Here is a 278,697-nt window from a genome sequence, read left to right on the forward strand (position 1 = left end):
TCTAATATAACACAGATCAACACTTTCATAAAGTAAAGATAAACTACTGGAAAAATATTTTTAAAAGACATCCAGAATACAAACCCAACTTTAATTATTCTATTCATCAGACACTGTCAGATTGGCATAGATTTTCTAAATCCTGACTCTTATTTTCTGCACCCCACTTTCCAAGTGGGGACCACTCTGGGAGCTGCACTGGCCAGGCCTGTCTCGTCCCACCCCTGTTTCCTCCGTCAGGCCTCTGTGTGTGGAGAACAGGCTGAGGGGTAATGGGAGTGGGATTCAGTCTGGGCTCTGCTCTTGGCAGTGTCAGCCCCAGCAGGCATTTCATTTGCCCCAAGACGAGGTATGAAGGGTATGTGGGAGTGTCTGGCAGGCAACTGGAGACTGTGACTGAAGATCTAGAGATAATTTAGAGGTCATTTATTGAACTGTTATTGGATGCGGGCATTGCATTCAGTATTCTGCAAACATCATCCCATTTAATCAGTAAGCAACAGTGCAAAGTAGGCACTATTGGGCAATGCCCTTTCTTCTCATTTAAAAATATTGTGGTAGACTGGGTGCAGTGGCTCACGCCTATAATCCCAGCACTTTTGGAGGCCGAGGAGGGAGGATCATGAGGTCAGGAGTTTGAGACCAGCCTGGCCAATGGAGTGAAACCCCATCTCTACTAAAAATACAAAAATTAGCCAGGGGTGGTCGTGGGCACCTGTAATCCCAGCTACTGCAGAGGCTGAGGCAGGAGAATTGCTTAAATCTGGGAGGAGGAGGTTGCAGTGAGCCACGATGGCGCCACTGCATTCCAGCCTGGGCGACAGGTTGGAGCAAGACTCCGTCTTGAAAAAAACAAACAAAAAATTTTGGTAAAATATGCATAACATAAAATGTACCATCCTCACCATTTTTAAGTGTCCAGATCAGTGGCATTAAATGCATTCACATGATTGTGCAACCAGCACCACCATTCATCTCCAGAACGTTTTTATTGGTTCAGTCCAAACTGAAACTCTGTCCCCATTGAACAACAACTCCCCATTCCCGCTCCCCATAGCTTCTGACAACCACCATTCTTGGCACTGCCTTTTACAGATGGAAATGAAACAGAGAGGGTACAGGAGGCAGCAGGACAGCCAGCCCTCATCCTGGTGGCCCTGGGGCAGGACAAGCTCCAGAGCCCTGTGCTTGGCTCTGGGTGGTGAATGCCAGCTCCCAGGCCACAGCGGCTGGGAGGGATGGGCACAGTGGGGTGACCCCTCCCCAGGAGGCAGTGAGGGGTGTGGGCAGCACTGACAGTTGGGCCAGGAGGAGGAGTAGGACCCAGAAAAGGGGTCAGACAGCCAGAGGGGCCAAGGGAGGAGAGCGGGCACTAAGTCTACACTGCTTCTGAGGTCAGAGGGAGCAGAGGACTTGGAACCTCAGACATGACCAGTGACTGGTTCCAGAGAGGCCAGATGCCTGGGGATTCAGGGACAAGGGCAAAGGCGGTGGCAGCGCAACCCAGGGAGGGGACACGCAGGCTGGCAGGGGGGCAAATGGGGGGGCAGAGAGGGGGAGGTCTGCCTCACGCCCCTGCGCCCCTGTCCAGAGGCCGCCCGACTTAAATGGAGGTGGACACTTTCCTGACTCTGTGGAACCTGTTCCATTCCTGCCTGTAGCTCATGATGCTGATGTGGTTTTGCCTCGTTGCAATTTTCTCCACACTGTAGAATCTCCTGTAGAATCTCCCTGTAGCAGATTCTCCTCCTCCTCTGCTCCCCTTGGACACCAGCGGGCTCTGCGGGTCTGGGGAAATCTTTGTCCTGAGCCACCCTTGCCTCCCAGGAGCCCGCAGTGTCTGGGGCAGCATGCTCACTGCAGGAAGTGAGTGCTGTCTGAGGAGAAGAATTTGCTAAGTTCTCAGACTAAGAGAAGGTCACTGGCCTGGGATCTGGGGAACTGCATGGAGAAGGTCCTCTGAAGTGGGCCAGGAGGACAGATGTCACCGGGGGAAAGGTGGAAACACAGCAGGAGTGAGGTCTCAGGGGTGAGGGGACTGTGCTGTGCGGGATGATGGGACATTGGCCCCCACTGTGAGGGACAAGCTGGACTCCAGCTGGGACCCATTTTGGTACCTATCAGACAAAGCCAGGGAAACCATGGGACTTGGAAGTGGGGAAAGAATGTGGAGGATGCGTCTTTAGACAGGCCCTGAGGGGTGTGGAGGGAAGTGGAAAGAGACCCAGAGACTGACCCAGGGTTGGAGACAGGGAGTTGGAGCTGAAAGACATTTGCCCAAGAATCTGTAGACAAATTGAATGGCTGGGGGTGTGGCCAGCTGACTTCACACAAAGAGAAAGATAAAAGTGATTTTCTTGGGGTCAAGAGAGGATGCCAAATTAGAAGACAGGTCTCTGAACTCCTGGAACCCGATCACCAGGATGTCTGTGGTTAAAAACCTCGGACAGAGCCATCCACTGCAGATGGTGGAATGGGAACAGGCTTAATGCCCGGGTTGCTCTCACCCCCGGCCCAGCTGGAGAGGGGCCCTCTGCATGTTTGGAAATGCTGGCCTCTAGGCACATTTCTATCCTTTAAAGAGAGAATACACACGTGTTCCAGCTTTGCTGGTGGTCCCTCCCCAGAGGCTCCACATCTCAACAGCCCAGACCCTGGGATGGGGAGCAGAGGACCTGGCCCAACCTGTAGGGCCACGGATGGTCTTGGGACCGTGGCACATTCTTGGAGGCCTGGCATGACTGAGATCAGGTATTTCACCTGCCTGGGGAGAGATGGGGCTTGAAGTCTACACTGAATTGGTTTAAAGAAAGAGAAGAAATGCGCTACTTCTTGCTCACCTGTTTGTGGACTGTTTAAAAAAGTGGGGGTTGGGGCTGTTTGAAATTTGCCAACAGAATGACTCACTGACTTTATTTCTACGCCAACCTCTCCCTACAGTCCGTGGACAAAGGATGATTTGGCTTTTCAGAATGAAAGGCCAGGAGTGCTAGTATCTATTGTTTCGTTGTCCAGAATTCTTGTCCCTCTATTTTCTGCATACAAATCCACAAGGCATGTCCCCTCCTCTGTGGAGCCTTCTCTGCCTTCCCAGAGGGCTCTTGGCCTCACATGACTGGTATGTTCCCGGTAAGAAGCCATCTGGCCTGGGGCTGTAGTCTGTTCCCAGAGCTTGCCTCCCCCCTTAGTTGAACTGCTGAGGAGCCGACGCAGCCCGCGGTCCATTTGTGTCCCTAAGCCCAGGAAGGACTCTAAGATGCCCCATAGTGAAGTGCTGAATGAATGGCTCCAGCGGGAAGGAACTTAGCTGGCTCTGTATTTCATTCAAATCTTGAGTCCATGGCTCTGATACAGTCCATTCTAAGGTACCGTTTCCCATTTGCCTGAGGATTATTTTACACGTGGGGTTTCTTCATGACTCAGTTTCTGGGCAGTAGCCAGCAGGCGCTCCGGGTTAGAATTCCTGTGGAGGAGGACTTCTGAGCGCCATTCTGACCTCCTGGCCTGCTCTGCGGAAGTCAGACAGGCTGAAATCTTTCTTAAGCTCTTTAATTAAATCAAGATTTTTTTTTGTTTTGGTCTTCAAATTAGTTTGCCAATGCCGATTGTCAAAACTTTAAACTGTTGACAAAAAAATAACTATGTGGCTATACCAGCTAAATCTCATCTGTGACTTTTAAATATAGAAAGCAGGAAGACAAACATCTGGTAATAGAGGTTGTGTTCTGAATGGGCGGTGTCCAAAAAAAAAAAAAAAAAAACCCAAAGAAGCATTAGTCAGAGTCTAGAAAAATAGTGTGTTACTTTTACCAAGTAATATTTAGAGACAGGACTGAGGAGGGAATGTAAGACATCTGTTAAAAAGCAGATTTTTTCCAAACACAGTCCTTTAGAAATTCTTAGGAAAAACATTTTAAATAAAAATAAATTTCAGTTCATTTAAAGATATTTTAGATTGTAAAAACAAAGCTCCTACTGTAAAAATATTACAACTCATAGAGGTTTGCTGAAGATTCAGAATCAACAAACATCAGAGCTCAGTTGTGAGCCAGAAAATTTTTTCTAACTTTAAAAAATAATACAGTTAATATGTCGGCACATTTGTGCCATAAAAATTCAAATGATAGTTAAAGCTCAAGTTCCCCTTGTATATAACAACCCTTCCCAGAGCCCTCCCCAGAGAAAACCACCATCATTATGTTACAGTAGGTAGTCAGGCAGACATGAGCAGGGCAGGAGAGGGCCTCCAGGGGTGGGAGGGAATGTCAGGCAACCATCAGGTGATGGTCAGGCGGTTATTTATTTATTTGAGACAGAGTCTCACTCTGTGTTGCCCAGGCTGGAGTGCAGTGGCGCGATCTCACCTCACTGCAACCTCCGCCTTCTGGGCTCAAGCGATTCTCCTGCCTCAGCTTCCCAAGTAGCTGGGACTACAACCGTGTGCCACTTCGCCTGGCTAATTTTTGTATTTTTAGTTGAGACGGGGTTTCACCATGTTGGCCAGGGTAGTCTTGAACTCCTGGTCTCAAGTGATCTGCCTGCCTTGGTCTTCCAAAGTGCTGGGATTACAGGCATAAGCCACCTTGCCCAGCCAAGAGATAGTTTAAATTTTAAAAAAAATTCTCTTATTTATTTCTTTTTCTTTCCCTCTCTGTTTCCCGCTTCCTACTTTGGCCTTCAGAAATGCAAATATAATCTTCACCTCCCCTCACCAGACACTACCTACAAGGCAAATTCATCTAACTATGTGCTCCAAGACAGTTGACAGTTGATTTGCAGACTGAAACATACCCCATGGAACTCTCACCTCCAGGGGACTGCCTCGGAAATTGTACCCATGCAGAGGGCATGTCAAAAGCATGCTGGTGTGGCCACGTTTACAACTTATTTTTGCCTAAGAAGGCGCCAACTCAACTGTTGGATAGATAAGGCACTAAACTAGCATTGGGACCCCCTGCCCATGCACACTTCATCCCCTACGTTTCTTTTTTTTTTTTTTTGAGACAGAGTCTCACTCTGTCGCCCAGGCTGGAGTGCAGAGGCGTGATCTCAGCTCACTGCAACCTCCGCCTCCTGGGTCCCGGTTCAAGCAATTCTCCTGCCTCAGCCTCCCAAGTAGCTGGGATTACAAGAACATACCACCATGCCTAGCTAATTTTTGTATTTTTAGTAGAGACGGGGTTTTACCATGTTGGTCAGGCTGGTCTTGAATTCCTGACCTTGTGATCCGCCCGCCTCGGCCTCCCAAAGTGTTGGGATTACAGGCATGAGCCACTGCGCCCGGCCCACCGCCTACCTTATAAAAGTTTTCTGCTCCAAAAGTGAAGCAGCACATTTAAAGTCACGGCGCCTTGTGCCTCTTTCCATAAGCTAGCTTTGGAATAAATTCACTTGTTTTGTACCAGATCTCACTTTGTTAATTGGACACTGTGTGTGGCAAGCAACTAACCTGCTTTTTAGTTATGATTATGCCTCCTTCCTCTCCCTTCCCCACCTCCAGGCAACCACAGATCAGCTATCTGTCACTACAGATTACTTTGCATTTTCTAGAGTTTCATATAAATGAAATCACACAGTATATAATTCTTTTTTTGTCTAGAGTCTTTCACTCAGCATAATTAGGTTGAAATTCATTCCTGTTGTATGTATCAATAACTTATTCTTTTTAAATTGCTAGATAGTATTTCACCTATTTTTATAACCACAATGAGTTTATCTGTTCACCTGTTGATGGACGTTTGTGTTATTTCCAGTTTTTGGCTATTCCACATAAAGCTGCTGTGAACACTCATGTACAAGTCTTTGTAGGGATATATGTATTTTTTTTCTCTTGGGTAAATGCCTAGGAGTGGAATTGTTATTGGAAAGGGATCCTGATCCAGACCCCAAGAAAGGGTTCTTGGATCTCTCGCAAGAAAGAATTCGAGGTCAGTGCATAGAGTAAAGTGAAAGCAAGTTTATTAAGAAAGTAATGGAATAAAAGAATGGCTACTCTATAGGCAGAGCAGCCCTGAGGGCTGCTGGTTGCCCATTTTTACGATTATTTCTTGATGATATGCTAAACAAGGGGTGGACTATTCATGCCACCCCTTTTTAGACCATATAGAGTAACTTTCTGACGTTGCCATGGCATTTGTAAACTGTCATGGCGTTGGTGGGAGTGTAGCAGTGAGGGCGACCAGAGATCACTCTTGTTGCCATCTTGATTTGGTGTTTTAGCCAGCTTCTTTACTGCAGCCTGTTTTATCAGCAAGGTCTTTATGACCTGTATTTTGTGCCTACCTCCTATCCCATCCTGTGACTTAGAATGCCTTAACCTCCTGGGAATGCAGCCCAGTAGGTCTCAGCCTCATTTTACCCAGTTCCTATTCAAGATGGAGTTGGCTCTGGTTCAAATGCCTCTGACAGAATGGCTGGATCATATAAGGTATGGCCAAACCATTTTCTAAATGGATTGGGCCATTTTATATTCCCACTGGAAGTGGATGAGAGTTTCCGTTTCATTATATCCTCATCAACACTTGGTATGGTTGGTCTTTTAAATTTTAACCATTCTAAAGTGTGTATTTCTCTAAAGCTAATGACGTTTTAATTTGCATTTCTCTAATGACTAATAGTGCATATTTTCATGTGTTTATTTATCAACTGTATATCTTTGTTGGTCTATTCAAATCTTTTGGACTCTTAAAAGTTTGGGCTGCTCTTTTTTTCTTACTGTTGAATTTTGAGAGCTTTCATATAGTCTGGATGCAAGTCCTTTAACAGATATATGCTTTGCAAAGATTCTTTCCTAGTCTGTGGATTGTCTTCTCGTTCTTCTCATAGAGCAGTTAAGTTTTTTTGTTTTTGTTTTTGTTTTCATTCTCTCTCAGTGTCTTTTGAGGAACAAACTTTAAATTTTGATGTAGTTCAATTTACCAACCTGTTCTTATGGATTGTACTTTTGGTGTTGTATCTCACAAATCTTGAGCTAACCCAAGGCCACACATGTTTCTCTCATGTCTTCTTCTAAAAATTTTATAATTTTAGATTTTACATTTAGGTTTATGATCCTTTTTGAGTTGATTTTTTAATATGGTGAACGATATACATCCAAGTTCTTTTATATATCTATAAATGTCTAATTGTCCCAGCACCATTTGTTGAAAGACTATCTTTTCTCAGACAGGTGAGGTGGCTCACGATTGTAATACCAGCACTTTGGGAGGCCAACGTGGGAGGATGGTTGAGGGCAGGAGTTTAAGCCCAGCCCAGTCAACACAGTGAGACCCTCATATCTGCAAACAAAACAAAACAAAAAATCACTATCCTTTCTCTACTCCTTTGCCTTTGTACCTTTGTCAAAAATCATGTGTCCATATATGCATGGGTCTTTTTCTAGAATCCTTATTCTGTTCCATTAATCTATCTATATACCAAAACCACTCAGTATTGATTACTGTAGTTTTATAATAGTTCTTGAAATCAGGTAGTGTTAGCCCTCCAATTTTGTTCTTTTTCAAAGTTGTCTTGGTCATTCTAAATCCTTTGCCTTTCCACATGAACTTTAGAATTAGCTTGTCAATTTCTACAAGAAAAGCCAGCTTGAATTTTGATTAGCATTGCAATGAATACATAGGTCAATTATGGGGGGAAGTTGACATTCTAACAATCTTGAATCCTCTGACTCATGGACAAGGTGTATGTCTCCATTTATTTAGGTCAGTTTAATTTCTTTCAGCAGTATTTTGTAGTTTTCAGTGTATGGATGTAGTGAGTTGAATCATAGCCCCTGCCCCAAAGATATGCCCATGTCTTAATACCCAGGGTCTGAGAATATGACCTTATTTGGAAAAAGAACTCTGCAGATACAGTTAAATGTCTCAAGATGCAGAGCTCACCCAGAATTCTCCAGATGGGCTCTAAATCCAAAGACATGTTTTTGTAAGAGAGATACAGAGGAGAAAGACAGAGGGAGGAGAAGATGACGTGAAGATGGAGGCAGAGATTGGAATGATGGGGCTACAAGCCAAAAAATACCAAGGAACATCTGAAGCCAACAGAAGCAGGAAGAGGCAAAGAACAGACTGTTCCTTAGAGCTTTTGCAAGTACTGCAGCCCTACCAACACCTTGATGTCAGACAGACTTCTGGACTCCAGCACTGTGAGAGAATAAACTGTTGTTTTAAGCCACCCAGTTGGTGGTAATTTGTTATGACTGCCCTAGGAAATGAATAAAACAGGTCTTTCACATTTTCTGGCAGATTTATCCCTAGTATTTTATCTTTTTGATGCTATGGTAAAGGACATTGTTTTGTCAATTTCAATCTTGGATTGTTCATTGCCAGTTTATAGAAACACAGTTGATTTTTGTATGTTGACCTTGTATCCCTCTGCTTTGCTAAGCTCACTCATTTGACTTAGTAGCTTTGTTTTTCTAGAACCCATCAGGTTTTCCACATAGACAATCATGTTTGAGAATAAAAATGGTTTTACTTTCCATTCTCCGTGTCTTTTATTTCTTTTCTTGCCTGATTGTGTTAGCAGTGGCAAATCTGTACAGGTCCGCAGCAACCTCATTTCTTGCCTCCTCAGAAGAACTTGTGTGAGGGGCATAAAGCAGAATGAGAGACGGAGGCAAGTTTTAGAGCAGGAGAGAAAGTTTATTAAAAAGCTTTAGAGCAGGAATGAAAAGAAGTACACTTGGAAGAGGGCCAGGCGGGCGACTTGAGAGATTCAAGTGCACAGTTTGACCTTTGACTTAGGGTTTTATACATTGGCATACTTGCGGGGTTGTGCATTGCTTCTCCCCTGATTCTTCCCTTGGGGTGGGCTGTCTGCATGTGCATTGGCCTGCTAGCGCTTGGGAGAGGCCGCATGTGCAGTGTGTTTACTAGAGTCTATACATGCTCACTTCAGGTGTTTTTCCTCTACCAGTCTAGCATTCCTAGAGGAAGGTCATATACCAGTTAAACTCCACCATTTTGCCTCTTAGTGCACATGCTTGAGCCCACTCATCCAACTCTTGAGATCTTATTGGGAAGCTGCTGATCACCAGTTTTAGGTGTTTCTATCTATTGGGAAACTGTCTTTCCCTGGCACTGGCTGCAACCAATAATTATTTCAGAAAGACAGTTTAATAACTGCCTGGCCATCACCTGATGGTCGCCTGGCATTCCCGGTGGGAGTGCCTCTCCTGCCCTGCTCATGTCTGACTGGCTACCCACTGTAACAACTGCACTAGTGAGAACCTCCAGTGCAATGCTGAATAGGAGTGGCAAGAGCATGCATTTTGGAACTGCTCCTGATCCTATGGGATCAGCGTCCAGCCTTTCATCATTACTAGGTACAATGGTGCCTGTAGGTTTTCTGTAGCTGTCCTTTACCAGATTGAGAAAGTTCGTATTACCAACTTGCTAAGAATTTTTATCAAGAATCTTGTTGGATTTCATCAAATGCTTTTTCTGCATCTTAAGATGATCACATTTTTGTTTTCTCAGATTTGTTAACATGATAATTTTCTCATGAATGAAGTGCTCATCTGAATACTCCAAGGTGTCTCTCTGCAGATCCTTGGGAGTTTCTGCCAGTGTGTCTCTCTCCTCTCTAGACTCTGCTCCATCAACTTAAGCTGCCTTGGTCTCCCAGGCCCTCAGCTCCATCTTCTCAAGTGCAGGAATCTTCCAGGCTCTGCCTCTGTTCTCTCTTTGCCACAGTCTGGAAGCTCTCTCAGGGTGGTAAAGCTGTGGTGATTGTGCAGTTCACAGTGTTTTTTCTCATCTCTCAGGGATCACTGTCTTTCATTGCCTGAGGTCCAGTGTCTTATATACTATTGCTTTTGTCATTGTGTGTGTTTGCTTGTTTCAGGAGGGAGGCTAAGTCCAGTTCCTGTTACTCCATCTTGGCTGGAAGGGGAGGTCATATATAGTTTATGTAAGTTTTTTCAAAATGATGTTATACATATTGCTGTTTTCTAGCTTTGTATTATGGAAAATTTCAAATGTATTCAAACATAGAGAAAATAGAATAACGAATCCCAATGTATTCATCACCCAGCTTTAACAATGATAAATCGATGGCCAACCTTGTTTCATCTATAATTCAGTTCACTTCTCTGCCTATGTCCTTATCTCATGAGGACACTTCCCCCTACCAATTTTGAAACAAATTGCCCACACTGCATCACTGTATTTGCAAATAACTCTGTATCTTTAAAATTTATAACTTTTAAAAGCAAATGATCGGCTGGGTGCGATGGCTCATGCTTGTAATCCCAGCATTTTGGGCTGCCGAGGGTGGCAGATCACTTGAGGTCAAGAGTTTGATACCAGCCTGGCCAACATGGTGAAACCCCATCTCAACTAAAAATACAAAAATTATCTGGGCATGGTGGTGTGTGCCTGTAATCCCAGCTACTCAGGAGGCTGAGGCAGGAGAATTGCTTGAACTTGGGAAGCAGAGGTTGCAGTGAGCCAAGCTGTGCGCCAGTAAGGACCAAGATCGCGCCACTGCACTCCAGCACAGAGTGAGACTTCATCTCAAAAACAAACAAACAAGAGCAAATGATTATCATTCTTTAATATAATAAAATATCTAGCTGTTGGCATTGCTGTTTTACAATAGTTTATTCATATCAGGATCCTAACCAGGTCTACACATTGTATTTGGCGGATAGCTCCTTTTCAATTATTGATTCCTTCCTAGTCTCTCCCTTGTAATTTATTTATTGAAGAACGCAGGTCATTTGTCCTGTAAAGCTTCTTAGAGAATGGTTATTCTGGTTGCATCTCCATGTTGTCTTCAAAGTGATTCTCTGTCCTCTGTTAAACTTACAGTTAGATGTGATTCAGTTTCCAGTTTTGGGTGAATATTTCAGAGGCTGTCATGTATAGTACCATCAGAAGTTTGTAATGTATTATTGTATCTCTCTCTCTCTTTTTTTTTTGAGACAGAGTTTTTCGCTCTTATTGCCCAGGCTAGAGTGCAGTGGTGCAATCTCAGCTCACTGCAACTTCCGCCTTCTGGTTTCAAGCAATTCTCCTGCCTCAGCCTCCCAAGTCGCTGGGATTATAGGCACCCGCCACTACGCCTAGCTAATTTTTTTGTATTTTTAGTAGAAACAGGGTTTCACCATGTTGGTCAGGCTGGTCTGGAACTGCTGACCTTGTGATCCACCCACCTTGGCCCCCCAAAGTGCTGGGTTTACAGGCTTGAGCCACCGTGCCCGGCATTGTATCTCTTTTGTAGTGTTCTAGTAGCATCCTGTGCACACTCCCGCCATAGTACAGTCATGCACCTCATATTTGTCAGCTCAGGCTACCCCAGCAAAATACCACAGACTGAGTGGCTTAAACAACAGAAATTTTATTCTCACAGTTCTAGAGGATTAAAGTCCCAGAGCAAGATCCGGCAGGGTTAATTCCTGGGGAGGGCTGTCTTCTTGTCTTGTAAATGTCCACCTTCTTGTGTCCTCACATGGTGGAGAAAGACCTCTGGTATCTTTCTCGTCTTATAAAGGCACCAGCCCTATCAGATTACGAGCCCACCCTCGCTTTATGAGCTCATTTAACCATAATCACTTCTTCATAGGCCCCATCTCCAAATATAGTCACATGGAGTTTGGGGTTTCAACACATACATTTTGTGGAGACACAAACATTCAGTCTAATATATACCTTAAAACTTTCTTAAAAATAAACTTTTAAAAATAATATTTGCAGGTTAAGAAAAGTTGCAAAGATTGTACAGAGAATCACTCTATACTCCTGACCCAGTTTCCCTATTATTAACATTCTATATCACCATGGTACCTGTATCACAACTAAGAAACCAACATTGGCACATTGTTATTAGCTACACGTGATGCTTTATTTAGATTTCGTCAATTTTTCCTCAATGTCTTTTTTCTGTTCCAGGATCCAATCTAAGATACCACATTACATTTATTCATTCTGTCTCCTTAGCCTTCTCTGGTCTATGACAGTTTCTCAGACTTCCCTTGTCCTTGATCACCTTGGTAGTTTTGAGAAGAACTTCCCAGACATTTTGCAGAATGTCCTTCAATTTGGGGTTGACTGATGTTTTTCTCACAGTTAGTCTGGGATTACGGGTTTGGAGAGGGAGTCTGCAGAAGTAAAGTGGCATTCTCATCACAATATATCATGGATACATGCTATCGACATGACATTACTGAGGACGTTAACCTTGATCATATGGCTGAGGTAGGGTTTGTCAGGTTTTTTTCACTGTAAACTTATTCTCTGTCCCCACAACCTCACTTCAATACTCTATTTTTTGGAAGCAAGTTACTAAGTGCGTCCCCCATTTGGGTAGGGCGGAGAGGGAATTAGCTACATAAATTAATACAGAATTATTCTGTCCAGGCAATTTATCTAATCTCCCGCACTTATTTCATGTTGAAACATTTATTTATATCTATATGGAGCCATTGATATTTACGTTACACCTTTTGTATAGCTCATGCACCATACAAAAACAAGTAGTGAGCTAGATTGGCCTGCAGGCCATAGTTTTCTGATCCCTAGTCTAGAAGACTCCTCAGGAAGGACTCATTTGAACAATATTCAATTAAGTTATTCTACTGTATAAGTCCATTCTCACACTGCTATAAAGAACTACCTGAGACTGGATAATTTATGAAAAAAAGAGGTTTAATTGACTCACAGTTCTGCAGGCTGTATAGGAAGCATGGCTGGGAGGCCTCAGGAAACTTACAGTCATGGCCAAAGGCAAAGGGGAAGAGAGCACGTCTTAACATGTCAGAGCAGGAGAGAGAGAGAGCCAAGGGGGAGGTGCTACGCAGTTTCAAACAACCAAATCTCGTGAGAACTGACTATAATGAACACAGCAAGTGGAACATCCGCCCCCATGATTCAGTCACCTCCCATCAGGCCCCTCCTCCAACACATGGGGATTACAATTTGACATGAGATTTGGGTGGGGACACAGAGCCAAACTATATCATCCATGTTCATGTAAGTTTGTGGTCTTTACATATAAAAGGGTTGCACTGGCTGAATAGAAAATCTCTTTTCCATTTCTGTAAAGAAAGACTATTGGGGCCGAGGCAGGTGGATTACGAGGTCAGGAGATCGAGACCATCCTGGCTAACACGGTGAAACCCCGTCTCTATTAAAAAATATTAAAAAAAATTAGCTGGGCATAGTGGCGGGCACCTGTAGTCCCAGCTACTCTGGAGGCTGAAGCAGGAGAATGGCATGAACCTGGGAGGCAGAGCTTGCAGTGAGCTGAGATCATGCCACTGCACTCCAGCCTGGGAGACAGAGCAGACTCCGTCAAAAAAAAAAAAAAAAAAAAAAAAAAAAAGAAAGAAAGACTATTGGAATTTTTACAGAAATTGCATTTATTCTGTAGATTACGTTGGATAATATTTACATCTTAACAAGATACTTGTATCAGTCTGTTCTCACATTGCTATAAATAAATAAATAACTGAGACTGGGTAATTTATAACAAAAGAGGTTTAAGTGGCTCCTAGTTCCACAGGTTGTACAGAAAGCATGACAGCATTTGCTTCTGAGGAGGCCTTGGGGAGCTTTTACTTATGGCAGAAGACAAAGCTGGAGCAGGAGGAAGAGAGAGAAGAGGGAGGTACTACACATTTTTAAACAACCAGATCTTGTGAGAACTCACTCACTGTAGAGTACTGAGGCTGGGATGGTGCTAAACCATTCATGAGAACTCTGCCCCTCATGATCCAATATCTCCTGCTAGGCCCCACTTCCAACACTGGGGATTACAATTCAAGATGAGATTTTGGTGAGAACAACATCCAAACTATATCATTTCACCCCTGGCCCCTCCAAATCTCATGTCCTACTCACATTGGAAAATACAATCATGCCTTCCCAACAGTCCCCCAGAGTCTAAACTTATTCCAGCATTAACTCAAAAGTCAAAGTCCAAAATCTCATCTGAGACAAGGCTAGTCCCTTCTACCTATAAGCCTGTAAAATAAAGACCAAGTGAGTTACTTCCAAGATACAGTGGGGGTACAGGCATTGGGTAAATACTCATGTTCCAAAATGAGAAATTGGCCAAAAGAAAGGGTCTCCGGGCCATGTGCAAGTCTAAAACCCAGAAGGGCAATCATTAATCTTAAAGCTCCAAAATAATCTCTTTTGACTCTGTGTCTCAACTCCAGGGCACACTGGTATAAGGGTAGACTCCCAATGCCTTGGGAAGCTCCACCTGTGTGGCTTTGCGGGGGTCAGCCCCCATGGCTACTCTCACAGGCTGGTGTTGAGTGCTTGCAGCTTTTCCAGGCATATAGTGCAAGCTGTCAGTGGCTCTACCATTCTGGGTTTGGAGGATGGTGGCCCTCTTCTCACAGCTCCACTAGGCAGTGCCCCAGTAAGGACTCTGTGTGGGGGCCGCAACTCCACATTTCTCCTCTGCACTTCCCTAGTAGAGGTTCTCCATGAGTGCTATGCCCCTGCAGCTGGCTTCTGCCTGACCATCCAGGCTTTTCCATACATCCTCTGAAATCTAGGTGGAGACTCCCAAGACTCAACTCTTGCACTTTGTGAACCCACATGCTTAACACCAAGTAGAAGCCACCAAGGCTTATGGTTTGCATCCTCTGAAGCAGCAGCCAGAGCTGTACCTGGGCTCCTTTGAGCCATGGTTGGAGTTGGAGTGGCTGGGATGCAGGGAGCAGTGTCCTGAGGCTGTGCAGGACATTGGGACCCTGGGCCTGGCCCACAAAACCATTCAGTCCTCCTAGGCCTCCCAGCCTGTGATGGGTGGGGCTGCCACAAAGTTCTCTGAAGTGCCTTTAAGGGCTCTTCCCCATTGTCTCTGTTATTAGCATTTGGCTTCTTTTTACTTTTGCAAATTTCTGTAGCCTGCTTGAATTCCTCCCCTGAAAATGAGATTTTCTTTTCTACCAGATGGCCAGGCTGCAAATTTTCCAAAATTTTTTGCTTTGCTTCCCTTTTAAATATGAGTTTCAGTTTCAGATCATTTCTTTGCTCACACATATGAACATAGGTTCTTAGAAGCATCCAGGTACCATCTTGAATGCTTTGCTGCTTAGAAATTTCTTCCAAGGCTGGGCGTTGTGGCTCACGCCTATAATCCCAGCACTTTGGGAGGCCAAGGCAGGTGGATCACTTGAGGTCAATTCGAGACCAGCCTGGCCAATATGGCAAAACCCCGTCTCTACTAAAAATACAAAAATTAGCTGGGTATGGTGGTGCATGCCTGTAATCACAGCTACTCGGGAGGCTGAGGCATGAGAATCGCTTGAACCTGGGAGGCAGAGGCTGCAGTGAGCTGAGATCCACTCCAGCCTGGGTGACAGAGTGAGACTCTGTCTCAAAAAAAAAAAAAGTTCTTCCACCAGATAACCTAAATCATCACTCTCAAGTTTAAAGTTCCACAGATCCCTAGAGCAGGAGCACAGTACAGCCAAGTTCTTTGCTAAAGCATAGCAAAAGTGACCTTTACTCCAGTTCCCAATAACTTCCTTATTCCTGTATGAGACCTCCTCTGCCTGGACTTCATTTTCCATATCACTATCAGCATTGTGGTTGCAACAATTTCACAAGTCTCTAGGATGTTACAAATTTTCCCTCATCTTCCTTTCTTCTTCTGGGCCCTCCACATTCTTCCAACCTCTGCCTGTTACACAATTCCTAAGCTGCTTCCATGTTTTCAGGTACCTTTATAGCAATGCCACACTTTTCAATACCAATTTTCTGTATCAGCCTGTTCTTGCATTGCTATAACGAAATACATGAGACTGGGTAATTTATGAGAAAAGAGGTTTAATTGGTTTACAGTTCCACAGGCTATATAGAAAGCATGGCAGCATCTGCTTCTGGACAGGCCTCAGGGAGCTTTTATTCATGGTGGAAGGCAAAGCTAGAGCAGGTATCTTCACATGGCCAGAGCAGGAGGAACAGAGAGAGGGAGACAGTGCTATATACTTATAAACAACCAGATCTCGTGAGCACTCACTCACTATATGGTACCAAGGGGGCATGGTGCTAAACCATTCATGAGAACTCTGCCCACCGTGATCCAATCTCCTCCCATCAGGCTCCACCTACAACACTAGGGGTTACATTTCTACATGAGATTTGGGCAGGGAGAACATTCAAACTATATTAACACTTGAGTATCTGAAATCATCGTCCTCTGGCCTAGTGTTGCTTTTGAAAAGTCTGATGTCAGTCTGGTATCATTTCCCTTATAAATGACTTGGTCTTTTTCTCTCTGATTGTCCAAAGGTTTTTTTTTTTCTTCTCCCCTTTAAAATCCAACAATTTTACTAGAACATTTCTCATTGTTGGCCAGCTGGGTTGATTTTCCCATGTAAATGGAGTAACTTTTCAGTATACAGTTTTAAGTCTTCTTTTATTGAACAACACTTTTTGTTGCATTATAGCTTTTTAACACTTATTTTTTTCATTATTTTTCTTGTTTAGATACTCCTATTATACTTATGTTGAATCTTGTTTGCATGTCTTCTATATCTATCACTTTTTCTCAAATCTTTTAAATCTTTCCTTATTAAAAAAATGTTTTTTTTCTTCTCCCCTCTTGGTTTTCTTGTAGACTTATTTCTCTTGAAGACTTATTTGCCCATTTAGTTTAATCTTCCGCTTCTGAAAGTTTCTCTTTTCATTTCTAATTCTTTAATTCATCATCTCTTTTTTCAGATCTTCCTTTTATCAAATCATCTCATCTGAGTTTTCAAATTCTAAATTTTGCTGTTCTATCTATAATCTCTTAATTTTTAGATGAATGAAAAGTCTGGCATGAGGAGTAACTGCTTGAGCTAAAGCCAACCCAATTTTCTTAATTTTTAGAGCTCATTTTGAAGTGTTGGGTAATGGTAATAGTCTTTATTTTGTGAGCACATACTTCTGGCACACTTTCATTATGTATAGGGATGTCATTCTGCACATTAATTCATCAATTTTTTACTCTTTAAATAATTTTATATGGTATTAAACTGTGGTCCTCTACTATTGCTCATACGATTTGAATTGGGACAGAACTGCTTTCCTAACTTCATGGCTTAAGGGCTTCTTTCTCTGTGGTTTTTGAAATAATGAAAAAGATGAACTCCAACTTGCTATTCCTCTTCCTACTTTTAAATAGTCTTTCTAATTCCTTTGCCCTAAATTTCTCCCTCTTCTTCAAATTGAGTTCTATTTCCAGCAGAACTCAACTATCTCCTTCGTTGGAGGCTTTCCTGGAAAGGAGCTTTGGCTTATTGGTTTTGAGCATTTATAGAGCTCATATACACTGTCAGGAATAATTGAGGGACCCAAGACCCTTTCAAGGTGTCTGAAAAATTAAAACTGTTTTCATTCTAATACTAAGATGTTATGTGCATTTTTCACTCATGAATGTACAGTGGGAATTTCCAGAGATTATATGATTTGTAATACTATAACATAGATTATTGTATCAGAAGCAGCTATGAGAATCTAGCTGTCTTCTATTAAGTCAGATCTTAAAGAAGCCTGCCTTGGCCTCCCAAAGTGCTGGGATTACAGGCGTGAGCCACCGTGCCCAGCTTAATTTTCTATTCTTAGGAGAGATGGGGCTTTGCCATGTTGGTCAGGCTGGTCTCAAACTCCTGACCTCAGGTGATCCACCTGCCTTGGCCTCTCAAAGTGCTGAGATTACAGGTGTGAGCCACAGCACCCGGACTGAAGATTATTGTTAAAATGTCAAAACTACCCAATGTGATCTACAGATTCACTGAAATCTATCTCAAAAACCCAGTGTTTTTTTTGTAGAAATAAAAAAGCTCACTCTAAAATTCATATGGAATCTCAAAGGACCTTTAATAGCCAAAACAACATTGAAAAAGAACAGAGCTGGATAACTCACACTTCCTGATTTCAAAATTTACTACAAAGCTATTTTAATCCAAACAGTATGGCACTGGCAAAAAGACAGACATATAAACCAATGAGATAAAATAGAGAGCCCAGAAATAGCTCTTGCATATATGGTCAAATTACTTTTTTTTTTTTTTTGAGTTGGAGTCTTGCTCTGTTGCCCAGGCTCGAGTGCAGTGGCCCGATTTTGGCTCACTGCAACCTCTGCCTCCCAGGTTCAAGTGATTCTTGTGCCTCAGTCTCCCAAGTAGCTGGAAATACAGGTGCATGCCACCATACCCAGCTAATTTTTGTATTTTTAGTAGAGATGGGGTTTGGGGTTTGGTTATGTTGGCCAGGCTGGTCTTGAACTCCTGGCCTCAACTGATCCACCTGCCTCAGCCTCCCAAAATGCTGGGATTACAGGGGAATGAGCCGCTGTGCCTGGTCACCTTTTCTTTTTCTTTCTTTCTTTCTTTTTTTTTTTTTTGAGAGAGGGTCTCCTTAGGTTGTCCAGGCTGGTTTTGAACTCCTGGGCTCCAGCAATCTTCCTGCCTCAGCTTCCCTAGAAGCTGGGATTACATGCCCATACCACCACATCTAGTCTCAAATAGCTTTTGATAAGGGTGCCAAGACCTTACAGTCCTTTTCAACAACGAGTAGTGCTGGGAAAACTGGATATCCACATGCAGAATAATGTGGTTGGACCCTTACCTAATGTCACGTAAAAAAATGAACTCCAAATGGATGAAAGACCTAAATGTAAAACCTAAAGCAATAAAACTATTAGGGAAAAAAATGGCAAAAATTTCACAACATTGGATTTGGCAGTGATTTCTTGGAAATGGCAACAAAAGGGAAATAGAAAATTCGACTTCATGAAAATTAAAAAATTTTGTGCATCAAAAGACACAGTCAACAGAGTAAAAAAGCAACCCATAGGATGGGAGAAAATATTTGCAAATCATATCTTTAATAAAGATTTAATATCCAGAATATGTAGAGAACTAAAACTCAACAACAAAATACAAACCAACTGAAAAATGAGCAAAGGACTTGAATAGACATTTCTCCAAAGAAGATACATGAAAAGGCAATAGGCACATGAAAAGATGCTCAATATCACTAGTCATTAGGGGAATGCAAATCAAAACTACAATGAGAAACCACTTCATATCCATGAGGAAGGCTATTATCAAAAATACCCAGAAAATAACAAGTGTTGGCAAGGATGTGGAGAAACTGAAACCCTAGTGCACTGTTGGTGGGAATATACAATGGTACAACCACTGTGGAAAACAGTGTAGTGGTTCCTCAAAAATTTAAACACAGGATTACCACATGATCCAGCAATTCCACTTATGGCTGTGTACCCAAAGGAATTAAAAGTAGAGTCTTGAAGAGATATTTGTATACCTATGTTCACAGCAGCATAATTCACAATAGCTCGAACATAAGCAACCCAAGTGTCTATTGAAAGATGAATGGATAAGCAAAATGTGGTATATACATACAATGGAATGTTATTCCACTTTAAAGGGGAAGGAAACTGCATTATACTACAACGGGGATGGATCCTGAAGACATTTTGCTAAGTGAAATAAACCAGTCACAAAAGACAAATACTGTATTATTCCACTTATATAAAGTATTTAGAGTAGTTAAAATGAGAGACACAAAAAGAATGGTGTCACCAGGGGCTGGCATGTTGGAGGATGGGGGAGTTCTTGTTTAATAGGTACAGCATTTCAGTTTTACAAAATGATGAGTTAAATAGATGGATAGTGGTAATGGCTGTACAACATTTATGAATGTATTCAATAACACTGGACTATATACTCAAACATGAATAAAATGATAAATTTTATTATATATATTTTACTACAGTAAAAAAAATTGAAAAATACATGAACAAGCACTAGAGAAAAGAAACAAAAATGGCTCAAAACATGTAACAAGGTAACATATTTGAGGTACTATCTCATACCAACTGAGTCTGGCAAAAATCAAAAAGTCAGTCAATACTAAGTGTTGACAAGGATGCAGAGCAGTGGGAACTCTCATTTACTGCTGTTGGGAATGTGAACTGGTACAATCATTTTGAGAAATAATTTGTCATTACCTAGGAAATTGAAATTGTATATACCCTAAAGTTCACAAATTTTACCCTTAGCTACATAGCCTACAGAAACTCTTGAACATGTATACCCAGAGACATGTAAAAATATGAACAACCCAAATGTCCATCACAAGGAAAAGAGGTAATTTGTGGAATATCCACACAATGGAATGCCATACAGCAGTGAATACAAATAAGCTACAGCTTACACATCAATATGGATAAATGTGAATAGAACGTTGAAAAGAAAAGGCAAGTCACAGGAGAATACACACAGCATTGTTCAATTTATGTAAAGTTTATAAACAGGCAAAATCAAGAAATATGTTGTTTAAGATAGAATTATAAAGAAATACACACAAGTTATAGTGGAAGAATTAAGGAACAGCAGGGAATTTTGTCTTCTGTATTAGTTTACTACGGGCTCCATAACAAAGTACCACAGACTAGGTGGCTTGAACAACAGAAATTTATTGTCTTATGGCTCTGGAAGCTAGAAGTCTGAGATCAATGTGTCACCAGGGTTGGTTCCTTCTGAGGCCTCACTCCTTGGCTTGTAGATGACAATTTTCTCTCTATGTCTCCACATAGTCTTCCCTTTGTCCATGTTTGTGTCTCAATCTCCTCTCCTCTTTTTTTTTTTTTACTTTTTTTTTTTTGAGATAGGGTCTCCCTCTGTCACCCAGGCTGGAGTGCAGTGGCACAATCTCTGCTTACTGCAACCTCCACCTCCCGGGCTCAAGTGATCTTCCCACTTTAGCCTCCCAAGCAGCTAGGACCACAGGCATGAGCCACCATGTCCGGCAATTTTTTTTTTTTTTTGTAGAGACAGAGTTTCGCCATGTTGCCCAGGCTGGTCTTGAACTCCTGGCCTCCAGTTATCTGCATGCTTTGGTTTCCCAACATAGTGGGATTACAGGCATGAGCCACTGGGTCTGGCCTCAATCTCCTCGTCTTATAAGAACATCAGTCAGATTAGAATTGGGACCACCTCAATGATTTCATTTCACTTTAATTACCTCTTTAAAGACCCTACCTCCAAAGACAATCACATTTTGAGTTACTGGGGTTAGGACTTCAACAGATGAATTTTATGGGGGACACATTCAGTCCATAACACCTCCCCATCTCTTTGGGCTGTGTGGTAGTTAGGTAGATAAATTTAATTATATTTAACAAAAATTAATTAGCATATATTCTGTTCCCAGGAAAAAGAGCTGAGTTTTGAAGGACATGTTGAGTATTAATCATCCAGCATTGTATATAAGGAATGAAAGTGTGGACTGAAGGAGGTATCTAGATGGCAGGCAATGCCAAACTAATTAGGATGACAACAGAGGTACAGAAAATGTCATGGACAAGCGTGCTGTAGGTATGGATGTGCACTATACTTGTGTCTTAGTCTGCCTGTGCTGCTATAACAGAATATCTGAGACTGGGTAGCTTATAAACAACAGAAATTCATTTCTCACAGTTCTGGAGGGTGTGAAGGCCAAGATCCAAGATGCCAGCATTTAATGAAGTTTGCTAGCTTCTTCCAAAATGGTGCCTTGAATGCAGCATCCTCCAGAGGGGAGGAATGCTGTGTCGTTACATGACAGAAGATGGAAGGATGAAAAAGGACCACACTTTCTCTGTCAAGTCCTTTTATAATAGCATTAATCAATGTATGAGGCTACAGACCCCATGAACTAAACACCTCCCGGAAGGCCACACCTCCTTAACACTACAAATTTTGGGGTACATATTCAGATTGTAACATTCCACCTCTGACCCCCCAAATTTATGTCTTTCTTACATGTAAAATACATTCATTCCATCCCATTGCCCCTAGAGTCTTAATTTGTTCCAGTAACAATTCAAAGCTAAAGTACAGGGTCCCATCTAAATCAGATATGGATGAGACTCAAAGTAAGAGTCATCCTGAGGCAAATTGCTCTCCAGCTGTGAGCCTGTGAAATCAAACAAATTATATACTTCCAAAATACAATGGTGGAACAGCCATAGGACAGACATTCCCATTCCAAAAGGGAGCAATAGAAAAGAAGGAAGGAGTAAGAGGTCCCATGTAAGTCCAAAACCTAACAGGAGAAACATTAAATCTTTTTTTTTTATTTCAATTTTTTTTGAGACAGTGTCTTGCTCTGTCACCCAGGCTGGAGAGCAGTGTGTATGATCATAGCTTGCTGCAACCATGAACTTCTGGGCTCAAGCAATCTTCCTGCCTTAGCCTCTCCTGTAGCTAGGACTACACGTCTGTCCCATTCTGCCGAGCTATTTTTTTTTTTCATTTTTGTAGAGATGGGGTCTCACTATGTTGCCCAGGCTGGTTTCAAACTCCCGCCTCAAGCACTCCTCCCTCCTGGGCTTCCCAGTGGATTGGGATTACAGGCACAAGCCACTGTGCCCAGCCCAACATTAAATCCTGAAGCATGAGAATAATCTTTGACTCCGTGTCCCACCTTCCAGGTACACTGGGGTGGAGGTTAGGTCCCCGTGGCCTCGGGCAGGCCCACCCACATGGCTTTGCTGGGTACAGCCCATGCCTCAGCTCCCATGCACTGAAATAGTCTGCCCACAGCTTTCCCAGACTGGCACTGTATGCTGGTGCTTATACACTTCTGGGGTTTCTGGAGCAGCCCCACTCCTATGACTCCACTAGGCACTGCCCTAGTGGGGGCTCTCTGCAGAGACTTTGTCCTTGCAGCAGTTCTCTGCCTGGGCCCACTGAGGCATTCCTTGAAATCTAGGTGAAGGAAGCCATGCCTCCACTGCTCTTGTACTCTGCACACCTGCAGAATTAAGCACCACATGGATGTGCCAAGGCTCACTGCTTGTACCCTCCAGAGTAGTGGCCCTACCTGGACCTGGGCCTGCTTGAATCAGAGCTGGGGTAGCCAAGGAGCACTGTGCCAGAGTGCAGGGTGCAGAGACCCAAGGTGGCCCTCAGCAGTGAGCAAACAGGTCCCATGGGCACCCTGGGCCCCTCCTCAAAATTCATCTGTCCCCAAGACCCTAGCACTCTGGCCTTTTGATGGGCATGGTTGCCCCCTCCCCTTGTACCAAGATGTCCATAATATCTTTGGGGTCATTCTCCCATTGTCTTGATAAATAGCACATAGCTTTCTCGTATCAGTACTAATCTTATCAAATGGTGGCCTGGCCACACCGTGTGCTATCTTCTAAACACACTTTTTTTTTTCTTTTTTTTTTTGAGGTGAAGTCTCGTTCTGTTGTGCAGGCTGGAGTGCAGTGACGCGATCTCCGTTCACTGCAACTTCCGCCTCCTGGGTTCAAGTGATTCTCATGCCTCAGCCTCCCGAGTAGCTGGGATTACAGGTGTTTGCCACAATGTCTGGCTAATTTTTTTTTGTAGTTTTAGTAGAGATGGGGTTTCACCATGTTGGCCAGGTTGGTCTCGAACTCCTGACCTCAAGTGATCTACCCACCTCGGCCTCCCAAAGTGCTGGAATTACAGGTGTGAGCCGCCGTGCCCGGCCCTAAACATCCTTTTTTTTTTTTGAGATGGAGTCTCACTCTGTCACTCAGGCTGGACTGCAGTGGCGCCAACCCAGCTCACTGCAACCTCTGCCTCCCAGGTTCAAGTGATTCTCCTACCTCAGGCTACCAAGTAGCTGGGATTACAGGCGCCTGCTACCACACCCGGCTAACTTTTGTATTTTTAGTAGAGATGGTGTTTCACCATGTTGGCCAGTCTGGTCTCAAACTCCTGACCTCAAGTGATCCACCCACCTCAGCCTCCCAAAATGCTGGGATTATAGGCATGAGCCATCACAACCGGCCTACATACTTTTTTATTCTTTACATGGCTGGACTGAAAATTGTCCAAATCTTTTTCATTCTTTACATGGCTGGACCAAGAATTGTCCAAATCTTTATGTTCTGCTTCCCTTTGAATTATAAATTCTGTCTTTAAATCATTTCTCTTCTCCCATTTTAACATGTTAACATAAGCAGTTAAGAGAAACCACACAGCATCCTGCACACTTTCCTGCTTAGAAATTTCTTCTGCCAAATATTCTGGTTCATTGCTAAGTTCTGCCCCTTACAAAGTCCTAGAACATGGACATGGACATAATTCAGCCACGTTCTTTGCCACTTTGTAACAAAGATGGCCTTTTCCCCAGTTTCCAATGATAGTCCTCATTTCTGTCTATGACCTAATCGGAATGGTCTTTACTGTCCATGTTTTTATCAGCATTCTGTTCAAAACCACTTACGTAGTTTCTCAGAAGAATGAGTGATCATTTCCTTACAGCTCTCCTCTTCTTCTGAGCCCTCACCAGAATCACTCTTAATGCTCCACTCGTGGCAATACAAGCTTTTTCCTGCTTTCATTTCACAACTCTTCTAGCCTTAACCCATTACCCAGTTCCAAAGCCGCTTCCACATTTTTAGGTATGTTTTAGCAACACCCCACTCCCCTGGTACCAATCGCTGTCTTAGTCTATTTTGTGCTGCTATAACAGAATAGCACAGGCTGGGCAACTTAAACAACAGACATTGATTCTCACAGTTCTGGAGGCTGGATAGGCCAAGATTAAGGCACTGCCATATGGTGAGGGCTGCTCTCTGCTTCCAAGATGGTGCCTTACATGCTGCATCATCTGGAGGGGAGCATGCTGTGTCCTCACATGACAGAAAGTGGAAGGGCAAAAAAAGAATTCCCTCCATCAGGTCCTTTACTAATAATATTAGTTCATTCATGAGGATGGAGCTCTCACGACCTAAACACCTAAAAAGCTGCACCTTCCTACTCTATTGCATTGGGAATTAAGTTTCCAACACATGAATTTTGAGGGATAGGCAACGTGACTCCTAGAGGGATGAATGACTGAATAAATAATTCCTGTGTGTCCCCAGAATTAGCAGAGGGCCAAGCAGAATAGGCACAGATGTGTTGCTAAAAGAATGTTTCATATTTGTCACTTACAGTTGTATTGGAACTCTACTGTAAGCATACAGGATAGTCTTAGAAAATAATTGATCACCTAATCTAAACTTACCAAAATTAATTCAGGAAATGTCACCTACTTGTCCTGGAAATACTGAGTTTGATATTAGGTTGAACCACATAAAATGGCCAGTACTTGATCATTTTTTACCAAAAAAAAAAAAAAAAAGGCCACTCCCTATGGTTCAGCCTAAATCAAAAGCCTGAGTAGTTTGTTTTCTTTTCTTTTCTTTTCTTTCTTTTTTTTTTTTTTCTGGAGATGGAGTCTCGCTTTGTTGCCCAGGCTGGAGTGCAGTGGTGTGCTCTCGGCTCACTGCAACCTCCGCCTCCCAGGTTCAAGCGATTCTCCTGTCTCAGCCTTCCAAGTAGCTGGGAATACAGGCGCCCACCATGCCTGGCTGATTTTTGTATTTTTAGTACAGACAGGGTTTCACCATATTGGCCAGGCTGGTCTTAAACTCCTGACCTTGTGATCTGCCTGGCTTGGCCTCCCAAAGTGCTGAGATTATAGCCACCGTGCCCAGTCTGTTTTCATTTTTAAAAGGAGAAAAAAAAAATGATAAAGCAACTCATTAAATCAAAACCAGAGGCTACTGTCAGACCACTTTCTAGAGATCGGGTAAGCAGGAGCCCATCCTCAAAATGTAATTTTTCTCTAAAATAGGCAATCTCTAGAGTAAAATATCTTTTCATTTTAATCAAGAAAGCCGAGAGGCAAGGGCTTAGCAGGCTTCTCTTACTATATAAGTTTCAGTGGATGTATGAAACTTTTATTTTCGTTGCAAAAGGTTTTATGACATTTAAGTCTTATTGGGACATTATTTTTAGTGACTGGAGGGCTTTGAACAAAGGCTTGTCAAGCTCCAATACTGAATGGTTCCATTGTGATTATTTATAAATCAGTTTTATTGTCAGTATTGAGGTAATCAGAGATTAGCTCATGCCTAAAAGCATAACTAAAAAAATAATGACCCACTGAGAAACAGGATTTTGTTGAATTTTTCTCCTGCTACTTTATCTATAAACAATTTGCAGCTATCTAGCATTGAGAAAAGCTCTCTTAGGTAACATGCTAATCTTGTGCCATTCATAAAAAGCATCAAAGAGAACGTTGTTCTTGATTTACCTGCACTGAAAATATATTAATGCTTGCTAATTTGGAACAATAATAAAGATCCTATGAGTAAGCTGTCATTTTTAAATTGATCCCCCAAATTACATGGGGGCTGTCAGATGTCAAGAACTTGGGGCTTGCATTCTATCTACATTACACTGTCCCTGGATATTTTTTCGGACACGTGGAGACTAGCCTGAAATAGCACCCAATCATATCAGCAAGCATTCTCCATTTAAGATAAAATAGAGAAACTTTACCTCTGTTGAATGATGATATATGGTGGTTTTCATGGAATCCAGAATGATGAAGCAAGTACTTTTTCTCAGATAAGACTGGGAAGCTGGATGAAGATATGACTAAGTAACTCAGCACAGATTTTCTGAGTTACATAAATAAATGAAGCGAGCTCTACCACCAGCAGCAATTTGTCTCAAAGGGCATTAGTAAGCTCTCTGAAGTAAGAAAAGGCAACAGTGGCAAGAAATCATGTACTTCCTCTAAGTGTGATATACTAGAGAACATCATATGATAATAATAGAGCTGGTTCAGCCTTTTCCAGGACAGATGTGTGATATTTTCACTAAGTTATGGACAGCACAGTGTTCTCTTAATGCCATCATAAAATTTAGTGCTAAAGGGACCTCAAGGTCCCTGAGAAGGCACTTTGACTGGGCAGCTTTGCTAGGTTAAGAGTCCTATAGGCAGGTAACATGAGCAGAGAGGAGGGCACAGCATGGGGTCCATCGGACTCCACATCTCACGTCACACAGTTATGATTAAGACTTCTGAGGCCAGGGGCAGTGGCTCACACCTGTAATCCCAGCACTCTGGGAGGCCGAGGTGGGAGGATCACTTGAGCTCAGGAGTTCAAGACAAGCCTGGGCAACATGGTGAAACCCTATCTCTACAAAAAATACCAAAAAAACAAAAAAACAAAAAATTAGCCAGATGTGATGGCATGTGCCTGTAGTCCCAGCTACTCAGGAAGCTGAGGTGGGAGGATGGCTTCGGGCTGGGAGCGGAGGTTGCAGTGAGCCAAGATCATGCCACTGCATTCCAGCTTGGGCTACGGAGCGAGACCCCCGTCTCAAAATAAATAAATAAATAAATATAAATAAATGAAATGAAAAAGACTTCTGTCAAGATAATTCAGTGAGGTAATGGATACGGCTGGCCCATGGTAAGTTCTTAATATGTGTGTGCCCTTAACCTTCCTATTTCTGTTGAACTGAATTTTTCAACCTTATCACTTCTGCCAATATGTGAGATTTCTGTCCTCTGGGCTACAAAGAACTCCTCATCCAAATATGGGAAGTTAGGAATCTTGTCAGCTTGGAGATTTTCCTCAGCTATTCCTCTTAGAACTCACCTATCCCAACCCCCCAGTGTTTGGTCATGCTGAACTGATGGAAGGAGTCTGCACTAACTAGAGCTTGGCTCACTGAATCAGTCGACAACTCAATCTGCCTATTAGGATAATCTAAGACAAAATCTTGTCTTTATCATCAGATGTCCTAGAGCATCAAGGTAAAGAAGTACAGGACTAGGATTATGGGTTGTTCTTTTTACTTTTATTCAAATAAATACAATACTTATATATAGCCTGATTAATTTCCCTCGTCATATCTCTTTTTTCAGGTTTCAGGCTTAGATTTTTAGTCGTGCCATGCTATGGTCACATCATAACTGTTCTCTAAGTTGAAACAAGTATTTCAACAGGCAAATAGCAAACTCGCCAAAAGACCTGTGGGTCACTTGCCCAAATGAGGCCGACTGAGATGAGAACAAACATCTTTTTTTGGTAAAAACTCTATTTTTATAGTGTATCTTTGGATAAAATGCAATAGTTTCTTCCCCTTCTTTCCCAGGCCAGGCACTTGAAAATAAGACATTTCAGGGATGGGCAACCCACTCCATTAACATCCACTGGACTCGATTTCCCAAGAAAATTAAAACAGTGTGAAAGAACACTGCATTTAGCATTTGGCATTTCAGTTAATGAGACTGATAATGACTGAAATATTTTTGATGTGCTAGAGGTCAATTCAGAAATGTAGGATTGGAGAAATTTCATTTGTTCTAAATGAGTCTTGCTTCCCCTGAAATTCCGTCTTTAAGCAGTAACTTCTTTAGTTTGAAATTAGTCTGATTAATATCACCTTTATTGGGAAGAACTATTATCCTCTCTGTGGCTTGGCCTCTGGTATCTACATATATTAATTTAAATAAAAGTATGGCTTCAATTGATAATTGATGGTTCAGCTTACAAGGAACTAGTTTAGGCAGTCACCCTTCTTACATGAAGCCAGTTAGGGCTAATGCAACCTGTATGGTCAACTTCAGTTTAAAAATCTTAATTCTCATTGTAAGAAAGCAGCCAAATATAAAGCCTTGAGGCAAGTGGGTCTATGGAGTGGCAGATTTGGGAGTGTGGGGCCAGGGCCACGCTGCTCATGCTAATACACCATCAGCACAAACAGTGGCCCAGTTTTGACTTCCTCCAGCTCCAAGAGTCACCTCTGCAGAGTGGCTGTGGCACCTGAGAGAGCAGGGCTGGCACAGAGCCCCTGCCCTGCACGAATATCCCTGTGGAGTCCCAGGGAGGACAGAGGCAAGCCCTGCTTCTTAGCAACTTTCCACACTTCCTGCCTCTGATCCCACTTCCTCTGTAAAGATGCTATTTGGCTCAGCAGCAACCCAAGGGAGTGGGAATAAGGCTTGGTGTGTTGAGAACTGCTCCTGCCTCCTTTTGACAGCCAAGGCTGGCAAGGTTGTTTGGAAATCTGACAAAGAGCAAGTCTACTTTCTACAAGCAAAAAATCCCAACCACTTCACAGTCACTCCATTAAAGTAAAACTAAATCTCTCTGAAAAATAATATGCTTTGAAACCCTCTGTTACATTTATAAAAAGGAAAAACAAAAAATTTCAAAGTTAAAAAAAAAACCTTTAAAAATATTGTAGCAATAGCCTTCTTCGTAACAAATATAAAACAGCTTAAGACACTTGGTGACTTTCTTAGTTCATCTGTGGGGGAATGGATACACAATCAGGTTTTACTACTAAAGTTAGCTATTTGGTAAAAACTCTAGGAAGAGTTGCATCAAGAAAATGGTTATTTTGGAAAGACAAGTTACGATTATTTCCAAAATGTCAAAAGAAATAAGAATGTAAACACCATATACTTAAAATGTTAATACAATAATATTAACTCAGTCAAATAAATAAAAGAAAGTGGCACCAAATTTATGGCAATTTTTCAAAACAAAAATGTAGCTTAAAGATATTTTAAAATAAATAATTGGTTCAAATACGGACGACCATTCTCAGCACAAACTAACAACATTTAAAATAAAGTGCTATTAGAAAAAGTAGCCCCACAATCTTCAACTTATTCACATATGAACAGAGATACTATCTGGATCTTTAGGTCTGAAATATTCATCACGAGGGAAAGCTAGAGGCCAGGCTTAGGGCCATCTTTTGTCATTTTTCTTTTTTCTTCCAGCGTGTGCTTAAATATTTTCTTCAGGGTGTTGTAAACTGTTGGTCCATTTTCAGAATCAAAATTAACCTGGTGACAAAGAAATTTATATTCAGGACACTGTAACAAGAATTTGAACTAGTTTCTATTTTGAAAGAAGGAGGGGGTGGAGAAAAAAACAGACTTACAAACAAAACTCTATATAAAATACACATAATAAATTTCACACATTTTATTTGAAAGACTATATTAGAACTGCCAACCATGTCAATATCAAACTTATGAATGAAAACCCCAAAATTAAATCTAGTGCCTGGATATTTAGTCTAATTATATACACCCAGCCATGAAGCAAGTCAACAGTGGATGTGAAGTGAATTTTTTGAGACTAATCATTGATGGTATAAGAGAAAAGTTTCCCATATTAAAACAGCACATCAGCTGTATACGTCCTGCTGAGAGGCCCTATGGCCACTCTGGACAGGGTCAGAGTGACCTGAATAGAAGCCCAGCTCCCCACCTGCCAGCTACATGTCCTCATCTCATACCCAACCTCTCTGGACCTTGATCTCCTCCTTTGTAAAACAGAGATAATGATACCCACCTTCATAGGATAGCGTATCTATGAGTCTAACATGTTTGGCACATATATACAAACCTCAACTGGCTGGGTGTGGTGGCTCATGCCTGTAATCCCAGCACTTTAGGAGGCCGAGGTGGGAGAGTTGCTTGAGCCCAGGAGGTTGAGACCAGCCTGGGCAACATGGCAAAACCTCATCTCTACAAAAAATTAAAAAAAATTAGCCAGGCATGGTGGCACGTGCCTGTAGTCCCAGCTACTTGGGAGGCTGAGGTGGGAGAATTGCCTGAGTCCAGGAGGGAGAGGATGCAGTGAGCTGAGATTGTGCCACTGCACTCCAGACTGGGTGACAGAGTGAGACCCTGTCTCAACAAACAAACAAACAAACAAACAAACCCCACCTTGATAAAGGTAAATTTCCTTTCCCCTTGATGGGAGCGCACTATTTACACATATTTGCATTTTTCACCCAAGTTTACCATACTCTGGGTTAGGAGTGATGGCAGGACAGAGAACCAGAGCAAGTACCCACCCTCAACCCCATTCCCAGAGTAATGTGTAACTCCCTGGGAAAGAATCAGGGTCACACAATCACTGCTTCTCTCCTTCTGGAATTTCTCCCTCTCTGATAAATTTTGACAAATGAAAGGTTGTTCCCTCTGTCAACAACTGTAAAGGATCTGAGACCTTAACCTGTTAGCTTGCCAGTGTTATGGATACTGGTAGAAGATACGAGATTCCTGGGTCAGAGACAGACAACTTTTATTTCTCACAGCTGCATGTGCTTCATGTTCACATGGGTTCTCCTTGTCTCCCAAGTCTCATGGAGGCAATGCAGAGGGGCCTAGGTGGAGGCTGCACAAGCACGGGGTTTGCCTCATAGCTGAGGAGCCCCAAGCTTAGGAAACTCCAATGTTTCACAAGGGGGCTGCAAGCAAATCTGCCAACCTTTGCCCTGAAGGGAAACATTTTTATTATCCTGGAAGTCAGAACGTGTGCCTTCTGCTCTCCAGGCAGAGCTCTCCAGACATTAGTGAAGAGTTGATCCCCAAAGAGAGTGGTCAGGGCATCTGCTCATCAGACTATGAAGAGACATGAGACCCAAGGAAAACTGTCTCCTAACATTTTCTATAGACAGATTTTGAACAACTGTTATCTCTAACTTTTCATTCGTATCCCCTTAAAAGGCCAAAAGAAGTTGTAAAGAATTCCTACTGCTTTCAGAGAGACCAATCATAAGGATTTTTTTCAGTCAAGCTCAGGAATTTAATTTTATCTATAACTATATTATCTATCCCCTTTGCAAAAAACTCCTTATTAACATTAATAATGGTGTGAATTGTTTACTTTTTTTTTTTGAGACGGAGTCTTGCTCTGTCGCCCAGGCTGGAGTGCAGTGGTGCAATCTTGGCTCACTGCAAGCTCCGCCTCCCGGGTTCACACCATTCTCCTGCCTCAGCCTCCCGAGTAGCTGGGACTACAGGCGCCTGCCACCATACCCAGCTAATTTTTTTGTATTTCTTTTTAGTAGAGACGGGGTTTCACCGTGTTAGCCAGGATGGTCTTGATCTCCTGACCTCGTGATCTGCCCACCGTGGCCTCCCAAAGTGCTTGGATTACAGGCTTGAGCCACCACGCCTGGCCACTTTTTTTTTTTTGAGACAGAGTCTCGCTCTGTTGCCAGGCTGGAGTGCAGTGGCGCGATTTCGGCTCACTGCAACCTCCACCTCCTGGGTTCAAGCCATTCTTCCACCTCAGCCTCCTGAGTAGCTGGGACTGCAGGCGCACACCACCACGCCCAGCTAAATTTTTGTACTTTAGTAGAGATGGGGTTTCACCATGTTGGCCAGGATGGTCTCAATCTCCTGATCTCGTGATCCGCCCATCTCAGCCTCCCAAAGTGCTGGGATCACAGGCGTAAGCCACCACTCCCAGCTCTGTTTACTTTCTTAAACACCAAACCACAACCTTCTTCACATGGTGGGTAGCCTCTCAGTCTATGAAAGTGTAAATACAGATGTAAAGGACCACGCGGTTTGGATTTGAGACTACTGACTCTGGAAACAGTGGAGAACAGATTGAAAAGATGTCAGTGGTTAGTGCCATAGAATCCAGATGAGGAACAAGGAAGGCCTGAAGTAAGAACATCACTCTGGAAAGAGTGGAGGGGAAGGAGACTGGACAAATATTAAAAAGGAAGAATCTTCATAACTTGTTAATGAGTATAAATAATAACTTCTTATCATTAATGTTACCACAGATGTTGTCATTCAAAAGCTGGGTTCTTTGTTTAATGACACTTTCATATCAATGAGAGGTAACAAACAAATTATAGATACTTTCATATCAATGAGAAGTAATAAACAAATTATAGCTGATGGGGTAAGGGGAAACTTTTCTCTCAGTATGAACCTGGCTGCTGCTTCTTTCTTCAGCCAGGAAAAACTGCTGCATCCAAAAGGATGGGCTTTTAGAAAGGAAACCTTTTTTTTAACTCTTTCCTTAGGATTTGCCAACCAGGACTCAGTACTGAATTAGCAATGTGGGATGTTTAATTCTCAATAGATGGCTTCTTACTTACACCCAAGGTAGAACTGACTCGACAAGCAAAGATTCTCTGACTCCGATTAGGCACATGATCTAAAAATATGTATTCAACACTCAGTTGTTTCTCTCTTTCTTTTATATAAAAGCTCTTTGTTCCAACGTTCTCCTTCAAAAAACTCACAGTTCAGCTTTTCCTAAGATCATTGTTTGGAAACTTTTTTTTTGGTCAAGACTCTGCAACTACTTAGAAGAAATGTCAAACAGATTTCCATGAAGGGAAAACATACACATACATGTTTCATTTTAGAGGAGGATGGTGACCTCTGGATTCTGATTTACAAAGATGATGCTGATCTGTGGTTCAGAGAAGGGAAAGGAAGAGTATGACCCACCTTAGTGAATGCCTTAATGGCATGGGCAAGGAAAGCTTCCTCCACATCCACGGGAATTGTCTGCAGGTTCACTATGCAGTGCAACACGCAGAGAATAGTCTGGTGCTGTCCCTGTTTTTGTAGAAATCAAAATTTAAAAAAATTTTCAAAAAATGCCTCAATAAATCAATTCAAAACTATTGTAGAGTCAAGAATTGGTTTGTGACCAAGTACTCATAATGTCAAATGCCAAAATATCTAACAAAATATCTAAACATCAACAAATGTTTACTGTTATGTGTTAATATAATTTGAAAAGCTTTCAGGAGATAATATCAAAGCTGGCTAGCTATTGTACAAAGTAAAACTAAATTTGAAGATCAGTGCACTTTTAAACCAAGTGTTTCTCTTGCAGTGAACTGAATAGATTTTCCCATTCTTGTTGTTTCTGGATATGTCAGTAGTCTAGTAGATGGTGACATGTCATAGAGATACATGGACTAATTAACTGGGCACTGAGTGGTCAGGATCTGGGTACCCAGCCACTGCATATGATATGGAGGGAGGCAGGTAGACAAAGAAAAGGACAAGGACAACCCCAGTCCCCCAGGAGCAATGCAGTGCTTAAGTGCTTAGCCTCCAACCTAAGGGGGTAAGATACTTAAAAATGTGTCCACTGACTTGACTCCTGGGGGCTGTTTACCTTAGCAAAGAAGAAATTCCATCACCTTCAGCAATACATATCCAAGATGTAATGTACAGGGACCCATCAATTTCAATTCTGAAAATCTACTCTAAGAGCATAATCTATAATAAAGAAACACCTGCAAGCACAAATTATCATTACAATGACGCCTATGAAAGTAAAAAACCTGAAGCAATATAAATGCCCTAGGTGAATTGCCCGAGGGTGAATTAGGATAAAACAGGCAGCCTTATGTAATAGAAAGCACATGGGCTTTGTGCCAAAGTGGTCTGAGCTTGAATTCTGCTCTGACATGTGGTGCCAACCTTGGGCATGCAACCTCAGCTTTCCTTGTCTGTGAAATGGGCCTCTACCTCTAAGGGGTATTGAGATAAACAGAAGAGAAAATGTAAATTATGTCCTGAAGGGCTTGGCCCAGTCACCTACCAAACATTAATCTCCCTTTTCACCATCTCCTGTTTTATCTCTGTGATTTAATTGCTGAGAAAATATCCTAAGAAAAGGACTTCGGATACAGGAAAAATCACTTCTTAAAAGATATGTATTGCATAACTGTGGTATGTGAGTGTATGTGTGTGTGTGCAGGCACGCACATGTCTGTGTATTGTGTATTGTATCTGTGTGCATGGGTGTGAACACATGTATCTGCATGTCTGCATGTGCATCCGTCCATATGTGTCCGTGTGTGTGTGTGTGTGTGTGTGTGTGTGTGTGTGTGTAGTAACAGCAGAAGATTTTTAGTGAAATTTAGAAACTGAGGAGATGTTTACATGGAGCATAGCAGGTAACTCAAGGCTGGTTATTCAATAACATTGTTTGTTAAAACAAAAACAGGCCTGGCATGGTGGCTCATGCCTGTAATCCCAGCACTTTGGGAGGCCAAGGTGGGTGGATCACATGAGGTTGGGAGTTTGAGACCAGCCTGACCAACATGGAGAAATCCTGTCTCCACTAAAATTACAAAATTAGCCGGGCGTGGTGGCGCATGCTGTAATCCCAGCTACTCGGGAGGCTGAGGCAGGAGAATCGCTTGAACCCAGGGGGCAGAGGTTGCAGTGAGCTGAGATCGCGCCATTGCACTCCAGCCTGGGCAACAAGAGCAAAACTATGTCTCAAAAAAAGAAACAAACAAAAACAAAAACAAAAACAAACCCTGTTTTAAACTGAAGATTTAGTATCTCTGTATAGATACAAATGATAAATTATATAAAAGGATTCATACAATTTCTTCCGTTTCCTAGATCCATTGTCTTCTAATATCTTTTCCTAAAGGTGACCACTATTACCAGTTTCTTATTTCTCCTTCTATATTTTATACATATATACATATTTCCTCTATTTTAAACATATATCTTTTATATATAAAATATAGAAAACATCTATATTTTACAAATAAAAATTATATATACATGCATATATGTGTGACACCTACACCTTTTTAAAAATACGAATGAGTGCATATCCCAACCTAATTCATAATTTTTCCCATATGCATGCTCACAGCAAATAAGTAGAAACAAACAACCAACAGTGAAAAAGTGCTTAATTATGGCACAGTCTCGTGTTACAGCATCATATCCGTTGAGTCAATATTTATGAAAAGCTTACATTATTCACAGGAAAATAGCTATGTTATAACTTTAAGCAAAAATGAAATATAAACTTGTATGTTAAAATGATTTTTAACAAGTTAATATACATATTGGTAAGTTTAAAATGTTTGAAAATGTTTGCAGTGCCTCTCCCAGGACTATGGATAGTTCCCGTTTTTATTTTTGTATTTTCTAAGTGTTTACACTGGGTATCAGTTTCTTGTCTTCTCTTGGAAAAACTATTAAATTAGATCTAGATTTGGGATTCTGTGTGAATTCTCTTTTTTTATAATGGATTTTTTTTCCTGCGTGAAAAACTAAGGGCCTCAGTTACAGTCATTAACTGGTCCTACAGCCACTTTACCTTCTCTAATAAAAAAAGTGCTTCTGCGGCATCTGCTCGCCTGTCAACCAACATGTCCACATCCTCTTTGGTGATTACAGGCTCCTTCAGTTGCTCCACCCAAGACCACATCAAGCTGCATAGGATGAAAGGGTCCCTCTCGCCACATATTCTTTCCCAAGCTCCATCTCGGGAATTAAGCTCTTTCTAAAAAGGAAGAGAAAGAGACAGACAGACAGAGACAGGGAGAGGAGAGAGAGGTGCACCATTTGACACTGCATGATTCTTGCGCTGCCCACAAGAGTGAAAGACTCAGGCTCCAGAGTGCAGAACTGGGACCCCTCCCAGCCTCTCCACTTCCAGGCTGGACACTGGACTAAGACACTGAATTCTGTAAGCCCCAGTTTCTCTCTATGAAACTCATCCCCTGCTTCACAAGCTGTTGGGCTGATTGACTGAGATAAGGTCGGTTAAAGCTTATAGCACAGGGAAAGGGCTTAGTTAATCCAAGTTCTCTACTTTATTCAGAAACCACAGAAACAGTTCACAAGAGTCTTCCTTTTCAGCCTTCTGGTGAACAAAACAGAACTATTTTTTTGCAATAAAGTAGATGGTAGATGAGAAAGTAGAAATAAGGGAACATTTATACATTAACCTGGGGTCTAAGGAAAAGGAAAAGCTTTGAGCTTCGAAGTCTGCAAAAATAAAATAAAGGTGCTTGAAAGTTGGTAAATGGGGCATATGTACTTCTTTGAAATATCTTTTTAGCATCCTATGTAGGATTTAACAATAAGTCCCGAGTCCTGAAATTTGACATAGGGAAGATAACTGGAAAGTTTTTCTAATACTCCAAATGCCTAGAGAAAATTTAAGCATGAGATTTTAATACTTTACCTCACAGAGAGCAAGGGAAAAGTGAGATAAGGATTTTCATGAATTTCTGACAGGGTTCAGATTTATGTTTTAGTGAGTCAAATACATTTTAACAATAGAAGTAAGTGTAATAATTGCTACCATTCACTCATTCATTCACCTACCCAATATTTACTACATGCACACAGTGGGACAGAGACTGTAATACATGTCTTATCTCTAACTCTCAAATGGCACCCAGCAGGGAGCTTCCTCACCAATACATATAATGGGGCTCAAGAAAGATGAAATAACTCACCTAGAAGCCAAAAGCTAGAAAATGGCAAAGGGGGTGTTCATACCCAGTTCTGCCTTACTCCAGAGTCTGTGCTGTTTCTGTTACGCCACAAGGGCCCTCTGGTACTGGGCTTCTCTTTATTATCTTATGAATACACCAATACTTTGTTATTCACAGTCCTTCATATCCCATAGATCATGTTTAAAACAAAGTAGCTCTTGATTCAATCTTATGAAGGAGACAAGCTGGGCAGAACTGACACTAATCAAAAATGCTCTTAGCAAAATGACTATCTTATCATGATGTTTCCTGAGGCTCTCCAGGGAGGTTAGCCAAGAATCCTGGGATAATGGAAAGTGTTCAACACATGTGCTGTACCCTGACTCTGTCACACGCATGCCACATGACCCTGAGCAAGTCACTTACCCTCTAACCTTCATGACCTTTAGCATCCTCATCTGTGATACTGAATTCACAAGCTTAACAAAGACTGTAGAAATAGTATCATCTGCCTTACAGATATGTTCTATGATAACTGTGAAAAATCACATGAAATAATATATGTGAAATGGTCTAGTACAGGCATGGGTGGCATTATACTATTCAAATAATGTTCATTTTATTCTTTTCCAGAATTCAACTGATTTTTTTGATAACTAAAAGTCCTAAAATAAAATCTAGAATGGAAAAAAATGCAAAACTATCCTGATTAAAGGTCTGTGTTCACCTCCAGAAAATGCTTTCATATACACTACATATGGTCTGGCCCAAACCAAGTCCTGAACGCTTCATCACCACAGCAGAGCTTGCATGGGCACTGGGGCTGACCCAGGAGTGGGGGTGCGAGATTTTCATCTAAAATAGAAGACTCTCTTTCTTGCTAACTCTTAACACACAGTAATGCCCAGGAAATATTTGCTGACTGAATGAAAGACTTTTTCAGTTTGGAGCAGAAAATAAAGAAAACAATTCATTTTGGAAGAAAGCAATACATTTAACTATTGGATAGGCGAAACACAATTCTGAAGAACAAAATTTTTATCAAAAGTTCTCTCCTCCCATCATATAATTAAAAGTTAATGTGAAGCTCCAAACTTAATTTTCATGCCTCTGCATCTGAAGAGATACTGGCACTCAGAAATTTTATATGCCTTGTTTAATCAATGGCAGACTATGAAAGCGAGCTATTAAAATAATTCACAGTAGGTTATGGGCTCAAAAGTCAAGATTTCGGTGATTCACGACTGTCCAAGTCAGCCTCCTTTTGGGGTAGTTTAGCTGTTTCTCATAGCTAGGTTTATAAGGCCTATCTTTTCTCAAGAACAGGTGCTCATTCAGGGCAAAGAAAGTGTGGCTGACTTATGACTGTATCCTAGTAAAAGCACAACACAAAAAAGGGTTAAACATTTACATTCTAATTGAAGTAAAAGCTAAGAAATGGACCCCAAAGACCTCAACTCAGCTAAAGTGAATGGCACGTAGTAATCTGTGGTTTCACCCACTTGCTCTCCTGATTTCCCATAGTTGCCCTATTAGGGCAGGATTGGCAAGTCTGAAGGAGAGGATGCCAAAGAGACAGCCTCACTCTTCTGACCTTGCTCAGCACCAGTGTTGATGAGCTTTGAAAAATAAACATTTTATTTATGTCTGCACGTCAGTAGTTCTCAAAGTATGATTCCCTCTGCCAGGCCTCAGGTTAAAGATGCTTCTAGTCAGTTTTGAATGCTGTCTGCTGTGGGCCAGTTGCCCCCATAGGCCCAGGAAGAAGGAAGCTACTAATATCAATGCCTTGTGTGGGTCAAGCATCACACCAAGTGCTTTCTTGAGTATGCAGATTTAAATGAAACCATACAAACACCCTGTGTTTTTTCTATAACATCAGGTTCGCATCAGAGACGAGAAACCTGAAGTTAGAAAGTATTATGCAAACGTATCTTCACATTTCTATAATAAATAAGTTTGGGAAAATGTATCACACTTTTGCCCTGACATAAATATTTCCCACATATCTATAATTAAATTAAGTACTAATAATACCTGCCACATTTCTACCTTCCTTTTTAGTTCCTCCTTTTCTACAGATTCATTTAAATTTGCTAGGGCTTTGGCCGCCAGTATTCTTCTTGCCTCAGCACTCAATTCAGACTGTAATGCAGAGTGTGAAGCTGCTTCAGACAGATCTTTACTGTCCTGGGTTTCATGTGCAACCAAGAACTGTGCTTTGGGACTGGAGCCACAGTCCAGAGAGCTTCGGGGTGTCCTGCTGTTCTGCCTGACAGAGCCAGGGCTCCCAACACCATGAGTTTTACACTGACAGTGAGACACTTGCTGGTGAGCAGGGTTTGGATCCTTATGGACATTTGCAAAGCTGGGTGAAACTGGCTCCCCAGGGCTGTGTGAGCCTGAAACATCTGCAGAGAAAGCTCCACTCTGCTGTGCTTCCTTTGGAATGATCCTTCCATGGAAAATTGGCGACCCATTATCTTTGAGTCCTTCCAGGCCTCCAAACTTTGACTGACTCCAGAAAGAAAGTGTGCTGCGAACCAAGGCTTCCTTGTGTAAGTCTGGTTCTGGAGACTGTGGGATGTAACAATGGCTTATGAGCTTCTGCTGCCTGGGCTTGTGGCCAACCAAGATCTGGGCAGGCACTGTCTGTGGAGTCTCCCCTTGCTCCAGGAGGTTCTCGGCCCTCTTTAAATCTGAGTCACTGTAGCTGAGCCGCCGTTTCAGATGAGTCAGGGGTTGAAGGCACTCAACATTCCGCCTTTTCCAAAGAGGGTCAAACTGTTGCTCATTGGAGAAAATCATGCCTCGATTGTCAAAATCTGCTGCCATTGCAGTGGGGTTAGGCGGGTTGGACACATCACTGTCATGCCTCAGTAACTCTTTATCCAGCTGCATGGTGACCATCTCAGACATGGTCTTTTCTATTTCAGCAGAGAGACCAGGTCCTTCGGACACATCCTTCATCATCACTGGCCTGTTCTCCGCTAAGTCCAGCAGCAATTTGCAAACTAGGTGGATAATTTTTGGCACGTGTTTCAGAAGTCGTGCCTCATAACCATGAAGCAGATGACGCTGGCGAATTAGATATTGAGGTAAGGTGACAGCATGTGCTTTGGGATCACAGCAAGAGAATATATTGCGGAGAGGAGTTAGAAACTGAGTAAATTCCCTTACACAGAGGAGCTGTCCTCTGGTTTGTATGGAATTGGGTCGCTTTGCCCGCACAAATATAATTGCTTGGTCAGCAGTCATTCTCGTTGCAAAAACTAAGTAACAGGCTATTAAAACACCTAAACAGTGAAGAAGAGAAGACTGGTATGAGAAAAGCTTACATTTTTATTTATTTTATTTATCACTCTTTGATGATTTACAATTTGAATATGTGTTAAGAAACCATATAAATAGAGACACATTTTAAGGACAATTATGATGATAACTTTGTGACTTTTTGTAGAGGTGTTATTTTGCACGTTCCTTACTGCACAGAACTTTATTAAATGTCTATGTGGCACCGCCTCCCCATGACTGAGTCATCTCAGTAGCCCAGAGCTGTGCCAGCACAGGCACAAGGTAGGTGAGTAAGTGTGCAGGAGGGAAGGGAAACTGATCATCTGGCCCATCTATCCTCCTTGTTCTACTTAACTCCAACAGAAGAAAGCAAATCCTGTTTCTATTTTCCACTCTGAACAGTTCTTGAGAATTTCCATCCAATCAATCCATACACTTTGTGTTTGGAACCTCCCACCCTGCTATCTTTGCCATCAACTGCTGGCACATCCCAGCCTGGCACTCTCCCTACCACGGCAGTTTCTTCTTTAGGGATTATTCATATTCACAGCCTACTTTTCTTCTTGGCAATTCTTTTTCCAGATTGTGCCTATACTAATATGTGTTTTCCTTCAGACCATGATATAATTCTATTTTTCCATAAGCAATTATGGAAAATTAAGCAATCTTAAGGAAGCCAGGCTTAGTGGTATAAACATTAGGTATTCTTACTAACATCTAATTAAAAGGAATAACTAGTAAGGTGATTACTAGTTAAAAGGTAATAATTACTAGTGAAAAGGTAATTAATAAATTAATTCAAATATAACAGTCAATTAATATTAAAGTAAAAGGCAAATCAAATACACCTGTGTGATCCCCAAGTTTGTGAACATCTTGTTACATATGAAAATCAGAACCTCTGAAAACTGCATGCTCTCCAGTTCACAGTCGGTAACAACATACCTTTCTCACTAGGACACAGAAGATCTTAGTATAAATGTAAAATGTCTGCAGAGCTATCATGTCAATGTCTAGAAACAGTGAGATTTTGGCTTGATCCTAAGAGCTACTAATCTCAAGCAGAGCTGAGTCCCCTCCCCTGCGCATGCTTCCAGGTATGTGGCAGATCCCCTGGCAGGAGCACAGGTACACTGCGGACAGAGCTGAGCTGCATGTGGTTGGATCAGATGACAATGAAAATTTCAGCCCTATGGCCTTCATTTTTGCCCTAATATCAGCACTGTAATGAAATTCAGCTGAATGTTTTAAGTAAAATCACTGACTTTTTAATAGAATTCTGGGCACAGATAGACTCTTCTTCACAAACAAAATCCTTATACCTCCAAAAATGGAAAGCACATGAACTCTGGAGTCAGACAACCATGGATTTAAAGTGTGGCCCTGGCACTTACTAAATGTAGCAAATTACTTCTCTCAAATTGCAGTTTCTCCAACTCACATTGTTGCTAAAGACTTTAAAATGATATATATATGGTCATTGTAACTACCTGTTTACGGTATTTCAAATATCTTAAAATTTTTTTTGATTTAATTTTTAATGTTAACATAATAATTATACATATCTATGGGGTATATAGTGATGTTTTAATACATATAATGTATAGCGATCAGATCAGTGTATTTAGTATATGCATAATCTCCAACATTTATCATGCATTTGTGTTGGGAACATTCAATATCCTCCTTCTAGCTATTTGAAACTATATATCATTTTAACTATAGACACCCTACAGTGGTACAGAACACTAGAACTTATTCCCTTCTTCCACCTGACTCCAAAGCTTTGATAGGATTCTGAGAAACATTTACCCTCAAATTAGGAAATCTTATTCCTTTTATGTTTAAATATGCCTACAGGCAATAAACCACCTCTTAGGACCTACCTGTTCGACCAAGCCCTGCATGACAATGGATAGCTACTTTTCCTTCCTGTAAGGCAAATGTCATCACCTTCACCATATCTAGGATAGTAGTAAGAGACGCTACACCATAATCCTTCCATCCGAAATTGTAGAAGTAAACTAGGAAAAAAGAAAAGGAAAAGAAAATCAACATACAGGAAATTAATGAAAGTACACACACTAATGAAAAGTACACAGATCTACACTGAGACTGAGGCATGTAGATCTCAGTGCATACACTGCATAAAATAAGAGGGATTTTACATTCCCAGTAACTTTACTGTTAACATTTACTCACAAAGCACATTTTATGTTACTTAAGACATTTCCTGAGGGGAGGAGCCAAGATGGCCGAATAGGAACAGCTCCAGTCTACAGCTCCCAGCGTGAGCGACGCAGAAGACGGGTGATTTCTGCATTTCCATCTGAGGTACCGGGTTCATCTCATTAGGGAGTGCCAGACAGTGGGCGCAGGTCAGTGGGTGCGTGCACCGTGCGCGAGCCGAAGCAGGGCGAGGCATTGCCTCACTTGGGAAGCGCAAGAGGTCAGGGAGTTCCCTTTCTGAGTCAAAGAAAGGGGTGATGGACGGCACCTGGAAAATCGGGTCACTCCCACCCGAACACTGCGCTTTTCAGACGGGCTTAAAAAACGGCGCACCACAAGATTATATCCCGCACCTGGCTCGGAGGGTCCTATGCCCACGGAGTCTCGCTGATTGCTAGCACAGCAGTCTGAGATCAAACTGCAAGGCGGCAGCGAGGCTGGGGGAGGGGCGCCCGCCATTGCCCAGGCTTGATTAGGTAAACAAAGCAGCCAGGAAGCTCGAACTGGGTGGAGTCCACCACAGCTCAAGGAGGCCTGCCTGCCTCTGTAGGCTCCACCTCTGGGGGCAGGGCACAGACAAACAAAAAGACAGCAGTAACCTCTGCAGACTTAAATGTCCCTGTCTGACAGCTTTGAAAAGAGCTGTGGTTCTCCCAGCACGCAGCTGGAGATCTGAGAACGGGCAGACTGCCTCCTCAAGTGGGTCCCTGACCCCTGACCCCAGAACAGCCTAACTGGGAGGCACCCCCCAGCAGGGGCACACTGACACCTCACACGGCAGGGTATTCCAACAGACCTGCAGCTGAGGGTCCTCTCTGTTAGAAGGAAAACTAACAAACAGAAAGGACATCCACACCAAAAACCCATCTGTACATCACCATCATCAAAGACCAAAAGTAGATAAAACCACAAAGATGGGGAAAAAACAGAACAGAAAAACTGGAAACTCTAAAAAGTAGAGCGCCTCTCCTCCTCCAAAGGAATGCAGTTCCTCACCAGCAACGGAACAAAGCTGGATGGAGAATGACTTTGACGAGCTGAGAGAAGACTTCAGATGATCAAATTACTCTGAGCTACGGGAGGACATTCAAACCAAAGGCAAAGCAGTTGAAAACTTTGAAAAAAATTTAGGAGAATGTATTACTAGAATAACCAATACAGAGAAGTGCTTAAAGGAGCTGATGGAGCTGAAAAACAAGGCTCGAGAACTACGTGAAGAATGCAGAAGCCTCAGGAGCCGATGCGATCAACTGGAAGACAGGGTATCAGCAATGGAAGCTGAAATGAATGAAATGAAGCGAGAAGGGAAGTTTAGAGAAAAAAGAATAAAAAGAAATGAGCAAAGCCTCCAAGAAATATGGGACTATGTGAAAAGACCAAATCTACGTCTGATTGGTGTACCTGAAAGTGATGGGGAGAATGGAACCAAGTTGGAAAACACTCTGCAGGACATTATCAAGGAGAACTTCCCCAATCTAGCAAGGCAGGCCAATGTTCAGATTCAGGAAATACAGAGAACACCACAAAGATACTCCTCGAGAAGGCAACTCCAAGACACATAATTGTCAGATTCACCAAAGTTGAAATGAAGGAAAAAATGTTAAGGGCAGCCAGAGAGAAAGGTCGGGTTATCCTCAAAGGGAAGCCCATCAGACTAACAGCGGATCTCTCGGCAGAAACCCTACAAGCCAGAAGAGAGTGGGGGCCAATATTCAACATTCTTAAAGAAAAGAATTTTCAACCCAGAATTTCATATCCAGCCAAACTAAGCTTCATAAGTGAAGGAGAAATAAAATCCTTTACAGACAAGCAAATGCTGAGAGATTTTGTCACCACCAGGCCTGCCTTACAAGAGCTCCTGAAGGAAGCACTAAACATGGAAAGGAACAACCGGTACCAGCCACTTCAAAATCATGCCAAAATGTAAAGACCATCGAGACTAGGAAGAAACTGCATCAACTAATGAGCAAAATAACCAGCTAACATTATAGTGACAGGATCAAATTCACACATAACAATATTATCTTTAAATGTAAATGGACTAAATGCTCCAATTAAAAGACACAGACTGGCAAATTGAATAAAGAGTCAAGACCCATCAGTGTGCTGTATTCAGGAAACCCATCTCATGTGCAGAGACACATATAGGCTCAAAATAAAAGGATGGAGGAAGATCTACCAAGCAAACGGAAAACAAAAAAAGGCAGGGGTTGCAATCCTAGTCTCTGATAAAACAGACTTTAAACCAACAAAGATCAAAAGAAACAAAGAAGGCCATTACATAATGGTAAAGGGATCAATTCAACAAGAAGAGCTAACTATCCTAAATATATATGCACCCAATACAGGAGCACCCAGATTCATAAAGCAAGTCCTGAGTGACCTACAAAGAGACTTAGACTCCCACACATTAATAATGGGAGACTTTAACACCCCACTGTCAACATTAGACAGATCAAAGAGACAGAAAGTCAACAAGGATACCCAGGAATTGAACTCAGTTCTGCACCAAGCGGACCTAATAGACATCTACAGAACTCTCCACTCCATATCAACAGAATATACATTTTTTCCAGCACCACACCACACCTATTCCAAAATTGACCACATACTGGGAAGTAAAGCTCTCCTCAGCAAATGTAAAAGAACAGAAATTATAACAAACTATCTCTCAGACCACAGTGCAATCAAACTAGAACTCAGGATTAAGAATCTCACTCAAAACCGCTCAACTACATGGAAACTGAACAACCTGCTCCTGAATGACTACTGGGTACATAACGAAATGAAGGCAGAAATAAAGATGTTCTTTGAAAGCAACGAGAACAAAGACACAACATACCAGAATCTCTGGGACACATTCGAAGCAGTGTGTAGAGGGAAATTTATAGCACTAAATGCCCACAAGAGAAAGCAGGAAAGATCCAAAATTGACAACCTAACATCACAATTAAAAGAACTAGAAAAGCAAGAGCAAACACATTCAAAAGCTAGCAGAAGGCAAGAAATAACTAAACTCAGAGCAGAACTGAAGGAAATAGAGACACAAAAAACCCTTCAATAAATTAATGAATCCAGGAGCTGGTTTTTTGAAAGGATCAACAAAATTGATAGACTGCTAGCAAGACTAATAAAGAAAAAAAGAGAGAAGAATCAAATAGACGCAATAAAAAATGATAAAGGGGATATCACCACTGATCCCACAGAAATACAAACTACCATCAGAGAATACTACAAACACCTCTATGCAAATAAACTAGAAAATCTAGAAGAAATGGATAAATTCCTGGACACATACACTCTCCCAAGACTAAACCAGGAAGAAGTTGAATCTCTGAATAGACCAATAACAGGAGCTGAAATTATAGCAATAATCAATAGCTTACCAACCAAAAAGAGTCCAGGACCAGATGGATTCACAGCCGAATTCTACCAGAGGTATAAGGAGGAACTGGTACCATTCCTTCTGAAACTATTCCAATCAATAGAAAAAGAGGGAATCCTCCCTAACTCATTTTATGAGGCCAGCATCATTCTGATACCAAAGCCAGGCAGAGACACAACAAAAAAAGAGAATTTTAGACCAATATCCTTGATGAACATTGATGCAAAAATCCTCAATAAAATACTGGCAAAACGAATCCAGCAGCACATCAAAAAGCTTATCCACCATGATCAAGTGGGCTTCATCCCTGGGATGCAAGGCTGGTTCAATATACACAAATCAATAAATGTAATCCAGCATATAAACAGAGCCAAAGACAAAAACCACATGATTATATCAATAGATGCAGAAAAAGCCTTTGACAAAATTCAACAACCCTTCATGCTAAAAACTCTCAATAAATTAGGCATTGATGGGACGTATTTCAAAATAATAAGAGCTATCTATGACAAACCCACAGCCAACATCATACTGAATGGGCAAAAACTGGAAGCATTCCCTTTGAAAACTGGCACAAGACAGGGATGCCCTCTCTCACCACTCCTATTCCACATAGTGTTGGAAGTTCTGGCCAGGGCAATTAGGCAGGAGAAGGAAATAAAGGGTATTCAATTAGGAAAAGAGGAAGTCAAATTGTCCCTGTTTGCAGACGACATGATTGTATATCTAGAAAACCCCATTGTCTCAGCCCAAAATCTCCTTAAGCTGACAGGCAACTTCAGCAAAGTCTCAGGATACAAAATCAATGTACAAAAATCACAAGCATTCTTATACACCAACAACAGACAAACAGAGAGCCAAATCATGAGTGAACTCCCATTCACAATTGCTTCAAAGAGAATAAAATACCTAGGAATCCAACTTACAAGGGATGTGAAGGACCTCTTCAAGGAGAACTACAAACCACTGCACAAGGAAATAAAAGAGGATACAAACAAATGGAAGAACATTCCATGCTCATGGGTAGGAAGAATCAATATCGTGAAAATGGCCATACTGCCCAAGGTAATTTACAGATTCAATGCCATCCCCATCAAGCTACCAATGACTTTCTTTACAGAATTGGAAAAAACTACTTTAAAGTTCATATGGAACCAAAAAAGAGCCCGCATCGCCAAGTCAATCCTAAGCCAAAAGAACAAAGCTGGAGGCATCACACTACCTGACTTCAAACTATATTACAAGGCTACAGTAACCAAAACAGCATGGTACTGGTACCAAAACAGAGATATAGATCAATGGAACAGACCAGAGCCCTCAGAAATAACGCCACATATCTACAACTATCTGATCTTTGACAAACCTGAGAAAAACAAGCAATGGGGAAAGGATTCCCTATTCAATAAATGGTGCTGGGAAAACTGGCTAGCCATATGTAGAAAGCTGAAACTGGATCCCTTCCTTACACCTTATACAAAAATCAATTCAAGATGGATTAAAGACTTAAACGTTAGACCTAAAACCATAAAAACTCTAGAAGAAAACCTAGGCATTACCATTCAGGACATAGGCATGGGCAAGGACTTCATGTCTAAAACACCAAAAGCAATGGCAACAAAAGACAAAATTGACAAATAGGATCTAATTAAACTAAAGAGCTTCTGCACAGCAAAAGAAACTACCATCAGAGTGAACAGGCAACCTACAAAATGGGAGAAAATTTTTGCAACCTACTCATCTGACAAAGGGCTAATATCCAGAATCTACAATGAACTCAAACAAATTTATAAGAAAAAAACAAACAACCCCATCAAAAAGTGGGCAAAGGATATGAACAGACACTTCTCAAAAGAAGACGTTTATGCAGCCAAAAAACACATGAAAAAATGCTCATCATCACTGGCCATCAGAGAAATGCAAATCAAAACCACAATGAGATACCATCTCACACTAGTTAGAATGGCAATCATTAAAAAGTCAGGAAACAACAGGTGCTGGAGAGGATGTGGAGAAATAGGAACACTTTTACACTGTTGGTGGGACTGTAAACTAGTTCAACCATTGTGGAAGTCAGTGTGGCGATTCCTCAGGGATCTAGAACTGGAAATACCATTTGACCCAGCCATCCCATTACTGGGTATATACCCAAAGGACTATAAATCATGCTGCTATAAAGACACATGCACACGTATGTTTATTGCAGCATTATTCACAATAGCAAAGACTTGGAACGAACCCAAATGTCCAACAATGATAGACTGGATTAAGAAAATGTGGCACATATACACCATGGAATACTATGCAGCCATAAAAAATGATGAGTTCATGTCCTTTGTAGGGACATGGATGAAATTGGAAATCATCATTCTCAGTAAACTATCGCAAGAACAAAAAACCAAACACCGCATATTCTCACTCATAGGTGGGAATTGAACAATGAGATCACATGGACACAGGAAGGGGAATATCACACTCTGGGGACTGTTGTGTGGTGGGGGGAGGGGGGAGGGATAGCATTGGGAGATATACCTAATGCTAGATGACGAGTTAGTGGGTGCAGCGCACCAGCATGGCACATGTATACATATGTAACTAACCTGCACAATGTGCACATGTACCCTAAAACTTAAAGTATAATAAAAAAAATTAAAAAAATAAAATAAAAATGTAAATATGAAAAAAAAGACATTTCCTGCAGAAACTCAGCCAGAAAGAATTATGGCGAAGTATAATTACAAATTAATAAAGTCAATGATTCATGCTATAGTTACTCAGCTTTGGAGAGAAAGCATACATTCTTGTTTAAGCAGGGAAATGTGTCTAAATGACTGATAAATAGCTTAAGACAGTATATATGGATTTTCTATCTAGTGTAAATAAGCTTCTTAAAAACAAGTTCCAAGATTGTTTATCCTTTCCAGCCTGGTTTGAAGGACACATGTTGAGTGTATTTCATCCCAAAGCTCCTGTGATTGAGGCGGCTTTGAAATTGTTAGAAGTAGAATTCCTGGGCATCATTTTGGGAGCAGGGCTGGACAGCAGTAAACCTGGAGCATGTCCAGGTTCCAAACCTGACTACCATTTCTAAGCTGTGTGATCTTAGGCAAACAGGTAATTCTCTAAGCCCCGTGTGGCTTCATATGTAAAACAGAAATTATAATTTTGTTACACAACTGCTTTAAGGGTTAAATGAGATAATAGTGACTGGCACACTGTAAGCATTAACTAAATGTTAATCATTATTACTACAGGGTCTTCTCCCAACATCCCTCTTACAGGAACAAAGAAATCCTTTACTTTCAATAGCAATACCAAAGAGAATGGTAGCTCATTTTTTCTAATCCTTACTATGATGCAGGAAGTATTTATTTCCATCATCTTTTTAATCTAAGAACCCAGCAGAGAAAAGCCTCTGAGTGCTGCCCTTGATAATTCATGAGAGGAGGGTGGGAGGAACTTACTGCCAGCCTCCATGAAAGCCTCAGGAAGGTATGTGAAGCCACTTTCTTGTTCCAGAGGGTTCCCACAGCTAGCATGCTCACCAGGGCGCTGGAGGTTGATTATTGTTTTTATGCCATGGCTTAAAGGAAAAAGGGCAGTCAGTCATATTGGGAGCTAGCATTTAAAAAAAATTAACCATTTTTGGTATTAATCAACATTATTAATTACTCTCAAAATCTTAATTTCTTATTTGAAATACACTCTTCACTGCCTATTGTTAAAATGAAAGCACTCTTTCACTTGAAACAAAGGCAATGAAAGAAAAAAACACATGAGTTTGCTCACTCGTGTGTGAACAATACAGCATTTACCTGAGGAACTGATCAATGATGTGGTACTTCTCCAGGAGCTCAGAGGATGGGCGGGCCATGGCCAGTATATTATCAGTGACCCTGCAAATAGGTGGAGGGACTGGTGAGATGTGCTGAAACCTAGGAAGTTCCAGCCCAAAGAGATGTTCCAGTCCTGAGAGATGATTTTTTTCTATGATTTCAACAACTCTGTTAGAATATTCTTTTTTGTGTATAAATTTTATTTGAACAGATAATACAGTTTCATGGTTCAATAAAATCAAAACAATACAAAAAGGTATGCACTAAAATGTTTGCTCTCAACCGTTTTCATCCACTCCATTCAGTTTGTTCCCCATATGTAATCATTTGTATTAATTTCATGTTTACCATCTTAGTGTTTATTTTTGCAAATATAAGCAAATATGAATATTTATTCTTATTTATCTGCTTTTTCTTGTACAAAAGGTAGTGTAGTAAAGGCACTGTTAGATACTTTGCTTTTTTTCTCTTTAGGTTAATTTTTAAAACTTCAATAGTTTTTGGGGTACAGATTATTTCAGGTTACATAGATGAGTTCTTTAGTGGTGAATTTTGAGATTTTGGTGCACCCGTGTAAGAATATTCTTATACAAATCTGGCTTCAATTTTGGATGATTAGAGCTCTAAGAAACTCTAGCTTCTTAAATCCCTGGAAAAAATTCCAAGACATAAATTATTTGTGGATTCCAGCAAAGTATTTTCAAGAACTCTCAAGAGATTTTAGTGGACATGATGGAGAAAACTCAGCTGGTGGTGAAGGTAACAGTCTGGATTGTTACTCAATGGGTAGTGACTTACATGAGGAGGGCCAACTGGGAGATATTTTGTTATTCAACTATCTGAATCTTAGTTACAAGGTGTTAAATGGGGATAATAATGCCTGTCTCACAGGGTTGGTGTGAGAATTCAATATGATGTGGATGTAAAGTCTTTGGCACAAATCCTGACATGCAGTTATGAATAAATACTGAGTTGTAATTTGGTGACAAATATGGGCTCCAGAGTCAGTTGGGCTTGGTTTCAAATGCTGGCTTTTCTACTTTCTAGCTTGGTAGCAAATTACTTGGTCTCTCTGGAACTCAATTCTTTCATCGATAAAATGGCATTAACAGCTCACAAGAGTTTTATGAAGATAAAAGATAATAGTATGAAAGCATCTAGCACACTGACTGGCCTACAGCCAAATGGATATTTACTGAATGAATGAGTGGGCAGACGCCCAATAAATGACTATTACTCTTGTCAGGCCTCTGGGCTCTGGCTTCACTCTGTTCTGTTCAAATTTCTCATCAGTGGCCTGATGAGATATATAAGGTAAGTCTGTTGGAAGTCGTGGGTCACATGAATCTCAGGGGAATAACAGAGACTGTCAGGGCAGGATCCAAAATGACACCTTTCCCTCTGAAAGAAGGCATGTGGTTTAACATGGGACCCAAAAGTTTGGGACCCCCAGTGATAATTAGTGTAAGATGAAGGGGGATGTAACGTGAAAGCAGCAGAGGTGAAAAAGACTCACATGATTTAGTCAGCAATAAAGCAAAAATATGCAAATGACCTAAGCTACATTATTAGAAATTTTCTTGTCTGACTATGAATGTTTCCTTCTTCATACTATTAGTATGATAGTGATGGACCAGAATATGACCTGTGGTGAACAATAATGACAATGGACCCCAGACTATATCACTACAGATGTACTGAGCAAATCCAATATGAAAAAGTACAGGTTGTAAGCTGGATAAGCCAGTTGACAAATATCTAATTGAAAAATGGGTTCTTGATGTATAAAATAATTCACTACTAGAATTAAACAGTGAATTCCTCTAAGTATGCTTCGAATGTGATTTATCAGAATTTTTCAGATGTTACTACATCAAAAAGGTGTATTTGACTAGTTTACTGTTTAATAAAAAGCAGTATGATTAAAGAACAATATTAATTTCACTTATACACCATAAAAAAAGCAAATATCTTATGTTTTCTACTGAGCTGACAACTTGTACCACTTTTATTAGGGTAGACTGAAGGGTATTTGTATGAAAATGTGACCTTTCATATAGAATATAGGAATAACATAAAAGCTAAAGCTTACCTGCATGAAACTGAAAAATTACACATGTACATCATAATTTTCTCAAATTTATAGCTGAACAGTTTTATTATTTCTAAACATTTCTGAAATTTAAGAGCTATCTAATTATCCATTTCTTCAATACACTTTATATATATCATTTCACTTAATTAAAAAAACCCTATGGTTTTGGTTTTATTATTTCTACCTTACAGATAAAGAAACTGAGGGTCAATAGGCCAAGATCACACAGCTAAGGCAAAGCCAGAACTGACTGGCAAAGTGAGGTCCTGACTTCAAAGTCCCACACTGCTCCTCCCACACTTCAGGGCTCCTGGCTCACACAGAGTGTCTTTCCTGTATCCAACAGAGCTATGAAAGACCAACAGGATCACTCACCAGGATGAGTAAACCCCCTTAATGGCTTGCTCCGGCTCACTCCAGCGGGCTGGGTTCTCATACTTGCAAGCTCTACCGCCACACGCCATGGAACATGCCATGTGTCCAGGAATGACATGCCGTAAACGCTCCCCTACTTTTGTGTACTTTGGTGTTGGACGTTCTAAATTTCCTAGAACATATAAGGAAAGGAAAATTCAAAATTCCACTCTCCAAATGAAATTGTAACATGGGAAACAGCTTCCATTTTATCTCAGGATGGCAGATGACAAGCCAGTGCAAAATCACCTTCATCTTGTCAAGAAAACAAAACTGTTTCCCTGTCAAAGTGACATATATCTCTTAATGTAAAAAAGCTTTCACATATAATAATCTCCACACATACTGGCAATTAGGAGGAAGAAACTGTAGAAGCAGATGTTTTACAAGAGAATGAGTTTTGTTCAAACCTATATTTTTAATAAAAAAATAAAACATTTGATCATTTTATATCCTCACATATTCACTAAAATAGCATAACAGACAGCCAAAAGTATAATATAGAATAAACTACCAATATTTAAGAAGGTATAAACACAACACAGCTGATTCCCATTCCTCAAACTTATATACAAAGGTATGGCAATCTATAAGAAGAAAGAGACCTTTACTTTTTCTTTCGGGGAAAGTTGGGTTTCCCTCTGCATGGCTGACTGAGGAAACAGCCACCATCACCTGGAGAGAGGACGAGGACAGCAGCTTCGTGGCAGAGCCGGAGCCCAAGCCAGAGCCCCGCCGGGCCTGCTGCAGCCGCAGTACTGGGTCTGAGGTGGAGTGCCGGCGGCCCTGGAGAAAGGAGCTGAGGAAGTGCACGGCTGAGGGCCGCCTGGTTGCATCCTGCACCTGCATGGCACTGGGAGGCAAGAGCCGGAGGCAGGAAGAGTCAGCCCCACTTACTCAGTGAGGAACTTTCACTGAGAGCAGGGAGCATTGCATTGTTCTGTATGATCTAAGAGCCATTCAGATTGGCTGACTGGTTTCCATGGCGACGAACAAAGAAACTACTGATTCCCACTTAGATCTGAACAGGCAAAATCCAATATGAACAGATTGCATTTTGGACAAATTGTTCAAATATAGGGAAGAATAATATAAATTTTAAATATATTGATTACTAAATTTTGTTTCTCAAATGCACTTAAAATATCTAACCACTCAAAGAATTACTCCCCAAAATACTGTAGTGAATTTAGAAAACTGTCTTCCTGATGCAAAAACTGCCTTTTACATACATGTTAAAAGGCTTAAATTCTGTTATTCTGTTCACAACCTGTCTCTGGATATTTTGAAAAAAATTACCTTTCTACTCCTCGTTTGAATAGTGCAGAAAAAAGTTAATTGTAATAAAGTGGGATATGCTGGACACCTTACAAGATTATTAAAATATCATCCAATTTTTCATAACCAAAACCACTTCTATTTTTTCTTGGTAAAACTATTAAAGAAATACTTGGATAGAACAAATAAAGACATTTTTAGAGGTGATATATTATCAGAAGACATTTAACTTCATGTGTTCATTTTCAGAATATAAAAACCCAATTCTTAGTTATGCCTCTGTTGGACAGTTATAGTAGCCATGCCTCTCAAAAACTCAAAACACCATTCTCTGCCTTTTGTTGCAGTGAGGGAAAAAAGAAGCTTCAATAATGTCTTGGCAGAGGCATAGAAAGAAAGATCACTAAGTATCACATTTTTAAAGGAACTAGATGAGGGGGAGGTTGCAACTTGAAGATAAAGGATATAAAGAAAACAGAAAGTGCAACAACCACTAATGTACTCATTGTCCGCCTCCTCCCTTGTTAATGTCAGGCTGCGCCCTCGCTTGCTCGCTAGCTCTCTGCACAAGTGGTATTTCAGATGTGTGTGCACAGAAACAAACTACTGTACTGCTACAGATAAGGCTATTTTCTATTTTTTTTTTTTAACGATTACTAATGCTATACCAAGCTCCTTTTAAAATGCCACCCCCATCTCCCCAGTAATGTGCACTTTTGTCGAATAAGACAGAGACACAGAATCCCGATTTGGTGTCCAAATTCCTACTCTATGTATAGTATCATGCCTTTGTTATTTAGAATGCAGCCATGGAAGAAAGCACAGCTTTCCTGTCGGAGGAATTATATGAGGATTATTCTAGGCAAGGCCCTCAGGACCCTAAGGGCAACACAGAAACAGCAGTTGCACAGAGGTCTGCATGACAAGAACATGAACTTACTGGCAGGAGGCCCTAAATGCTCAAACTAAGGAGCTGTGTATTTGCTATCTGTGTAAGAGGGAGTCTAAGAAGATTTCTGGGCAAGTCTGTGCTTCTGAGTATGTGGCACTCCAGAATGTTAACTTAGCTCTTGAGAAACAAGAGTGGTGAGCTCTGCAGAAACAAGTCCATGGCCTGGAGAACCAGCATCTGAGGACATCTACAGAGAAAAGTCAAAAGTAACTGCTTTCAACTACACTAAAAATGACAACTAATTTCATTAGATAAGGGGTAGGGGTAGGACTTATTTGGACCAAGCTAAGGAAGGGATGGTTTATAGATCACCTCAAGAATAATCTCTGTGGTGAAATCTTGAGCCCTGGGTTGACCTCAAATAAACATAAAATGACTGAGCTTACCCCAGTTACCGTACAGTCAGTGACCCTGTGTCAATGTCTAAGGAAGTCAAGCCTAACGCAAACAGGATTCTGCAAGGTGAAAGCAGCCCTTTCTGCATGCTTGCTCAGTGTTCCCAACAATGAGGTGCTGTGAATATACCTTGCATTGATGAGGCAGATGAAAAGAAATGTACCCACCTCTGGACATGAGAACCAAATTTAGAATAATATTTAAGGAACAAAATGAGATACTGATCATGACAAATATGAAATCAGTTACAATAAACACAACAAAGAAACCCACTAAAATGTACCAGTGAGTACTGAGTCTTTTCTTCCTTAATTTCTACAAGTGGGCAGGTAAAACACTGAAAAGTGAGATTAGAACACCAAGAACTAGTAATTTCCTTCTATACTCAAGATTTCAGAAAGGGATCATTGCTTCCTAAAGTCATAGAACAATAGGCTGAGAATGCAGTGGGTGCCTGGTGGGCGTGGGAAGCCCACCTATCCGCATTCTTAAGTCCACGGAGGAGTTACTTCCAGGAATTTGCTGTACAGCTGAATTTCCAGCCTCGTGTTCTCTACTTTTTGTGACAAGAGGCTCACTTTTCACAAGGGAACTGACTATTCCACTGTTAGACAGCTCAAATGTTTTCTTTCCTTCCTTCTTTAGAGATGGGAATCTCACTTTGTTGCTTAGGCTGCACTCAAATTTTTGGGCTCGAGGGCTCCTCCTGCCTCAGCCTCTTGAGTAGCTGGGACTACAGATGCCTGCCAACACGCTGGGCTTCAAATGTTCTCTAGTGTTGAGTTAAAATCCATTCTATAAACATCGGTTCTGGTTCTTCCCACTGAAAATAAAGAATAAAGCTTCTCTTTGTCTTGAAAGATTTTCAAATATCCGAAGACAGAACTTTTCCAAGACTTTCCCTATTTCTGTTTTTCAAACATTCCTAGGTATATGTAATTGTTTCCAGATCTTTCACTATAATTTCCCTTCTTCTGAGGGCCCTTCTTCTCTCCCCTTCATAGCTAAACCTCCAAACCAAGGTGACTACACCTGCCATCTCCATGTGTCACAGGTCTCATCCTTAGCCTACTCAGCTCTGGCCTCTGCCTCCACTCTCAAATTAAACCACTCTTGCTAAGGCCTCCGATGATCTGTTTTGAGGTGGACTTTTTAGAGTTTCTATTTGACTGTGCAGCAGCATGCAACACAATTGAACACTTTAGTTTTAATTTTTAATTTTTTTTTTAAAGACAGCACCTTGCTCTGTCACACAGGCTAGAGAGCAGTGACATGATCATAGCTCACTGCAGCCTTGAATTCCTAGGCTCAAACAATCCTCCTGCCTCAGCCTCTCTGGTAGCCAATATGACAGGTGCCTGCCACCATGCCTGGCCCATATATTTTTGAGAATATTTTATATTTTTACTTTGAATCAATGTCAAACTTACAGAAAAGTTACAAAAGTTACAAATAATATTTTTCCTTGGCTGGGCATGGTGGCTCATGCCTGTAATCCCAGCACTTTGGGAGGCTGAGGAGGGCAGATCACCTGAGGTCAGTAGTTAGAAACCCACCTGGCCAACATGGTGAAACCCAGTCTCTACTAAAAATACAAAAATGAGCTGGGTGTAGTGGCGCATGCCTGTAGTACCAGGTACTTGGAAGGCTGAGGCAGGAGAATTGCTTGCACCTGGAAGGCAGAGGTTGCAGTGAGCTGAGATTGCACCACTGCACTCTAGTCTGGGTGACAGAGCGGGACTGTCTCAAAAAAAAAAAAAAAAAAAAAAAGAAAAAGAAAAAAAGAATATTTTCCCTTGAATTTTTTAGAGTAACTTGCAGAAATGCTGCCCCATTACGCCAAATAATTTAGTGTATATTTCCCACAAAGATATTCTTGAAAATTACCCCAAATCAGGAAATTATGGTTGAGATATTACTACTTGCCCTCTATTCCTCAGACCTCCTTCAAGCTTCACTGATTACTCCAAAAATGTTCCTTACAGTAAAAGGACATGTTGTATTTAGTTGTCCTGTTTCTTTCACCTATTTCACACTCGAACAAGTTCCTCAGTCTTTCCTTGACTTTGATGACCTTGACACTTTTGAAGAGTATAGGCCAGTTATTTTGTAGCAATCTCTCTCAATTTGGGCATGCAGTTTCCTCATGATTAGACTCGGAAGCCCTTGCATTTATTAGTAAAGAACGGTATCTAGAAACCAATGTCTGCGTGTTAGGTATGCTCATTGCCATTAGAGTGTTACTGCTGCCAGGCCCTCTCAGTGGACAGTGCTAAAGAATATGGATATTATGCACAGGCACATACATTACCACACTTTACATCTATATTTATTCCCATATGTAGGCATATATACATATGGAAAACCAAGAGTTTACCCTGATGCTACCAATTCCAAGCCAACACCACAGAGTTCCTCTAATTTCCACCCTTTCCACAACTGTACCTATAATTATAACTCTGTGAGAAGCCTGGGCACAGTAATCTTTAATATATTTACCTAATTGACCAAGCCCCCTACATGTAACCAGTCTCCCATCACTACCTCTGCTCCCTCCTCCATGTGGATGCCTCTCTCATCCCATCTGGGCTTTAACACCTATGCCAAGCTGCTGCTGCCACCCACCTGGGTAGATGCTCTCCTCATCCTGCCTGTGTTCCAATATTCCATGTAGGGTCACCCTGCCACATGGAGCCCTCCCAACCTGACCCAAGCTCTGATGCCTGGGAATGTTCTAATAACCTGGGCCAGGTCACTCTCCCACACAGGTGTTATCTGGCTCAGGCTTCGCCACTGCTGGGCTGCTCTCCCATATGGATTTCCTCCTCACCCTGGCTGGCTTCTCCCAAGTGCCCCTGCTCCACCTCATCTGTAGGTCAAAGATTCCACACTTAGGCAAGCCAAGAAGACCAGAAGCTATCATTCCTGCTCACCTTGCAAAGTAGGGGGATCACTCAGAGAAGTGGGCTGTTGTCCCCGCCTCAAGCTCCAGAGACATGGCTAGTAGACTTCAGCCAGAAGGAGAAGCAGGCCTTAAAAACAGAGAATTCTGAAGCTCTCCCCCTACAAAACTATCTTTATCTGAAACACAGCATGGGGAAGTTCAAGCTTTCAAAAACAATGGAGGTTTTGGTTAAGCAGTTATTAATAAGAGTAACCTCATAGCTTCATGAGACCAATAAGCTGAACTGTAGTCACACTAGTTTGCCAGAGAGAACCAAGGAAAGAGACAACTAAGTCCTCTCATGGAGCATGATCAAACCTCAAGACTGACCTCAAAAACAGCCACCACCCAAACTTAATTAGATCAGATTGTAGGGCAACAGATGACCCAGGGCTTTGTCAAAAACAACAGAGTGATCAGCAGGTAATTAGTGGAACCCAACAGCTGGTGTGCTAACAACTGAGGGAGACAGCCTAACAGAGACATTCGTGGAAGAGGGAAAGAGTGCCCTGCTAAAAAAAAACCACTGTCTTCTCAGGGTGACTGCGTTTGCTTGACCAAGGCCATGCCCTCTTAGGAGTCACATCAGAGGCTTCAAACTATGAAGAAAAAAAGGCTAGTCCATCACTAAGATGGTCTAGTCAAGTCTCTGATCAAATAGACAGGCAAATAACAACAAAAACAAGTCCGGGGAGGGAAGAGTATCTAGAGGTGCTAAAAAATATTACCTAAAATGTCCAGTTTTCAACAAAAAGTATGAGACATGGAAAGAAAGAAAAAAGTATGACCTATACACAGAAAAAAGTGTAGTCAATAGACACTATCTGTTAGAGAGGCCAGGCATCTGATATACCAAAGCCTTCAAAGCAGCCATTACAAATATATTCAAAGTCCTAAAGGAACCCATGTTTAAAGAAGTAAAAGAAGCTATGATGACAATGTTTCTTTCATCAGATACAGAATACCAATAAAGAGATGGGAATTTTAAAAAGGAAGCAAATGGAAATTCAGAAGTTAAAAAGTACAAAAACAATGAAAAATTCACTCAAGCAGCTCAACAGAGGATCTGAAGTGGCAGAAGGAAGAATTAGAGAACCTGAAGATAGACTGATAGAGATTATGCACTCTGAAAAACACAGAGAATAAAAAATGAAAAAATGAACAAAGCCTCACAGAAATGTGGAATACCATTAAGTGAACCAACATATACCCTACTATAAGTGAACAGAAAGAGAGTTGAGAGAGGAGTAGAAAAAACTTTTAGAAATAATGGCTTAAAGCTTCCCAAATCTGATGAAAAACATTAATCCACACATCCAAGAAGTTCAAAAAACTCTAAGTAGGATACCTACAAATAGATCCACATTAAAACACATCACAGTAAAAATGCTCAAATAGAAAAATGACTCCTTGTGTACAAAGAAACCTCAAAAAGATTAAGTTTACTTCTCATCAGAAACCATGGAGACCAGAAAGTAGAGGAACGACATATTCAAAGTGCTAAATATTAAGCTGTCAATCAAGAATCTTACATGCAGCAAGATTTCTGTCAAAAATGAAGGGGAAATAAAGGAATTCCCAGGTAAACAAAAAGCAGAGAATTTGTTGCTAGCAGACTTAGCGTATAAGAAATATAAAGGAGGTTCTTCAGATTAAAAGCAAGTTACCCAAGACTAATGTGAATCCATGTGAAAGAAAGGACACTGGCAAATTAGAAGAGACAGTATGTATTTATATGAAATGTCCCAAGGAGGCAAATTGACAGGGACAGAAAGTAGATTAGTGTTTGCCAGGGGGACTAGGGTGAAAGTGGAATGGGAACTGACTGTTGGGATACTGTGAAATATATATTTGGTCTTGGTCCCTGTTTCTTGGCATACAATTCCTGAAATCCTTGGAATCTCCAAGGTGATATCTTTTTGTATGTTAATGAGTTGACTAGCGGCTGTCAGTCCCTCTGTAGCTTCAGGATGGGGGCTAGCCATTGGAAAGACCAAGGTAGGATTACAGCGTTGGGACTTTCAGCACCAAATCCAGCTTCTGGGGAGGGGAGAGGGCTGAAGGTTAAGTTGATCAACAATGGCCAGTGGTTTAGTCAACCACGCCATGTGATGAAGCCTTAATAAAAGCTTAGGATAGGGTTCAAAGAGCTGAGAACATGGAGGTTGCTGGAGGGTGGCACACTTGGGGTCAGCATGGATGCTCTGTGCCTCTTCCACCATATGTCACCCTTATGCATCTCTTCATCTCCATCCTTTGTAACAGCCTTTATAATAAATTGGTAAATGTGTTTCCTAGAGTACTGTTAGCCACTATAGCAAATTAATGAAATCCAAAGAGAAGGGTGTGGGAACCCCAATTTATAGCCAGTCAGTCAGAAGCACAGGTTAAACAAGCTGGGGCTTGTGACTGGCATCAGAAGTAGGAGGCAATCTTATAAGACTGAGCCCTCAACCTGTTGGATCTGACACTATCTCTAGGTAGATAATGTCAGAATTAAATTGGAGGACACCCATCTGGAGTCCCCTGCAGAATTTATTGCTTGTTTGGTGTGTGGAAAAAACCCCGCACATCTGGTGTCAGAAACATGTTATCAGAGTGTAGCAGGATAAACTGAGTTTGCTTATTATTCTGTATTCTCAAGTGCTAATTGGTAGAACATTTCTTTTTGGTCTGATGAAAATAGTCTGGATTTAAATAGTGTTGATGACTGCACAGCCTTAAGTATATACTAAAAACCAATGACTACTTTAAAAGGTTCAATTTTATGGTATGTGACTTAAATCTCAATAATTTAAAAAGGGCAAATAATTTGAGTGGGCATTTCTCCAAAAAAGATGTAGAAAGTTTCAATAAATACATGAAAAGATGCTCAACATCACTAGTCATTAGGGAAATGCATATTAAAATCACAATGAAATATCACTTCATACCTACTAGGATGGCTACAATCAAATGCCCGACAATAGTAAGTATCAATGGGGATGTAAAAAAAAAATGAGAGCCCTTATCTACTGCTGGTGGGTAAATAAAATGAAGCAAACACTTTGGAAAATGGTCTGGCAGTTCCTCAAATGATTAAACAGAGTTACCATATGACCCAGTTCTTTCCTCCTAGGTAAATACCCAAGAAAAATGAAAACATATGTCCACACAAAAACTCAGGTTTTATTATTACTCATAATAGCCAAAAAGTGAAAAGAGTCCAAATGCCCATCAGGGGAATGGATAAATGGAATGTGTAGATAAATAAATATCTACACAATGGAAAATTATTCAACCATAAAAAGGAAGCAGCACTGACGCATGCTACAACATGGATGAACCTTGAAAACATTATGCTAAGTGAAAAAAGCCAATCACAAAAGACCACATATTTATATGGTTCCATTTATATGAAATGTCCAGAAAAAATGAAATCTATAGAGACAGAAAGTAGTCTGGTGGCTCCTTGGGCCAGTGGGGAGGGAAACAACAAATGGCAGCCGGTGCTTGCTAAAGAGTACAAAGTGGCCAGGCGTAGTGGGTCACGCCTGTAATCCCAGCACTTTGGGAGGCTGAGGCAGGTGGATTACCTGAGGCCGGGAGTTCGAGACCAGCCAGCCTGACCAACATGGTGAAACCCTGTCTCCATGAAAAATACAAAATTAGCTGGGTGCGGTAGCATGCGCTTGTAATCCCAGCTACTTGAGAGGCTGAGGCAGAAGAATTGCTTGAAAACTGGGAGACAGAGGTTGCAGTGAGCCAAGATCATGCCACTGCACTGCAGCCTGGGCAACAAGAGTGAAACTCTGTCTCAAACAAACAAACAAACAAACAAAAAACACACACACACCAAAACAAAAAAGCACAAGGTTTCTTTTTGGGGTGATAATAATCTTCCAAAACTGACTTTGTGTTGGTTACATAGCTCTTTGAATGTTCTAAAAACACTGGATTGGTACTTTAAATGGGTGAATTATTGATAATTATACCTCAAAAAAGTTAAAGGAAATTCTCCCTTTCTCCCTCCTTCCTGCTCTCCTTTCCTTAATAAAGCAAAAAGCTACTAGGCAGACTTCTGTTTCTGTCCAAGTAGAGTTGCCCCATTCCTCATCCTTACGTCTTAGAAACTCTGGACACAATAGAACAGATAAACATAGGAAGACTCTGAGAGTGAGAGACTGTCTAAGGACCTCAGGACTTGAGGAACAGTATGGCTGTGAGCTACCTGGGATTCTTTATTGCCTCCAATATATCCCCAATAGGGTGCTGCAGAAGCCTTCAACCCAGAACAAGCTATAAGAAAAGCCTGTCCCCCTTTGCCAAAGGTCTGTGGAATATGTGACCTAACGACTGAATATATTTTTGGCAATACCCACGCTACTCCAGTTAAAAATGCCACATCATCTTCCAACCCCCAGTTTCAGAGAGGATGGAGAGGGAGCTGATCATCTATCAAATACTCCTGCTCTGCAGAAGTGGAATCAATCTACTTCTCCCATCAGGTGGTGTCGGAGGGATAAACATGGATCTCATCTTCTACTGTGTCTAGAAGGACCATGTGGTGCTCTGATTCCCCCACTGGGTGGTTTTGGGGCTGATCAGGGAGCTAATTTTCCATACCCCAACTGGAAGAAGCAGGTGGCACTCTGATTCCCCTGCTGGGTGGTGGTGGTGACCTGAGCAGAAAGATGATTTCCCCCCATCAGATAGAAATGGGCAGTGCTGCAGTTCCTCTGCCAGGGTGGTGTCATTGGGGTCTATCTGTGAGCTGTGCCTCATCCAGCAGTAACCAGTCTTAACAGGGTGGTTTGAAGTGGGATTAGTCAATACCAGGCTCACCACCTGCCTCTACGTAAGTGGGACCCAGTGGAGACCTGAACCTTCGTTCTCATCCATCATCAAGGACACTGAACAAAGCTGTGCAAGTGGGGGCCTGTAAACACTCTACTTTCCCCATAACTTTCATCTTAGTGAGGCCCAGTGGGGAGACAAACCTCCACATTCAATTGGCATCCACAAGACTGAACAGTGCAGTAGGAGGAAAGGCTAGTTGGTATTCACGTCCCTGCTGCTGCTGCCCCAAGCAACAGGGGAGCTTCAAGGGGAGCTGAGCCTCCACACTCATTTGCCATCAATGAAGCAGAATGAGGGGGTGTGAAGCAGGATAGTCAACATTCCCATTTCCCAATCCCCTGGTGTCAATGGGGTCCAGTGGGGAGCTGAACTCCCAACTCCACCTGTATGAGGAGGAAAGAGGTGGTGGGGAGTGGGAGGCTTGGCATTACACTTTCCACCTTCTCCTCCCCTGAGGACCACAGGGCCCAGCCAGGAATGAGCTTCAGTCACACCTTGCAGAAACAAGGCAGTGTGAGTTGCCCTCTACTTCTTCCTAGGTGGCAGTGGGGCCCAGATTTGTTTTTTCTCATGTTGCTGATCTTATCCCCCTGACTCAAAGGCAACATGACAGTGCAAGGCAATGTTCCACTTTCACCACAAAGATGTCAAACAGAACTGGTGAGAGAGCTGAAATTCCACTTCGTCATCTGGACTGAGGCAGTGTTTCGAAGCACCCAACTTTTGTTGGGGTGGTGTCAGTGAGGCTGAACAGGGAGCTGGGCATATACACTCACCTGGCTCCTGGCTAATGCTTCAAGAAGAACACTGCCTGACAAGCGAGAAAGAAAAGGACCCAAAATGTCCAGAATACAGTTGAAAATCACTTGTCATACCAAGAATGAGGAAAATCACAACTTGAATCATAAGAAACAATCAACAGACATCAAAATGGAGATAAATGATATGCTGAAAATTTCCAATAAGGACTTTAATTATAATGTGTCTTGGCACTGATTCCTAGAATAACTGGAATCATACAGAGAATGTTCTCTGCCCACAATGAAATCAAACTAGAAATCGATAACAGAAAGACAGCAGGAAAAACTCCAAAGACTTGGGAAATTAAACGTCAAACTTATAAATAAATCATGAGTCAAATAGGAAGTCTCAAAGGAAATTACAAAACACACAGAACTGAATAAAATGAAAATATATCAAAATATATATAAGATGGTGGTAAAGCAGAGATTTGTAAGAAATTTCTATCACTTAATGCTTATGTTAGAGGAGAGGAAAGATCTCAAATTAGTAATACAGATTTCAACCTAAGTAAACTAGAAAAATGAGAGCAAAGCACACACAAAACAAGCATTGGACAGATAAAAATAAGAACATAAGTCAGTAAGATTAAAAATGGAAAACAACAGTGCAAATCAGTGATATAAGAAGCTGGCTCTGTGAAGAAAATTAATAAAATTGATAAACCTCTAGCAAGACTGACAAAAATTTTAAAAAGACACAAATCACCCATATCAGGAATGAAACACAGCTATCACTACAGATCTGGCAAGACTGACAAAAATAAAAAAAAGACACAAATCACCCATATCAGGAGTGAAACAGGAGCTATCACTACAGATCTGGCATCCATTTAAAGGATAACAAGGAACTAATACAAACAAATTAGAAATTGTTGACATAAATTTGACAACTTAGAAGAAATGGATCAACTCCTTGAACACTGCCAACTACCAAGACTCAACCAAGATGAATGAGACAACCTGAACAGTTCTATAAAAATTAAAGAAATTGAATCAATAAACAAAAAGTTCCCCAAAAGAAATCTCCTGGCTTAAATGACGTCACTGGAGAATGCTACCGAACATTTAAAGAAGAATGGGCACCAATTTTCCACAATGCTTTCCAGAAAATAGAAGAAGGAACATTTCCCACTTCCTTTTATGGGGCTAACATTACCCTGATACCAAAAGCAGATAAAGAGAGTACAAAAAGAGAAAACTATAGTCCCACATCAATCCTGAACTTAGGAAAAAAATCCTCAACAAAATACGAGCAAATCAAATCCAGCAATGCATAAAAAGAATTATACACCACTACCAAATGAAATTTATTATAGGTACAGGCTGGTTTAACATTAAAAAATCAATCAATATAATCCACCACACCAACAGGCTAAAGAAGAAAAATCATATGATCATATCAATTAACACAGAAAAAGCATTAGATAAAAAAATTCAATACTGACTCATGATAAAAACTCTCAGCAAGTTAAGAATAGAGGGGAACTAATTCAACTTGTTATGGAAAACTTACTGCTAACATCATACTGAAAGGTGAAAGACTGAATGCCTTCCCCCTACAGTCAGGAAGAAGGCAAAGACTCTGTTCTTGTGACTCTTATTCTGCTTGGTAGAAGTTTTAGGCTACTATGATAAGGCAAGAAAAAAAAAATAACAGCATATGAATTGGAAAAGAGGAAATAGAACTGTCCTTATTTGCAGACATGACTGTTTATGTAAGAAAATCCCAAGGAATCACCAAAAACTTCCCAGAATGGAAAGTGAGTTCAGCAAAGTAGTAAGGCATAAAATCAACATAGAAAAATCAATTGCATTTCTATACACAAACAAAAAACATGTGGAAACTGCATTTAAAAACACAATACCTAGGCCAGGTGTGGTGGCTCATGCCTATAATCCCAGCACTTTGCAAGGCCAAGGCGGGCAGATTACCTGAAGTCAGGAGTTTGAGACCAGCCTGGGCAACATGGCAAAACCGTGTCTCTGCTAAAAATACAAAAATTAGCTGGGCGTGGTGGCAGGCGCCTGTAATCCCAGCTACTCAGGAGGCTGAGGCAGGAGAATTGCTTGAACCTGGGAGGTGGAGGTTACAGTGAGCTGAGTTCATGCCACTGCACTCCCATCCTGGGCAACAGAGTGAAACTCCATCTCAAAACAAACAAACAAAAAAATCACAATACCAGTTAAAATCTCCCCAAAGAAAATGAAATACTTAAGTATAAACTTAAAACATGTATGAATCTGTATGCTGAAAATTATAAAATTCTGATGAAATAAATCAAAGACTAAAAAAAGAGAAACGTGATTATAAATTAGAAGATGCAACAAAGTAAAGATGGCAATCTCCTCAAATTGATTTACAAATTTAATTCTTATAAAAATCCCAGTAATATTTTTTGCTGACATAAATAAGCTTATTTAAAGTCACAGGTCCTATCTAAGATGATCCTGAAAAAGAGGATAAGTGGGAAGAATCACTCTATCCAATACTAGGCCTATTACATAACTACAGTATTCATGACAGGGTGGTATTGGTGGATGGACAGATATATAGATCAGTGAAACCCAACAGTGAATCTACAAACACATTCACATAGCTTCAGGGCACTGGGATAGATGAAAAGTTCTGAAGACAGCAAAAGTGTAATCCATAAAAGAATAATTGGACTTCATGAAAATTAAAAACTTTTTCTCAGAGAAAGATCATATGAAGAAATGGAAAGGTAAGTTACAGAGTGGGAGAATGTATCTGCAAACCACGTATCAGAGCAAGATCTAGTATCTAGAGTATATAAAGAACTCTTAAAACTCAACAGTAAAAAAAAAAATTAGTGGATAAAAGACATGCACAGATACGTACAAAGAGAATATGCAGATGGCAGATAAGCACATGAAAAGAGGTTATCATCATTAGCCATTAAGGAAATGCAAATTAAAACCACAAAAGACACCACTATAGAACTGCTCTAATGGCTAAAATAAATACTGATAAAACCTAATGCTGGTGAGGATGTAGAGAAACTTGATCACTCGTACATTGCTGGTAGGAATGTAAAATGGTACAACTACTCTGGAAAACAGTTTGGCAGTTTCATATAAAGTCAAACATGCAACTATCATATGACCTAGAAAGTAAATTCTTGGGTATTTATCCCAAAGTAATAAAAACCCATCTACACACAAAAATCTGTACATGAATGTTTACAGCAGCTTTATTCATAATAGCCCCAAACTGGAAAGAATCCAGACACCCTTCAGTGAATGAACTGATAAACACACTGTGGTACATCCATACCACAGAATACTACTCAGCAATAAAAAGGACTCAACTATTGGTACACACAACAACCTGGATGAAACTCAAAGGAATTAGGCTGACTGAAAAAAGTCACTCCTAAAAGGTTACATACTGTATGATTTTATATACATAACGTTTTTTGCGATGACAAAATTATAGAACTGGGGAACAGATAGTGGTTGCCACAGGCCTGAGTTAGGAGTGTAGGTGGGTTTAACTATAAAGGAAGTAGGAGGGATCCTGTGTTGATGGAACTGTTCTGTATTTTGACCAAAACAATGTCAATATCCTGGCTGTGATATTATTATTACACAATAGTTTTTCAAGCTGCTACTATTGGTAGAAACTGGATAAAGGGTAAATATGATTCCTCTGTATTATTTCTTATATTTGCATGTGAATGTACAATTATCTCAATATTTTAATTAAAAATGTATATATAATCAAAGAGAAAGAGCCATACATAAAGCCTAAGCAAGGGTCATCCAGCAAAGGTCAGGGCAACACAAGGCAGGCAAATAGTAGGGTGCATGGCATATGCTGTGGGGCCTGGCAGGGTACGGGCCCTGTGTGGAAAATACAGCCGAGTTGGGTGATGGCCTGGCAGGGTTGAGAGACTGGTTAGGAAAAGTACGGCTGAGTAAATAAGCAAACATACTGGGGATAATAAGAGCCAGGTTTCTCATTCTTACATAATTATAAATGGGAACAGCTATAAAGATGGTGTAATAATGGATTAGAATTGAAAGTATTGGCCAGGCGTGGTGGCTCATGCCTGTAATCCCAGCACTTTGGGAGGCAGAGGCGGGCGGATCACGAGGTCAGGAGATCCAGACCATCCTGGCTAACCGGTGAAACCCCATCTCTACTAGAAATACAAAAAATTAGCCGGGCGTGGTGGCGGGCGCCTGTAGTCCCAGCTACTCGGGAGGCTGAGGCAGGAGAATGGCGTGAACCCGGGAGGCGGAGGTTGCAATGAGCCAAGACTGCGCCACTGCACTCCAGCCTGGGCGACAGAGCGAGACTCCGTCTCAAAAAAAAAAAAAAAAAAAAAGAAAAGAAAGTATTGGCTGGGCATGGTGGCTCACGCCTATAATCCCAGCACTTTGGGAGGTTGAAGCAGGCAGATTACTTGAGGTCAGGAGTTCAAGACCAGCCTGGCCAACATGGTGAAATCCCGTCTCTACTAAAAAAATTAGCTGGGCGCAGTGGCGGGTGCCTGTAATCCAAGCTACTTGGGAGGCTGAGGCAGGAGAATTGCTTAAACACAGGAGGCGGAGGTTACAGTGAGCAGAGATTGCACCACTGCACTCCAGCCTGGGCAACAGAGCGAGACTCTGTCCAAAAAAAAAAAAAAAAGAATTGGAAGTACCAAAGTGAACTTGTGGTTTTCAATATATATAGACAGAAACAGAAATAAATATACAGTTGACTCTTGAAGTTTTAACTGAGCTGGTCCACTTATATGCAGATTTTTATCAACCAAAAGGTACTGAAAATACAGTATATGCAAGATGCAAAACCCTTTAGTATGGGTGGGTACCACAGAGGAGACTGTGAGACTTGAGTATGCATGGATTTGGTATACCGGGGGTGGGAGGGTCCTGGAACCAATCCCCTGTGTACAAGGAGGGATGACTGTACCCGTAAAAATGGACAGGTACATATGTATATGTATGAACACATATTTCCCAGCTTTGTCCCCTAAAAGGGGTTGGGAATCATGATATACCAGTAGTAGTGAGCATACCAGATCTTGGTTATATTTCCTACTAAAAAGAACCAAGGCTCCTTGAAGAAATGGCTGATTTCTGGGCCAGGGCAAGAAAAGAATAAAATGAGCTGGAAGATCTTGCTGTGCCAGAGAGTGAGGAATATAGGAATGGTGGGGACATGTAAAATGGACATTGTAAACAGCTTGATGGGGTTCTTACTGTCCAAATATGGGGAAACTGAAGCATCCAAATAAATCATAGTAAAGGATTACAATGCACTGAACAAAATAGGAATCCATGCTAAATAAATAAGTAATCGAACAAATAATAGGAAATTCTTCCTTACACTAGAATGCTAACTAATAAAAACAGAAGGAATAATGAAATTAGAAAATCTCCAGTTATCGGAGGGTTGGGCAGGCGAAGAAAATCTCCAGTTATCTATCACAGTAATAATTAATTCAGGCAAGAAACAGCAATAGATGCTAAAACTGCTAGGTAAAAGTTGGATGTGGAACAGGATATTTACGTAGTCTGAAATCATCTCTCCTTAAAATATTAACTATGAGGGGAGAAAGAATAATTTATAATGGATAAACTTTGGCAGACACCACTTTACTGATGTGATCAAACTAAACATAACCAGTGATGGGGCAAAATGACATCTTGTGTTATCTGTGACCCTTCTACCAAAAATGCATAATCTCAGTCTTACCATGAGGAAACAGCAGACAAACCCAAACTGAGGAACATGTTACAAAAAAAAAATTGTCTATAATCTTAAAAAATGTTAAGGTCATAAAGGTCAAGAAAGGAGTGACTAGGGCCTTTGAAAGGGATTTAAAAAACATTACCAGAATCATTTTCCTATTAAAGGATATTATTGGGACTGCTGACAAAACTTGAATGGGGGTCTCTGGGTGAACAGAATGTAGGAGTTCTTTTGTGTGCTTTTCTTGTACCTTTACTGTTAGTTTGAAATTATTTCAAAATAAAAAAATTAACATCACAAAAAGCAAGACAATCATACAGCCTGGGCATCCTGAGGGAGGAATATAGCACTGCCCATGAAACAGTCTTGCTAATTAAAAAAAATCTGACTAGACTCTACATCTATCTACCAATTTATAGAAAATATCATGTCGATATTATCAGCAAAATACAGGTTGTGGCAAACTCCACAAGGCAAAAAACCTGTTTTCTCCAACAAATAAACTGTAAGGAAAAAGAGACAGAGGGAAGCCCAAGTTTAAAAGAGATTGAAAGCCGGGCACGGTAGCTCACGCCTGTAATCCTAACACTTTCAGAGGCTGTGGTAGGTGGATCACTTGAGGCCAGGAGTTTGAGACCAGCCTGGCCAATATGGCTAATCCCTGTCTCTACTAAGAAAACAAAAATTAGCCAGGCATGGTGGCGCATGCCTGTAATCCCAGCTACTCGGGAGGCTGAAACATGAGAATCGCTTGAACTTGGGAGGCAGAGGTTACAGGGAGCTGAGATGGTGCCACTGCACTCCAGCCTGGGAGACAAAAAAGAAAAGAGATTGAAGCTAAATAGCAACCAATTACAATGTATTGACTTTTTTTGGATCCCAATTCAAACAAATTATACACACACATGATATATACATGTATAATTATATCTATGGTATATCTATAAGACAATTAGAAAATTGAACACTGTTTAGATATTTGATGATATCAAGTAAATACTGTTGATTATTTGAGGTATGGTAGTAATAATGTGGTTTATTATTATTATTATTATTATTTTTTGAGATGGAGTCTCACTCTGTCACCCAGGCTGGAATGCAGTGACATGATCTTGGCTCCCTGCAACCTCTACCTCCCAGGTTCAAGCAATTCTCCTGCCTCAGCCTCTCGAGTAGCTGGGATTACAGGCATACGCCACCACGCTTGGCTAATTTTTTTGTATTTTTAGTAGAGATGGGGTTTCACCATATTGGCCAGGCTGGTCTCGAACTCCTGATGTTATGATCCACCCACCTCAGCGTCCCAAAGTGCTGAGATTACAGGCGTGAGCTACCGCGCCCAGCCAATGATGTGGTTATTTAACAAAATGACGCGATGCCTTGAGTTTGCTTCAAAGTAATATGGATGCAGGGAACTGAGTGAGAGAAGTGAGTGGCTGAGATTGTTAAAGCTGGGTTATGGTACATATTTGAGGGATGATGCATATATGGGGGATGATACAAATATGGGGATCTTTATTTTATTCTGTATACTTTTGTGTTTGAAATTTTCTGTAATAAAAGTTTTTTTATTTTTTATTTTTTAATTTTTTTATGGCCGGGCATGGTGGCTCACTTCTGTAATCGCAGCAGTTTGGGAGGCTGAGGCAGGCGGGTCATTTGAGGTCAGGGGTTCAAAACCAGCCTGGCCAACATGGTGAAACCCCATCTCTACTAAAAACACAAAAATGAGCCGGGCGTGGTAGCATGCACCTGTGGTCCCAGCTACTCAGGAGGCTGAGACAGGAGAATCTCTTGAACCTGAGAGGCGGAGGCTGCAGTGAACCAAGATTGCATCACTGCCCTCCAGCCTAGGCAACAGAGTGAGACGCCATCTCAAAAAATAAAAAAAAAGTAAATTTTTTTTTAAGTAGGAGAATCAAGATTTAACTGTAGTTCTGTCTCACTCCACAGCTACTTCTTGATAAGTTTTCTGTTTTCCTTTAAAAATAAATACTTTATTTATGTATCCCCCAATTAAATTTTCCCATGAATCATTATATAACATTTAAAAAAATACTTCCCATCCACAAACATAATAAAGTATAACTATCTTTATAGATGAGATATGCTTTAATAAAATTAGCTATAAAGCAGATGTTATTTGTCTAGATTTTTTCCTAATTAAAAATTAGCTGCATTTATACTAAAAGGAAAATTTTAATTAAAAAATGTTTTTTTGGAAAGGTAAAAAGCAGCATACCTAGTGGATCACAATACAGGTGGTACAACCTTCCTGGGGGTGTTTGGAAATATGCCGGGTTTCTTCATCGTCACTGGAACCTCGGGATGCTACTGGATTTAGTGGTAGGGGTCAGAGATACTATATGTCTTAGGTGCTCAGAGCTCTCCAGCACAACAAAGAGTTGTCCCACCCGCAAAGCCAACAGAATTGCCATTGAGAAACACCAACTAAGAGGTAACATTTACAACAGAAGAAAGAAAAGGGAAAAAGGTTCGTCTGACTCAGACTTGTTGGCTGAAGAGTTACTCAGGGGGAAAGAAACATTATTCTAGAAGGGAAGCAGCCACTAGACATCTAGAAGGGAAGCAGCCACTAGACATCTAGAAGGGAAGCAGCCACTAGACATCATTCTTGTGTTTGTTTTAGACAGTACTTCTTTCTAAGACCAGGGAAACTAACACATTAAGTCTGGCACCTAGAAGCTGTCCACAAATGGTAGTTACCAGTAGTATTAGTGCCTCTAGGGCCAAACACAACAAAGACAGATGAAGGAGGATCTACAAGGATACGGAGTTTAGACAAGATGAGAAGTGGGAAACAATGGTTTTCTTGATGAGAGAGAACGCCCCCTGGTGGAGTGGTCAGATTCCAGCAAGAACACAACAGAACTGACTTGTTCCTAGCAAGTGTTGAACTCAATACCTTTAGTTAGACCCTTACTCCTTTACTCTTCTTCCTATCATCTAATCCATACTTAGGGGAGAAATCCTTCAAAGTTCTCTATACAGTAGGACTAAAGTGAAGGTGGGCAAAGCCCCAAGGGGGCAGTTAGAAAATACTGCAAGTGGTACTGCCAAGAGAAATTACTTAACATCTCCCTTGGCTAACTGCCGGTGGTGGTAGCAAGACCAGCAATATCAAAGCAGAAGCAGGGAGGCTCCCAGCTCAGAGCTTGTGATGGTCAGGAAGAGTAAAGGGCAAATGTGGTAGTAAGAGTTCAAGTCACGACACTTGTCCTTGCCTGGGGTGTCATATAAAAAGCAAAATGGCATGGGAGAAAAGACACTGGGAGAAGTAGGGCTGGAGTGCTTCTGGATGTGCTAAGTGGCATTTACAACTAATGAAAGGAGAACAAAATTAAAGTTTGATTCATAAGTAGGCCTTTGATGATAGGAACAAATGCATAATCTCAGCTGATGATAATTATGCAGGAGACAAACACTGTTTGCAATACTCCTTCTTAAAAGGCCAAGGCCATTATTCAGGATTTTGAAAAGCAATTCTAACAGGCCAAGATGGTAAGGCAGTAAGTAATACTTGCAACCTGGGATTCCAATATGAAGAAGAGAGCCTTTTCTTTTGTGTCCATTCATATAGCTACTTTTATTAAACGCCAGCTTGCACAGAGAGACAAAAAGTGTATTAAAGAGACATTACCTTTCATGTTTGCAACACACTCGCTGTTATTCACCAAGGTAGAATATGGTTGTTCATTCTGAGGCAAGACTCCTGCAGCCATGGTAGTCTGTTGGAAAAAAAATTATTTTTTGAAAGTTTGCCTTGGGATAGTCATTTATTAATCACCCAAAATATGGCTAGACCTTTGTTATCCAATGCTGCAGTCACTGGCCAAGTGGCAGATACTTGAAATATGGCTAGTCAGGTTGAGATGTGCTGTTAAGTGTAAAATACACACAAGATGCTGAAAATTTAACACAAAAAATACAATGTAAAATACCTCAATAATTTTTACATGAATTACACATGCTAAATTTCATGGCTAACAGATTATTGTATTGCTCAAATGATACAGTTTCCATTGAGAAAAGTTAATTAAATCTTCTTAGATGTCAAAAAACCAAAAATTATCATATTTATTAAGTTATTTCTGTGTGCCAGACACCAGTATTAAGTCACTTTTTTCTAAAAAGAACTCTACGAAGTAGCTATCATCCCCTATTTTAAAGGGGTAGAAGTCATGTCAGTAGGATTAACACACACTAAGTAGTAGGGTGGTAGTTAATCCCATCTTTCAGCTTCCAGTTCAGTTTTTTCAATTAGTACACAGCTGCGGATGAAAGAAATTCTAATAAAGATGATCTCAACATTTTTGAGCTTCCAGATAAACAACTGTGTAATTCAACTTTGTAGTTCCTAAGTGTACCTCAATGTAAATATTGATGAAAACAAAACTCAGTTGTGGAATTTTATAAATGACAAAACTATTTCCATAAAATGCAAGCACATAACCCAGAAAAGTTTATGGAGTTGACTGTGATACAAGAGAAAATAACACGATTCAAACGTTTTTTCTAAATAATGATTTTAATAATTTTCTTGGCAAAACCATGTTTACGGTTTGAACATCTATTATTGGGAGGTCAAATATTATACTTTTATTAGCTTATTAAATGGCTATGAATTTTATTTAAAGGCAATAAAAACTTGTTGAAATTCTTGCACCAATAAATCTACAATGGTAATTAAATCCAGCCCTAATTAATATTTTTCTTTGGTGCACTGGATCATTCCTCTGAGAAAAAAGTCACTTCTCAAATCTCAGTGATTCTTTGAGAATTTCAAGTTCACTAAAATTTTACTTCTAAAAGCAATCTTTATACGCTCAAAAAAGTACAAAATTTAAAATCTAAAATCCTATTTGATAAAGCTGTTTCCCTTCAAAAGAAATACAGGAATTAAAATCACAGGGGTGACCTAAAGTGAAATTAAAAAGAATGCTTCCTGAAATATTAATAATGTCACACACCGGGTATCATACTAATTAATGCAAAATTTTATAATGTGCATAGTATTTCAAATGAACGTTACATAAAGACATTAAGTAAAGGGACTAATGGAACAAGTTGTTCCAGGAAATTCATTAGCAAAAACTTAATTTGAAAGGATATCCATTAAGATTAGACTTAGATAAAACATTTTTTACCATATTTTAAAATTTGGACTATTTTCTTAAAACATTTTGATGAGAAAAACAATTATCACCATATTAGAATCATGGAATTTTGGAGCAGCTGGGACGCTAGCCCTGGCTATTTTGTATATAAGAAGTTATGAACCATGTCCCAGAGAAGGTCCTGCCTTGTCCCACATGATACAGCATGGAGAGTGACAGAGCATGCTGGTGACAAACTTGGACCAGTCATCACTTTTTTTGTGAAGCTTTCCCTGCCCTCACTCTTTGCTCTTCAGCTATAATGTAATGAAACATGTATACCTGACAGTCTCCCCTGTAGACCATGGGGTCATGAGGATGAGTTATGACTGGTTCACCTCTATGTCTCTAGAGAATGGAAAAGCCAGTATATAGGTACCCTTGTGACACAACTGTCAAACTGAAATGGACCATATTAGACTGAGTTCCTTGAGTCTATTCACGTCTTATTTATCTCTGTATCCTAAAGCCTACCGAAAACATGTCTAATATGGTTTGGATCTGTGTCCCCACCCAAATCTCATGTCAAATTGTGTTCCCCAGTGTTGGAGGTGGGGCCTGTGGGAGATGACTGGATCATAAGGATGGATCCTTCATGAATGGTTTTGCATCATCTCCTTGATGTTGTGGTAGAGTTCTCATGATATCTGGTTGTTTAAAAGTGTGTAGCATCTCCCCGCCCTTCCTCCTGCTCCTGCTCCCACTTTGCCTTCCACCATGAGGCCTCCCCAAAAGCAGATGCTGCCATGCTTCCTGCATAGCCTGCAGAACCATGAGGCAATCAGACCTCTTTTCTTTAGAAATTACCCAGTTTCATGTATTTCTTTATAGCAATGTGAGAATGGACTAATAAAGATACTTGAAAATGTGGAGGCAGCTTTGGAACTGGGTAATGGGCAGAGGTTGGAAGAGTGGGAAGGGGTCAGAAGACTGGAAGATGAGGGAAAATTTGGAACTTCCTAGAGACTTGTTGAATGGTTGTAACTAAAATGCTGATAGTGATATGGAAAGTGAAGGCCAGGCTGAGGAGGTCTCAGATGGAAATGGGGAATTTACTGGGAACTGGAGCAACAGTCACTTTTGTTAAACCTTGGCAAAGAGCTTGGCTGGATTGTGCCCCTGCCCTAGGTATCTGTGGAACTTTGAACTTGAGAGAGAATTTAGGGTATCTAGTGGAAGAAATTTCTAAGCAGCAAAACATTCAAGAAGTCACCCGGCTGCTTCTAAAAGCCTATGCTCATATGCATGAGCAAAGACATGACCTGAAACTAAAACTTATATTTAAAAGGGAAGCAGAGCATAGAAGTTTGGAAAATTTGCAGCCTGGCCATGTGGTAGAAAAGAAAAGTCCATTTACAGGAGAGCAATTCAAGCAGGCTGCAGAAATTTGCACAACGAAAAGGAAGGCAAGTGCTGATAGCCAAGACAATGGGAAAAACGCCTTGAAGGCATTTCAGAGACCTTCCAGGTAGCCCCTCCCAACACAGGCTCAGAGGCCTAGGAGGAAAGGATGGTTCTGTGGGCTATGCCCAGGGCCCTGCTGCCCTGTGCAGCCCCAGGACACTGCTCCCTGCACCCCAGCAGCTCCAGCTGTAGCTAAAATGGGCCCAAGTACAGTTGAGGACACTGCTTAAGAGGGTGCAGGCCGTAAGCCTTGGTGTCTCCCATGTGGTGTTAAGCCTGCAGGTGCACAGAATGCAAGAGCTGAAGCTTGGGAACCTCCACCTAGATTTCAGAGGATATATGGAAAAACCTGAATGTCCAGGCCGAAGCCTGCTGCAGGGGCAGAGCCCTCATGGAGAACCGCTACCAGGGCAGCACAGAGGGGAAATGTGGGGTTGGACCCCCCACACAGAGTCCCCACTGGGGCACTGCCTAGTGCAGCTGTGAGAAGAAGGCCACTGTCCTCCAGAGCCTGGAATGACAAAGTCTCCAGCAGCTTGCACCCTGTGTCTGGAAAAGCCATAGGCACTCAATGCCAGCCCATGAGAGCAGCCTTAAGAGATGAACCCTGCAAAGCTACAGGAGCCGAGCTGCCCAAGGCCTTGGGAGCCCCCCCTTTGCAACAGTGTTCCCATGGAGTATTTTGGAGCTTTAAGGTTGAATGAGTGCCCTGCTGGGTCTCAGACTTGCATGGAGCTTGTAGCCCCTTTCTTTTGGCTGATTTCTCCTTTTTGGAATGGGAGTATTTACCCCATGCCTATATCCCCATTGTATCTTAGAAGTAACTAATCTGGTTTTGATTTTACAGGCTCATAGGTGGAAGGTACTAGCCTTGTCTCTGATAAGACTTTGGACTTTTGAGTTAGTGCTGGAATGAGTAAAGACTTTGGGGGTACTGTTGGAAAGGCATAAGCGTATTTTGCAACGTGAGAAGGACATGAGATTTGGAGGGGCCAGAAGTGGAATTGTATGGTTTGGATCTGCGTCCCCACTGAACTCTCATGTGGAATTGTAATCCCCAATGTTGAAGGTGGGGCTTGGTGGGAGGTAACTGGATCATGGGTGGGGGCAGAGTTCTCATGAATGGTTTAGCATGATCCCCCTTTGGTACTGTATAGTGAGTGAGTTCTCACGGGATTCAGCTGTTTAAAAGTGTGTAGCACCTCCCCCTGCCTTCCTCCTGCTTCTGTCATGTAAGATGCCTGCTCTTGCTTTGCCTTCTGCCATGAGTAAAAGCTCCCTGAGGCTTTCCCAGAAGCCGATGCTGCCATGCTTCCTGTACACCTGCAGAACCGTGACCCAATTAAACCTCTTTTCTTTATAAATTACTCAGTCTCTGGTATTCCTTTATAGCAATGGGAGAACAGACTAACACAATGACTATTTAAAAAGTATATGTTGAGTTAATTGTACTCTTCTGGGTTACAATTATGGACTACTTTAAAGACTTATTTCTAACTAATCCTTCAGAAACTTTAAGTTGTAAGGAACCTCAGAAGTTCCTCTCGGAGAATCCTAACCAAATGTGAGCACACTCTCCACAATATCTTTGTTTAAACAGTAACAGTGACATCATTACACAGCTCTGGTAGCCAGAAAGCTTTTTATAATATTACCACTCTGTAATTTCTACCCACTGGTCCTATTTCTGCTCACACAGAACAATACACCCTTTCTTCCATATATCTAAAGCTAGTGATCATGCTCCCCTCACTTCTGATATATAGCTTCCCAGATGATACATCAGCAGTTCCCTTTACCTTTTGTCATAAGTAATGTTTCTAGATCTCCTCATCAGCTTGGATGCTCTTTTCTATATATACACTCTATAGTTATTAATATTCTAGTGCCCAGAACTGAAGTCTAGTCCCCAGATGTGGAACAATCATCAAAAATCAAAACAAAACCTGTCACCTTCCTTATCTGAAAAGTTTATGTGGCTTATTATCACATTAGCATTTTCAGCAATCTCAAGACACATCAGGATACAACAACAGTCAAAGAATAAAGCTGGTCCATATATTTTGATGCTAAAAAAGATATTCATTAGGGATAATTAAACATATATGAAAGTTTAAAGTGAAATAAATGGTATAGAATGAAAAATAAAAGTCTCCACCTTCTATCCCCCCAAGCCAAGTTTTATCCCACAGAAGTAGACCATTTAAACTCTCACTTTAGTTATTCTGGGGCTGGGGGTAATAATCACTATACTTAGACCTCCGGTTCCTATGCTACCGTCTTTAAACCATACTACTGAATTCCTGATTTAAAGATGAGGAAACTGCCTCATTTACCATACTTTCCATCATGCCAACCTTCCCCTATTTAATACATCAAAATATTTGTCTTCTGATTATCTCTGTAATTTTAAATTCTGATTATCTTTGTAAATTTTAAAGGTGAATATCCTCTAACCAATCTCTTGTTCTATCAATTTTAAACAGTATCTTGATTCCCTCTATGTAAATTAGTTAACTTACACTACTGTCCACTTTATTTTCCCCTCCACTTTCAAGTTCTGCCAACCATACCATTTTTAGATGAAGATTTTTAACTTTTAAATTTCAGTTAATCTATAATTTCCTCAAGCTTTGTCTGTAGGCTTATTCTAAATGTGAGACAAAATACAATTGTTATCACTATCATATATAATACATATACACATATAATCTGTGAACACATACTTTTTTTTTAACCATCTTGTATCACCAAACTATGTGACGCTTTAAGTAAGACATTGCAAGCATAAGTGTCAAATGGATTATCTTTTCTTTCACTCCAACAGTTGCTTAAAATAAAGGCATATTTTGTTTTGTTGTAAATTTGGACAGTATGTTTCTTATATAGACTTTCCTGGGTTTTTTGTTTGTTTGTGAGACAGAGTCTCATTCTATTGCCCAGGCTGGAGTGCAGTAGCACAATCTCGGCTCACTGCAACTTCTACCTCCTGGGTTCAAGTGATTCTCCTACCTCAGCCTCCCGAGTAGCTGGGACTATAGGCATGTGCTACCATGCCCAGATAATTTTTTTTGTATTTTTATAGAGATGGGGTTTTGCCATGTTGGCCAGGCTGGTCTCGAACTCCCGACCTCAGGTGATTTACCCGCCTGGGCCTCCCAAAATGTCCTGGGTTTTTAATAGCTTTTTTGTTTGTTTTTTGAGACAGAGTCTTGCTCTGTCCCCCAGGCAGGAGTACAGTGGCACAATCTCGGCTCACTGCAACTTCCCCCTCCAGGTTCATGCAATTCTCCTGCCTCAGCCCTCCGAGTAGCTGGGATTACAGGTGCATGCCACTACACCCGGTTAATTTTTGTATTTTTTTTTTTCAGTAGAGATGGGATTTCACCATGTTGGCCAGGCTGGTCTCGAACTCCTGACTTCAAGTGATCCGCCCGCCTCAGCCTCCCAAAGTGTTGGGATTACAGGTGTGAGCCACCGCGCCTGGCCCAATAGCTTTTTTCTTACTGACTAAAGTAATATATATCTTCACCACAGCTTCTTAATCATACTATCATAATCATACTACCTACTTGCTTTTTGAAGATATTTTTCTTCTGAGATCTTTGGATTCCTACTCCAAAGAGGAGTTTGTGCAGATCGGTACTCAACCAAACACCTTGGGCCAGCAAAGCCTTGAGGGCCCTCTGCACCTTCCTGTGCTGCTCTCACATCTCCAGGACCTGACTCTGCAAATTCTAGCCACCTTGGCCACACTGAACTCTGCTCTCTGCACACCTCTGGGAAAGCTCTGTCTTAGTCCCCCTCCCTGCACTGAAGCCTGGAAACTGCCCCCAGGGAGACAGCTGGTGCAAAGGTAAACTCACTGTGTTTGTTTCTCTTCTCTCAGAGATCTAGGTCCTCAGCTGCTTTCTTTCCAAAATCCAAAAGACATTTTATTATATATGCTGTCCAGTTTTCTAGTTGTTTTAGGCAGAAGGGTATTAATAAATATCTAATTTCTCTTATTTCATCTTGGTTGGAAGTGAAAATCCCCTCTGGCCATCTTCAAATAACTCAAATCCAGGGGAACTGTGAAATACTGCCTAATATGCATTACCTTGGCATAAAAACATTCATTTATAGTCCAACTGTATATAACTGCTGATCAAAAATTATATTTCAAATATGTTAAACTATATTTTAGAATCAGAAATTCTGTGTTTGAGTCTTGACTCTGTTCACTGTCAGCTATATGAACCATTCTGAGCTTCAATTTCTTCTATAAAATGAGGACTATAATATTTACTCTTTTTGGTTGTTGTGAGGATGAAGAAAGGGGTGTGTGTCTGTGTTCCTACCACAACACCTGGCTTTTAAGTATTCAATAAATATTTGTTATCTTACTTTGCAAACCAGTATCCGCAATATCTTTTTGCTTTTTCCCTTCTTAGTCTGTACTCACTTCATTTCCCATCTTTATAAGAATTTGTAAAGGATTCTATTCATACCTCTCCAACACTCCTGTTAATAGTTAGTAATGGGCTGCATGCAGTGGTTCATACCTGTAATCCCAGCACTTTGGGAAGCTGAGGTGGGCAGATCGTTTGAGCCCAGGAGTTCAAAACCAGTTTGGGCAAGATGGCAAAACCCTGTCTCTACAAAAAAATTAAAAAAAAATTAGCCAGGCATGGTAGCACATGTCTGTAGTCCCAGCTACTTGGGAGGCTGAGGTGGGAGGATTACCTGATCCTAGGAGGTTGAGGCTGCAACCTCGGTGAGCTGTAATCGCGTCACTGCACTCTAGCCTCAAAAACAAAAAAGAAACAAAATGTTAGTAATGGCTAAGCTCCTTTGACTTAAAAAACATTATTTTCATTCACAACTGAACTTATATCATATGCCTGGCTGTAGAATCAGGAGAGAAGGGTTTGAATAATAACCCTGTCATTTCACTGCAAAATCGCATATTATTTATTTCTATTTCCTGTTGTCAATGACAGATTTTTTCTCACTCAGTCCTACAGTTTCCTTTTATCCCTAAAAGCACTCAAATGACTCAACTGTTTAGAATTAGCCACACACTCACTAATTAGTACCGAATACTTAAAACGTAAGTGCAGGAATGGACTATTACTCATACTGTTAAGAACAGTAGAACACAAAGAATGTCCTACTTCATAAAAGTCATTTCACACAAGAGACTAGGTTCTGAGATGGACTGAAGAATTCTTAGGTCACTACTTTCCTTTCTATTTCTCAGACACATGGTGTTCTGCCAAAATCTACATGTGTATTTTCTGGACAAATTTGTGGGGAACTACATTAAGCAGTGCCTGGGAGGTCAGAAGTGGTATAATCCTTCCCAGACTCTCACAGCACTAGCTCTCTAACTCTGGAATGCACCAGGATTACGCAGGGTGCTTGTGGAAATGCAAATCTGGAGTGCAATAATCTGTATCAATTCACACTCTAGGTCATTCTGACGTAACAGGCCCTCTGCTCACACTTAAATATTGTCAATGTGATTAGATTCTAGACAGCAATCGTAGCAGAAGAATTTGAGGTTGAAAAACTTAAGCTTACGTAGCAAAAAATAGGAGTGGAAGCCCAACTACATGAGTGAACCTATAAAAGCCACATAAATATTTTTATGCTCATTAATAATATAATAATAATAACTAAATCACATAAGCTTACACCATGCCAGGTACTGTTCCAAGTGCTTTATATAATCTTAGCTCATCTAATCCTCAACACACATTACTGAGTACCACTAGTATTCCCATTTGTTTTTAAAATAGACTTTGTTTTTTAGAGCAGTTTTGGGTTTATAACAAAATTGAGCAGAAGGTATAGAGGCTTCCCATATACCCATCCCCTAACAGACTCCCCAACAGAGTGGTAAGTTTGTTACAATCAACTTACGCTGACACATAATTATCACCCAAAGTCCATAGTTAACATTATGTTAACTTTGTGTTGTGCATTCTGTGGATTTAGAAAAGGTATAATGATACTTACTATAGTATCATGCAGAGTGGTTTCACTGCTCTAAAAATCTTCTGTGCTCCAACTATTAATCTCTCCCTCTCCTTGAAACCCTGGGAACCACTGATTTTTTGTTTTTTTATATACTTTAAGTTCTAGGGTTCATGTGCACAATGTGCAGGTTTGATAGATAGGTATACATGTGCCATGTTGGAACCACTGATCTTTTTACTGTCTCCATGGTTTTGTCTTTTCCAGAATGTCACAGGGTTGGAATCATACAGTAGGTAGCCTTCTCAGATTGATTTCTTTCACTGGATAATGTTCATTTAAGGTTCCTCCATATCTTTTCATAGCTTAATAGCTTGTTTCTTTTTAGCAGTGAATAATATTCCATAGTCTGGATACATCACAGTTTATTTATCCACTCACCTATTGAAGCACATCTTGGTTGCTTCCAAGTTTAAGCGATGATGAACAAAACCGCTATACACATTCATGTGCAGATTTCTGTGTAGACCTAAGTTTTCTGGTCATCTGAGTAAATACCAAGTAGCACAACTGCTGATTATATAGTAAGCATGTATTCAGTTCTGTATATTATTCCTGTTTATAGATGAGGAAACTAAGACAAAGAAAAGTCAAATAATTTGCCTAAAGTTACACAGTTATTAAGCACTAGAACTGGAATTTGAATTCCCACAGTTCAGCTCCAGAGTTTGTGCTGTTAAGGACTACACATATAGTTTCTGAACAATAAAGACCTATTAAATAATAAAATTTACAAAAATAGTTTTAAATATTTAATTGGCTTTTATTCACGATTCATGAACTAGGCAACATAATATTTGCTCTACAAAATAGAATGGAGCTCCACTGTGTGTGGCAGGACAATTGGCTTTTTATAAGGCAGCTGCAGCAGGAACAGGGAAACAGCCCAGTACAAAGAGCAGACTGGTTATCCTCTGGTCACTTTCCTTGTATGAGTTTAAGCAGAAGTGAGTTCCTTATGCTGGCCAGGTTGACTGGGCCCCTTCCAACTGGTTGCTGCAAATCTCCTGTTTTGTTTTGCTTTTTCCTAGAAAACTAGCCCATTTGGGGATTTCCTGTTGGTTTGTGTTTTAAGTTTTAGCTTAATTATGTGGCATGTAGCATGAGTGACTCCATTTTGGTTTGGTCTATTAGGGTCTAGTGTAGAAACTCGGTCCAAATCAATGGGCTCACATAAATTTTATTTACCAAATCTGTTTTCCTTTGTGCAGATATTGATAATTTACTGATTTTTTAATCCAAATTTTCATTCACTGTTATCTCAGACAAATATCAGGAACGTGGCCCCTTTACACATTTTAGCCTCCTATCTCCTAACAGAAACAGGAATGCTAGTCTAAATGTAAGACTATAAAATCCCAACACATTTCAATAGAGGAGTTGGCACGTATTAGCTTTGTGATCTTAGGCACATTTATTAATATCTCTGAGACTTAGTACCTACCCTACTGGATCATTGTAAAGATGACTTGAGAATGTATATGCAGACCTAATTCTGTCCCCAATATGTAGGTCAGTCTATTCTCAATACAGCAGCTACAGTAATCCTGTGAACTTCAGCCAGTCATGTCACCCCTCTCTTCAAAACCCTCCACATCACCCTAATTAAAATTTAAATCACTCTCCCATTTTTCTCCATAGGACTTATGAAGAAAACACATCTGATACATTATATACTTTATTTATTTGTCCTGTCTATTGTCTGCCTTGTCCTACTAGAATGTAAGCTCCATGAGGGAATAGATTTTTTTTGTCTGCTTTGTCAACTGCTTTATCTCCAAAGCCTAGAACAGGACCTGGCACATAGTGCTACTCAGTATTTGTTGGATGTATACCTGAATAAACATTCAATAAAAGGCAGCTGCCACCACCACCACCAAAACTATTATCACTTAATCTCTCTGAATGCCGGCTTTTTCATCTGTAAGGTAGGAACAGTAATCACGCCTTACGCATCTCAGGGTTATTGCTAAGAACATATATAATTATGTGGCGGCACTACACAAACACAAGAAATAGCACTATCCTTATTTACTCTTCCTGATCACATTTATATCTCTAACTTCCTGCCCATTTTCTATGTGACAGATTTGTGTTCCCATTCCCTGAGGGTTGGATTTGTTTTCTTCTCAGCAGAAGGTACAGAGGCTTGATACGGATGCATGATAGCAATAACTTCAACCCTCAGCCCAATTTTCTCTCCTTTAGGATGCCTTCCCTAGTATCAATTACATATTTTACCCACATCCCTCATCATGTAGGGTTGAGTGAAGATTTATTGTATCTAGGTTTATGTGGCTTGGATGCCATAAAAACAGCCTCCTAATACCACTGTAGTATTTTCTTCTTAAAGAATTAAAGCACTGCTTATGATACCTTATGTAGTAAAACTAAACAAAAATAGTCTTCTTTTAAACTGAAATGTCCTCACCTCTGAATTTATAACCTAAAAAAAATGACATGACTATATAAAATTCCTTTTTTTTTCCAAATCACCCCAGAGGAAGCCAGGCAACATTAAAAAAAAAACCCTTTTCTTTTTTCAGACCCCTCAACATTTCTGATAAGGTTAGTCCTGGGGAAAGGAGTGACAGCCACCTAGAAATGTGTTATATCTGGTAGTTTACTACAGTATTACCTTCACTGGCTTCTGTGATTTCACACCTCAAATATACCCTAGAGAAGTCTCCAAGGCTCTCAGGAGACTAATCACAGATTGGGGAAAAACAACACTTCAGCAGGAACTCTGCTATTTCATCATTTAAAGAAATAGGCTATTTGATTTGGATCCTTAAGAAAACACATCATAATAAAGAATGGGTAAGATGTTAACTATAGATGAAGCTGGTTTTTACAACCAAGGTTTCTATATTTCCCATCCTTTTTCCCACAAGCAGCCACAGGTGGCTTATTTGATTGAAACTTATTCCCGTAGGTTCAATCAACCTCAAATCAAAGATACTATCAAAGACACTTTGAAGCTCATCAAAAGGCCAACAATTCCTAACTGATACCCATCAGATCACCTGGATGGCTTTCTTAAAATCCCAAACAAAAATGCAAAGACAATGAGGTAGACAAAGTACGGTCTTTCCAACAAACTGTGCTGGAACAACTGAAAATCCATATGGCAAAAACATGAGTCTCAATTTCTTATATCACGTATAAAAATTAACTCAAAATTGATCATACATCCAATTGCAAGAACTAAAAATATTAACTTCATTAATACAAGGCAAAAACTAAAGGAGAAATAGACAAACCCACTATATATTTATATTTATAGTTGAGGCTTCAACATCTTTCTCTCAGTAACTGATTAAGCAGGCAGAAAAATCAGTAAGGATACAGATGACTTGAACAGCACTATCAACTAAGTTTTGATCTAATTTATATTTATAGAACATTCCATCCAACAGCAGAAGAGCACATGGAACAGTCACCAAGATAGAACACAATCTGGGACATAAAACACACCTGAACAAATGTAAAAGAAGAGAAATAATAGAAAGTATATTTTTAGACCACACCAGAATTAAACTGAATCAATAGCTGAAAGATAGTTGGGTAACTGGAAATATTTGAAAAATACCCAACACACTTCTAAATAACACATAGATTAAGAAGTCTCAAGAGAAATTTAAAAATATTTTGAACTAAGTGAAAGTTAAAGTATATATATATCTTGCACAACAATGTGAATGTACTTAATAGCACTGAAATGTACACTTAAAATGGTTAAGATGATAAATTTTGTTATGTGTATTTTACAATTAAAAATAATTTTTAAAAACACAACATCAAAATTTATGGGATGCCGCTAAAGTAATGTTTAGAGAGAAACTTATAGCAGTAAAAGCATATTTTAGAAAAGAAGAAAGACCTAAAATCAATAACCTATGCTTCCTCCTTGGGAAACTAAGGAAAACGAATTTAAACCTAAAGCAAGAAGGAAGGAAATGACAGACCACTAACCAAGAAAAAATAAAAAGTGAAGACACAAATTGCCAGTATCAAGAATAAAAGAGGTTATCACTATTAATCCCATGGACAGCAAAAAGATAATAAAGGAACACTATGAGTAAATCTGTGCCTATAAATGTGATTAATTATATAAAATGGACCAGTTCCTTCAAGTGCACAAACTATTAAAACTCCCTCAAGGGGATATAGATAATGAATAATCCTATACTTGATAAAGCAATAAAATTAGTAGTGAAATTAGAAAAGAAACTTTCCCAAAAAGGAAAACAACAGACTCAGATGGTTTCACTGGTGAATTCCACCAAACATTTAAGGAAGAAATAATACCAATTCTATAATCTCTCCCAGAAAGTAGAAGAGTAGGGATCATCTCCCAATTCATTCTGTAAGGCTAGCATTAACCTAACACCAAAACTAGATAAAGAATTTCCTCAACCTAATAAGGACTATTTTTAAAAAGTCACAGTTAATATCATACTTAATAGTGAGAGACTTAAAGAGGGTTGAGCCAAGATGGCTGAATAGGAATCGCTCCAGTCTACAGCTCCCAGCGTGAGCAACACAGAAGACGGGTGATTTCTGCATTTCCAACTGAGGTACTGGGTTCATCTCACTGGGGAGTGTCAGAAAGTGGGTGCAGGACAGTGGGTGCAGCGCACCCAGTGTGAGCCGAAGCAGGGCGAGGCATCACCTCACCCGGGAAGTGCAAGGGGTCAGGGAATTCCCTTTCCTAGTCAAAGAAAGGGGTACAGACGGCACTTGGAAAATCAGGTCACTCCCACCCTAATTCAGCGCTTTTCCAATGGTCTTAGCAAATGGCACACCAGGAGATTATATCCCGCGCATGGCTTGGAGGTTCCTATGCCCACGGAGCCTCACTCACTGCTAACACAGCAGTCTGAGATCAAACGGCAAGGTGGCAGCCAGGCGAGGGGAAGGGCGCCCGCCATTGCCAAGGCTTGAGTAGGTAAACAAAGCGGCCGAGAAGCTCGAACTGGGTGGAGCCCAGTGCAGCTCAAGGAGGCCTGCCTGCCTCTGTAGACTCCACCTCTGGGGGCAGGGCATAGCCAAACAAAAGGCAGCAGAAACCTCTGCAGACTTAAATATCCCTGTCTGACAGCTTTGAAGAGACAAGTGGTTCTCCCAGTACGCAGTTTGAGATCTGAGAACAGACAGACTGCCTCCTCAAGTGGATCCCTGACCCCCAAGTAGCCTAACTGGGAGGCACCCCCCAGTAGGGGCAGTCTGACACCTCACATGGTCAGGTACTCCTCTGAGACAAAACTTCCAGAGGAACAATCAGGCAGCAACATTTGCTGTTCAGCAATATCCGCTGTTCTGCAGCCTCCACTGCTGATACCCAGGCAAACAGGGTCTGGAGTGGACCTCCAGCAAACTCCAACAGACCTGCAGCTGAGGGTCCTGACTGTTAGAAGGAAAACTAACAAACAGAAAGGACATCCACAACAAAACCCCATCTGTACGTCACCAACATCAAAGACCAAAGGTAGATAAAACCACAAAGATGGGGAAAAAACAGAGCAGAAAAACTGGAAACTCTAAAAATCAGAGCGCCTCTCCTCCTCCAAAGGAACACAGCTCCTCACCAGCAATGGAACAAAGCTGGACGGAGAATGACTTTGATGAGCTGAGAGAAGAAGGCTTCAGATGATCAAACTACTCCGAGCTAAAGGAGGAAGTTCAAACCCATGGCAAAGAAGTTAAAAACCTTGAAAAAAAATTAGATGAATGGCTAACTAGAATAACCAATGCAGATAAGTCCTTAAAGGACCTGATGGAGCCGAAAACCAAGCCACGAGAACTACATGACAAATGCACAAGCCTCAGTAGCCGATTCGATCAACTGGAAGAAAGGGTATCAGTGATGGAAGATCAAATGAATGAAATGAAGTGAGAAGACAAGCTTGGAGAAAAAAGAATAAAAAGAAATGAACAAAGCCTCCAAGAAATATGGGACTATGTGAAAAGACCAAATCTACATCGGATTAGTGCACCTGAAAGTGACGGGGAGAATGGAACCAAGTTGGAAAACACTCTGCAGGATATTATCCAGGAGAACTTCCCCAATCTAGCAAGGCAGGCCAACATTCAAATTCAGGAAATACAGAGAACGCCACAAAGATACTCCTTGAGAAGAGCAATTCCAAGACACATAATTGTCAGATTCACCAAAGTTGAAATGAAGGAAAAAATGTTAAGGGCAGCCAGAGAGAAAGGTCGGGTTACCCACAAAGGGAAGCCCATCAGACTAACAGCGGATCTCTCGGCAGAAACTCTACAAGCCAGAAGAGAGTGGGGGCCGATATTCAACATTTTTAAAGAAAAGAATTTTCAACTCAGAATTTCATATCCAGCCAAACTAAGCTTCATAAGTGAAGGAGAAATAAAATACTTTACAGACAAGCAAATGCTCAGAGATTTTGTCACCACCAGGCCTGCCCTAAAAGAGCTCCCATGAAGGAAGCACTAAGCATGGAAAGGAACAACCGGTACCAGCCACTGCAAAAACATGCCAAATTGTAAAGACCATCAAGGCTAGGAAGAAAATGCATCAACTAACGAGCAAAATAACCAGCTAACATCAGGTTAGTGAATTTGACAGGATCAAATTCACACATAACAATATTAACCTTAAATGTAAATGGGCTAAATGCTCCAATTAAAAGACACAGACTGGCAAATTGGATAAAGAGTCAAGACCCATCAGTGTGCTGTATTCAGGAAACCCATCTCATGTGCAGAGACACACATAGGCTCAAAATAAAGGGATGGAGGAAGATCTACCAAATGGAAAACAAAACAAAAAAAAAGCAGGGGTTGCAATCCCAGTCTCTGATAAAACAGACTTTAAACCAACAAAGATCAAAAGAAACAAAGAAGGCCATTACATAATGGTAAAGGGATCAATTCAACAAGAAGAGCTAACTACCCTAAACATATATACACCCAATACAGGAGCACCCAGATTCATAAAGCAAGTCCTTAGAGAACTACAAAGAGACTTAGACTCCCACACAATAATAATGGGAGACTTTAACACCCCACTATCCACATTAGACAGATCAGCGATACAGAAAGTTAACAAGGATATCCAGGAATTGAACTGAGCTCTGCACCAAGCAGACCTAATAGACATCTACAGAACTCTCCACCCCAAGGCAACAGAATATACATTATTTTCAGCACCACACCACACCTATTCCAAAATTGACCATATAGTTGGAAGTAAAGCACTCTTCAGCAAATGTAAAAGAACAGAAATTGTAACAGTCTCTCAGACCACAGTGCAATCAAACTAGAACTCAGGATTAAGAAACTCACTCAAAACCGCTCAACTACATGGAAACTGAACAACCTGCTCCTGAATGCCTACTGGGTACATAACGAAATGGAGGCAGAAATAAAGATGTTCTTTGAAACCAACGAGAACAAAGACACAACATACAAGAATCTCTGGGACACATTCAAAGCAGTGTGTAGAGGGAAATTTATAGCACTAAATGCCCACAAGAGAAAGCAGGAAAGATCCAAAATTGACACCCTAACATCACAATTAAAAGAACTATAAAAGCAAGAGCAAACAAATTCAAAAGCTAGCAGAAGGCAAGAAATAACTAAGATCAGAGCAGAACTGAGGGAAATAGAGACACAAAAAACCCTTCAAAAAATCAATGAATCCAGGAGCTGGTTTTTTGAAAAGATCAACAAAATTGATAGACCGCTAGCAAGACTAATAAAGAAGAAAAGAGAGAAGAATCAAACAGATGCAATAAAAAATGATAAAGGGAGGATTCCCTCTTTTTCTATTGATTGGAATAGTTTCAGAAGGAATGGTACCAGCTCCTCTTTGTACCTCTGGTAGAATTCAGCTGTGAATCCATCTGGTCCTGGACTTTTTTTGGTTGGTAAGCTATTGATTATTGCCTCAATTTCAGAGCCTGTAATTGGTCTATTCAGAGATTCAACTTCTTCCTGGTTTAGTCTTGGGAGGATGTATGTGTTGAGGAATTTATCCATTTCTTCTAGATTTTCTAGTTTATTTGCATAGAGGTGTTTATAGTATTCTCTGATGGTAGTTTGTATTTCTGTGGGATCGGTGGTGATATCCCCTTTATCATTTTTTATTGCGTCTATTTGATTCTTCTCTCTTTTCTTCTTTATTAGTCTTGTTAGCAGTCTATCAATTTTGTTGATCTTTTCTAAAAACCAGCTCCTGGATTCATTAATTTTTTGAAGGGTTTTTTGTGTCTCTATTTCCTTCAGTTCTGCTCTGATCTTAGTTATTTCTTGCCTTCTGCTAGCTTTTGAATGTGTTTGCTCTTGCTTTTCTAGTTCTTTTAATTGTGATGTTAGGGTGTCAATTTTAGATCTTTCCTGCTTTCTCTTGTGGGCATTTAGTGCTATAAATTTCCCTCTACACACTGCTTTGAATGTGTCCCAGAGATTCTGGTATGTTGTGTCTTTGTTCCTAACTCATTTTATGAGGCCAGCATCATCTTGATACCAAAGGCTGGCAGAGACACAACCAAAAAAGAGAATTTTAGACCAATATCCTTGATGAACATTGATGTAAAAATCCTCAATAAAATACTGGCAAACCGAACCCAGCAGCATATCAAAAAGCTTATCCACCATGATCAAGTGGGCTTCATCCCTGGGATGCAAGGCTGGTTCAACATACACAAATCAATAAATGTAATCCAGCATATAAACAGAACCAAAGACAAAAACCACATGATTATCTCAATAGATGCAGAAAAGGCCTTTGACAAAATTCAACAACCTTCATGCTAAAAACTCTCAATAAATTAGGTATTGATGGGACATATCTCAAAATAATAAGAGCTATCTATGACAAACCCACAGCCAATATCATACTGAATGGGCAAAAACTGGAAGCATTCCCTTTGAAAACGGGCACAAGACAGGGATGCCGTCTCTCACCACTCCTATTCAACACAGTGTTGGAAGTTCTGGCCAGGGCAATCAGGCAGGAGAAGGAAATAAAGGGTATTCAATTAGGAAAAGAGGAAGTCAAATTGTCCCTGTTTGCAGATGACATGATTGTATATCTAGAAAACCCCACTGTCTCAGCCCAAAATCTCCTTAAGCTGACAGGCAACTTCAGCAAAGTCTCAGGATACAAAATCGATGTGTAAAAATCACAAGCATTCTTAAACACCAATAACAGACAAACAGAGAGCCAAATCATGAGTGAACTCCCATTCACAACTGCTTCAAAGAGAATAAAATACCTAGGAATCCAACTTACAAGGGACGTGAAGGACCTCGTCAAGGAGAACTACAAACCACTGCTCAATGAAATAAAAGAGGATACAAACAAATGGAAGAACATTCCATGCTTATGGGTAGGAAGAATCAATATCGTGAAAATGGCCATACTGCCCAAGGTAATTTATAGATTCAATGCCATCCCCATCAAGCTACCAATGACTTTCTTCACAGAATTGGAAAAAACTACTTTAAAGTTCATATGGAACCAAAAAAGAGCCTGCATTGCCAAGTCAATCCCAAGCCAAAAGAACAAAGCTGGAGGCATCATGCTACCTGACTTCAAACTGTACTATAAGGCTACAGTAACCAAAACAGCATGGTACTGGTACCAAAACAGAGATATAGACCAATGGAATAGAACAGAGCCCTCAGAAATAATGCCACACATCTACAACTATCTGATCTTTGACAAACCTGACAAAAACAAGCAATGGGGAAAGGATTCCCTATTTAATAAATGGTGCTGGGAAAACTGGCTAGCCATATGTAGAAAGCTGAAACTGGATCCCTTCCTTACACCTTATACAAAAATTAATTCAAGATGGATTAAAGACTTAAATGTTAGACCTAAAACCATAAAAACTCTAGAAGAAAACCTAGGCAATACCATTCAGGACATAAGCATGAGCAAGGACTTCATGTCTAAAACACCAAAAGCAATGGCAACAAAAGCCAAAATTGACAAATGGGATCTAATTAAACTAAAGAGCTTCTGCACAGCAAAAGAAACTACCATCAGAGTGAACAGGCAACCTACAGAATGGGAGAAAATTTTTGCAACCTACTCATCTGACAAAGGGCTAATATCCAGAATCTACAATGAACTCAAACAAATTTATAAGAAAAAAACAAACAACCCTGTCAAAAAGTGGGCAAAGGATATGAACAGACACTTCTCAAAAGAAGACATTTATGCAGCCAAAAGACACATGAAAAAATGCTCATCATCACTGGCCATCAGAGAAATGCAAATCAAAACCACAATGAGATACCATCTCACACCAGTTAGAATGGCGATCATTAAAAAGTCAGGAAACAACAGGTGCTGGAGAGGATGTGGAGAAACAGGAACACTTTTACACTGTTGATGGGACTGTAAACTAGTTCAACCATTGTGGAAGTCAGTGTGGTGATTCCTCAGGGTTCTAGATCTAGAATTACCATTTGACCCAGCCATCCCATTACTGGGTATATATCCAAAGGATTATAAATCATGCTGCTATAAAGACACATGCACATGTATGTTTATTGCGGCACTACTGACAATAGCAAAGACTTGGAACCAACCCAAATGTCCAACAATGATAGACTGGATTAAGAAAATGTGACACATATACAGCATGGAATACTATGCAGCCATAAAAAATGATGAGTTCACGTCCTTTGTAGGGACATGGATGAAGCTGGAAACCATCATTCTCAGCAAACCATTGCAGGGACAAAAAACCAAACACCGCATGTTCTCACTCATAGGTGGAAATTGAACAATGAGAACACATGGACACAGGAAGGGGAACATCACATACCGAGAACTGTTGTGGGGTGGGGGGAGGGGGGAGGGATAGCATTAGTAGATATACCTAATGCTAAGTGACGAGTTAATGGGTGCAGCACACCAACATGGCACATGTATACATATGTAACAAACCTGCACATTGTGCACATGTACCCTAAAACTTAAAGTATAATGAAAAAAAAATAGTGAGAGACTTGATGTTTCCCCCTTAAATCAGGAACGAGGCAAGATGTGCTCTCTCACCACTTCTATTGAACTTCATATTAAAAGTCCTAGCTAAGTGTAATAAGACAAAAAAAAAAAAAAAGAGAGAAAGGTATGCAGATTGGAAAGAAAGAAAGCTCTCTTTATTCACAGACAACATGATTGTCTTTCATGGTTGTCCATGGATGCAGAAAACCCCAAAGAATCTACTGAATAACTCCCGCACAGGTGAGTTTCACAAGGTTGCAAGATACAAAGTCATCCTCAGCAAACTGATGCAGGCCACATGTTCTCACTTATAAATGGGAACTGAACGATGAGAAAACATGGACACACAGAGGGGAACAACATACACTGGGGCCTGTTGGGGGGTCGGGGGAGGAAGAGCATCAGGAAGAACAGCTAATGCTGGGCTTAATACCTGGGTGATGGGTTGATCTGTGCAGCAAACTACCATGGTACACATTTACCTATGTAAAAAACCTGCACATCCTGCACATGTACCCTGGAACTTAAAGTAAATCTAAATAAATGAAGAAATATTTTGTGTTCTTGATTGAAAGATAACACAGTAAAGATGCTAATTCTCTCCAAGTTGATCTATAGGTGTAATAAAATTCATATTGAAATCCCAGCCAGGTATTTTGTAGACATATACAAGCTTATTCTAAAATTTATATGAAAAGGGAAAGGTGCTAGAAGAGCCAATTCCACTCGGAAAAGAAGAACAAAGTTGCAGGATTTACATTACCTGATTTCAAGACTTAATATAAAGCTACAACAATAAATATAGAGGGGCAAAACATTAGACACTTCAATCAATGGAACAGAATAGAGAGATTGGAAATAGACCCAGAAAAATATAGTCGACTAATTTTTGAAAAAGGTGCAAAGACAATCCAATGGAGAAAGAAAAGTTTTTTCAACAAATGATGCAAGACATCTGGATGTTTATATGAAGTGAATTCAACCTCACTCACACCTTACATAAAAATTAATTCAAAATGTATCTTAGACCTAAATATAAATGCAGAAACTATCAAACTTCTAGAAAAAAATATAGGAGAAAAGCTACATGACCTTTGGTTTGCTGATGAGTTTTTATTTTTTTGAGACAGGGTCTCACTCTGTCACCCAGGCTGGTGTGCAGTGGTGCGATCATGGCTCACTGCAGCCTTGACCTCGTGGGCTCAGGTGTTTTTCCCACCTCAGCCTCCTAAGTAGCTGGGACTACAGGCACATGCCACCACGTCCGGCTCATTTATTGTATTTTTTGTAGAGGGGGGGAGTCATTTTCAGAAATTTAGGTGTGGAGCAAAGAGGAAGGGTATATCCTATTTTATTCCCTTTATACATTTCTGTATTGTTTGAACTTTATAATTTTTTTAAATTATAAATAAAACTTTGATACTATATTTTAAAATTTCTACTAAAAAACATGGGCACAAGATCTGAACAGACACCTTGCTGAAAACATATAGATAGCAACTAAGTATATGAAAAGATGCTCAGTATAGGGGATGTGCAAACTAAAACCATAATACGTACCATTACACATCTATTAGAATCGATTTTTTAAAAAAAACTAGCAATATCAAAGTGGCAAGGATGGAGAGTAACAGGAACTCTCCTTTATGAATCACAAATGAAGGACATTTGCAATTCATGGGAGGAGGTCAAAATACCAACATTAACAGGAGTTAGGAAGAAGCTGATTCCAGCCCTCATGGATGACTTGGAGAGGTTCAAGACTTCAGTGGAGGAAGTATCTGTACATGTAGTGTAAACAGCAAGAGAAGTAGAATTAGAAGTGGAGCTGAAAATGTGACTAAATTGCTGCAATTTCATGATAAAACTTGAATGAAGGAGGGACTGCTTTTTACGGATGAGTAAAGAAAGTGGTTTCTTGATAGGGAATCTACATCTAGTGAAGATGCTGCCCTCTGATGAACTGAAAACAAAGGATTTAGAATATTCCTTAAACTTGGTTGATAAAGCAGTGGCAGGGTTTAAGAGGACTGACTCCAGTTTTGAAAGAAGTTCCACTGTGGGCAAAGTGCTATCAAACAGCATCACATGCTACAGAAAAATCTTTCATGAAAGAAGAGTCAACAATGAAGCAGTAAACGTCATTGTTATTTTAAGAAACAGTCACAGCCACCCCAGCTTTCAGCAGAAGTCTATCCCGATCAGTCAGCAGCCATCACCACTGAGGCAAGACCCTAAACCAAAACAGATTACAACTCACTGGAGGCTCAGTTGATCCTTAGTATTTTGTAGCAATATTTTAAAATTAACGTATATACATTTTTTTTTCAGACCTAATGCTACTGCACACTTAATAAACTACAGTCTAGTGAAAACATAACTATTATAGGCACTGGGAAACCACAACATTTGTATGACTTGCTTCATTGTGATATTCACTTTATTGTGGTGGTCTGGAACCAACCTGCAATATCTGTGAGGCATGCTTGTATAATAAATGCATGACATGACACAATCTCACTGAAGGGGATGGGGAGACTGCAGTTTAAGAAACTTTGGAAATGAATGGAAACTGTAAAAGAAAGCAACAACAACAAAAAACCCTGTACATAAGCACCGTTCTGTAGTTGGTTTTTATGGAAGTATGGGTTAATAGCTCTGATACTGCTGTATATGTATACTGGAATTGAAAAAATAAGTAAAAGGATGGTGAATGGTAGGAGCCAGATTTCTCACTATGGACTGGGAGGTTAAGGATAAGTAAGGAGGAAAGGTTAGAATAAACCGTGTAGTTCTCAGTTAGATTCTAAGACATCAGGGTGAAATCCTCTTTAGCTTAAATATAGACACTGATGAGTAAACATAGAAATAAAAATATGTATGCATACACAGGTTAATATACATACATATAGTTCCTACCTATGGTCACTGACACGGCCTAAAAGCAATGACACTCCAAGAGTGATGAGCATATCAGAGCAAATCTGGTTTCTAATACTATTTTCCAATAAAAGGAACCAGGGATCCTTGGTTGAAATGATTAATTTTAGGGCTAGAGCAGGGAATATACAAGATGAGCCTGGAGCATCATATATTGCCAGAAAAGTAGGGAAGTGCTCAAAACACATAGACTGATGAGAATGTCAAAAAGATGCAGAAGCAACAGAAAGAGCTCCCAATGGCAAAAGTGGAAACAATTTGAGTAACAAAATAAATAATGCAGTATTAAGTTAAAACTGGCCAGCAACAGAAGACCTAGAATTTAATAAAAACAGTTCAGTTTTATCTACATCTTTACAAATTTGAGGGATTTTTAAGTTGATTGTCTACATGGGAGGTCTACCACGGATCCAAGTAATAATCACTTAGAAAAGAGAATTTAGAAGGTGTAGGCTAAAAGTATAATTATTCTACAATCTCTTTATAAGAATTTAAGCTATTAAGGGCATTCACACTTTGAAAATCTGCAAGTAATTAGCAGGAGTCTGTTTTCCCTGTTTTGAACTATCTAAACTGCAGCATCAGATGGAACAGAAGAAAATGATCTAAATGACGATACTTTCCCCATGTGCACCAGGCAACAAATGCAACTAATCACAGAGAGAAGAAAACCTTCCCTGTGGTCCTTGCTTAGTATCTCTGTTTTCAAAGAGCTTTTGCTCAAAGGAAAGAAAACACTGAACTAGAGTCAGTTGATTTGTACATCCTGGCATGATAAGGCTGATTATGTTGGAGGCATGATAGAACTTTTGCAAAAAAGGCATATAGAATGAAGGAAGATGTAGAGATCAGTCAGCATGGGGGCTGAAAATACTAACTCAACTATCAGGTAGAAAGAAAGAGATAGCCATCCAATAATAATGTTCAATGGACATGGTGAAGGAGAACTTGTTCAGGTAGGCCACTGATATAAAGTATCAGAAACATAAGAAGTGTTCAAGAAATAATAGCAATGATGACAGTGAATACTATAAATTGCCCAAGTCAGGATGGTCAGCACCTAGGAGTCTTCAGGTAAAAGGAGCTAGAAAAGATATGTGTTGGCATTAGCTGCAGAACATTATCTTGGCAATGCATTAAAAATCAACTTTTTAATGGTAAAAATGGTAAAAATTTCTATAGTTTAAAGGAAGTAAAATACAAAATTGTGTACAAATATGTAAAAATAAATATATACAAACTGAAACAGATTGACCAAAATACTAATGATGGGAGTATGGCTGACTTTTTTCCTTTATATGTTATTTATTCTATTATTATTATTTTGTTATTGTTATTACTCAAATGACTAAAACAAACTTTAAAAATTAGTTTTTACTAATACCTTTCATTAAAGACACATGATGGCCCAGATATCTACAGGTATCCAGGGGAAATTAATCTGGAATTAAATTAAATCTGCTGTGGTTTATACACAGGGTGGATAAAAGCTTCTGATCTTAAAACAGGAATAAGACCATTTGTTCATGGGATAGGTTAAAAATAGATACTTAATGTATACATATTGAATTCAAATAAAGAGGATGTCACATAAAAATTATGGGAGGCCATTGTTTTGGACTGAGTACTTGGACTAGGCTCAACTGGCCAGACCAAACCAGAATGGAGTCACTCATTAATGTAATTAATCAAACTCTGAAATGAGCCAGTTTTCCAAAAATTCAGAGATTCACAGCAATCAGTAGAGGCCCAGTTTACCTGAGCTGGCATGGTAAAGAAGTCTCCTTTGTTTGAATCCTGTAAGGAAAGTAACTTTGTAACTACCAATCTGTTTTTTGCTCCTTCTTTCTGCTTTCCTTGGCCTTTTTCTACTTATAAGTACCTCCTTTGTTCAGCTCATTGGAGTGGCTTTTGAAGTCTTTAGATGGAATGCTGCCCAATTCATGAATCCCTAATAAAAGATCTTTAAGTAAAATTTGTCAAAATTTGATTTTTAACAAGGGTCAAAAAACACTCACAGGAGAGCTGTCCTTTGATAATAACCATTTTTAATAGAATCTACTATAGATTAAGAAAGAGACAGATTAGTAAACTAATGGAATATTCACAGTGGTGGGATTGTAAATGATTTGTGTTTCTTTTCTGCTTACTGGTATTTTCTTTCATTTTACTTTTGTTTTTGGGAAGGTCTTGCTCTGTCACCCACGCAGGAACATACTGGCATGATCATGGCTCACTGCAGCCTCAACCTCCTAGGCTCAAGTAATCCTCCTGCCTCATTTAAAAAATTTTTTGTAGAGACAAGGTCTCACTATGTTGCCCAGGCTGGTCTTGAATTCCTGAGCTTGAGCAATCCTCCCTCCTTGGCCTCCTGGCATTACAGGTGTGAGCCACAGCACCCGACCCTTATTGGTATTTTCTACATTTTCATAGTCAATGTTTTACTTTTATGGGACTAAAAATGCAATTTTCAAATGACTATAGCTGCACTGGCTACTATTACATACATTTTTAGGAATATACTTTCATGCTACATTTTAAAACACATTCCTACCATTGTTTTTAATATCTAGTATATATTTATTTAATCTGTGGCCTGAGTTATTTGTATATAATTTCTCATAGACTATAAAGACATTTAGAATGAATAAAAAATTGAGTATTTCCAAACAGAGATAATTTATTTATCTATTTTTCATGATCTGTGGTTTTCTTTTCACTTATTTTAAGTCTTATGATCACACATAATTTTAAAATTTGTGTATATCTTCTCTACTTTTAAGTTGGCCAAAGCACCATTCCCAATCACGAATACACAGCAGTTCTACAGTTTTATCTTTCTGAATGGCTCTTTAAAGACCATCCTAAATTATAACTTAGTTTGACTTAAGATTATAAAGAATTCAAGAGTGAAGTTTAACTTGCTACTATTTTAAAAGCATGTGACCTTATAGATCATCTATAAAATTTTAAAAGTGTTAAATGATCTTTGATATTACACACAAACCACACTAAAATGCCTTTCAATAAGTAAAAGGAACCATTTTAAATACAGTGATTCTGGTTAGATTGGCATAATTAAGGCCAAAAATATAAAGTAGACATTGTTACCTTATTTATCTTCAACCCTTGCCTTTAAGAGGCAAATGAACACAAAACACAGGTGAATCTTGCTTGGTTCTGACACAGTGAAGGAATTTCCCCAGTATTTAAATATATTCACATAACTAGTTATATAAATCTAAATATAAAACCAAACTCCAGTAAGTTTTAAGATGGCACTCACCATCTTTGTGAAAAGTTGAACATTACTAATGAAGTCTAATTATATTTTTAGAAGGGGTAAACAGTGATAGCATTTACTGAATTGGAATTACTATTAAAATTCAAACACTGAACATATTCATTTAACCACAAGCCAGTCTTAAATCAGTTTTAAATCAGGACGGCCCAATAAAATATTCTGTCAGTAATTCACGATCTGAATTCTGGTGTATGAGATCTATTAAAGTATGGTACACATGAAAAAGTCATGAGACATTTGTAATAAATAAGGCAGTGGTCAATAATTACTCACTAGTAGCTTTTTTTGAGATAAGCTATCATTTTTCTTTCTGCCTTCTTCTTAATGCCAGCAAAGATCATTTTTGTTCCAGGGATGTACTTCTTGGGATTCTCCAAATACTCCATCAGTGTATCCTCTCCCCAGGTGATGCCTTTGTTTTTATTGGCGTCTGTGTAAGAGAATCCAACGGCCTGACCTGTCTTCTGCCCGAAGAGACCATGGAGATTATGCTCAGTCTTATGCTTGCCTCCCTTTTCCACGGTGTGGCACTGGGCACACTTCTGAACAAAAATCTTCTTGCCCTTCTCAACATCACCCATATTTAATTCTTTTTTGTCACTGGCGCAACGAAGGTTCCTACCCCGAAGCCGGACGTCCCACTCTCTCAAAACAGAGATAATTTAATAGTCAAATATATTTGCACATTAACAGTAGATCATTCTGAAGAACGATTAGCCGTAGAACTTTCTGAAGAGTTAGCTGAAAAGCTCTGCAAAGAAGAGAACTTAAAGTGCTAACTATATATCTGACTGGATAACTTTCCTTCAGCGACTTCTCCAATAGAACCCTCATACCCTGGGATTACGGGACGGGAATGGGGCAGGAATTAAGGACCGAAAGGGGCAGGAATTAAGGATGGAAAGGAGCAGAGAAGTGGATTTTGTTCCTGGGTTCCAGTTTGGGTTTCTGAATTTATCCTGTACAGTAATTTATTAATAGTATTCTTCTGCTCCCTGTTCTAGAAAAAATTCTGTTTAAAAACAATCATGAGAGTAAAAAGCTACTTACTTACCATATATTATTAGATTAAAAATTACAAGCTACAAAAGAGAACATATCTCATTTTTATAAAAGAAACACACACATACACATATATAAAATAAGTACACATATAAAAGACTGGAAAAATATAAACTAAAATATTAACAGGGTGGATTATGGGTGGTTTTTATTCTCTACTGATATTTTCTAAATTTGACAATACATATTACTTTGAGAAGAAAACAATGTTATTTTTAAAAGACAATTATACTGCAAACTTCTTGGGAAACAGTATTGGGAACAGAATAAAATAAAAACAGTCACAACACTAATTAAATAGGCAATTTAATTCCTAAAACAGAAGACTCAAGGAAATGGAGAAAATGTAAATTCCTAGAATCTTTTCCACCTAAGAGTTGAATTAGTCTTTATAAGGTATAAAAGTAACACATTAAGATTGACTGCAAAGGCAAGATTCTAAATGAGAAAATATTTCCATGAAAGCTAACATTACCTAGATCTTCTTAAGCATATAAAATTTGGCCATGGAATCTTGTAGTAGATCCATTTAAACCATTACAATGCCTGGCACATAGTAAGTGCTCAAAATTTAATAAAAGAATGTTCTGAGTTCAAACCATATAGGACAAGGTAACTTTCCTTTTGAAGGGTAGATTGCCACAAATTACTGGATAAAACAGGCGTCAAGGGAACAAATGGTGCTGCTTGAATTGTAATGTATAGAAATGACTCTTAGAGATGAAAAAATGCAACTCTGTTCCCTGGATTAATTATTTGTGAGTCTTCTAACCATTCTCCACCTATAGTAGCCAACTCCCTCTGCTGTGCACTGCAGCATCCAGCCAGGGAAGTCTAATCCAGAGATTGATACTTACTCATCCCACATAGAACAGAGAGGAAGTATTCTTTTGTAGCCACCAGAATCAGAGCAGGTTATGGCCTTGTGGTGGAACTTATCACTCAAAAAGTTACGGGTTAATATCACAAGGTTTACCATCCAAGAACACAATGGTTAGGTTTTAAAACATGACAAAAAATTAATCTAAATAAACCCACGCATATATGTTCAATATTTGACAAAGGTGCCAAGAGTACATGATGGGGAAAGGATAATCTTTTAAATAAATCGTGTTGGGAAAACTAGATATTTACATGAAAAAAAATAAAAGAAACAAACAGGACTCCTATCTTACACCACTTACAAAAATTATATAACTCAAAATGGATTAAAGACTTAAATCTAACACCTAAAGCTGGAAAACTCTTAGACAAAAACAGAGGGATAAAGCTCTTTGACATTAGTCTTGGCAATAATTTTTTGGATGTGACACTAAAAGCAGTCAACAAAAGCAAAAATAAAAAAGGTCTACAACAAACCAAAAAGATTCTGCACAGCAAAGGGAAGAATCAACAAAATGACAAGACAACCTACAGAATGGGAGAAAATGTTTGCAAACCATATATCTGATAAGGGATTAATATCCAAAATACATCAGGAACTCATACAACTCAGTAGCAAAAAAAAAAAAAAAAAACAAAAAAACAAATAATCCGATTAAAAATGGGCAAAGGACCTGAACAGACATTTTTCCAAATAAGACATACAAATGGCCGACAGGTACATGAAAAAGTGCTCAACATCACTAATCATGAGGGAGTGCAAATCAAAATCATGAGGAGATATCACCTCACACCTGTTAGGATGGCATTACCAGTAAGTCAAAAGATAGGTGTTGGCAAAGATGTGGAAAAAAGGGAACACTTGTGTCCTGTTGGTGGGTATGTAAATTGGTATAGCCATTACAGAAAACAGTATAAAGGTTCCTCAAAAAATTAAAAATAGAACTACCACTCTATTCGGCAGTCCCACTTCTGGGTATTTACCCAAAAGATTTGAAATCAGTTGAAGAGATGTCTGCACGCCCACGTTTATTGTAGCAGTATTCACAATGGCCAAGTTACGGAATCAAACTAAGTGTCTATCAACAGATGAATGGATAAAGAAAATGTGGCATATATACACAATGGACTACTATTCAGCCTTAAAAAAGAAATACATTCTGACATTTGCCACAATGTGGATGGAATAAGAGAACTAAGAGACCATTATGCAAAGTGAAATAAGCCAGGCACAGAAGTACAAATACCACATGTTCCACTTATATGAGGAATCTAAAACACCTGAACTCATAGAAGCAGAGAATAGAATGGTGGTTACCAGAAGCTGACAGCTGGGAGGAATAGGAAGATGAAGGCAAAAGGGTACAAAGCCTCAGTTAGACAAGAAGGATAGGGTTTTTAAAAATTGAGATCTATTGCACAGTGTGGTGAATATAGTTAATAACAGTATATTACATTATATTGCAAACTTCTTGGGAAACAGTATTGGGAACAGAATAAAATAAAAACACAGTCACAACACCAATTAAACAGGCAATTTAATTCCTAAAACAGAAGACTCAAGGAAGTGGAGAAAATGTAAATTCCTAGAATCTTTTCCACCTAAGAGTTGAATTATAAGGTATAAAGTAAACATATTACTATTGACTGCAAAGGCATGATTCTAAATGAATCATATACATTTTAAAATTGATAAATTACAAATGTTCTCATCACAAAAAATAAGTATGTGAGGTGATGAATATATTAATTAGCTTGACTTAGTTATTCCACATTGAATTAAACCACAGCATCATTTTGCACCCCATAAATATATACAATTATAAACTGTCAATTTAAAATAAAATTTAAAAAATTCAGAGAAACCACTGAGAAAGATTATTGGGGGCACAATTTTCTAATAAAGTGTCCATATTAATTGTTCTTATACAGAATGATTTCTAAGAAAAATGACATCATAATTTCTTAGAAGTTAAGCAGAAAAATTACCAAAACATTGATACTTTAATGGAAGAAATGTAAATTACATCCCTTGGATAAACTGTAAAACATTTCAGACCTAGGAAATCTTTAACTGTGTTCTCATTTATTTTCCTTAAATCTCTGTTTTCTTTTCTGTTTGTTTGGTTTTTTCTGAGACAGAGTCTCACTCTATTGTCCAGGCTGGAGTGCAGTGGCATGATCTCAGCTCACTGCAACCTCCATCTCCCAGGTTCAAGCAATTCTCCTGCCTCAGCTTCCTGAGTAGCTGGGAGTACAGGTGTGCGTCACCATACTCCACTAATTTTTGTATTTTTAGTAGAGATGGGGTTTCACCATGTTGGCCAGGCTGGTCTTGAACTCCTGACCTCAGGTGATCCACCCGTCTCAGTCTCCCAAAGTGCTGGAATTACAGGCGTGAGCCACTGTGCTTGGCCATAAATCTCCCATTTTCTGACACAGCCTAATTTCAAAACCTTAATTGAGACTTAAGAGTTTAAGATAATTTCCTAATATTTTTTCACAAATTTAAACTCAGTGAGGAACATATTTTCTTACCATGTTAAATTCACTGACATTATTCAGTTTTACTGTTTAAGCATTTATCAAAATCTGTAATTACTTTATTTGCTTACTATCTTTTTCTTATATAATTTCTTTTAGGTTAGGGACCTTGTCTGTCTTCTTTACAGTTATATTGTCTACATCTACTATACTGCCTGGCACATGATAAGTGTTCATAAATATCTGCTGAATTAACAAATGGATGACTTTGGTCATAGAGAGCAAAACCTGATAAGAAACTAGATAGTCAATTTGCCCTTAGTTTTCTCAGCAAAGTTTTTTAAAAAGATGGCCCACTATTTTTTTTATGAATTTTTTTATGTCTCACATACAGTTAAGTGCTCCAGAAAATGCATCTTTTTGGAAATCAAAATGATCTTAAATATTACAGCAGGATAGGAACTCATAAATTTGCTCTAAAGAGAGTGAGAGAGGAAAAAAACTAATATTAATAGAAAATAGTTGTGCTTAGCACTCTACTAGGGCTTTACACATGCTGTCTCATATAAATGTCACAACCCTGGAGGCACTGTCCCCATTTTAAAGATTAGGAAAGTGAGAATCAGAGAGGAAGAACTGAGAATCAGAGAGGATGTCACCAGCCCAAGGTCACATAACTAGAAAGTACTGGAATTGGGATTAGAACACCGGTTCTTACTTAAACACACTTTATTTCCTGTACCCCATGTTGCCTCCACAGAAACCAGAAAAATGAAATACAACTTTTTCAGTAACAACACGAGATACGTGAAACGATCCAGATAATAATTGCAAAGAAATGTTTTGACTATTCAACTTACATCATTTTTAGAAAAAGAAATATATAAGTAACTTACGTAAAACATGATTCTGAAGAAACATTTCGATATATACATTTTCCCATCCTCTATACTGCTTAATTTAGAACAAAGAAAATGTCTGGACTTTGAGGCAGTTGTTGGTTTTGAAAAAGGACATGCAGGCTGGGGACGGTGGCTCATAGCTGTAATCCCAGCACTTTGGGAGGCCGAGGCGGGAGATTACTTGAGCCCAGGAGTTCAAGACCAGCCTGGGGAACATGGCGAAACTCCATCTCCATAAAAAATACAAAAAGTAGCTGGGCGTGGTGGCACACAGCAGTAATCCCACCTACTTGGGAAGCCGAGGTGGGAGGATTGCTTGAGCCTGGCAGGTTGAGGATGCAGTGAGCTGAGATTGCACCACTGCACTCCAGCCTGGGCACCAGAGCGAGACACTGTTTCAAACTTAAAAAATAAATAAATAAATAAATAGAGAGAGAAAAAGAAAAAGGATGTGCTTTTAAGAGAACTGTGAGGCCAGGTGTGGTGGTTCATACCTGTAATCCCAGCACTACAGGAGGTCAAGGATTAATTTAAGCCCAGGAGTATGAGACCAGACTGGGCGACAGAGTGAGACCCTGTCTCAAAATAAATAAATAATAAAACTTTAATAGTAACTTTCAAATAAATGCCTTGAACCTAGTTTTCAAGGAGGATCAGAATAGCACAGAAGGAAGCTCATTTTAAAAAAGCAAAGCAAAATTGTCAGGACTGTCTCAAAATGAGAGCTGTTCCACAGGATAGGGTGCTGTCTCCTAAACCTTGGTTTCCTCCAACAAAAGATTTCCTTCCAAAGCTTGAATGGTCACTTGTCTGGAAAAGGAGATGGAATCTCTGTTTGGGAGGAGAAATTTGAGTCCCTTGCGTACAACCCCACGAAGACTTTGGGATTGGGTGGGAAATTAGGCTAGAACAATTGTTCTTAAAATGGTCCCTGGGTCACCAATATGGGAATCATCCTAGAAGGGTGTGAAAATGCAGATCCTCCAGCCCCGTCCCTGATACTGAATCCTCATTTCTGGAGTGGGAGCTGAGATTTTGCATTTTAAAAAAGCCACAAGGTGGAACTCTTGTGCACTAAGAGGTCTGGACACAACTGGACAAGCTGGGAGCCAACAGGATGAGTGGGTGGTTTTGGAGCCACATAGACTTGGATTTAAATCCCAGTTCTTCCATTTAATATTAATAGCTCTGACTGTGACACGTCACCCAAACCCTCTGAGCTTGTTTTCCCACACAGTAAATGAAATGACACTTTGTTGTGGAGATCAAATAAAATTGTGTGGACATATGTATGTGTGTATATATGTATGTACCTGTACGTGTGTGTGTTAACAGTGCCTGGCATGGAACATTTATAAGATGACCTCTCGGAGTTTTCCGGTTCTCAGTCTATGAATGCTAGTATGTTTTAATCCTTCCACATACACAACTATCGCAGGATCATCTGCTTATCCACCTCCCTAAAGCAGTGTTTCTCAACCTTTTCTTGATTTTCCCCCTCTCCTCCCAGGAGACGTTTTAGACATTTTATTTCCGAATCTGCCAACCCCATAAAATTTCAATGACATAGGTATAACCTATATCTGCTTGTTTTGAGGCTCTTTGGAAGGCCACAAAGGACGGTAATATCTACGATCTTTTTGCCCCCTAAGAACATGAGCAATATCACCCATGTTGAGAATGCATGTCCGAGAGATAAATGACTTGGTCAAGGTCACGTGACTAATTTAGTGGCAGAATTAGACCTAAATTAGAGGTCACAAACTGGCAGACTAGAACCAGCTTATAAATGTCTTTTGCTTGGCTTCCAGTGTTTCTTCTTTTTTTTTTTTAATTGATTGCCAACATTTACAAATCAAGAGATTTCACATAAAAATCCCGATATTCAACTTCTCTTGAAAAATCTGAGATCGCTTCGAGCGGCAGTTGAGAGGCGCTCGCCACCCCAGAACGTGGGGGTTCTCCCAGCATCTCCCAGCCTGGTCCCTGCAGACATCTGAATGTGAGACCCTCAAATCCAAGACCTTTAAACTTTAGTTTCAAGCTCACGACCCTCAGTGATTTGCCTCCAACCACGCATCACTTAATATCTAGACGTTTAAAAAAACAAATCTGAAAGAACCATACTGAGTGTGCGGCTAAACTAGCTGCTAATTCCGAACCTTTTCCCGCTCGAGATTCCAAGCCCTCGGCGCCGGCTGGGGTCAGCAGGACGCGCCGTCCGTGTCACAAGTCGTCTGCGGTCGGCGGACCAGGGCGCGGCCGGCCCGGAGACGCTGCCCCGCGGAGGGTCTGTGGGTAGCGGGCCCGAGGGCAGCCTCTGCGCACCCTCACGGCGCGGCACCGATCCCTGCTGCTCCCGACGCGCCCTGGAGGCAGAGGGGTCCCAGCCCAGCCCGCCGGACAACGTCCTGGGGCGAGCCCCTGGGCTGCTCCCCGTGGCGGGGCGCCCCTGCTGAGGCCGCGTCCCCGGCGCTGCCCTCAGCGCGCCCGCCCGCCAATGTCAGCCGCCACACGCCGCACGTGACGTGTGCTGGCCAATGGAGGCCTGAAGCGGACCGTGACGAGAGCGGTGGCTCTGGGCATTTTCGAACGGGCGCGGGCGGTGAGGGAATCGTGAGGGACGCTGAGGGGATGGCGCGGGTGCGGAAAAGGGACCCTAAGTAACGGGACGGCGTGAGGACGGCTAGGGGACGGCGCGAGCCAAGAAGGACGGCGGCGGAGCTGGCTGCAAGCGCTCCCCGGCCACAGGGTCGAGAAGAGTGAATGGAGGAAGAGCCAGGAGAGCCCTGGAGCACCGCGGACGGAACCCAGCGACTGGCCGCCTCTCTCCGGGCGCGCTTCCTGTGTTGTTCCTCCTGCTTCTACTGGTCCTATCGTCCCAACTCTTACGGCGTCGCGGCCCCAGGTGGTTCAGAGAAATCCGAGGAGCAGAATCTGGGTGAGAGCAAGGCCCAGCAGTTTTCAGAGTGGCTGACGGGGTTTGCCTGCGTGTAACAGGAACCCCCAGATTCCAGTATCCTAAACCCACGAGGGGCTTTTCCCCTCTCCCATAAAAGAAAGTGGGAGGAAGGTACCTAAGGTCGTTCGGCTCTGTCATCTGTACAGCCTGGCTTGTGTCCACAAATTTGCCTTATGGGCCAAAATGGTAGTTGGAGCTCCAGCCATCACATCCTTATTTTAGAAAGGGCCTTTCTGGAAGTCCCACACAAAACCTTCTAACTACATCTTACAGACTCGAATTTAGTATCATGACCTCTCAGAGCTGGAAACTGTAATCTTAACTTGGCACATTGATGCCCTTAAAAATCTTTCCAAAATGAAGGGAAGAATGAATTTGATTAAGCAACTAGTAATCTGCTGCATCTTGTTTTTTCACCCTCGCAAGTGGTCTTGTGTCTCATGGCTCAGTAGAAGTAAGTCCTTCCCCTGCATGTGCAGAACAACTCACTAGGCAAATACATACTCTGTGGCAGACCCTATACTGGATACTTTACATATATTTTCACATTTAATCCCTCTAGGTAGGCATTACTAGCCCCATGTTGCAGATGACACTGGAAGATAGAAATGATGACAAACTGTGAATGCAGAGAGGCTGTTAGATTGACCAGATGGTCTGATACCAGTTGGCTGCAGAGTTGCAAGCACATGGACCTAAGAATGTAATTTTCTGTACCGAGTCCACAAAGGCCACTCTGCCTAAAGCTGACAGGAATCAACAAACAAGATGAAGCTACCATACTGCCCTGTGGCTCAGGAAGCAGGCCCCATATAATACACCAATGCAAAAATAGTGTGACATCTAAACACCAGTATGGTAATGATGTAAAAAATTTGTTTTAGTAAGCAGCAGATGAAAAGACATTTGAAAACGTTGACTTGGTATTTCTCAGCACTGTCCTACAGAGAACAGTGCCCATACTTGGGCTTGTTAATAAGTAATGGAGACTGGGCATTGTGGCTCAAGCCTCTAATTCCAGCACTTTGGGAGGCCGAGGTGGGCGGATCACATGAGGTCAGGAATTTGAGACCAGCCTGGCCAACATGGAGAAACCTCGTCTCTACTAAAAATACAAAAATTAGCCAGGCGTGGTAGTGCACGCCTGTAATCCCAGCTACTAGGGAGGCTGAGGCAGGAGAATTGCTTGAACCCAGGGGGCGGAGGTTGCAGTGAGTGGAGATCGCACCACTGCACTCCAGCCTGGGCCACAGAGCAAGACTCCATCTCAAAAAAAAAAAAAAAAAAAAAAAAAAAGTAATGGATTGGTTTCATACATTTAATAAACAATGTCTTGTGTATACTTGTGCTGCACTAAGCATTAACAATTCCAAGGTGAATTAGACGTTATCCTGCCCACAGTCTATGGGGAGACAGACAAGTATACAAACAATTAGAACACATCATGATAACGGTATTTGGGCGGTATGGGAGACATGAGAAGAGTATCCAACCTGGCTGGAGAGAGGGAAAAAGAGGGATTTTCGTTAGAGAAGACTTTCTAAAGAAATGGTGATTGACCTGAGTCTTGAAAATCAAGCTTGAGCGGATCAAGCTAAGTAAGTGGAATGGCAGTCCAAGCAGAGGGATCAGATAGTCTAAAACTATGTCGATGTGAGAGAAGCCAGCATATGTGACACTGGCTATGAAGAAAGGGGGGGTAGAAGAACATAGTGAGGAGCTAGTGTCCTGTCATGATGGATCATGTGTGCCATGCCAGGGAGTTTGCATCCTTTGGCCATAGCATCCACTCCTTCCCTTGCTTTGGGGAAACTATTTCTTCACCTTGTGTGTAGTCTTGGTGGCATTATTAAGATGACTTGTGTTCCCCCAACTAGTGGATAGATGGATAACCCTAGTTAGGCCAACCAGATTATCTGCCAAGGGTGAGAGGGAAGGTAGTGGGATAGGAAGTTGAGAGCGTTTAAACATGCCCCCCTTGGGAGGGGATGAGATTTCATTTGGATCCATGAAAAGATTATTAAATTGGATAGAGAGCACAATCAAGGATAGAGGTCATGTGTGTGATGTTTTCTTCAGCAAACTCAATAGCACAGAGTCTATAGTTGATTTTCACATCTTACAACTGGACTGGATATAAATACTGTATTCCAGCCATTCGAAAGGTGTATTCTATAGCTATTAGGATTATATTTTGTAACCAAAAATTAAATGACTTTAGTATTTTAAATAAGCATTGTATGGGAAATCTGGACTATGTAGACCTCATCCCTCTACTGTAACTTGGATGGTTATTCCACAAATTTGAGTAATATGTGGGTATTACTTTCATTCCATGTTTACCTAACAACCTTCTTGGAGTTCCAACTCAATAACAAGAGGATCCCACAGTGGAAAAAAAATCACTGTATTATTTATACATAAATTATTTAGTTATACATAAATTCTTTAGTTATCTAAATTTCTAAGGACTTAAAACTGTAGCATCATTATGACACAAAAATTACACATCACAGATAAACTCTCTTCCCAAGGTTTTGGATATCATTTTTTCTTTAAAAATGAAAATACATCTATCTTTATAATATACATGTTCATTGAAGATAAGTTTCAAGAAAGGCAGAAAAGTATGAGGAATACACCTAGTGGTTTACATTGTCCAAGACATTTTTCTATGAACATTTATTTAAATATAAGTGTACTTTAAAATAAGATCATATCATACATACTGTTTCATAACTTATTTTTTACGTAACATATCTTAGACAGCTTTGCTAAGTACCACAGACTTAATGGCTTAAAACACCACACGTTTATTATCTGTTTCTGTGCATCATCAGTCCTGTCACAGTTTCTGTCAACAGATTGCAATTCAAGTACTGGCCAGGGCTACAATCTTATCAGAAGCTCAACTGGGAAAAGATCCACTTCCATGTGCCCTCAAGTTATTGGCAGAATTCATCTCCTTGCAGCTATAGACAGGTCACCATTTTCTTGCTGACTATCAGCAATGGGCTGCTGTCAGCTTCTAAAGGCCACCCTCAATTCTTTGCCTCGTGGTCCTCTCCATAGACCTCAGAAATGGCAGCTTACTTCTTCAAAGCCAACAAAGGAGAGAGAATCATTATAATTTTTAATAGTAACATAATATTCCACTATAGGACTGCAACATAATTTATTTAACTATCCTCTATGGATACTAGGATGTTTTAAATTTTTCATTATAAACAGCATTACAGTAAATGTCCTCATGCATATACCTTTGTGACTTCTCTGATTATTTTCTTAGGATAATACCCAGAGTGAATTGCTGAGTCAGATGGTATACTTTTTAAATCTTTTTTTCTTTGCATATTGTAAAATAGCTATCCAGAAAACTAAGCCCATTTATATTTCTAAGAATGTTTGACAATGCTGGTTGGTATGCATAACTTGCCAACATTGGCATTACCCATAAGTTTAATATTTGCCAATCTAATGAGTGAAAAAAATATTTCTTATTGTTTTAATTTGAATTTGTTAAATTAGTGAACTCAAACATATTTTTATGTGTTTACTGGACATTGTGTTTTTTGAATTGTCTTTTCATGACTTTAGCCCATTTTGCAATTGTGAAAGCACTTTGTATGTTAAGTGCCCTTTGTTTGTGGATTGCAAATATGTTTCCTAGTTTATTTATGTTTGTTAATATTTTTGTTATTTTGTTTCTAGGGGATAATTTTGTTTATGGGGGATTTTTGGCCATAAAAAGTTTTTAGTGTTTTTTGAAATCAATTCTATTGATTTTCCTAATGCATTCTGCCTTTGATGGCATGCTTAGAAATGTTGGAGGGGGGCAGCCAAGATGGCCAAATAGGAACAGCTCTGGTCTACAGCTCCCAGTGTGAGCGACGTAGAAGACAGGTGATTTCTGCATTTCCATCTGAGGTACTGGGTTCATCTCACTAGGGAGTGCCAGTCAGTGGGCGCAGAACAGTGGGTGCAGTGCACTGTGCGTGAGCCGAAGCAGGGCGAGGCATTGCCTCACTCGGGAAGCGCAAGGGGCCAGGGAGTTCCCTTTCCTAGTCAAAGAAAGAGGTGACAGACGGCACCTGTAAAATCAGGGCACTCCCACCCTAATACTGCGCTTTTCCGACAGGCTTAAAAAACGGCACACCAGGAGATTATATCCCGCACATGGCTGGGAGGGTCCTACGCCCACGGAGTCTCGCTGATTGCTAGCACAGCAGTCTGAGATCAAACTGCAAGGCGGCAGCGAGGCTGGGGGAGGGGCGCGTGCCATTGCCCAGGCTTGCTTAGGTAAACAAAGCAGCCGGGAAGCTTGAACTGGGTGGAGCCCACCACAGCTCAAGGAGGCCTGCCTGCCCCTGTAGGCTCCACCTCTGGGGGCAGGGCACAGACAAACAAAAAGACAGCAGTAACCTCTGCAGACTTAAATGTCCCTGTCTGACAGCTTTGAAGAGAGCAGTGGTTCTCCCAGCATGCAGCTGGAGATCTGAGAATGGGCAGACTGCCTCCTCAAGTGGGTCCCTGACCCCTGACTCCCGAGCAGCCTAACTGGGAGGCACCCCCCAGTAGGGGCAGACTGACACCTCACACGGCTGGATACTTCTCTGAGACAAAACTTCCAGAGGAACGATCAGACAGCAGCATTCGCGGTTCACGAAAATCCGCTGTTCTGCAGCCACCATTGCTGATACCTAGGCAAACAGGGTCTGGAGTGGACCTCTAGCAAACTCCAACAGACCTGCAGCTGAGGGTCCTGTCTGTTAGAAGGAAAACTAACAAAAAGAAAGGACATCCACACCAAAAACCCACTGTACATCACCATCATCAAAGACCAAAAGTAGATAAAAGGACAAAGATGGGGAAAAAACAGAGCAGAAAAACTGGAAACTCTAAAAAGCAGAGCACCTCTCCTCCTCCAAAGGAACGCAGTTCCTCACCAGCAACGGAACAAAGCTGGACGGAGAATGACTTTGACGAGTTGAGAGAAGAAGGCTTCAGACAATCAAACTACTCCGAGCTACAGGAGGAAATTCAAACCAAAGGCAAAGAAGTTAAAAACTTTGAAAAAAATTTAGACTAATGTATAACTAGAATAACCAATACAGAGAAGTGCTTAAAGGAGCTGATGGAGCTGAAAGCCAAGGCTTGAGAACTACGTGAAGAATGCAGAAGACTCAGGAACCGATGCGATCAACTAGAAGAAAGGGTATCAGTGATGGAAGATGAAATGAATGAAATGAAGCGAGAAGGGAAGTTTAGAGAAAAAAGAACAAAAAGAAACGAACAAAGCCTCCAAGAAATATGGGACTATGTGAAAAGACCAAATCTACGTCTCATTGGTGTACCTGAAAGTGACGGGGAGAATGGAACCAAGTTGGAAAACACTCTGCAGGATATTATCCAGGAGAACTTCCCCAATCTAGCAAGGCAGGCCAACATTCAGATTCAGGAAATACAGAGAACGCCACAAAGATACTCCTCGAGAAGAGTAACTCCAAGACACATAATTGTCAGATTCACCAAAGTTGAAATGAAGGAATAAATGTTAAGGGCAGCCAGAGAGAAAGGTCGGATTACCCACAAAGGGAAGCCCATCAGACTAACAGCGGATCTCTCGGCAGAAACTCTACAAGCCGGAAGATAGTGGGGGCCGATATTCAACATTCTTAAAGAAAAGAATTTTCAACCCAGAATTTCATATCCAGCCAAACTAAGCTTCATAAGTGAAGGAGAAATAAAATCCTTTACAGACAAGCAAATGCTGAGAGATTTTGTTACCACCAGGCCTGCCCTAAAAGAGCTCCTGAAGGAAGCACTAAGCATGGAAAGGAACAACCGGTACCAGCCGCTGCAAAATCATGCCAAATTGTAAAAACCATCGAGGCTAGGAAGAAACTGCATCAACTAATGAGCAAAATAACCAGCTAACATCATAATGACAGGATCAAATTCACACATAACAATACGAACTTTAAATGTAAATGGACTAAATGCTCCAATTAAAAGACACAGACTGGCAAATTGGATAAAGAGTCAAGACCCATCAGTGTGCTGTATTCAGGAAACCCATCTCATGTGCAGAGACACACATAGGCTCAAAATAAAAGGATGGAGGAAGATCTACCAAGCAAATGGAAAACAAAAAAAGGCAGGGGTTACAATCCTAGTCTCTGATAAAACAGACTTTAAACCAACAAAGATCAAAAGAGACAAAGAAGGCCATTACATAACGGTAAAGGGATCAGTTCAACAAGAAGAGCTAACTATCCTAAATATATATGTACCCAATACAGGAGCACCCAGATTCATAAAGCAAGTCCTGAGTGACCTACAAAGAGACTTAGACTCCCACACAATAATAATGGGAGACTTTTAACACCCCATTGTCAACATTAGACAGATCAACGAGACAGAAAGTTAACAAGGATACCCAGGAATTGAACTCAGTTCTGCACCAAGCGGACCTAATAGACATCTACAGAACTCTCCACCCCAAATCAACAGAATATACATTTTTTTCAGCACCACACCACACCTATTCCAAAATTGACCACATAGTCAGAAGTAAAGCTGTCCTCAGCAAATGTAAAAGAACAGAAATTATAACAAACTGTCTCTCAGACCACAGTGCAATCAAACTAGAACTCAGGATTAAGAAACTCACTGAAAACTGCTCAACTACATGAAAACTGAACAACCTGCTCCTGAATGCCTACTGGGTACATAACGAAATGGAGGCAGAAATAAAGATGTTCTTTGAAACCAACGAGAACAAAGACACAACATACCATAATCTCTGGGACACATTCAAAGCAGTGTGTAGAGGGAAATTTATAGCACTAAATGCCCACAAGAGAAAGCAGGAAAGATCCAAAATTGACACCCTAACATCACAATTAAAAGAACTATAAAAGCAAGAGCAAACACATTCAAAAGCTAGCAGAAGGCAAGAAATAACTAAACTCAGAGCAGAACTGAAGGAAATAGAGACACAAAAAACCCTTCAATAAATTAATGAATCCAGGAGCTGGTTTTTTGAAGGGATCGACAAAATTGATAGACCACTAGCAAGACTAATAAAGAAGAAAAGAGAGAAGAATCAAATAGACACAATAAAAAATGATAAAGGGGATATCACCACCGATCCCACAGATATACAAACTACCATCAGAGAATACTACAAACACCTCTATGCAAATAAACTAGAAAATCTAGAAGAAATGGATAAATTCCTCAACACATACACCCTCCAAAGACTAAACCAGGAAGAAGTTGAATCTCTGAATAGACCAATTACAGGCTCTGAAATTGAGACAATAATCAATAGCTTACCAACCAAAAAGAGTCCAGGACCAGATGGATTCACAGCCGAATTCTACCAGAGGTACAAGGAGGAACTGGTACCATTCCTTCTGAAACTATTCCAATCAACAGAAAAAGAGGGAATTCTCCCTAACTCATTTTATGAGGCCAGCAGCATCCTGATACCAAAGCCAGGCAGAGACACAATGAAAAAAGAGAATTTTAGACCAATATCCTTGATGAACATTGATGCAAAAATCCTCAATAAAATACCGGCAAACCAAATCCAGCAGCACATCAAAAAGCTTATCCACCATGATCAAGTGGGCTCATCCCTGGAATGCAAGGCTGGTTCAATATATGCAAATCAATAAATGTAATCCAGCATATAAACAGAACCAAAGACAAAAACCACATGATTATCTCAATAGATGCAGAAAAGGCCTTTGACAAAATTCAACAACCTTCATGCTAAAAACTCTCAATAAATTAGGTATTGATGGGATGTATCTCAAAATAATAAGAGCTATCTATGACAAACCCACAGCCAATATCATACTGAATGGGCAAAAACTGGAAGCATTCCCTTTGAAAACTGGCACAAGACAGGGATGCCCTCTCTCACCATTCCTATTCAACATAGTGTTGGAAGTTCTGGCCAGGGCAATTAGGCAGGAGAAGGAAATAAAGGGTATTCAATTAGGAAAAGAGGAAGTCAAATTGTCCCTGTTTGCAGATGACATGATTGTATTTCTAGAAAACCCCATTGTCTCAGCCCAAAATCTCCTTAAGCTGATAAGCAACTTCAGCAAAGTCTCAGGATACAAAACCAATGTACAAAAATCACAAGCATTCTTATACACCAATAATAGATAAACAGAGAGCCAAATCATGAGTGAACTCCCATTCACAATTGCTTCAAAGAGAATAAAATACCTAGGAATCCAACTTACAAGGGATGTGAAGGACCTCGTCAAGGAGAACTACAAACCACTGCTCAATGAAATAAAAGAGGATACAAACAAATGGAAGAACATTCCATGCTCATGGGTAGGAAGAATCAATATCGTGAAAATGGCCATACTGCCCAAGGTAATTTATAGATTCAATGCCATCCCCATCAAGCTACCGATGACTTTCTTCACAGAATTGGAAAAAACTACTTTAAAGTTCATATGGAACCAAAAAAGAGCCCGCATCACCAAGTCAATCCTAAGCCAAAAGAACAAATCTGGAGGCATCACGCTACCTGACTTCAAACTATACTACAAGGCTTCAGTAACCAAAACAGCATGGTACTGGTACCAAAATAGAGATAGAGATCAATGGGACAGACCAGAGCCCTCAGAAATAACGCCACATATCTACAGCTATCTGATCTTTGACAAACCTGACAAAAACAAGCAATGGGGAAAAGATTCCCTATTTAATAAATGGTGCTGGGAAAACTGGCTAGCCATATGTAGAAAGCTGAAACTGGATCCCTTCCTTACACCTTATACAAAAATTAATTCAAGATGGATTAAAGACTTAAACGTTAGACCTAAAACCATAAAAACCCTAGAAGAAAACCTAGGCATTACCATTCAGGACATAGGCATCGGCAAGGACTTCATGTCTAAAACACCAAAAACAAAGGCAACAAAAGCCAAAATTGACAAATGGGATCTAATTAAACTAAAGAGCTTCTGCACAGCAAAAGAAACTACCATCAGAGTGAACAGGCAACCTACAAAATGGGAGAAAATTTTCGCAGCCTGCTCATCTGACAAAGGGCTAATATCCAGAATCTACAATGAACTCAAACAAATCTACAAGAAAAAAACAAACAACCCCATCAAAAAGTGGGCAAAGGACATGAACAGACACTTCTCAAAAGAAGACATTTATGCAGCCAAAAAACACATGAAAAAATGCTCACCATCACTGGCTGTCAGAGAAACGCAAACCAAAACCACAATGAGATACCATCTCACACCAGTTAGAATGGCGATCATTAAAAAGTCAGGAAACAACAGGTGCTGGAGAGGATGTAGAGAAATAGGAACACTTTTACACTGTTGGTGGGACTGTAAACTAGTTCAACTATTGTGGAAGTCAGTGTGGCGATTCCTCAGGGATCTAGAACTAGAAATACCATTTGACCCAGCCATCCCATTACTGGGTATATACCCAAAGGATTATAAATCATGCTGCTATAAAGACACATGCACACGTATGTTTACTGCGGCACTATTGACAATAGCAAAGACTTGGAACCAACCCAAATGTCCAACAATGATAGACTGGATTAAGAAAATGTGGCACATATACACCATGGAATACTATGCAGCCATAAAAAATGATGAGTTCATGTCCTTTGTAGGGACATGGATGAAATTGGAAATCATCATTCTCAGTAAACTACCGCAAGAACAAAAAACCAAACACCGCATATTCTCACTCATAGGTGGGAATTGAACAATGAGAACACATGGACACAGGAAGGGGAATGTCACACTCTGGGGACTGTTGTGGGGTGGGGGGGGGATGGATAGCATTAGGAGATATACATAATGCTAACTGACGAGTTAATGGGTGCAGCACGCCAGCATGGCACATGTATACATATGTAACTAACCTGCACATTGTGCACATGTACCCTAAAACTTAAAGTATAATAATAATGAAATTAAAAAAAAATGTTTTTCCCACCTAAGGGCATAAAACCTTTCACTTATTTTTGTTCTAGAATGTTTATGGTTTCTTTTAACATTTACATTTTAATTGTTTTAGAATTATTGTGTTGCAAAATAGATTGATTGCTATTGTCCTGTGATGAGTTTTTTAAAAAATTGAGTTATTCAATTGAGAGGGGTAACTCGAGTTATTTTTAAAATCTGTAACTTGTTACTGTAGATTTGTGGGAAATAGAGAACAAACCAGCACTGTGAAATGTTTTCTTCATCATGTGGTTCTCTAAGCACTTTTTGTTCCAGTAATGTCCACTTTTTCCTGAAATTATATAGAAGTGTATCACTTGTGCTGTAATAACATTATATGAGAGGACTTATTAGTGACAAATTGACAACAGGGAATAAATAAGCATAATTGACCAGGAGGACATGGGACAAAGACCAAACCACAAATGCCCTTAATTAAGAGGGCAGGATGATCCTGCCACAACACAATTACTTTCAAAAACAAGGGCACCAAGGAATTGGTTGAGAAACGAGTCATTCATCACTGCAAATGGGCAACTGAAGATAGAGAGGAGTGGCAAGCTGAGAAAGAAGGAGCTGAGGCCTGGCTGAAGTGTGAAGCAAGTCTCTGAGGTATATTCTTCTGCTCCAGTGAAATTCAGAGAAGAGATTCTGGCAACCAGAAAGCCATAGGAACTTTCATGAGCTTGATTTCTCTTAAGGAATGAATGTGTGAAATGAAAAATCAAGCATTAAATTCATTAAATTCCAGTGCTGTGACTTATTTGCCTGGGATTCCGAGCACTTAGTGCAGTGCCTAGCTCAATATGGGTTCTCGATAAATGTTATTTTCTTTCCCCTTTCTCTTATTCCATTCTCTTATTTGTCTCCATTTTTTATCACCCAGTGCAGATACTGGTGTGTATTAGTCACTTAGTGAATCTTTATGGAATAGTTTCAAACCTTTGGTTTCAATACCATGGGTGGTTTGAAGAAGTAAATGTATAGAAATGTATTTGAGAAGGAGTTTAGTTACATACCAATAACCACAGTAGCCCATGTGTTGAATGTTCTGTACCGAGCACTTTGCACACTTAATTAATTTAATTTTCATGATAGACCTGCAAGGCATAACTCTTTGTATTATTCCCATTTTATATATGAAGAAACGGAGGCTCAGAGAGGTAAAAGGAACCAAAGTTACCCAGTTAATAAGTGGAGAAATCAAGGGCTGTAACCCTGAACTACAAAGGCCTGTCTGACTACAAAGGCCGAGTAGTTTTCCAGTATTCCTTTATGGCTTCTAAAAAGTTCACATATCACTTTGGCAAGAGAGCTCTAATCATTGTATAGGCATGTGCACACCTGAGGCATTTCAATTGTGTGTTTATCTTCTAAAATGGAAGAGACCCAGACCCACAGATTGTGCAAGACTACATGAGCCAGAGAGGGCTCATTAACCTCTGTGAATTCTTTCAGCTCAGCTCCCCAGAGAAGAAAGGGAGCAGATGGTCAGTGTGCTGCTGCTCACTTCCTCAGCTGCACAGCTATTGTCTAGAGACAGTTTCAACTTGACAGCCTGGCTTAGAATTTCTAGGGACTGTTGGAGCTAGCACATTTAAGTTTAGCTAGAGTCTCACTACTTGCTTATTAATTCTGTTCAGAGGGCAGACACCAGGCTAGTATAGTGGGAAACAGAATTGCATACTAGAAAGTGTTGGATAAGAAGTGAAGAGAACTGGGTTCCAGCTCACTGGTTGGTTGGTTTGTTTCATTTATTCATTCTGCAGATGCTTTTTGAAATATCTGTTATGTGCCAGGCCCTGTGTATTTAGCAACGAAGCATTGAAGGAGACTATCACATAGTGATTTCTTCTGCTTAAGAAGGAAACAGTTCATGTACTATAATCATCATTCTTAAGCAAGTTGCACCAAGGTCTGTGTGCTCCTTTCTCAGAAACTAAGCCACACTGAAGGAAGAGAAAAATGGAGCTCCTACAGATGCTTATGTTGGCTTGCTTTCAGTGGTTTTTTTCAGACAATAGAGAATCTTGCCCTTCAGTGTTCTAAATTTAGAGAGTTGTTACCATAACTCACAATTTCTGCCCTAATGTTCAGAAGCAGGGAGGGGTGGACAGGCTGTGCTCCTTGCTGAAACACTTGCCTGGTCACCTCTGTAGTGCCTTGCTTTAATCTGTAGGACAGTCATCTGAGTTAGGTCCCAACTGTACTAGATGAACCATGTTAGCATGGAGATCCAGGACTGTCCCACAGATTGAAGAAGAATCCCACCTTCAGTGGAGGGTCAGAAGCAGTCCAGATATATCTGAATGTGGCTTTGCGTTGCCTTAGATAGGAAATAAATGGCCATTTGAAATACTTTATCTACCATCTGTTTCTTGGTGCTCTAAACTTCCATCTTATTGTCACTAAAAGATAGTAAGGCTCACTCAGACCCTGATTTTGTCACGTCCTTAAGCCTCTAACCTTAAGGATCTTTTTTTCTAGGGGATGCCGTATACTTGTGCACAATACTTCAATTAGACCCTGCCAGGTAGTGCCTTATACCTTAAAAACACTTTCAGACTGGGTGCGGTGGCTCATGCCTGTAATCCCAGCACTTTGGGAGGCCAAGGCGGGCAGATCACCGGAGGTCAGGAGTTCAAGACTAGCCTGGCCAACATGGTAAAACCCCGTCTCTACTAAAAATACAAAAATTAGCTGGGCATGGTGGTGCGCGCCTGTAATCCTAGCTACTCAGGAGGCTGAGGCAGGAGAATCACTCGAACCCAGGAGGCAGAGGTTGCAGTGAACCAAGATCGTGCCACTGCACTCCAGCCTGGGTGATGGAGAGAGGCTCCATCTCAAAAAAACAAAAAACAAAAAACAGAAAGTCACTTTTGTATCCATTTTCTCTTTAACCCTTACAAAAGGCATGTATAGGCATGTGGGGTATTCTCGTTCTGCAGAGGAAGAAACATAGGCTCAGTGAAATCAGAGATGTTAAGTGGTAATGTTGCTATCAAATCCATGTCTGTATGATTCCCAAATCCTTGCATGGTAGGCAGGAGTCTGTGTCTTCTAAGATTTCCCTCCTTGCCATCCCCATGTACACATTCTATGTCTTCTAAGATTTCCCTCCTTGCCATCCCCATGTACACGTTCTATATAATCCTTAGGAGTGTGAATTTGATTGCTTTTACTGCAATGATTACATGGCAGTAAATATTATATGGCACAGCCGATGTTAAGAGAGTATACAGGTGGGCCTGGTCTAATCACATGAGACTTTTAAAACCAGAGAGTTCATTATGGCCAGTAGCAGTGGCAGAAGTCAGAGAGATTAAAAGAATGGGCAGGGCTTGCTGCAATGTTTTTACTTTGATGGAGGAGACGTGAGGAGCTGAGAGCAGTTCACAGCCAATGGCCAGGAACGAAATGGGGCCTTTGTCCTGCAACTGGAAGGAACTGAACCTGCCCACAAGAACGGGCTTAGGCAGGTCTTTCCCAGAGCCTCCAGACTAGAACTCAGCCTGGCTGACACCTTGCTTCACCTTTGTGAGAGCCTGAACAGAGAACCCAGCCAGGCCATGCTGGACTCAGAAGCTACAGAACTGTGAGCTAATGAATGAATATAGTTGTTCACCTCTAAGTTTGTGGTGATGTGTTATGAAGCAATAGAAAACTAACACACCCCGCTTTTTTGGTGAGATCTTGGGACTTGAGACAAGTCTTTGAACTTTTCTGGTCTTAATTTTCACTTGAAAGAGGATTAGATGTGATCTTTAAGGTTCTTTCCAGCTCAGATGACTCTTAAGATTCTTAAAACAGTTTCTCATGAAAAGTAATCTGTATTTTAGGGCCATACTATGGATATGTTGGGAAGATAGAGTTTGTGACTCCTGATTCGAAGGCCATCAGCTCATCTGTGGAAAACTCAGGGAGCACATGGAGGGAATGAGGCTCTTCAACGTCCTGAGGCCCTGTGCTAGAGCTCAGAAGTACCACAGGAATAATGCAAGGTGCCTGCCCTTACACTCTGGGTAGGGAGGCTGAGCGTTGGTGTCCATATGAATAAGCAGTGACTACAAAGTAAAGTCCCAGAGGAGGGAGGGAGTCTTGGTTGAAGGATGTAAAGCTTGGGCTGGATTTTAAAGCTAAGTGGTTTGCCAGGCTATTGGTGCTGGAACAGCCCAAATAGAGGTAGCAGCATAAAGGAAGGCATGGGGCATGAGTGAGACTGACCGTGTCGGTTATACCTGCTGATTCTAAAGCCCAGGGCAGGCATTGAGTAAATGGGAACTGTTAGCAAATAGATTATTGCTGGAGTATTTGGAGTGGTGAAGCTGGAGAGAGGATTTTGTAAACAGGATACCTCTATGCTGAACACGTTGAGCATCACTCTGATACAACCTCGCTTATTTTATTTTATTTTATATATTTATGTATTTATTTTTTTGAGACTGAGTCTCACTGTGTCACCCAGGCTGGAGTGCAGTGGCGCCCTCTCAGCTGACTGCAACTTCCGCCTCTTGGGTTCAAGCAATTCTCCTGCCTTAGCCTCCCAAGTAGCTGGGACTACAGGTGCCTGCCACCAAGCCCAGCTAATTTTTGTATTTTTAGTAGAGATGGGATTTTACCACGTTGGCCAGGCTGGTCTCTAACTCCTGACCTCAAGCGATCTGCCTGCCTTTGCCTCCCAAAGTGCTGGGATTACAGGCGTGAGCCACTGCGCCTGGCTCCTGCTAATTTTAAATCCATGTAATCAATATTTACTAATCCTTTAATCTAGTGCTTATCCCCCCGAAGGATAGTTTTGTTGAGCTTTACTTTCTGTAGTTAAAATGATAAAAATCAATAAGAATATACTGAATATATTCTTCCCAATGACTTCAGAACTTAACCCTGCTCCCACCTGCCACCTAACACAGGATCCTATTAGGCTCTCCTGAAGACTCACTTGTCCAAAATATAACCTTAATGTGAATGACAGAATCACAAGGCTGAAATAACAATTACTGGATTGCAAACTTCCTTTCACTTCTCAATATCACCTAAAACACTCTGCACGGTTTCCTGCACACAGCAGGTGCTCAATGTCTAATTAAATTTAATTGGAGATAAATTGAAATGAGCACACAAAAAAGGAGCAGGGATCCTATTCAGAGCTTCCTGATGGATTGTGTTCAGTCTTTTTGCACACACCAAACCCAAATGGCTGGAAAGCATGGAGCAGCTACAGCACACTTCGGGAGAATGCCACAGTTGACACCCCTGATACTGGAGAGAAGTCATTCAGCTGCCAGAGGGCAGCTGCCGGGAGGAAATCCCCTCTTCACACTAGGTCCGAGCTGTTCTATGAGCCACCAGAGATTACTACCACTCAGTTATTATTACTGTAGTTGACTGCTCCATGAGCTGATGGTTAAATTACATTAACAATTATGGAAAGTAGTGTGACACTAAAGAATTATTAAGTAGTTCATATGCATTGCTAATCTCCCACCGTTATACAGAATAAAAGACCAGATAAGATAGACAGTTGGTAGCTGCAGGTTTATCTGCTTATTTTTGGTGGGAAGATGTTTTCCCCCTAAAATCTACCATTAATTTATTCATTGACCAAAGGTTTATTGAATACCCACTGTGACTCAAACACTGGGCTGGCCTCTAGGTTTGAACTGCAAAAAAGATCAACATGGTCCCTTGCCCTTATATGAAGCTTAAAATCTAGAAGTTAGAAACTTCAAGAGTGTAAAGTATTTTGATGGCTAAGGGCAAGATGCTCTGGGAGTGAGTGCACAGGGAACAAACCTAGTCCAGGGAGGTGAGGTTCTCTAAGGAAATAATATCTTAGGTGACAACTGAATATGAATGTGAGTTAACAGGGGGAGGGAGGGAGGAAAGGGTGGGAGAGATTTCAGGCCAAAGAAATAACCACACTCTTATAAGTTAGCTCTTATTAAATTGAAAAATCAAGACAATATTTAAAAGAAAAAGGATATTCTAAGTGGAGAAGGCAAAAGTGAGATTTCAGACTTGGATCAACATCATTCCTTTTCCTGAGAATTTTGCCCTCTTGTGGCAGTTAGCTGTCAATGACCATACTGTGTCAACAGGTTTCCTTAGATTCCTGGTACTTTTTGAGCTGGAGGTCTTTGCTTTAGAAAAGGACTATTCCATTGGTTTCCAAGTTTTGTTCAGAGGGACACCACTGATTATCTGCTTCCCACATGCGCCCATATTTTGAAAGATTTCTGTCAAACATAGATACACTGGTTTTTGTTTGTTTTTTGAGAGATGGTCTCACTCTGTCACCAGGCTGGAGTGCAGTGGCATGATCATGGCTCACTGCAGCCTCAACTTTCCAGGCTCAGGTGATCTTCTCACTTCAGCCTCCTGAGTAGCTGGGACTGCAGCACATGTCACCACGCCTGGCTAATTTAAAAAAAATCTTTTGTAGAGATGGGGTCTTGCTATATTGCCCAGCTGGTCTTGAACTCCTGAGCTCCAGCAATCCTCCCACCTCTGTCTGCCAAAGTGCTGGGATTACAGGCATGAACCACCAGGCCATGCCCGATACACTTCCTTTTCCTTTTTTTCTCTTTTTTTCTCTAACTTGATTATCTTGGTTACATTATTAAGTTGATATAATTCTATATAAAAGCAAAGAAATTTGTTTTTGTGTTTTATTTGGCCTTGTAAACTCTAACTCTGCCTTAATAAAGCTATCTTGCCTCTCTGTGGGATCATTTCCTCATCTGAAAATGGAAATGATAAAATAAATGTAACAACATCTACTTTTAAGTAACTGTGAGGAAAAATGAGCTGTTAAGAGGGTACTTAGTAAATGTTTATTCCTTTTCTAGCCTTCTCATGGGCAAAAGTTTGGTTTTAGTAAGCTTACTAACCCCCATTCATTTCGCTGAGCTCCCTACACCCAAAATTCAGGGATCCCAACCTTGGAGTTTAACCCCAATCTAGTTCAACCTTCTTATTTTATAGATGAAGAAACTAACAGCTAAGAGGAAGGAAGTGACCTCATTTCTGCCCTTGATCTTAATTTGTATATCAGCTTATTTACAGTCATTATTAAAAAACCGGTGAAAATAAGGGCTTAATTTGTATATCAGCTTATTTGCAGTCATTATTTAAAAAAAAAACAACAGTGAAAATAAGGGCCAGGGCCTCCCAGAAATAAAAAGAAGCCCACTGTAGCAGAAGAGTGAGCAAGAGGGAGGAGGCCGTGCAATTAGGTTGAACAGGTAGGCCAGGCTCAGACCACACAGGGCCTTCTGGGCAATTTTAACTATTTTTTTAGTCCCTGTTCTAGGGGCATGGGCATAAATAATGTCAATGTTATCAGTTGAAATTTGGAAACATCTGAACAACTGCATTTAAAATTTTTCATCCATGTTTGTAATAGTCAAAAATCACAGGTTTAAAGTTGTAAACTATTGTGTAAGCTGACAACAAGAAATTAATCTGTTTCCAATGAAGATCAGAGCCTAAAACAATGGGCTTAAGTAGACAAAAGAAATTTACATTGGATATGGAGGGCAATTCTTGACTAAATGTTATGTGATACTGGCCATGTTACTGAGGCTTCTCTATCCTGGAAAAGTATATCTAGGCAGCAATATTCTCAGATCGTTACGAATCTGAGGGCTTTAAAACCATGGTCCATGCAAGATGAAGATTTAAACCATCTAAAGAACTTTTAAAATATATTTCAGATACTGGAGTTCCAGTTTGACTTCCTTTTAAAAAAGTTCTGTGGAAAATGGGTGTGGAGTTTGAAAATAGCTGGATCTAGAGTATCTTTCATACTAGCTATTAGTAATGTGATTCTAAAACCTAATTTTGTCTTATATTTATCTTATATTTATCCATTTCAGATCTCTCTCCTGTGCTCCAGAACCCTATATTTAACAGTCATTAGACACCTCTACTTCTTATCCCACAGACTTAACCTTCTAAAACTTGATTTAGTCTTTTTCCTCCTAACTGCTCCTTCTAGCCAAGTGAATGTAACCACCACCATTTATCTGCTAGCCCAAACTGGAAACTGGGGAGCCAATTTTGATCTTTTCCTTTGTCTCCATGCTTACCAGCTATCTGTCTTATGGATTCCAACTCCTCAGAACCACTTGGATTAATTAACTAATTAACTCTTCTTCTCCACTTCTGTTACAGTTGCCCTCCCTAGATCCTCAACAGGGTTACTGCACCTGCTCCCTGAGTGATCTCTCTGTCTAGTCTAGACTGCTTCCAATCCATCTTCTATACTGCTCTCCACCAAGTGAGCTTTCTAAATACAAATCTGATCATGGCACTGCCTCTTTAAATGCTTTCATTGTTTCCCACGTCTGTGAAAAGTCCACACTCCTTAGGATGGTGTGCAAAGTGCTTCACCCTCTCTCTCTAGCATCCTTCCTCCCACTCCATTTCCCTTAATTTTTAAACCTAGCTATGCAAACTTCAGGCACTTGGTCAGATGTGCCAGGCCCTCTCTCACTGTTGCCATGCTGCTCTCTTGGCCCAGAATGTCCCTGCTTTCCCTTCCTCATCCTTCATGATTGAACTTAGTTATTAGTTCTTCCATGAAGCCTTCCCCCAACTTCTCTACCCCAGCCTGAGAAAGGTGCTCATACTGTGAAAAGGACTGTGTAATTGTATTTTGCAGTTTACAAAGTTCTTTTACATATATAATCATTTAATTCTTGTAAAAGGCTAGATTGGGTAGACTTGTATCCATTTTATAGATGACATACAGAATCATTTAATTCTTTTCCAAAGGCTAGATGGGGTAGATTAACATCCACTTTATAGGCAAGGCTGGGGGAATTGACATCCAAGGCCGGGTGACTGGTTAGTGACAGAGCTGGGTTATGGTCAGAGACTGTGGCCTCAGTCTTCTGACTTCAAATGCAGTGCCCTTTTTCGTCTAGCCTGCTGAAACAGAATCAGAGGAGAAAGCAGAGGGTGCGCCCTCCAGACTGTGGCAGGCTGCCACAGAAACAGAGAAATCATCCTGCCCGCTTCCACCTCCCCCGGTTCACTCTGATCTAGCCTAGCAGGAAATCTTTTCATGTAGCACAGCATTTCAGGCCGAGCAATGCATTTTTAAACTTTGAAAAATGTCATTTCCCCTGACATTTCTGGAAGTAGTTCCAAAAATGAAAGCCAATTAACCAGCAACTTTGTTGATTAATTCATTACCTAATTAGGGCTGTGAGGACATTTTGAAATAGTCAGATGAAAGAGGTTGGATAAGAGCACTAAGAACAGAACCTTTTCCTGATGTTTCAGGCTCTGTGGCTTGGGGCCTGGGGAAAATTGTATATTCAGGACAGAAAATGAAGGGGAGGACTTTTCTCTGAGAACAGATTTTAGTGGTCTGATTGAGTTGGCAACATGAAAGCGTGTTGGGGCATAAAGACCGAGAAGAACTCACATCTCCCCCCAGATTTGCCCTGTGGGCTAAATTGTGCCCTCTCCCTACCCAATCCATATGGTGAAGACCTAACCCCTTATGGGACTGTATTGGAGTTGGGGCTTTTAGGAGGTAATTAAATGAAGTCATAAGGGTGGAGTCCTAATGTGACAGGATTGATGGCTTTATAAGAAGAGGAAGAGAGAGACTGCTCACTCCCTCTCCTGGCCGGGCCTGGTGGCTCACACCTGTAATCCCAGAACTTTGAGAGGCCAAGGTGGTCGGATCACCTGAGGTCAGGAGTTCGAGACCAGCCTGGCCAAAATGGCAAAATCCCGTCTCTACTAAAAATACAAAAATCAGCTGGGCATGGTGGCGGGCGCCTGTAATCCCAGCTACTCAGGAGGCTGAGGCAGGAGAATCGCTTGAACCCAGGAAGTGGAGGTTGCAGTGAGCCGAGATAGCACCACGGCACTCCAGCCTGGGGTACAGAGTGAGACTCTGTCAAAAAAAAAAAAAAAAAAAAAAAAAGAAGAGGAAGAGAGAGATTGCTCACTCCCTCTCCCATGCACCAAGGAAAGGCCATGTCAGCACACGGTGAGGTGTCCACTGCAAGCCGGGAAGAGAGCCCTTACCAGGAACCCAAGCAGCTGGGCCTTGATCTTCAACTTCCAGACTCCAGAGCTGTGAAAACAATAAATTTCTGTTGTTTAAGCCACCTAGTGCATGGTATTTTGTTACGGTAGTCCAAGCACACTACAATAATTTCTATGACCACCCCAACCCTGGTACACTAAGAACAGACAGCTCAGCATAGGACTCAAATGGAAAAGCTAAACGGATTTCTGCCCACCCTTGCTTTGTGCCCACATTTAGGGGAGAAGACAGAAGGATTCGGTGCCTTCTTTGCTAGTGGGTGTCCTTCTCTTGACTTTTGTTTGTCTTTTTACATTTATTGCATTCAGATAACTAATTATTTATTCCTTAATGTGTCAGGTGCTCTTCTAATTTTTTTTTTTTTTTTTGATACTGAGTCTTGCTCTGTTGCCCAGGCTAGAGTGCAGTGGTATGATCTCGGCTCACTGCAACCTGGGTCTTCTGGGTTCAAGCGATTCTCCTACCTCAGCCTTCCGAGTAGCTGGGATTACAGGCACCTGCCATCACGCCCTGATAATTTTTGTATTTTTAGTAGAGACGGGGTTTCACCATGTTGGCCAGGCTGGTCTCAAACTCCTGACCTCAAGTGATCTGCCTGCCTTGGCCTCCCAAAGTGCTGGGATTACAGGTATGAGCCACCGCGCCCGGCCTGTTCTAAACATTTTACACATATAAAGTATTCCATTTAGCTTGAAACCTCAATTACAGGGCATGCCTGACACTGATGCTCCTTGTTACATAGTAGACTCGAGGTAACATTGATTTGCTTCGACTGCCAAACATTATTTAGAACACTCATGAGAAGGAGGCCAGGTGCAGTGGCTCACCCCTGTAATAGGAAGCCAAGGCGGGTGTATCACTTGAGGACAGGAGTTCGAGACCAGCCTGGCCAACATGGTGAAACCCTGTCTCTACTAAAAATAGAAAAATTAACTGGGCATGGTGGCACACGCCTGTAGTCCCAGCTACTTGGGAGGCTGAGGCAGGAGAATCACTTGAACCCAGGAGGCGGAGGTTGCAGTGAGCTGAGATCACGCCACTGCACTCCAGCCTGAGCAACAGAGCGAGACTCTGTCAAAAAAAAAAAAAAAAAAAAAAGGAAAGGCTATTCCATTTACCCATACTTTTACCCTTTCAATTTTTTGCTTTTCCTCCCTGATGTTCCAAAATTCTTCTTTTATCGTTTCCTTTCTGTCTCAAGAGCATCTTTTAGGGTAGATTTGCTATTGACAAATTCTCTTGGTTTTCCTTCAGATGATAATGTCTTGATTTCCCCTTCATTTCTGAAGGGTATTTTCACTGGATGTAGAATTCTGGTCTTACAGTTCCTTGAAACAATGCTGTGCTACTCCCTTCTGACCATGGTTTCTGAGGGGCAATTTGCTGCCATTTTTATTTTTTCTCCTATGGATAAGGTGGTATCTCTCTCTCACTATTTTTGAGATTTTTTTCTTTGTCTTTAGTTTTCAGGAGATTAACTGATATGTCTTGGCATAGATTCCATTAGGTTTATACTGTTCAGAGTTAGTCAGCTTCTTGAATCTGTTTTTATGTCTTTTGCTGAATTTCGGAAGTTTTCGGCCATTATTTTGTTGAATACTTTTTTAATCCCCACCTTGTCTCTCTTCTCTTTCTGCAACTCCAATGGCATAGTATTAGATTTTTGGGGGGTTATAGTTACATAGGACTCTGAGGCTGCAGTCATTTTTTTCCAGTCTGTTTTTTCTCTGTTTCTCAGAGATTGGGTAATTTCTCAGATTGGGTTATTTTTATTATCCTAACTTCAACTTCACTGATTGTTTACTCTGTTCTTCCCATTTTCATTGAGCTCATCCATTGAGTTTTTCATTTGTATCTTTTAGTTCTAAAATGTTCACTTGATTCTTCTTTACGTCTTATATTACTTTGCTGAGATTTTCTGCATTTTTGTTTTAAGTGCATCCATGTTTGCTCACTGAAGCATTTTTATGATAGTTGCTTTAAAATCCTCACCAGATAATTCCAACATTGTGTCCTCTCAGTGTTGGCTTCTGTTGATGGTCTTTTCTTATTCAAGTTGAGATTTTCCTGGTTCGTGGTTTGACTAGTGATTTTCTAGTGTGTTCTGAACATATTGAGTATTATGTTATGAGACCCAGATTCTTACTGAAATCCTTTGTTTCAGCAGGCCCCCTCTGGCACTGCACTAGTGGGAGAAGGAGTCCACTCTGTTGGTACTACCAAGTGGGGATGGAAGTACAGCTTCCCCCTCAGCTTCTGTTGACACCCCAGGGAGGCAGTTCCTCATTACTTCAGAACAGGGAGTTCATGCTCCCTGCTTCACCTTCTCTGACATCATCCCAGTGGGAGAGAGGGGTCACCTTGTTACAGCCACGTTGGTAAAACTGGAAGTCTAGGCTCCGCACTAGCCCTTGGCCAGTGGGGGTGGGGCTGCAATGTTTTCTGTGGGGTTCGATTGGTGTTTTAATTTGTATTTTAGTTCTAAAATTTCTACTTGGTTCTTCTTTAAAAGTTAGAGTCTAAATATTTTCTGTCTTTCTAGGCTTCCCCTTTCCTGTTCCTTTGGCTAGAGAGAAGAGGCTTTTTGGGGACCTCTTTTTGTCTATACCCATTAGTGTTTGTGGGCTGCCAGCCTGTTCAGCTCCAAGTCTGGGATATAGGAGGCAAAAAGAAAACCCAGGGAACCCATCTGTATGTTGTTCCTCAGGTCTCAAGGTCCCTAGCCAGTCTCCCTTTTTCTCCACCTTTCAGATTATTCTTTTGTTATGTATCTCCAGGGATTTTAGTTTTACTTGGTGGAGGAATAGGAAGAAGTGAGTCTATTGTATCTTGTCCAGAACCAGAAGTCCTTTTTGTCAACTTTTGAAGAAGATCTTAGAAAATACATTCCCATTATCCTAAAAAAGTCTTAATGGAGTAGACAGTTGCAGTAGCACTTCTGAGGTGGTTAGAAGCTGGTTCATTATAGGTTTGATACTGTTAAATCCTTATAGCAACCCTTTGTGGCAGGGATTATGATACTCATTTAACATAAGCGAAAACTGAGTTTAAGGTTAAGGAAGGAGGGTGAAACCTGGTGTCCTTTGCAGTACATCATAAAGCCAAAAGATAAAGTTCCTTACCACCATCTTTTCCACTCTCTGAAAGCCACCATGCTTTGCACTTCACCAAGCAAAGTAAGCTGTCATGCTTGGGTTTTCCTCAGCTTCCTTTCCAGTTTACTTGCACCTCTCGTTTCTTCACTCCTAGAGAAAGAGGTGCCAGTCTTTCTCTCCCAAAATGTCTCTACTTGCTCCAAATCTTATTCCCCCTCTAGGACCTCGCTTTCAAACCTTTTACCTCTCTCATATCTTTAATCTCTTCCTGTTGATTTTTTCCTCTTATGCTACAAAAATGATGAGGACCCTACCATCCCAAAAACATTGTTCTCTGACCCTTCCTTCCTGTAAGCCTGAGCGCCACCCCCTTCTGCCTGTCTGCTGAATCATTTGGCAAACATAGTCAGTGCTTTTGCACCCTTGCTTTGTGCCCACATTTAGGGGAGAAGACAGAAGGATTCGGTGCCTTCTTTGCTGGTGGGTGTCCTTCTCTTGACTTTTGTTTGTCTTTTTACATTTATTGCATTCAGATAACTAATTATTTATTCCTTAATGTGTCAGGTGCTCTTCTAATTTTTTTTTTTTTTTTGAGACTGAGTCTTGCTCTGTTGCCCAGGCTAGAGTGCAGTGGTATGATCTCGGCTCACTGCAACCTGGGTCTCCCGGGTTCAAGCGATTCTCCTGCCTCAGCCTTCCGAGTAGCTGGGATTACAGGCACCTGCCATCACGCCCTGATAATTTTTGTATTTTTAGTAGAGACGGGGTTTCACCATGTTGGCCAGGCTGGTCTCAAACTCCTGACCTCAAGTGATCTGCCTGCCTTGGCCTCCCAAAGTGCTGGGATTACAGGTATGAGCACTTTTGCACAAAAAGGACTTCTGGTTCTGGACAAGATACAATAGACTCACTTCTTCCTATTCCTCCACCAAGTAAAACTAAAATCCCTGGAGATACATAACAAAAGAATAATCTGAAAGGTGGAGAAAAAGGGAGACTGGCTAGGGACCTTGAGACCTGAGGAACAACATACAGATGGGTTCCCTGGGTTTTCTTTTTGCCTCCTATATCCCAGACTTGGAGCTGAACAGGCTGGCAGCCCACAAACACTAATGGGTATAGACAAAAAGAGGTCCCCAAAAAGCCTCTTCTCTCTAGCCAAAGGAACAGGAAAGGGGAAGCCTAGAAAGACAGAAAATATTTAGACTCTAACTTTTAAAGAAGAACCAAGTAGAAATTTTAGAACTAAAATACAAATTAAAACCTTCTACCTCTTGCATTTCAGCACACTGCCCGGTCATGCTGGCTCCTGGTCCCACAGCCATGCCAAATGCTCTCTGTGAGGACAAGTGACCTGCATCCAGGCCTCAGGCTAAGGGCCTTCTTCCTCCATCTAGGTACCTACTCTATCAGACTCATGTGAGGAGTTTCTAAAAACACCCACTCACCTGTTGATTCTGATATAGAGGGCTGAGGTAGAAGTCCGAATCTACTTTAATCTCCCAAGGTGATTCTGACGCATAGCAGGCTTGGACTTTGTTGCTGCATCGACTCCTTCTCAGGGCTCCTTCCTCGTCCTTGAGGACCTCACAGCTCCTCCTTCATCTGTGCCCATGCTAGGCTGGGTGGGTGGACAGACTGGGAAATTTCCAAGTCCTTGCTCACCAGGGCTGACTCAGCTGATAGTAACAACTGTAAAGAGTATAAAAACTTACATAATGTTTACTATTTGTCTGGCATTTTGCTAAGTACTTTACACTTACTTGACCTGACCTGGCCAGAGGAGATTATCCTTCCTTTGCCTGAAGGCCTTGTACTAACCCCACCTGAGGGTGATGCGTCTTATCCTCAATACCTTCCCCACCACCCTCTTTGCTTCTGGATTCATAACTAGAGTCGGAACCCAGTGTGGATAAGTGCTCAGTCTGACCCAGATAGACATAGCTTATCCATAAAAAGAACAGAAGAGTTTAGCCAATTAACATCAGCAACAACAGAATCATACATGTGGGAAAAGATTCTAAATATGGTAGTTCAATGAGGATGGAATATAATGTTGAATTGGGAAAATTTTACCAGTATTATGCCAGTACTTGAGATTCTGAATTAAATGCTTAGCTGCGGCAATGGGGGGTGGCTCTAACATTTACTTGCCTGGCCAGCTAAAACCTGGATCCAACAGTGAATACAGTCAATAAAATTGAGATGCCAAGACCTCCCTGGCATAATCTACATTAGAAGGGATCTAAGAGCTTCAAGAAGCAGGAATTACGGGTTACATTTTATGTGATCCACTGCTATGGGCTGAATAGTTGAATAGTGTCTTCCCCAACTCCACATTCATATGCTGAAGCCCTAACTCCAAATGTGACTGTATTTGGAGTAAGGAAGTAAGTGATATCATAAGGGTGGGACCCTGATCCAACATGATTAGTGTCCTTATAAGAGAAAGCACTAGATAAATTACTGTCTCTCCACCTTGTGACGACACAGCAAGAAGGCAGCTGTCTATAAACCAGGAAGAGAGCCCTCTCCAGAAAGTGAATGGGCTGGCACCTCGATCTTAGACTTCCAGCCTCCTGAACTGTGAGGAATTAACTTCTGTTGTTGGAGCTACTCAGTCTATGGTATTGTATTATGTCAGCCCGAGCCGACTAAGACAACCACCTACTTATAACTACTGTGTCTGGACTGTAGCTCTCTCTCATTTCAAACATTGACAGATTTCTATCACATTTAATTTGCAGTAAATGGATTGAACTCTCACCTGTTGATATTTTCCCCTCTTGTTCCTTTTGCTATCTGGGTTGATTAGTTTTGTAAATATCTACACCTTTATTTTAGTTGGGTTCTGGGAGATAAGGAAGTTGAACATACATTTTCCATCTGCCATCTTTACCAAACCACAATTTTTGATACCGTAGGTTATTATTATTACAGAAACCACACTAGGTATTTAAACAGAGGAATTTATATGGGGTATTGGTTACAAATGAGTTGAATGTGCTGGAAGAGCCAAAAGGAAGGTGTGATATCCAGGAATCCAGAAACTGCTCCCCACTCCTATGCTGCAGGTGCTGGGATGGGCCACGGGAGTTCAGCAGGCCCCCTCCCACAGCTACCCAGCAACTACTTGGTATTTGAGCCACAAGCAGGAAGTGTATGTCTTCTTCAGTTCTGATCTCCTTCTGATGCCTTTTATTGTTAGAACCTGATGACTCCATCTGTCAATCTAGGAAATATAGATTTTGGATTCCCAGTTCCAGTAGTAGAGGACAAGGAAAAAAATGGATATGGGGCTAGGTTACAACAAAAATAGCTCATGTGGTCTACTCCTTTAGCAACTCAGCATTGCTATACACCTCACTACCTATATACAAAATTGTATACAACAAAAATAACAGAACATCATGCTTCTTCCAGTATGATGCAACCATTCTTGGTGGGGGAGTTGCTCTCATTCTCATCCCCCAAAGGGGAAACACAGAGTCATATTAGTCACCATGACGATGTTTGGGTATTAATTCCTTTTCTGATTCACTTAAAATCCCACCTGAACATTCTATGGCCCCAAAAGTAATGAAGATTACTACCAAAGCTACTTAATAAATAATAAGAAAGAAGGAAGGAAATGCTTGCTTTACACACACCATAAAATGATGCTATATTTTACAGTTTTCATTTATGCAACTAGTCTTGAAGCTATGGTCAATATTTGTGATTTTCTTCCTTCACTACCCCCTCCTACATTCTCTTTGCTATTGGCTAGTACTTCAGCTGGTTGAGATCCTACTTAACCCAGAGGTTACCCAAACCTGCAACGTTGAAGGGTTTGAATTCTCAATGATCCTGCTTTTATTGAAAGGCCATAGTTTTCCATTAACATTCAAACATTAACTTTATTAAAGCATAACTTATATAAATAATATGCACTCATTTAGTATACAGCTCTATAAGATTTGAAAAGTGAACATAACTCAAGTAACCAACACTGTAAAATCAAATATAGAACACTTCCATCACTCCAGAGTCTCTCATGCCCTTTTGCAGTGATGCCTCACCTGAGTAACAGACAACCGCTGGTTTGCTTGTTAAAGTTTTTCATGTAAATAGAATGACACAGGATGTACTATCTGGGGCCTGGCTTCTCATACTCAGCAAAATGTTTTTGAGATGCATCTGTGTTGTTATGCAAATAGTAGTTCATTCCTTTTTATTTCTGAGCAGTATACCATTGTAAAGATGTACCACCTGCTGGTGGACATTTGTGTGGTTTCTACTTTGGGGCATGTGCCAGTTATCAATTTATTGCCTCATAGCTGTGGATTTGCTCTAAGAGTACCTTTTCCATATTAGTGGCCTGGATTTCCCTTTTACAGTGAGCAAAATGTTATGCATTGTCAGCAGAGGGTGCTAGAGAAACATTGCAAGAAGAAGGGGGCTCTTCTTGGTACTCCTGTGCTGCGTTCTGCCTTTTCTTGCTTTTGCACTTCCTCTGGTTACACCCAGTGGCACTGCACCCCAGCCATGCACCCAGAGTCTGTCGTCCCTTGCCAACCGTGCTGCCTTGGGTCAAGCCTAGAGGCCACTTTGCCTCAGGCCTCCCAACATGGACACCGTGCACCAGAGGCTGTGTGCTGTCCTGTCAGTGAGCAGGCAAGCTCAGAGGGCTATTTTGTGCTGCCCTGGGACAGTCAACCAGTGCTGGCCATGCAACCCAGCAAAATCCTGTGCCATCAAGTAAATAAGCTGCAACCACACCTCCAACAACAATGTCCAAATCCCATTCTTGGGGAAAAGGGGCCCTGTTCTTTCTTGTACATACCATATGCAAGATCATATATATCACATTTTTTTTTCCTGTACCACAGTTCGTCTATCCAGCCCTAAGCTGCTGGTTAGAGCTTTCTTTACATCTTTACAGTACTCGCTGAATCACAGTTTAATAATTCTTTATACTCTACTTCCCTTGCTTACTGTACAGTGACTCCTCTCCTGAGTCATGGCCAACTGCTGGTTTGCCTGTTAAAGTTTGCTTGGTCCAAACTGGTATAGAATTGGTTCTGAGACTGGTCTCAGGAAATAGACCTGTGAACATGGAGTCTGAGGATGGGTTGGGTCCTGCCCTCACGCTCATATGCAGTGCTGAGCTCCTTGCTACTGGGAAATGGGAGGCTAGTAGGCCAGCAGCATCCCCGTGGTTGATTGTGAGCCAAGTGGCTGCTGTGTCTGACCATTATGACAGTAATGATAACTGTAAGGGCTGTGGTGTAGGACGAATTCTTTTGGGTACACTGAGCTCTTGCAGAGAGAAAATGAGAAGCTCAGGCCTGTTAACTTTCAATTCAAGCCATCTCTGACAACCAGAGAGCTTCCATGACAGCCCCTAAAAGTCTCTTATTTCTTATAGCTACAACACTGCTGAAAACCAAACACACAATTTAGTTATGCAACTTTCTGAATTACAATGACAGTAAATTTACAGTCTTGCCATGTTTCTCACTTGAAAGTTAAGGTATTGATCAGGAAAGAATGGGATCTTGAAAGGTAGATTAGAGAAATCTGATTGGACCCAGATGAAACCAATAATATTGAACCCACAAATCATTTTGAGCCTCCCTCAACCTGGGACAGTTGCCTCAAAAAGGGATACTCATCCTTCTCAAGACTCACCACAGCCATTCCCTGTTGCCACTAGAACTATAAATCAGGTCAGATCTCAGCATGGTCTATGGGAATACGTACACACTATGACCCAGGAGGACAGAGCCCAAACACTAAAATACTTTCTAGACTTCACTAATATATATCAGTAGAAACTTGGGGAACATCTGTGGAAATTGTTTCTAAGGGTGTTAGACTATGGAAGACAGCATATAACACCAGATAACCTGAGTTCATTGACAACGGTATACTTACTAGAGAGTTTGAATTTATTGTCTTACTGGAGGTGGCTCTAACAGCTTGCCTGGTTGAGTGACTGAAATGTGGGCTTAACACTGGCTTACATTAGGTGAGACTGAGATGCTAGTGCTTCCCTGGCATGATGTGAAGGAGGGAATCCAAAGGCTTAGGGAGATGAAAATGTTGGGCTGGTCTTATGGTGTGTGACCTGCATACCTTCTCCTGAACTGTGTTCCACAGGAGGGCCCAGAAGACATCCCCCTCACTAAGACATTGGGAAATACATGAGAGTGAGGAGTACCTGGGTTGGGAAAAGTGCACTGTGGTAGGCCAGGTATGACTGTGGCAAATTCTTATTGAGATGAGCTCCCTGATTTCAATTGGAATGATGAGATTTTGGAGTAGAGGAGGACATGTGACAGCACTTAGCCATCAAAAACAAGATGGGGATATTTATCAAAAAAGGCAGCAGAAATGTACTAATAATCAGAATGCTTTGGCCTGCAGAACCCGTTGGTGGTGGCTCATTGATCTTGGTATGCCTAGGAATAAAATAGATGGGTCACCAACTAGAGTGTGGCCTGATCCATAGGAAAGGAAAAACTCTAGATCTTTAGCCAAAAACCTGACTTGAGGGGCCACAGTGGAGAGTCATGGCCTCTTACCTAGTTTTCAAACTTGTTTCCAAACTTAGTTTCCTAAGTCAGTTCACAGACCTTGAAGCCCTTTATTGAAGGGGAGACTTGATTCCTTTGAGAAAAGACAGCCCTGCACTGTTGCTCCAGGTTCATACCATGCCTTTTCCTCCAAGCCTTCCCTAAAGAGGCCTATGGGCCATTTACTAAAGTGACTGTGCATTGGAGAACAAGAAATGCCCAGACCTTTTAGGGAAAGCTGGAAACTGACTCTGAATTGGTGCTAATTCCTAGGGCTTCAAAATGTTATTATGGTCAGCAAGTCAAAGTAGAGGCTTATGGTGGTAAGACGATAGATGGAGTCCTACATCTCACTAACAGTGGACCAAATTAGTCCACAGACCCACCCTGCAGTTGTTTCCCAGCTCCTAAATGTAGAGAGATCTATACGTCAGGACAGATCTCAGCAAGATCAAAGGGAATAGATACACACTACAGAGCAGATATACATGGAACAGACACACATGGCAACTGGCACATTCCCACATTGGTTCTCTGACCCATGCAGTGAAGATCACTATGGTAGGAAAGGCTAAGTGGTAGCACCTGGAACTTCCCTACCAGGATAGTAAACCAGAAGCAGTGCTGCATTCCTAGGAGAGCTGCAGAAGTAAATGCCACTATCAAAAACTTTAAACAAGCAGAGGTGGTGATAGCTATAATATCTCCCATTTAACTTACCAGTTTAGCCTGTGCAGAAGCCAGATGAACCTTGAAGAGTGGTCACGGATTGTCGTAAATGTAACCGATGGGAATTCCAATTTCAGCTGCTGTCTCAGATGTAACGCCTTTACTGGGGCAAGTCAACACAGCCTCTGACAGTTGGTATGCAGCTATTGACCTGGCTAATGTCTTTTCCTCCATACCAGTTTGTGAGGACCACCAGAAGTGGTTTGCTGTTACCCAACAGGGCCAATAGTATGCCTTTACAGTGTTGCCACAGGCTACATTAGTTCTGCTGCTGTCTGCCATAATAGTATGCCTTTACGGTGTTGCCACAGGCTACATTAGTTCTGCTGCTGTCTGCCATAATATAGTCTAAGTGATCTTGATTGTCTTGACATTCCATGAAATATCACACTGGCTCACTCTACTGATGACATTATGCTGATGGATCTAATGAGTAAGAAGTAGCAAGTACTTTAGATGCCTTAGTAAGATGTATGTAAACCAGAGGGTGGTAGATATACCCCACAAAAATTCAGGTGGTGAGAGGGGCTTGTCACCTCAGATAAATTTCTGGGGATTCAATAGTCTGAAGCATGTTGGGATGTCCTCTCTCTGGTATGTGACAAATTGCTGCACCTTGAACCAGCTAGCAGACACACACAAAGATAAGGCACCATGATAGTTTTACATAAACTTGACTGGGGTACCCAGATATTTAGTTAAACATTATTCTGAGTGTGTCTATGACAGTGTTTCTGGATGAGAGTCACCTTTGAATTGTTAGACTCAGTAAAGCAGATAGCCCTCCCAATGTGGGTGGGCCACATCCAATCCATTTGAGGCCTGAACAGAACAAAAACCTGGGTAAGAAAATAATTCGTTCTCTCTGGCTGTCTTTGAGTTGGAACATTGGTCTCCTGCCTTCAGACAGACTTGAACTAGAACATACACCATCAACTCTCCTGGTTCTCAGGCCTTCAGACTTCAACTGGAACTCCACCACCAGCTCTCCTGGGTCTCCATCTTGCAGAGGGAAAATCATGTGACCGCTCAGCTTCTATAATACTGTGAGCCAATTCCTTATAATAAATCTGTCTGTCTATCTATATATCTATCATATCCATCTTATTGGTTCTATTTCTCTGGAGAACTTTGACTAATATAGGCACTGCATTTGTTAGGTCTTTGGGGATTTGGGGAGGTGATAAATATCACATTTAAGTGTGCTATTTTGACCTGTCTACACAATCACATGAAAGTCTTTCAGTTTCAAGTGGGGCCCAGAACAAGAGAAGGCTCTGCAGCAAGTTCAGGCTGCAGGGCAAGCTGCTGTACCACTTGGTCCTGTGATCCAGCAGAGCCTGTGATAGTTGAAGTACCAGTGCCAAATAGAATTGCTTTGTGGAGCCTCTGGCAAGCACCAGTAGAACAGTACAGTAGACAGTGAAGACCTCTAGGATTCTGGAGTCAGTGAAGACCTCTAGGATTCTGGAGTAAATCTATTATTCCGTTTTTGAGAAAGTGCTTCTGATTTGTTACTGGGCCTCCGTAGAGACTGAATACTTAACCATGGAACATAAGGTAACCATGTGACCTGAACTTTCCATCATGAATTTGATGTTGTCTAATCTACCTAGTCATAAGACTTAGTGTACAGAGCAGCATTCTATTATTGAATGGAAATGGCATATAAGAAACCCAACTCAGGTAGTTCTGGAAAGTACAAGTAAGTGGCATGAACAGATGGCTCAGACTCCTTCAATCTCAACTTCTAGGAACTCAAAATGCATTTTCTTCTATTGCATTGTCTTCTGTCCCTTAACACATGTCTTTGGCCTCCCATAATGTTTCTCACAACCAGTTAACCAAGAAAGAAGAATTCGAGCCTGGTTTACTACCTACAGATTAATTTTTGCACCCCACTAAAGAGTGATCATGAAGGACAGCTGATAGGCTTTGAACGTTTGTCTCCTCCAAATCTCATGTCAAAATGTGAATCCCAGTGTTGGAGATGGGTGATAATTAGATTATTGGGGTGGATTCCTCATGAATGGTTTAGCCCCATTCCCTTGGTGATAAGTGAGTTCTTGCTCAGTTAGTTCACACTAGGTCTGGTTGTTTAAAACAGTCTAGGACCTCCCCCTTCTCTCTCTTGCTTCCACTCTCACCATATGACGTGCTGGCTTCCCATCACCTTCCGCCATGATTATAAGCTCCCTGAGGCCCTCACCAGAGCAGATGCCAGCACCATGCTTCCTGTACAGCCTGCAGAACTGTGAAATGGTTAAACTTCTTTAATTTGTAAATTACCCAGCCTCAAGTAGTCCTTCATAGCGATTCAAGAACATACTAACACAACGTTGTGATGGGAAATTGTCCCAGTAGGCAGAACTTTTAGCAGTGATTTTGGTTATGAGAGGGGGAAAGAGATGGCTGGAAGTACAAATCTAAACTGATTCATGGTAAGTAATGGTTTGCTTGAGTGGTCAGGCACTTGCAAGGAACAGGACTGGAGGATTGGCAATAAAGAAATCGAGGGAAAAGGTATGTGGACAGACCTCTTTGATCAGGCACAGAATGTGAAGATATATTTGTGTGCCATGTGAATGACCACCAAAGGGACATTCACTGCAGAGGAGGCTTCTAACCAAGTGAAAAAATAACTTGTTCTGTAGATGTCAGTCAGCCTCTTTCCCAAACCACCTCAGTGCTTGCTCAATGGCCCATAAACAAGTTGTCATGGTGGCCAGGTGGAGATAATGTATGGACTCAACAACACAAACTTTCCCTACCAAGATTGACCTGGCTGATACTACTGCTGTTGAGTGCTTAATCTGCCAACAGAAGGAACAACATTGAGCCCTGATAAGGCTCCATAGCCACCTGGTGGTAGGTTAATTACATTAAGCCTCTCTTATATGAAGGGGCAGAATTTGGTCTCACTGGAATAGACACATATTCTGGAATAGATTTTCTTTCCTCATCCATAATGTCAGCGCCACCATCCATAAACTCACAGAATACTTTATTCCCTATCAAGACCTCCCTCACAACATTGTGTCTGATCAGTGAACTAATTTCATAGCAAAGAAAATGTGGCAGTGAGCGCATACCCATGAAATTAACTGGTCCTACCAATACTCCATCACCCAGAAGCAGTTCTTCTAATTGAAATGTGGGATGGCTTGTTGAAGACTCACTTATAATGCTAGTTTGGAAACAGCACCCCAAAAGGAAGGGGTACTGTTTTGCAGGATGCAGTAAATCAGACACTGTTATATGGTCCTGTCACCTCCATGGCCAGAACACATGGATCTGGGTATCAAGAGGTGGAAACGGGAGTGGCTCCTTCCACTATCAGGCCAAATAAAACAATCATTCACAGATTGTTTGCTTACTGTCTAATTTTAAACTTTGCTGTGTTGGAGCTCTTAGTCCACAAGAAGGGAATGCTTCCATTAGGGGCCACAATAATGATTCCATTAAACTGGAAGATGAGACCGCCGCTGCGCCATTTTGATCTGTTTATGCCACTGAATCAATAGGCAGAAAGGGGTGAATCTACTCACAAGAGTGATTGATTCTGATCATTTTACAAAGTGGTGGTTATGAAGGGGAAATGGGGTTACTTCTGCACAATAAAGACAAGGAGAACCAGGTCTGGAACCCAGGAGATTTTCCAGGGGCTCCTCTCCATACATCCATGCCCAGTCATTAAGTTCATGGAAAACCACAGCAACTAAAAGAAGGGGCAGGACAATTGAAGACACAGGCCCTTTGGGAATAAAGGCCTGGGTCACTGCACAAGGTAAATATTGCAGAGATGTTGCACTTCTTGCTGAGGAAAAGGAAAATATGCAATGGGTAATTGAAGAAGGAAGCCATAGATATCAGCTACAACCTCATGACCAATTATAGAAATGGAAATGTGGTAGCTTTGGATATTTTCTCTCTGCTTATTAAATGCATGTGTTTATTTATACATACTAACCATTTTTTCACTCTCCTCCTTCTATTTTTTAAATATTCAAGTTGCTGGAAGTTAACTTTGCATTTTAGTTTTTAGGTAGTAGAATATTCAGTGGAACTTAAATGAAATTGAGGAGTAATTAATATAACTGGCAGTGGATACAATGATTTTTGAGAATGAGTCTTCTTAATTGGGGTAAGGATGAGAACTTCACTTGTAAGAAGGATGGTTGTATTTTGTTAAGAAGTGTGAAGTTCTTTTGTTGTTGTACAGGAGTTCAAATGTATATAAAGAGTACATATGAAAAATAAGTAGCCATAGAAGTGGATGGTGGCAATGACTAATTTATTACCTCTCAGTTCAGATTCACCCTCTGATATCTGCTGTGCAATAATGGCCTAGATTCTATAAGCATTTATCTTTCATGGTGAACATGGTGTTAATTAAACTTCGTGAGCAGAGGATGCTGGAAGGACACTGCAGGAGGAAGGGGGCTTCTCTTTCTGATGGTGGTGTGCTATGTTTTGCTCTTTCTTGTTCTTGAAATATAGTCTCAGCAGTGCGTGTGGGGGTGGGCAGGGAGATCCACTGGTGTTTGTCCCAGCCATCGACTCAGAGTATTCATTCCCTTAGCAACCTCACAGCCCTGGCTAGGCCCAGTGAAAACCTCTGCTTGCACTTCCTGACATGGACACTGGCATGTTCTAGGCGTTGTGCCCACAGTGATGCCCTGATCCCTCTGCACATCTGCCCACCAGCATCAGTTTGCCTGTGCCCCAGAGGGTTGTTGTCAGCTGCCCAGGAACTATGGACCAGCTCCGGCCAAGGCAACCAATCAAAATTCCTCCCCATCCAGCAGGCTGTGATCACCCCTTCTCCAACAAAGGTCCAAATCCTAGGCTTAGGAAGAATCCCCCCTTCCAAGTTTAATCCTTTTTCGAGCATTCTCCTTAAGCTCTAGGATCATATAACTATATGATAAGTTACTCTGTTATCATGGTTTAGTAATTCTTTATGTTAAACTTCTGTATAAAAATTACTGTGTGGTTTCTGTCTCTTGATTGCACATAACTGATACAGGGCTACTATGAAGAACACTGCTATGAACATTCATGTAAAAGTCTTTGTGTGGACATATGTTTTCATTTCTCTTGGGTAATTATCTAGAAGTGGAATTGATGGGTCATACGTTAATGTATGTTTATCTTTCTAAGAAGCAGCCAAATTGTTTTCCAAAGTGGCTGTCCTGTTTTGCATTCCTACCAGCAGTGTATGAGCACTCTTGTTACTCTGCATCCTCTTCAACACTTCACATTGCCAGTATTTTAAGTTTTGGACACTCTGGTGTGTAATGGCATTTCATTGTAGTTTCAAGTTGAATTTCGCTGGTATTGAGTGTCTTTTTACATACATATTGTACATGTATATATTCTCTTCTGTCAAGTATCTGTTTCAATCTTTTTAAATTGCATTGTTAAACTTATGAATGACTTGTAAGAGTTCTTTATATATTGGGTCAAGCCCTTGAAATGGACTCCCTGTGGCAAAAAGAGACCCAGAAAATGTTAAAACCAGATTCTACAGCTTTGGCCAGGCAGGAGGTCAGTGTCCCCTCAACACTCCCCTACCTTGCCAACTGCCGCAAGATTTTCTTTCCTGTAATTAAACAGAAAACAGTTCCTGAGAAACAATGTTTGGAAGATTTCCCCACCAACCTTGACAGACCGCTTGACATCGTAGCTGACCTCCCCTCTCTTATTATGGTCTTGCCTTTACAACTGACCAGCCTTACAAAGCATTCCTTCCTGGTAGATGACCACCAACAAGAGCCTGGTTCTGACCAGTCCACAGAGGCTGTGCATGGGATGCCTTTGTGTCCTGTCTTTCACCTCTTGACATAAACAGCCAGATTTTACTTCATTTTAATGTTAAATCTCTACCCCAAAGTGAACATGGAATGTATTTAACATATATGTTTACTCACTGAGCATGCGTTTAGCTCCTCTCATAAATATTCATAGATTCTCCTATAACCTGCGAAATATGTATATATCGCCAACCCTATCGGGCATAAATCCCAGCCTCTCCCCTTCATCTTTGAAATGTATGCTTTTGGTTTGGGCTAGAATCTTTGTTTCTCAATCTGCAGGTTATAATCTTTTATAGGATATAAAGCTCTCCTTTTTCTTCCTCCACAAATTTCATGGTCTCAGAAATGTTATATATATATATAATTTATATATTATATATATTTTATATATAATATATATACACCAAATAGTTTCTCCCTGCCTATGACTTATCTTTTCATTTTCTTTTGAAAAGTTGAAGTTTTCATTTTGATGAGGGTTAATTTGATGAAGGTTAATTTATTTTCTTTCATGGTTTATGCTGTTTGTCTTAAATCTAAGAAATCTTTGCCTGACCTAAGGTCAAAAATATTTTATTTTTTGCTTTCTCCTAGAACGAAGATCTTCAAACTACAGCCCCCAGTTTGGTATACAAAGTTTTACTGGAACACCACCTATTTTTGTAAAGAAGGCTTTATTGGAACATAGCCGCACCCAGTTGTTTGTGTATTATCTGTGACTGTTTGGTGCTACAATGGCAGAGTTGAGTAGTTGCAATAGAGATCTTTTGGCCTGCAAAGCATACAATATTTACTATTTGTTTCTTTAAAGAAAAAAAATTGTAACCCCTGTTCTAGAAGTACTATAGCTTTAGCTCTTACCTTTAGAACTACCCTCCATTCAGAGTCATTTTTTGTGTATGATGTGAAGTAAAATTTGAGATTTGCTTTTTCCTATATGAATACCTCTTTATTCTATACCTTCCCCCATTGACTTGATATATACATCTGGATTCTCAATTCAGTTCTATTGGTCTATACGTCTATCTCTGTGCCAGTAACACACTGTCTTTATCATTGTAACTTTATGCTGACTCTTCATTTCAGGTAATATTCATTTTTTCAAAAGGGTTTTTGTTATTCTATGTCCGTTGCCTTTCATTATGTTTTAGAATCAGCTTGTCAATTTCCACATTAACCTTGTTGGGACTTTTATTGAGAACATATTAAGTCTATAGATCAATTTGGCACAAATTGACAACTTGACAGTGTTGAGTCTTGTCTTAGTCCATTAATGTGTGTATTAAAAAATACCTGAGACTGGGTAATTTTTAAAAAACCAGAATTTACTTCTCATAGATCTGGAGGCTGGATGTCCAAGATCAAGGTGCCAGCAGGCTTGGTGTCTGGTGAGGGTTGCTGTCCCTGCTTCCAAGATAGCATTGAATGCTGTGTCCTCTGGAGGAGAAGGGACAGGAGGGTAAACCCCTGTGTCTTCACATGATGGAAAGACAGAAGAGAACAAACTACTCTCTGAAGTCCTTTTATAAGGTTTCTAATTCCATCCATGAGGCTCTGCCTTCATGACTTAATCACCTCCCCCTTTTACTTATTAATATGGTGAATTACATTGATTTTCAAATATTAAAACAATCTTGCATTCCTGGGATAAACCTCACATGGTCATGATATGTTTTAGTTTTTCTCTATGGATGGATTCAAATCGCTAAAATTTTATTAGAGATTTTTTGGCCTAATAAACATGTATCTGTAATTTTCTTATAATGCCTCTGTTTAATTTTGGTATCAAAGTAATGCTGGTGTTGGGACTCAGAAAACAATACCCCAAATGAAGCCTTCAAAACAGCCTGAAAAGCAAAAGTTTTTCTCTAACTCTGTCCTGCCCTCCTATTTCTGAGTCCCATTCTCCCTCAAGGCTAACTATAGAAACTAGAATCTCTCTTCCCCAAGGCAGGTCATGAAAACCAGAATGCCTTTTCCCCAAAGCCAGCCATGAAACATAAAAATATTGCTCTAACATTCCCTCTGCCTTTCTGTGTAAAAATTGGCCATAAAGAAATAATCTGACCTTGTTTGACTGTAGGTCATAAGACCCCCATTCCAGAGAGGTTCGTGCCTCACACCCCAAAGAAAAAAATGCATACTCAGAGAAGCCAAGAAAAATCTAGACAGATAGGCCTTGCTGGGTTTTCCCACTCAGTCTATTAGCAGTAGATCATACCCTTTTAGTCCAATTCTATTTTACATGGCTGTCCCTACTTTGTTAAACCTAAACACAAAAATGGACAATTTCCCCTGCATCTTTGGGCCTTCATTCTAAAGGTTTATGTGTATACACATTAAATAAATGTGTATGCCTTTTCTCTAATTAACCTGCCTTTTGTGGGTTAATTTTTCACAGAAACTTCAGAAGGAAAAAGGGAATTTTTCCATTGGCTCTGAAACTCTAATGCTGTGAGCAGAATGATCAAAGCTCTGCTCTTCTGGAAGCCACAGTTAAGGGAATCCAGGACCTGCGCAGCTGGCAGAGGAGTAAGAATTTCTTACCAGCCAGGCTCTGACCTCTCTCTCTGTGCAATCTGGTCAAGTGGATAGTAAAAATCAGCTTCCTTTGCAAAACTTTTCATTAATGGCATAAAAGGATTTGTGTGTGACTAATCTTGGTGTATTGACTCTGGTGTACTTTTTGGTATTTTGTGGTCATATTGTTTGATCCCTTTATGCCTCCAAATCATCTTCTTCCCTTTGTCTTTGTCTTCCTGTGTTGTTGTGTCTTAAAGAGAGGTACCAGAGGGGTTTCCCTCTCATCTTGTCTTATTTCCTCAAGAGTTTCAATTGTGATCAAGTGGGAGCACTCTCTCAGTCTCTGCCACCCAGTGGGGGAAGGGGCATGATTTTTGGGTCATGTCAGGCAGCCAGTCTAAAAATCCCTAGAAACCTTAGACTTTTTATTCCAAATGTGCCAAGCTCTTGGGAGAATTTGTCTATCTTAGCCTCTTTCTGGGAGTGGTGGGGTGCCACGGAGGCGGATCTTTGAGATTGCTTCTTCTCTGAAGAGGCTATTGGATTTAGCTGCTATTGGAATAAGTATGCCATCAGAAATTCTAATTGTCAGTGATCAGAAGATGGATCTTTTAAATGAGACTCCTAAATTAAAAAAATATATATTTTAGAGATTTATTATTGTAAACAATTGATGGGAAGATCAATTTTTAAAAAGACAGGTAATAGTGTCATGGCTAACCTTAAAAATTCTCTTTACTAAGTTAAAGAACAAAAATCTGACTTAAAACAAAGTTAAAAATCCTACACTCAAACTGCCTGCTTTAGAATCCCTGCAAGGTTAGCAATAAAAGCCACTCCTCCTTGTGACCTAAGTTAACATTCTGTGCTTTCATTGCCACTTCTTGGGTTCTAGATATAAGATCATACAGCAAACAGGAAAAATTTGACTTCCTCTTTTCCAACTTGGATGCTTTTTATTTCTTTTTCTTGCCTGATTGCTCTAGCTAGGACTTCTAGTACTGTGTTGAATAGGAGTGGTGAAAGTGGACATCTTTGTCTTGTTCCAGTTCTTAGGAGAAATGCTTTCAACTTTTCCCCATTCAGTATATTGTTAGCTTGGGGTTTGTCATATATGGCCTTTGTTATTTTGAGGTATGTTCTTTCTAAGTCTACTTGTTAAAGATTTTTATCATGAAGGGATGTTGAATTTTATCAAAATTTTTCCTGCATCTATTGAAATGGTCATATGGTTTTTGTCCTTATTCTGTTTATGCAATGTATCACAATTATTGATTTTGCATATGTTGAACCATCCTTGCATCCCTGGTATAAAACCCACTTGATCATGGTGTATTATCTTTTTTATGTGGTGTTGAATTCAGTTTGCTAATATTTTGTTGAGGACTTTTGCATCTGTGTTCATGAAGGATATTGGTCTGTAGTTCTGTAGTGTTTTTTTTTGTTGTGTCCTTGTTTGGTTTTAGTATCAAGGTGATACTGCCCTCATCAAATGAGTTATGGAGAATTCCCTCCTCCTGGATTCTTTTGAAATAATTTCAGGAGATTGATATTAGTTCTTCTTTATACATTTGGTAGAACTTGGCTGTGAATCCATCTGGTCCTGTACTTTTCTTTATTGAAAGATTTTTTATTACTGATTTAATCTGACTACTTGTTATTGGTCTTTTCAGGTTTTCTAGGTTTTCTATCTCTTCCTGGTTCAATCTTGAGAGGATATATGTTTCCAGGAATTTATTCATTTCCTCTAGTTTGTGAGCATATAGTTGTTTGTAATAATCTCTGATGATTTTTTTTTTTTTCAGGAGACCAGAGTCTTATTATTACTCAAATCTCAAATTAGTCTCCCTGAGCATTCAGGGATCAGTTTTTAAGGACAACTTAGTGGGTGGGGAAAGCCAGTGAGCCGGAAGTGCTGATTGGTCAGGTCAGAGATGAAATCATAGGGAGATGACTCTTCTTGTGCAGAGTCAGTTCCTGGGTGGGGGCCACAAGATCAGATGAGCCAGTTTATTGATCTGGGTGGTGCCAGTTGATCCATCATCTGCAGAGTCTGCGAAATATTTTAAACACTGATCTTAGGAGCAGTCTAGGGAGGGTCAGAATCTTGTAACCTCCAGCTGCATGACTCCTAAACCATAATTTCTAATCTTGTGGCTAATTTGTTAGTCCTACAAAGGCAGTCTAATCCCTAGGCAAAAGGGGGATTTGCCTTGGGAAAGGCCTGTTATCGTCTTTGTTTTAAACTATAAACTCAATTCCTCCTAAAGTTAGTTCAGCCTATACCCAGGAATAAACAAGGATGGCTTGGAGGTTAGAAGCAAGATGGAGTTGGTTAGATCAGATCTCTTTCACTGCCTTGGTTACAATTTTGCAATGGAGGTTTCAATCCCTCCATTTGGGTTTTATAACACCTTAATCTTAAGGTGTTGGCTAAAGAAGATGGAAAAAGGACAAAATCTGCTGTAACTTCTTCCTGCTGACCAGGGGTGTAGTAAGGGTAGGTGTTGATACAAAGCTGAGAGGAGTGGAACTGCTTTGCAACTGTCTGAGCATACTCATGCAGGCCAGGCTGGGGTTCCAAGGCTTGCATGATAAAGGTGTTAGTGTTGTCATCTGACGATCTTTTATATTTCTGTGTTACCAGTTATAATATATCTTTTTGTCATTTCTGATTTTGTTTGTTTGGGTCTTCTCTCTTGGTTAGTTTAGCTAGTGGTTTATCAATTACGTTTATCTTTTCAAGGAACCGACTTTTTGCTTCATTGATCCTTTGTATTTTCTTTAGTCTCTATCTCATTTAGTTACGCTTTGTTCTTTCTTTCCTTCTGCTAATTTAGGGTTTGGTTTGTTCTTCCTTTTTTAGTTCTTTGAGGTGCATCATTAGATTGTTAATTTATAATCTTTCTACTTTTTTGATGTAGGCATTTAATGCTATAAATTTCCCTCCTAGCACTGTTTTGCTGTATCTCAAAGGTTTTGGTATATTGTGTTTCCATTTTCATTTATTTCAAGAAACGTTTTGATTTTCATCTTAATTTCTTCATTAACCTCATGGTCATTCAGAAACATGTTTTTTATGTATAATTTTTATGTGTTTGTAGTTTCCAAAGTTCCTCTTGGTATTGATTTCTAGTTTTATTCTACTGTGGTCTGAGAAGATAATTGATATGATTTTGATTTTTAAAAATTTATTGAGACTTTTTTGTGCCTAACCTATGGTCTATCTTGGAGAATGTTCCATGTGCTGATGAAAAGAATGTATACTCTGCAGTTGTTGGCTTAGAATATTCTGTAAATATGTTAGGTTCATTTAGTCTAAAGTTCAGGTTTAGTCCAAAGGCTTTTTGTTGATTCCCTGCATAGGTAATCTGTCTGCTGTGGTGTTGAAGTCCACTACTATTTCTGTATTATGGTCTATCTTTCTCTCTTTAAGTCTAGTAATATTTGTTTTATGAATCTAGTGTTCCAGTGTTGGGTACGTATATATTTAGAATTGTTATTTCCTCTTGCTGAATTGATTTTTTTTTTTTTAAGACGGAGTCTTGCTCTTATCACCCAGGCTGGAGTGTAGTGGCATGATCTCAGCTCACTGCAGCCTCTGCTTCTCAGGTTCAAGTGATTCTTGTGCCTCAGCCTCCTGAGGATTACAGGTGTGCATCACCACACCTGGCTAATGTTTGCATTTTAGTAGAGACGGGGTTTCACCATGTTGGCCAGGCTGGTCTCGAACTCCTGACCTCAGGTGATACACACACCTCGGCCTCACAAAATGCTGAGATTACAGACGTGAGCCACTGTGCCTAGCTGAATTGATTTCTTTATCATTATAGAATTTTTTTTTTTTTGCTGCCTTTGACTTATCTGTTGTTTTATCTGTTGTAAATATAGCTGTTTTATCTGTTGTAAATATAGCTACTGCTGCTCATTTTTGGTTTCTGTTTGCGTGGAATATCTTTTCTCCTTTACTTTCAACCTATATGTGTCTTTACAGATAAGGTGAATTTTGGGTTTCTTGTAAGCACCATATAGTTGAGCCACTTTTAAAAATCCATTCATCCAGTCTGTCTTTTAAGTGGAGCCTTTAATTCATTTACATTCAAGGTTATTTTTGGTATGTGAGGTTTTGTTTCTGTCATGTTGTTAATTGTTTTCTAAATTTTTGTTTTTTTCTTTTTCTCTTACTGTTTGTCACTGTGGTTTGGGGGAATGCTGTAGTGGTGCCATTTGATTATTTTCTCTTCCTCCTTTGTGTGATTGCTTTACCAGTTAGTTTTATACTTTCATGTGTTTTCATCATGGTAAATAATATCTTTTCACTTCCATGTTTAGGGCTCCCTTGAGCATTTCTTGTAGGTCCAGTCTATTGGTGATGAATTCCCTCAGCATTTGCATGTCTGGGAAAGACTTTATTTCTTCTTCATTTATGAAGGTTAATCTTGCTGGATGTAGTATTCTTGACGATGGGTTTTTTTTTTTTCTTTAGGACTTAGAATATATTATCTCATTCTCTTCTGACCTGTAAGGTTTCTGCTGAGAAGTCTGCTGTTAGTTTGATGGGGTTTCCTTTGTAATGATTAGATGCTTTTCTCTTGCTGTTTTTAGAATTCACTCTTTCACTTTGTTTTAGACTGTCTGATTATAAAGTGCCTTGGTGAAGACATTTTCATGTTATATTTATTTGGGGGTTACTGAGCCTCGTATATCTGAATATCTAAATCTCTTGCCATATTTGGGAAGTTTTCATCTACTATTTTGTTAAATATGTTTTCTAAACCTTTTGATCTCTCTTCGTGTTAGAAACAAAATGCTTGTTCCTTGATGCTGCAAAGACTTAGCACTCGAACATAAATTTAAGTTTTTCAACAAGGCAATTTTTACTTCTATTGAAGGGTGCAGCTCATGGATGGAGTAATGGCAAGAGCACGCCTGGACAAGGGAGGAGAAGGGGTTCTTATTCCTGATGCAGGTAGCCTCTACTGCTGTGTCATTCCCCTATTGGCTAGGGTTGGACCGCACAGTCTAAGCTAATTCTGATTGGCTGTTTTAAAGAGAGCAGGGCTACGAGCTGGAGTAGCGGGGTGGATAATTTGGCAGGAAGGGTGGTTACAGAACAGGGGACTCAGGATGATTAAGGTCAGAGGAGGTGACCAGGGGTGACTCAGGACGGAGCAGGTGACTGGGGTGACTCAGGTCAAAGCAGGTGACCAGGGGAACAGATGTGAACTACTGATTAGAACTGGTGGGAAAGTTGTTTACTGAAACTGGAGGCAAAAAGAACCAAGAAGTTAAACTTTAAAATGGAGAATCAAAGAATAAGAGAGCTGAACATACTGATATACTGATTCTTTGAAGAGAAACTTGGAGTTACTATATCTAATATTTGCCTCAGGAGATACCAATAATTCATAAATTCTATTGCTTTATATTGTCCAAAATATTTTGAAGACTTTGTTCCCTTTTATTCTTTTCTCTTTATTTTTGTCTGACTGGATTATTTCAAGAGACGTTTCTTTAAGTTCTGAAATTCTTTCTTCTATTTAACCTAATCTATCATTGAAGCTTTCAAATGTATTTTGTATTTCCTGCAATGAATTCTCCAGTTGCAGAATATCTAGTGTCTTTAAAAAAATCCATCTCCTTGGTAAATGGATATCTTATTCATATCATAAATTGTTCTGGATTCTTTGTATTGGTTTTTCAATTTTCTTTTGCATCTAATCGAGCTTCTTTAAAATTAATATTTTGAATTCCTTATCTGGGATTTCAAGAATTTCTTTTTGTTTAAGATCTATTGCTGGATACTTACTGTGTTTTTTTGGGGCTGTCGTATTTCATTGCTTTTTCACGTTTCATGTGTCTTTACACTGATACCTGTTTGTGCCTCAGGGTAGTGTATGCTGGCACCTGCGTTGGCAGTTTCTGAAAACTTTTGTTTGGGATATTTTATCTGGTTTTCTGGTTTTTTTTTTTTTTTTTGATAGCTGACAGCAATTCCCATAGCATTTACTCTGTTATGGACAGAAGTGGAGACATCCATTGAGTTCTTAATTTGAGTTATTATAGTTTTCAATTCTAGAATTTTCATTTGATTATTTTTAATAGTTACCAGTTCTCTAAAAAAATTAAGCAGTTTCTTATTTGATGTATTGATGATATGCTATATGAAACATAATTATTTTAAAGTACATGTCTGGTAATTCCAATATCCGGCCCTTCTATGCGTCTGTCTTTGGTCTTACTTTTTTCTCTCAAATTTTGGTCAGTTCTTGTCTTTTTGTATGCCAGCCTAACTTTGATTGAGTGTCAGACTGTGGTTTAAAAATCACAGAGGGAACGTCTCAAAAGACGTTGGATTCTGTCTCATACAGAGAGGATTTGTCTTTGCTTCTGGCAGGAAGTTAATGAGAGGCAGATCACCTTAATCAAACAAAAGGCTGAGCTGATTTAAAGCTGGCTTTGGTCCTTGTAAGAGCTGATATTCTTCCTGTTTGCCTACCTGAGAGCCTGGGTGTTTGACAGGGCCTTTTCTGTTTGGCTGACTTTGCATGACAATTATTGTCCCCTAGGCCAATGCCACCACCTACAGTCTTGCTCAGCTTCTAGGCCTCTCAGCTACAACAGCATTTGTTACTGGCAAATGTCTTGAGGAGAAAATATACCAGTTATCAAGCTCCCCTCTCTGGGTTTGCTGTCTCTCTGCAATGCTGTCAAAAATATATTTATTTATATTTTGTCCAGCTTTCCTAGTTGTTCTTGGTGTTAATTTGAAACAAGCTAGTCCACCATTGCAGGAAATAAAGCTCAGTCTTAATTTCTTTTAGTAATACGTATTTTCAAAATTTCAACTTTTATTTCAGATTCAGGGGGCACATGTGCAAATTTGTTACAGGGTATATTATGTGAGGCTGAGTTTTGGGGTATGATTGAATCCATCACCCAATTAGTGAACATAGAACCCAATAGGTAGTTTTTCAACCCTTGCTCCCTCCCCACCTCCCCCTTTCTTATAATCCTGTGTCTATTGTTCCCATCTTTATGTCCATGTGTACCCAATATTTAGCTCCCACTTATAAGTGAGAACATGCAGTATTTGGTTTTCTGTTTCTGCATTAATTTGCTTAGGATAGTGGCCTTCAGCTGCACCCGTGTTGCGGCATGATTTCATTACTTCTTATGGCTGTGTAGTATTCTATCCTGTATATGTATCACATTTTCTTTATCCAATCTGCCATTGATGGGCTCTAGGTTAATTCCATGCCCTTGTTTTTATTACAAATAGTGCTACAATGAACATATGAGTACATGTGTCTTTTTGGTAGAATGGTTTATTTTACTTTGGGTATATACCCAGTAATGGGATTGCTAAGTCAGATAAGAGTTTTATTTTTAGTTTTTTTTAAGGAATCTTCAAACTGCTTTCCACAGTAGCTGAACTAATTTACATTTTCCTCAACAGTGTATATGCATTCCCTTTTCTCCATAGCCTCATCAACATAATATCTTTTGACTTTTTAATAGTAGCCATTCTGACTGGTTTGAGATAATATCTCACTGTGGTTTTGATTTGCATTTCTCTGATGATTAGTGTGATGTTGAGCATTTTTTTTCTTATGTTTGTTGGCTGCTTGTATGTCTTCTTTTGAGAAATGTCTGTTTCCTTTGCTCACTTTTTAATGGGGCTATTGTTTTTTGCTTGTTTGTGTATATTCCTTATAGATTCTTGATATGAGACCGTTGTCTGACGCATAGTTTGTGAATATTTTCTCTCATGCTGTAGGTTGTCAGTTTACTAAATTGATAATTTCTTTTGCCATGCAGAAGCTCTTTAGTTTAATCAGGTCTCATTTGTCTATTTTTGTTTTTGTTGCAAATGCTTTTGAGAACTTAGTCATAAATTATGTCCCAAGGCCAATGTCTAGAAGGGTATTTCCTAGGTTTTCTTACAGGATTTTAATCTTTTTATGTGTTACATTTAGGCATTTTATCCATCTTGAGTTAATTTTTGTATATGGTGGCATGTAGGTGGTCTATTTTTATTCTTCTGCATGTGGTAAGCCAGTTATTACAGCACCATTTATTAAATAGGGAGTCCTTTCTTCATTGCTTATTTTTGTCAACTTTGTCAAAGATCGGTTGGTTATAAGGGTTCAGTTTTATTTCTGGGTTCCTATTCTGTTCTGCTGGTTTATGTGTCTGGTTTTTTGTACCAGTACCATGCTGTTTTGGTTACTGTAGCCTTGTAGATACTTCGAAGTTGGGTAATATGATGCCTCTCACTTCATTCTTTTGGCTTAGGATTGCTTTGGCTATTCAGGCTCTGTTTTAGTACCATATGAATTTTAGAGTAGTTTTTTTCTAATTCTGTGAAAAAATGGAAAAAATGACATTGGTAGTTTGATAGGAATAACATTGAATCTGTAGATTGCTTTGGCTTTATGGACATTTTAGTGATACTGATTCTCCCAATCCATGAGCATGGAATGTTCTTTCATTTGTTTGTGTCACCTGTGATTTCTTTTAGCAGTGTTTTGTAGTTCTACTTGTATAGGTCTTTCACCTCCTTGGTAAGATATATTCCTAGATATATTAGTTCATTTTCATGCTGCTGATAAAGACATACCTGAAACTGGGAACAAAAAGAGGTTTAATTGGATTTAGAGTTCCACATGGCTGGGGAGGCCTAAGAATCATGGTGGGAAGTGAAAGGCACTTCTTACATGGCAGTGGCAAGAGAAAAATGAGCCAGAAGCAAAAGCAGAAACCCCTGATAAACCCATTAGATCTCATTAGACTTTTTCACTATCACGAGAATAACACGGGAAAGACCAGCCCCCATGATTCAATTACCTCCCCCTGGGTCCCTCCCACAACACATGTGAATTCTGGGAGATACAGTTCAAGTTGAGATTTGGATGGGGACACAGCCAAACCATATCACTAGATATTTTATTTTTTGTGGCTAGTGTAAATGGAATTGCATTCTTGATTTGACTCTCAGCTTGAACATATTGGTGTACTGAAATGCTACTGATTTTTGAATATTGATTTTGTATCCTGAAACTTTACTAAAGTTATTTATTAGGTCTTGGAGCATTTTGATGGCGTCTTTAGGGTTTTCTAGGCATAGTGTTATTTCACCAGCAAAGAGACGTCATTTGACTTCTTTTCCTATTTGGATGCCTCTTATTTCTTTCTTTTGTTGATTTCTCTGGCTAGGACTTCCAGTACTATATTGAATAGGGGTGGTGAGAGTGGGCATTCTTGTCTTTTTCCAGTTCTTAAGAGGAATGCTTCCAGATTTTGCCCATTTAATATGATGTTGGCTGTAGGTTTGTCATAGATGGCTCTTACTATCTTGAGGTATGTTCCTTCAATGCCTAGTTTATTGAGGGTTTTATCATGAAGGGATACTGGGATTTATTGAAAGCTTTTTCTTCATCTGTTGAGATGATGATATGGTTTTTGTTTTTAATTCTGTTTATGTGGTGAATCACATTTATTGATTTGTGTATGTTGAACTAACCTTGCATCCCGGGAATAAAGTCTACTTGGTCATGTTGAATTAACTTTTTGATATGCTACTGGATTCAGTTTTCTAGTATTTTGTTGAGGATTTTTGTGCCTATGTTCATCAGAGATATTGGACTGTAGTTTTTGTTTATTGTGTCTTTGCCAACTTTTGGTATCAAGATGATGCCAGTTTCATAGAATGAGTTAGGGAGGAATCCCTCTGTATTAGTCTGTTCTCGCATTGCTGTAAAGAAATACCTGAGACTGGGTAATTTATAAAGAAAAGAGGTTTAATTGGATCATGGTTCTGCAGTTTGTACAGGAAGTATAGTGGCTTCTGCTTCTGGGGAGGCCTCAAAAAGCTTCCAATCATGGCGGAAGGCAAAGAGGGAATGAAGCACTCCACATGGCCAGAGCAGTAGGAAGAGAAGAAAGGGGAGGTGCCACACACTTTTAAACAACCAGATATCATGAGAACTCACTCACTCTTGTGACCACAGCACCAAGGGGGGATGATGTTAAACCATGAGAAACTGCCCCCATGATCTAATCACCTCCCACCAGGCTCTACCACCAGCGTTGGGGATTACATTTAAACATGAAATTTGGGTAGGGATACATATTACCCTCCTTCTTGATTTTTTGGAAAAGTTTCAGTTGGATTGGTACCAGCTGTTCTTTGTACATGTGGTAGAATTTGTCTGTGAATTCACCTGGTGCAGAGCTCTTTTTGTTGGTAGGTCTTTTATTACTGATTCCATCTTGGAACTCATTATTGGTCTGTTCAGGGTTTCAATTTCTTGCTGATTTAATCTTGGGAGGTTGTATGTTGCCAGGAATTTATCAATTTTATTTTAGTAATATTTTTTGTGCTGGAGAGGGCAAAGGTATACCCCATAATGAAATACATGCAACCAAAATCTTCCCTGTATTCAAGGCTAACTTTAAATTTTTGAACATCAAGACCTCAAACAAGGAACAGACCTGTGCCTAAATAACTATAGTATACACACCCTTCAATAAAGCAGATGAAAATCTGAATCCTTAGTTCAGAATCCCTGAACTAAGAAGATTTCAGGCAGAAGAAATTTCCCACCATGATACATGCAAATACCTTATCGGAAAAGGGCATGTTCACCTCTGATACCACACCTACTGTGTTTAAACCTCACAGCAACTCCACAAAGTAAGTTTCATCAGTAATGCCATTTTACAGAAAAGGAAACTGAGGCATAGAGAAGTGAGGTGAAATAATTTGCTTGAAATCACCAAAACAACAAAGTAGCATTGCAGAAATTTTATAGCCAAACTAGTCTGAGTTTGACACTACCACTCATTAATGATATAACCACGTATTAGTTTCCAGTGGCTGCTGTAATGATCTACCACAAACTGGGCAGCTTAGAACCACAGAGTTTATTCTTTTACAACTCTGGAGGCCAGAAGTCTGAAATGAAAGCACCAGCAGGGCTGCGCCCCTTCTGCAGGGTCCAGGGCAGGATGGATCCCACTCTTTCTCCTTAGCTCCTGGTGGCTGCTGTCACTCCTGGGCATGACCTGGCTTGCAGCCTCATAACTCCATTGTCACATGGCATTCCCCCCGTGTGTCTGTCCTCATGTGGCACTTTTCTTTCCGATAAGGATACCATTCATATTGGATTAGAGCCCACCCGAATGTCCTCATCTTAACTTGATTACATCTGTAAGACCCTATTTCCAAATAAGGTCATATTCACAGCTAGGAGTTAAGACATCAGCCTATCTTCAGAGCAGATACGATTCAGCCCATATCAAGCACCAAAGAGCCTTGATAATAGGACTCCCCTCCCTAAATTTCACATCACTCATCTACGTTCACAGTCCCTTGGGGCACCTCCTGTGCCAGACCCCACAGCCAGCCAAGTGCAGTCCCTGCCTCCATGAGGTTTTGGTCAAATGGGAGGATGCACATTAAATGAGTAACGCTCAAGGAAACGTGCACATGCAGACTGTGGTGCATGCTGTGAAGGAATATACATGGGACAAAAAACCTGCCCTTAGGACTGGGGTCTAGAAAGCCTGCCCTGAGGAACTCACACTCCAGCTGAGATAGGGAGGCCCTGCCAAGGAAGAAATGCAGGCAGGAGGGGAGAGCAGATGCACATCCTCAGGGAGGGAAAGAGCTGCCAACTAGAGGGCAAGAAGGGGCCTGCATGGCCGGAGCTTGGGGACAAGAGGAGGGGTGCCGCAGGGGAGGCAGCTGGGCCTGCGGCCAGTAGGAGAGAATGCTCTTGGAAGCTAGAAGAGGCTTTTAAACTTGGAGCAACAGGATGCAGACCAGGATTTAGGGAAATGGGATGTGGAGCAGAGTGGCGACGAGAGTAAGTGGGCTGTTGCGGAGGCTGCAGGAGTTCAGGGAAGGGTGGACTGGGACAGCAGAGTGAGTATGGGGGCCAGGAGGGAGTTTGAGGTGACAGCCACACGGGTTGTAAGGGGGCTTAACAGGAGGAGCATCCTGCAGGTCACTGGGGATCCCAAGGAAGCACTTGGTCAGTGGTCACCCCTTGTTCTAGATCTGATGCCAATGAGCTGGGGGCCTCGGCCAAGGGACTACACCTAATGGGGCTGAGTTCCACTGACTGTCACACCACTTTGCATCGGGCCTGGCATTGGGGGAGCCCTTGTACCTGCTGCACCCACTTGCCCTCCGTACCATCACCAGATGGCCTCCAGAGTGCTGTTATCTGTGTGCACAGTGGGGAGGGCCTGGGGTCCACCTGAGCCATTGCCCTAGTGCTGCACGAATGAAATATTCCTCCTTATTCCTGGAGGCCAGTGCTTTCCAGACTTGGCTGACTATAAATGTCACTCTAGCTACTTGCGGAAAATGCAGACTCCCTGGGTCCCCCTCTGGATGTTCTGAGTGGAAGATTTGGGAATCCATATATCCAGCCAGCATCCTAAGGGTTCTTACGAGAAGGCCTTCTCCTAGCTGCACAAAGTGATATCCCTTGGTGAAACTCACTGTGGCCAAAGCCGGGTGATCATCTGTGTGGCTGGTTGATTTGTGTCTTTTCAGCTGACGGTACCCCAGGGAAGCAGCACCACCCTGCCTCACTTGTGTGTCCTGGTGACTGCAGATGAGCTCATGAGAGCACGAATGAATGAATGGCTTCCCAATGAAGCATGTCCCTCAGGGCAGAGTAAGGAAGAGAGGTGGTGACAATGGGCTCAGGACCAGGAGCGGGTGAGCTGGGAGGGTGCTGTCAGGAACAATGTTGTAAATATCAGGACCTGGAGAAGACTTAAAGCAACATTGCTCAGGCTTGCATCATGCACTGTTTGGCACATGTGGGGCAGAGAAGCTCTGGGATAGAGCTGAATGCTCTGGGGCATGGGGTTCCCCCTGTCTGGGTTGGGGCAGGGAGCATGGGAGCAGCTTAAGGTGAGTACATACTAGAAGGATGAGGAGGAATTTTCCAGGCGAAGGCATGCAGGATGGGCATTGCCCTGGCCCAGGGAATAGTCTGGACAAAAGTTCAGAGGAGGGAAGGAAGGACCATGACAGTTAGGAACTTCAGCTTGCTCGATGGTAGGACTGGGACCCCTGCCACCCACAATTTTTCTTTTTGCCTTTTATTATGCAAATTTTCAAACAGAGAAAAGTGAAAAGAATAGTACCATGAACAGTCATCTCTACCTAGGTTTAATAATTGTTAATAGTTTGCTTTTTCTCTTTTTCTATTTTGCAGAGCCATCTTAAATTAATTATGGACATTGAAACCCTTCACTTTTAAACATAACCCCGATTATCACAGCTTAAAAAATTAGCAGTAAAACCTGAAGAGCATTCCTACCTGGTTCTTTTGGTTAAGGCCTGGCAGGAAGCAGGTGGTGTGCTGGAGCCAGGCCATCAGGGAGAGAAGAGTAAAGGACAATTGACAAGGATGGACAATTAGGGAAATAGCTGTCACCAGCTATGGGCTTGCAGGGCAAGCGAAAAAGTTGGCTGGAATTCAGAGAAGCAGCTGGATGGAGCCTGCCAGCCACCTGCCTGGAGCAGTGGCTTTTGGTGGAGGCACAAAATCCACCTGAGCACCTGCGAGTGCAAGAGAAATAAACCCCCATCCTCTCCCTCTCCCAGGGGCTGCCCTCCTCCAGGTGCACCCATCAGCCAACCCACTGGAAACAAGGCTTCTGCTAACTAAGGTTGAACAATGGTGCCAACATCTCAGTGGCTTCCAGCAGCATCTGTTCATTCTTTCCCTGCTTCCATGTTGGCTGTGGATTGGGCAGTCCTCTTGTCTGGGACACACCAAGACCCACACCTCGGGTCTTAAAGCTTCTGTTAGGAAGTGGTGCCCATCAATTACACTCATATCCCACTGGCCAAAGCAACACACACAACCCAGCCGGCTGTCAGCAGGACCAGAGGTAAGACCCTTCCTCATGGCAATAGGTAGGGTTGTAAATTCTGAGTGTGAGGAGAAATGAATATTTGGAAAAATACAATTTGTTCAGCTGGGAGCCTGATGATGTGTTTTATAGAGGTCAGCTCCAGGGCGCAGAGCAGGAGGAAGGAGGAGAGTGGGTCTGGTGGAGAAGAAGGAGATCCAGTGTAGTGATTCAAGCTCAGCTTCCCTCGTTGAATTTGTTAAAGCCAGTCTCCAGTTAGGGACCATGCATTGTGTTTAGCTATTATTTCTCTGTGGCCTTTCAGTCTAAAACAGGGCACACCTTTTTCATGCCACTGAATTGTAGAAGAAACGGGGCTGGGTTCCTTGGAGAATGTCACCTATTCTAGCTTTTTCTGATGGTTCTCACCTCTCTACAACTGGAAGAAGTGGGTCAGAGCAGCTCGATTTGCATGGAGAAGCAGACAGGAAATGATGGGAACATTCTCAGCTCCTGTCTTCCCCTGACTCACCTGGTGCAGGTTACACCTGAGATCCCCTCAGCCTGGAATGAAGTCCAGTGGTAGGGATGGCCAGCTGTCCACCAGCACTGGGCTTCCCCTGCCCCAGCAGGAGGTGGTTGCTGGGCGGCAGCTGCCCAGCCCCTTCACATCCACGTTTGGCTGCATGGCTACAAGTGGATAATGGAATGGGAGAAGTAATGCATCTTGCTTTTGCAGTGAGGTGCTCTTTCCATCCTTTCTCTACCCTCTGTATCAGTTTCCTAGGGCCACCATAACAAGTATCACAGATTGGCAGTGGTGGGGAGCTTAAACAACAGACATTTATTGTCTCACAGTTCTGGGGGACAGAGCCTAAGGTCGAAGTGTTGGCAGGGTTGGTTTCTCCTATGGCCTCTCTCATTGACTTGCAGATGGTATCTTCTCCCTGTGTCCTCACATGGTCATCCCTCTGTGCAAGTGTCCTCATCTCTTCTGATAAGGACACTGGCCATTTTGCACTGGGGCCTGCCCTAAAGGCCTCATATTATCCTATTCAACCCTGTAAAGGCCCTATCTCCAAATATAGTCTCATTCTGAGGTGCTTGGAGTTAGGGCTTTGTCATGAATTTTGGGGGAATACTATTCAGCTCATCACAGCCTCCTACCACCTAGACACAGAGGACTCTGAGGGCCCAGAGGATGGAGGTACTTACTGCAAGATGGAACCAGCCTGAATTCGTAAGTCACTGCATGGTGAAAACCCTGCACAGATCAGCAGCATCCATATCAGACAAGCACATAAATGAAACATAAACTGCTATTGGGTTTGTTAAAGCACGTAGCAATACTCTAGCCATTAGAAATAAACTGCTGACTAAGCAGGGGATGTAGGATCAGACACAGGAGGGGAAAGACACTGCCCAGGAAATATGATAACAGGCTGAGGAACAAAGCAGTGATTCTGGGCCTGGAGTCAGGTCTTTGCTAGAGGACATCGATCCTAGGATGATAAGATTCCCAGTTAAAAGGAACCCAGGGGACCTCTACTGGTGCCTTCCCAGGGCTGTCAGAGCACCCGGAGCTTACAGGGAATGTGGCTGGTGCTGCTGGTGACTCACCCAATAATGCCAGGGCTGGCAGGGGCCTTGAGAACTCTTGAATCCAGCCTTCCTGTCACAGACAGGGAAACTGAGGCTCCGCTGTGAAGCAGCTTTGCTAATGCCACAAAGCTGCAAAGTGGCATTCAGGGCTCTAGGGCTTGTGTGGCCCTGAATTTTCCTTGTGTGGGAGGAGACCAGTAATGTGTATCTGTGGCAATGACGACACAGGGCCATGGGGACTGAGCTCATCGTGGCAGTGGAGGCAGGCATCGCCAGGCACCATTCACACACAAGGAGCCTGAGCCCACCAAGGGAACACTGTGCGCTGAGCACCAGCTTTTGCACCCAGGGCTGCTCCTGGGGCTCCCACTGGCCCAGGCCTGATGGTTTCTGGCCCACGTAGCTTCTCCCCAGGCATCCATGGGTTTTGTGTCCCAAATCATCTAAAGTTACCCCTGTCGGCATGAAGACTTGAGTTTTCTTTTTGGGGGGATAAAGCTTTCCAACATGTGTTTCCTTCTAAGAACCAAATGCAGAGTGAGTTTTTCCTCATGACTCAAGATCGTGTGGGCCTCTGCATTTTTACCACTCAGGTCCAGAGGCGCAGGTGCGGGGCACTGGGCAGAGCCAGGGTCAGACCCTGGTGCCAGGGAAGATCATTCTGGTTAACACGGACAATTGCACCCACAGTAGCATCTGGCAGATCTGACAGTCCACGTGGACCTCTATCCCATCCTCCCTTCGGTGCACTGCAAAATTTTTAAATAATAATTATGAAATGACATGAGTAACAATCATCATCATAATAATGGCAAGCAAGGAACTGGAATGGTAAACTTTTACTGAACTTCATGCCAGTAAAATAATTAAATAAATAATACTATTAGAGAAGGAATAGAAAAGAGCCTAATGGATTAGTCCTTTCAATGTACAATCATGTACTCTCTAAAGGGGGAAAGCCTTCAACCCATATATTGGTCTGTTATGGTCTAGTAACAAATAAAAATTAAACAAGCAGCAGAGTTTTAAAAGAAATGGCTGAGCTTAGTGGCTCATGCCTGTAATCCCAGCACTTTGGGAGGCCAAGGCAGGCAGATCACCTGAGGTCTGGAGTTCAAGACCAGCCTGACCAACATGGCAAAACACCGTCTCTATTAAAAATACAAAAATTAGCCAGGCATGGTGGTGGGCACTTGTAATTCCAGCTACTCAGGAGGCTGAGGCAGGAGAATTGTTTGAACCTGGGAGGCGGAGGTTGCAGTGAGCCGAGATCACACCACTGCACTCCAGCCTGGGTGACAGAGCAAGATTGTGTCTCAAAAAAATAAATAAAAATAAATAAATAAAACAATTATACATTTCAATTTCAAAATTTCAAATTCAGTAAAATATTTCATGTACAAAACAATTTGTACTCATGAGCAAAACTATTACATCTGTAATTGGCACTGTTTCACTGTTTGTTTTGGGGGATTATTCTTGTCCATTTAAAAAATCTTTTTGTTTTGAATATAGATTGACAGGAAGTTGCACAGGTGACAGAGAGAGGTCCATATACCTTTCACCACCCCCCCCCCCCGTGGCCCCATCGGGGCATGCTGGGTTAATTAGCTATTGTTAATCGAAATTGAAAGCAGGAGGTTGGCTTTGGTACTGTGTGTTGTTCTATGCCGTTTTATCACGTGCAGATTTGTGTAACCACCACTGAGTTCAAGATTCAGAACTGGAGCCAATGTTGGGGTTCTGCCAGCTGCTAAGTATGTCTTAGTTTGCCAATTATGCATTCTGGCACTGGAAAAATGACCACAGGATAAGCCTGGGAACCCACTGAACCCACTGTAAGTCAGACCTGAGCTAAAACTCCATTAATTACCTGACCTCCATAAGCCTTTACTTTAACTGGAGGACCACAATGATATTTTGGGTTCCCTGGAATCAACATCAGCTAAGAGCCAATGTCCAGTAGTCCCTGAAATGTCTGATAATTTCCCTTTCCCCAATGCAATGGTAAAAGGCCAGAGGTCTCCTCGGGGAAGGATGGGAGAAAGATTCACAGCATAAATTGTCGGCAATGTAGTGGGGTCCTTCCTCAAGGGGACCTGGCCTCCCCTTCATTCAAGGGGTTCTGGGTCTGTAAACTGGCTCAAATCTGGGAATTGATTGAGGGGCCATGATTCTCTGTTTTTATAATTCAAATTAGTCTTTTGTCAATTTGATCAAGAACTTTTCTGCTTATATAAAGTAGGAATTCAGTAGGCTTTCTATCAATTTCACCTCTAAAAACACCATAATTAATTAGCCAATGCCAGAGCTCTACATGATTCAGACTATTGTGATTGCTGCTTTGCCTCTTCTGTCAATTAAAGTATCTATGCCCCCCTTGCCTTTGATGGTTGAGTGCCGCCACTTGGCCCCTGCCACCTTGGGATCCAATTATTCCCACTGTATTTAAATTTTGTAGTTGAGTGACTGTGTTTCCCACTGTTAGATCTGACATACAGAAAAGAGCAATTAAAGGGCTCTTCAAAGGTGCAGGTGCTGGCCTCACAAATCTATTTTGCAAGGCATCAGTCAAGTGTATATCTTCTGGACCCTCATAGCTGGGATGATTAGGTCTAAAGTGACTAATCCAGTCCATCATCTCAACCTCCCTAAGCCTTTGGATCCCTTCCTCTACATTAAACCAAGGGAGATCAGGCATTTCTAGCTCACTCACAGTGGGCCATCTTTTAATCCATATTTCAGCTAACCAAGCAAATAAACTATTAGAACCTTTTTTAACTCCCCAAACTGCAACATTAAATGCAGAGTGATATGGTTTGGCTGTGCCCCCACGCTAATCTCAACTTGAATTTTATCTCTCAGAATTCCCATGTGTTGTGGGAGGGACCCGGTGGGAGGTAATTGAATCATGGGGGCCGGTCTTTCCCATGCTATTCTCATGATAGTGAATAAGTCTCACAAGATCTGATGGGTTTATCAGGGGTTTCCGCTTTTGCTTCTTCCTCATTTTTCTCTTGCTGCTGCCATGTAAGAAGTGCCTTCCACCTTCTGCCATGATTCTGAGGCCTCCCCAGCCATGTGGAACTGTAAGTTCAATTAAACCTCTTTTTGTTCCCAGTTTCACGTATGTCTTTATCAGCAGAGTGAAAACAGACTAATACAGTAAATTGGTACCAGAAGCAGGGTGTTGCTGAAATGATACCCAAAAATGTGGAAGCGACTTTGGAACTGGGTAATAGGCAGAGATTGGAACAGTTTGGAGGGCTCAGAAGAAGACAGGAAAATGTGGGAAACTCTGGAACTTCCTAGAGACTTGTTGAATGGCTTTGCCTAAAATGATGTTAGCGATATGGACAATAAAATCCAGGCTGAGGTGGTCTCATATGGAGATGAGGAACTTGTTGGGAACTGGAGCAAAGGTGACTCTTGTTATGTTTTAGCAAAGAGACTGGTGGCATTTTGCCCCTGTCCTAGAGATCTGTGGAACTTTGAACTTGAGAGAGATGATTTAGGGTACCTGGTGGAAGAAATTTCTAAGCAGCAAAGCATTCAAGAGGTGACTTGGGTGTTGTTAAAGGCATTCAGTTTTATAAGGGAAGCAGAGCATAAAAGTTTGGAAAATTTGCAGCCTGACTATGTGATAGAAAAGAAAAATCCATTTTCTGGGGGAGAAATTCAAGCTCGCTGCAAAAATTTGCATAAGCAGCAAGGAGCCTAATGTGAATTCCCAAGACCATGGGGAAAATGTCTCCAGGCCATATCAGAGAACTTCATGGCAGCCCCTCCCATCACAGGTGTGGAGGCCAAGGATAAAAAAGTGGTTTTGTGGATGGGTCCAGGGTCCCCATGCTGTGTGCAACCTAGGGACTTGGTGTCCTGTGTCCCAGCTGCTCCAGTAGTTGTTGAAAGGAGCCAACGTACAGCTCAGGCTGTGGGTTCAGAGGATGGAAGCCCTAAGCCTTGGCAGCTTCCATTATGTTCCTTGGCAGTGTTGAGCCTGCAGGTGCACAAAAGTCAAGAATTGAGGTTTGGGAACCCCCACCTAGATTCTAGAAGATGTATAGAAACACGTGGATGCCCATGCAAAAGTTTGCTGCAGGGGCGGAGCCCTCATGGAGAACCTCTGCTAGGGCAGTGTAGAAGGGAAATGTGGAGTTGGAGTCCCCACACAGAGTCCCTACTGGTGCACTGCCTAGTGGAGCTATGAGAAGAGGGCCACTGTCCTCCAAACCCCAGAATGGTAGATTCACTGCCCTGTGCACCTGGAAAAGCTGCAGATACTCAATGCCTGCCCATGAAAGCAGCCAGGAGGGAGACTGTACCCTGCAAAGCCACAGGGGTGGAGCTGCCCAAGACCATGGGATCCCACCTCTTGCATCAGCATGACCTGGATGTGAGGCCTGGAGTCAAAGGAGATCATTTTGGAGCTTTAAAATTTGACTGCCCCACTGGATTTTGGACTTGCATGGGCCCTGTAGCCCCTTTGTTTTGGCCAATTTTTCCCATTTGGAATGGCTGTATTTACCCAATACTTGTACCCCCATTGTATCTAGGAAGTAACTAGCTTACTTTTGATTTCACAGGCTCATAGGTGGAAGGGACTTGTTTTGTCTCAGATGAGATGTTGGGCTGTGGACTTTTGAGTTAATGCTGAAATGAGTTAAGACTTTGGGGGACTGTTGGGAAGGCATGGATGGTTTTGGAATGTGAGGACATGAGATTTGGGAGGGATCAGGGTGGAGTGATACGGTTTGGCTGTGCCCCCACCCAAATCTCAACTTGAGTTTTATCTCCCAAAATTCACATGTGTTGTGGGAGGGACCCAGTCAGAGGTAATTGAATCATGGGGGCCAGTCTTTCCTGTGCTAGTCTCATGTTAGTGAATAAGTCTCACGAAATCTGATGGGTTTATCAGGGGTTTCTGCTTTTGCTTCTTCCTCATTTTTCTTTTGCTGCTGCCGTGTAAGAAGTGCCTTCTACTGCCCACTATGATTCTGAGGCTTTCCTAGCCATGTGGAACTGTAAGTTCAATTAGACCTCTTTTTGTTCCCAGTTTTGTGTATGTCTTTATCAGCAGCATGAAAACAGACTAATACACCGAGTCCCTACTTAGTGGGCTCAAATCAACAAATTCAGCCTGATCCAACTCTGTGTTCTTTCCACTATTATCCCACACCCTTAATACCCATCCCCATGCCTGTTCTCCAGATTTCTGTTTGTATAAATTAGAAAACCAAGCAGTTCTTTTTCAGTGTAGCATACCTCCTCATGGGTCACACTCTAAATCTCACCTCTAGGGGCCTGCCAGGACTTTAGTCTAGTTATAGGTCTGGAAGCAAACAGGGATGTTGGGGGTGGCTCCTGAGGAGAATCAACATTATCTTGCCTGGAAACTGCCTCAGGGGAGGCCATCACTGTTGCTGCAGGCTGTACAGGGTTTATCTCCTCAGACAAAGGTGGAAAGGCTGATGGCAGCATGAGTTGGGGAGGGGATGTTGCCACTACTGCGGATGGGGAAGCTATTTCTTCTGGCAAAAAAGTTTCATCAGAGTTTACAAACTCAGTGTCCCCAGCTTCATCAGGGTCCTCCCACATGTCCCCATTCCAAGTTGCAGGATCCCATTCTTTTCCAATCAATGCCCTCACTTTAACAGTAGACACCTGGTGAGGCTGTGCATGCGTCTTTCATTGCTGGTCAGCCACTTGCAAGATAAGAGTTTATATCTGTTTTTCCACAATTTCAGCTCTTTCTCTACAAGAGATAAGACTCTTACTCAGGGCAATCTTAGCAGATTTGAGGCTCAGTATCTGCTTCTGAACCCGGGAGACAGAATCCCTGAATTCATTTTCTTTTATCACTTTGTCCTCTGAACTTAGGAGCAACCAACCAGCTTCCTTATGTTCCTTGGTTCTCCACATATGGTCAAAGGTATTAAGTATAGAGTCACTAAACTCCTTGCCTCTCATGAATGAAAAATCAGGAGTGTCAAATGCATTTATTTTGCCTAATTCTCTAAACAGTTCGTGCCAAGGACTATTAGCATTCTCCATACTATTAGAAGTAGGGTCGGCTGGGTGCGGTGGCTCACTCCTGTAATCCCAGCACTTTGGGAGGCAGAGGTGGGCAGATCATGAGGTCAGGAGGTCGAGACCATCCTGGCTAACACAGTGAAACCCCATCTCTACTACAAATACAAAAAATTAGCTGGGCATGCTGGCACGCACCTGTAGTCCCAGCTACTCGGGAGGCTGAGGTCAGAGAATCTCTTGAACCCAGGAGGTGGAGTTTGTAGTGAGCCGAGATCGTGCCACTGCACTCCAGTCTGGGTGACAGAGCAAGACTCCATCTAAAAAAAGAAAAAGAAAAAGAAAAAAAAGAAATAGGGTCTTTAGCATAGTCATATTAAGCAGCCAACTCCAGAAACCCCAAAACCAATGAAATAACCCCATCCTTAATATTCTGTTCCTCTTGAACCACTCCTGGTATGAAAATCTGTATTAGTCAGGGTTCGCTAGAGGGACAGAACTAACTAATTAATTAATATTAAGCTAATTGATTAAACTAATTAATCAAACTAATTAACCTAATTAATATTAATTAATTAAACTAATTTAATTAAACTAATTAATTAAACAACAACCAGCCTCCTCCCCTAGCCCCAGCCCACACCTCACCCCTCACTGGGCTGCATGGATGCTCCAGAAGGCGCAGGCCTCGGGAGTCCCCAACTCGCACCCACCTCAGACGTCAGGCCGCACCCGGTGGCCACGGCCATCTGATTCCTGCCAAAGAGACTCTGGTTCACTTTGCTGCTGGTCAGGGAAGCAAGTGGACGCTGAATGTGCTCCAACTGTGGATGGCATCCTTGGCACATGGGCCCCCGCAGCTGCTGTCCCCACCTCTTGGTGAGGCCTCTGCCCAGGGGTCATCTTCAGACAGGACGGATTATGTGGACCTCTGCTGGAGGCCCAGGGCTCTCTCTGTGGCTTGCAGGACACGCAGCAGACACTGTCCTAGCTCAGATCAAGGGCATTAAGGTAGCACGCATGGCAGCATCAGAGCTTTCCTGGGTGCTTCATTCATTCACTTCATTCGTTCTCACTCCACTGACTGAGGAAAGCCCTGACGGGGCCAATCACTTCTTCCCATAGAAGCTGAGTCCCCCATTGGAGGGACAAGAAAAGCAAGTATCAAGGAAGCTGAGGCTGTGGGTCTCGGTGCTGGGGCAGCCCTGGCTGACACTGGTCACGTAGTCCCCTGAAGGAACGGCTGTCAGGCCACCTCTGGCAGGGCCCCGAGTGCTTGGTGGAGGGAAGACGAGCTGGTGGCAGTGGTAGCCAGCCTGGATTCACTGTGCTGGTGCAGGGCTCCCCCACCTCATTCGTTCAGTTTATTTAACAGATGACTCACCAGCATGTGCTGGGGGCCTGGGCTGGTCTGGGGCTGCAGGAATGTGCATCAGCTGGTCCTCGCCTCACGAGAACTCCAGGACGCAAGTGCTAGTGGTATCCTCGTTTCTCAGTGGGAGAAACTGAGGCACACAGAAGGAATGTGCCTCTGTCACTGAGCGGGACAAGGTTTGAACCGGACACTGTGCCACCTTGCTTGCACCTTCATCTTCATGTTCTTGCTGTTTCCTCATGCATAACTGGTGCTCCCTTAATCTGATTGTTCTCTTTAAATGACAATGTTGTTCTTACTGAATAAATGTGTTTAAAGGTGATCTGGATCTTAGTTTTAAAAGCTGTGTGCAGTGGCTCACGCCTGTAATCCCAGCACTTTGAGAGGACCAGGCGGGTGGATCACCTGAAGTCAGGAGTTCGAGACCAGCCTGGCCAACATGGTGAAACCCTGTCTCTACTAGAAATACAAAAAATTAGCCAGGCATGGTGGCAGGTGCCTGTAATCCCAGCTACTTGGGGGACTGAGGCAGGAGAATCACTTGAGCCTGGGAGGCAGAGGTTGCAGTGAACCAAGATCGCTCCACTGCACTCCAGCCTGGGGGACAAGAGCGAAACTCCGTCTCAGAAAAAACAAACAAACACAAACAAACAAACAAAATAAGTAAATAAATAAAAATAAAAGCTCAGCATCACCTAGCAATTGTGGACGTAGTTAACTGGGGTCTGAATCCCATTGCAGAGTATTGTGCCTTCACTCTCCCAGGCACGGCTGGCCGGGGGGACCTGACTGGTCCAGTGAGGCAGTGATGGGCCTGTGAGCACAGTGAGACCACACTGGCACCAAACTCAGACTCAAGACTTAGCATGACTGGAAAGACAGAAAGTGCCTGGGGAGGGAGTGACTCCTGCTGGGGTGTGTTGTTGATTAGTGCCATGCTCACATCAGCTGAGACAGCCCGTGTAGCTCAAAGCCCTTGGGGTAGGCCTGGGTCAGCCTCACCTGCACACATCCCCGCTTTCCCCTAACCTGGGAGAAGCGAGGGGAGGACAGGAAGGGGTAGAGTAGTGGTCAGGGTGCTCCTCCAGCCCAGGCCTGGCTGGCAGAATGTGGCATCTCACAGGCTGTGTCAGGCATCAGCCGCAGCCGGCGCTGGTGCCAGAAGCCTCCTGAGAGCCCACACTGGATCCAGCAGGCTGAGAGGCACTTGTCCTGCAGGGCATGGAGAGGGAGGGGTGGCCTCCTATGGGCAGCACCTGTGCCCTGAGAGTGGGGCTGGGTGGGGTGGAGGCTGTGGTGGGCACAGAGCACGGTGGCCCCAGCCACCAGAACTAGGGTCTGAGAACATAGTCAAATTCTACATGCCACCCTGTCCTGCATCTTGGAGCCCAGGACAATGAAACCAGGGGTAGGAGAAAAAGGAACCAGACGTGCTCCCTGGTCTGCGTCCACTGCTGGCAGCTCTGCCGCCTCAGCAGAGGATGGCCACCACCTCTGCCCTGGGACTTGCCTGGGTGAGAGGGGCCTCCCCTCTCCGGGCAGGGTCTTCCTCGGATCTGCTCCTTTTTTTTTTTTCTTGAGATAGAGTCTCACTCTTGTTGCCCAGGCTGGAGTGCAGTGGTGCAATCTCAACTCACTGCAACCTCTGCCTCCCTGGTTCAAGCGATTCTCCTGCCTCAGCCTCCCAAGTAGCTGGGAATAAGGCACCCGCCACCAGGCCCAGCTAATTTCTGTATTTTTAGTAGAGACAGGCTTTCACCATATTGGCCAGGCTAGTCTCAAACTCCTAACCTCAGGTGATCCACCTGCCTCGGCCTCCCAAAGTGCTAGGATTATAGGTGTGAGCCAAGGATCTGCTCTTTCTTAATCACAGCAAGGTGGCGGCTGCAGGCCATCACAACACCAGGGCTGGCCAGAATGTGGCCCCTTGTTCTCTTGTCCCTGCTGTGGCCAGCCTCCTGCCAAAGGGGCTTCCTCAGGCACCAGCAGGCATTGTAGGGATGAAGGACATCACAGTCCCTCTGCAGGCAGGGTCACTGGCCTGGGGTGGACTCCGAGGTTTGCCCCTGGGTGATGAGAGAGGGCGAAGATTCAAACAGGATGTCTGCCCTCCTGTGGTCTCTCTCCTGTGGCAGACATGAGGCTCCCCACCAACACACACACCTCCCTGGCTCAACTTGGGTGCTACTGCGGCACAGCAAAGCTCTGCAAACACTGCTATTATCTCATATTATTATCTCCTCCATGGGTCAGGATCTGCTCAGGGTCTCATAAGGCAGCAATAAGGTGCCAGTCAGGCTGCGGTCTCACCTGGAGCTCTGCTAAGGAAGACCCACTTCTGAGCTTATTCAGGCTGTTGGCTGAGTTTACCTGCTTGCTCTGGGTCCTGGCCACGCGGGCCCTCTGTCGGCCGCTCACAACATGCAACTGGCTTCTTCAAGGCTGGCAGAACTTCTCTGACCTCAGGGAAGACCTCAGTCACTTTTTTTTTTCTCTTTGAGACAGAGTCTTGCTCTGTTGCCCGGGATGGAGTGCTCTGGTGCGATCTCAGCTCACTGCAACCTCTGCCTCTTGGGTTCAAGTCATTCTCCTGCCTCAGCCTCCCGAGTAGCTGGGATTATAGGCATGCGCCACCACGCCCAACTAATTTTTGTAGTTTTAGTAGAGATGGGGTTTCTCCATGTTGACCAGGCTGGTCTCGAACTCCTGACCTAAGGTGATCTGCCTGCCTCAGCCTCCCAAAGTGCTGGGATTACAGGCGTGAGCCACTGTGCCTGGCGCCAGTACCTCTTTTTTTTTTTTTTTTTTTTTTTTTTTTTTTTTTTTTTTTTTGAGACGGAGTCTCGCTCAGTCGCCCAGGCTGGAGTGCAGTGGCGCGATCTCGGCTCACTGCAAGCTCCGCCTCCCGGGTTCACGCCATTCTCCTGCCTCAGCCTCCCGAGTAGCTGGGACTACAGGCGCCCGCTACCACGCCCGGCTAATTTTTTGTATTTTTAGTAGAGACGGGGTTTCACCGTGTTAGCCAGGATGGTCTCGATCTCCTGACCTTGTGATCCGCCCGCCTCGGCCTCCCAAGCGCCAGTACCTCTTAAAGGGGTTGTCTCTTAAAGGGGTAGTCAGGCCCAGGACAATCTCCCTTTCGATCAATTCAAAGTCCACCAGTTAGGGACCTCAAAATCCTTTTTGCCATATCAGGTAGCACCATCAGGGCGATGCTATCCTATCACACTGATAGGTCCCCTATATTCAAAGGGATGGATTATGTAGGCCACAAACACTTTGATGGATGAATTTTGCTCTAATCTGTAATAGAAACATAAAATGGAAAGCCAGTAGACTTATAAATTAAGGTGGATTTTTAACAGCAAGTATGCAGATAGGATATGTTTTCTTCCCTTGTTTCAATATGTTGCTTATCATCTGGGGAAGGAGCAGGCAGAACTCAAAACAATGATAACAACCTTTTCTACCCATTTGGTTTGATGAGAAGAGAAGCAAACAAATAATTGGCAGGACTGTTGGGAACAGTTGTGTGGGTTGCACACTGCACAATCAAGAAGTGCTATTCTCAGCACAATGACACGCCTGGGAGTTACGTAGTCTGTAAATGGCAGTCCTGCTCTCCTAGACTGAGCCAGAATGGGATGGGTTGGGACCAGCACAGGGCCAACCTATGGAAGGAGCCCAGTACCATGGGTGTCCTGACCAGAACTGAGTCCACAGGGCCCTGCCCTTTGACTGGAGATGCCTTGCCTGCTGTTCGTGCTTGGGTAGGAACAGGGCTGCCTCCCAGGGCACTCCCTGGTCAGTGAGCTGTGTCTGCAGGGGATGGCTGCTCCAGTCCATCTTCTCCACTCAGAGCAGGATGAGGTGGGTAACAGTAAGTCCAGATCTGGACACAGTGAGCGTGGTGTGCCCGTGGTCACCCAGCTTGGGTGACCTTTGGGCAGCTGGAGCTATAGGTCTGTCTCAGTGGCAATCAGCAAGGGAAAGTAGGGGTTAAGTCAGAAGGTGAAGGACCCCAAAAAGGTCATTGTGATACTGTGGAGGGAGCACTGGTTCCAATCCCAGCTCCACCTCTCAGGCAAATGAGGTCACCCCTCTGTGCCTCAGTTTCCTTGTTAGTAAATTAAGGGTAAAATTGCCAGTCTCCTACAGTGGAAGACATAAGTTTAAATGAGATCATGTAACATGGGGCACAAGGCCTTGCACAGAGGGTGTGCTCTCTAGAAGACTGACTAGGGCTTTTCCAGGTTGGGGAGTGCAGTGGAACCCACAACTGTACTGAGAGACATCCCTTTTCAGTAGCAGGCCCAGAGAGCATCCCCATGGGCTTCAATACGGGGCACAGAGCTCAGCCTCTTAAGTCCCTGAAGGTCAGAAGTAGCTGGCTCTAAAAGTATCCAAACATTTAAAATCCAACCTGTGCTGTCTGGCCTGCTGAGCGCAACACCAACACCCCACAGTGGAAGCCATGAGCTCACTGTGTATGTCTGGAAGCTCCCCACCCCCGGGACTCAGGGCCTCCCGCACGCCTCTGCTCCATGGCATGCTCCCTCCTGCTGTGTCCACCACCTTCTGCGTGCTGTGTCTTTGCCACTGGCTGTGAGCACATTTGTACATCTCTGCATGGTTAAACTGCACTTCCCGTGGGCAGATAAGATGCCTTTTTCTTTGTATCTTCAGCAACCAGCAAGGTGTTTGATACATAGAGAGGGAAAGTAAATACTGGATTATTTTTCTTTTTTAAAAAAAAAATTTCCCTCAGCTTTACTGAAGTATAATTGGCAAATAAAAATTGTATATATGGCTGGGCATGGTGGCTCATACCTGTAATTCCAGCACTTTGGGAGGCCAAGGCAGGTAGATTGCTTGAGCTCAGGAGTTCTGGAGAACAGCTTGGGCAACATGGTGAAACCCTGTTTCTACCAAAAATACAAAAATTAGCTGGGCATGGTGTGTACCTGCAGTCCCAGATACTAGGGAGGTTGAGGTGGGAAGATTGCTTGAGCCCAGGAGGTGGGAGGATTGCTTGAGCGCAGGAGGTGGAGGTTGCAGTGAGCTGAGAGGGCACCAGTGGGCTCCAGCCTAGGTGACAGAGTCAGACCCTGTCTCAAAAAAAAAAAAAAAAAAAAAAAAAAAAAAAGGATGTATTCAGTGTGTACAATGTGATGTTTTGGTATATGTATATACTGTGATGATCACCATAATCAAGCTAATTAACATATCTATCGCCTTACATAGTTACCATTTTGGTGAGAACACTGAAAACCGACCCTTTCGGCACACTTCAAGCACACAATACATGATTGTTAACTATAGTCACCATGCTGTACGTAGATCCCCAGAATTTATCTTATAACTCAAAGTTTGTACCCTTTGACCGACATCTTCTCATTTCTCCCTCACATCCCGGCCCTAATAACCACCATTTCACTCTATTTCTATGATGTCAACTTTTTTAGATTCCACATACAAGTGAGATCATGCAGTCTTGTTTTCCTTTATAAGAGGAACGGTTCCGAGTGAGCATGGTTAAGACTCAATATGACCAGCAGAGGGCGCAAGAACCAAGGAAGATGCGGGGGCGGGGCGATAAGGCCTCCCTGTGAGCAAGATTTCCTGGAAACACTTCTAGCAAGCAACACATTTATAATCTCTATTTTTTCTGTCATATTCTTTCCCTTTGCCTAGTCCCTGCAAGATTTGTCACTTGGCAGCTGCAAAGGCTCAAGGCTTGGGAAACTCCCAGAAAATCAGAGCCACCGCCCCCTGTCCATCCACATTTCAACAGCTGGAGAGGATTTAGATGGAATTGCCAGGGGTTGGGAATGGCTGGCTGGGAAGAAGCACTCTCGCCGGGGGTGGCCTTCGCCCTTAAGGGGCTTCAAGCCTACGTCACTGGGCTCTCAGCAGTTCATTAGGCAGCCACTGAAGGGAGTGAGCGCCCTGTCTCCAGGGGTGTGCAAGGAGCTGGAAGGCAGGGTAAACTATTTCTACTCCAAAGGCTGTTGCAAGGATTAAGTGAGAGGGTGATTGTACGTTGTGCAATTCGGTGTCTGGGTATAGTATTAATAAGGGAAACATTTAAATTGTTGAGAACTCAGAAATGGGTGTAGGAAATGAGTCAGGTGATTCTGTGTTCCTAAGTCCCAAATACTGTTAAATTAATAGATGCTTTCCTGGAGAAAAGAATTTAAAAGAAAAAAATGTTAACATAAGGCAACATGTCTGATATGGAAGTGCAATATTTGTGCTATCAGAATAATTGAAACTGCACAAGAATTGGCAAACTGTGGCCCATTGCCTGTTTTTGTTTGGCCAGCAAACTGAGAATGGTTTTTACATATTTAAGTGGTTGAAAAAAAAATAAGAATCATATTTTGCGATGTGAAAATTAGATATAATTCAGGTTTTCATATCTATAAATAAAGTTGGTTGGAACACAGCCATACCCACTCATTTATGCATTATCTAGGGCTACTTTCACACTACAAAGACAGGGCTGAGTCACCACAACAGGGCCATGTGGCCTGCAAAGTCTAAAACATTTGCTTATATGGCCCTTTACAGAACAAGTTTTTCAATCCATGACCTAAGCTGTTAACACTAGCAAGGAGAAAGATTCATCTAAAAACCCCCTCTTGTTTTCTCATTTGGGAAAACTGAGGCTTGGACAGGAAATGGGCTTGCTCAAGGGCAGTAGCAGGAAGAGGTCTGCAAACCAGGGGTCCAGCTCATCTCGAGGTCCCCTGTGTGCTCTGCCTATCTGCAAATATGTGGAATTTGGCCATTTGGGAACTGGGCTTGTAAGCCCATTCCTGGCACCAAGAGGCAGGAACAAGGCAGAAAGTACAGATGTGACATGGGAGAGGGGGCCCAGGGAAGCCCAGTGCCTGTGGAGGTGGCACCAGCTCCTGTCCCATCCTCTTCGTGTGTCATCTTCAGTCAGTTCAAACCAGCAGGAGGCAGGAGGGCTGGCCTGGAGCCAGGGTACCAGAGGCTGATCCTGCCTGGCATCTGAGGGGTGGTATGGCTGTAGCCTCCTTTTCCCCACCTAGACCCCAGAACTCTTGCCTGTAAAAGAAGCACCATGCCCCCTGTTCCATCCCCTCCCAAGCAGCACCCAGTGGGAGGTGCAGCTGGAGGAGGCAGTACCCAGCCCCCTCTCCCTTCCAGTCCTGGCAGGGTGGTGGAGGGGGGAGGTGGCAGGTGAAGACAGGACTGGTAGCCACAGTAGAGTCCTGTGTCAGGAAGGACAGATGCAAGTGTGAGTCCCTGCTGGAACGTGGGCAGGCCAATGTGATCTGGCCTGGCCTCCCTGCCACCAGGAGACATTCTGGAGGAGATGCTGTGGTCCACCTCACCTGGCTAAGGGGCCAGGGCCCAGACTCCTTCCCCAATCCCAGGCCTAGCTCCCCAGGCTGCCCAAGCTGGAAAGAATTCCCCACCCCCTACACAGGCTATAGAACCCTCCAAGAGCTCTGTGCCTATTAAACGTATTAAATCTGCAGAGCGTCTGGCACCTGGTGGGCACACTGCGAGCATGAAGGCCTCTTCTCTTATTAGGAGGACGGGACTGTGGCTTGGCCGTCCTTCTGATGAAAAGGAACAGAAAGTGGGGGGAGCGGGAGCAGAAGAGGAGACAAGAGCGAGAGTGAACGAGCAACAAAAGAAAGAAGAGGGGTGGGGGGAGGACTAAAAAAAAAAAACAAAAGAAAGAGGAGGGGGAAATGGGTGGAAGAAGAGAAGAGAGGAAAAAAAAAGCAAATAAAGAAAGAAAAGGGGAAAAGAAAGAAAAGTCGAGTCGTTTCCGCGGGCGCCTCGCCGCGTTCTGGCCCGCACGAGCCGGTCGCTCTCTGGGGTCTCGGGCTCCGCACGTCGGGGAGGCTCCTCGAAAAGCCGGGTCTGCAGCTTCCAGGGGCTGTGACCAGCGCTTCATGGGCTCTGTGGGAGCCCGGGGTGGAAACCAGGTCTCGAGCTGCGGCCTGGCACCAGCCCGGATGGGGCAAGGGAGGGCCTGCGGAGTCGGTCCGCACCGACCCTGACTCTCCTCGGAAGGCCGAAGCTGCATGCTCGTGGGGATCAGTCCTGGGCCAAGGGAGCATTCTCGAAGGGTCCACACTCGCCGGGGGGAGAGCGCCTGTGCGGGTCGCAAACACCATCCCCGCCCGGCCTTGCAGTCCGCGCCCAGCAGCGCGGCCGTGCCCACAGAGCCCCGGCACCCAGACGGCTACTTCCTAGCTCTGGGTGTGGCCTCAGGCGCCGCTGGTTCGCGTAACTGGACTCGGATGCAAGGTCTCTGCGGGAGCCGCCGGGGCTGGCGAGCGGTGGGTGTGAAATGGAGGCGGGACCCGTCCAGGGCCTGGAGGGCTGGGAGCGGCGGGCTGGCGGCTCCGCGAGTCCAGGAGCATCGCCTCAGGTTCCTGGACCAAGAACCGGGTCATCTCCGGGTCACAGGAGCGAGTTATTTATTTCCTATCTAAGGATCTGTCTTTTATTTTTATTTATTATTTTGGTTAAGAGACGGGGTCTGGATCTGTTGCCCAGGCTTGTGCAGTGGGGCAATCATTGTTCACTGCAGCCTCGAACTGTTGGGCTCAAGGAATCCCCCTACCTCAACCTGCCTAGAAGCTGGGACTACAGGCGCTTGCCACCACGCTGGGCTGTTGGATGTATTTAAACTAACACTTCCATAGAAAATTAAACATTAAAAAAAATCAACAACAAAACTTACAAAACAAAAATAAAGTAGCGAATTCCAAAGGAACAAATTTGTAAATTGCTCCAAGAGGGGGAGCTTGGAAAGAGAGGGGGATGTGTCTAAAGGCGCTGTCACCCGAAACACAATTTGACCCCGAGCTTCTAGGGCTTTGAAATGACTCAAAACGAATGCCCACATTTGAGTTCGAAATTTTCATGAAAGAAAGGGTCACAGAGACTGGCTTCTCCAAAGAGAAAGCGAGTTGGTGGTCTCCAGGAGATAGTGACCTGTAAGCGTGGGGAGGGGGTAATTTTATAATTCCAAAATTTTCTGTTTTGAAACTAGAAAAGATGTTGCCAGTCTCGGCTGGGGGCAAAAGCAGGGCGAACGCCGCAGCCCACCCGGACAGGGCGTTCCGGGCGAGGTCCAGGCGGCCTCTGTCGGGCACAGCACACCTGCGGCCAAGGCCGGTGCCCCAGTCCCAACAGCACCACCAACGCCACCAACAGCCTGCTGGGCCAAGGACAATCAGAACCAAAGGTTTAAAAAAAAAAAAAAAAAAAGAAGAAAAAAGAAAAGAGGAAACGAGCTCCATTCCCGGCGCTCGCGACGCGTCCCCAGGGACGGACCGTGTGCTGGGTGGCTGGGCGCGCAAGGCTGCGCGGGGAGCAGAAGGCCGCGAGGTGGGGCGGCCCGGGGCCGCCTGGGCCCCTAGGGGCTGGACGTCAACCTCTTAGATAGAGGGCGTGGGACACCCCCGCAGGCGGCTGCTCGGACGACCGCATCCAGAGGTGAGCTGACCGTTCTGGAAGAAGCCTCCGCTCCACCGCGGCCCCAACTTCGTTTTGCCAATTAAGATGCAGACCCGCTGCAAGTGGGAGCGGAAACAAACTGCCCACGGCTGAGGCGGATGGAGGAGAGCCCAGCGCCCTCCAAGCGATGCACGATCCCCCTGCCGCTGGCTGCTGGCCGCTGAGCCTGCCCCGAGTGCTCCTTCCAGACTTAGCTTCCTCCTCTGTACAACGAACGGCTCCTGGACCCGTTCGCACGCGGAGCCATTTCACAATCCCGTCTGGGAGGCGCTGGAGTAGGAGAAGGGTGTGGGTGGAGGGGAGGTGGTTCTGGAACCTACACCTGAATGCTTAGGGGATTCGGTTGTGGGAATGAGGTGGTCCCCTCCCTGTCCCGCAGCCTCCAAAGGGGCTGTAGGGTCTGAGGGGCAGAACATGGGTGGGGAGGGGGCCGGTTCTGCGCTCCGAGGGCCCCTCATCCAGCGACCGGGCGGCGCCGAGGAACCCCTGCCGCTCGGAGCCCCTCGCCGCCCGGCTGCTAGGGAGGGCGGCTGGCCCGGGGCGCTGAGGTCACCTTTTCCACTGCGCCCGCCGCGAGCAGGACGGTTTCCGGGATTTTCGCGGCGGCGGCTAGAGGCCTCGGGAGGGGGTATGTCCCAGGCGTTGGGCTGGCAGCTGCGCCCCTGGGGTGGGGACTGCAATCCCAGACTGCACCCCACTGGGGAGGAGGCTTCCCCTCTCTGGGCCTCGGTGTCCTCGACAGGGAGGGGGTTCCCCTTCTCTGGGAGCCTCTTTTTTCGGCCGCCAACGCGGCAGTGCCTGAGCAGAGGAGGCCCCGCCGCCGCCGTTTTTGTGTAATTTTCGCCTAAAAGGGGTTTATCTGCTGGTTTGCCCTGGGGTCGGGCGACGGGGAGGCTGTGTCTGTCTAGAGCCGGGGGATCAGGGACAGACCTACGAGGGAGGTGTTTTGGGCGACCGGGGGCAGGACCCTGGCTCTCTCAGCCCCTGGAGCCAGCTGCGGTCTCCCAAAGTTCCCTAGGCGCTGGGCATTCTCCTTCCAGCCCTCAGGGCCTCATTCCCAAAGCCACCCTCTGCTCATGCTGCAGGGCTGGCCTGGGGCTGCAGGAAATGGTCCTGGCCAGAGTCCAAGGAGCTGGGGGTGCACACCTGTGGAATGGGGTGAGGGCTGGGCTGCACTACTCTTTTGACTCCCCAAAATCTAGAGATGAGGCCTCCATCCTGAAAATGACCCCCTTCCCCACAAGCTGACCAAGAAGCTACCCCAGGGGGATGGCTCATAGTAAAATAAGTTTAGTGACAGCTGATGAACAGTGTGATCCCCAAATCCTTGGATCTGGAATCTGGGGACCCATTTTGAGGATGTGAGACCCTCAGGTCTTGAGCATGGGGCAGAGATGGTTCAAATTTGGGTAGCTTCTGTTAGGGCCCAAATAACAGGGGATGGGACAGAGGCTAGCTGGGCCTACTCAGGGGAGAAACCACCACTAGGCTATGCCCTTAGGGAGATACAGAAGCCAGGGGATGAGGAAGGGGCAGGGGCCCTGCTAAGATGGGGGAGGTGAGGGAGGAAGCCAGGAAAAGGAGCTTGATATGGCTCTGTACAAGAAGCAATAGTAAACCAGCCCTACTCACTGGAGTCCCTGCACCAGGGCTGCCTCTTGCTGGGCCTCAGTTTCCCATCTGAAAAAGGAGATGGTTGGATTGAGTGATACTATTGCACTCATCTAGGGAGGGTTCTCTGAGTCTACCCATTGATAGGGGGAGCCTGACTGGGCTGCCCCAGCCTCCCAGGAGACACTGGCTTGTTTCTATTTGCCAGGTAGGATGTCAGTGGCTGCTTGGCCAACAGCGACAGGGCCAGCTTCCTGGTTTCTTGGTCTCTCAGGAGGAGGCCTGCTCAGTGTGGGATACTGTTGCTCTTAGTGCGCCCCTCTCCACCCTTTCCAAAGAACCATGTAGGCTCACAGCACCACTCTCCGAGGGAGTCTGAAGCAACTGGAGGCCATTGAGGCCACCTTCTTTCAGTCCCAATGGTAACTCTGAGTTCAGAAAGTCATGCAACAACTGGGAAGGAGAGACAGTGGGCTCTTGGGACTGGGATCTTACCAGAGTAAGGTAGTCTTTGTCCTCACTCCAGGCCCTACAGACAAAGGATCTGGGCCACTTCCTAGTCCCCACCTGCCCCCCACCCCCACTCCCGAGTCTGGGGCAGGTGCCAGAGACTGAGGGCCAGCCTGAAGGCCTCCCCACCGCAGGTGGAGCTGGAGAAAGGACTTCAACTTGGGTGGGGGGCATGGCTGTAGGTGTGGTAAGCCCTAGTTACCTGAGGTAAAGACTGAGGCCCCACATGGAGCTCACAGAGGAAGTCGGGGTGGCCCAGGACACCCCCAGTGCGTCAGGCGCTGACTGGCAATGGTGGATGGGGCTGGGAGGTAGGACCTGTGATTCCTGAGAAGGAGGAGGGCAGGTGCTCCTCCCCCAACCTTCTGGGGACACTTCTCCCCTCTTGTCTGGAGGAACTGTTTTCTCTCCAAACAGACCTAAGGGCTCCCAGGGTGCAGGACCCTCGGAGTGCAGGACCCCCTCACTGAGTTCTCACAGTCTCTCTGGAGCCAAAGGTCAGCATCTCCTCAGGACAGGTAAGGAAACAGGCCCAGAAAGGGTCAGTGGTTTCACCAGTAGTGGGAGGACCAAAAAGAGGAGTTCAGTGTAGGGTAGCTTTGGGGTTGTTCACTCCACGGCTTGGGCTTATACTCTTCTAAGGATGGAAAGAAAGATCTAGAGAAGATACTGCCAACTTCCTCCACCATGTTGGAGCCTTTGAGGCTCCGCAATGGAGCCAGGTCCCACCAGAGTTTGGTCTTTACATTCTCAGAGCACCCAGTGGCCCCCTGGCCCCAACTCCGCCCAGTAACAGTTTCTTGATGCTCCAAAGCTGGGAAAAGGCAAAGCTGCATCCTTCCCTTCTCCTCGAATCCTTTTCCTTTTCTAACTAGGGGGATGTAATCAGCCCACAGTCTTCTGGGGGCTGTCAAGGAGGATGTGTCCATGGATCACTTGAATTTCCAATTCAAGCAAATCTCGGCTGGAGAACATTTTTCTCTCAGGGCAGCCCGGAGAGAAATGAGGCCGTACATGGTAAACTGAGGCAGAGGTGGGAGGGGTGCACAGGTGCCGCTACCGCTCTGCCCCTTGCATCCCTGAACGCTGCCTCACCCTTGCCGGGTTGGTGGTGTTGAGCCCGGGACTGGAGGCTGGTCGAGACCACCTCCTTCCCAGCTGAGGAGCGCGGCCTTTGCCCCTCCTCCTCCCGACCTTTCCGGGGCTACCTAAAAGCCGATCAAGCCGCCAATTTTCTAGCTGTCCCCATTTCTTTACCGCCCCCTTCCTCTGCCCCGCCTGCCTCTGTGCCCTCCGTCACGTCACAGCCCGCTGGCTCTCACGCCTCTTTTGGTCTCTCTGCGCACATCTCGGTGGCGTCTCTGGTACCCTCACATCACTGTCTGGAATCTTGTTTGGCCCACGCCGTCTCCCTCTGCCCCTTCTCTCACCTGTGTCGTTTGATCCCTCCGACTCTCGTCTCTGGGGGTCTTGCCTCCCGAACTCTCCGGCTCTCTCCTTCCAGGGCGTGCGCTCCGCTCAGTCTCCCTCGGTCTCGGTCGGCCGGCCTCTTTCACGCGGCCCCCTCCTTTTTGGCCTCCCTTCCGCCTCCCTCCCTCCTGGGTCCCTCCCTCCGGCTCAGCCTAGGGGTTGGGGGCGGCGGCGCGGGGCGGGGCGGGGCGGGGCGGTGACGCGGGGCTGGCCGGGCAAGAGGCGCGGCGGCGCGGGGCGGGGGCGCAGTCCCGGGTTCGACCGGCCGAGCCCCGCGCGCCCCGCCCGCGCCCTGCGCCTCCGCCCGGCCGGCCGGCGGGGGAGGGGGCATGAGCCGGCGCCCGCGCGCCGCCCCGAGCTGCGGGCCGGCCTAGAGCCCCGCGCGGGCCCCGCGCCGGAGCCAAGCCGCCGCCGCCGCCGCCGCCAAACCGCGGGCGCAGCAGTGGGCGCCGCGATGCAGCGGCCGGGGGAGCCGGGCGCCGCGCGCTTCGGCCCGCCCGAGGGCTGCGCGGACCACCGGCCGCACCGCTATCGCAGCTTCATGATTGAGGAGATCCTCACGGAGCCACCCGGGCCCAAGGGCGCCGCGCCCGCAGCCGCCGCTGCCGCGGCGGGCGAGCTGCTGAAGTTCGGCGTGCAGGCGCTGCTGGCGGCGCGGCCCTTCCACAGCCACCTGGGTACGTGTGGCGGCCGCGGGGTCGCGGGCCGGGCTTGGCGGGAGACAGCGAGCTGAACCGCCGGGGCGCCCCGAGCCTCCTCCGGCCTCGAAGCAGCCCCGGGAAGCTGCTCTGGGAGCGCAGGTTCTGGGACCGTCTCTCGGAGCCCTCCAGGCGGGAGGCGGAGGGTGCAAGCTCCAGGCCTCACAGAAACCAGGCCTCGTGCCCGCGGGCCGCCCGGGGAGGGTGTTCGCTCTTTCCTTCACTGCTTCCATTCGGCCTCCAGCCCGGGGACCCCGAGTGAGCATCCCCAGTGCAGGCGCACTGCCAGGCTACGGACTCTCATGGGTGGAAGCGACCTCAGGCCACGGGCGCCTGGGCTTCGCCGCAGAGGGCTGGCCGGGAGTGGCCGCGGCTGCCCAACCCAGGGAAGTCGGACCTCTGGGGAGGAGGCCTGCGCTCCCGAGGGCTGGGTGCTGACGCGGGCCCAAGCCGGCCCGGAGTCCCCGGGAGCTCCAGCGGGCGAGGAACGCGGCCTTGGCCGCAGTGCGGACCTGCTTCGGCCTTGCCTTGGGGCCAGAGGCCTGACTTGTGAGCAGCTGCCTGGCTGGCCCTTCTGGTTTCAGGTCGGCTGGGCCTCTGCAGGGCTTGAACGGCCTGCGCAGACCTTTTCAGCTTCTGCCCTTTCTTCTAATTTGGCGGGGCCTGCTCTGCCCTGATGGTGCTGTCTCCATCGCACTCCACCCTCGTCTTGTCTTTCCCTATCTCGCTTTCCACCCGTCTGCCGGTCGGCCTCCCTCGCTTCTCTCATTGGGGTCGGCCTGCCTCCCATCTCCCACCTTTTCCCTACGGGTCCTCTGCCCCACATTTACCTGCGCCTTGCCCTGCCCTTTCCGACTCCAGCCCGGCTAGGACTCGCATCTCAGTGACAGGCCTGTCGGGGAAGGGAGGCTCCTACGCTGTAGCCGGGACCCCAGCCCTTCAAGTCGCCTTCCCTGCACCCCCCACCTCCTAGTCGGTGCTCCCTAGCCTGGAGACTGCAGGGCCAGCGCGCTCCTTGTAAGTCCAACTGGGACTCGGCCATTCGGCTACCTTTCATCTCCATCTGCTCTGTTGCTACTAATTCGTTTGAAGCGGGCACACAATCATTTTAGGACTGAAGAAAATGGAAACATCTGCATGGGGAAGCGTCTGAAAATAGAAAACGTGAACAATAATTTCCAGGTTCTCAGGGTACTTTGGAATTTCCGGGAAGCACCCAACTCCGGCCCAGATGACTCCTGGCCACCGCATGGCTGTTGTGCCACGCACGGAAGAGCAAATGTGCACGCTCCGTGCATGTTCTTTTTCTAACGCAGCAAGGCTGATTTGGTTGGAGCAAACGCCATCTTCTTAGGACCAGCTGCCGTTTTCTTTTTGGTTTCTACTTTCCCCGAAAGACAAGACACACTCCGAGTTTCTCGCAGCTGCAAACATGTTCATCAGGAACCCCGAGATCTCAGAGGCAGCTGAGGCCTGGGGAACTCCAGGACAGAACACGGACAGGGTCGAGGAGATACTCCCTCCCAAATCTGGGGAACGGCAACGTTGAGGAGGGTCTCCATCTGCGCCACCGGCGCCGAGCGGCAGGGCGTGGAGGTTTTGCGCTGGGAGGCACTGGCCAAGCGCGAGCACCCCCGCGGCACGTGGTGCGGCAGTCCCTGGGGCAGAGGAGCGCGGCCGTAGCTCACCCGGGTCCTCATTCTCTTTCTTCGCAGCCGTGCTGAAGGCCGAGCAGGCGGCGGTGTTCAAGTTCCCACTGGCGCCGCTGGGCTGTTCAGGGCTGAGCTCTGCGCTGCTGGCGGCAGGGCCTGGGCTGCCCGGCGCCGCGGGTGCGCCACACCTGCCGCTCGAGTTGCAGCTCCGCGGGAAGCTGGAGGCGGCAGGCCCTGGGGAGCCAGGCACCAAGGCCAAGAAGGGGCGTCGGAGCCGCACTGTGTTCACCGAGCTGCAGCTGATGGGCCTGGAGAAACGCTTCGAGAAGCAGAAGTACCTTTCCACGCCGGACAGGTAGGGCGGGACAAGGCTGGGGCCAGCGGGCTGTGGGAGTGTGGTCACTTGCCTTGCTGAGGGTGCGCCCTGCTCTTTCCAGAATAGATCTTGCTGAGTCCCTGGGCCTGAGCCAGTTGCAGGTGAAGACGTGGTACCAGAATCGGAGGATGAAGTGGAAGAAAATAGTGAGTGTGCCTGGTGGCTTCCCACCCCTCAGCTTCCTGGGCCATGCCCCGGTGCATGCAGAGCTGCTCTCCTCTTTCTCCCCACTGAGACTCTGCCCAACCCCCCGATTCCCTCGGTGCCTGGTACGCACCGGAATCCTCTCAGTTCTTTCTGCCCCTTGGGTAAGCCAACATTTCGTCCTTTCCCGCGGCACCTTCAGGCCTCCTGGCAGTCTTATGCTCCCCAGGCCGGGCCGCTCCCCAGGCGGCATTTGGACAAATGGCCGCCATTTCCCGGGACATTTCCCCACCATTTCCTCATATGGACCCTGCACTCCTTAGTCCTACCTGGGTTCAAGTCTCCTCGGGGGTCCCCAGTCCACGTGCTGGCTCACCCAGGTGCTGGCGGTCCCCCGTGCAGGTGCTGCAGGGCGGCGGCCTGGAGTCTCCCACCAAGCCCAAGGGGCGGCCCAAGAAGAACTCAATTCCAACGAGCGAGCAGCTTACTGAGCAGGAGCGCGCCAAGGATGCAGAGAAACCGGCGGAGGTGCCGGGCGAGCCCAGCGACAGGAGCCGCGAGGACTGAGGGCGGTATACGGTGCGGGGCCTGGGATGCCCGCGCCACCCGCAGCCCCCTCACTCGGCGGAAACCCGCGAGCCGGCCCTTCCGCGTCCAAGAAGTTTACTTCCTAAACCTTTTTATTATGATCTTGAATGCGGACAATTGGGGCCAAACGAGGAAGGACACAGACCCTAAAGCCAGACCCAGGTCCCAGCGCGCTTCTGGGCTCTAACCTGGGAGACTCGCATCCAGCGCGGCGGAAGCTACAGTCTCTACCCTGAGCTCCGTGGCGCAGAGCGCTCCACGCGCATTCACGCCCCGCTCCTCGCCTGCACCCCCACCCCGTCTGGGGCCTGCCCTCCCGGCCGGGGAGCCTCCAGGCACACACCCGCTTCTGGACGTCGGGGACCCAGCGGTTGGGCTCAGGCCACAACGGCCTGAGATTGCCCCGGGGCAACCCGTCGGCTCGGCCTGGAGGCCGGGTCCCCGATGTCGCTGGGGCCCCTACCCCCTCTTGCGAAGACGGTGACTTTTTTTCCAATAAAATATTTTATGACACAATCGGGCTCGGTGGAGCAGCTTCTGAATCCGCAGGGGGTGAGGGTGGGGGTGGGGGTGGGCTCGGCAAGATAAGCGGAACGCGGGCAGTTGCTTCTTAAACTTCCTTTCCTCCGGCTCTGTCGAAGGCAGCTGTGCTCTTCACCATCAAGCCCGGGCTAGGCACGGCGGGCGGCTCGGTGGCTGCAGGATCCTAGGAATCGCTTCCACTCTGGGCGTGAGGGGCCAGTCTGAACTCCACCTCCTCTCCCTTGCCAGCCAGAGAGTCGCTGGCAGGAGCGGTCTGGCCGCACCGCGGGTGCCCAAAGGAGCGGGAGCCAGAGGTCCGCCGCAGAGCTCGCTCCGGAAGTGGCCCGGACAGAGAGCCGCCTCGGTTGTTGTTTCGGTTTCCTGGGACTTGAAGGACCAGTTTGTGCGGTCCTTGAGATGGTCTTCACCAACCCTTTATGAGGCGGATGGGAAGTCGAGGACGCAAGGTTTGGACAGAGCCCCCCCACCAGCGCAGTAGCCCGCCCGCGGGTCCTTGCAGCAGCAATGGCTCCCCAGAGTTCTCACATTTTCCGCAGGATACTCAGGGCGGCGGCGCCTGGGCTGCTGAGTTCCACCTCCGGGCAGTGAGGGCACCTGGCCGACGGAGAAGGAGGACTCAGCTGACACCGGCCTAGGGAGGGTGGTCCCTTGCAGGGACACAGCTTGGTTGCATGTGCTCTCAGGTGCCCCCTTCTCATGGAGGTCTCAGTTGCCTTCCCGCAGTCCAGGCTGGGCTCAGGGCTGCCTGTGGGTTCTTGTCCTTGTGCTTCCTGAAGCTGGGGGTGGGGAGGATGCCCAGAGGTGGGGATGGAGCGATGACCACTTTACTGGTTAAAGCTCAGGAAGACTATGAAACTTGGCCATTCAGAGTTCCTGAAGCCAGGTCCTTCCAGACTCAAACAGGAAAAGAGATTTAGGTACAACAACAACAACAACAACAACAAAAGAGATTCAGGAACAAACAAACAAAAAACTCAGCTGCAGGCTTTGTGTTTCAGAATGTGAAAGTGACTTCTTCTGGCCCCCACCTATTGTGGCAACACCTTTCCTTTCAGATCTTGGCTTGATAGGCTCTTCCCAGAACCTGAGCTTGCACTTCCCCTGCTGGAACCTCAAGGCCGAAGGAATGAGGGGTGGGGGGGTGGCGGTGGGAGGGCGGCGTGGGGAGAGGAGAGGGAGACAGCAAGCACTTTCCGAAGGCTGCAGCCACTTTCCTCACCCCAGTCCTGCCAGGTGTGGGAAACCAGCTCTTGCTCACTCTGAGTTCTTAATTCAGCCTTGCAAACAGCTCCCAGACTACTCGCCTGCTTTTCCTGAGGAGCCAGAAAACCTACCCAACCTTGACCGCCTGGAATGAATGAATCATCAGTGTGTGACTGCCGCCCTTAATCCCTTCCAGCCTTGGGGTTACTCCTACGTCTTTCAACCTAGTGACCCTACAGTAACTTTCTTGCGCTGGTCCCAGCAGCCAAGTGACTTACGTGACTGCATTTAATCCTCTCCATTTGAAAGGACAGGAAGTGAAGGTCTGACTTCTGTGGAAAGGGAGGCCTGAGGGACCTGGTTTCCAGCTATGTCTCTACCATACAGAGTTGTGAAAGAAGGTAGAATGCACCTACACCAGTCAAGAGGGGAAAGGAGGGGGATCTGACCAGCATCAGTCACAGTTAGTTCAGGGCTCTCCGGTTTTACTAAATCCGAGGAAGGCAACCTTCAGCAGATTAGCTGCCCTGCGAATCTTTGGCATTTTCCCAAGGTGCCTCGCTGTTCTGGACCTAGTGGTCTTTGTAGGACCAGGGCTCTGAGGGGTGGGGGAGGGGGTCTGGCCAATCCGGAGTCAGAGCATAAGGGCCCCAATATTTCAGCGAGAACAGCCACCTCCCGGCACAGAGGGGAACTTGATGCGGGAACTCCGGTCCGGGGGTCACCTGTGGGTCAGTGGGGAAGTTGGGCCTCAAATGAGGGAGACCAGATTCCAGGCCCTGCAGTGCGGGAGGGGTGGAGTTGTTGTCGCTGCCTTCACCTCTGTGCTCCTTGCCGGGACAGGGAACACAGAGGCAGACCGAGTCCCCGAGACTGGGGAAGAGGAGAGGGCTGCACGCCATTGTGTTTGGGCAGCTCAGGGCTTCCTTGCTTGGTGGAACCCTTGAGACCCAACGGAAGCTGCAGGCCCGCTCCAGGGAGCTAAGGCGCAGAGGCAGACGATTGCCCGCCGGCCCGGAGACCCCGTGCTGACCTAGCCCACAAAGCTGCCACTCTAGGTAAAGGGCCGCATCCTGTCTTCCAAGGTGACACGGTCTGTCGGACTGCGCGTGCCCGACCGGAGCTACCTGGCGCCAGCCCTGCGTGCCACTGCGCCCCAGCCACGGAGCGCTGAGGTTGTCTCTCTGCCTGCAGGCAGCAGTCGCATCCTTCATTTCAGGCGCGGGACTTGAAGAAAAGGTCCCTTGGATCCCGTTCCTCTTCCCCTCTATGCACAAGTCTCTTCTCATCCCCAAAGTCCTGGGAAAAAAACCCAGATATGGCGTGGGCCCAGGCGGTGGCTGAGCTTCCCGGAGCCCGGGGGCCGCAGCCAGGGGAGGGAGAGGGCTCAGGAGTCTCGCGAGAGCTGTGGCCCTGCGGGAGTGGGGAGCGCCTGCGACCGCCTGGACCCTGGGGACGCGAAGGGCTGGGGGCGGAGAGAGGGCTGGGATTAGCCTGGCCGCAGCGTTCCCCCAGAGGCGCGAAGTTTGCGCTCAGTGTGCTTTGTTCAAGGTGGCCTGGGGAATGAGGGAGTCCTTGGGGAGGATTGTCAGAAGGGCCCCGGCCCGGGATGGGGGAGGGGGTCGCTTCTCCACTGGTGTGATCCTGGCCGGAGCAAGACGTTCTCCTGGTCAGTAGAAGGGGAGCTGGAGAGTCCCGGGAGAGAGAAGATTTGGGCGGCGCCCAGCTGGGCCCGGCACGCAGGAGGCGTGTGGGGAACGGAAGGCCACTTGCAGCTGGCTTGGATATTCCAGCTTACCGCGGGCTCCACGCACAGCCCCCGCAGCGCGAGGACAGTCGCAGGCGTAGTCGCGAGCGGGGGCGCCCCATCCCTCCCCCTGACTTTTCACCTAAAAAAAAAAAAAAGTTCCTCTGGCTTGCTCCCTTCCCTGTTCTGGATTCCCCTAGAGGGTCACTTGTGGGGACTAAGAAAGAAAAAAAAAAAGAAGCGCGGGTCCCAGCCCAAGTCGACAACAGCACAATCTGAAGTTTTTGTCCCCTGGAGCTGGAGGGCACTGTCTTACTGTGCCTACAGGGAAACCGAGCAGGGCCAGCTAGGAGTGGCCAAAATGTGGTCCTCTCAACCCCGAGTGAGCACCTTCACTCGGCCATCTCTCCCCATCTCCCTGGAGCTCCAGGGTCCGAGCAGAAACCTGGTACTGCCTTTGTTTTCAATTGCTCCCCTGCCTGATTTCCTTTCTACAGGTCAGGGAGCCTCTGCCCTAGAAATGACAGTACCGGAGAAGGAACGCAAAGGACATCCCCTGAGCCCACTTTGGGTTCCTGTGTCCACGGAGGAGACTAGCTGATGCTGGGAACCTCTGTCCCCTCTGTTCAGGCTGGGTTCCCCAGCGGTCCCACCTACAGCCCCCACCCTCCCTCCCAGCTCAGCCCGGGGCCAGATCTCCGAGCTGAAGGAAAACTTCTCAAATGCCACCTCCCCAACCCCACTGTAGGGAGGTAAGGGAGCTGGGACTCCTCGCTCCGCTGGGCGGGGCAGGAAGGTAATGGCAGCCGCGGGGCCAGCAGGTGCTGACTCTGGCTCAGCTCTCTACCTCTATTCTGGTCCCCCGGGCCACTCATAACTTCCTGCCCCAGGACTGTCAGAGGCCCCTCCAGGGAAGGGCCTTTCCTCTTGGGATCTCTCTGACTTTGGAAGGGGGACCCTCACTGGTGTGACTTCAGAAGTTCAATTTGTCTTAGCTCTTACACAGTAGTGTCCCTAGGTCTCGACTTTAAGACAGCATCTTCCCATTTCTGAAATCTGGGTTCCAAGACAGTTGAGATGGGGATGAGGGTCCCAGAGGCTGTGGGTGTCATGGATGCTCCATGTGACCTCCCGCCCACTCCCATGGGTGGACTGCCGAGGTTATTTAGCCATTCCAGTGGACAGTGGTGGCCCCTGGCCTCTCAGGCACCAACACTGGAGGGGAAGACCACGGAGGGGAGTCCTTCAGCTAGGCCAAGGAATTCACAGGGGAGGAGCAGCTTGGGGCGGGGCGGGGTGGGGGGTGGTTCTTCAGCAAGGCATAGAAATTCACAGGGGAAGAGCAGCTTAGAGGGTGTCCATTGAGAGAGGTGCCTCTGACCTCTCTCAAAGAAGGCTTCTCAAAGAAGTTTTAGGAATACCTCCACTGATGATTGATTGCGCTGATAGTTGCCGTTTTGATGTAAACTCAATAGTGATCTGTGGTTTTTTTTTTTTAAATCTATGTCCTAATAAGCCTAAAAGAGATATTTGAGTAAATATAAAATAAAAATTCCAGGTGATATGAGAGCAATGGGTTATGGCTTCATTCGCAATATTTAAACAACGTTTCTTTCTCAATGCTTCAGGAAATAATCGTGCATCTGACATCAGTGGCAGCATGGACTGGCTGATATGTATCAAGCTCTTATGTCAGCCCTTCATTCCTTTAACAAGCACTTATTGAGTATGGCAGACAATTCCTAGCGCTAGGGACAGAACCCCCCCCCCAATTTCTTCTGAATTACTTTATCGATCCAGGGACACCCCAGTAAGCTAGGTGCTCCTGCTCCCATTTTCCAGAAGATAAAGCTCACAGATGTTAGGCAACTTGCCCAGGAACACAAAGTCATTAGCAACGAATTGGATCTGATTTCAGCTTGGTTAGTCTCCACTGCCCCTCACTCAGCAGCCTCAAGGTCCAGCTTGGAGTGCCCCACATGCCTTAGAGTCTCCAAAGCCCCTGCCTGCCTGGAATAAGTCTCACTCATTTGTTCACCAATTTGTTCAACATGCCCTCTGCGTGCCAGACACTGTGCTGGGGAGGGGTGGACAGACGGTGAAGAAGCCACAATTAAATCCACAAGATGATTTCAGAGAGTGGTCGTTGTCATGTGGAAAATGCAGCAGGTGATAGAAGATGAGTGGGGTGGGGGCTTTAGTCAGGGTGGTCTGGGAAGATTGGTCTCAGGAAGTGACCCTTCAGTGGAGACCTGAGTGACCAGGAGGAAGGGGCTGTGTTGTGAAAAGCGCCTGGGGATGAGCGAAACCAAGTGCAAGGTCCGGAGGCGGTTATGAGCCTAGCGGAGGGAGGTGGTGCAGTGGGAGGCCAGGGTGTCCGGAACGAGCAAGGAGAGGTGGAAGAGTGGGAGAGAGCAGGCAAGGACGTGGGCCCAGGTGCCACTTGGAAGCGCTGGGAGCAGGCAGCGTCTTGCTCTTGCGCCTTGGCCCGGGAGAGCCCCTGACAGCCGCCCCAAGTCCGCCCTGCCGAACGCAACTCCGCCCGCACGCGCTGCCGCCCCAGCCCCCGCGGCAGCTCCGCCTCCACCAGGCAATTTGCTTTTTTTCTCCTTTTTCATAAGGATGCAATTTTCTGCGTGCTTTAAGGACATTAGAAGGGCGTTTGACTGACGCGCCATGCGAAACGCATTAGCGAGGCTCGTGCTGCGCACGGCAGGCGGCGCCGCCCGTGCAAGGGGCAGGTGGAGGCCGAGGTAGGGGAGGACACGCAGAGGGACTCGACCCCGAGGGAGTTGGGACCGAGACACGGGGTAAGAAATGCAGAAAGGAGAGACAGAGGTGGAAGACAGCGGCAGTGTCTAAGAGAAGGGGAAACAGGGAAGTGTGTGTGAGAGAGTGGGGGTGGGGAGGCACAGAAACGGCGGAAAGGGAGGGGAAGAAATGGAGAGACAGGCTGGAGAAAGGAAAGGGAAAGAGCAGATAGGAGAAGAAGGTGGAAAAGTTGGGGTGAGGAAAGAGTTACTGAAGGAAGGCAGCCCAGCTGTCCCGCAGACCACCATGTGACCTTGAGCACAGAAACGGGCGAGTTCCCTGCCTGATAGTGGAGAAAATGGAAAGTGACAGAAAACTTCCTCCTTGTGTTTCTGCTTTTCGAATGAGCCAACTCCCTCCTTCCCCAGGGCACTCGCACATGCTGTTCCTCAGTCTGCAATGCTCTTCCCTGTGCTCCCGGTTGCCAGGGTCTGTCTCCTTCTTCCGTCCTGGGCTCCAAAGGGTCGTTGCGCAGAACAGGGCTGCTCCGACCCTGACTCACACTGCAGTGCGCTCTGGCACTCACCACCACTCACAATGCCTTGTGTATCTACCTGGGATCTATCTTTGGGGCAAGGTCTCTCACAGCTCCTGTCCACCTAGCATTCCCCTGCACTTTAAAGAACTTACTCTGCAAATGCTCCGACACCGCTCCCGCCCCCCAACCTCAGAGTCAGGAGGATGCTGGCTGAGTGGTTCTTTTTTTTCCCCCAGGGGTATCTGTAGGAGTCCCTCCTCCTGTCTGAACGGTGGCTGGTGGCTGAGTGTGGGCGGGGGAAGGTCTGGAGGGGTTTGGGCTGGTCCTGCAGTCAGGATTTGGGAATGGTCCAGGGGTCCATGTGGGGATGTGGTGCAGGAGCACCAAGTGGCATCGTTTCCCAGCCCTGGAGCCTGAAGGGAGCCCAGGCCCTCTCCAAGCAGAGGCAGGGATAGAAGCCAGCTTGCACTGGGGACCAGCTATGTGTGCCAGGCCCAGGATGGGGCCTCTCCACCCCCACCTCCACCATTTTGGAAGCATTGATGTTGGGCATGGCCGTGGCTAATCCCAGTGTGGTTAATCCTAAAAACCTCTTGAGATAGAGAGGGTGAAATCTGTTTCTCAGATGAGAAAACTGAGGCTTAGAAAAGGGTCTCACACCTAGTGAATGGCAAGCAGAGCTGGGGTGTAATTCAGCCCAAAGTAACTTGATGAGCTAGTCCTGTACCTTCAGCCCTGAGAAGATTCCCAGAGAAGGCTTAGCTGGCTGAACTGCGTTGCAATTCATTCCAGAATACAGCTGTTCTGAGTTCAATCAGTGAAGGCCCCGAATACAAGCACAGCTGAGCCATGGGGCAGCCTAGAACTGTAGTTAAGACCCAGGGCTTCATCATTTGTTAGCTGTGTGATCTTCGGCAAGTTACCTGTCTTCTCTGTGCCTCAGTATCCCCCTCTTTAAAATAGGAACCGATAACATGATCTCATGTCCTCATTAGGTGCCTGGACATGCAATGAGTGGGATTTCCTCCCAAAAGATTTTTGGAATAAATGTGAGGGTATAACTTGGTGTTCGCGTACTGTCCCTGGAGCTGATGGGAGCTGCTAGGATGGAGCAGCTCACAGAACTGCAGGGGGCACCCCTGTTCTGGGCAAGGGGACAGGGCTGGCTCTCTGCAGGCCTTTGCTGCTCCTTTCTCCTTGTGGGCTGATGATGGACTATTGTCAAGGAGAGAGCCTGGGCTTTGGAGGCAAGTTTGTGCTGGGGTCCCTGAGGGTCTGGCATAATTCCCTTCCATTGTCTTCATGGCACTTACACGAGGGCAGTCCTCGGGAGCTGCCCATCTCTCCCACCAGCATGTCTGCTCCGGAAGGGCAGAGACCCTGCCTGTCGTGCACCCCAGTTCCTGGACAGTGCTGGGATGTGGCAAGTGCACAGCAAAGATCTGTGGACCGGATGAATGAATGTCCTGCTGCCCTGACACTTACACACTGGGAGGTCCCGGCCAAACTCTCACTGTCTGGTTATGACCCATGTGTGAAGATCTCATATGACAATAGTTAGCTTAGCCTTCCCTGTCACAGCCAGTGGAATGCAACGCCCTCTCCTCCCCTGCCTGCTGGTGGTAAACTGAGGCAGGGGCAGGGGCAGGGTGATTGACAGTCCCTTGGCAGCATGGGTGTCACCCTAGGGGTGCTCCACTCTTGGGGCTCCTCAGGGTCTCACAGGTCAGGCTATGTCATTCCTACACTGATGCTTCAGCAGCTCTCAGTCAAACCCGTCAGGCCCTGCAGTGAATGAATGAACAAATGAACGAATGAGTGATGGCCCAGTTCTTTCAGCTATAAGCTCTGGCTTTGAGTTGGCTCAGGACTTCGGCTGCCACCAAAGCCTGCCCTTGCAGCAGCCTGAAAGTGCCAAGAAATTCACCCCTTCCACCCTTGAAAGTGGTCCTCAACCAGGGGTGGGCGAGAGTTTGTGGATAGACACCCGTCTCACCCCCAGATAGATGATGCTGAGGGGTGCTGTCCACACTGGCTCCCAGAGTTCCCCTGCAAGGTCAAGCTCCAGCTGCCCCTGGGTTGATTTGCTGGACCCCACACCCTTTGTCAGCTGTGTGGTGTTGGTCTTGTCCTGTGTAACATGAGTGGATGGGCAAGCTCCATAGAGGGCCACTGTGAGGAGGGGAAACCATGAAAGCAGCTCCCCTCATGTCTCCGAACTGTTGTGGCTCTGGGTAGGCTTTTATCTGAACAACAGGATAGCTGCAAAACGAGGTTTAAGACCAGCTAAGAGTAGAGACTTTCAGAGGACCCTGCCCAGCTCAGAGCTTCTGGAATCCTCACGTTCCCCTTCAAGCAGCCACTGGCTTTGCGTCAATCATGCAGCAGCCTCCCTGGTGTGTAACAGGGAGGAGGAGGAGGAAGGAAGAGGGAAAGAAAGGAGGAGGAAGCAAGGAGGATCGCACACTGTCTGATGCCCGGTCTGTGTAATGCTGGCAGCGGCTATTCAGAGGCTGGGATGGCTGCCTGCATTTCCTGATCTTCAAGGAGACCTTGGACATCCTGTGAACATAAAAAAGCAGAATCCCTTCTAAAGAAGGGACAGCGTGCTTCATTGTGAAGGGGCCCCGCTGGGCAGCTCAGCGGGTTCTTGGAGGCCCAGTCCACATGGAGCTCCTGTGCTCTTGCTGATGGGGGATGCGCAAGGCCGGAGAAAGAGGAGGAGGAGGAGGAGGAGGAGGAGGAGGAGGAGGCGGTGGCAGCGGCAGCAGAAACCAGCATCATAGGCAGGGAGTGAGTGGGGCTGTGGGAGAAGCGCAAGTGTGGATGCCCTTTACATATCATTTATTTGTTCATTCATTCATGTATTCATTTCCTCATTCACTTATTTGATCTTACAATAAGAAGTTATATGTGCCTTATTTGTACACCCATGTTCGTAGCAGCATGATTCACAATAGCCAAAGGGTGGAAGCATCTTGAGTGTCTATCAACGGAAGAATTGAGAAACAAAATGTGCTCTGTACACACAATGGAATGTTATTCAGACTTAAAAAGGAAGGAAGTTCTGACCCATGCTACAACGTGGACGAAACTTGAGGACATTATGCTAAGTGAAATAAGGCAGTCAGCAAAGGGCAAATACTGTGTGATTCCAGTTATATGAAGTCCCTACAGTCATCAAAGTCATAGAGGCAGAAAGTAGAACGGGGGTGCCAGGGTTTAGGTGGCTTTGGACAATCTCGCTTCTCCCCCTTTACTCACCTGTAGACCTCAAGAATAACTGTAGAATGTGCTGTGGATATGACACCCATAGAGAGGGACGGCTGGGGCAGCCCTGGCTCTGTTCCAGTTCCCCCCATAGAAGCAGGATGTCCTTCAATGGTTTAGCCAGCAAGCCTCTTTGCTCCATGGTCTAAAACCCAACCCAAGACCTGCTTTCCAGGACCCTTCAGCTGGGGTGCAAGTGGGGCACACATGAATGAACAAGACAGGGGATCCCAGGCTTCCATTGTCCCTTGCTACCTACTGTAAGGAACAAACCCACTTCATGTAACCTGTTGGGTGCCTGGGTGTTCTCTCATTGGACTCTGACAATTTGCTAGCCAGTGCACAGTGAGCCTACTCTGGGGCTGGAGGAGGGGCAATGGGGAATTCGTGTTGAAGGGGGACAGATTTTCAGTTTTACAAGATGGAAAGAGTTACACAGATGGATGATGATGATGGTTGCACAACAATGTGACTGTACTTAAAACCACTGAACTCTTAAAAATAGTCACAATGGTAAATTTTATGTTATGCATATTTTACCACAACTGAAAAGTTACTGTGCCTTCTTTGGACAAGATTCTGGGCTTGGCCCATTCCCTCAGAGAGCATGCATTCCCTCACCTTCTGCATCATTTACTCTGAGCTGATGACTGCTTTCTTCACTTGTTAGTACATTCAGTGAACACAGCTGGGCATCTGATGATTCTAGGACACAGCTGACAGCAGGACAGACAAGACCCCACCCTTGGAGCCACATCTAGTTGTGGGGACAGTGAACAAAATTAGTAAGTAAAGATGTAATAGGTCACAAAATGGAAGCGCTTTGGTGAAAATAAACCAAGGAAGAGGAACGGGTGCACAATCCGACAGGCCTCACGGAGGTGGTGGTGACACGGGAGCAAGCGAGAAGTGGGAGGGGAGGAGCACAGCAGGCACAAGGGCCCGGCCAGTGCGGCAAGAGTTTGTGGGGCAGGCTTGGGCCTAGCTTTTCCTTGGAGAGGGGGTCTGACGGAGGTTTGAGGGTTCCTCTTGCTGTGTCTGGGGGTGGGAGGAGGGTCTAGGCAGGGAGCCGTGGGAATTACTGCCACCATCCAGATGAGAAATGATGGGGCTGGATCAGATGTGGCAAAGGTGGACAGAGGTGGGATTCAGGTGCATCTTGAGGAGCGCTCAGTTGCTGCTGCTGAGCTGGAGGAGCATTAATGTGAGGCCTGAGCTGTGGCAGGTGGGAAGGACCCTGGGGAGTAGAGGTGGGAAGTGGTGCCAGCCACTGGCAGTTCCCTGCTGGCTGCCCTCCAGGCAGCTGGGACTTGATGTCTGTGATTAGGCATGGGCAAGGAACAGGGTTGGGGACTCACAGAGAAGAGGAGCAGCTCATTTGATCGAGGAGGAAAGCGTGCGTCCTGGTAGGAGGACCAAGGTGGGCTTCAGGAGAGGTCCCAGGTCCCATGACAGGAGCAAGGGTAGGCTGGGGACAGTCCCCCCATGGAGTTCTGGGAAACAACCTCCGGGGCTGTTCTCCTAGGGAAGCTGGTGCCGGCAAAGAAAAGCTTTCTCCTAGCGTCAGCTGCCAGAGATGTCTGTCAGGGGGTAAGTTCCCCATCACACGAGGTGTGTGATTCAAGAGGGGCGGTCACAAGACAGCTGCAGCAAGTGGGCAGCGCTAGCCCTTAGAGTTGTTTCCTAAATGAGACGGAAGCCAAGGGTGAGTGGGTGAGACCCAAAGCACCATTTCCGTGCCTTTGCCCAAACCTCAGGGCCACCGTCTCTGCCCGAGTGTCTGAGCTGGTGGACAGCATGGAAAATAGAAGGGAGGACTCAGGCTGGATGCTCATGGCACTATATACCTTGCTCTTCTACGTAGTACCTGGGTATAAGCCAGGCTCAGTGTCCCACTCCTGGAAAGGCCAGCCTTCAGGACTACATCGTAGGGGTCCCATTGTGTCTGGAGCTGGTTCCTTCCGGTGGGTTTGTGGTATGGCTGACTTCACGAATGAAGCCGCACACCTTCACGGTGAGTATTACAGCTCTTAAAGATGGCACGGATCCAAAGAGCAGCAGTAGCAAGGGTTATTGTGAAGAGCAAAAGAATAAAGCTTCCACAGCACGGAGCAGGACCGGAACAGGTTGCCGCTGGTGGCTGGGAGGTGGCCAGCTTTTATTCCCTTATTTGTCCCTGCCCATGTTCCGTTTCTGTCCTATCAGAATGCCCTTTTTTCAATCCTCCCTTTTAGGGAGGCTACTTTTAGGATCCTGCTGATTGGTGCATTTTACAGAGCGCTGATTGGTGCGTTTTTACAGAGTGCTGATTGGTGCATTTTGCAATCCTCTTGTAAGATAGTAAAGTTCTCCAAGTCCCCACTCGACCCAGGAAGTCCAGCTGGCGTCACCTCTCACCATCCATGGCCTGGCCCCTCTCTTCTGGGGTTCCTTGTCTGCAGGACAAGCCCCTGTTTCTGGATGTCTTCACCACAAAGTGCTGCTTGTGATTTTTTTTTTAAAACAGTCTCTGTGAGTTATTCATGCATTTAAAATTATTTTAATCTATTTTACACGCTATATAAATGGGGTTGTATGTGTTTCCTTTTTATTAAAGGTGTCTTATTTAGGCTGCTTGTAATATGACCAGGAGGCTGTCTGCTGAGGCCCGGGATTTTTGTGGGGCTGTGTAGTGGTCCACAGCATGGAGGGCAGCTCTGCCTATGGGATGCTGTTAGTACCTCGCCTGGTGGCCTTGGCACACCTCCCGTCTGTGGTGCTGCAGCCTCTGGGGCCTGGATGTGTGGGCTGCAGGTCTCCTGCACACGGTGGCATGAGATGCTTGCCTGCCCAGGTGGTCACTGCCAAGGCCCCAGGGAAGGAGCTGGTCAGATAAGAAATGTTGTCAGGACATGGTCTAGACACTTGATGGACACAGTGGAAGACCAGGCAGCCCAGGTCCTGTCCCCATGGGGCTGGCTTGATTTGCTGCATTTTTGAGAAGCTGTGAAGTGCCTGGTTTGTGCGGGGGACACACAGAGGGGTGAGAGCCAGCCCTGCCTCCATCAGCTCCTATCTGTGGGGAGGTAGACTCTGCCTTTCTTTCTTTTTCTTTTTCTTTCTTTTTTCTGAGTCTTGCTCTGTCGCCAGGCTGGAGTGCAGTGGCGCGATCTTGGCTCACTGCAACCTCTGCCTCCCAGGTTCAAGTAATTCTCCTGCCTCAGCCTCCTGAGTAGCAGGGACTATAGGCATGCACCACCACACCCAGCTAATTTTTGTATTTTTAGTAGAGACGGAGTTTCACCATGTCAGCCCGGATGGTCTGATCTCCTGACTTTGTGATCCGCCTGCCTCGGCCTCCCAAAGTGCTGGGATTACAGGCGTGAGCCACCGCGCCGAGCCAGACCCTGCCTTTCTTTTGGCTCTCCTGAAGGCCCCCTCCCCTCTCTACTGCTTCTGCCTCCCCTTCTGCTCAAGACCCCCAGCCACACTGACCTCTTGGCTATTCCTCCAACATCTGCCCTAGGGCCTTAGCTCATGCTCTTCCATCTGCCTGGACTCTCCTCCTCCGGACTTGCCCACAGTCCTCTCCCTCTGGCCTCTCACAAGCCGCTCAGGTACCCAGATACTGTCTCCTTAGTGAGCACCCCATTATAGCCCCAGCCCAGAACCCCTAGTCTGGCCCACCCCCTCTCCCCACTCACTGCTCCAGTGTGCTCCGCAGCTTGTATCCCTATTGGGCACACATCCGCTGTCCTTATTTTGTCTTTACGTCTCTCTTCCTCCAGAATGCAATCTCCCAGCACTTTAGTCTCTTTTATCATGTGTGTCCTGAGCTCTCAGGACAGTGATGGGCACATAGGAGGTTCTTGATAAGTACTTGTGGAATGAGTGATGAATGTGCTGACGGATTAAGTAACATCTTTAGGTCAATCTATCGTATGCATTTCAGTAAGGTCTGTGCCCAGACCTGCCTGGTGGAACTGCTGGGTCATAGCATACGCATAGGTTCAGCTTTCCTGGATCAAACAGTTCTCCAAAGTGACAACACCATCTTATCCTCCTCCTGGGAGAATCCTTAGTGCTCTACGTCCTCCTCAACACTGGGCATAGTCAGTCTCTTTCATTGTAACTTATCTGGTGGGTGTGTAGTGCTAGCTTGCTGGGATTTTAATTTGCATTAGCACCTTTTCATATATGTAGTGCCACGTGGATATCCTCTCTTGTGAAATGATTATTCAAGACTTTCCACTGGGTGTGGTGGGTCACACCTGCACTCCCAGCACTTTGGGGGGCCAAGGTGGGAGGACCACTTGAGGTTAGGAGTTTGAGACCAGCCTGGGCAACATAGTCTCTACTATGTTTTGTCTCTACAAAAAGTACAAAATTAGCCAGGTGTGGTGGCATGCACCTGTGGTCCCAGCTACTCAGGAGGCTGGGAGGGCAGGATTGCTTGAGACCAGGAGGTCAAAGCTGCAGTGAGCTGTGATTGTGTCACTGCACTCCAGCCTGGGCAGCAGAGTGAGACCCTGTCTCAAAATGAAAGACTTTTGTCCATTTTTCTACTGAGGTACCTATTTTCTTCTTATTAACTTGTAAAAGTCTTTATGTATTAGGCACAAAAGCCTCTGTCACTGCATGGGTTGCAGTAAGAACATAGTCACGTGACACTAAGTCCACACCACCCTCCCTCCCTGCACACTTGTCTGGAGCTGGGTGTGCATGTGCAAGTCAGTTCTTCAGGCACCCTCAGTCCTGGGAAACCTTAACTGTGAGTACTCCACCTCAATTCAAGCTGTTCATTCAGCTGGTGCTGAACTGAGGGAACAAGTGGTCCATTTCCAAGTTGCAATAAAGACAGGCTGGGTCAGCCTGGGCTTCTCATGGGCTGTACTGGCAGTCTTGGGCGTGACTCTTTCCTGAGGGTGATTTTGGCTCTGAGTGTCCATCTTAGAAGTAGACACTGTGTGGGAAGTGGCCACACCACTGGGTCTCAAAGGAACATGCTTACTTCAGTCTCTGGTGCTTCACTCACAGCATACCCCTATCCCCCCTTGGCCAACCACATCATTGACACATTGCTGAAATGCCTGCCTGGCCTCTAGGCCTGGTGAACTCCTGCTTCCCTTTCAAGATTCAGTGTAGAAACTGCCTCCTCCAGGAAGCACTCCAAGCCCTTCTGAGGATGAAGTAGGAGCCTCCTCTGTCAGACTGACTGGCTATCTGGCTGGCTGACTGACTGACTATTTGAGTGACTGACGGACTCGCTGACTGACTGACTGACTGGCTGGCTGACTGGCTGACTAGCTGACTGACTGACTATTTGAGTGACTGACTGGCTGACTGACTGGTTGACTGGCTGACTGGCTGACTGACTGGCTGGCTGACTGGCTGACTGAGTGACTGGCTGACTGGCTGACTGACTGGCTGACTGACTGACTAACTGACTTACTGACTATCTGACCGACTAACTGACTATCTGACTGTCTATCTGTATGACTGACTGATTATCTGACTGACTGGCTGGCTGGCTGACTGACTGAGTGACTATCTATTACTTCATGTTTCTCCTTAAACCCATTCACTGTTTTTTAGGTTGGTAGATCTCTCCATTTATTTTAAAGTAATAACCATAATTTCTTCTTTCCATATTTCTGAATTTTCTAATTTTTAAAAACTAGACTTTATTGTTTAGAGTAGTTTCAGGTTCACAGCAGAACTGAAGGAAAGTGCAGCAAGTTCTCCTATACCCCTCCCCACGCATGCACGGCCTTCCCCATAATCAGCATCCCCCACCAGAGTGGGGTATCGGCTGCGACTGATGAACCTACATTAATGCACAGCGATACCCAGGGTCCCCAGCGGATGTTAGGGTTCTCTGTTGGTGCTATATACTCTGTGTGTTTGGACAAATGTCTAATGCCATGTATCCACCACTATAGAATCCCACAGAGTAGACTTACTGCCCTCAACACCACCTGTGCTTGATCTATTCATCCTCCCTTCCCCCAAACCCTGGCAACCACTGATCTTTTTACTGCTCCAGGGTTTTGCCTTTTCCAGAATGTCCTATAGTTGGAATCACACAGCATGTATCCTTTTCAGATTGGCTTCTTCACTTGGTGATATGCATGTAAAGTTCCTCCCTGTCTTCTCAGTACTTGCAGCCCCTTTCTTTTTAGCAATGGATACTATTCCATTGTCTGGATGTCCCACAGTTTGTTTATCCATGAGCCTATCCATAGGCATCTTGGTTGCTTCCCAGTTTTGGCAATTATTATGGATAAAGCTGCCATCAGCATCCATGCGCAGGTTTTCATGTGGACATACATTTTTCAACTCCTTTGGGTAAATACCCAGGAGTGTAATTGCTGGATTATATAGTCAGAGTATGTTTAGTTTTATAAGATGTAAATAAACTGTTTTTTAAAAAAGAAAGACTATATCACGGCAATAAGTGGAAAACCAGTATCATCTTGCCGTACGTAGAAAGTAAGTTTAAGAAAAGAATACAATAAAAGAAAAAAGCTCATCAACTTCTGGCTAAACCATGATCTTCCAGAGTCAGAAGACTTAGATCCTGAGGGCTGCTCTCTCTCTATTCAAAAGGGCACCAGCAGGTGTTGGAAGGTATGCCAGGTTTCTAATGCAGTGGCAGAGGATGAAACAAAGTGTATGGATGACCCCTAACCATCCGCTCTCCACCTAAGTGCCCCAGGGGCCTGCACGCCACTCTTGGGACTTGAGGCCAGGCCAAGCATTTCAGGCCCGAGGATGGTGGTGGGCGATGCAGAGAGACTCAGCTTCCCATGCCCTGGTGCTTTCTCCTCCTCCTGGTGGGCACAGGGCCCAGCATCTAGAGCCCATCTGTGCCCTCCTCCCTATGCTGTGCCCTCCTCCCTATGCTGCATCTCCTGCCGTCCAGCAGCTCCCGCCCAATGGCACTGAACCAGAATGGCAAAATGGATCCTTTGCTTTATTTTTAATTAAAAAGTCAAGCGTCTGTTGATTCAATAAAGACTAAAATAAAATTTACCTGAAATCCCAGCCCCCTCTGTGAGTCTCTCCAATTCCTCTCCTATCAAGACTGCTAGCCACAGGGATTTGGGGTGTGTCCTTCCATACAGGTTTGAAGCTCAGAGACTCTCACCTTTCTCCTGTACTTTTAAAATCGATCATCTCTCTACTTCCCTTTGTCTCCCTATCCTACTACCTTGTGTGTTACCACTGGGTGTACTAACTGCTGAGCTGCACGCAGGACAGCCATGCATAGTTTTGTGGGTCCAGCACTGCCCAAGGCTGACAACTGTGCGGTGAGTGGGGCTGAAATCTGGCCTGCGTTTCACTGGCTGAACTGCAAGTACTGGGTCTAGACTGCATTCTCCTCCCACAAGAGGAATCTTCTATTTTTCCTAAAAACTGCCTGCAGATAGGCAGAGGCACTCATGGATGTGTTGTTTTGCCTTCGGTCTGTGGGCTCCAATCAGCTGAAGCAAAGTACTGGCCATCCGGCCCTGGGCCCTGTATCTCTCCTTTATCCGCGTTCCCCCTCCTACACATGACTGTTCTGATGTATTTAGGGGGTTTGCTTTTATGTTCTTATGAAGTGTGTATCACTGTTTGGATGTTCAAGACAGTGCCTGGCTAATAGAGGCACTCTGTAAATGTTTGTTCAAGGAAATGAATGAATAAGATGAGTTTTTAACGTAGACCATTGAAATTGTGCTGTTACCATGCCTCCTTCTGCATCTTGCTTTTTGCACACCGCACTGTGGTTTTTCACAGTCTGTCTGTGTTGCTGGGAGGGATCCCGCCCATTGCTCCTGACGGCTGCTGGGTTGTGCCCAGGAGGTCCCCGAACTGCTTCCCCAGTGGTAGACCCCGGGCTGACCCCAATTGTCACCTCCATCCCCTACCACACCAGGGCTCCTCTCAGGCTGAAAGAGCGTTTGGCAGATACCCAGGAGCAGAGTGGTTAGTGTGAATTTACGGGGTAAAACACCATGCACCCTTTGTGATCCCCTCAACGCTGGCTTGTGCAGTGCCAGGCTATGCTGGGTGGCCCCTCACTGTCAAACCTGGAGTTCAGGCTTCCTAGGGCTTGAAGTGCAGGGGTATCACTTCCTGGAGGCCTTGGCTGGTGGAATACAGGAGGGACAGGGCCAGGCAGATACATTCCCTACTCTTTCCTGGGGCTCCCCCTGGAGAAGTCTCAAGTGCTGACCAATCAGGCCTGCCTGGGAGCCTCTCTCTGCAGCTGGACCCACGCTAGAGGGTCAGGAAGCTGGGGACGAGGTGGCTCCTGAAGCCCAGCGACAAAATGGTCAAGTGGAAATCGTACAAGAGGGACCTTCCCCTGGCAGCATTTGCTGCTGGATCTCCCTGGTATTGGTTCTCTCCTCTTCCTCCCTACTTTTTTCTTTCCTTCACTCTCACCCCCCACTCCCACTCTCTCTGCCCCTCCACCTGGGGCTCAAACACTACTTTTAGAGTCCCAGGGAAGGTATGAGGAATGCAGAGCTGCCTAGGCCATGCGAGCACCCGCTCACCCTGCAGGACACACGGCCAGGCTCCCTCTGGGTGTGAGCCTCCTCCTGACTCTGCTTAAGGGTGCGGGCCAGCTGGGCTCCCTGAGGTGTTGAAAGGACCAAAAGATGGAGTCACTACTCTGGCGCTGAGCCCACGTGGGGCTCAGCTCTGCCACAGGGCAGGGCCCCGTCCCTATGTCCTGACTGAGCCGCAGAGAATGGCTCCCGTAGCTGGTTGGCGCTGGCTCCTGCCTTCACCAGGCTGGAAGCCAAGTGGGGTGTTAGTCGTCAGCTGTTCCTGTGTCCCCATTTTACAGGTGAAAACTGCAGACCCGGGTCAGGGAAGGGACACAACTGAGGGTGGACAAGAGTCTGCCCTTGATTCCCTGTGCCGAGCTGCCATTGTAGTTGGAAAGAGCTTTCTGTTTTGGGGGAATGTGAATGTCTGTGCTCTTTTAATTTTAAGACAGCAGAGTTGCTGTGGTCAGAACTATGTATGGCATGAATCCTTGTGATGGGCCAAATTGTGCCTTCTCCCAAACCCATGTTGAAGTTCTAACCCCCAGAATCTCAGAAGGTGAATGTATTTGGAGACAAGGTCTTTACATAGGTAACTAAGGCAAAATGAGGTCATATGGGTGAGCCCTAACCCGACATGACTGAGTCCTATGAGAAGAGGAGATGAGGACACAGCCACACACAGACGGATGATCCTGTGAGGATACAGGGAGAAGACGCTGTCTATAAACCAAGGAGAGAGGGCTCAGGAGAAACCAACCCTGCTGACACCTTGATCTCAGAGTTCCAGCCTCCAGGACTGTGAGATAATAAATATCTGTTGTTTAAGGCTCCCATTGTGTGACATTTTGTTATGGCAGCCACAGCTGACAAGTACAGCCCCACAGACTTTTATTTTTCCTGTTTATATAGTACTGAGCCTAAGAAATTTTGAAATTCTCTTAGTGCTTTTAGAAGCAAATGGAAATCAGCCTAGAACTGATTCGATTCAACAGTGCAGAGCTCCATTCATCCATTGGCTAACTCAGTCTCCAGACATTTGCCCTGTGCAGCTCTGAGCCCTGCACGCAAGCCATGGGATTCATGAACCTCAATTTGGCCTCGAGGAGCTCATGCTGTGGTGCAAAGATGAGGTCCCTGTTCATCCCATATCTATTAGTGCTTGCTTCAGGTTGGCTTCTATAGCAGGTATCATGGGTACAGAGGGGAACAATGCACAGCCCCTGCCCTTAAAGAGAGTGCGGAGCAGTCATGGAGCTAAGACATTCATTCACTCATTCATTCACTGGACAAATATCGGCCCTTGCGAGGCATTGTGCCTCTTGAGATATTAAGAAGCACGCCAGGGAGGGGGATACTAGCTGGATTCTTCCCCCCATGGGTCCCTTCAACTGTGACAGCGGGAAACTCACCACGCACCAGGCACTGGGCTGGGCACGTTATGAGGTCAGTTCATCCACGTTTCCAGCAGTTCCTGTCCCAACTGCCTAGTACGAAACCTTGGTGCTGGATGGTTCAGGCTTTAAGTGTTTCAGATGTCGGAAGGCACGTGCACTGTGCATTATGTATGTGTCTCATGTTATCAAACATGATGAACGGATTGTGGAGATGATGATCCCAAGAGGGTAAGTAGTCCACAGATGGCCTCATGCAAGGTCGGGGCATGGCACCAACCCAGGTTTCCACAAACTTACCAAAACACCTCCCATTTTTCAGGGTCTTCTGGATTTTAAGTGGGGACTGTGTTCTTCTTTTTTCCATTTCACAGATGAGGAAACAGAGACACCAAGAAGGGAAGTAACTTGCTTGGCAAGTGGGTGGTGAAGGCAGGGCTTAAACAAGGCTGAGGGGCTCCCGTGACTTTTCTGCCTGTGTGCCTTGTCCCAAACACCACACAGATCAGGACCTCCAGCACCTGCCTCTCCCTGAAGCCAGAGGTGCTGACTCAAGTGCACACCTGCTCAGTTCAAGTGTTTGTCAAATTCAGGGTCTCCCACCTCTGCAGAGGAGTGGGCATTGTTGGGAGATCCTTCTGAGGTTCCTGGTCAGTCCTGCCCCCTTTCCTCTGTGGTGATGATTTCAAGCCTTCAAGTCTCCACCACCTGTGATAGATTGATTGTGAAAATATCCCATTCTTCACCCCTCCAGGCATCCCTGTGTCCATGCCCTTGCCCCCGGCCCCCTTGAGTCTGTCTCAGCCAATAAAATGTGGCGGAATTGAAGACATGCCAGCTCTGAGCTCAGCCCCAGGAGTCCTTGCAACCTCGGCTCTACTGGCCCTTGCCTATGGGGACAAAGCTGGGCTAAGCTGCCAGCTCCTGAGAGACCGCATGGAACAGAGATAGATGGGACCAGCCAGTCCAGGTCCGAGTCACCAGACAATGCCACGAACAGGCCTGGTGCATTCATAGACTTGTGAAAGATAAGAAACTGGAGGTTTTAAGCCACTTTTGTGTATGTGTGAGCCAGGGTCTTGCTGTCACCCAGGCTGGATTGCAGTGGCGTTCCTCCTACTTCAGCCTCCTGAATAGCTGAGACTGCAGGTGTGCACCACCATGTCTGGCTAATTTTTGTATTATTTCTGGAGACGGGGTTCAGCTATGCTGCCCAGACTGGCTTCAAACTCCTGGGTTCAAGTGATCAGACCACCTTGGCTTCCCAAAGTGCTGGGATTACAGGCATGAGTGCCTGGGATGGTTTTCTTTTCTTTTCTTTTCTTTTCTTTTCTTTTCTTTTCTTTTCTTTTCTTTTCTTTCTTTCTTTCTTTTCTTTTCTTTCCATCTTTTCTTTTCTTCCTTTTCTTTTTGAGACAGAGTCTTGCTCTGTCAGCCAGCCTGGAGTGCAGTGGCATGATCTCGGCTCACTGCAACCTCCGTCTCCCAGGCTCAAGCAATTCTCCTGCCTCAGCCTCCGGAGTAGCTGGGATTACAGGCACCTGCCACCATGCCCCGATAATTTTTGTATTTTTATTAGAGATGGGGTTTCACCACTTTGGCCAGGCTGGTCTGAAACTCCTGACCTCAGGTGATCCACCTGCCTTGGCCTCCCAAAGTGTCGGGATTACAGGCATGAGCCACCACGCCCCGCCACTGGGATGGTTTACACTGCAATCGCTAATTGCTTCCCCTTAGGGAGGAAGATGGAGCCTCCTCCTGCCTGAAGCCGTTTCCTCCCCGGAGCTCTAGGGTCCACTCTCTCCAGCCTCCCTGGCCTCTTCCTCCAGTGCTTTAGCTTCCTGGGCTGCTGTAACAAAGTCCCACAGAGCGAGCAGCTTAAACTGCAGGAGTGCATTGTCTCACAGCTCTGGAGGTCAGAAATCTGAGATCAAGGTGTCGGCAGGGTTGGTTCCTTCTGAGGCTGTGAGGGAGAACCTGTCCAGGCCACCCCCAAGCTTCTGGTGGTTTGCAGCCATCACTGGTGTTCCTTGGCTTGTAGAAGCATCACCCCCAACCTCTGCCTTTATCTTTAGGAAGGATTCTCCAGTGTGCATGTCTCTGTGTCTAAATTCCCCCCTTTTCTTTTTTCTTTTTTTTTTCGAGATGGAGTTTTCACTCTTACTGCCCAGGCTGGAGTGCAGTGACACGATCTCAGCTCCCTGCAACCTTCGCCTCCTGGGTTCAAGTGATTCTCCTGCCTCAGCCTCCTGAGTAGCTGGGATTACAGGTGCCTGCTACCATGCCCAGCTAATTTTTTGTATTTTTAGTAGAGACTAGGTTTAATCATGTTGGCCAGGCTGGTTCAAACTCCTGACCTCAGGTGATCTGCCTGCCTCGGCCTCCCAAAGTGCTGGGATTAGAAGCATGAGCCATTGTGCCTGGCAATTTCCCCTTTTTCTAAGTACTCTAGTCATATTGGATTAGTGCCCACCCTACATCAGTGTGACATCATCTTAACTAATTACTTCTATAGGATAGCTCTATTTCCAAATAAGGTCAAACTCTCAGATCCTGGGGGTTAGGACTTCAATACACAAATTTGGGGGGACACAAACCAGCCCATCACACCCAGTGAGCATTACTTCACTCCTCCATGGCAGTGAAGTGTGTGGTTAGGGACGAGGACTTTGAGGTTAGGCTTAATAGGAGACCTCTTGACTCCCTCTGTGCACACAGCTCAGTCCTAGAGCACTGAGCCCTATCTGTGAAATGAGGGTGCAGTTAGGAACTGCATTGCTGGGCTGTTGCCAGCTCTTAGATTTGAGCATGGTATGCAGTAAATGCTCAGTAAAGCATAGCTCTGCATGTTTTAAATCATCACTCTGCTGCCCTTATCTTCAGCCTCTCCCTTCTCTATTGACCACTTTCTGGTCAGCTCTTAAACATGAGCAAGTCACAGCCATTTGTAAAATACATCCTGCTGCAACCTTAGAGTGCCCTCCCGCTAGTCAGCTGTGTCTTGGCCCTGTGGCATACTGACTTAGGTGGCTCTCAATGAGCCATGCTTCCCGTGCTGACTCTGGGCTTGGCCATGTGAGTAGCCTGGTCCATGGGCAAACATGATGCAAACAGAAGCTTAATACACACTAGCACCCTGGACTTGTCCTTTGGGAGTGCTGGGTCTTGACACTTAGCAACCATGCCATAAGGAAGCCCAAGCAGCCACATGGAGAGAACCTGGGGCTGAGAACCAAGACACTCCTAGCCAATGGCCCAGACCAACTGCCAGCTGTACGCACAAGGCCATCTTAGCACTCCCAGCCACCCCAGAGCCCCAGCAAAGCCCAAGTAGGAGTCACCAGAAAAATAAATTGTTATTTTAATTGTTATTTTGGCATGCTTTGTTACCCAGCCGTAGAGAACCAGCACACATCATTCACAGCTAAGCTTCTTAAGGAGTTGCCCTCCCCAGCTGTCGCAGGTCCTCTTCCTCTTGCACCCTCTGCACCCTAAATCTGGCTTTGTCCACTAACATTGCTCTCACTAAGTCACTGTGATGGGCTGAATTATGTCCCTAAGATTCATATGTACTGGGAGTTCAAGCTCGAACCCCCAGTACCTCAGAACGTGACTGCATTTGGAGGTGGGGCCTTTAAAGAGGTGATTTAGGTAAAATGAAGCCCTTAGGGTGGGCCCTGATTCAGTACTGCTGTGCACGTAAGAAGAGGAGATGAGGACACAGGCCCACACAAAGGGATGACCATGTGAAGGCACAGGGAGAAGATTCCACCTGCAAGCCAAGGAGAGGCCCCAGGAGAAACCAACCCTGCTGATACCTGGACCTCAGACTTCCAGCCTCCAGAATGGTGAGGAAACGAATGTGGTCGTTTAAGCCCCCAGTCCATGGTGCTTCATGATGGCAGCTGGAGCTGGCTGATCCAGCCACCAGTGATCTTCACGTCAGCAAACCCAGAACTTGCAGTACCCATGGGCAGTGTGCAGCAGTGGTCCGCGCAGGCTCTGGCTCTAGACCACCTGGTTTAGATCCTGCTGCTGCTGCTTCCGAGCTCTCAAACATAAGGCAGGATTCTTTCACCTCTATGTGCCTTAGTTTCCCTCCCTGTAAGATGAGGCCAGTGATACAACTACCTCCCAGGGTTGTAGTGAGGAGTTAACAAGTGAACACACCTGATACCTTACCTAGATGGTGGCTGTCACCTCTTGACTATCCACAGCAGGTGGCCTCCCTCTCCTCCTGAAATACAACTCCCTGATTCCCAACCCCTGCTTGTCCAGTGTCCTCTGTTTTCTTTTTAGGACCTTGAGGCTTCAGGCCAGGGCTCCCTAGGGGTCAGCCTTCTGCCCTGCTGCTCTCACTCTAAACCACCCCCATGCCAGTAACTCCCAAATGTGGACTCCTGACCCAGGCTTCGCCGTGATTTTAGCCCGTAGAGCCAGTTTCTTCCTTGAGGCCCCCTAGATGTCTGACGAGTCCCTCAAACTCACCACGTCTGAAGCCAGACTCCAAACCTTCCGCTGAACTCCTGCTCCCCAGCTCCCTACTGTAGCAAATGGCATCACCACCCTGAGTCTCAATGGATCATCATCTGTCCCTCTGCCTTCTCTGAGTCCTGTCCTGTCTATGGAGCTTGCCGCCTCCCCGTGGGTTTCCCCGTGGCTCTGCTTTTCTCCTTCAGTTGCTGTTGGCAGAATCTCCCTGAAGCTCAGATCTGATCTTGTGCACTGATCAGTCTTAAAAACCTTCAAGGGTATTCTATTTGACCCAGCAATCCCATTACTGGGTATATACCCAAAGGATTATAAATCATTCTACTATAAAGACACATGCACACGCATGTTTATTCTAGCACTATTTACAATAGCAAAGACTTGGAACCAACCCAAATGCCCATCAATGATAGACTGGATAAGGAAAATGTGGCACATATACACCATGGAATACTATGCAGCCATAAAAAAGAATGAGTTCATGTCCTTTGCAGGGACATGGATGAAGCTGGAAACCACCATTCTCAGCAAAGTAACACAGGAACAGAAAAGCAGACATTGCATCTTCTCACTCATAAGTGGGAGTTGAACAGTGAGAACACATGGACACAGGGAGGGGAACATCACACACCGGGGCCTGTCGGGGTTGGGGGGCAAGGGGAGGGAGAGCATTAGGACAAATACCTAATGCATGCAGGGCTTAAAACCTAGATGACAAGTTGATGGGTGCAGCAAACCACCATGGCACATGTATACCTATGTGACAAACCTGCACATTCTGCACCATGTATCCCAGAACTTAAAGTAATATAAAAAGCAAAACAAAACAAAACAAAAAATCCTTCAAGGGCTCCCAGGGGCTTTAAGCCTCAGCCACATTCTCCACACAACAGACTCTCTGTACTCAGCCCCAAGTAGACACACTCTCCTGCCCCAGGGCCTTTGCACAGGCCACTCCATTTGCCTGGAAGTCTCTCCCCACTTCCCTTCCTTGGTTAATTACTCTTTTTTTTTTTTTTCAGACAGGGTCTTGCTCTGTTGCCCAGGCTACAGTGCAGTGGTGCGATCATGGCTTACTGTAGCTTCAACCTCCTGGGCTCAAGTGATCCTCCCACCTCAGCCCCTTGAGTAGCTAGGACTACAGTTGTACACCATAACACCTGGCTAATTTTTGTATTTTTAGTAGAGATGGGGTTTCACCACATTGCCCAGGCTGGTCTTGAACTCCTGGACTCAAGTGATTCACTTGCCTTGGCCTCCCAAAGTGCTGGGATTACAGGTGTGAACCACTGTGCCTAGCAGTTAATTCCTGTTTATCCTTCCACACTCTACTTGAAGATCATTCTCTGCAGAGCCTTCCTCAACAGACCCATCAGGGCCTGTCATTCATGGACATGGCTGTCCCCGTGTCTCTGCTGGGGCACCTGCGTGTCATCACTGTCATGAACAGAGTCATGATCTGAGTGGGCTGGTGGCTCTTCCTTCACACACAGTGTGGTGGCTGTGTGAGCAGTCACACTTTTATCTTGTCTATGGCTGTATCCTGAGTCTAGCACAGAGCCTGACAAAGAGCAGGTGGTCAGAAAGGACCTGTGGGAGGCTGTTGAAGGAGTAAGGCTTCAGGTGACAAGGACTGAGCAGAAAGGGCAGGGCTGGGGCGGGAAGAGAGGGACACTTGCCCAGCGCTGGGGTGTCGTGGAGGAGGGCGATGGTCGGAGGGACTGTCCCTGTTGCTTTCTCCTGAATCTCTCCCTCTTACTCCCTGTCCCCTCTCCCCCGTCCCCCTCTTCCAGAGCCCTGGTAGGAGACCAAGAGCTTTCCACTGCGGACTTGAAGCATCCGAACCCTCCCCCTACACCAATGGCTTTGGTAATTGTTCTCACAACCATGTCAGTATCGAACAAACAGATGTTTATAGTTAATCCCTAATTTTGCCATCAAAAAATATACAATCTTGGGTAGAAACTGAAGAGGAAAGAATTTTTTAATTTACAGTGTCTCCCCACTGCCCCACTCCTGAAATTTGAAATTGCTGAACGGCCTCCAAATTCAATATTCCAAGTCAAACAAATGTATGTGTTCTCCAAAAGGAAGTATTGGGTATCTGACCAAGATGGAGCGGGATAGGAAAATCAGAAGAGGGAAAAGCTGCCCGCCCAGCTGGGTCCAGCATGCAAGCTACTTCCAAGAACGCCTCTTTTCCGGTGTTTGTTCATTCTTTCTTCTGTTCTTTTTTTTAATGAAAGAAATGCCTCTGTGTGTTGGCCTTCCTCAGAGGAGCTCTCAGGCAGCGGTCAGAGAAAGCAGACCCTGCCTTTTTGCCCTCTTAATGCCCACCCTCTGCTGGTGGGGGTGAGGCCTGGGTGCTGGCTTTGGTGTGGTGCAGCCTGTGCCCTTCCTGGGGAAAGGACCCATGGGACATTCATGACAAGTGCTGTGGTGAGGAGCCTGATTTCAGTGGGAGGTCAAGGAAGGCTTTGTGGAGGAGGAGACACTAGATCTGGGCCTTGAAGGTGAAGCAGGAGGTCACCTGGTAGGGAGGCCCGGAGAGCTAGGATTGTCGAAGCCATGCCCGCAGGAGTAAGGGGCAGCCATGGGGAAAGGCCTGAAGTGCCTGGGGCTCGGCTGTGACTGTGTGAGCCCTAGGAGGCTTTCAGGCAAATGGTGGGGCACGGAGGGCAGGCACAAAGGGTGGACCGCATCTGGGAGTGTGCTGAATGAGTGCGCTAGACCACCAGCTCAGGTGTCGGCCCTCCTGGAGCCTGCCCCATGTCCTCAGCTGCAACTTGCTCCGCCCTCCCCCTACTCCACCATGAGGTAAGTGGCCCCGTGTGACCCTTCTCCAGTCTCCTAGAAGGCCTGGGCCAGACTCCATATCAGTAACTGAACATGGAAGGCCACGATCTAGATTCCTTCCATGCCACTCTTCCTCCTTCTGCTTCAGTGGCTCTCCACCACCTGCTCCTGCTCAGCCATCCTGCCCGGCATCTGGCCAGGCTTTTGCTGGGCTGCCTGGTTCCCTAGCCATAGCCTCTGACCCTAGACTTCTGGGGCCTACTTTCTTGTCAGAGATCCGGGATGGCAGGGTTTGTCCTCACGGTCAGTCTTGGAGAAGCTGGGGTGGCCTCTGATTTACAGATGGGGAAGTTGAAATTAAATGACCTGCCATGTTAACAAAGACCCTGTTGGTTACCAGTGACAGAAGCCAACCCCAACTGGTTTAAACATAGAAGGGGACTTCTTGGCTTGCATAACTGAAGAGCCCAGGAGCTCAGGCAGCTCCAGGGAAGGGAACAGGTTTTCAGCTGGGCACTGCCCCTTCCCCTGTGGTGGCCCAGGCCTGGTAGGAGCCCTCCCAGCCTGTCAGCAGCCTTAAGTGAAAGCCTCTTTTTCCAAGAGCCCGAGAAAAGGCCTAGGAGGAGCTCTGACTGGAGCTTGTGGTCACTGCTGTGGTGGTCACAGTGGCGGGCAGGTCGGTGCTGGGCCCGCTGGGCCAGACCTGGGCATCCCAGGGCCTGGATAGTCCCTTGTAAACCACATAGGCTGAGGCTGGGGGCGTTCTCAACGACAATTGGTGGCTGCACCTGAAGGAGAGGTGCCAGCAGGTATCCATAACAGTTACTCACAGCAGTGGGGCCAGGATTTGAACCCGAGCTCCAGGTGGAGCGTAACTGTGTTTATATGAATATAAATTTGTTTAACACATCTTTTTGTTGTTTGTTTATTTGAGACAGAGTCTCACTCTGCTGCCCAGGCGGAATACAGTGGTGCAATCTTGGCTCCCTGCAACCTCCACCTCCCAGTTCAAGAGATTCTTGTGCCTCAGGCTCCTGAGTAGCTGGGATTACAGGTGTGTGCCACCATATCCTGCTAATTTTTGTATTTTTAGTAGAGATGGGGTTGCACCATGGTGGCCAGGCTCGTCTTGAACTCCTGACCTCGTGATCTGCCCGCCTTGGCCTCTCAAAGTGCTGGGATTACAGGCATGAGCCACTGTGCCCTGTCTGTTTAACACATCTTTTTTGAGCATTGTGACAAGGGCTAAACAGTTATACCTGGATGCTGCAGCACTTGCCATTCAGGGACATTCTTACGCAGCGGAAGCACCTGGTTTGTAAGCCTGCCCTGTGCTGAGTGCCGTTTCCCATGATGGGGTCTCATACCAGTTCTTACTGCCACCACCCTCTTGGCCCTCCAGGGCCCTCCCCTATTAATGTTCCATGTTCAGACATACAAGCTTCTCTGTCAAGGTGTGGCCCAGTTTAGAAAAGGACAGAACATTTAAACAAGGCCTTAAGAAAGGCTGGAGCAGCACTAGCCAGTGGAAGTTTCTCCAATGATGAAATGTGGCTGGTGCCACAGAGCTGCCTCCTGTGACTCTGACCTGCATCCAGCACTGCCCATATCAGCGGAGGAGTCTGCGCCAGCTGGCTGTGGCACTGCAGGGATGTGTGAGCCAGGCATTAACACAGTCATTATGAAAAGTCAATTATATAAATGTACAATTAAATGAATTATATGCTGTTTTAGAACCAAGGGTGGCTGTGCTGCTGTTATCCGTGCTCTGCAAGTCCTGCTGCGTGTGCACCTGCATGGGAGGTACGGCATGACGGCTGCTCCTGGCCTCTCTTCCCAAAACCGTGCTCAGTGACTGCATGTTAGTAGTTTAAAACCGGCCACAAATGTCGTGGAGAGCTGTAAATGCTACAACTCAAGGCTCAATTTATTGTTTGATAGGTTGTCTAAATGAAGGGCCTGCAAACTTTGCCACAAGAGGTCATATTCTAGGCTTTGCCGGCTACTTATGGTGGCTGCTGCACCTGCTGTCACCCTCTCCCCTCCCTCTTCCTTCTTCTCTGTCTGCTTTCCTCTTCTGCTAAGGCTCTTTGCAAATGTTAATACTATTCTTAACTCGCAGGTCATAGGCTACATTCGGCCTGAGAGCCTTTGTTGACAAACCTATGGTCTGAATGGAAGAAAATGATGGGGAAGATGTTGGTAATGCAGATTCAGGTTAAAAGTGCCCTGGATCTGAAGCCATTGCATTGTGACTAGCACAGGAACAGAGGCAATGTCCTTCCAGCATTTGATTCGGCAAAGAAGCCATCCAGGTCATCAATGGTGAGTGAAATTTTAACACTGACCTTTGTAGTTCTTTCTTACTGCTCATTTATAGATCTCTGATGCAACCCTGGTGCACAGGTGGTGCACCGTTGGCTGGCCTCCTCCTGTCACCCCTGCCACTTGCTGTGCATGGGGGCCCTCTGTCACTTGCTCATCAGGAGCAGAGGGGGAACCTGAGGCTCAGATTACTCTGGGTCACAGGGGTTGATGTGTGGGTAGGGGCCTGACACTGTCAATATGCCCAAGCCCATCGCTGCCAACCACAGCTTCCCATCTCAGCTACCACAGGCCAGACATCAGGTACAGGCTCTTGGTTTGCCGTGTTTCTAAGGTTGCAGCAATAGCAGTTGGAGTGTGGGACCTGAGATTGACCATCAACCTCGATGCCGGGCTTGGGTGCTCAGGGGGCTCCATGTTGCCCTTCAGTGGGGACATGGTCAGAGTCCTATCCAAGAGGACCAGTGCTGCAGAGAGATGCTGGAGGTGGTGAGGGCAGAGAAAGGTGATGTGAGAGCTTGTACTGAAGTCCGGGAGAGAGGTCGAGGCCTCAGCGGGGCACAGCGATGGTGAAGAAAAGGTGGCTTAGAGCGCGAAGAGGAAGGGCCGGTGGGGGTGCTGTGTGTCCCTGAGCTGACAGGAGTAGTCAGGTCGGGCCCCTCCATCCTCCCACCTGGGCTCTGCCCTTGTTGGGCTCCCTGAGAGGCTGCTGGGGCTGGGTGGGCACATCTGGGTGGCATGTGGGGGTAATCCCTGCACTGGGGGGGAATTAGAAGCTCCTAAAGTCCTCTCGTTGGCACCCTCCCAGGGTACGGCACATGGCTCGGGGCTCAGGGATGGGGACCTGGAGGCATAAGGCACCGTCCATCTCTACCCCAGGCTCCCACACAGGCCGGGGCAATACGTAGGGGCCAGCATGGTTGTCCCAGTCTAGTCCAAGTCTCTCAAACACAGAGATTAATCAAGTGCCATCCTAAGGCCTGTGGAGAAACTGCTAGCTCTCTATTGAAGTCTCTTCTCCTCTCAGGGGACAGACGCAGGGTCCATGCACTGGGTGTGGTTATGTGTTAAGACAAAATGGTGGGGTCATGGCTTGGCCTGGCCAAGTCTCTCGGGTCCACCCCCTTCCTGCTGGCAGAGTGCTAGTGGTGCTGATGCAACTTGGAAACGCAGAGGACTATGAGCCCAGGATAGGCGAGCCCCTTGGCCAAAACAGCGCAGGCCCCTGGGTGTGGAGCAGAGTAGCAGGAGTGTGGGGACAGATGCCCCCAGCTCTCCAGTTCTCCAGCAGGAAACTGAGGTGCAGAGATGGGAGAGTCAGGCACAGCCAGAACCCAGACCTGAAGTTGCTCCAGCATTGCCCGCTGCTCCCCAGAATCCTTGCACATGGACAGCTCCTGTCCACCCATGTGCCTCCAGGCCATGGAGGTGTCCGCCAGACCCTCAGACTCCAGTACCTGGGAAGGAGGGGTGGGGAAAGGAGTGGTTCTGGGAAAAGTGGGGGCTGAAGGAGTCTGAGGTGGGTACACAGGTCCAGAGAAGCAGAGCTAGGGGATCAGAAAGAGGGCGAGACCTGGATATGCGGAGACAGAGAGGCAGAGACTGAGAAAATGGAGAGAGACAGGGAAGGAGAGATGGAGGCAGAGAGAGAAAAAGGGGCCTAGAGGGAGAGAGGCTGAAAGAAAGAGAAAGAGAGAAGGACAAAAAGAGACAGAAAGGCGAGGCTCCTGAAGATGAGGGGCCTGCATGCAGGGGGAGTGTCTGGCCTGGAGGGGGCTTGGAAGAGGACAGCTGGGGGTGCGGGAGCAGCAGCCATCAGCCCAGCCGGGCCTCCGCTCTCCTGAGCCACCCTCATCCTCCTCGTGGGCCTGGGGGCCGTGACTGGCCCAGGCAATCTGATATCCACCAAGACCCTCCCCAGTCAAGGACGTGGGAGGCGCTGCCCTGTCTCCAGTACTGCTGTCACCTCGTCAGCCCCAGACTTCCATCCCGACACCCTCAACATCCCATCACCCGCCACCTTCTTCACTCCTGACCCCCAGAATCTGTTCCCCCAGCATCCCCTCACCCCATCACCCATCACCGTGTCCCCATAATGTCCTGGGGCAGGGGGCTGGCAAGAGGCGGCATGGCCAGACCTTGCCGCACATGTACCGGATGAGCTTAATTACCGCGAAACCTAATTCTTCAAGGCTGCGTGCACCGGTCAGTGGGGACTTGTGCGTGTTTTCCTTGGCTGTCTTCTGACAACAGGATTAGGGGAAGAGAAAAGTAATTGGGGCGGGAGTGCTGCAGCCCAGGAGGGGCCCTGCCTGCTGCTCCATTCAGCAAACCCCACCAGCACTTCTGGGTGCCAGCCTTGGCTGGACACTGGGCCCGGACTGGGTCTTGGCCTCGAAAAGACTGATGTCGGAGCTGGATCGTTCTCCCGGGTGGGGGTGGTCCTGTGCACTGCAGGGTGCCGAGTGGCATCCCTGGCCTCCATTCTCCAGATGCCAAGAGCACCCCCTAAGTCATAACAACCAAAAATGTCTCCAGATGTTGTAAAGGGGACCCAAACTTGCCCCCGTTTGAGAAATGCTGGTAAGAGACACCTCAACTCTGCTTGGAGGGGGTTGGGGGACACAGACACTGCACAGACTCAAGGGAGATTGGTGAGTGCCAAGGGACGGAGGGGGTGCCCACAGTAGAAAGGGTGTATTTCCACTTGGGTTGGGGAGGTGCTATTTGAAGCCTGAGTTGAAATTAGCCAGCTTGGCAGGGCGCAGTGGCTCATGCCTGTAATCCCAGCACTTTGGGAGGCTAAGGCAGGCAGATCACCTGAGGTTGGGAGTTCGAGACCAGCCTGACCAACGTGGAGAAACCCCGTCTCTACTAAAAATACAAAATTAGCAGGGTGTGGTGGCACCCGCCTGTAATCTCAGCTACTTGGGAGGCTGAGGCAGGAGAATCGCTTGAACCCGGGAGGCGGAGGTTGCGGTGAGCCAAGATTGTGCCATTGCACTCCAGCCTGGGTGACAAGAGCAAAACTCCATCTCAAAAAAAAAAAAAAAAAAAAAGGCAACTGGCCAGGTGAGAGAGGGCGGCAGAGGCATTGCAAAGGCCGCCTGGCCAAGTTGGGAGGTGGAGGCAGCCCTTGCTGGGCAGAGAGCTGGGGAGGGGACAGAAGGGGCACATGAGGCAGAGGTGGGAAGGCCACGCCCAAATCTGGGAGGGCAGGTGATGTCTGTGGACCAGGGTCTCCATGGTGGGGTGTGTACAGCCCAGGGGTCAGGTTAGGGGTGGTGGCAACAACAAATATTGCATTTTTAAATCTAGAGGCATGGGAAAGAAACTGGGCATGACTACTGTTAGACTCTGAAATGCGGCTGCGCCCTGTCTCTGGCACCTTCTCGCAGGTCCTCATAGGGAACTTTGTGGGTAACATTATCCAGTTTTAACAGAACCAACGTGACCCAAGATGGGCAGCTGCCTTAAGTCAGGCCAGGGCCTATTGAGACAGCATCAATGACACAAGCCCTGGAGACAGTAACGTTTCGGTGGGAGCCAGGCTCCCTTGGGGGTCCATGAAGTTAGCTCAGTGTCCACAGAGCAGCCCTGGGTGGTAAGAATGATTGTTAGCATCCCTTTTCCAGGTGGTGAAACTGAGGCACAGAGTGGTGAAGCAACTCTCCCAAGGTCTCACAGATCCTAGAGGCCACCCTGGCTGTGAGGACATCTGCATCAGAGCCCCGAGCTCACCGAGTCCTCCATTCAGATAGGGCTTCACGCTGAGCGCCAGGCTGCCTAAACTTTTGCTGCACATCCAGATATTATCGAGTGGGAGCAGGATGGGCAGATCTTTTCCGGATAAGTAAACCTACCCATTGGGTGGGGGTCCCAAAATTCCTTTCCTGGGGTGGTTTCGGCAAAAAGAATTTGGAGTTGAGCGCCCTAGGTGATGAGGGAGGGTGTCCATCATCAGAGCACAGGTCTCATTTGGGCGTGAGAAAGGTGGTGGAGGTGAGTTGAGAGGAGAGGACTTGATCTCAGTGAGGAGGGCCTAGGGTACAGACTGCATGGGGATGGGGGATGGAGTCCACACAGAGGCTTCTGGAAGTGAAGGAGAGGTGGTGGCAGGAAGCCCAGGCCCTGGAGCACAAGATGTCACCTGTCTCAGCACCAACTGTCATTGAGGGGAGGAGGCGGGTGGCCGAGGAGTCATGGTCGGCTCTCAGCCATGGAACTCCCCCTGTGAAAGACCCAGGCGCAGGCTTCCCAGGGCTCAGGTTGCTGCTAGTTGAAGCCTCTTCCTGGGAATCCAACCTTCCCAGGTCTTGATTTTCATGCCTGGTAAAAGCTGTTGGCTCCTTTGGCAAGTCAGGGGCGGGAGTGGGGGTGGTGGGACAGAAGGTTAGGGAGTAGATGGTGTCCTGACTCCAGGCCAGTGCCTCCCTCCACTGTCCTTTCCACGGAGCTGGGCAGTGCACCAGGATGTGACTGGGCCTCGGGTGGATGGTCCAGGGAGCAGGGGCTTCTGGTGCTTGGTAGCACATCCCAGAACTTCTCCCAGAACTGCCGCCAGATGCAACATGTCCCTAGCTCCTGGGGCACTCAGTAGGAAGCCTCGCAGGTGTGCCAGCCCTCTGGCTTCTACCCTCTGCCTTCAGTGAGCTTTTGTCTGTTTGCTGGGGTCTCAGGGAAATCACAGCACATACACACACACTCACACTCACACACACACTCACATGCATGCACTCACACTACATTCTCATATGTACACACACTCACATGCACACACCCTCACATGCACACACTCATACCACATTCTCACATGTACACACACACTCACATGCACACACTTGCTCACACACACATGCATGCCCCCACACTACATCCTCACATGTACACACACAAACACACAGGTCCACACACACATGTTCTCACATGCACAAGCACTCACACACCTGCACACACAGATTCATGTCCTTCAGCACTTTTGGAGTGCGGAGGCCATCACGTGGTGGAGGACAGCATTTGGAGTCCTGTGACCCGAGGCCAGTGTCTGCTCACCTTTGTCCCAGTTTAGATCCCAGGCCCTTTGAGACTCGATTTTCTCATCTCATTGCAGGCATCGGAAATCCAAGTCCAAGGCTGAAGTGTGTAGCTGACAAATCCAGGATAGGTCTGCTTTCAGGCACAGCTGGATCCAGTGGCTCCAGTGTGCCCCCTCTGCCAGCTTTATTCTCAGATGGTCTCTCCCCTTGCAAAGTCAGAGCTGGCATGGGCACCCAGGGAAGACTTGTGTCCTCTCAGTGGTCAGAGGAAGGGGCATGACCTCTTTCCCACCGACGCCAGCCGAGGCTCTGAGTGAGCTCTGATTGGGTGAAATTCGTCTTGTGCATTCGTGGCCTATCATGGTGCTAGGCGGGCCAATGCATCAGGACCCCTGCACTAGGACAGGGTCTGATCCATTGGAACCATACAGATGCAGAAGGGGGGCAGGTGCCTTTGTGAAATTGGGGAGCTAGTCCTGGAACAGGAGGAAAAACACCATAAAGCCATGCCATGGGGACACCGAGTGGGGAGTCAGTAGGAAAATCCCCTACAAAATGCAAAGAGCTGGCCTCTGGGATTGTGTTGTAGGGTGGTGGCCAGGAATAGTCCCCTGGGTGCACCCCTGTATCTCTGGTTTTTGGTCCCACCCCGCGTGGCAGGCACTCCACAAAGCAGCTGGGAAGGCTGATCTCCAAGTGCAGGCAGGCACCCCATCCTGTAGAGGAGGTAACTGAGGCCTCGTCCAGGTTCACTCAGCTGGGAAGTGAGAGTGATGGGGGTCATGGTGGGACCTTGGGCATAGGAATGCCAGGACCCCAGTTGGAGATGGAGGAGGTCATAGCAGGAGATACAAAGCTGAGTGTTGAGTGCTGAGTGAGGCAGGATGGCCTGGGGTGGAGCTTTTGATGGGGTGGGGCCCTGGAGAGGCCTGGAATGAGGTGGGGCCTATGGCAGGGCTGGGGTAGGGTGTGGGAGGGCATCTTGTAGTGTGGTAGGGCCTGTGGTGAGGCACAGTGAGGTTGGGGAGATCTCGTTGTGGGGGATTGGATCCGGGCCTGGGTGCAGGGACTTAAAAGTTCTGGAGTACACAGTCACAGTGCTGTGTCCTGTGCCGTGCCACCTGTATTCGAAGACCATTGTTTCCTTCCTTCCTTCCTTCCTTCCTTCCTTCCTTCCTTCCTTCCTTCCTTCCTTCCTTCCTTCCTTCCTTCTTTCATGCAAACATCCTCCATGGGCCAGGACCAGAGGCAGAACTGGTCCAGGAGAGGGAGACCAAGCTGCAGCTTCCCCAGGAGCTCTGGCACCTCTTTCCTGCAAGTCTCTTCCTGGAATGAGACCCGCCTGCTGGTGGACTCTCTGACCTGGAGCTGGCAGCCTGTGCCCTGGCTGCACCTCTCACACTGTGAGCTGTGGGCAGGGCTTTCTGCTGCCACGTCCCTTGCTGCCTCTCCACTTAATTGAGCGAATGCGCTTCTCTTTATTTTTGGTTTGCATTTGGTTTCTGTCACTTGTCACCAAGATATCATCACTGTGCACCCAGTTCTATGGCTCCCACGCCCTCTTGGCCTCAGTATCCTCTCTGGAACCTGGGCTCCTGATACCTTAAAGTAGAGCTCGACGACACTATGGGCCTGGGTCCATCCTTGGAGTCTCTAGGCTGAAGGAGCACGGATCTGGACTACAGACCAGAGGGGCCCTGTAGCAGCTCGTCCGCAGGTGGGTGACCCTGGTTCTGCCCTCTGGTCTTGAGATGACTGTTTCCTGCTGGTTTTGGTCTCATCTCTGAACCACCTCCCTCCATCCCTGGGACAGGAGCTGTTTACTGAATACTGCCAATGCCCAATGATGGTTTGTTAATGTCCTTTACAAAATGTAGAGCAAGAAACAGAGGACATTTCTTGAGATGGAGGAGGATAGCAGTTCTCTCCAGCTACAGTGTAAGTGCCACCCCTCTCAGCTTCTGAGAAAACCTAGTTTTCTTTGTGCCGCCTGAGACCGTATCTCTGTTTAGCTGTGAAGTCTTCATTTCAGCTTGTGGTCAACTAAGACCCTTAGGTGATTTCACAGCAGCTCTTGCCATACCATGGATGTGAACCTCATTATGCTGGGAGCTGGGGCTCTGGGGTGGTTTTTCCTTGAATCTTGACACTAGCCAAGGCTTGTCCTTATCTGTGTGTTCCAAAGCTACTTTTGTCTCTAGTGATTTGAGGTGCCTCTCCCACCTCACCTCATTTCATATAGGGCCTGAAATATCACCATCTGTCATGCCTTTGGTTTCTTCCTGGGAGGTCCCTATTAAAAATACAAATGTTCTCTGGGCAGGAGATGGCCTGGATTAGGTAAGTTTTTCCAAATTCCAGCCCTGTGGGCACCACCTTCAGGCTTGGCCAGAGCTGTGGGCCTCAGGATCTTATGTATTTAACATTATTCTTGCAGTGGGCCTTGTTCTGACCGATTGTACTTTGCGGTGCTCAAAGAAGCCATAGCTACAAAATGATGGACAAGTTATACTTTTCTCAAGTGTGCCCTGGTGACTATTACAATCGGCGTGCTACCTCCCTCCTCTGGCTCATGGTGCTCTGCATGGGTCCATGGAAGGAGGGCTGAAGCCGAGTCCTTTCATGGCCTCAACTCCTCATTCCCTGGTATCTGTATCCTTTGCAATTGCTCCTGGAAGGAGGTTGGATTCCCTACCCTTCACTGCTTGGACAAGTGGGATGCAGCTGTGGTCTAGGGCCTTGATGCTCAGAGTGTGTGTTTGCGCTACTGCTTCCCTCTTATACATCTGATATTGCCCCAGGATGAATGTGCCTCCTTGGGGCACTCACATGGCTGTTGTTCCAGGACCTGAGGCAGTCAGGTTGCTCCACCGAGTTCAGTCTCCATCATCCCATCCTCAGTCAAACCTCAGCTGAATCACAGGCGTGGAGCCAAATCCATGCTTCTGTCGTATTGCTAAATGTGTGCTTGGTGTGCTAAATGTGAGCTGTTGTAGTTGTTTGCTATATAGCATCTTTGCAGCCACAGCTAACCCATGCAATGGCCCGGCAAGATGAGTGCCAGGCTTCCCAAGGGCCTCATCTGGCCACAGGAGCCCTGCAGTGGGAAGACCCAGCACTGCCTGTCTTCCTGTGGGAAGATGGGTAGGGAATGGTAGCATGGGCTGTGGCCACTGATGCTAAATGAGGAAGCCCGCCTGGGACATAGACTCGCTGGAGGTCTTGAGCCTCTCCCTGTCTGGGGTGACCTTCTCACCTGTAGAACAAGGAGGTTGGACTCAGGCTCTGAGTCATTCTGATCTGCTCTTGCTTCATCCCAGCAGCTTCTGGTTCACTGGACTGTGTGTGATGAGCCACCCCGAGGTGGGGCTCACTGTGGTGCCCCTGCAAGACCACACGGCAGCAAGTTGCTCCTGGCGATGGGTTCAGTTATTGCCCCATACCTGAGCTGTCCCTGAATAGTAGCATCTATTGACTTCCATTGAGGGTTCCTGTGTGTCACGCACAGCGCTACAGCCCTTTAGGGAGATTCTATCAATCAACAGCCGAAGCAGCCGAGGCAGGTCTGTTACTCGTCCCGTTGAGCGGATGAACAGACTGAGCCCAGAGAGGTGAGGTGACTGCTGAGCACCAGGGAAGGGGGCCCATATTCAACCCCAGGCCCACACAATCTCTCACTGGGGAGTTTCTGGTGATGAAGATCAGGGTGCTCCAGACCCTCAATGGCCCGTATCAGCTTCCTAGGGCTGCATAACCAAGCACCAGACACGTGGTGGCTCAAATTGCAGAAGTTTATCGTCCCACAGTTCTGGAGGCCAGAGGTCTAAGATCAACGTGGCAGCAGGGTTGGTTTCTTCTGAGGTTGTGAAGGAGAATCTGCCGGCTGTTCTAGCTCTGGTGTTTGGCAGCAATCTTTAGCGTTCTGCAGCTTGCAGGGGAATCACCCAATGTCTGCCTCCATCTTTACATGGTGCAGTCCCTGTGTGTGTCTCCAAATTTCCCCTCTGCTTTTTTTTTTTTTTTTTTTTTGAGACAGAGTCTTGCTCTGTTGCCCAGTCTGGAGTGCAGGGGCACGATCTCGGCTCACTGCAAGCTCCGCCTCCTGGGTTCATGCCATTCTCCTGCCTCAGCCTCCCGAGTAGCTGGGACTACAAGCACCCACCACCACACCTGGCTACTGTTTTTTTGTTTGTTTGTTTGTTTTTTTTTTTTGTATTTTTAGTAGAGACGGGGTTTCACCATGTTAGCTAGGATGGTCTCGATCTCCCGTCCTCGTGATTTGCCCACCTCGGCCTCCCAAAGTGCTGGGATTACAGGCGTGAGTCACCGCACCCGGCCAATTTCCCCCTTTTTATAAGGACACGGTCATGCTGGATTAGGGCCCCTCTACTCCGTTATGACCTCATCTTAACTAATTACCTCTGTAACAACCTGTTTCCAAATAAAGTCACATGGAGAGGTATTTGAGTTAGGGCTTCAACAAGTACATTTAGGGGGGTATAATTCAACCCACATTAGCCCCCCAGCATGGCTATCAGAGCCCTGGTTGGTTGTTGGTGTGTAGGAGCAGTGACTTGGGAGGGTGTGCCCCCTCCTCGAGGAAGCTGGGGCAACCTCTGTGTCTGTGGAGGCCTGAGCTGAGGTGTGGCCCTCAGAGAGAAAGGCAGGGGCGGGGCTGTGTGGGTAAGTCACAGCTTTGCCAGAACAGTGGCAGGACGCTGTTATGCAAATGCTCTCCCACAATGACCCCCACCCCAAACTGCAGAAAACCCTGCCTCTGGGACAGGACGGTGGTGGGGGCTGAGGGAGGAGGAGACCCGTCCGTGAGTGCTTGCCACTTGTACATTTTGAATTGTGAACCATGTAAAAGGATTGCAAAAACAGTTTTTGAAAGTTCTTATTAAAAATAGCTCTAAACTCTGAAAAACAGGACCTACCTGGTAGGCAGGATGAGGAGCCAGTGAGCTGATGGATGGAAACGCCCGCCCCTGCCTGGCCCCAGCAAACGGTGCTGCTATTATTAGCTCCCGGACCGTGCTGGCCTCTGAGGTGGCTCCAGGCTTGGCGGGCTTGGCAGCGCTGGGACACACGAGGTCCTTTTAACCCCCACACCCGGAGGAGCCCAGGGAGCCTGCCCTGGGCCTGGCTTCATGAGGATCAGCTCAGGAGAGAAGCTAGATCCGGGGACCAGGAAGTGGTCAGGCCATCTTAAGGCAACAGCCCCAGCCCCATCCTGGCCTGGGCCTCCTGGCTGCCTTCAAACAGGTGGGAAAACCCCCACAGCCTCTCCCTTCTTGCACGAAGCCTTTTCCGCCCCCGCCAGCCCTGCTGCCAGGCCAGGCGGCCCATGGGCCCTGGCAACCTGGTTGGAGCCTCCAGCTGGGCGGATGATGGATGGGGCCACGTCAGCACCCGCCTCAGAGTGGATTTTGTGTGTGTTTGACATTTATTTACTGTCCGTATAAACACTAACACCTATGAAGCATGCTCGCCGTGTGATAGCTTGGCTGAAGGCAGCTCTTAAGTACATAAATTATGTGCACCTCGCTAATGAACGGTTTGACAGGCGGGAAGTTTTATTTACCGCTGGCCCGAGTTTTCGTATAAAACCAGGGCACCGGCAAGCCAGGATTTGTGCACCGTCATAGTCTTGCCTATTCAGAATCCAACTCATTTCTTTCTTCTTTCTAAAAAATTTCTCCTCCTTCTTTTTTTATTTCCCTCTTTAAAAGACTTGACATAAAGCTGAGTTCTGTGTATAACTGTGCTGCCTGGAGCAAGTGTCGGAGCGGGAGCCAGCCCATCTGGCGGCAGGCTCTTCTGACGGGCGAATGCTTGAACAATATGTGGTTTGACAAATTTCAAGGCAGGCTTATGAAAAAATAACAGTGGTGCAGCCGTCTCGGTGAGTGCCCGTCCACCTGTGGGCGCGGGCAGGGGTGCCAGGCCGTGTGAGTCAGGGTACCCGGCGGGGGATTAGGAGGCCCGTGTAAATCACTGTCATCCGGCACGTGTGGGACACATCAGCGTCCCAGCTCCTGAGACTTGTTTCCCATCACGGGGTCTGCCCAGGGCCAGGTGCCGCTGGCGATAACTGGCAGCCTGTCCCCCGTGACCATATTGGGGTGCACTGCTCTCAGTGGGACGTCTGCTCCTTGGAGTGGAGGGTATACCCCGAGGCCTGGGCAGGCACCTCCAGGCCTCTGTCTTGTCAGCCCTCAGGAGGCCTTGAGACACTCCGGGCAGGGTGGTCCCCTGGCCAGACATTCCTTGAGGACTTAGTCTGTTTATCTGGGAGGGGGTGTAGTAGACCCCTTCACCCTGGCCAAGCTACAATGGTAGAGCCCTCTGTCTGTCCAGCCCTATGGAGCCAGGTGGGGCTGAGGTGCATGGGGGGCTGGCCTCCAGGCAGCCCCTCTCTGCAGGCCACTTTGGGCCACAGCGCAGGGTTAGCACATGCTGTATGAGGCCTCAAGCCATTTCTATCCCTCTCTGTGCCTTGGTTTCCCCACCCAAAAAGTGGAGGTAGCACTAGCCCCTGCCTCTCAGGGCTGCACTGAGGAGATTCAAGGGCACAGTGTGTGCTGGGGGCAGAGTGAGCCCCTGCCACCCTGTGGCCAGCCTGCGCAGTGTTTCATTTCACCCCCGCAATACCCTGTGTGCAGGGAGGAAAGGGGCTTGCCCAAAGCCTGGAGTTGGCCTTTGTGGGGCCCAATGCCCCTGCCCCTCCCCAGCAACCCTGCCTCTTGGGTCTCCACCGGCCCAGTCAGACCCAGAGTCACTGTGATATCGGCCAGAGGCTTTCTGTGGTGCGGGGGCTCTGTCAGGAGGCAGACAGCAGCCTGCAGTGTGACCTGTGTCTATGGGGCCTTCCGATGGCTTCTGAAGCATGTCGCAGGGGACGGCCCTGGGACTCTGTCTTTATGGGCGGCATCAGCCATTCTGTTCTGAGCATCCTGAGTAGGTTCCCACTTCGAAGATGAGGAGATCCAGATGCCTGCCCAGCCCACCGGCTGCCTCTTGGGTTGGGGTGTGAGGGGCCCCCAGAGATGCTGACACTGCTCACATGGTCACGCTACAGCCAGCTCCCCACCTGCATCACAGGAAGCACCCACATGCAGCAGGGCGATAACCACATACTGGGAGTCAGGGCTGTAAGGAGTTGCCTCTCTCCCATCACCGACCATTCTCCATGGCCTCTGCCCTGGAACTTCCCCGGCTACCCCAGGCAAACCAGCTGCCCCACTCCTCCTGGCCTGATCGCAGCCTGGGCACACATCTCTCCCTGCAGGTTACCACGCCCACATCTGAGCCCCAACCAGGGCAGGGACTGTTTCCCTTTTGTCTGTGTCTCTGGGTCTCAGTATACAGAAGGTGCTCATAAGTGTCACAGGAAGGGTAGGAAGCAGAAGGTGCAGAGACCTCCATCCAGCCAGTGCTGGGCCCTCAGGGACTTTGAGGAGCTGGGCAGTTGTCATACCCAGGCCCTGCTTTTCCCAAGACCACTGCAGCCACCAGGCCCCGTTCCTCTTGGTTCTTTTATGAACCTGGGTGACTGTTCCCCGCTCCTGGAGTTCCAGTCTCATTCTCTACCCAGCAGCAGTGATGAAACCCACCGGAGGCCTGCTGTGCCCAAAACAGTTTTGGGAGGCTGTGGGTCCACAGCCAAGGGCAACTGGTGGGTGTGGACATAGGCACTCAGGAATGCCACAAAGCCAGGGAGGCCTTCCTGGAGAAGGTGGCATGTTGGTCATAGAAGATCATAGGATATGGCTAGGAGGGGAAACTGCAGCACAAGCAAAGCCTCAGTCCCCAGAATGGCTGTGCTGTGTGGCGGCTTGGGAGCTACATGGTGGCTGAGAACCTGTTGGGGCAGGGGTGGTGCTCTCTCCACAGCCCCACCTGGAGACTGTGTGGACCACTCTGAGGCTCAGGAGGGAACAAAAGCTGCCAAGCTCACAGAGCAAGTAAGTGTGAAGCCTGCACCGGCCACCAGGCTGCCCAGCTTTGCATTCCCAGCTACTGGGACACATTCAGAGGCCCACGGAGCAGGGCCACGTGCCGCCAGCTTTATTAAATTCATATTTCCACCTCCATCCCGCACAAATATCTGTATTTACCATCAAGCTTGGCAGTATTTATTTTCTAAAGTAGTTCTGTTTAAACAAGGAGTTTCTCTCTTAAATTCATCGACTCCAATTTCCTGTGGCCCCAGCCCTCCACGGAGCTGACATTAATCATTTGCATGACTGCAGGTTCTGCGGCCGCTGAGGGCCTCCGGCAGGCGGCAGCCATGGCGCCGGGCTTTGCTGTGGCTTCCCCTGACTCTTTCAATTAAAGCTGAGGGAATGGGACACAGTCCCCCCAGAGTGACCAGAGGTGGAGTGTGGCTGGAAGAGGCAGGAGGCAGGACCAGCTCAGCAGCTCCCGGCTCCTACCCTGGCTCAGTCTGTTAGAGCCAGATGACCTCTGCCAGCCTCTTTGCTCAGGCTGCCCATCAGGGGCTGCACTCCAGCTGCTGCCTGCATCCAGCGCTGGCCCCACCATGGGCACTCACTGTGCTTCACTTTGCTCACCCATGACATGGGGACACTATGTGTCCCTGCTGCACCTGACGTACTGAGGTGGCAGGTGCACACAGAGCACCAGCTGCCACTTTAGCAGTTGTCATTGATATTTGGTGCCACTGGCAGGGAGAGCACCCGGTGCAGGGCTAGCCCATAGCAGGTGCTCCGTGGGGTTCCTTCCTGTCTTGTGCACAGTCTCATTCCCTTAGCAAGATGACCGGGCATCCTGGCGCTTTGGGAGGCTGAATGGGAGGATTGCTTGAGGCAGGAGTTCAAGACCAGTCTGGGCAACATAGTGAGATCCTGTCTCTATTTCTTTATTTCAACAAGTCTTTCCCACAGCATAATATACTCTAGCCTCATCCTTGGCCTCTGCATATGTGGGGTGGTGCATACAACTTGGGAGACCCACTACCCTCTTCTGGGGGCTGACCCTGCCCCCCACTTCAGGGCCCTCTGGATTCCTGAAGTGTGAGAGGGCCACCGAGAGAACACCCTGGGCCACGCCACCCACCCACCTACCCCCCCCGCCTGCCTTGCTCCAGCCACACACCTCTGCTGCTCCTGTCAGTTTCCTATTGGGCATCTCTGTGCAGTGTTGTGAGCTGTGACAGCCAGGACAGCCTGGTTGACAGCAACAGCAAGAAGGGAATGAACTGGAAGGTTATGGGGAGGCTAGAGTTTTGGATTTTGAGAGACCGTAGGGTCAGCCTCATAAGACCTTGAAGGCAGAGGTGATGGTAATAATGTTAGCAACTGCAACAACATCAGCTAAGGTTCACTGAGCGCTCACTGTGTGCTGGACACCATGCTAAGCACATGCACATACAGTTTCATTGAATCCTCTCTGCAGCCCTGCCAGCGGGTACCATAGCCCATTGTACAGATATGAAAACTGAGACACAAAGAGGGTGAACAGCTGGCTGGAGGTTGCACAGCTGGTGAGTGGTAGAGTGGGAATTTGGGCCCTTGACCTTGGACCCCAGTCATGATGCTGGGTTTGTTTCTGTAGGCTGCACAGAACCCTCCGTTGGGGACCTTTTAGGAAGGAGTCACCTCCTGCTGGGACCAGTCCTCACACCTTTGCACTGTGGAGGCATTTCAGGAGAGGGTGGAGCCTTTGGCTGCATGCCTACCTCTAGACAAGGGGAGAGCAGGCCTTGGAGCAGCAGTCCCAGCTGATTGTCTCCAAGGGAACAGGGAACCTTGGAAAGAAAGCTGGACACATTGGGAGGTTGAGGTGGGAGGATCACTTGAACCCAGGAGTTTGAGACCAGCCTGGGCAACATAGCAAGACCCCATCTTTATTTTTTGTTTTTTTAAAGAAAGAAAGCTGGGTGCTGTTTCCAGAACAAGGTGTTATGGATTCTGGCCAGCCCAAGATTCCTTTTGTTCACTACAAGGACTGAAAATGTGCAGACATGGCTATTGAGACACCTGGCTCTCAAGCCAGCATTGAAACCCACAGTGTCAGCCTTTTCCTTTCTCGTACATTTTTTTGTTTGGGGCATGTCTCAGTCCATTGACACTGCTATAGCAAAATACCTGAGATTGGGTAGTTTATACACAACAGAAATTTATTTCTTATAGTTCTGGAGGCTGGGAAGTCCAAAATCAACGTGCCAGCATTGGTGTCTGGTAAGGGCCTTCTTGCTGTATCCTCACATGGTAGAAGAGTCAGAGGGAACAAACCCACTCCCCCAGTCTTTTTAGAAGAGCCCTGGTCCCATCCATGAGGGGTCTTCCCTTGTGATTTAGTCACTCTTAAAAGTCCCCACCTCTTTACACTGTCACATTGGCCATTAAGTTTCAGCACATGAATTTTGTGGCACATATTCACACCACAGCAGGGCAGGGGGCAGCCTTCAAGTGTGTAAGTAAAACCTGCAGGCAATAGCTCTTGAAAAAATTAAAACCTTACAAGTTAAGATTAATGTCCCTGTGGATGCCACCCCCTCCCAAGTCCCTGCCTTACCTCCAGAATTGAACACTTTATCTGTTTGGAACACATCCCTTCAGACATTAAAAAAAAAAAATGCCTTTATTTACATGCATGTGTGTGTGTGTAGAAAATATGTACTATTGCATTATGGTGCTTAACTCATTTTGTCAAAATTTTCCATAGACAAAATAGTCAAAGAACCCCACGTCCTCACAGCCCAGCCCCACCTGTCACCCGCTCACAGCCAATCTTGGCTCCTCTGAGCCCCTCCCCCAAACCCAGACATCCCCAACTCCCTGGCAAGTGTCTCAGGGTGTGTCTGCCTCCACGGGCTGGGCTCCCCTTTTCTTAAATAACACCATTCCATCAGCACTCTCACCAAAGTCAGCAAGCGTTCCTTAAGATTATCTAATGCCCATTCAGCCTCCAAATTTCCCTAGTTGTCTCAAAAATGTCTTCTCAGGCTTGGTTTATTTGTCTCAGGATTTGCCGGGCTGTCAAAGGCCTTCGTGGAAGCCTGCTCTGGGCCCCACCGTGCCTGCATCTCCGAGGCCCATCCTGCCCAAACACGCAGAGGGCCTCCCGCCTCCTCACGGCCCTGCAGCTTCCTCCTTCACTCAGTCACACCTCTATTGATGGAGACACAGTTAGCTGGGTCCAGGGTTTTGCTGCAAAAACAAGGCTGCAATTAACATTCTTCATTCTTTCTGAGCCTCCTGGGTGTTTTTCTAGGGACAATGGCTGGCTGTTGGGCAGCTACTTCCCCTCTCTGAGCCATGGCTTCCCCCTTGGAGAGGTGCAGAAGGCTGAGATTCTAACAGTATCTGATATTCTAAGAGGAAGACTCCATCATATACCCTGAGGCCACGTTGTTCTGAGCAGAAGGAGGCAATGGTGTTTTGCTGTGGGAGAGACTTCCCACCATGCTCACTGGTCCTCAAACTCCACAGAGGGGACACTGGCGTGGGGGAGGAGCATCCTGGGGCCATCTCAGAATCTGCCCGCCACGCTGCCCAGGAGAAGGGCTGATGGGACTCTAGCAGTGAGAGCTGAGTCTGGGGACAGTCAGAGGAGTGGGGTCTGGGGAGTGGGGTCTGGGAAGTGGGATGCAGGTTGCAAAGCAGGAAGGGATCCCTTTCCTGCCTTCATTAGGGTGGGAGTGCCAGGCAGAACAAAGCTGACAGGCACAGGTTCTTGTCCAGGCCTTGTCTCTCACTCTGCCCTTGACCTCTCCAGCCTCAGCATCCTGATCTGTGAAATGGCCACAGGGACAACATGCTCTTCCCGGGCTTGCTGTCAATGCAGCAGTGCACACACATTACTCCAGCACATCAAGCACATAGAAGGTGCCCAAGAAATGTCATTTCCTTTCCCCACACCCAGGCTGGGCTCCAATTCAGTGCACAAGCAGGTGCTACTGGCTGCCTGGCCAGGCCCATAACAGGAAGTCGGGTCTTTGGGGTGACTTCCTGGGCAGTGCCAGTGACTCTGTTTCCCTCTGAGTCTTACAGAGGAAAGACCCCAGCTTGTGGCCAGGGGCACTGGGCTGGGTGCAGAAGAAGGTGTTGCAGGAAAGAAGGGCCCTTCCCAGTGCTAGCGACAAACCCCTCTGACCTCAGGACCTCAGGTATGTTCCGGGAACTCCCACTTTCCAAGCCCTTTCCGTAGATGTTTTTGACATTCATAGATGGGGAAACTGAGGCCTGAAGAAGGGAGGCAGGCCGAGTGACTTGTCAATGAGCTCAGAGTGAGTTGGGGCAGGGCCAGGACAAACCCAGAGAGGGGCCTCTGCCCACCAGGTCCCTAGGGCAAAGGCTATATATCTGCTGGGGTCTTCTCTTTCATAAAGGGCCTCCTAAGATGTGTGGCAGGTTAGGAGCCAACAAGGAGGTGGTGTGGGTTGTGGGCCAAGCCCCAGCCTAAAGGACAGAGGGAGAAGCCTGTGATGCTGTAGCCTTGAGCAGGGAGCCACTGCCACATCCCCCCAAAGCCAGGGGGGCATCGGGAGAAACACCAACCTGTCTCTCCGCCCATCCTCCCAGCAGGTGGGGGCTCAGGGTCCTCTGTGGGGTAGGCTCCAGGACCCAGGCCTGTGAGCCAAGCAGGACTGGGTGGACCCTCACCTCAAGCACCCCCAGGGTGTTGTCAGAACCCTGCTGTCCTCTTGCATCCCCGCCACCCAGCACTTGTACTGTGCACAGTCATGTGCTTAGCTCGGTACATGGGCTGTGGTGCATCGAAAGGATCTTTTTGCTCATGTTTCTATTGAGACTTCAAGGAGCAAGGGCAGGACAAGTGGGGTCAACTGCCCCACATTCCATATGGAGGACTTGCAAAGAGGGTGGTGAGGCCAATTTCACCGGCCCCTCACCTCCCAGTGATGAGCACTTGAGTAGAGAAGGGAGTAGGGAAGTGAGACAGCAACGGGGGTCACTGCTGTGGTTGCTGGGGCTCAGCCCTGCTGCAGGGTTGGGGAGACCTGGAGAGCCCAGATCTGTCACCCCAGCCAGAATGAGGGTGCCTGGAGCCATCAGCACCTTCCACGGGGCATGAGTTGGAGGTAACTCCCTGGGGCCGTAACTCCCAGGTATGAGGTGTGCCTCATACCTGCCAGGCAGACTCCTGGTGGGAGAATGTTCTGACCCATGGGCTGCTGAATGCCTTGTAAGGAAAGAGCCGTTGGCGGGTAAAAGGGAGGCCAGTGACCAGGGTGCAGGCATTGATGTCTGCTGCAGGAAGACCCATGATGCCCCCGGGAGCCTCCAGGAGAGGGGCTGGGTGTGGAGTCTCTGTTGTGCTGCCAGAACATCTTGTTTACCCTCTGTTGGTGAGGGACACCTCCGTGTGCCCGGTGGGTACAAGCTGCCATGCTAGAAAGGGTGCTGCCTGGGGCCTCGTCACAGAGCAGACACGGGGGGGTGTCCCAGGAAGCCACTGGAGGTGAGGCCTTTCAGGGAGAGGGGACAGAAGGAGAGATGTCCCCAGAGAACCACAGGTGTCCCAAGAAACAGCATCAGCTTCAAATGTCACCAGGCCAGGGCACGCAGCCACCCTGGAGCCGGTTACTGCTTCTGTCCCTCCCTCCGCAAAGGCCAGTCCTGTCCGTTTCCTGCTAAGCACAGGCCAGAGAGGGTGGGGTACTACAGAAATGAGAGATTTGAGGTTAAAGGACTTCTAATGACCAAGAGTGGTCAGAGGAGATTTAGGAAGCTGCTGGGGACTTCCTGCAGGGTGAGGGGCATCTTGTCCCTGGGCAGGTTGGAAGGATAGTTGGGGAGGATCAAAGTTGCTTCAGAGATGGAGAAACAGGCTCAGAGAAGCTCATGGCAGCCTGAGGAGGGGCCCAGCTCCTGCTGTGGGCTCCACACTCCCATCTTGGCCTCATTTTGCCATGCAGCCTAGGAATTGCATGAGCCAGGGCTGCTCCCCAGAAGCCCAGGTTCTGCAGCCCATTTTGGGGCATTGATACCCCTGCTGTATGTTTCATGCACCTGATGTGTAACCAGCCCTGCCATGAGCCAGGCAGCGCAAGTCACTAAAACAAAGCTCTGGAAGTCTGAGACTTGCAAATCCCTGACCTCAGGAGCCCCTGTCATCCGAAGATGGGGTATGGCAGCAGCCCAGGGAGAGTCCCCAGGCAGCTGCCCATTGTCTTCCCAAAGCCCTCTGCCTGCCTGGGCGGGGACAGACCCCCTCCAGGATGGCCCCCACCTACCCCCACCTGCCACATTCTTCTGTGACAACACCCTGTGCGGGGCAGGTGGCAGCCAAAAGCCCCACTGGCAGGCGGACAATGAGCCGGGATTAGGCCTGAATGACAGGCCTGACAGAGCCTTGGGTGGATCCTCACTGGGGCTACTGCTACCCTGAGCCAGTGGGAAGGGCTTGGCTCTGAGCTGCAGTGATAGGTGGGCGTCTGTCTTTGCGGGGCCACCCAGCTGCTGGGCTCTGTCCCAGGATGGTCCCTGGACCCCGAGCACTCTCAGACTGCTCTCTTCCCTGCAGCTCTGCAGCCCCCGCTATCCTGTTCCTTGTGCTAAAGTCACCCAGCAAGAAGCTGGCAGGGTGGGGATCTGAACCCAGGGCCCCAACCCTGGGGAAGTGTACACCCACCTGCACCAACCTGCCACCCCTCATTTCTTCTGGAAGTCTCCCAGGCAGGCAGCACTACCTTCATTTTGCAGATGAGCAAACTGAGGCAGCCCAGCCACTAGATGCCCACAGATGCTTGTGAAATGGAGGCTGATGGAGGTTCCCCAGTGGGAGGCGATGAAGGGACTCTATGGAGGGGCACCAGGAGGAACAGCTTGAGAGCTCACCTTCCCTCCCACCTTGGGCTCTGGGGTCGGCCTGCATCAGCACCCAGTGGGCCTCTTGGGACAGAGATGAGGAGGCCCCATGGACCTGCAGGCGCTGAGATGTTAGAATCAAAACTGTCCAAGAAAGAGTGGGGCCTTCGAGGGGCTCCTTGAGGGGCTGAGGGACTGGGCAAGGTGGGCTAGGGCTGTCCTGGTTGGGAGGGGCTTTGAGGCATGTCATTGGCTGGTGCCCTGAATGTCTGTCCAACCAGCCCGGAGGATGTGTCCTCCCCATGGGATTGGGACAGAGCCTGGGTCAACCTTTAGCAGATGACTTTTAGCCCACAATGGGGAGAGATTCCTCTCCAGCCTCAAGAGCCTAGAGACTAAGTGGGCTGCGGCGGGAGGCACCTCGGGATGAGCCACCACCTGTGGGAGGCCTGAACAGCTCACGATGACAGCAAGAACGCTTGCTCGTCCCTGGCCTGGGCCCAGGAGCTCTCTTGTCTCAGGGTCCTCTGTCAAGTGGGGATGGTTGTCCTTCTTCTCTGGACCATGGTGGGAGGACAGAGGATTGTGCCCAGGAAGTGTCTGAGACCAGTGGGTGCTTGACAGGTTAACACCCACCCAGCCCCTGCCTCTTCAATCCCCTGGCCCTTCATCCTCTTCGGCACCTCCTCTTTCTCCTCTTCCCTGCTTCCTTATCTCCTCTGTGGCCAGTCTCCTGAAATGATCTCAGCATTGGCCTCAGCATCCCTCGCCGCTGAAGAATATCACCCCCACCCCCAGGGCACACTGGGGGGCGGGTGCCTCCCTCTCTCATGGTGCCTCCTGGATCTCCAGGGAGCCTGTGACCAGCCTCACCTGATTCCAAGCTGGGCTGAGCCATGGGCATAGGTGCATCCTTTGGGGGCCTGTCACGGTTTGCGACACAGACCATTGAGGCCAGTCTCCATCCCCATCAAGTCTCTGCCCTCCCTCAGGTCCCCATCATCTGGCACGCGAAAACTGAGGCAGGCTTGGGGCTGTGCCCTTCACTTCCGCATCCTGATGGCCAGACACAGGCGTGTGGCTGCCTCTCTCCTGCTGGGCACCTGGGAAGAGGAGATGGCAGGACAAGTGACCCCAGCATGCTCCTGGGTGGAGACTGCTGTTCTCGGGGTGGTCACAGGATCCACTGACCAGGTTGCAAGGAAGGCAAGACACACCCAGCCCCATCTCCCTGAGCCTTCATTAGCTGCCCCTGGGCCTGGAGTGGAGGACACACACAGGCAAGCTCTGCAGTCCAGGGAGGTGACTCCCAGGGCCATGCCCTCTGCTGGATGACCAGGCCCCCTGACGCTGCTAATTTGCTTTTCTCTTGGAACAGCCTCTGCCATCAGACATCTGCCAGGTGGAGAAAGATGGGGCCCATCTCTTCCCTTGCTCTAGCAAATGGCCAGCTGACGCCAGCACAGAACAAGGTTGGTGGGGCAGGGTTCTACGAATCCCTCGATTCCAAGCCTCCAGCAGACACATGCCTTGCCCTAGTCCTTCAAACACTCCTCAGTTGCTGCTGTGAAGGGAGTTTGCAGATGCCATCAAGGTCCCAATCAGGTGACCTTAATTGACAGGGAGCTGACCCAGGTGGGCCTACCTACTCAGGAGAGCCCTTTCAATCCAGTCTAGACATCAGAGACAGGCAGCCAGGGATCAAAAGCATGAGAAGAATTTCATCTGAGGAAGTCTCCATTGCTGGTTTTGAAGACGGAGGGAGCCACACAGCCAGGGCTGGGGGAGGCCACTAGTAGCTGAGGGCAAGGAGGAAATGAGGACCTCGGTCCTCTCACCTCAAGGAACTTAATTCTGCCAATAAGGATGAGCTGGGAAGTGGATTTTTCCCCAGAGCCTCCAGATGAGGACTCAGCCTGGCTGGCACCTCAATTCAGCCTTGTGAGACCCTGAGAAGTGAACCCAGACATGCCAGGCCAGGCTTCTGAGCTGCGGACCTGTGCGCTGACTGACGGTGGTGTTTAAAGTGGCTAAATATGCGGTAGTTTTATGCAGCAATGGAAAATGAATACAGAGGCCAGCTCCAGGCCAAATGCCATCTGACCCACAGATGGGTCCAGCAAGGTCAGTGGAGACTAGAAGAACTGGCTGACCGGTAGACTCATGAGCAAAAGTAGACTTGTGGATTTCAGCCACAAAGTGCTGGGGTAACTTGTTACACAGCAGGAGCTAACTGCTACGGCTTGTCAACAACCACAAACTGTGAGGGAAAGAAAGCCTAGGAGGTGCCACACAGGCAGCTCTGGGAGGTTGGGGGTGGCAGGTTGGAGGTCAGGAGGCTCCACAGGGATGCCTGGGGCTGAGGCAGGAAGGAAGGTGGAAAGGAGGGCATGGGCCTTCGGGGACGTGGTGACACGTTGGGAGGGCAGTGGAGGGAGAGGAGTCTGCAAGGCTGAGCTGGGGCAGGACCTCAGAGGGCCCTGGGTGACTTTGTCCTGGGGGTACTAGGGAGCTGTGGAGGACTTGAGCAGGATGAGGGTGTGGTCATGCTGGGGTTTGGGAATTCTCCTCTGGTGTCTAGGCTGATGGAGGGGAAGGGAAGGGAGTAGGGCAGTGAAACCAGTCAGAAGCATTTGGGTGCTCATCCTGGGAGCCTCCCCTTCAGGGTAAATGGAGGCTGAGTGATGTGGGGCTGGTAGGGGTAGAGGAGGGAAGGGAGACCATGGCTCAGGGCCCTGAGAAAGGAGGCTCAGGCAGCAAAGGGTACACCCCGGCCCCCTAGACTGGGCCAGCAGGTCTCCTGCCTTGAGTGGGCTGGGCTATATGGGAGGGAAAGGCTGCCTCCGAGGTCCCACCAAGAGGAAGCCAGCCCCAGCCAGGGCTCCTCAGGTAAGAGGCCTGACTCCCTGGGCTGTTGTGAGACTCACGGCCCCTAGATGGTCTTAGGCATAGAAGCCCCTGTGAAAGGCGCTACCAGACTGTTTTGCAAACTGGGAGACTGAGATGTGGAGAGGCTGGGTAACCTGGCAAGGTACAACGGGGAGTGAGTGGCCCAGGAGGGGTTTGCACAAAGGGCATCTCTTCCCTGAGGGGTGAACAAGTGGGGAGACTGCTGCTTCTCTGCCTGGAGGTGGCTCTGTATGAGGAGGGGAGCTGGAGCCCCCACCGCCTCTGCCTCTTCCCTTCAGGAGGAGCTGGGAGTGATGTTACGACTTGGAAAGCTTAAGACCACACGAGAAACCAATTTTTGCCTCCACTTATGTAAAATAAAATAAAATAACCCCAAAGCATTTGAAGTTCTGCCTGCCTTGGCTGCCTTCCCCAGGGGTTGTGTTGGAACCGCCCCTACTTTTCCTGGTGGAGGCTGTTCCAGGGACCGCCCATTCCCAGTGATTCTGGGGCCAGAGCCGGACATGGGCCCAAGGCCTCCTCCCCCAGCCTGGCTCTGCTCAGCCCCTCTCATTGCTGTACTGGCTATCGACCAGCACACCTCCAAGTCCTAGAAAGGTAGGACCTCAGGACATAGACTCTTCACTCTCAGGACCCTGGAACAATGGAAACCTAGAGCCGCAGGTTCTTAGGAAATGCACAGTCCTTCAGAACTTCAGGCCACCCATTCCTTCCCATAGGAGACTGTGGTGGTCCAGGGAAGGGCTGTCAGCCCCAAGCAAGAGAGCACCTCTGCAGACAGGAGCCCCTCAACCTGTTGTGTGACAGTGGTGCCACCAAGTTCTTCCCCATGGGGGAAGCCGCCTCCTACACCCTGCGCTGCCAGGGCCCCTGCTGTGGGTGGGAAATGAGCCACGAGCAGCTGCTCCTGCTCTCTGGGCACGGCTCTCTGGTCACGGTTTGCTCTGGCCCCTCCTTCTTCCCCTGGAAGAGTCTCCTCCTATCACCATCAACTCACTGGCCATTCATATCGTGGGTGGTGGGGACTGGGCTGTCTCTGGGTGCCACGTAGCCCTGTCAGCCACTTCCAGCCTGGAGACAGACAGGAGCCCAGGGCTTGTTTTACGCCTTGACCATGCTCAGGTTGTCTTCGGCAGGAAGTCAGAGCTCCCAGCAGACCTCTGTGATGGTCGCAGTGCTTTCTGAGGCCTAATTTCAGTCTCTGCTGTATGTCTCTGCTTTCACCCCTAGACGTGTGCCTTTCCCTCTCCCCTTCCCTCTGCCTCTAGTCTCTCTTCCCCCTGCCTCTAGTCTCTCTTCCCCCTTATTCTCCCTCTGTGATAGGCTCCATTGTGTCCTCCCAGATTCTCCCATGGTACCTCAGAATGCAAGCTGATTTGGAGACAGGGTCTTTAAAGAGGTGACTACACTTACAGGAAGTCACTAGGGCGGGGCCTAACCCAGCACAACAAGGCCTGAGGTGCTTTGTGCTGGCAGCTCTAGGAAACGAATCTCCACCCTCCCTCACTCCCTCCCCACCCCTCTGTCTTAGAGAAGGCCACCTTGAGGCTATCAGCCTCAAAGACCCTGAATCAGATGCACCTTCAGTCCCATCATGCCCAAGGCAATGTGATGGGTTGCAAGATTTTAGGAGGCGTTTGTCCCTCAAAGGCCTTTTCAGTTCATCATCTATATTTGGAGTTGAGAAGCAGCACTTTGGTTCTCTAACCTCTGGCAAGTTTCTGGACCCTCTCCTCCTTTCCTGTTCAGCTTGCAATCTGATGAGTTTCTCTCCTCAACACCTGTCTGTCCTGTCATCTTTGGATAGTTGCAGCCAATGGCAGCCGGCACCCCAACTCCTGATGTCTGCTCCTCCCATCTCTTCTCTCAAAGCCACACGGTCACTAGGTAAGTTCTAGTGGCCATGTGGGTCTTCATCCTTCCAGCCTCTGACATGGGATGCACCCCACTTTGTGTGCAAACACTATACCAGTGCCACACACTCTTGCTGGCTTTTGTTGCCACCCCATTTCTGGTGCCAAACCAGTACTTGGACACAGAAACAACCAACCTCATTTTCAGGCTTGACACCACAAAGGCTTATTTCTCATGCAGTGGTCAGTTGGGGAATTGCTCCTCACGCAGCCCCTTGGGGGCCCGGGCTCAGGCAGCTCCACATTCTGTAGCTGTACCACATGGCCCCTTGGGCACCAGCTCAGAGGAAGAAATAGCTGAAGATGTAGTCTGGCCCCTGCCTGCCCCAGCCTGGAAGTGACACCCATCACTTCTGCCCATGGCCATTGTTCCATGGCCCACCTGAGGCCAACAAGGCTGGGAGATGTGGGGGCTTGGTGGCACTCAAGCCATTTTGTGTAGAAAACCAGAGATGTTCCTAGGGAACAGAGAACTTGGAGACACTGGGTTAGCCTCCATCCCCTTCAGCACCTGTCTGGTGTGGACTAGGGCCGGGGCTGCCCTTCACCTCCACTCCTGCACAGCTCACCTCGAGGGCCCTGGGCATTGCACTCTGCTGTCTGGGGCCTCAGCTCTGAATCCTGTTCATAACAAAAGGGAAAGTAAAGGCCCCCAAAGGCTTTGCTTTCTGAGGCTGCAACTGCCTACGAGCCACTGAATTCACCAGGCTCCTGCCTTGAGACCCAGAGGCAAGTGCCTCCTGAGGAGTGGAAAAGGCCAGCTGGGACGGGGAGGTGGCTCTGCAGGGCCTCAAGCCCCTGAGCCTCCTCTTCCTAGGCCTTGGCCCTCTCCTGGGGTGGGGCCGTGCATTCCTCCCACCAGTTCCCACCTGTGGGACTATGATCCCATTCTGCAGAGCAGAGCCCATTGCTGATATTGGCTCACCTGCCCTCACAGTGCAGGTGCCCGGCCTGCTGAGGCTGGTGCCAGGGGCATCCCTAGGACACTATGATAGATGAGGCCTGGGGAGAGGTTGAGGGGCTGACCCGTCTCCCAGTTCACTCTGCAGGCCCTGCCGGACAGCTGAGCCCCTCTGCTGGGAGGAGCCATGGCCCGGAGTTGGGGCGGGAGGCACCTGGGCCCACCTTCCAGGGCCTCTCTCTAGCCGCCTCCACCTGCACCCTGTGTTGTTCCAGGCCTCGTGCTGGTTCTGTACTCCCAGAGCCCTCAGACTGTGGGGGGACAGGGCCACTAACATTCGTGGGTGCCATGAGAGCTGCGGGGCTTCTGACCAGAGAATGAGCAGGAGGGGTCCTGCAACGTGTTGTGGGGGGAGAATCCAGGGGAAGGAACAGAATGAGCAGGGTGATTCCTGGCAGAGGGACCCCGGCACCTCTGCTGAGGGCTCCTCCCAACCCAGGCCCTGATGCTGCCTCCACCAATCCCTCAAGGGCCACTAGGGGCACCTGGTGCCCTTGGCGCAGGACCACTGGGTGGCACATGCTGTGGCCCAGCACTCCCTCTCAGGAGGCAGGACCAGCCTCATCCTCTCAGGAACCTGTGGGATCTGGGGTTCTTTTGCCTCTTGCTTCCAGCAGGACTGCTGCCTCCCACTCTGGCCTCCACCACCGAAGGAATCACATTGAGCCTCACCCTCCAACCCCTCTGGGCACCTAGCTCTCACGGCCTAACTTGACCAGGGTAGGGCCTTCAGCCCGGTCTTCTCCCACCTGCAGAGGAGAGGTGCACCCATCCCCTCGGTCTCCTCCAGGCTGCGGAAACAGCCCATTACTCCCAGTGCCGATAATGGCCTCTCAATTGAATTAAGAGAGTTCATGGGAAGCCCAGGCATGAAATCCGTTTCCGTAAAAGTCCAAATTTGGGACAGTGGCGGGGAGCAGCGTAGGGAGAGGACTTCGGGTCCACCAAAGAAAACACCCCCGTGCATTTGTTTCCAATTCCCCTTCCAGCACCATCGCTCCCTCCCTACTCGCCCAGGGACCTTGGGCGGTGGGCCAGATGCTGCGTTTGTAATTCTCTCTCATTAATGGGTAATTTCCCCTCCTGTGAATGGAGGAGAGAGGCAGACCCTGGGGAGGCAGGCAGCACATGGCCCTCAGGCCTGAGACCTCAAGGGGCAAATGGCCGCAGCCTGGGCACCCAGGCATCTGCAGCCACCAGCACCTCTCAGGGCCCTTCTCAGGTGGCTCAAGGCCCCCACCAGGCTGGCATTCAGATTCCCATGGACAGATGGGGAAACCAAGGCCCTAGCAAGCTGTGGCTTATTCAGCACACCCAGCAAATGAGTGCTCCATGTGCTCCATGAGCACACGGAGAGGGGACAGGAGCCCAGGAAAGACACAAAATGACCAGATTTCCAAATTACGGGCCACAAAGCTGAAAATCATTCTGTGGATGTGGGGTAGAGGATGGAGGGGGTGGTGCCTTGAGCTCATACGGGCCTGGGTGGGAATCCTGAGCCATCTCTTGGGGCTTTGGCAGCGGACCTTCCCAAACTGAGCCTCAGTTTCTCCATCTGCACATGGAGGTGTTTCACAGGGGGATCTGTGCCTTGCCTGGGAAAACCACTCCATCTCAGAGGTCCCTGTCAACTCTGGAAGGCAAGATTTTAGATTCTGAAACCTCTTTTCCTACCCACTCTTTTATCATTCTTGAACCCTGTTCCCTGCTTTGTGAACTATTACCTTCAAAAACATCTAGGAAATGATCATGAATAGCCCAGATGCAGCCCCCTGGTGGGTGTTGATGTGGCATTAAAAAGCTATGGTCTGAGACTGAAGCAACTGTCCCCAAGGTGGAAGCAGGCGGAGAAGTGAGGGGAGCCCTGCAGGGAGAGGCAGGGAGATGTAGGAAGGGGGCGGGGTTCTCAGCCTGTTCATTCCTGCTGAGACCACTCTGGGACCAGGCTGAGGCTGGGCCCTTCCTCCTGTCTCAGTGGGAGCAGTCAGCCCACCTGACAGGTGAGAGCACCTGCCAGGCTGCACACCTTGGCAACTGACTCAGCTGCCAAGCGCCGGCCCTGGCCCCATGTGGATGCACAGAGCAGACCCAGGTCAGACCCCAGACACAGGGAAGACCCAATTTAGAAACCAAGTGGGTGCTGTGGACCTCCTGAGCAGAAACTAGTGCTCCCTTGCAGTTTCATCAGCCCCTGGGCCCCAGGTCCCTCTGCACATGGAGGTGTTTCATAGGGGGATCTGTGCCTCGCTTGGGTGAAACAGTCCATCCCAGAGGCTCCTGCCCACTTTGGAAGGCAAGGTCCCAGGCCCGGCCTTCCCAGCCTGACTGCATGGAGACCTACCCAGGAAGCTGTTCAAACCCAGGCCCAGCCCAACTCAACTCAACTGCCAAGGTGGCCCAGGAGGCACCTGGGCTCAGAGCCTAAACGGGGGATCCCCTGGCAGAGCAGCTCGAGGCAGCACTGGGTGGGTGGGATAGGCCAGGGCCAGGGTACCCGGGGACACTTTGAGACCAGCTGGGATGCCCCACAGTAAAGGGGAAAATGTGAGCCAGCACCGATGTGGCCCAGGGTGTGCTGAGAGCGGGCTCCTCCCTTTCCAGTGCTGATGGATGTGGTGTGACTAAAGGGCACAATCTGAGGCTAATGGAAAGCAAACAGCTCGCTGCACAGGGAAGAGCCTGGACACACACGATATTTTCTCAGGAGCTCACAGTGCAGGCAGGAGAGGCTTGGCTGAGGCTGGGGCTGTGTCAATCACTCCCTGGCTGTTTGTCTAACCTCGCCAAGTGTGTTTTCTCCTTATTAGCAGAACACAGATAGGAAAGCAGATCTGCCTGCAGATGCGCAGCTGCAGGAATGCGTCCTCCCAGCAGAGCGGGAGGGAGGTGGGAGGGGACCCCTGTCTGCCAGCCAGGGCTGCTCTGGAGACCCTGATGGGGCTTTGGGAAGCCAGGCTCCTCTCTGCTGAGCCCTCACCTGTGCCAGGCTCTGGGAAGGGTGTGTACAGATGTTCTGTCTGAATCCTCGAAAACCCCCAGGTGGCTGTAATTCTGACCATTTTCCAAGCCTGAAGCTGAGGCTGGGTGGTGAGGTGGCCCACTCAGAACCACACGGTGAGGAAGGATGGGGGTGCTGGGGTTTGAACTCCACTGCTTCTGCTTCTTAACTCATTTCAGTGCCTGTCCCAGTGCCTCTGGGCTGAGCCTGGTCTGGGTCATCCCTGGTGAGTCTGGCTGCCTCCCAAAATATCTCTGGGCCTTCAATTTTCCTCATCTTGTGCTAGATCAGGGCCAGCAAACTTTTTCTGTAAATGGCCAAATAAAAAATATTTAGGCTTTGCAGCTCACAGAGGCTCTGTCAGTCACTCAGTTCTGCTTTGGTAGTGTAAAGGCAGCCATAGGTGATATGTAATAAAATGGGTATGGCTATGTCCCAATAAAACTTTATTTACAAAAACAGGAAGCAGGCCAGATTTGTCAACCCCTGTGCTAGATTGATTGCAGAGAATGGTCCCAACTCTTTAGACCTCTGTTTCAACTGGATCTGCTATAACAAATTATCATAGGCTGGAAGGTTTAAACAACAGGCATTCACTTCTCAATGTTCTGGAGGCTGAAAGTTCAAGATCAAGGTGCTGGCAGATCCAGTGTCTGGTGAGGGCTCTTTTCCTGGTGTGCTGACAGCCTTCCTCTCATTGTATCTTCACATGGCTGAGTGCAGAGAAGAAGCAAGTTTTTGGTGTCTCTTCTAATAAGGGCACTAATCCCATTACAAGGGCTCTGTTATGGAAACACCAGGGGTTCAGTCTACGTCCTGCTTCTCTCAGAAAGCCAATCACTGAGACAGCAAGTATTGCCAAGGAAGAAGGCTTTAATCGGGTGCTGCAGCTGGGCAGATGGGAGCTCCATCTCAAATCCATCTCCCTGGCCAGCTAAAATTAGAGGTTTATATAGCAGGGAAGAAATGTAATAACACATTAAAAAAACCAGGAACTAGGGAGGGATAAGGAAGCAATTATGATGAATGAAGGGCCTGGCGTCTCATTGTCTGGATGAGTTTCAGTTCTTTGATACTTTTTTTTTTGAAAGGCCTGAGAGTTCTTCACTGAGGAAGGAACTCAGATAAAACAAATGTAAGTTTCAAGCTTTAAGACCAGAAAGGTCAATTTCTGTACATGTGTGTATATATATATATATATATATATATATATATATATATCGCTGTCTATATGATTATACGACTATTGGTTCAGTTTCAGTTCCACCCCCCATGACTTAAGTATCTCCCAAAAGCCCCACATCCTAATACCATCCCATTGGGGATTAGGATTTCAACATTTGAATCTGGGGGGACACAAACATTCTGTTCCTAGCAGCCTTCCTGTGTCCAATCCTCTGCAATCTGACTTTCAGTTCCTCCCAAGAAGAGGTCAAGTTGATCCCCTGCTCCATGAATCCCAGCCAGCCTCTTGACTTTTGTGGTGACAGAACACAGTGGAGCTAGAAGTCACTGGTTCCAAGCCTGAGCCTCAGAGGACAGGCACACATCCCTCCTCTCTCTGGGTACCTTGACACAAGGTGCAGACAAGCCTGGACTAGCCAGCTGGAGGATGAGAGTCACATGGAACAGAGGGGAGCCACACTAGCTAAGGCCATCATGGACCAGCCTCCCGCCAGCCAGCTATGGGATATGTGAAAGGCCAGCCAAAATGAGCTGGGTGGGCAACAATTTCCTCCAATGCCTGAGTCAGCCCAGCCTAGCCCAGCCCAAACCAACTACCCAGCTGTGGGCATAGCTAAGAGCAATGATGAATGCTTCCTGGATTTTGAGGTGGTTTGTTACGCTGCAGTAGCTCACTGTTACTTGTGCCAATTCATATCCTTCACCGTGGCCAGATTCATTACCCTGATTCAGAGACCCGATCAAGTTCTTCCTCAGCTCAGGGATCTTCCAGGGCTCCCTCTTCATCACCTCCAGCATAAAGTTCAAACTCCTTTAACTTGACACTCAAGACCCCTTCCAGTCTGGCACCTGTCAGCCACAGTGACCCACAGGGAGGTCTGCAGGACTCAGAAGCCTCCTCTGGCTCCACCCCACAGAAGCTCAGAGTCAGGTCAGGAAGCTAGAAAGAAGCTGGTACCTGCCAAGTGTAAAGTCCAAAGTTAGCTTTGCAGCTGGGATGGGCCCTTGTGTGCTCTTAACCAGGCCTTTCTTTTCTGTGTTCTGATGCTTTGACATCTGACCCTTGCTGACGCTGGAGGACTGCACTGCCCCTACCTGGGCTAGCAAATTTCTGTGATCACACCCTTCCAATGCAGACCAATCCACCCAGAGCCCACACCCACCACCTCCTCTCTGGGGCCCTTGCACTCTGGGCCACCATCCACCTGCCCTCACCCCAGGGCAGGTACCAGACAGCCAGGGACAGCCCCTGTACCCCAGAGCCCACTGAAATGATTCAAACCAGCCAATCCTCAGCCTGCTGACCCGGACTTACCCATTTCTTCCAGCAGAAACCCCAGTGAAGACTCGAGTCCATGTTTCCCCTGTGCTCCCTCTGCCTCCTGACCAACCTGGTACTTCGTGTGGCCCTGCACAGCCTGCCCTGCCTCCTGTTTCCAGGGATCTGTATGAAAACTTCCTCATGACAGTCATCTTCATGTTTGTGTGTCTCATCACACCTGATGTTTCACTGGGCAAGTTCACTTTCACAGAGCTGCAGTCACTCCTAAGCCTGAGCCCACGTGACCACGATTCTGCTTCGTCTCTGATCACAGCTGCAGTTCCTGGCCATGTGACTCTGGACAAATCCCTTCTCCTCTCAGAGCCTCCATTTCCTCATCAGTAAGATGGACATAGAAACAGCATAAGCAATTGTATTATTTAAGGGAATGTCAAAACAGAGAAACCTTGAGATCTCAATGACTTAACACAATAGAAGTTGGTTTCTCAATCATGGATGGTCTGGAATGAACACTGATGATTGTCGGCTGTGGGGGAAAGTGAGTGAGGGGCCTCTGCTCTCTCAGTCATCCCGAGGTCAAGGTCGATAGGCCTCCTCCATCTCTAACCCACAACTTCCCAGGTCTCCCCAGGGGGCCAGCATTAAAAATCCTGTGGAAGGATCTGGAAGCAGCATGAGTCTTCTCTCTGTACATCCTGCTGGCCAGACACAGTCATACAACACAACCTAGTGACAGGGAAGATTGGGAGATGCCATTTGGCAGTATGCCAGGAAGACTAGTAAGCAGGTTTGATGCTGAGCTTGCAGACTCTGCCACAAAAGTCATTGTATTAACAGTAGGAAAGGCCATGAGGTCAGACCTCTTAAAATGGGACCAACATTTTCTAGAATGTGTGAAAAAAATGACTTTGCCTTAAAAAATGAAATGGAAAATTCTGAGCACAAGTTTATTCTGTCCTTTATTTCATACATTTAGGTTAAATTTAAAATGTTGTATTAGAACTCTTTCCCTTTTTAACGTGAAATAATCCATTGTAAGGAGATCCTGCATTTTGTGTATCCATTCATCTGTTGAGGGACACTGGCTTGTTTCCACTGTTGGCTACTGTGAGTAATGATGCTATGAACATTCTATACAAGTCTCTGACTCCCTGTTTGCAGTTTCTTTGGGTATATACCTAGAAGTAGAATTGGTGGATCATATGGTAACTTTAGGCTTAGCTTTTTGAGGAACTGCCAACTGTTTTCTATAATGGCTGCACTATTTTACGTTTCTACCAGGAATGTTTGAGGATTCCAATTTCTCCACATCCTTGACAATGTTTATTTTCTGTTTTTTGGTTTTTTTTTAAATAGCCATCGTAGCAAGTGTAAGTAATGTTATTTATTTATTTATTTTGAGATGGAGTCTCGCTCTGTTGCCAGGCTGGACTGCAGCGGCAGATCTCGGCTCACTGCAACCTCCGCCTCCCAGGTTCAAGCGATTCTCCTGCCTCAGCCTCCCAAGTATCTGGGACTACAGGTGCCTGCCACCAGACCCAGCTAATTTTTGTATTTTTAGTAGAAACGGGGTTTCACCATGTTGGCCAGGATGGTCTTGATCTCCTGACCTCATGATCCACCCGCCTTGGCCCCCTAAAGTGCTAGGATTACAGGCGTGAGCCACCACACCTGGCCAAGTAATGTTATTTTTAAAAATTGAAGTCTATAGTTTCTGTAGATTTCCTTAGTTTGTCCCTAACGTTTCTGTTCCAGAACCCCATCCAGTATCCCACGTTTAATCATCATCTCTTCTGTATTAGTCAGCTCTCGCACTGCTATAAAGAAATACCAAGACTGGGTACTTTATCAAGGGAAGAAGTTTAATTGGCTTACAGTTCTGCAGGCTGTACAGGAAGCATGGCTAGAGAGGCCTCAGGACATTTACAGTCACAGCGGAGGGAGCGCTGATATGTCTTCATATGGCCAGAGCAGGAGGAAGAGAGAGAGGGGAAAGGTACTACCAATTTAAACAACGAGATCTCATGGCAACTCTATCACAAGAGAGCAGCACTAGGGGGATGGTGCTAAACCATTAGAAACCATCCCCAAGACCCAGTCACCTCCCACCAGGCCCTGACTCCAACATTGGAGATTACAATTTGACACGAGATTTGGGTGGGGACACAGACCCAAACCATATCATCTCCTTAGGCTCCTTTTTGCTGTGACTGTTCCTTAGATTTTCCTTATTTTTGATGACCATGATTATTTTGGGGAAATAGCTGGTCAGGTATCTTGTAGGATACCCCGCTATTGGGATTTGTCTGATTTTTTTCATGATAAGGTTGAGATTATGGGTTTTGGGGATGAAAACCCTAGAGGTAAAATACAATTCTTATTACATCATATCAAAGTTACGCACTATCCACACGACTTCCGACTGTTACTGTTGTCCTTAATCACCTGCCTGAGATAGTGTTTGTAAGATTTGTACATTTGTGAAGTTACTCTTTTTCCTCCCTTTCCAACTGCACACTTTAGAAGGAAGTCACTACGTGCAGCCCACCCCTAAGGCGCAGTACTTATGCTCCCCTTCCTTGAGGGTGCAGTATCTACATAATTTATTTGGAATTCTGCACAAGAGAGTTATATCTTCTCCCGGTTTATTAGTCGTTCATTTATTTATGCTTGTAGGCATGGCCCCATGGATAGTTATTTTATCCTTTGGGTTATAACCCAATGCTACTTTATTTTGTTGCTCAAATTGTTCCAGCTTTGGCCATTGGAAGCTGTTTCTTTGGCTCCTGTGCATCCTTGACATGTCCCCATCAATTTGTGTGTGTGTGTGTGTGTGTGTGTGTTTGGAGTACTTCCCTATTTTCTGCCACTACAAGATGCTACACGTCCATCTTGTACAGTTCCTGCCCCAGTCCTAGAATCAGCCATTTCTCCAGGAAGCCCTAAGTTCTGTTTATTGGAAAATAGTATTAGAAATAAAGATCTGGGTGCTGGGTGTGCTCATTAGTATTGGAGTGTTATTTCTCTTAGGTACTCTCAGCTGACAGTGCAAAAAAATACATGTGTTTAGACTAACCTATGTATATACACGTATCTCTAAATATTTCTATATGGAATTATATATCTGTATCTATATTAAGTTGACATGGGTTCATATTAATGATTCCAACTCTAATCCACCACCACATGGATCATGCTAGCCTTCTTCCCTTGCTTGTCTGTAATGGCCCCTCCAACAGTGAGAAATAGGCTCCCACTATCCACCATCCATTTACTTAATACATTCCAGTATGCATGGACAGCAGATTTGTTAACTTATACCCCTGTGGGAAACAATTTTATCAACAAGAGTACATTGCTTATGTGCCGTTCCTTTTGCTGTTTGTCTTTTTTTTTTTCTTTGAGATGGAGTCTTGCTCTGTCACCAGGCTGGAGTGCAGTGGCACAATCTTGGCTCACTGCAACCTCCGTCGCCTGGGTTCAAGCAATTCTCCTGCCTCAGCCTCCCAAATAGCTGGGACTACAGGCATGTGCCACCATGCCCGGCTAATTTTTGTATTTTTAGTAGAGACGGGGTTTCACCATGTTAGCCAGAATGGTCTCGATCTCTTGACCTTGTGATCTGCCTGCCTTGGCTTCCCAAAGTGCTGGGATTAAAGGTGTGAGCCACCGCGCCTGACCCTGTTTTTAGTCTTACAGACTCCACTCATTTTCAAAGTTGCTCAGATCAGCAGTTCCTCCCACATGTTCAGTGAGTTTGTTTTATGCATTTGTAATGCGGTTCAATTTTCTTATCACATCCGCATTCCACCCCGGGACCCCCAACATCCTAAGAGATTTTTAAAAACTTTTTACATGTTAAGGTTCACTGTTCATTCTGTAAAGTTCTATGGGTTGTGACCAATGCGTGATGTCTTGTATCCACCATTATAGAATCATACGGGATAATTTTCCTGCTCTAAAAATATTCTATGCTCCACCTACTCATCTCTTCTCTCTCCCCCTGACTGGCAAACACTGACCTTTTTACCATCTCTATACTTTTGCCTTTAGCAGAATGTCTTAGAATTTGAATCATACATACAGTAGGGAAGTCACATTCTTTTCACACCTACTGTCACCCTAGAATCTGTGCTCCCATTGCTTCTTGCTAGTGCAGTGGCCTCCACACAGGCCTCCCTCCTCTGCCCTGGCTTCCTGTGTCTCCTTTCCACACAGCAACCAGTGTCAGATCCTGTCTTTCCTTACGCAGGGCCCTCCCACAGCTGTCTCTCCCTAAAGAGGCCTTGCACGATCCAGCCCCTGCCCACGCTCTGATCACATCTCTCAGCCCCTCCCACTTGCTCCTGTGCGCTAGGTGTTCTCAGACGGGCTGGGATCCTTCTGCCTCCAGGACTTTACACTGGCTATTCCTTTGGCCTGTTCCCAAAACCCCTCAGGGCTCACTGCCTCACCTCCTTTGGATCTTCCTCAAAGGTTATCTCTTCAGGAAGACTTTTGCTCCACTTCCCTACTTTGCCTTTCTTTCTAATACTTATTACCGTTGAACAAACCTTATGTATACACACACCGTTGACCCTTGAACATCATGGGCTTGAACTGTGTGGGTCCACTTATATGGAGGATTTTTTCAATAGAATATTTGAAAAGTTTTGGAGATTTGCAACAATTTGAAAAAATTCCCAGATGAGACAGGTAGCCTAGAAATACCAAAAAGATGAAGAAAAGTTAGGTATGTTATGACTACATAAAATATGTGTAGATACTAGTCTACTTTTATAAATTACTCCCATAAGATAGACACAAATCTATTGTTTAAAAAGTTAAAATGTATCAAAACTTACATACACAAACACAGACTGTACATAGCATCATTTGCAGTTGGGAGAAAGCTAAGCAAACATGAAGATACAGTATTAAATTGTAACCCCATAAAATTAACTGTAGCACATGCTGTACTATTATGATAATTTCACAGCCACCTCCTGTTACTATTGTGGTGAGCTGAAGTGTTGCAGGTATCCACTTAAAACACCATGTGATCCTAATTATCTCAACATGAGCAGTTCACTTGTCTAGTAAATCGAGTATCACAGTAGAAAGTGATCTCATGGTTCTCACATATTTTTCATTGCGTTTAGTGCAATACCAGAAATCTTGAGTGACACCATGGGACCCATACAAAGTGCCACTAGTGATACTTGGAAGTGCTCCCAAGAAGCAGAGAAAAGCCATGACGTTGCAAGAGAAAGTTGAATTGCTTGATATGTACCATAGATTGAGGTCTGCAGCTGCAGGTGATGTCGTTTCAGACAGACAATTCATCTAGTAAACAGATGACGTAAACTTACAGTATCAATAAATATAGTGCAGTACTGTAAATGTATTTTCTCTTCCTTATGGTTTTCTTAATAACATTTTCTTTTCTCTAGCTTACTTTAAGAATATAGCATGTAACACATCTAACATACAAAATATGTATGTTTACGCTATCAATAAGGCTTCCAGTCAACAGGAGGCTATTAGTAGTAAATTTTGGGGGAGTCAAAAGTTATACTCAGATTTTCAACTGTGCAGGGGGCCAGTGGCCTTAACCCCTGCATTGTTCAATGATCAACTAGATATATAATTATATATGCATATAATTATAGAATATATATAGTTTAACAACTTTACTGATATAGAATTCACATAACATACAATTCATTCATTTAAAGTGTATATTTCAATGGTACATTACCAACTTCAAAAATTGTGGCATATATATACATATACATGTATCTATATGTATATATTCTTATGTTGTATTATTCTTATGTATTATGTATTACTATGTATTACATATTATTATGTTGTTCATGTATATGTATACATATATATATAACAAAATTTGCCATTTTAAGCATTTTTAGCATTCAATTATGAGGTATTAATTAAATTCATTGTTGTAAAACCATCATCATTATCTATTTCCAAAACTTTTCCATACCCTAAATTAAGTCTGTAACTACTAAACACTAGCTTCCCACTCTCCCCTCACCCCAGCCCGTGGAAACTGCTAATCTATTTTCTGTTTCTATGAATTTCCTTGTGATAGATACTTTACATAAATTGGAATCATGCAATACTTTTCCTTTTGTGCCTGGCTTATTTCACTTAGAATAATGTTTTCAAGGTTTATCAGTGTGGTAGCATGTGTCAGAATTTCATTCCTTTTAAAGGCTCAATAATTTCCCATTGTATGTATATATCACATTTTGCTTATCCATTCATCTGTTGATAAACACTTCAGTTGTTTCCACCCTTTGGCTATTGTGAATAATTTTAAAATAAACATTGGCATACAAGTATCTTGTTGAGTCCTGTTTTCAATTCTTTGGGGTGTGTACTTAAGAGTGGAATTTCTGGGTCTTGTGGTAATTCTATGTTTACTTTTGAGGAACTACTAAACTACTTTTCACAATGGCTGCACCATTTTGCATTATCATTAGCAATGTATGAGGGTTCTAATTTCTCCACATCCTTGCTAACACTTGTTATTTTCTGTTTTAATTCATTGATTTTAGCCATTCTAGTGAACTTGAAGAGGTATCTCCTGGTGGTTTTGATGAACATTTCCCTAATGACTAATGATACTGAGCATCTTTTTGTGTACTCATGGGCCATTTGTATATCTTCTTTGAAGAAATGTCTATTCAAGCCCTTTGCCCATTTTGAAACGGATTGTTTTATATTGTTATTGAATTGTAGGAATTCTTTATATGTTCTAGATGTTAAACCATTATCAGATATGTAATTTGCGAATATTTTATCTCATTCTGTAGGCTGTCTTTTCACCCTCTTCATAATGTTTTTTGATGCACAAAAGTTTTTGATTTTGTTGAAGTTTAACTTATCCCTCTATTCTTTGTTGTTCATACATTTGGTGTCATATCTAAGAACCTATTGTTCAATTCAAAGTCACAGTGATTTACACCCTATGTTTTCTTCTAAGAGTGTTATAGTTTTAGCTCTCATATTTAAGTCATTGATCCATTTAGAGTTCTTTTTTGTATATGGTGTCAGGTGGGGTCTAATTTTATTTTTTTTTGCTTGTAAATATCCAGTTGTCCCAATACCATTTGTTGAAGAGATTATTCTTTTCCCAAAAATGGACTTGGCACTCTTGTCAAAAGTCAATTGGCCATAGATATATGGGTATATTTTTGTACTTTTTTTTTTTTTTTGAGACAGAGTCTCGCTCTGTCACCCTGGCTGGAGTGCAGTGGTGCAATCTCAGCTCACTGCAAGCTCCGCCTCCTGGGTTCACCCCATTCTTCTGCCTCAGCCTCCCGAGTAGCTTGGACTACAGGTGCCCGCCACCACGCCCAGCTAATTTTTTGAATTTTTAGTAGAGACGGGGTTTCACCGTGTTAGCCAGGATGGTCTCAATCTCTTGACCTCGTGATCTGCCCGCCTCGGCCTCCCAAAGTGCTGGGATTACAGGCATAAGCCACCGTGCCTGGCCTATTTTTCTACTTTTAATTCTATTGCATTGGTACGTACATCTATCCTTATGCCAGTACCACACTTTTTCTGATTGTGTAGATTTGTAGTAAGTTTTGAAATCAGAAAGTACGATTCATTCAAACTGTTCTTCATTTTCAAGATTGTTTTGGCTCCTTGAGATCTCTTGCAATTATATATGAAATAGAAGATTAACTTTTCCATTTCTGCAAAAGACATTTAGAATTTTATTAGGGACTGTGTTGAATGTGTAGATCACTTTGGGTAGTATTGACACCTTAATGATATCATGTATTCCTATCCATAAACATGGGAGGTCTTTCTACTTATTTAGATATTCTTTGTTTCAGCAATGTTTTGCAGTTTTCAGTGTCCAAATAAGTCTTTTACCCCTTTGGTTAAATTTATTCCCAGGGTTTCACTATTGTAGATGCTATTGTAAATGAAATTTATCCTTTAATTTACTTTTTGAATTGTTCATCCCTGCTATATAGAAATACAACTAATTTTTCCATGTCAATCTTGTCTTCTGCAACATTGGTGAATTTTTAAGTTAGTTCTAACAGGTTTCTTGTGGATGCTTTGGGGTTTTCTATATGTAAGACCATGTCATCTGATAATAGAGATAGTTTTACTTCTTTTTTTCATATATATGAAAACTATCTTTTACTTTTAACTAAAAGTGTCTTTTAACTAACTTTCGACTAACTTTATATATCTATATATAGATATAATGATATATCTCTATATATTTATATGTAATTATATGTATGATATGTTTATATATTATATGTCTATATAGATACAGATCTATCTATCTATATATAGAGAGACAGAAAGACAGGGTCTCACTCTGTCACTCAGGCTGGAGGGCGGTGGCATGAACACAGCACTGTAGCCTTGACCTCCTGGGGTTCAAGAGATCCTCCTACCTCAGCCTCCTTAGTAGCTGGGTCCACAGGCATGCACCACAATGCCCGGCTAATTTTTCTTTTTTTTTTTTTTTTTTTAGAGACAGGGTTTCACCATGTTGTCCAGTCTGGTCTTGAACTCCTGAGCTCAAGCAACTCTCCCACCTGGCCTCCCAAAGTGTTCGGGTTACAGGTGTGAGTCACCACACCCAACCTTACTTCCTTATTTCTATTTGGGTGCCTTTTATTAATTCTTGTCTCTAATTGCTCTGGCTAGAACTTCTGGTACAATGTTGAATAGCGGTGGCAAAAACAGGCATTCTTGTCTTGTTTTTGATGTGATGAGGAACACTTTTAATATTTCACCATTGAATATGATGTTGACGCAGGACAGGTAGTCAAGAAAATGACCATGTTCTGGGGATGGAGCGACCATGGTGATTGTCTAATCAACACCATAAACCTCAGCATTTGCATTATAATTGAGCTAATTTAAGCAAAGCTATTTTCAGTAAGGACTTTCCCCTCTAGAGACCATATGCACTTTGATTTTACCTGTCCTCAAACTAACTGCTCATTATAATAGTAAAAAAATCACATCCCTGGGTGGAAATTTAAGATGCTAATGAGACATGTGATGTAGGAACGAGCATGTAGTTACTGTGCATGTGTACCCAAAGGACCACCTAGAACACTCTTACTAGCAACACCTCTTTCCCCCTCCTTATGAATATTCATGTTGTGTCCAGAATTGGTGGGTTCTTGGTCTCACTGACTTCAAGAATGAAGCCGCGGACCCTCGCGGTGAGTGTTACAGGTCTTAAAGGTGGCGTGTCCAGAGTTTGTTCCTTCTGACGTTAGGATGTGTTCGGAGTTTCTTCCTTCTGGTGGGCTCGTGGTCTGGCTGCATCAGGAGTGAAGCTGCAGACCTTTGCCGCGAGTGTTACAGCTCTTAAGGTGGCGCGTCTGGAGTTCTTCCTTACTCCTGGTGAGTTCATGGTCTCGCTGGCTTCAGGAGTGAAGTGCAGATCTTCGCAGTGAGTGTTACAGCTCATAAAGGCAGTGTGGACCCAAAGAGTGAGCAGCAGCAAGATTTATTGCAAAGAGTGAAAGAACAAAGCTTCCACACTATGTAAGGGGGACCCCAGCGGGTTACCACTGCCGGTTAGGGCAGCCTGCTTTTTTTCTCTTATCTGGCCCCACCCACATCCTGCTGATTAGTCCATTTTACAGAGAGCCGATTGGTCTGTTTTACAGAGAGCTGATTGGTCCGTTTTGACAGGGTGCTGATTGGTGCGTTTACAATCCCTGAGCTAGACACAAACGTTTTCCACCTCCCCGCTAGATTAGCTAGATACAGAGTGTCCATTGGTGTATTTGCAAACCTTGAGCTAGATACAGAGTGCTGATTGGTGCATTCACAATCCCTTAGCTAGACATAAGGGTTCTCCAAGTCCCCACCAGATCAGCTAGACACAGAGTGCTGATTGGTGCACTTACAAACCTTGAGCTAGATACAGAGTGCCGATTGGTGTGTTCACAGTCCCTTAGCTAGACATAAAGATTCTCCACGTCCCCACTAGATTAGCTAGATACAGATTTTCCACGTCCCCACCAGATTAGCTAGTTCTTGGCAACAGACAGCTGGCCTGCAAAGAGCCACTCTGGCTAAGGATGAGATGTAGTAAGTTGTTTGATGAACACCCTTAGCTACAGATTGGATGGAGGATGGGTGAGATTCAGACCTGTTTGCCAGGCTAAAAGTGCCAAATTGGAGGATGTATCTGAGTGGGGGAGTTGGAAGTGCAAGTACTCCTCTCTACCCTGGTTACAGACCATATCCCAATTTTTACCAGCTGGCATTCAGTAGCATATTATAGTAACTTAAGCAAGTACCATATGCATAAAATAATCACTCCACTAAAACAGTGAGAATTCAGAAGTTGCAGGATGAGCTGTAGTCTGAACAAGCAAAGGAAAGAGGCTGTTAACCAGATTTCAGAAGATGGTCCTGACATGATTTGGCTGTGTCCCCACCCAAATCTCACCTTGAATTGTAATAATTCCCACATGTCAAGAATGGGGCCAGGTGGGATAATAGAATTATGGGGGTGGTTTTCCCATAGTATTCTCCTGGAAGTGAATACGTCTCATGAGATCTGATGGTTTTATAAATGGGAGTTCCCCTGCACAAGCTCTCTTGCCTGTCACCATGTAAGAGGTACCTTTGCTACCCCTTTGGTCTCCACTACGATTCTGAGGCCTCCCCAGCCACGTAGAACTGTGAGTCCATTGAACCTCTTTCTTTTATAAATTACACAGCCTTGGGTATGTCTTTATTAGCAGCATGAGAATTGAGGACAGGAGTTTGAGACCAGCCTGGCCAACATGGTGAAACCCTGTCTCTACTAAAAATACAAAAAATTAGCTGGGTGTGGTGGCGGGCATCTGTAATCCCAGCTACTCGGGAGGCTGAGGCAGAAGAATTGCTTGAATCTGGGAGGTGGAGTGCCGATTGGTGCATCCACAAACCCTGAGCTAGACACAGGGTGCTGACTGGTGTATTCACAATCCCCTAGCTAGACATAAAGATGCTCCAAGTCCCCACCAGACTCAGGAGCCCAGCTGGCTTCACCCAGTGGATCCTGCACTAGGGTCACAGGTGGAGCTGCCTGCCAGTCCCGCACCATGCACCTGCATTCCTCAGTCCTTGGGTGGTAGATGGGACTGGGCGCCGTGGAGCGGGGCGGGGGGGGGCACTCGTCGGGGAGGCTCAGGCTGCGCAGGAGCCCACCGCGCAGGGGGTAGGGGGGCGCTCAGGCATGGTGGGCTGCAGGTCCCAAGCCCTGCCCCGCAGGGAGGCAGCTAAGGCCTGGGAGAAATCGAGCACAGCAGCTGCTGGCCCAGGTGCTAAGCCCCTCACTGCCCTGGGCTTGTGGGCCAGAGGGCCACTCCAAGCGCGGGGCCAGCCAAGCCCATGCCCACCCGGAACTCGCGCTGGCCCGCAAATGCCGTGCGCAGCCCCGGTTCCCGCCCACGCCTCTCCCTCCACACCTCCCCGCAAACTGAGGGAGCCGGCTCCAGCCTTGGCCAGCCCAGAAAGGGGCTCCCACAGTGCAGCAGCAGGCTGAAGGGCTCCTCAAGCGTGGCCGGAGTGGGCGCGGAGGTCGAGGAGGCGCCAAGAGCCAGCGAGGGCTGCGAGGGCTGCCAGCATGCTGTCACCTCTCAATGTAAGACTCCCATAAAGGAAGCCTCCCTAGTGCCTATCTTTGTTGTCTCATCCTTAGGAGCAGCCTGCCCTTGAATTCTTTCTTACTCAGGGTGTATTGTCCATTCTGCATCTAACTTTCAAAATATTCTTTTCTTTTGCAATAAATTACTCTATGCTGCACCTCCTTTGCTGTGTGTTTCTTGTTTAAATTATTTTAAATCAAGAAAACAAGAACTGAGGTATCACCACAGCCATCAACAATGTTAGCTATGAGTTTTTCATAAATGCCCTTTATCATGTTGAGGACATTTCCTTTTATTTCTGGTTTTCTGAGAGGTTTTTTTTTTTTCATGATAGGGCATTGGATTTTGTCAAATGCCTTTTCTGTGTCACTTGAGATGATCATGTGATTTTCTCCTTTGTTCTATTATTTTATTAATTTTAATTTCATTAATTAACTTATTTTTAATTAATAAGTAAAAAATATATATTCAAAGCACACATGATGTTTTGACATCTGTATACACTGTGGAATGGCTAAGTCAAGCTATTTAACATATGCTTTCTCTCCCATACTTATCTTTTTTGTGGTGAGAGCACTTAAAATCTCATTTAAATTTTTAAGGATAAAATATATTGTTATTAACTCTAGTTACCATGATGTGCAATAGATCTTTTGAATTTATTCCTCCTATTTCGCCTTCATTATATTAATGTGATGTATTACATTGATTGATTTTCTTATGCCGGACTAATATGCATTCCTAAGGTAAGGGTCACTTGGTCATGGTGTATACTCTTTTTACCATGCTGTTAGATTCAGTTTGCTATTACTTTGTTCAAGATTTCCACATCTATATTCATAAAGTCTGTAAATTGATTTTCTTGTGATGTCTTTACCTGGCATTGATTTCAGGTAATTGGACTTATAGAAAGAGTTTGGGAGTTTTCTCTCCTTTTCCCATTTTTGGAAGTGTTTTAGAAAGATTGGTATTAAGCCTTCTTTAAATGTTTGTTAGGATTCACTAGTGAAGTCATCTGGTTGTGAACTTTTCTTTGTTGGAAGATCTTTAATTACTAACTCAATCTCCTTAATAAAGATCTGTTCAGATATTCCATTTCTTCTTGAATCAATTTTGGTAATTTCTGTGTTTCTAGGAATTTGTCCATTTCATCTTGGTTGTCTATTTTTTTGGTGCAAAATTTTTCATAGTATTTTCATATAATTCTTTTTATTTCTGTAGAGTCAATAATAATGTCCCCACTTTTATTTTTTATTTTAGTTATATGCATTGACTCTTTTTTTCTTTGTCAGTCTAACTAAAGGTTTGTCAATTTTGTTGAACTTTTCAAAGAACCGATGTATTAGTCTGTGCTGCCATAACAAAATATTTCAGACTGGGTGGCTTAAACAACAGATATTTGTTTTCTCACAGTTCTGGAGGCTAGAAGTTCATGAATTTGTAGGTACTTACAAATTAAGTTTCTGCTGGGCTTTCTTTGTGGCTGTATACAGCTGTCTTCTTGCTGTGTGTCTTTAGATGAACTTTCTCCTGAGTACTAGGAACGAGAGAGATAGAGCATGAGAGAGAGAGAGAGAGAGAGAGAGAGAAAGAGAGAGAGAGAGAGAGGGAGAAAGAATCTTAACGTTTCTTCCTCTTGTAAGGACACCACTCCTATCAGATTAGGACCCTACCTTTATGACCTCATTTAACCTTAATTACCTTCCTAAAGGCCTTATCTTCAAACACAGCCACATTGGAGGTTAGAGCTTCAACATATATATATATATATTTATATTATATATAATGATATGATATATAATATGATATATATCATATATAATTATATATGATATATATCATATATAAAAATATTTATATATAAATACATGTATATAAATATATATAAATACATATATATAAATTTTGGAGGACACACTTCCATTCATAGCAACCAACTTTTTGCTTCTCTATTGTTTTTCTATTCTCTAGTTCAATTATCTCCACTAGAATCTTTCCTTCTTTCTGCTAGCTTTGGATTTGTTTTGTGCTTTTTTTCCTAGGTCCTTAATGTGTAAAGTTAGGGTATTGATTAAAGAGCTGGCTTATTTTTTAATATAAGCATTTACAGTGACATATTTCCTTTATAGCACTGTGTTCATTGTATCCCCTAAGTATTGGTATGTTGCATTTTCTCTTTTGTTAAACTCTAAGTGTTTTCTAATTTCTCTTATTATTTCTCCTGGACACATTGATTATCTGAGACTGTGTTATTTAATTTTCACATATTTGTAAATTTTCCTGATTTCCTTGTTATTGATTTTTAGCTTCATTCCACTGTAGTCAGAGAAGATTCTTTATACATTTTTCTTTATCTATTGAGAGTTATTTGTGTCCTAACATATGGTCTATTCCAGAAAATGTTCCATGTGTACTTGAGAAAAATGTGTACTCTGCTGTTGTTGAGTTTATAAATGTTTCTTAGGTCTAGTTGGTTTATAATGTCTTTTCATTTTCTATTTTGATTGATCTTCTGTTTATATGTTGTCTGAATTACTGAAAATAGGGTGTTGGAATACCCAACTATTAATATTGAATTGTCTGTTTCTCCAGTCAAATGTGACAATGCTTTTGTCATATATTTTTGGGCTCTGTTGTTTTGTGTGCATACGTTTCTAGGTGTTACATCTTTTTGATTATTTGACCTCTTTATCAGTATATAATGCCCTTCTCTGTCTCTTTTAACAATTTTCTACTTAAATGATATTAGTATAGGCACTGCCACTATCTTTTGGTTCCCGTATGTTCATGGAATCTATTTTCCATTATTTTATTTTCAACCTATTTGTGTCTTTGAACTTAAAGTGAGTTTCTTGTAGACAGCATATAGTTAGATTTTTGTTTTGTTTTGTTAAAGATAGGGTCTCGCTATGTTGCTCAGGGTGGTTTCGAACTCCTAGCCTTAAGCAATCCTCCCATCTCAGCCTCCCAAAGTGCTGAGATTACAGGCATGAATCACTGTGCCTGGCTTATTTTGTTTTTGTTTTAATCCATTTGGCCAATCTCTGCCTTTTGATTGGGGAGTTTATTTTATTTACGTTTAAAATAATTACTGTCAAGGAAAGACTAATTTCTGCCATTTGGTATGGCAGAAATTTCTCTATGTCTTAGCACTTTCTCTATGTCTTAGCTTTTTTTTCCCCTCATGTCCTCCATTACTGCCTTCTTTTCTTCTTAATCTTTTTGTAGTGAAACATTTTGATTCCCTTCTTACTTTATTTTGTCTATATTCTTTAAGTTTTTTCTTTGTGGTTACCATGGGAATAACATTTGAAATCCTAAATTTATAACAATCTAATTTGAATTTTTATCAATTTAATGTCAATAGCATCCAAAAACTCTGTCCCTATACAGTTCTGCCCTCCTCTTTATGTTATTTTTGTCACAAATTCTATGTTATGTGCCAAATAATATAGATTTATAATTATTTCTATGCATTTACATTTTAAAACATGCAGTAAATCAAAAGTGGAATTAGAAACAAAAATTAAATACACTGGATTTTATATCTGCCCATGTATCTAACATTAATAAAGATATTTATTTCTTTAAACGTTTTCAAATTACTGTCTAGTGTGCTTTCATTTCCATCTGAAGGACTCCTTTTTGTACTTTTGCAGGGCAGTTCTAGCAGCAATGCACTCCCTCGGCTTTTGTTTATCTGGAATGTCTCTCTCTCTCTCTCTCTCTCTCTCTCTATATATATATATCTTGCCACCACACCCATCCCCTTTCTCTCATTTTTGAAGGACAGTGTTGCTGTTTATAAAATTCTTGGCTGACAGTTTTTTTATTCTTTTAGCACCTTAAATATGTCAGCTCATCACCTCTTGGTGATCAAGGTTTCTGATGAGAAATCAGCTGTTAATCTTATCAAAGAATTCCTTGTACATGATGAATCACTTCTCTCTTGCTGCTTTCAAGATTCTCTTTTGTCTTTCAACAATTTGTGTCTTGGTATAGTTTTTCTTGTTTAGTTTATCCTACTTAAAATTTTTTTTGAGGTTCTTGGATTTGTAGATTCATGTCTTTCATCAAACTTGTGAAATTTTTGGATGTTATTTCTTCAAATAAATTTTCTACCTCTTTTTCTCCTCTCCTTTTTGGACTCCCATTATGCATATGTTGGTCCACTTGGTGGCACCTTACAGGTCAAAATTAGTACTGAGGAGTGGGGCATTGCTATAAAGATACCTGAAATTGTGGAAGCAACTGTGGAACTGGGTAACAGGCAGAGTTTGGAGGGCTCAGAAGATAGGAAGGTGAGGGAAAGTTTGAAACTTCTTTGAGACTGGTTAAATGGTTGTGACGAAAATGCTGATAGTGATATGGAAAATGAAATCCAGGCTGATGAGGTCTCAGATGAAAATGAGGAACTATTAGAAACTGGAGCAAAGATCACATGTGTTATGCCTTAGCAAAAAGCTTGGCTGCATTCTGTTTATGCCCTGTGGGGCTGTGGAAGTTTGAACTTTATAGTGATGATATAGGGTACCTGGTAGAAGAAATTCCCAAGCAGCAAAGCATTCAAGATGTGGCCTGGCTACTTCTAACAACCTATGCTCAGATATGGGAGCAAAGGAATGACTTAAATTTGGAACTTATATTTAAAAGGGAAGCAGAACATTAAAGTTTGGAAAACTTGCAGCCTGGTCATGTGGAAGAAAAAGAAAAAGCTTTTTAAGGAGAGAAATTCAAGCAGGCTATGGAGCAACCATTTATTAGCAATATTTGCATAACTAAGGAGCCAAGTACTGATAGGCAAGACAATGGAAAAAAGGCCTTGAAGGCATTTCAGAGACCTACGTGGCAGCACCTCCCATCACAGGCCCAGAGGCCGAGAAGGAAAGAATAGTTTCATGGGCCAGACCCAATGTCTCACTGCCCTGTGCAGCCTCAAGGAACTGCTCCTCACATCCCAGCTGCTCCAGCTCCAGCCTCAGCTCAAAGGGCCCCAGGTAAAGCTTGAACCACTGCTTCAGAGGGTGCAAGCCATAAGCTTTGGTGGCTCCCATGTGGTGTTAAGCCTGCAAGTGCATAGAGTGCAACAGTTGAGGCTTGGGAGCCTCTGCCTAGATTTCAGAGCATGTAGGAAAAGCCCAGATGTCCAGGCAGAAGCCTGCTGTGGGGTGGAGCCCTCACAGAGAATGTCTACTAGGGCAGTGCCAAGGGGAAATGTGGTGTTGGAGCCCACACACAGAGTTTCCAATGGGGCACTGCCTAGTGGAGCTGTGAGAAGGGGGCCACTGTTCTCCAAACCCAAGAATGGTAGATCTACCAGCAGTTTGCACCCTGCACCTGAAAAAGCCACAGGCACTCAACACCAGCCTATGAGAGCAGCCCTGGGGGCTAAACCCTGCAAGAAAGTGAAAAGTAGAACTAAAATGAAAAATTCATTAGAGGGATTCAATAGCATATTTGAGCAGGCAAAAGAAAGAATCCATGAACTTGAAGATAGGACAACTGAATAATTAACAATTCAACCTCAACAATTGAAATTGTTGACACTGAGGAGCAGAGAGAAAAACTAATAAAGTGAATATAGCCTGATAGATTTTGTTTTAGTTTGTTCTTACATTGCTGTAAAGAAATACCTGAGACTGGGTAATTTATAAGCAGATAATTTTAATTGGTTCATGGTTCTTCAGGCTGGAGAGGTCTCAGAAAGCTTCCAATCATGACAGAAGACAAAGGAGGAGTAGGCAAATCACATAGTGAGAACAAGAGGACGTGCGCGTGTGTGTGTGTGAAAGAGGGAGAGGAGCAGGGGTGGTGGAGGTGCCACACACTTTTAAATTATGAGATCTCATGTGAACTTAGAGTAAGAGCTCACTTATCACCAAGGGGATGGACCAAGCCAATCATGTGGTATCTGCCCCCATGATCCAGACACCTCCCACTAGACCTCATCTACAACACTGGGGATTATAATTCAGCATAAGATTTGGGCAGGGACAAATATACAAACTATATCATTCTACCCTGGCCCCTCCTAAATCTCATATCCTTTTCACATTTCAAAATATAATCTTGCCTTCCTAATAGTCTCCCAAAGTCTTAACTAATTCTAGCATTAACTCAAAGGTCCAAAGTGCAAAGGCTCATCTGAGATAAGGCAGCTCCCTTCCATCTATGAGCCTGTAAAATAAAAAACTAGTTAGCTACTTCCAATATACAATGGGGGTATAGGGATTGGGTAAACATTCCTATTTCAAAAGGGAGAAATCAGCCAAAAGAAAGGGGCTACAGGCCCCATGCAAGTTTGAAACCCAGCCAGGCAGCCATTAAATCTTAAAGCTCCAAAATAATCTCCTTTGACTCTATGTCTTATATCCAGGGCACACTGGTGCAAGTGATGGACTCCCAACGGTCTTATAAATTACCCAGTTTCAGGTATTTCTTTACAGCAATGCAAGAATGAACTAATACAAAGTCCATCAGGCTATATTCACTTTATTATGCCTGTGGTCTGCAGAATAACGCCCCCCTAAGATGCCCACCCCAACTCCTGGATCCTGTGAATACACTGCCTTACATGCCAAGATGGATTTTGCAGTTGTGCTGGGGGATACAGACCAGAAATAGGGAAATTATGCTAGATTGTCCAGTAGGGCCCAATCTAATCACTTGAGTTCCTAAAAGCAAAGTACTCTGCCAGTTGGTGTCAGGAATATCTCAGACGAGGAAATCAGAGAGATTTGAAATCTGAGAGGAACTTGACCCTCTGCTACAGGGGGAGCCATGTGGAACCCTTGGAAGGGATGTGGCACTTTCTTCTAGGAGCAAAGACCCCTCAACCCTGGCTGAGAGCCAACAAGAAAGGGGACTTCAGTTCTGCAACCACAGGAAGCACTATTGAACCAACAACCTGAATGAGTTTAGCAGCAGATTCATCCTGAGCACTTCCAGAAAGGAGCACAGCCTGACTGGCACCTGGGTTACAGCCTTGTGAGACCCTAAGCAGGGGACCCTGGTGAGCCTGGAGATACAGAACTTCTGGTTGTCTGGCCCACAGCACTGTAAGAGCATGAATGTGTTGCTCAAAGCTTGTAGCTCAAAGCTTGCTCAGTTGGTAGTGATTTGTTATAGCAGGGACAGGAAACCCAAGCACCAGGTCACAGGGTCCCTTCTGCCCTTGGTAGCCCGGTGGCAGCTCTGAATTCAGGTTTCTCTGTGGTTCTGCTACTCTCAGCTCTTTTCACAGCCCATGGCCCAGCTGCAGGGCACCAGGAGCTCTTTAAACATGGCTGTGAGGCCACTGGTATTGCCTGTGATTTCCTGACCTGAGCTTATTTCCATTCTACATCTCATCCACCCACAGCAAATTGCAGCCCTTCTCATTACAATCTACCCCCATCTCTTAAATGCTAGATGCATTGCCCGGCCCGCGCACACCCCTGCCCCCCAACTTGGAGGAAGGGGGATTGTAGCAGGTACATTTCTGCAGCAGCCAGTGGTTTCTGCCACTCCACTCAGCACCAACAGTGGGGTCCCTATGGCCCTGTACCCAGTTGGGGCCCCAACTCCAGAGCCTCACCAAAAATGTGCTTGCTAGGACAATTTTTTTTCTTTCTTTCTTTCTTTTTTTTTTTTTTTTAAGAGACAGAGCCTTGCTCTGGGCAACCTTGCTCTGTCACCCAGCCTGGAGTGCAGTGGCACAGTCACGGCTCACTGCAGCCTCAACCTCCTGTGTTCAAGTGATCCTCTTGCCTTAGCCTCCCTAGTAGCTGGGGCTACAGGCATGCAGTACCACACCCGGCTAATTTGTGTTTTGTGTGTGTGTGTGTGTGTGTGTGTGTGTGTTTATATATAGAGACAGTGTCTTGTTATGTTACCCAGGCTGGTCTTGAATTCTGGCCTCAAGCGATCCTCCTACCTTGGCCTCCCAAAGTGCTGGGGTTACAGTTATAAGCCATTATGCCCAGACTTGATAGGACAATTTTCAGTAACCAATCCCAGAAGCAGAGCCTGAGTTGAGGACTGGTGTGAAGGTGACTTATGAGGAAAGAGCAGAAAAGGCAGAGGAGCCAAGAAAGGGTGTGAGGCCAGGCAAAGTCCATGACCCCCTCCTGCTGGGCGCTTTTCAAGCCCATTCCAATGTGGAGCGAGGACTGCCACATTCCCTGCCTGATGGTCGTCGGCCAAGGACTGGTAATACCTGAGGTCTGAATTCTGAGGTGCTCCCCATCCTTCAGGTGTAGATGCAAAGTGGGTTCCAGCAGCTTCAGGGCACCTCTCTCCCTGCAAAGGAGCCTCAGGGGCTGATAGGGGAGTGGATTTCACCTTGAGACTGTGGGAACAGAGGGTGCAGGAGGCCAGGGCTGGGTGGGACCTGACAGGTCCACTACATCCCAGACTGTGGGAGGTCAGGTGTCTTTGTGTGTTTGCTTAATAAATAGAGAACATTGGGGCAGTCCCCCATTTGGTAGCTTACTCATAAGAGTGCAGCTGCCCTGTCAGCTCCTGATACTCGGCTGGGTACTGGGCATGGACAGGACCCACCAGATAAGGTCTCTGTCTCAGAGAACCTGGCGGGAGGAAGGGAGTAGTGCTGTGTGTCCAAGTTGGAACAGGTACTCCATGCATCACAGGGGTACCAGTTCATCCCGGGGTGAGCCGGGGGAGAGGGAACCGGGGAGAACTTCCTGGAGGAGCAGATGTCTAAGGGGAGACAGATTTACGGTAAAAATAGCAAAGGACTTGTCCTGCCAGAGGAAAGTGTAGAATCCTCTAGTTCCAGGGGCCAGGGAAGGCCTGAGGGTTTGGCTGGGTGGGAAGCCCCATCCTGTTACCTGCCAGCTGTGTCACAGCTACTCTCTGGATCTCAGTGTCCCCACCTGTGAGAGGAGAGGGTGGCCAAGTAGGCATCCAAGCCCCAACAGAGCAGGGGGTCAGAGACACCTGGACTCAGTAATGGGGTGGCTGTGTGAGTGGTCATAGGGTGGCTGTGTGAGGGGTCATAGGGTGGCTGTGTGAGGGGTCATGGGATGGCTGTGTGAGTGGCTGTGGGCAGGTGTCCTAGTCCCACAGGCTCAGCTCCCAGCCCACGGAACCCAGGGCTGCAGTGCGGCTGGGGCAGCCAGTCAGGCTTTGGAAAGTGTGAAAGCTCAGTATTGTGTGTATGTGTGTGGTGCACGTGTGTGCATGTGGTGTGTGAAGCTTGTGTGGTGCATGCGTTGTGTGTGCGTGTGATACATGTGAAATTTCTGTCCTCCCATCCCCTAAGATGAACCCCACCAGCCACAGATCCTTGCTCAGGAGCCAACATGGCCATAAGACCCTCACCCTGTCCCCAAGGCTGTGTCTTCCCTCCAGCCTTGGCCTCCTGGTCAGGGAGCAAGCAGGTGGTAGTATGAGAGATATCTGAGGCTTGGCTGCTGCTCTGCTCTGGGGTTCTGGGATGGTGGGAGGTGGGATGCAGGGTCAGGACTAGCCGAGAACTCCAGTCTGGCGGCCCACAGCTGACATTTCACCCCCTGCCCAGGCCATGCCACCTGGGGGTGGGCTCCCTAGCAGCTGGCTCTCAGGCTTCTCTCAGGCCAGAGACGGGGGTGGGGACCTGCTGGGCAGGAAATGACCTTGTCCTCTCACTGGCTCTCCAGGGACCTCTGCCCACAGCGCGAGAGTGAACAGAAGGCCCTAGGCAAGGCTTGGATTTGGGGGGCTCTCTCTGCACATCCATGTCCACTCCACCTGCCCCCACGAATTCTCACTGGTTGCTCATGGGCATGAACTCCCCAGAGCCCTGGGTTCCTGATGAAAATGTGTGGAGTGGCCTCAGGCCAGGAGTGGTGCCTGTTGCATAGATCAGAAAACCCCTGGCCCAGTGAGAAGCTCCTGGAAGCCCCAGGAGACTGTGGCCATCGTGACATCCTTGTACTCCACTCTGACAGTATTTCACAGGGTCTGTGCCTTTTGTGTGTAAAATGGCAGTTGTTATTTTCATCTGGGCCTGTTACCCAGTGCCCTCAGTTGGCGGGGAGTCACCCCTACCGGCTGGCCAGGCAGCCCTCTAATTTAAATTTCGGACTTGTTCCCTTGTTTCCAAATCCCTCCCCAGGAGGCCCCCATTCCTATATGTTTGGTGTTTCCTTTTGTCTGGAATTTGTTTCTTGAACACATGTTGTTTTGTGCCTGTGAGTTTTTCATGTCGGTATTTTGCTTTTTCTGTTCAGCCCTGTGTCTGCAAAGTTCATCATTGCCCGTTACTGCCATCTGGCCCTCTGAACAGTGCATCAGTTGAATGTCACCGTCCACTGTGCTGGTCACTCAGCTCCTGCTGATCCCTGCAGGGCTGGACTCACAATTTTCTCCTTGTCCCCTCTGTGCGAAGTGAGTGCATTCTTTAACATAACAAGGCCATTGGTGCTCTGCCCAGAACAAAGGCCCGCACACAGCATCTGATGTGATTTGTTTTGAGGAATCAGCAACCAGGCTTCCAGTGAAAAGTTTGAGAGCAAATTTGGGTCTGAAAATGAAAACTCATAGGGCCAGTGTGATCAAGTGAGTGATACACACATACATATGCACACACACGAATACATGCCTTGTATGGACACATAATACACACAAGTGCACACACACCATATATGCGTGTACACACATGTACACGCACATACATACATGTGCACACAGAAAACAGATACAATAATATACTCATAGAAACATACAGATAGACATACCCACACATACACGTGTAAATGTGCACATATACACATACCCACATAAATACACACACACATTCACATATGTACAACCTAGATAAATATATAATATACATATACATGCACAAATGCATACAAACTTTTGCATAGCCATACATTTATACATGCATACATATTACAGACATGCATGCACACACATGCATACATAGGACAAACATGTACACACACATATACACATATGTATGCACACACATATACATACATACCGCTCTTGCCATCTTCATCATCTTTTTTTCCATCCCCTCCCTTTGTGTCTCACCAGTGCTGGGCTATCAGCTCATCTCCCTGAGGCTCCCTGGTAAGCCTGGGGCAAATTTATTACCACCTTACAGATGAGAAAACTGAGGCCCCAAATGAACAAATGCTCAGGGTCACACAGCCATAAAGGTTGGTGTCAGGGTTTGGTGTGGTACATGATCATCCAGTGCTCAAACCCCCATGGCTCCATTCAGAACTGAGGGACAGTGAGTTCTGCAGACGTTCCATACACAGATGCCCTTAGGGGCATCCTTGAGCTCCACTGTGGGTCAGGCTCTGGGGACAGATGGCTCCTCCCTCAGAAGGGTTGGAGTCTGAGGGACATGGGCTCTGGGGACAGAGACTGCACAGGACAGACATGGGCAGCAGGCACTGATGACAGATTTGTTGCAGATGTGAGTGGTGGTCTCAGGCTTGTTTGAGTGGTTGGGGAGACATACATCAAAACACAATGTGCACCTGTAATCCCAGCACTCTAGGAGGCCGAGGCAGGTGGATCACCTGAGGTCAGGAGTTCACAACCAGCCTGGCCAACATGGTGAAACCCTGTCTTTAGTAAAAATACAAAAATTAGCTGGGCATGGTGGCACACGCCTGTAATCCCAGCTACTCAGGAGGCTGAGGCAGGAGAATCACTTCAACCGGGGAGGTGGAGGCTGCGGTGAGCTGCGATCGTGTCACTGCACTCCAGCCTCGGCGACAGAGAGAGACTCCATCTCAAAACAAAAAACAAAAGCAAACAAACAAAAACCACAATGTGCAATATCATTAATCATCAGGGAAATGCAAATCAAAATCACCATGAGGTATCATCTCACTCCAGTTAGAATGGCCATTACCAAAAAGACAAAAGGCAACAAGTGCTGGTGAGGACGTGGAGAAAAGGGAACTCTTATACACTGTTGGTGGGAATGTAAACTAGTACAGCCATTATGGAAAACAGCCTGAGTTCCTCAAAAAAATTAAAAATAGAACCACCATATGATCCAGCAATGAAACCAGTATGTTGAAGAGATCTCTGCACTCCCACATTTATTGCAGCATTATTCACAACAACAACCAAGATATGGAGTCAATCTAAGAGTCATCAGCGGTTGAATGGATACAGAAAATGTGGTACATATATGCAATGGAATACTATTCAGCCATAAAAAGAAGGACGTCCTGTCATCTTGGCAACGTGGATGAACCTGGAGGACATTATGTTAACCGAAATACTCCAGACACAGAAAGACAGATACCACATGATCTTGCCCATATGTGGAATCTAAAAAGGAAAAAAAAGTTGATAATCATAGAAGCAGAGAGTAGAACAGTGGTTACCAGAGACTGGGGAGGGAAGAGAGTGGGGAGGATGGGGAGAGGTTAGTCAACAGGTACAAAGTTACATTTAGAGAGAAGAAATGAGTTCTGGTGTTCTATTGCATAATAGGGTGCCTATGGTAAAGAGTATTGCATTTTCCAAAATAGCTAGAAGGGGGTCTTTTGAATGTTCTCACCACAAAGAAATGATAAATGCATAAGGTGATGGATACATTAACTACCCTAATTGGATCATTATACAACATAGATATACATCAAAACATCAAAATGCACCCTATAAATACGTACAATTACAATGTGTCAATTAAAAAATAAAGTTTGTCATTTAAACAAAAAAGAGCATGTAGTTTGAATTATTAAAATTCAATCTGATGACATTTGTCTTTTATGGAAGCATTTGGCCCATGTACATAGAATGTAATTACTGGTATAGCTGGGCTTTAATTTTCCATCTTATTTTCTGCTTTTTATTTGTGGTCCGTTCCATATTTCTTTTCTGTTATTCCTTTGAATTGATTATTTTTAGCATTTCATTTTTTCCACTACTAGTTTGAAAATTATATACCATTTTTCTTTTGAGATTACTCTAGAAATTACAATATGTATTATTTCCCAAAGTCTAACATTAATAACTATTTTTATTCCTTGTAAATAATGTTAAGATCTTACAACACTTTAATTATCTTAACCTGATAGTTAACCTTAATGAATAACATTATTCATGTGCCCTTTTTATTTAAAAAACTATTTTATAATTGTGAAATATATCAAACGTGGGTAAGCATATGTAATGCATGAGGATGTTTTAAAGAAGAAAAATTAAAGGAAAACTCAAACATCCCTAAGCCCACAAAATAAAGCTTTTAAAACCTGACAAACCCGCCCTCACCATGACGTGGGGGATATAGATTCAGGATTGGGGGTTTAGGAGGTCGGAGGGCGCAGAGGAGATGCTTCCTGGAAGTGACCTTAGAAGGCAGGAGTGAGGCTGCAGGACCTGCCCCCAACTCCCCCTCCCTAGCCCCCACTGGGCAAGGGGGTTGAAGGCTCAAGGGAGCTGCCAGAGAGGAGCACGGAGGTTCTGCTGACATTCCACCGTAGGGCTGGTTCTGGGCTGGGGCCGTCAGGAAATCTCTTTCAGGCTCACTAAAATGAGTGCTGAAGGAAACTGGTCTTTTACGTTACACTGCTGCAATGTTCAATGTTCTTGTTATTTGAGTAGCACGAGGGCCCGCAGAGGCCTCTGGCTCCATTCCTGGAGCAGCCCCAGGGCCTGCTGCTAACAGGTGAGGCCAGGGGCCCCGTGAGGGTCCCGCTGTCTGAATCGCAGAGCCCAGCAAGTGGAGAGTGCCTCCCTGGAGGGCCTGGGCACCTGGGGGACAGGAGCGTCCCTTGGAAGGGCCTGGGGCCCCCATGCCTGCACCATGTCCCTGCACCCTGCAGCTCCCCTGCCTGCAGCCCCTCCTGTGCCCACCCCAGTGTCAGGTTCTCAGCTCAGGGACACTGTCCCACCAGGGCAGGGCAGGCAAAACCCAGCTCTAGGAGCCCAGTCAAGTGGGGGTGGAGAGTGACCCAAGAAAATAAGTAAATTCTGTGTGTGTTGGGGGGCACAGCGAAGCAAAACTGCAGGGCCTTAGGCCCACAAGAGGCCCCTCTGAAAAGGTAACATTCGGTGGTGACGGAGGGGTCAGAGGTATGGTCTCTGGGACGTTGTGGGGCCGGCCTCTCTCTGAGATGGCCATGGAGGGTCTAATCTGAGGAGGGATGGTCAGGCTTGGGTGGCCACAGTGGGGACAGGCTGTGGGGGTGCGGGGAGCCAGGGCCTGAGAGGCGGCAGCTGCCACTGTCCAGGATGGGGATGAGGGCTTGACTGGTAGAATTGCAGAGTCTGAGGCCAAGTGGGCAATGGTGAGTGGGGAAGGGAGCAGACACGCTGAGGACTGTGGCCTGGAGAGGTGCGGCTGACATGCCTGAGATGGACCAGGCAGGTTTCTGGGGAAGAAGATGGACTTTTAACACAGTCCTGCAACATTTCCCCTCCCTATAAAGCCTTCCATTTTCTGGAAGCCTTCTGTTTGTCCACCTGTGGTCCCTGCAGAGATCCCTGGGGATGGGAAGCCAACAAGAGCTGCCTCAGTGAGGAAGGCCCAGGTCTGGTCAGGTGAGATGGCTGGGTCCTGCTGTCACCCACTCATGGCCTGCCTCTAGCAGCATTGCCCTCTCTGCGCCTTGCCCTCCTCTTAGCCTAGCAGATCGGGGCAGTCACTCCTCTGTGCAGTGAGGGCCATGCAGACAGCAAGAGGGTTTCATCCCTGTGCCTGCGCGTCCATGGTTCCTCTGCGTGAAATGCCGTTCTTGCCACCTCCATGTGGCCGGTTCCTATTGCTCCTCCCAGACTTCACTCAAATGAACTTCACCACCTCCAAGCAGCCCGCCCTGACTTCTCCCACCCCCACCTAAAGACCATGAGCCTTCTTGTGAGCCTCCCAAATGCTTTGTTCATCCTCCACTGCTGCAATCCCCCACCCCTAGGTGAATACTCCTCTGAATCCCCTGGGTAGAAAAGGAATGAGGAGGGGGAGCCAGGCTCTTTGCAGGGTATGTGTAAGGGGGCAGTTGGAGAGACAGAGATGAGAGAGAGAGATGAAGAGACAAAGAGGGAGAATCAGTCAGACAAGGAGAGACAGAGAATCATACAAGGAGAGAAATACAGAGAAAATCAGAGAGCAGAACACCGACACACAGAAACGGAGGCCAAGATGACAAAGTAAAAGAACCACAAGCAGGTCCAGAGAGTGAAAGACAGAAAAAAGAAAGAAGAGATGCAGGGTGAGACAAAGGGAGACAGAGTAGAAGAAAGGGCTAGAGAGAAAGGGGAGAGAGAGAAGCTGGTGAGAAGGTGGAGGAGTGGGGAGAAGGGAGGGGAGGAGGAGGAGTGGGGGAAGGGGCCCGGCCGGTTGGGCTGGGTGTCTCCTGGGGACGCTGACCCCACCGCAGGCGGACCAGCCCACTCACCTCCCAGCTGAGCTCAGATTTCAGGGCTTGGAGCTCACGCAGATTCAGTAACAAATGCATGTGTAACGCATTATGAAGAAAGCCTTAAAAAGCCCTCGTTTATCGCTGTTTACGTTATGTGATTGAGGGGAGAATTTGCCAAGACCAAAGGTTACTGCTGGTGTTTCTGTGACGAATATTACCTCAAACTAAAGCAATTAGCTTCAAGGAACGGTGCATTGTCTTTGGGAGGGTTTTCAAGAGCGAACCCCACAATGTGCCCTGATGGATTTCAACGCTACCAATGTCTCCACGTGGCGCACAACCCACACAATGCACAATCTGCCGTTTTGCTCACAGACTTTCCATGGGAGCTGGGTCGGGCCACGTGGCCCCCATGCGCCTCAGCTTCCCTTTCTATAGAATGGGGAGGGGCCTAGACTGGACCCAGACGTTCCGGGTCTCCCCGTGGCCTGTGTGGTCTGTTTCCATTGGTTTCTGCTCCCCGTGCTGTGCCTGTGGCTTTCTCTCCGCCGAGGCTGTTTCTGCTCACAGTTTGGCTGATCAAATCTTTTCTTGAGACAATTATGGAAATTGCCTGAATGGTAATTAGCGAATGGTAATTAGTAAATGTTCTCCGTTCTTCCAAAGAGGACAGGCCTAAGAAATCTGCCCATGGGCCCCTCTTTTCCCTAGCTTCCCAGGCTGGGAGGCAGGGCCTTATGCACCCTCAAACCTGACTGGGCGCCCCTGCTTCCCCAGCTGTAAGTACAGTGATGATGGCACCTACATTGCAGGGAGCTGCGACAGAGGGTACCAAGAGTTTCTAACAGTTCCCAGGACACAGGTGGCACTAGTTGAGTGTTGTACCTGCTGCTACCACATTGCTACCTCAGCCAATCAGACTTCCCAGGATTAGGGTATTGGAGAGAGGCAAGAGAACCCGCTGTGCTCCCTGGGTCCAGCACCTGCTGCCTGCTCCTCACTTCCTATCCCAGGCACTTTGCAAACCAACTAGCTGAAGTCACGAAGGTGTTGTATCACACCACAACCCCCTTCACCCCCCACTGAAGGTGAGAGGTGAAGCCAGCTGGACTTCTGGGTCAGGTGGGGACTCAGAGAACTTTGCTGTCTTACAAGAGGATTGTAAAATGCACCAATCAGCACTCTGTAGCTAGGATTGTAAAACGCACCAATCAGTGCTCTGTGGCTAGCTAGAGGTTTGTAAAATGGACCAATCAGCACTGTAAAATGGACCAGTCAGCACTCTGTAAAATGGGCCAATCAGCTCTCTGTAAAATGGGCAATCAGCAGGATGTGGGTGGGGACAAATAAGGGAATAAAAGCTGGCCACCACCACCACCACCTTCCCCTTCCCCCCCCACCCCCGCCCCAGCTATCAGCCGGCAACCCTCTGGGGTCAATTTTCATGCTGTGGAAGCTTTGTTCTTTTGCTGTTGCTCACTCTTTGGGTCCGTGCCACCTTTAAAAGTTGTAACACCGCGAAGATCCATGGCTTCATTCTTGAAATCAGAGAGACCAAGGACCCACCGGAAAGAACCAACTCTGGACACAAAGGCACATCTTTTGCGTTGCAGTAAGCTGAGACTCTGGCCTGACGTGGTTTGGAGATACCTGGCCCCCAGGCATGCCAAGAGCTAGACTAGCTTCAGAGGGTAGCCAGGCAGCAGGAGTCCACCCCTGCTCCTCCTCTCACTTTCTGTTGGCACTGGGAAGGTCTCTGCTCTCTGGGTTCCTCATTGGAAAACAGGACCAATGGTATCCCTCTCTCATAAGGTTATGGAAAGGGGGCAGTGGATTCTACAGCACAGCACCCAGTAACAGGCACAGAGCAGGCTGTGCACAGTGAGGCCCGTGAGTCCTTGCTAAGCCCCAGAGCCTGGGGGATCAGGATGGGCCCAGAGGACACTACAGGAAGGACAAGGCCACCAGGGGATGCATGCTGGTGGGGAAAACCCACTCAAAGGAATGGCACTATCACTGCAGGATCTGGAAACAGCTTTAGATACCAGGGGCCAGGCCTCCAAATTTGGGGAGAGGTCTGGCTGCCTGCCCTCCTACCTCCAGGAGGAGTTGGTGGGCTTCTTCCTGCAGAGGCCCCAGGACAGCCTCACAGCTACATTCCTTCTTGAAACCGCTTCTGAGCCAACTGCAGAGCCTGGAGCTTCAGTTTGTCCCCAGTGGAACAGGCAAGACAGTTTTCAGGTGGCATAATGGGCCCAAGTCACAGCTGGGAGCAGGGGACAGAGGCGACTCCAGGATGGGGGCCCTGACAAGGTTCTGTCCCCAAAGGGCCACTATTCCGGTCACTGTGACTTCAGCTGTTGGAGACTCACCTCTGCATCCTTCATAGCAAACAGTCTGCCCCAGAGGGTTGTAGAGGGAGGATCAAACATGCCAGGATGGCCAAGCTCCGCAGCCAGTAGTGGGCAGATGCCACAGGTCCTGGGCAAGAAAGGGGACATCAGGGATCCCCAAACCCACAGCCTGTAGTTTCTTCCTCCCCTGCGATTACCCTATTTTATAGCCGTGGAAACTGAGGCTCAGGGTGGATGTAACCATGCATTCAAGGCTCCAATAGACTTTTGCCAAGTTGCTAAGCGTATGTCTTACTCGTTTGGGTTTGGAGCCCCCAGCACCAAGTGCACAGCCGGGCAGGTCCTGGAAGCCCAATGGACACCTTCTTGGCATCTCCACATACGAGTATCAAAGGCACCTCAAGTTCCTTCAGTCCCAAGCCAGTGCACGGCTCACTCTGTGTTGGCACACCCCAACCTCTCCTCTGGGACATTTTCTGATCCCGGATGGCAGCCCCCAGAGCCAGGCCCCCAGGCCGCACGCGGTCTCTTGAGAGCCCCGCAGAGCCCCAGGCACTTTCCGCGGGACCACCCAGCACTCAGGAGCCTGTCCATGCTCTCAGTCCCCTCAGCCACCGCCCCCTGGCAGCCCCTGCCCCGCCTCCACACCTCTGATTCCACGCTCTCCCGAGCCTCCCTCCACGCAGCAGCCAAAGGGGGCTTTTTGCAGCAAACTGCGGACGGGTCCTCCCGGATGTACTCTCCCTTGCTCTCATTGCCCGAGGGTCCCGACCGCTGCCCTCTCAGGCCTCAGGCCTGGATGCCCGGGCCCTTTCCCACCTCCCCAGCGACTTAGCTCCAGGCTCGCCGCGCTGCCCCCGCCCTCCGCACCGCCCCGGCTCCTGCCTTAGGGCCTGGGGACAGACGCCCCTGCTGGATCCTGCCCCCCAGCGGCCCCGCCCCGCCCTCCGCTAGGCTCCAGGCTCGACCCACGTGGGTTGATCACCCCCTCCGTGTCACGCCCCCTCCCCCTGTTTGCATGCTGGCAGCACTGCATGGCCAGATTTGTGCAATCCTTTGCTTCCCCGTAGCGCCGCCGCTCCCCGGGCTGTGTGCTCAGTACACCAGGGTGCCCACCCAAGAGGGACAGCCTGGGCTTCACGGCTAATGGCCAGGAGGGTGCCGGGCTCCAGGAGTGTCCACACTGGTCCCCTCAGGCCCCAGCCCAGGGTTGGCCTCAGCATTGCCAGCCCCTCCTGGGTCAGTGACCACAAACCCTGTAACCCGAGGACACCCGGAGGGACCCGGCAACCAGTCGCAACTTCACTTCCCCCTCCAGATGAAGGCAGCTAATTCCTCAAGGTCGCCTGTTCACCTCGGCATAAAGCACCCATTCTTCCTCAGCGTGGGGATCGGGTGGGAAAATATTTTCCAAAGGTCAGTTTTCCAATTATACTTAAAATTTGAAAGTTCATTTTTTTTTTTTTTTTTTTTGCCTCCCCTCGGTGCAGCCGCGTTCTGCTAATTTCATAAAGATACCATTTAGCTGAGGTAGGTGGGATTCTGGGCATCAGAACAGCTTCCCAACGTCAACAGCCAGCCGTAACCGTAACTACCGACTTCCCATCATTTGTGGGGAAAAAAACGTTTTTCTCCCCAAAAATTATGGCCTGTAGGAACCAGACAACATCCCCATTGCCCGGCGGGAAATTACAGAGATTTTCTTATGTACTTAACATTAAGCCCAAGTTTATAAAGTCTACTCGGTTTTAATGACCTGCTCACGGGCCGCCCTGGCCGCTGGGGATGAGGGGCTGTTTGAGGCCATCGCTTTGGTGTGGGGTGATGTGTCTGAATCCCCAAGTCACAGGATGGTAGCCCGGGGTGTCTGGGGGCTGGATCCCTAAACAGGGCCATGCAGCTCTGAGGGCAGGTGCAGGGGCTGGGACCCCCAGGCTGGGATGGCCCTACATGCAGCAGCCTCACTCAGTGGCTGAGGTACCAGTCCCAGAGGGGACACAGACGACAGACAGAACTGTCTCTCGAAGGGCTTCTGCCCTTCCCCTCTAAGATGAGGACACCAAAGCACTGCTTTCTGGGTTGCCATGAGAATGAAATGAGGGAATGCAATGGAGATAGCATCAGAGGCTGTGGGTGTCAGTCAGGTGGCGGGGCGGGGGGAGTCCAGGAAGGCTGGCTCCAACCAGGAAGGGTGGCCAAGCTTTTCTGGGATGGGAGGGCAGGATGGACCCTCTACCTCCAGGGCTCTCTCATTACCTTTGCCCAGGCTGTGCCAAGGCCCCTCTAAGAGTGAATTGGGCTTGAGGTGGCTCCCTCTAGGGCCCAAGGAGGCACCCAGCACAGCTAAGCTGAGCAGAGGACCAGGAGAGGCAGCTGGCAAGAAGTCTGAAATGAGGGCCCTGTTAGGGGCCAGGCTGGAGTCTGTACCTGGAGGATGGGGTGCAGGGGGAGTGATGGGCCTCTCTCCTGTGGGGGCCAGGGAGGGCTTGACGCAGGTGTGTGTGAGGTGCAGGGTTCAAACGAAACCCACGGAGAGTCCGGCAGGGGTGTGGGTACAAATACCAGGCCTGGTGCATAGGTCTTACCCCAGCTACAGGGCTGAGGCACCTGCCTAGCCCAGCAGGGGCGGGAGCGAGACTCTTGACCAGTTTACAGGCTCAGAGATGCCAGCAATACCAGTGTTTAGAAGAAGCTGGGCATCTGGCTTTTGATGTGAAATGCCCTCGTTTGTCAAGTCTAGTACCCATTTACTATACTTTTTGGGCACATCAGACCACAGGGGACTTCGGGCCTCTTCTGTTCTCTCATTTCCTGTCCTTCCCCCACTCCCACACCCCAGCCACCACTTTGAGTTCCCTGTTCCTGCCTCAGGGCCTTTGCACTTGCTGTTTCCTCTGCCTGGGACACCCTTAACCCATCACTGCAGGGCCAGCTCCTTCTCCCCTCAGAGGGCCCTGGCCATTGTCACAATGCCACTGCACATTTGTTTTCTTCCCAGCCCTGACCTCAGTTTGACATAATATTATGCACAGTGCTGACTGGCTTGAGTGTTTACTGTGTTTCCCCCACAGCACAGTAAGCTCCTGAAGGCAGGGACTAGCTGATTTGTTCACCGCATTGCTCTCAGTGCCTGAACAGTAGGTGCATGATACATAGTAGGTGCTTAATAAAATCCTAGCAAATAAACAAACAAATAAGCACATGACCTTTCCACCACCTCCCCCCCATGGCTGGCAGCACCCTCTGCCCCTCA

General features: G+C 45.4%; 3 protein-coding genes and 1 long non-coding RNA gene across 9 annotated transcripts; 1 reads left to right on the plus strand and 3 right to left on the minus strand.

Annotated features, from left to right (window-relative positions):
- Positions 1-27,624: 27,624 nt before the first annotated feature.
- On the minus strand, positions 27,625-106,889 carry PTPDC1 (protein tyrosine phosphatase domain containing 1). Of its 5 annotated transcripts, XM_055117868.2 has the most exons (11): positions 80,341-80,387; positions 80,160-80,252; positions 72,696-72,783; positions 52,059-52,230; positions 49,568-49,648; positions 49,217-49,335; positions 42,028-42,165; positions 38,885-40,143; positions 35,719-35,904; positions 33,078-33,188; positions 27,625-29,648 (listed from the first exon to the last, which is right to left on the minus strand). In XM_055117868.2, exons 3-11 carry the CDS (start codon positions 72,775-72,777, stop codon positions 29,532-29,534), a joined length of 2,265 nt encoding a protein of 754 aa, XP_054973843.1. In that variant the 5' UTR covers positions 72,778-72,783; positions 80,160-80,252; positions 80,341-80,387; the 3' UTR covers positions 27,625-29,531. The 5 variants fall into 5 exon arrangements, with proteins under 5 accessions (XP_054973843.1, XP_008958241.1, XP_003807907.1 ...); XM_008959993.4 differs by lacking the exons at positions 80,160-80,252; positions 80,341-80,387 and adding an exon at positions 106,381-106,889; XM_003807859.4 differs by lacking the exons at positions 72,696-72,783; positions 80,160-80,252; positions 80,341-80,387 and adding an exon at positions 52,709-53,057.
- Positions 80,381-102,725, minus strand: LOC117981750 (cytochrome c-like). Its single transcript, XM_063593955.1, has 3 exons — positions 99,162-102,725; positions 82,018-82,122; positions 80,381-80,402 (listed from the first exon to the last, which is right to left on the minus strand). Coding segments are annotated over exons 1-2 (309 nt in total). The 5' UTR covers positions 99,470-102,725; the 3' UTR covers positions 80,381-80,402; positions 82,018-82,121.
- A 95-nt stretch (positions 106,890-106,984) lies between the features above and the next one.
- On the plus strand, positions 106,985-185,964 carry BARX1 (BARX homeobox 1). 2 transcript variants are annotated; one of them, XM_008959990.4, is made up of 4 exons: positions 106,985-107,159; positions 184,406-184,697; positions 184,780-184,864; positions 185,265-185,964. In XM_008959990.4, exons 1-4 carry the CDS (start codon positions 106,985-106,987, stop codon positions 185,427-185,429), a joined length of 717 nt encoding a protein of 238 aa, XP_008958238.1. In that variant the 3' UTR covers positions 185,430-185,964. The 2 variants fall into 2 exon arrangements, with proteins under 2 accessions (XP_008958238.1, XP_034823661.1); XM_034967770.4 differs by lacking the exon at positions 106,985-107,159 and adding an exon at positions 182,238-182,669.
- Positions 179,672-181,759, minus strand: LOC134728532 (uncharacterized). The gene is made up of 2 exons (XR_010109026.1): positions 180,725-181,759; positions 179,672-180,081 (listed from the first exon to the last, which is right to left on the minus strand). It is a non-coding gene; the product is annotated as an uncharacterized LOC134728532 (long non-coding RNA).
- Positions 185,965-278,697: the final 92,733 nt, after the last annotated feature.

Source organism: Pan paniscus, chromosome 11 (assembly GCF_029289425.2).
Source record: "Pan paniscus chromosome 11, NHGRI_mPanPan1-v2.0_pri, whole genome shotgun sequence".
Lineage (NCBI taxonomy): Eukaryota > Metazoa > Chordata > Mammalia > Primates > Hominidae > Pan > Pan paniscus.

Bases quoted from the DNA above. Each gene is read 5' to 3' on its own strand.
- LOC117981750 (XM_063593955.1), bottom strand. From the start codon at position 99,469: ATGGGTGATGTTGAGAAGGGCAAGAAGATTTTTGTTCAGAAGTGTGCC.
- PTPDC1 (XM_008959991.4), bottom strand. From the start codon at position 52,946: ATGCAGGTGCAGGATGCAACCAGGCGGCCCTCAGCCGTGCACTTCCTC. The intron at 52,231-52,702 runs GTCTCTTTCTTC...TATATGTTCTAG, and splicing joins CCCCGAAAGAAAAAGTAAAG to GAAATTTAGAACGTCCAACA. The intron at 49,336-49,567 runs GTAAATGCTGTA...TTTTCCTTTAAG, and splicing joins ATCATTGATCAGTTCCTCAG to CCATGGCATAAAAACAATAA.
- BARX1 (XM_034967770.4), top strand. From the start codon at position 182,447: ATGCAGCGGCCGGGGGAGCCGGGCGCCGCGCGCTTCGGCCCGCCCGAG. The intron at 184,698-184,779 runs GTAGGGCGGGAC...TGCTCTTTCCAG, and splicing joins TACCTTTCCACGCCGGACAG to AATAGATCTTGCTGAGTCCC. The intron at 184,865-185,264 runs GTGAGTGTGCCT...TCCCCCGTGCAG, and splicing joins GGATGAAGTGGAAGAAAATA to GTGCTGCAGGGCGGCGGCCT.